Source organism: Phyllostomus discolor, chromosome 3 (assembly GCF_004126475.2).
Source record: "Phyllostomus discolor isolate MPI-MPIP mPhyDis1 chromosome 3, mPhyDis1.pri.v3, whole genome shotgun sequence".
In the NCBI taxonomy this organism is placed as follows: domain Eukaryota; kingdom Metazoa; phylum Chordata; class Mammalia; order Chiroptera; family Phyllostomidae; genus Phyllostomus; species Phyllostomus discolor.
The window spans coordinates 193555984-193844341 of record NC_040905.2 but is presented as its reverse complement, the minus strand read 5'-3'; positions in this window follow the sequence as shown (position 1 = coordinate 193844341).

Genomic DNA, 288358 nt, shown 5'->3' with positions numbered 1-288358 from the left:
TCACGTTCTTTTTGTACCTCCGTACTGTCTCCCTGCAAGGTGATACAGCATATTCTGGTGTAGCTTCTCTACATAAAAGTTGAAGATATAAATAGACTAGGGGATGAAGTGGCATTAGAGAGACGCTGGAAAAGTGATTAACCCAGGAGATGACTAGTCTGAAGTACGTGGCAATCCACCATTCTTCAGGATCCACTAAGCCCTCTCCTAGGATCAAGTCCAAGTCCAGTGAAAACTGTCATCCAGTGGCTGTAGGGCTTTAGCTCCCGATGGCCTGACTACAGATGACAGTAGCATGACTTTGTGCTCATTGCTTCTGCAACAGTCGCCACATCCAAAATTGCTCTGGGACTTGGCAGAGACTTAGGTTTTACATCCCAATTCCAACACTTGTGTGCTCTCTGATCTGGGTTAGTTACTTCTTTCAGTTTCAATTTCCCTTACTGCCAAGTGGAAATAATAATAATAATAATAATACACAGTCAGAGGGTTGTTGTAAGGTTATATGAAAATAAGAATTATATATAGGACTTAGTACTGGGTCTGACTAACAGAAGCCCGCTATGAGTGGTAGCTTTCCTTACAAGGAAGTTTTACGTATTGTTTTAAGAAGGTTGTTGATGAGTCTTGGATAACAGACCATTGTGATATGTATACTTTTATAAGTGCTTCTTTGGAAGAGGGAGCCACTTCTCCCCATCTGGCTCTTTGTGTGACATTACACAGAGAAACGTGCAAGAAGCCAGAGGGAAGCCCAGGAGAGATTTGTTGCCAGCCCAAATTGCACTCTAAACCAACCCCTGTGTGGGAGCCCGCCCTTACCCACAGATAAATCAGAAAGCAGTTACTCCCTTTGTAAAGGACTTGGAAAGAGTATATGAAATCTGCCTGAAAGTAGTTTGGAAAGGCTTAAATGTAAAATAAAGAATAAATTGTGTATTAGGATACTGGATGATTATATAAAATTCATTTTCCATTTTATCATGTTGTTTTCCAGGAAAAGATACAAAAGCAATTTAGTAAAAATAAAATAAAAGATATGAAATACTCTAAAAATTGCCTTTTTCAGCTTTCTAAGAGCACGTAATTGTTTACAGTATAACATGCGTGGACTCCATTTGCCTTATTGTTTCCTATCGGCTGTCAATTTTTAATATCCATCATTGTATTTTCATCTTAATCCTGTCACTCCTTATTCTATTTCTGTCCTCTCCTTTTGTAGTTTCAGTTACGTCTTCTTGAGGGCAATAACTGTTAATTCAATTATAGGAGAAAATAAATTTCAAACCAGAAAACAAAACCAAAACCAAAAAAAGAGAGAGAGAGAGAGAGAGAGAGAAAGAAGGAAGGAAACCACCCAACCCTCCCTCCCCCCCGAAAAATAAACCCAACCCACCACCACCACCAACCACAGTCATCAGCCCAGCAAACCCTACATCCAGACTTTCTCTTAGGCACCGAGTAGATGGGCCTTGGAGGGCTGACTGCTTTCTATTCGGTTTTTGTTGGCAGTGATGATAAAGCTCTCTTTTTGCTTATAGAGTCATATAAAGCAATCCTCATTTATTTATTCCCTTCTAATGCTTAGAGTTGAGTGTCCCCCTTTTTTTTTTTTTTTTTTACTAAAGTGGTTATCTCTTTCAACCAATGAAGAACTGATTTTTACTTCTAACCTCATACCTTGGGATCTAGTCGCATAGTCAGTCTTTTTTCCTATTTGTAAAATGAGGAACTATTTTGAGGGTCAAATTAGATAAGAGATATGAAAGTTCTTTTTTAGGGGCAATATGATGCTTACATGCGGGTGATTATTATCTTTGCTGAAATTCTATTGCAAAACTATGTTTTTCCAAAGGGGTGATAATTACTTTGAACAGTCCATGGAATTATTCAGGAATGGAATTATAAATGCCAACTTCTATTTAGATATATCTTAGTTCTTTCTTGGATGATAATTTATATCTGAGAAACATAAAAGAATTCTCACTTAACTACATTTAAAAGCATGAGTTCTATTGATCTCCTAAATAATTTGTAGCTTCCAAAATTGTTTTTTTAAAAAAATTTAAAACATTTTATTTATTTATTTTTAGACAGAGGGGAAAGGAGGGAGAAAGAGAGGGAGAGAAACATCAGTGTGTGGTTGCCTCTCACATACCTCACAATGGGGGACCTGGCCCACAACCCAGGCATGTGCCTCGACTGGGAATCGAAGCAGCAACCCTTTGGTTCACAGGCCAGTAATCAATCAATCCATTGAGCCACACCAGCTGGGGCTGTAGCCTCCAAAATTCTTATCCTTGAATCAGTTTAGGGCTATATCCTCTGTTCTTATAGGTTACAAATTTGATCTCCCAGAATTTAAATGCATGATATGTCAGATTACCATGTGTATTGTTTTTATGAATCTGTGTAAAGGAATATCAATTCCATTTGATTTAATTAATCCTAATTCAACCAACATCAATGTGCATTTCAGTGGGTGCCAGGTAACATAAAAGGGACTGGAGAATGAACAGTGGAGCATGGACTGTGGCGGATGATGTGCATTTATGCCAGCTAGCTAGCTGCTTGCTTGCAGTTCTTTTCTACTAGCATCATGAGAACACAATAATTTAACATTTGTGCTGTAAGACTTCATTGTTTATAAAGTGTTTTACTTAACTCTTATTTTCTCTTAGTAATAATTATATGAAATATATATTCACCGTTTCTTTATTATAGGTGAGAACCATGAAATTTATTTAGGAAGGTTGAAATTTGCTTAAGTGTGAATCCCCAGCTGGTTTATGGCAGAGCCAAGATTCACATCCAAGAGCCTGCATCTAAATTCTGATTTGTCTTCCTTTTGCATCCATCCTAGGAAAGATAATACATTCATCAAGAAAATTGTGGCCTCATTTTTGTGTTTTAAATTGGCACAAATAACATCTGTTTCTCCTTGCCAAGTTGACTACTACTCATCTGTCTGTTCTCATGACATACTAGACATACCAGAGCTTTGAACTTCTTGGAAGAAAGAAACCATCTAAATTGAGGTATTATTATTATTGCTGTTACTATTAGCCAAGACAAATGAAAAGTGGTGAATAGAGCATCTCTTGTCTTACTAGAACCCCTTAATTAAGGAAATTGGTTATTTTCATTCCCTGTAGCTAGGTAATGATTAATGAAACATGGTACAATACACTCAGTATAAAATGTATCTCATCGAGACCATTCAACATGTGCACTTCTCTAAAGAGAAAAGAATGAAGGTCAGATTGGACATCTGATTACCACATTGAAACATTATGCTAGATGTTGAAAATTCTAGAGAGCTATTTTTTCCAGTCTAGAGACCATAAAACCACCTAGTAAAACTAATTTTAAATAAATTTCTTTTATAGGTGGAAAGGGGAAAAAAAGAGAAATTCATTTTGGTCTCCTAGAGCAAAGAGAAGATACTGCAAGGCAGATAAATAGCTAGTTAATGCTTTACCACACAACACTTACAACCACACAAAAAAGTCAATGTATAGGTTTCAGTATAATATAAGCAAAGTAGAATCACAATAAAAGCAGTTAAATGACTTTCTTTGTCTTAGCTACCAATGTTTTGCCAGCTACGGTGGGTGCTATGGGTGTGTATAATCAATTAACTACCTTCATCCTTTAGAGAGACTGGATGACTATTTAATAGCTGTGTTCTTAGACATTTTTCCTAACTCTTGGGGGATCAGTCTTATCATCTGTAACATGGAGGAAACGATACTTATCCTGTGGGTTCCTCTATGAAGCATGACTTTGAATACAGGGCCCAGCTTGAGTAAGTGAATCATAGATTGCAGTGAAGATGCCGATGCTGACAATGGTACTGTGGCACCATGCTCTCACCACCTTTTCAAATAGGCCACGAAAGCATTTCTTGGCCTTTGGATTCCATGGCAGGGGTCATGTCTCAGCCATAGCTCTGGCTCTCTTCTTAGGATTTGGCTATGGTCCATAGTCCTATATGCAGTCCCTTCATTCAGTCCCGCGTGAGTATGGGAACATGAGCCTATGGAAATGTCTCGTGGGTTTAGATCATAACTCCACAATATGAAAGGGAAGTACTCAGGGCGTTTGTGTGATGTCCGTAGGAGCAAATAATAGCTGGAAATCAGCTCTCCAAGGATGATCCTTAAGATACATTGATAATCTGATTCATTTAAGAAAAAGTAGATTTAAAAAAATTTTTAAGATATCATGTTGGTGATCAGAAACTCTCTTGTCTGGAATTGACTAATCTACTTTTCACATTTGGGTTTAATACAGGCAAAGGTGGGAAAGAATATCACATTGACAGAATCCTAGGTCTTTTCTTTCTAGAATATATTCTATGCTCACTGGCTTGAACCAATTCCCCTTCTTGTTTCTGTGATTTTGGACTGCATGGAATGTTTGATATCTGAGTTCAGTGTTGGAGTTAGGGGTGGTCGCTAAGTTCCTGTGTGGGGGTGTACAGTCTGTGGAGCACTAGGGCAGCGTTTCTCTCGTGTTCAAAGGAAGATTTGGTTTCTGAGATGCTTCCTGACAAAAGGGTCTTAATGGTCAAATAAACTTTCCTGAAATGATGCAACGGAATCAGTGTTGGATTAAAAATTGCTTTTACCCATTTATAAATTAATGTGAAATATATCTAAGAGTTTAATATTACTTAAAATCTTGTTCCAGTTGAGTATAATTTTAAATACTACCAATTAATGCTGAAGTTACTTAGTGAGTAATGAAGAAATGAACTGCTTAGAGTTGTACAAAGATGCTTAAATTTAAAGTGACAAATAATTTACACGTTATCATTTGATGGAAGATGCTAAAAAATGAATTAATTACATGTTTTCTTAAAGAGAGGATGGAAGCCCTGGCTGGCATAGCTCAGTGGATTGAGCGTGGGCTGTGAACCAAAATGTTGCAGGTTCGATTCCCAGTCAGGGTACATGCCTGGGTTGCAGGCCATGACCCCTAGCAACCGCACATTGATGTTTCTCTCTCTCTCTCTCTTTCTCCCTCCCTTCCCTCTCTAAAAATAAATAAATAAAATCTTAAAAAAAAAGAGAGAGGATGGAAAGAGCGGTTGGTTTCCCTTCATGCCTCGGGGTTCTCACTGTGAATATTGTGTGATGTCACAGAACCGGGAGACCCTCAGCACTGTGTGCATGCGTGGGCCTCTCTGCCCCAGACACTTTCATTCTCGGAGTTCTTGCACGTGTTGTTTATCGACAGGCTTCATCATCTTCTTCTCTGAAGTTATCACCTGTCACTTCTTATGTTTCTCTCCATTCTGGTCTCCTTCAATTTTCTTTTGATGTGATGTGGAAGAGGCTGGGGCAGTTTTTAGAACTGTTTATAAAATATGATTAATGCATTCTGAGAGATATAACTTCAATAAAGTGCTATTACTTTACATTTATGGTAGTTACGGCATGTTTATTTTTACTGGTCTTCTATTTCTGCTCATTCCCTGGACCTGAATAATTGTTGTTTTGAATGTGCAGCATTTTTACTTCCTAATATATTTGATTAATGGATCAAAAATTATTTTGTTTATTTAACAAATTAACATATTTTACTGTAAAATATCACTGATTTCATTCTCAATTAACTCAATTCTCAAAAGATTGCTTGGCATATTCAACCACACTATCACCAAGGTACTTCCATTCACCTAGTAACAACACATACAAAATCAATCAGAATGGAAGGCTTATTAAATTCTGTGATTGTACATAAGAATGAATGAATGCTATTACATAGAGCCATCTCCATGACACCAAATGGAAGATTTGCAAATGACCCCAAAGTGACAAAACATCTGTCACTTCCATTGGAAGCCACTGTACAGGGGTGTTTCCACTATTAATCAAAATGAGCTGCCTGATCACACTGTACCTGACTTCAGCAATTGTTCCCATCTCTACAGAGAGAAGTCACGTGCAAATCTGTGAAAGTGCATTCTGTCTGAAAACCACCTTTTTTCAGCTGCTCCCATTAATGTTAATAAGTAAAATAGAACAAAGTAAGCTCTTTATACCCAAGGCTGTATGTATTAAAGTATAGCAGAAAAATCTGGTCCACTAGGCTGAATACTAGGCTCTATTAAACAAACAAACAAAAAATTTAACTTCCGTGGCTGAATCTCTTTTTTAAACAAAGTGTTTATTAGGCCATTGCTAGCAGAAGAAGAAGACTGGGCTTGGGACATAGACTCTAAACCACTGGCAGCCTGGCTAGATGGGAAAGACAGACACGTTCATCATGCTGGAGTTTTGCAAGAGTTTTTGTACATCGAGTAGAGGGGAGAAGGATACAAGCCACTGTAGAAGGATTTATATTAGCTATAGACAGAGGGGATGGGAGAAGCTGAAATGGGGCTGGTTCTGGGACAGGCCCAGCAGAGTCCACAAGGAAGAAGTGTCCCCTCCTGTGGATTAGCTGTGGACAGCAGACTGGAAGATTCATGTGTAAATAAGAAGCAGAGATTCTTGGGGTTCTATGCCACCTGGCTAGTCTCCCTTTTAGTAAACCTCAGAAATAGCACCTGGCAATTAATCTTAAAGTCCAACAGATACACAAGAATGTGAGCAGTCTTTTGTCAAGAGCTGGTCCACAGCTGTTATTAACAGGCTAACTGTCCTGTCTCTTTCTCTCATTCTCTGGCCACTGTAATTTTAATTTAGAACATCCTGGAATTTATTTTCTTGTCAGCAGCTAGAAATAAACGTTAAAGATTCACAGAAAGTTTAGATCTGAATCCCTCAAAACAATGTGAGACAGAGGCCAGAACTGTGGACTTGATGTCTGGAGGCCCAGAGTAGTTAGTCCGAATCCAGCAAAGCCCGACTCTGCCACTAAGTAGTGCGTGTGCATGTGAGCAAGTTCCTTGTTCTCCCTGAGCTTCATTTCCCTTCTCTGTGAAGTGAGGAGTTTGAACGAGATGCTGTAGAGTGTATTCTAGCTCTGAACCTGATTGTGCCACCTCAGCACCACGGGGTGTAATGAAGTCCTGCTTCGCTAAGGGCACTGCACGCAGGCCCACCATGGCCAATGCAGTCATGAAGCAGGGAAGGAGCCTGGGGTGGTCTCCCTTCACCCTCTCCTAGGTTCTCAAGGCTACTTCTGCTTTCCCAGGGCTGCCCTCAGCTATTGGTATTTTTAAAGAAAGGAATGAACTATGAGAAGCTTTTTGAGTTCTCGTCTTTTTTTCCTCATAAATAATGTGTTGTTTTATGCACACCTTGACCTATTATTGCTGGCTCTCGGCCTCTTAGGGTGCCAGAGCTGACTCTTCTGACTGGTGACCTGTGCCCTAAAAGTTATACCTGATAGTGCCTCTCCCTGGTCCTTATTAACAACACTGTCGGACAAGCATATCACAATCTGAAAGAGATGAAAAGCTACAAATAGTTTTAGTTGGAATGGCGACTAGCTATAAAATATGTATGTTATATATAATATGCATATTTTATGCACATATTATAATTATATAATTATGTTATAATACTACATACAAATATATTCTATTTTATATTGTTATATGCATTATATTTATATATACAACTATTTGTGTTATAAATAAATCTATGTGTTATGTATAATATAATTATTTTATTGTATAACAATACAGTATATGTAATGTAGAATAAATATATAATAAAATAATACAATATAATAATATATATCATGTAATATATAATATATAAATTGTATATGTATATGTATGTGTATACATATAACCAATCTCTCTCTATAAATAATCAATTAAAAAATATTCTAAAAGAAACATTTGATTCTCAATAGCAGGAAAAAGCATAAACTAGTTAACTTGTAAAGAAAATTATAGAAAATTAAAGAAAATTATAGAAAATGAAGAAACCTGGAGAACACGACTGATTGACAAAGCAAGATTTGAATAAATGAAGGGACACACTTATTTCTGTTAAAAAAATTCAACTTCAGAAAATATTGAGTCTTCCTAATAAATTACTCTATAATACCTGTGAATTACCAATTAAAATCACAGAAAGATTTGGGGGAAAGGAGTAAAATTATTTCAAAATTAATTTGGATGAATAAAGGTATAATAACTAGACAATTCCAGAAAAGGTGTAGTGAGGAAGAACATACCAGTTATGAAAATATTTTTGGGAGTGACAAAAATTAAAATGATGTGTTATTGCTGATGGAGAAACCAGTCAATAGGTTAGGGGATCAATATAGAAACAGTCTTAGGTATGTGGAAAATTTTGTATATGATAAAGTAGCTTTTACATTAGTTGGGGGGAATTTTAGATTAATGATATAGGGAGAGAGCAGTACAGTAGTATGCCCCTATTTTGTTTCTTATCCTAAAGTAAGTTTGAAATGGCTCAAATATTTAATTGGTAAATACAGAACAATAACAATACCTGAATAAGCAAAAAATATCTTTTTTTTAAGATTTTATTTATTTATTTTTAGAGGGGGAAGGGAGGGAGATAGAGACAGAGAGACAGAGAGAGAGAGAGAGAGACAGAGAGAGAGAGAAACATCAATGTGTGGTTGCTGGGGGTTATGGCCTGCAACCCAGGCATGTACCCTGGCTGGGAATTGAACCTGGGACACTTTGGTTCCCAGCCCGTGCTCAATCCACTGAGCTACGCCAGCCAGGGCGCAAAAAATATCTTTAAAAAATACTTTGGCCCTGAGAATGACTTGAGTATATCACGAGAACCGAAAACCATAAATGAAAAATGTGATCGATTTGATGATGTTTAAAGAAGAGCCTCTGAAAACATTTATCTTTCAGAAATACACACTGGTGTATATGTAGGTGAAATGGCAGGATGTCTGGGGTTTGCTACAAAAGAATGCAGGGTCCTGAATATATAATTTATTTATCTTTGTATTTCTAACTCAGTAGGTGCTCAGTGAATTTTATTGGGTTTACACTGAATTTTATCTACCATCTTTCCTTGACATGCATTCGGGCAGGTGCCTTCATGTTGGCATGATGTGTGGTCTGCCCCTGTTTACTTAGCATTTTTAGAGAAGCACACAGTGTTAAAATTGAAGGAATCTTTTCCTTCATTAGACCAAAATTCTTATTTAATGGACAAGAAAAATGTAGCTCAGAAAGGTAAAATGACTTAATCAGGATCATACAACTAATGGTTTTCTGAATATGAGCTTCAGGAGGGCAAGTGTTTAAATCTGTTGTAATTCTATACCTGTAGTACCTAGGATCTGGCACATAGTAGATATTCAGTAAATATTCAATGCATGTATGTCCTCACTACTCTGAATCAGATGGGTTGTCTTTTTTTCCTCTACAATCCTTTTTCTTATTTGAAATAGGTTCTCAAAGTGGGTTGTTGTATACATTTTTATTCTTTCCTCATTGAACATAAAGATTACCTTTTGAGGGGTTTATGATCAGCTAACATACTGTTTTCATTGTTATTGGCCATGAAGTGAGGGCACTGAAAATAATTGCAAGGAAGCCTTATTTCCTTCATCATTGATAATTCACCATCACAGCTCAGGATGACTCAGACACGATGCATTATGGGCCAAGCTCAGTAACCCTGGAAGCGGAGAACGGAAAGGAGCCAGGGTTAGGCAAAGACACATTCTCCGGGGCTAAAGGTAAATCCAGGGGCATGACGAGCTTTGGAGAGGTCGGTGAGCAGTCCTTGAAGAACTCCTCTGGGGGCAAGCCTCCCAGGGATATTTCTTGAGGCAGTTGGTCCTGGAGCATCTCTTCTGAGTCCCCTAGGCTCTGGGAATCCAGGCAGTGACCACCATTTAGGAATGAAGCTGGGGAGCAACAAAACAGCCCCTCATGTTTCGGGGAACTGGACCGGGATACAATCCTGTGAAAATAACTTGAGCAACATACTGTAGCACCCCAGTGTCTCACTACAATGAGTGAGACTTAGTGTTGGGCAACTCTCGCTCCACCAGGCCAAATGATATGATCATAGATAGATGACAGGAAGCGAAAGCACCATCCTTAGCATGGAGCTGATCTAGATTGATGGATACTGAGAGTCACAATATGAAGCTACATGGGTGCCCTGAAATGAGGGGATTGGAATTTAGTTATAATTTCATTAGAAACCCAAACTTATCAAGATGGAAGCATAGCCTAACTCCAAGTCCCATCAGACTGTCCTAAAGTGGGAGGTGTGATAGGGAAGATTTAGCTGATATATTGACCTACTTAGTGGCACTAACTTAGGCACTGGGGCAGGAATAAGCTATTCAGGAAGAGAGCATTTTGGGGAGGTAGGAGGGCAGTCAATGGCAGAAGCTGACATCATCTATTTTCCATCACTTATTGAGGTTGGTTCACGCTACTCATCTCTCGCTCTGTTTACTTTCAGTATATCTAGTTCTTGTTTACTTCTCATCAACCAAGCCTCACATACTCCTTTCGACAAGGAATATATTCATTGGGAGACAGTCAAAGAAAAATATTGTGACACATTTTTAAATATATAGGACAGATAATTTTCATGTAATCCAAACATAGTCCCACAGTCTTATCCCTTCATCTCAGGTTTTTGCATCTATTCTAAGTATGCTTAACATTTCTTCTTAAGTTTATCTTCCTGAGCAATATTCTAATCTATTTATCACGGACAGTAACAGGAGGTTGTTGAAAAGGAGTGTATGTGTGTGTATCTGTATAAACCGGAAATATTGCTTCATCTTAGAACATTCTTAAAACCAGGTTTTGAGTTTGTTTTTAGGACTCCTTCTTTCTGCCGTGGGATCCCCTGGGTCCTTTTGACTTCCCCCCAGCCCCGCTGTGGAGTCAGCTGGCACCTGGACCAAGGCCCCCCAAATGCAGTTTAGTATGATTTAACAGGATGCTGGGTAGTGACTTTTAGTGAATGCTGCTAACCCTGTGGGCACCGAAACTGGGGACTGTCGGCAAAGCAGATAAGTCAATTTTAAGGATTCTCCGGGGGTGCTGTGAAGAGCTCCTCTCACTGTCGATGGCACATCCTGTTCACAGCTTCAGCCTCTGGAAATGCTTTGATTCAGCAGCAAGTTGGAGCTTTTAAACACTCCAATGGGCCTTTGTTGGCAACTGCTCCGCCTGCATACACAGAGGGTTCATTCTTCCATGGAGGGCCAGACGGCCTGCTGATGGGCCAAGCCAGTTTACACTGATGCTGCCCGTGGGAGGGAGAAGAAAGCAAGCTTGGATCAGCCTGGCCCAGAAAGGCGCCGTTGATCCCTTTCCAGCTCCGTGTCCTCTTCTCCAAGTGCGTGCCTCCTTCAGTGTGCCCCTTGGTGAATGACCTTTGCGCTGCAGTTCTTACAGACTAAAACACCTCTGACACTCCTCTAAAATAAATTCCCGAATATACAACACAGGCTGTTACAAGGTGCCTTCCCCGGTGTCCCTTGGGGAAAATGCTTTGTGGAGAAAGCAATATCATCATACGCCCCCTCCACACGCCCACATTTCCCTTTGATCTTAGTGTTTACCTGTGGCTTATTGGTATCAAGGCAAACTGGGTATTGAGCATTTGACTTTGAAATAGGTCTGGTTCTCCAATAGGCGTTCTTTGAAGTCAGGTCCATTATGCATTGTTTATTGCCCTTTCAAACATACCCACATGTATTTGTAAGACCAACGCTCTTTTCTACTCATTCAAAAGGAGCGCTGGAGTTTGTTGCCATATTGGCCATCCTTTGATATTTTTAAAATGAGAAAAATAATATCTCTGGAGTCCATTTTGTCCACTTACAAATTATTTTAACAATATATGTTAAGGGCAATTTTACATTCTCTCTATCCCATTACTATCTTCCAAAACACAATTATATGTCAATTGAATGACTCAGAACTTCTTCTGCCCAAGTAATAAATCATAAGTGTAATGGGTAAAAAGAATTTGTCATTGTTCAGTGTGTATACAGAGTTATGTGGCATATAACCTCAAATTTCTTTCAGATCACATATAAATACATAATAAAATAATAATACTCATTAGTCAACACCAAATATAAGTTCCAGATGTCTGAACATCAAAGTATTTATAGGCCTATAGGAACCGCCTTGAGACAGGAACTGTTCTTCAGAAATGGCACTGGAAGAAAGCAGGCTACAAAAACCTCCCAAATTCTCTGAAACAAAAGCTATTCTTGTTTATACATAAATTATGAATGACTTTTTAAGGGCTGACTCATTGGCCAGTGCATGTGCCTACAAATCCAGTTTCACAAGAGAATGGGAGCTGACTGGACTAACAGGAATTCTACAACAAATCATTTTTTCCCAGCTTGCCTCTAGAAGCAAGTCCGTTTGGGGTTTCAGCCACCGCTCTTGCCAAGGCACAGCGGGGTGTGTTGCCTGGACTGGGAGCCCTGCCATAGCCCTGATGCCACTCAGACCGCCTAGCGGGAGCTGCCCGCGTCAGGAAGCTTTTGGATCCCCGGCGTTCTCCAGCTAGTCTTTGAAAGAAGGGACTTGGCGGCCTCCTCAAGTAGTGGCAGCAGGTGGACCCCCTTCCCTGCAGACACTCACCCCAAACCACGGCACTGCCCAGGTCTTTCCTCTGGATGTTGGCCTTGGGTCCAGAGATACTACTCTGGTGGACAAGAGCATCACCGTCTAATTCTAATTATGCTGTTTATTCACCGCCTGACCATAAGCAAATGAATTGACTTCCTTCTGGTTTTCTCGTTTGTAAAGTGAGATGTCACACAGGATGATTATCCTGTGTCCTGTCCAGCTTCAATGAGCTATGGTTTGGTTTTCTTCTACACAAGTAGAAATAAATGAACGTGTTACTTAGTTCATCAGTGTGATGTATTAGACCCTGGTGACCAAAATTGCTAATAAGTGGCTTAAGTAATCATGACAATATAAGATTTCACTACTAACACACACATTCCAATGCTTGAAAATTTCTCTCTTGCAAGGAGAAGGGGGGGCAGGATATGATTATTTCTTGAGAGCTTAAGTCTGAAAAGGTAAAGCTCAGACAACTTGTTGGCAACATGAAAAAAATCCTTTTATCTTTTTCTTCCTCATACCTTCCTCTTATAGGATTTTTCTTTTTCTTGTGGATAGAAAGGAGGGGAAAAAAAGAAATTCACTTTTTAAATTCAGCGATTCAAACTCTCCAATGACTGATAGTGTATGAATGTCAAGAATTTTGGACATGACTTTTCCATCCTAATTTTTCTACCCAAAATGCTTTTTGTTGATTTCTCTAATCCTAGAAAAATGTCCCTAAGAAGGAAGTGTTTGGTTTTTGCAGGGTTGAACAGGGAGAGAAGTATTTGGGTCCATGATCCATTGAACCTCTTTGGGAAGCTGTGTAAGTGGATGCAACCACACTTCGCTTCCTTCTTTTCTTAGAAGGAATTTGTTTTTATTGGCACACTTTTCTAAGAATCCTGAATTTCCTCTGATAAAATGTGATCACTACAAGGTGGTAATGGTGTTTAATTATCAGTTCTAATTAATAAATAAGTGACTGCAAACTCTATAGTCAACGTGGAATAAAGTCAACATGGAAGAGAGATTACTTAAACCTTGAAGCTCTAATGTTGCACAATTAACAATAAATCCATTATTACTTGATGTATTTTCTCAAACAAAAACACATGTGACTGGGAATTTAAAAACTGAACAGGCATTGGCAAATGTTTTCCAAATATAATACACCATCCTGACAGCTAATGCATCAGCAATGTTTACTTCAGCAAATGTTTCCAATTTGGAGGAGAAAAAAAAAGAATGTCTAATAATAATCTTTTACATTTGAACACGTGTATGGTGCTTTACAGTTTACAAAGCACTTTCAGTGTATACATCCACTCAACGATCCTTAAAACCACCCTGGGAGGTAGGTGGGACACAGATTATCTTCCAACAACTTGTAATTCCCTGCTCTTGTTACGCTGTTTCTTGTCTTTGTGATTTCACACGCGCCCTTCCTGAGTCCTGAAATGTTGTCTGCTCCTTTCTCTGTCTCATTTTTCATCCAGTTAAACCCCAATCAGCTTTAAAAATCAACACAACTGCCACCTCTTCTCAAATCCTCTGGAAGCCTCCAGCCTGATGTAGATGTCTTCCTTCTGCGTGTTTTCTGTACCTGGTGCAGTGCAGCACTGATCACATTCTGCTGTCACGATCTGTTTGCTTTCTGTCTCTGCCTAGACTGTGCGCCCACTTGATTGCACGGATCTTGTCTTATTTACCTGACACTGTCCCTGTGACCCAGTAAGGACTCAATACATGTTGAAAGAATGAATGCACTCCATTTACACGATGAGGAAACTGATGCTCATGAGTCAAGTGCCTTGTTCAAGGTCACAAAGCTAGTGAGAGGCAGAGGTTGAACTTTAACCTGTGCAGCTGTTTCCCCGGCTGCAGTAGTCTTTCCTCAGGACCATGCTGTGTTTGCTTGGCTCAGTTCTACTGAAATGCATTAAGCGGTCATGGGTATAACATGACAGCATCTTGAGGGTATTTCTGCAGCATATGTAAGACATGATTGGGAAGAAACATGCTTACTTTTATTCTGTGATATTTATTCATTTCGTATTTTTAACTCACTATTTGCTTCCAACAGTGATTTGAGACATCTTAAGATAAACTTATGTGAGACAAGGATAAAAGACAAGGGGCCAGGTAAAAGAGAAAGAAAGGATGGAAAGTGTTTTATTAGAACTATGAAGCTAAGAAAAGTGACCATAATTTAACTTAAACTTGGCTTTGAGCTGCCTGGAAGCCAGGTAGAAAAGGGAAACATAATATGTTACATTGCTCTTATTATTACGTTAAGAGAGTTATAAACTCTCAGACAAAATGTACAAGCTTCCATCATAAGATAAATGAGTGCTAGGGGTGTAATGTGCAGCGTGATGGTTGTAGTCACCACTGCTGTGTGATGCATATGAAAGTCGTTTAGAGAGCAAACCCTAAAAGTTCTCGTTATAAGGATTTTTTTTCTTTTTTCCATTTCTTTTTATTGTACCTGTATGAGACGATAGATGTTAACTAACCTTACTGTGGTAATCATTCTATAGTTTATGTAAGTTAAACCTTTATGCTACACAGCTGAAACTCATAGTGACACTCGTTAATTATATCTCAATAAAACTGGGGGCAAAAAGAGAGAGAAAGAACATCATAGAAGACTTTTTTTTTCTCCCTAGCATTAAGCTCTAAGAGGAGTTTACTACACACATATTTATATGAGTCAATGAAAAACATAATGGAAAATGTTTTTGCCTGCAGCTCACAGAAGAGCAATTCCTTCCTCAAAATGTATTGAATGTCTCCTGTGTGTTAGACACTGTATTGGGATAAAGATTCAAAGATTACTAAAAAATGGCCCTGTGTTCGAAAGATTTCAGAGTCAGTCAGCAGAGAAAAGTAGCACAATCACTAGACCTATAGCTACAGAAACCTTTTTCACAGTTATTTCTTACAGCAACATTTTTTTTTTTTAAAGACAAGGCTCATTTATTTTTTTTAAAGACTTTATTTATTTATTTTTAGAGAGGGAAGGGAGGGGGAGAAAGAGAGAGAGAGAGAGAGAGAAACATCAATGTGCGGTTGCTGGGGGTTATGGCCTGCAACCCAGGTATGTACCCTGGCTAGGAATCGAACCTGGGACACTTTGGTTCCCAGCCCATGCTCAATCCACTGAGCTACACCAGCCAGGGCTACAGCAACATTAATAATAACTCAGAGCATTATATTAAATTAGGGTTCCCTTGAAGACACCTTTATGAGAGGAAGCCTGATAAGTACAGAATATATACATAATTTGTATTTTGGGGTTACTACTTTCTAATCAGATCCTCTGTTTAAAAATCGCAGATTTTGAAAAGAATATAATTATTTAAGCATTTATCAATGTTTGATGATTGAAAGGATTAATGCCGTATTTGCTTTTCTTGATATTTTTTCAGAATTCTTTCATTTAAAGTCTCTGTGCATTGTATGATTGCTGCTCAATATACAAAATGTATGTGTTTTAAAAACTTACAAACATGATCCAGACATGGAGCCATCTTCTGCAGCTCTAGCCCACTAGGAAGTAACCCGAATAACAAGTTGTCTGGGCTCAGAAAACATGCTTAGAGTGAAAAGTCCATGTTTTGTTCCTGTAATTGGTAGTGCACTCAGAAAGTCCCGAGGCTGGCCCAAAACCAGCTGACGACCTCCCCCCAGCTCTGGGCACATAATGGGGAGCCTATTTTTCTTTTATTACTGGTAACTGGAAAAGCCTAGCAACTATTTTCCGTTGACATTCCCTCCAGGATGGAGAGCTTGTTTTTCCTATATTTTCGTATATTTTTAGGCGGTCATCTTGGGCAGTCTGGCTTTGTATCAAAAGCAGTTTTAATTGAAGAGGTTCTCCCTTGGGCTATTGGATAGAAAAATACATTCTCTGTATCTCCGTGTCTATTTTGGGGGGGCACAGCTGAGCTCCAGTTCCCCATCTTTTTGCAAAGCAGCTGCTCTTCCATCTTATCCCTGCTGTGTGCCTGGAAAAAGAAAAAGGGAAGGAGGGAAGGAACAGAATCTGTGATTAATCTTCTAAACGGCTGGCTTCAGAAGCGGCAGAAGTGACAACCTTGGGCCACCTACTCTGTTTTCTCAAACTTCTCAGAGATGCAGGGGTGTTGATTGTTGAGCAAAAGATGGCAATCTCTACCTTCAGAGTTGCTATTGGATGGTGTTTATGGCGGTTCTTACTTACTGTATTTTGTCATATATAATGCACAGTTTTTTGCCTAAATTTTTGAGGGAAAAATAAGGATGCACATTATACATGGGCTTAATTATTACATACCATGCATATAACAGTGGGTATAATAATCCCATGTATAATGTGCACAAAAACATGGACATGCATTATACATGGGAACCTATTATACATGGCAAAATACAGTACATTCGACTCCACCTCCACTTTGAGTTTTTCATTTGTGTGGTTCTCATTTTCTTAGTGTCAGAAAGGACATGCTTGCACATAGCTTTGGGTTCATGAAACATTTAAGTTCATGGCACATGCATGGCTTTTGCTCCCTTTGTTTTCTGCTTGCTTTGATGAAGCATAGTATACTTTGTTATCTCAGAGAATCATGCCTGATACTTTATCATTTGAAAAAAATGGTTTGGCAATCTGGACAGTACTGGGCAAGAATCCTGGCCTCTCACTGTATCTAATATGGGGAAGATGGGATGTGAACTAGCAGAGATCCACAGGCTGTAGGTCACTGGTATTATGATCGACATTTTAGTACCTTATCTCATTTAGTTCTCACAACCAGTGTGCAAGGAAGGAATGCTTATCCTGTTTTCTAGTGACATGTTTCAGAGGTTGGCTAACATGTTAAGGTCACACAGCTGGTGGCGGTGGAACTAGGCATGGCAGTTGATGTGACTCCAAAGCCTAACGTTCCATTCTACTGACTAGGCAGCCCCGTGGAAGCCCGGCATGCCCAGCGCACCATGATGCATCTTTAGGAGAGTAAGGACCTATGACATGTTCCTTCAACAATTTCCCTTAAAGGATTCTTTCCACAGGCTCGAATTATCAGTAGAGCAGGGTTTTAGGCTATCACCCAGCATCCATCTTCTGAGGAAAACACTGATTCACCCAATTATATTATTCAGAGGAGACTAAGAATATGAGGCATCAACAGACGGTGAAATTCCTTTTTGGTGAAACCAGAGATGTCAGAGAAAAAGCAATTACAGACATTTCATAATACTTCATACACAGTGTACTTATCTGATTCTCAAGTTCTCTTGTCCTAGTTAAGAGGACGGGATAAGGGGTGTGACGCACACATAGTTTCGCTTGAAAAAGGGACACTTGCTAAAGTCAAACCTTTGAGGTATTTGCTGATGTGGTTTATTGGGCGTGGCTTCTGTTCCGTTGAGGCCATTGTGGTTCAGGTTGGGGTCTAGAGGCCTAGATCTAGGCTTCTGAGAGTTTCAGTGTTGCACTACATAGAAAGTCATTTTACTAAAAGTCGTTGTCATGGATGCTGCTTAGATTTCTGTGATAACTTGCTTTCCTTGAAAATAAAACAAATTTCTGAAACTCTAGTCATGAGTAAAAATTCTTTGGCTGCTCCCAGGATTTTCTGCATTATTAGTCAGCATGCATATATTTGGGGGTTATGCTCAGAATATTCGACATCTGCTTTGGGATGGCCTCGGACCATCTGAATGGGATGAGGCTGCAGAATTGGGTCTGGGTTGGGAGGAGCCCTTCCTGTCAGGCTCAAAGCCTCCAGGGGCTGTGTTGTGGGGAGCTCTGGGAAGGCCCAAGGGAGGAACCAAGGTATCTGGAACAGCAGGGAGAATTTCAAGAGCTATCTATGAATTGATGGTGTTCATACAACATTTTAACGATAGTTACTGCCACACCAGTGTGTATGAACTGAATATCAGGTTTGCATACATGACCACCAATCTAAGGTACTAGTTAAAGTCCCACGTATGCTAAGTGCTATAGGACTAAACAAGGAGATTCCTAAAGCCTACATGCAACTCCTAGGAATCCTGGCATCTAACCTGGGAAGATGATATAATTGAATATTTGAGAAAACAGTCTCTGGAGTCAGGCTGCTTGTTTCCTATTTTTGCCAGAACAGGTTCTCCCAAACTTAGAGGCTTAAAACAACGCACATTTGATTCTCTTGCAGTTCTGGAGGTGAGGTATCTAACATCAAGGTGTTGTTAGGGCTGCATTTTTTTCTGAAGGCATCAGGGGAGAATGCATTCTGTCTTTTCAGCTTCTAGAGGCCGCCTGCATTCCTTGGTTCAAGGCTGCCTCCTTATATCACTTCAAGTCCTTGCTTCCAATATCATGTCTCCTGTTACTGACTTTGACCTTCTTGCTTCCTTCCTCTAAGGACCCTTGTGATTACATCAGACCCAGTTAAGTAATCCAGGGTAGTTTTTTATTTTTTATTTTTTTTTATTTTAATCATTGTTCAAGTACAGTTTTCTCCCCCCTACTCCCATTCCAGCCAATCCAGGGTAGTTTAACCCCACCATCAATGTCCCTTTTCCATGTAAGGTAGCATTCATAGGTTTGGGGGAATTCAGTCATGGACATTTTGGGGGGGCATTCCTGATTCTACCACAGTGGAGTCCCACCTGAGCTCTGCTACTTCCTAGTTATGTGAACCAGTGACTAGCTAGGAAGCCAGTTACTCACTTTTCTCTGTGCCTTGGTTTTCACGCCTGAAAAATGGGGATAGTAGTAGTACTTTCCCTGTAGGATGAAGATTGAATGCGTTATTACAGGTGAAGGCCTTGGAACCATTCCTAGCCCCCAGCTTGTGGTCCATGAGTGCTACCAATTGTGACCATGGGTATCAGTGCTCTTTTGGTGGATCTGCTCCCTGACTGCAGAGCTGATGGCCTCTGGAGAGGTCAGTGCCTTTGGTCCTTCATGAATCTGTTCCAGTACCATGGCCTGCCTCGTTTCCTATCCCTGCAACTCTCCTTTACTGCAGTCCTGTTGCTTCTTGAGTTCTCCCTGAAGCACCAACGCAGCTGCATCTCTGGGAATAGAAGAAGAAGGATAGGCTAGCATTAAGAAATTATAGCTCAGTATTCTGGAACTTACCATGAATCCATGTCCCAGTCTACCAAGTCCTTGTTTCAATGAGCATACTTGTAAGAGTCTTCCAAAATGGAGTTTCATTCTGGTCTCACCCATCTCTCTAGCACAGGGTTGCTGCCCCCCACCCAGTGCAGTCCGTCACATTGCCCTCTTCTAGTTCTTCTGCCTCACTGGTCCCCACATCCCCAAGTCCTGCAGCAGCTCACCCCCTTCATGTCCTCCCTTTTGAAGGGATTTCAAAGCCTTCATATCAAATATGGGGAATCACAGTCTCTTCCTCTTAGAGTGTAAATTGGATTTGGGCCTGCAGGCATCTTCTGTCTGAGGGTTGTCATGAAAAAAGAAAAGTGGCGTGGAACAGATGGCTCCTGCCAACTTGGGGGATCCATGAGTCCAGTGGAAACACCAAGGAAAATTATAAAATGCTCTCCTGGCGTGCCTGAATTCTCTAGGCTGTTATAACAACTTATTCCATTTCTGGAGTGTTCAGGTTTGCCTTCATTTGTTTCCCTTCCATCTTCACTTGTGCAAAATTCTTACCTATAAACCTACAGGCAGATAAAGAAAACATATTCTCTGACACTAAAAGTCAATCTGTTCAAACCACTGGTCCCTCCCACTGCTCCTTTGCCCCATTTTACCACCATTTTTTAAATTAAGAATTTCAATTTGTGGCATCATTCTGGGAACTTCTGTTGCTTCTAAACTGAGTCGTACTATTTTGAACAACAAAAAAGCATTTTGCCCAGACCTATTTTCCTTGTCAACTGCCTTCGCCACAAAAGACTAAATTTGTCTCTATTATGAATAGAGCTTGGTTACAGAGAAGTTTTACTGGCCACCTTAAAAGAAGCGTGGCTATTTTCCCGAGTAGAATAATCTGGAAGTTTTGTGTTCTTCATTTTCCAGCCCTTTTTTCTTCAAAAAAAATCCTCTACTAAAAGAAATGCAAACCATTTCTATAATGTACAGACTTTACAACTCTTGAACATTAAACATCTGAAGAAGAAGACACAGATATGCCGCGCAGAGCAGGCTTTTAGTCTGTGGCAGTGGCAAGAACACTTGATTAGAAGTTAGCAAACCTGGGTACTTAGTTCTTAGTTACTACTTATTAAGTTAAGACTTAATTAACATTCTTTGTGCCTCAGCTTTTCTTGTGTAAAACGTGGATAATGATTCCTCTACCTCATAAACTTGTCACAGGGCTCAAGGGAAATAATCTCTGAGAAGCCGCATTGGAGAGTACAAAGGGTTTTTAAATATGACGCGCCAGCCCAGAAAAGCAGAGAAAGCACAGGTTTGCCGTCAGCCTGTGCAGTGAGTGCTGATGCTTTTAAGGAGGAAGCTGTGTGACTTTCTCCTCGGTTAACCTCTCTGAGCCTGGGATTCCTCATCTGCAAATATGAAACCCTACTGGGTGATTGTGAGGGTGGACAGAGAACGCGAAACAAGTATTCCGTGACGGTAGCCTACTACCCCTCTTCACTGATCAAGGCATTCCTGTCTGTAGATCTGAGCTATAAATATACTTAGAGGTTTCCCCGGACCAGGCGCTCTTGGAACATTTTACTCAATAGACTTTCCCCTTTTTTTTTTCTTTTAAATGAAAAATTGATACTGTGGGCAGGCTTGTGGTTCTCCATGTCATTAAGTTCAAAAATAAATGTGCTCAGCCATAAACTCCCCTTCTGGTCTCCAAAGGCAGCTCAGGTTTTCAGTCTACATGCGAATAGACTATGACCTTGCCTGCAAGGAGCATTCCTGTGCCTTTGGAGAGGGCCCAGGGCCCAGGCTGGGCTCAGGCCTGAGCCACTTGCAATGTACCGTGTCTAAGAATTTTCTTCATTCTCTGCAGAAAGGTCCAATGTCTCTTGCAGCTCAGCCTGGCACAGCTTTAAGTCAGCGAGTGCAAATTTAAGTGAGCACAGGGAGGTAACCAAATGGATGTTGTGTATTTTGAGGTGGGGGTGGCCAACATGGGGACCATGGAGAGCAGGGAAGAGCTGCTCTCGGTCCAGCTGATGGTTGCTAGGCAGAAATCCTGGCCCACTTTTGCTATATCTTGTTTGTTTTCCCCAAGAAAAGCCAAACACTTGAATTTGCATGTGACATTCTCCAATTTTTTTAATGTTGGCAACTAATCCAAATTACTCTCGAACTCCGTAGAGATGAGAGCTGGCCCACGGACCACCACTAGGGATCTTCTGATATCCGGTGTCCGCTCATGGGTCTCTAGCAGCTGTCTGGTCAGGGAGACACGACCTGTATCTGCATGAACTTGGGTCAGTTAGAATCATCATCACCTTTAAAGGAAAAAGCCACAAACTCCTCACAGAGAAGACTAGAGATCTGAAGTGATCCCATCTCTTTTCTGTTCTTGACTGTGAATAATTTAAAAAAAAAAATCTTAAGAAAATGTAATCCTCCTTGATCTTTTTAAAAAATTATTTTATTGTTGTTCAAGCACAGTTGTCTGTTTTACCCCCCACCACTCTCCCTGCACCCCAGCCATCCCCACTTCCCTCCCTTGCTTCCACACCCCCCCCCCTTTGGTTTTGTTCATGTGTGCTTTATACATGTTCCTGAAAACCCTCCCCTTCCCCCACCCCATTTAACCCCTCTCACCTCCCCTCTGGTTACTGTCAGAATGTTCTTAATTTTAATGTCTCTGGTTATATTTTGCTTGCTTGTTTGTTTTGTTGGTTAAGTTCCACTTAAAGGTGAGATCATATGGTATTTGTCCCTCCTCCTTGATCTTTATCTCCTGATAAAAGTACAATTTTCACACCATGTTCACATAAGGCAAGATCACTTAAGTATAGGATGGAAAACCCGTCCATGCATCCTGAATCTCAACACCAGCCAGTTCTGGGAATGGGACAGAGGGGTCTTGCCCGGATATGATTTCTGTCAGCATCAAGTTCTGACATCAAGTTCAAGACCCATCCAAAAGAAACAGTTTGCAGGTTGAAAACCCATTTGAAGTGGAGACCCCAGGGCATCTTCAGGGCTCAGCAGCTTTCTGACTCCTCTCCCTCCACTCTCATTGGTTGGGTAGAAGAGGAGGAGTCTCAACCCCCTTTGTAACTGGGGATCGGGGCAGGGAGAAGTGCAGCTAGTAGCCAATTTCTTGTTTAGAGTATGTGCTGGAAGGGCAAACGGACTCTTGGAAACAATTTAATTAAGTGGCTTGCACACCATGTCCTGAGGTCTTCAGAGAAGCTTGGGAATCTTCCAGAAGCACTGGCCTCTTAAATGGCACTGTAAAGCTTACTCTAGAGTATTGGGATTAGATGTGAGAGGTCATTTGAAACAGGGTTCCATTAATTAAAGAAAGAAAACCCCACTGGTCTCAGTTTGGCTTTTAGTTGAAGAACCAGCCCAGTGTCTAAATTGCCCAGGGCTACGCCTTGATGAAAGTCAAGCCAGTCCAGACCTCTGTGGTCTCCAAGCCCTTTCCTGCACTCTGCACGGAAATTAGCGAACTCTTTCAGCACTTGATTTATCTCTTCTCCAAGGTGCTGGAGGCATTTTCAATTGCTTCCTGAAAAGATAAAGTGGCTTGCACTGCTTTGTTTTGATTTTTAAATAGTTTGGGCAATTTGGACATTTTGGACAAGGGCTTAACAGCCATTGGTTATCACACATTCTGTACACCATTTAGATTCATGTTTGTTTGGCTAGTGGGACCCTGGCCATTGCTTCTTTTCTCCTGGCCTTCGCCCATAAGGGCTGGTCAGTTGGGAGGATTAGAGGTTGGTATGTTCCAGGGGAGTGCTGAGAAGTTTTAAAGTGGTGTGCTCTCTGGGGATGGGTAGCCTTGATTTGTATCATTTGCCAATTTCCATTGTGTCAATACTCCCGCCATGGCCAATTTTAAGTTACAAATGAGCAAGAAGTTGGGAAGACTTACCAGAAGGGCAAGAGGGTGGAGGGAGGGCAAAATGGGTAAAAAGGGTTATATGGTGACACATAGAAGTGAGACTTTGGTGGTGAGCACAATGTAGTGTATACAGATTTTGAATTATAATCTTGCACACCTAAAACTTATATAATGCTATAAACCATTGTTACCTCAAAAAAAAAGAGGGAGAAAAAAGAGGAAGTGGAGGACAGGAGGAAAAAGAGGAGGAAGAGGAGGAGAAAGAAGGAGGAGGAAAAGGAGGAAGAAAGAGATGGCACGATTGCTTTCTCTGGTGGTGGTGCCAGCGGGCTCCAGCACACCACCGTGCATTCTCCTCCTCTCAGTCAGGAAACCATAGGTCCCTGGCTTAGCCCCAGTTCTCACCTCCAGAGCCAGTCCTTTTTACTCTTTCTTACTTGAACATTTTTCTCCCTGTAATGCCAAACCAACATCTTGGGATGGCCACTGTGTCAAATGACTGAATTAAAAGCATCCTTCTATCATCTAAGAGTTTAAAATGTGTTTCATGTAAAACCAGAGGCCAAAATTTCCCCCATGTCATACTTGAAGACACCTTTATTGATTTATGTTTTTAACCATTTCTGTTTTGTTTAAAAAAATTTTAAGTATTCTAAGTTATTTCACTAGATGGTGCTATATGTAGTTCAGAGTTAGGGCAAGTGTCAGCTCAAAAATCCGGAGGTCCTCTAAGGAAAGCATTTCTTCTTATGACCAGAAGTTTTCATCAAATTGAAATTGGGATGTTCCAATGGACTCTATTCTCTTCCTGGCCTTTGTCTGTGGGATTGGCAAAAGCTTCTCACCAACACAGGCTGTCATTTGCCACTGACTTTAGGCAGCTTTACTTTCCCCAGTGGTGGAAGGTGCTTTACATTTTCTCTGGTCATGAAGGTCTTGGCATATCTTTTGTACCTTTGAGCTTGGCCATAGGTCACACTTCATTTGGAAGGTGTCTCTGTCACTTGCCCTTCTGACCACTTCTTAATCCTTATTTTTTGTTCCTATAGCCTCCCTTCTGAGCTGCAGAATATGTTGCTAAATTATTTTCTTTCCTTTTTTAAAAAAGATTTTATTTATTTATTTTTAGAGAGGGAAGGGTGGGAGATAGAGAGAGAGAGAGAGAGAGAGAGAGAAACATCAATGTGCGGTTGCTGGGGGTCATGGCCTGCAACCCAGGAATGTACCCTGACTGGGAATCAAACCTGTGACACTTTGGTTCGCAGCCCGCGCTCAATCCACTGAGCTACGCCAGCCAGGGCTTACTAAATTATTTTTAAAATGGTTCATAAAGCTTTCAATCCTACAAATCTCATTCAGTTTGTTGGGAAATGTGTAAGTCCTTCTACATGTTTTATTTCATTCATTATGTACAAGAAATTAGTATTTTAACCCAACTTTTATAGTATTTTTCTTCTCTCTCATTTCTCAAGAGACATACAAGGACCTATCAAAAGAGAGAATAAAAACTTTATCAACTTGCATTTTGCCACCTGTAAAATCATCATTTTCATTGTTAACCACAGTGATATGTAGGCCCATTGACTGCTTGTGTTATCAGTTTAAAATTTTTGATTTCACATTATGCACAGAAATGAAGAAAAAACTGTAAATATTATTGAAAATATCTTCCCAACATCTCTGTTGCTTCTATGAAGGAGCCATGTTTTGCTTATAATTGTGACCCCCAGCCCAGAACCAGGTATCTAGTAGGTGATCAATATCTGCTACATTGATCATTAGGTTATGCACTTTTAAATATGACCCCAATTATTCTAGTAATAATAGAAGAAAACAATTTTTATTCCTATAGTGTTCCATAGGGTGAGGAACTGGATCCTCCGAAACTTGTCCTAGGTCCCACAGGCATGTAAGCAAAAGAAATCTGGAATTCTTTCAGGTCCTGAAACCTGGGAGAGAATGACAAATGCCCATTGCTTCCTTTTTCTGGGGAGGGGAGACAAAATGAACAAATGTTATAGCAAATAGGCACAGTATAGCACTCAATTTTTGATAACCATATCCCTATCTAGAGGGGCAAAGCATATTACGTCACAGCTTGTAAATCTTTGCAACTGACCAGAGAATTCTTAAAGATGGAAATATTGAGGAATCTTTGGCAAATCAGATATAGTGATTTAATTAATAATTCAATCACTTTACATGTTATAAGTTCATATAATCTATGAATTCTTGAGTCAGTTTTAGTAGTTGATGTTTTTCTAAGAATTTGTCCATTTCATCTAAATTATCTAATTTGTTGGCACACAGTGGTTTATAGCATTTTCCTATAATCCTTTTATGTCTGTGAAGTCAGTAGTAAGGTCCCCCCTTTATTCCTGATTTTAGTAATTTGAACCATCTCTCTTTTTCTCTTGGTCATTCTGGCTAAAGGTTGTTGATTTTTTGTTCTTCTTTCCAAAGAACCAACTTTTGGTTTCATTACTTTTCTCTAGTTTTATATGTTCTATTTCATATATTTTTGGCTTTAATCTTTATTCTTTCTGCTTGCTTTGAGTTTTGTCTGCTTGTCTTTTTCTAGTTTCCTAAGATGGAAGGTTGGGTTCTTGATTTGAGAACTTTCTTCCTCCTCCTTCTCCTCTTCCTTCTTCTCTAGTGTAGGTGATCCCGCTGTAATATTCCCCTCTAGGCACAGTATTCACTACATCATGGTTGTGCTGTGTTTTGGTCTTCCTTCATCTCAAAGTATTTTCTGACTTATCTTTTGATTTCTTCTTTGACCCACTGGTTAAAGATGATATATAAATGGCAAATAAACATATGAAAGGATGCTCAACATCATATGTCTTTAGGGAAGTACAAATTAAAACAATAAGACACCACTACCTACCTATTAAAATGGCTAAAATCAAAAACTCTGACAATAACAAATGGTGGTGAGGATGTGGAATAACAGGAACTCTCTCATCCATTGCTGATGGGAGTACAAAATGGTGCAGACACTTTGGAAGTCATGCTGGCCACTATTTACAAATCTAAATATACTCTTACCATACAATCCAGCAGTCATACTCTTAGGTATTTATCCAAATGAATTCAAAACTTATGACCACGCAAAAACTTTCACTTGAATTTTAGTAGCAGCTTTATTCATTATTTCCAAACAATGGAAGCAACCAAGATGTCCATCAAGCAAACTGTAAAACATTCAGACAATATAATATTATTCAGCAATAAAAAGAAATGTTATCAAGCCGTGAAAAGACATGGAAAGCCTTAAGTACATATTGTTAAGTGAAAGAAGTCAGCATGAAAAGGCTACATAGAGATGTTTCCAACTGTGATACTCTGGCAAAAGCAAAACAGTATAAAAGATCAGTGAATGCCAGAGATTTGGCTAGAGGGAGGGAAGGAGGGATGAATAAGTAGAGCACAGGAATTTTTAGGGCAGTGAAACTATTCTTTATGATACTGTAATAGTGGTACATGCCATTATGCATTTGTCAAAAGCCCAGAGGACTTTACAGCACACAGATTGGACCTTAATATACACCATGGAATGTTGTTAATAATAATGCATCAATATTGGTTCATTCATTATAACAGGTTATCCTACAAATGCAAGATGTTAATAAAAGGGGGAACTGAGGGAGGAGTGGAGGGTAATATGGAAACTGTAATTTTTACAAACCTAAAACAACAGTAAAAAGTGAAGTGTATTATTTTGTTTTCAGAAAAGTGTAAGCTTGTGTCTCATATACATAAACTAGCCATATTTTGAATTTCCTATGAAAACATTTCAGATAATTTTGTAGTCCAGAATGTTTTAAGATGAGGAAGAAAAGAGTTCAGATGAGCTCCTATTTCTTGAAGGAGATGAGGAAACACATAGAGCTATCCTTTCTAGTTATGATTTGGTCTGGAAAAAAGGCTAAATGTTGCAATTTTTATTTTTTATGAGTGGAAACAAAGTAACATTCTTCCAAAAGGATATTTTAAAGTCATGGTAACAGTACCCTTGTCTGTGAATGCCTAAATAGTCCCTGAATTTCAATCCCTTCTGAGCTTCCTCCCTTTTGCTGCCAGGGAGAGCAAAGGCAAAACACAAAACAACAGAAAAATGCTATTCATGATCATTTAGTAGTTGCCCTTTCCCCATTGGATAAAATGAAACACATTAGCATATAAAGCTGTGCATGATCTGGTTCTTATCTATCACTTAGTCTCATTTCTTGCTCAAGAATGAATCACTACATAAACACACTTGAAACTAATATAACCAATATAAGATTGTATACCAACTATACTTAAATTTAAAAATAAATTTAATAACAATAAAGAATGAATGAGTCAATGGGCATGCTTAATGAGCACTTCCTTAGTAAAGATCAGTCTGCGACATTCTAGGGGCCCAGCATCAGAAACACAGACATATTTTCTACCACTGTATTTTGTAACTAAATACCTAGAACTTTATGACCTAGGACTTTAAGCTATCTAAATCCACTGTGGCCTTTCTCACACCCATGCCTCTGTGAGGGCTAGTCCTGCTGGCTGGAATGCCCTCGCCAAGCCTTCCCTTAGCCCTTGTCCCCCTGAGAAATACGTGCTCATCCCTCAAGATTCGGCCCCTGAGAAATACGTGCTCATCCCTCAAGATTTGGCTCAATGTACCTCCTCTGTGGCACTTTCCACCACTGCACACCATACCTATCTCCATTGTAGCAATTTCCCAGCTTGATTACAGCTGTTTTCTCCCCCATAATCCCCACTGAACGATGAGCCCTTTGAGGGCTGTATTATTTCATGTCTAAATCTCTAGCACCTGGTTCACATTTACAGCCTTGCAAGAAAGCATGGGTGAATGAATGGATTTCTTCATTGATTCAGCAAATGTGTGCTGATTTTTTTCTCTAAGGAAGGCTATGTTTTGGGTGCAGAGGACACTGTATGACCTCATGGTACTTACGTTCCAACAGGGGAGAGAGAAAAAAACAAAATGACTTAAGAAGTTCATAAGTGGTATGAAGAAAATGAATAAGGAGAGTTGACAAAGAATGAATAAAGGAAGAGAGCAGAGCTCACTTTGGGCAGGGTGTTTGGGGAAGGCCTCTTAGAAGAGGTGACATTCAAGCTGATCCGGGAAGAAAGACATGGGGGCTGTTGGGAGGGAGCTGGGAAAGCAGGAGTGACAGGACCAAGGGACGTTAACATGGAAAAGGCTTGGTTCACTTAAGGAAAAGTTGGAACATGGGAATGGAGGCAGAGAGGTGCAGATGAGGTTGTAGTGGAGCCAACTAGATGGAGTCTTTGATGTCATGATGAGGACTCTGGGTTTTATTGTCAGTGAAAAGTTTGGAGGGTTTTAAGAAGGTGAGTTCGAGAACATCATTCTGGCTACCATGTGAGGATGAATGTAAAGGGACAAGAGGAGACTAGTTAGAAGGCCAGTGCAGTGGAGAGATGATGGGGGCTTAGATGGGGAACGGGTGGTGGTAAAAGCACGAATCATCCACAGCACCTAGTTTTTAATGAGGTTTCCAACCTAATACTGAAGAGGCGAGTTGATTCTAGCTTCTGAGGTTAGAGTGATAGGCTGACTTTTGGGAAATACGGCATAGGGGAGGGATAGATACAGAGAATGAAGAATATAAGGTAGGTAGGTAGATTGGTTGGCAGATATGCTTCATGCCTTGAAGCTTTACATTATTATTTTTTTCATTAGGATTTTAAAATGGCATGCTGAAATGGTCAGATCTGTGTATTGAGAGCTTTAATCCATTGGGGGCTCCTATACCACCATATCGTATCTACATTATGCATATGTACTAGTAAGAAGACTTATGTCCATATGGCTTGTTTAATCTTTTTTTTAAAATCCTCACCTGAGGATATGCTTATTGATTTGAGAGAGAGAGAGGAAGGGAGAGAAAGAAAGAGAAACATCGATGTGAGAAAGAAACATCAATTGGTTGTCTCACACACTGACGAGGGATTGAATAGGTAACTTAGGTATGTGCCCTAAACTGGGTGTCGAACCTGCAACCCTTTGGTGCACAGGACAACACTTCAACCAACTAAGCTATCCAGCCAGGGCCAATCTTTTGTTTTCTAGTCTAATCTAATTAAAACAGGCTTAGGGACACCAGTAATTTTTCATCAGGATGCCTTGCAATACAGTATGTACTCCATAAGTATTTGTTGGATTTGGATCAGTCAGCAAAGTAACTTTAACTGTCATGCTTGGAAACACAAATGGATTAATGCCATTTTTACCCCTTCCCCTCCCTCCTTCCCTTCCTCCGTCCCTCTTTTCTCCTTCCCTCTTCCCCTTCCTCTTTTTCTCCCATCTTTTTGGGGTTGGCAGTCTACCATCTAACTGATATACTGGTGTTTTGTTAGCTGTTGATGAGTCAGTAGACCTCTAAGTTTGGGGCAAGAAATATTTTTACAAGAACCTATAAATATGTAAAATCCTCAGAGTCACATACTCAGCTCTTCTCCGCTGTGTTCAGAGATGTCGTCATGCCGGCTACTGTCGGGTTGGAGAGATCCACAAATAAATTACACTTTTTTTTAACGCTCTTGAAATAGAAAAAAAGCATCAGCCCAGGTACATGGTGGAAAATATACCACTTGTATAGAATTTCAAAGTTCTTAAATGAGTTTCCCAGCAAATACACAGGTCAATATTTTAAAGTATATACATATAGTATCTTATTTGAAATGGAATCCTTTCAACTGAGGGTCAGTTTGATATTGAAGATGTTTCTGAATATCACTTTGTACATTTGAAAGTCCAGCCTTCAAATCCGAGAAAGGAAGATGAAACCTCTTGTTCTGTTAGCACATGCAGAAGGCTCTTCAGCTAACAAGCTTCAGAGACATCATTTCCACCTTGAATGAGCTCTGGCCCCATGTACACAGACACTGATCTCCTGGTCTTTCATTAAAAAACTTAATTTTAAAGAACTTGAGGGAAAGGCCAGGGTCCCTTCTCACCTATGTTTTCCCATTAAATCAGAGGGCTGCTGAGCATGGCAGACTGGGACCTGGAGCAGACCCCAGCTGGGGCTTGACTGGTGGAGCTGAGCACCAGGGGCTAGGAGGAGGAGTGCCCGGGAGACTACCTGCCTTCTTGCCCGGGTCTGAGTGCACAGCACCTTTCTTAATTGAGGCAGGGGAATGGGAACCCAGTAGGTAAAGGCAATTTGAAGGTTCCCCTTCTTACCTGGCATGACACTTACACAGGAAGGCAAAAACACCCCTGTTTGTATTGAGGAATTTTTGAAGTGTCCTTAACAGGTTTTATAAAGCCTAACTCAGGATAATAAAGCAAAGTGGAGGAAACTGGAGAAGATTTACTTAAATATGGGAAAACAGTCATTGTCCCCTTGTCTCTTTGGCAACACTTGCTTTCCAGTTGTTGTCCATCAGTTCATAGTGAAAACATTTTAAGGCTCATTAAAAATAGCCTAGAAAAAGCCCTACAGGGTTCCCAGACAAATGTAAAACAAACAAACAAACAAACAAACAAACAAAGTTTAGAAGGGCATTACAGATTATGTTTCTAACTAGAGATTTAAACAAATAATGATGGTTTTTAACAGTATGTTTAAAATAAAAAATAATTATATTACCTGGATGCCGGATCCTGAAGGATCCGGGCCATACCTCAAATTCCTCCAAGGTGTTTGGCGTGGGATGTGCACTTCAACTTGGTGGGACCCTTTACAATGTTCCTCTAGTTTCAGGCCGGAGGTAAGTTGCAGGATGGCCTCCCCTTCAGTCCTGTGTTTGTTTCCCCACTGCGATGCCAGGTGCCCCCATCACGAGCATTTGGCAGCACAGTGGAGGGAGGCCTGCCAGCAAAGCTCTCCCAGTGTTTATGGTGCCAGCTGCTTCCTTGGCATCCAACAAAGTTTCATCATCTTTTGTTTGGGGTTTTCTTGGAGCTCATGCTAATTTTTTTAAGATCGTAAAAGGATGAGGTATTTCCACATCTGCAACCACGAATGCTTGCTCAGTGGAAAATGATGAGAAGTAGTTTGGTTGCCTTTGTAGGAAGCCAAAGGCACAGGTCTAAGGCACTTTACAAAGTGTTCTCACACCCAGTGTTTCGCTGCAGTGTCTTGGCAAGCCTGCAGAGGAAATAGCACTTGTACCAGCAGTTTAACAAGGCCTAAGGAGTTGACTAGCGCAGAGCAACTTAACTAGTAAGTAGCAAAGTCAGGACTAAAACCCAGGACTTTTTCTCCTTATTTTAATAAACTTGATTTCTTAGAGCAGTATGAGATTCATGGCAAGATGGACAGAAAGTACAGAGATTTCCCATATATTTCCGGTCCTTACACAGGGACTGTCATTCCCATTATCAACATCCTTCGTGTCGCACCAGAGTAGTACGTTGGTTACAAGTGATAACCAACCTCAGTGTATCAGTATGTCACTGTCACCCAAGGTCCATAGTTTACATTACTGTTCACACTTGGTGGTGTACATTTTCTGGTTTTGACAAATGTATAATGGCTTGGATCCGTCATTGCAGCATCTTATGCAGAATAGTTTCACTACCAAAAAAAAATCCTTCATGCTCTGCCTATTTATTTTTCTTTCTCCCCTAATCCCTGGAAACCACTAATACTTTTACTATGTCCATAGTTTTTCCTTTTCCAGGATATCATAACTTATAATCATATAATATGCAGCCTTTTCACACTGGCTTCTTTCACTTAATAATTTGCATTTCTTTCCTGTATATCTTCATAGTTTGACAGCTCCTTTCTTTTTAGTGTTGAAGAATATTCCATTGTCTGGATGAACCACAGTTTATTTACCTACTGAAGGACAGCTTGGTTGCTTTCAAGTCTTGGCAATTTTGAATATAGCTGCTATAAATATCTGTTTGCTATAAATATCAACTCCTTTGGGTAAATACCAAATAATGTGATTGGTGGATCATATGGTAAGAGTATACAAATTTTGTAAAATGCTATCAAAATGTCTTCCAGGCTATACCATTTTGCATTTCCATCAGCGATAAATGAGAGTTCTTGTTGCTTCATATTCTCATCAGTTTTGATGACGTTGGTGTTCCAGAATCTGGCCATTCTAATAGGTGTGTAATTATATATTGTTGTTGTTTAATATACAGCTCCCTAACGACATAGGAGGTTGCATATTATTTCACATACTTGCTTGCCATCTGTATATCTTCTTTGGTGAGGTGTCAGTCCAGGTCTTTTGCTCAATTTTAATCAGACTATAAGAGTTCTTTGTATATTTTGAGTAATAGTTCTTTATCAGGTGTGTCTTTGGTACCCAGTCTGTGGCTTGTCTTCTCGCTGTCTTGACATTTTGTGTAGTGGAAGTTTTTAATTTTTTATGAAGTCTAGTTTTTCAGTTCTTTCTTCCACAGATTGTGCCTTTGTGTTGTATCTAAAAAGTAATTGCCATTCCCAAGATCATCTAGGTTTTCTCCTTTGTTATCTTCTAGGAGTTTTATAGTTTTGCACTTCATACTTAGACCTGTGATCTATCTTGAGTTCATTTTTCTAAAAGATGTAAGCATCTAGTTTCTTCCTCCTTCCCTCTCTCTCTCCTTTTCTCTCCCTTTCCTCCCTCCTCCTTCCCTCCCTTCCTCCCCCCTTTCCCCCCTTCCTTCCCCACTGTTTCAGCACCATTTGTTGAAAAGACCATCTTTGCTTCATTGTATCAACTTTTCTCTTTTGTCAAGGATCATTTGATTGCATTTATGTTGGTCTATTTCTGGGCTCTCTACTTTTTTCCATTGATCTATTTGTCCATTCTTTCACCCATACCACACTGTCTTGATTGCTGTAGCTTTGTAGTAAGTCTTAAAATCAGAATAGAGTTAGTCCAACTTTATTCTTATCTTTCACTATGGAGTTAGCTATTCTGGGTCTTTTCCTTCTCTCTATAAATTTTAGAATCATTTTGTCGACATCTACAAACTAACTTGTTAGGATTTTGATTGTATAGATCAAGTTGGGAAGAACTGACATCTAGACAACATTGAGTCTTTCTATCCATGAATATGGTATATGCACTTACTTAGTTCTTCTTTGATATCCTTCATTAGAGTTTTGTAGTTTTCTTCATTTAGATCTTATAATATTTCATTCTATGTATACCTGAGTATATAACTTTTTTCAGTGTTAAGGTAAATAGTAATGTGTTTTTAATTTCAACTTTCATTTGTTCATTGAAGGTATATAGGCAAAGGATTGACTTTTGTATATTAATCTTGTATTCTGCAACCTTGCAACAATTGCTTATTAGTTCCAGGATGTTTTTTCTGTTAATTCTTTTGGCTTTTTTACATAAATGGTTATGCCACCTGTGAAGAAAGATAGTTTTTTAAAGTACTTTTTATTGATTATGCTATTACAGTTTTCCCAATTTTCCCCCTTTTATCCCCCCTCCACCCTGCCCCCACAACGTTCCAGCATCCCCTTGCTTAGTTCATGTTCATGGGTTGTACATATAAGTTCTTTGAGTCTTCTGTTTCCTATACCATTTTTATCTCTCCCCATCTATTTTATGCTTACTAATTATGCTTCTTCTTCCCTGTACCTTTCACCCTCTATTCCTCCCTTCTCCCTCCCCACTGAAATCCCTGCATATGATGGCCATTTCTCTGATTCTGTTCCTGTTCTGGTTGTTTGCTTAGTTTTTGTTTTTGTTTCTTTTAGGTTCATTTACTGATAGTTATAAGTTTGTTGTCATTTTATTGTTCATATTTTTTATCTTATTTTTTCCTAGATAAATCCCTTTAATGTTTCACATAGTAAGGGCTTGGAGATGATGAACTCCTTTAACTTGACCTTATTTGGGAAGCACTTTATCTGCCCTTCCATTCTAAATGAAAGCTTTGCTGGATAGAGTAATCTTGGATGTAGGTCCTTGCCTTTCATAACTTCAGATACTTCTTTCCAGCCCCTTCTTGCCTGTAAGGTTTCTTTTGAGAAATCAGCTGATACCCTTATGGGAACTCCTTTGTAGGTAACTGTCTCCTTTTCTCTTGCTGCTCTTAGGATTTTCTCTTTGTCTTTAATCTTGGGTAACCTAATTATGATGTACCTTGGTGTGTTCCTCTTTGGGTCAAACTTCTTTGGGACTCTCTGGGCTTCCTGAAGTTTTCCTTCATTTTTTCTTCAAATAAGTTTTTAATTTCTTGGTCTTCCTCTTCTCCTTCTGGCACCCCTATAATTCAGATATTGGAATATTTCAGGTTGTCCCAGAGAATCCTCAGCCTCTCTTCATTTTGGGGGATTCTTGTTTCTTCATTCTGATCCAGTTGGATGTTTATCTCTTCCTCTTGTTCCAAATAGCTGCTTTGAATCCTGGTTTCCTTCTTGTCACTGTTGGTTCCCTGAATATTTTGTTTTATTTCATTTTACGTATCTTTCATTTGTTCTTTCATTTTTTAACCAAGCTCAATCAGTTCTATGAGCATTTTGATTACCAGGGCTTTAAATTCTCCATCAGTTAGGTTGACACTGTCCTCGTCACTTAGTTCTGAGGTTTTGCTGTGTTCTTTCATTTGGGCCATATTTCTTTGTCTTGGCACACCTGATAAGTTGTAAGGGGTGGGGCCTTAGGTAAGGCCTGTATTTACCCAGGCAGAGCAACCCTCTTTGCTGCGCTGCCTGTGGGGGAGGGGCCAGAGAGGGAACAATGCAGCTCGCCTGCTCATCTCTAGCCTACTTTCCAACAGATTCTTGAGTCAGACTGGAAATATCTCTCACTGGGGCAACCCCAGCCATAGCCCACAGTCAGCTCTGACTCTCAGTTTTCCCCCTAAGTCTGTTCCTCCCTTGCAGCTCAGCCAAGCTCAGCATTCAGCCCTGCCCCTCAGCCACCTCACTGCATTTTTCTGAGTTACCTGCCCTGTGGGGTCCACCTTACCGATCTGGTTGTTCTGGTTGATTTTTTCTTTAATTCCTTGGTTGTCGGCGTTCCATGCAGTTTGATGTTCTGGTGCTTGTGGTTGTTTATTGATTTTAGATTGGTTGTTATCCTCCTTTTGGTTGTGAGAGGAAGTGAAGGGTTTCTACCTATGCCTCCATCTTGGCCAGAACTCCCAAGAAAGATAGTTTTATTTTTTCCTTACCACTCTGTATACCTGTCTTGTCTTACCTTGTCTTGTCTTGTCTTCTCTTGTCTTGTCTCATTGTATTAGCTAGAATGTCCAGTATGATGTTGGAAAGCAGTGGTGAGAGGAAATGTTCTTGCCTTGTTCTGATCTTAGCAGAAACACTTACTATTAAGTATGATGTTAGCTATTGGTTTTTATAGATTTTTTTCTTTGCACCAAGGAAGTTCCCATTTATTCTAGTTTGTTGAGAGTGTTTTTTATCATGGTTGAATGCTCATGGTATATAGTTCTTTTTATACATTGTTGGATTTGATTTGATAATAATTTATTAAGGATTTTTTGCATCTATTTTATGAGAAGTATTGGTCTGCAGTTTCCTTATTTTTTTTGTGGTTTTGGCATTAGGATAGTGCTACTCTTATAGAAAGAGTTAAAAAGTATTCCCTCTGCTTTTATTTTCTGGAAGATATTGCAGTAAATTGTTATATCTTCTGTTAATGTTTAGTAGAATTCACCAGTGTACCCATCTGGGCCTAGCGCTTTCAGTTTTGAAAGGTTATTAATTATTGATTCAATTTCTTTACTAGATATAAGCCTATTCAGATTGTCTATTTAATCTTGTATAAATTTTGGCTAATCTCTCAACAAATTGGTCACTTTTTCTTTTCCCTGCTAGAAGCACGAGGGGATTTTTCTGATCTTCACCATGAAAACCTGGTAGAGCTATGGGGGGTAAAACTCACCAAAGTGTTGAGGCCTCCCAGTGACTGTGTTTGAACTCTCAGAGTTGACCACACGGAGGCCAGCAATTCATCAATTACAACTCAAGGCTTTCCTGCCCTGGTGCTAGTTTCCAAGGAGGTTTCTGCTCATAGGTTTCTATTCTGGTAAGTTGTGATCTTCTGTACCAACCTGCCTCTCTCATTTGGAGGGGCAACAGTTTGTCCTGTGGCCTCTCTTCTCCGAAAGATTTAAGAAGAGTTATTGTTTTTTCAGTTTGTTTAATTTTTGACTTATTGTTAGGATGAGGTGGTGACTTTCAGGCTCCTTATGAGCTGGACTGGACACTAGAAGGAACCTAGGACTTTTGACCTGAAGTTGGTACTCTTCTCTCTATACTACAACTGTCTCATATGGGTGAATTTTGTAGAGAGAATAACACCGATTACCACATTTTAAATTACCATTCACCTTATGAGAGCCAATAGCCTTCCTTCATACTTTAGAATTACTTCTCATTAATGATCTTGACATCAGTCCTCTCATGGTTTTTTGCCTAATTTAAGTAAAACTGGGAGCTATGCTAATTTCATCCAACTTATAATAGGATGATGGATGCAGTTTTAAGCAGAGAGTTTTAGTTTGAAGCAAAAAATGTTAAATGTATATACAGGATCCGACACAAATAACTCCCCTTTTTATTACAAAATCATAAGCACGTAATTCTGTAACATAACAATATCACACTCAAGCACACCATATGACATTTTAGGTGACACGTTCAAATTGCTGTCCATCATGTTCAAGACATTCATGTACCCTACCAACCACACTCAAGCAGGTGTTGCTTCTGCTGGACCCTGTATATTCTACTTACGATGGCAAAGGGACTATGTCTTATTTTTTTGCCACACCTCATCTTACATCTTGGTGAATATAGTACACATTCAGTATAGTTTTTAAGGGGATGATGTTTCTCCTGATCATAAAAGTATACTTCTAATTTCCCAACACATTTGTTTATAAAATGCTAGGTACACACTGTTTTTTTACAAATACATGCTGTGTCAAAAGCATATCTCTTTTAGGGGATACCAGGGAGAATAATAAGGAAAAAGCCAGTGTGGGTAATGTGGGAATTTTTGTTAGGACAGAGATTGCAAATGGACAAGTAAATACAAAGGGAAGAAAGCAGGATAATGTAAAGAATAGGTATTTGTTTTCTAAGTATTGATGTATTTTGGAAAAGTTTATAATGGTGGGTCAACCAAATACTGTCTATTTGTGTTCAAACAACCCAATGAAATGGCCCAGGATAATGCAAAGTAATTGAGTGTAAAACAGACCCAGGAGACATAATTCTGCAGGTCCACCCCCAAATCTGTTCCCAGTAATTTAAGAAGGAAACAATAACACAGGCTATTCTTCTCAAATGCCTCCTGAGCACACGTTGGGTGTGTGACTTCATGACGAGGCCCTGGGGAGTGGGGCTACAGGTCAAGCAAGGACACAGACTCTCAGCGGGCCTCAAAATTTAAGCTGAAAGGACACGTCTAAGCTGTTATGCATGGTAACGGGGATTAAGAATGGATTCAACCAAGATCCAGATTGAAAATGTCAATTCCTTGTTTTGCTTTGGTGTTTTTTGTTTGTTTGTTTGTTTGTTTTGTCACAAGTCCTTTTGACCTGTTATAAAAGCAGAGGGAAGATGGCTCCCAGGTGAGCAGAAAAAGAAGAGGGACTCAGGTTCAAGCTGGGTTTAAAGATTTCTCCTCGGATTCAGTCCCCCACCAAAATGATAACGCATGCCGCGGGCCCCGCTGACACGTGGGCTTTGTCAGCATGTAATTCTCAGCACGGGGCACAATCCTCAGCCCTCCTCCAACTCCTGGTTTACTTTAAGATGGAGCTTATTTATTTTTCCAGTTGAGCTTTCAGGCCTTTCAGGGCAGGTAGAGTCTCTTAAATCTGCTCAATTACACTCCCCCTTTTCCAAGCACACTTAGGAACACGCTCCAACTCACATAGTTTAGTAGGTTATTTTCTTTAGGAAAAAAAAATTTTTTTGTTTAAGCACTTCAAGTTGTGGCCTGTGGCATTTATCTGTGAGACAATGTTTGATACAATTAACAGTTCTAAAACTACCATTTGAAAATAAGTTTCATTCCAAGCTCTCCTCCTTCTCTCACCCACTCCCCACCTCCCGCTTTTTAAAGCTTAAAAGCATTTCTGAAGAAATATTAACTTTACAACATCTGGGCTAATTCAATATTCTTGATTTGCCTTTTAAATTTTAATTTAGATGCCCGTGAACAAAACGTTTTCCAGCCATGCCTTCAAGTACTGACTTCACTATATATTGTCACAGGCAGGCTGTGCGCACATAAAGTAACTAGAGGGTGAGGCGTAGAGCATATGCATTCTATGCGTAAATTCCCCACACTGAAAACCCAAACCTGCATCCCAGAATGCTCTTGGATACACAGAAGCTTCAAAGGGAAATCTTTCCCTGGAGGGAATTGGTAAAATTGGAGTTGGGTGAACCTCAAAGGAGTCTCGATTCGCAAACATTGCTTATGTTTGGATTTGGAATTGAATTTGGCTCCAGTGGTTGGCATCTCTGCACTGTACTGTGAACTACCCCAGCCACAGAGAGGGGGGAGGAAGAGGAAAAGAGGAAGACTGAATTGCAGAGTAGAATTTCCAAAAACATACAATAGTGCAATGTTGATGCAATTAAGAAAATTAGAAAATGGAGTTTAAATTGAAAAAGTCCGTCTTTATCTTTTGCTCCCTTTGTGATATCCTTTCAGCTCCATATCCTCTGTCTTCTTTGATCTCACTTGCCTTCCACTTTTCCTTCCCTTTCTTTCTCTGGTAAGATTGCTATTCAAGCCCTTCCTCCCTTTCTTCCCGAGTTTGCCTCAAGGGCTTGAGTTATAAGTCTCAGGGCTTAAAAAGGCCTGGCAGGTTACAAAACAGTGTGTTCAGTATGAGCTAAATTTTGAAAAGGAAAACTATGCATTTATTTATGTGCGAGTATGTGTGTGCACAGACAAGAGATTAAAAGGGACTTACAATGTTCCAACGGTGGGTTTTTTTTTGTGGACTTTGTGTAGTTTTCACCACCACAACCTTCTCCTCCTCCTCTTCTTTTTTTTCTCCTCTTCCTTTCTTCGTGTTTTCATATTCTTTATAATGCAACGCATTTCTCACTTTTCTGCAAAGAACACTTATGAATGCAATATATAAGAGGGCTGGTAATTTGACATGGTCTTAATACTGATGTTTAAGAATCTTATACTCTTACTTATAAGAATATTCTTAATTATGTTCTTTTAAAATTTTTATTATTTAGTGTTAATATAGTTCTTATCTTTTGCTTATTACATTTTAATTATAAAAGGATGTTGCTCTTCATTTAAAAATAGTTTAATTTTTATTGCTTGAATATATGTGATTAAATAGATATGCTGTATGTAAATAAAGGGTTAACAGATTGTATTTAGAAGACTTAAGAGAAATACACTCTTTTCTTGTGAAACAATTAAAAAGAATTCCTTTGGAAAGGAAATAATGTCATGAAATTTCCTTCTTGAAAGTTTCACAGATTATCCTGGCTGGTGTAGCTCAGTGGATTGAGTGTGGGCTGTGAACCAAAGGGTCTCAGGTTCGATTCCCAGTCAGGGCATGTGCCTGGGTTGCAGGCCAGGTCCCCCATATGGGGCTTGAGAGAGGCAACCACACATTGATATTTCTCTCCCTCCCTTCCCCTCTCTCTAAAAATAAATAAATAAAATGTTAAAAAAGAGAGAATTTCACAGGTTGCTTTTTCATTACAAAATAGGTAGTGATATGGCTCAAGGAAATAAAAAATAGAAAGAACAGAAATAGATAGAAATTCACATATAATTTGGTCAAAGAAATTGATTATTAGCTATATGTGCACATATGTGTACATATATACATTTAAATAGAAAGGGATGAAAAATAGATGTTAAATATTCAGAAAACAATCAAAGCAATCTCTGTTAAAAGTATTGCTACATAAGAACCATTGAAAAAAACTGGGCATTATCACAAAACTGAATGTGTCAACTGGTGAAGATCTTGGCTGTCTTTAGTTACTCTACTAAAAATAGAATGAACCATTTTTAAAGAGAGATAGAAACATAACATTCCTCTAAGCAATGGTAATACTTATATTTTAGATCTTCAGTAAATCACTGTTCTTGGAGGTCTTCGCTGGAAGGTTTCCTTTCAGAAGAAAACACTCCTTTATCTGGGAATACTTTTATAATTGCAAAGATTTTACTCTCTTTGTTGGAATCTAAGAGACATAGGCTTTCGCCCAATTATTATGACTTATGTATACCTTTATAGGTCCTGCGAAGACCATTTTTGATTAATTTTTTCAACTTGTCAAATAAACCCCCCCTTCACCTCTTACTATGGGCCAGACATTGTTCTAGAGGCCAGAATGAAAGTCACTGAATCTTTTAGTGAGGCGGATTACGGTTTATAGATGGGCAAGCATTTTGGTCATTTCATTGAATTTTGAGAGTAGGGATCACACAAGAATGTCTGTGAGGGCTGCTCCCCTAGGGTGGGTGAGCCAGCACCGGAGAACTGGATGTCTGGCTGCGTCACTTGGTGTCTGAGTTCTCAGAGCACGGCTCAGGTCTGGAGAAGAGACACAGGTGGTGGGGTCCACGGAATGCTGCTGCTCTAGTCTGATTTTGCTGCGTGCAGAGGAGGCTGAGGTCATGAAGTGATCCAAATCTTCTGACTTGTCCTAAATGCATTATCTTTGGTGAAACTCTCTTTTCTTGGAGTTTTCTGCTATAAAGCAAAGCTTCTTTAATTCTAATCAAGAATATGAGAGGAAGAACTGTCTTGATTGTTAAGAGTCTGCATTATGGATTATGTCTAACAAGATGGGAGTTTGATTATCTAAAATGTTGGCAGGAAATGGCCCATTTGTTTGAACTAGCCAAAGGGTTTTCAAGGAGAGATGCTGTAAATTCTGCATATGGAGGCTTACTTCATCATGCACTCTAGAATCATGGTTGAGAGCCTGAGCTCTCTGACAGGACAGCCTGGACTCAACCTCAGCTCAGCCTTTTACTACACTGAAGACTTCGGGCTAATTACTTATCTTCCCCATGCCTCAGTTTACTTATTTATAAAATGAAGGTAATAATAGCACTTACTTCATACAGTTGCTTTGAGAATTTAGTTGTTTAATATATATACACTCTTAAAATAGGGCCTAGTAATAGCTAATTAGTTCTATCATATAATTAGCTATTATTACTATTGCAATAAAGCATCACGATACATGAAGACAGGTATTAGAATGGTGGTGTTGTGTAATGGTTAAGAGCATAAGTTTTGAAGCCAGACTGTAGGTTTAAATTCCCACTCATCTCTTATTCATTTATTATCCTCCCCTGAGGACATGCCCATTGATTTTAGAGAGAGGGGTAGGGAGAGACGCAGGGGGAGAGAAACTTTGATGTGAGAGAGAAACATTGATCAGTTGCCTCTTGACTGGGGACTGAACCTACAATCTAGACATATGCCCTGACTGGGAATTGAACCAGCAGTCTTCCAGTTTATGGGATGATGCTCCAACCAACTGGGCCACACTAGCTAGGGCTCATCTCTTATAGGCTGAGCAACCTTGGCCAAATTATGTAACTATTCTGTGCATTCATATGTTGAAGTGTGCTAATGATAGTACCTATCTCACGGGTTTATTATAAAGACTTAAAGGCAATGGTAAAGAATTAACATATATAACATACTCAGAACCATGTGTGGCATGAAAGCATTTGGTAAATATTGATATTATTATTACTGGCTATTTGCCCCATTTGCAGCACTCACTTTTTTGAGCCTGCTTTTTTATAATGGCAATGGTAACTCTTAGGTAGCTCAAGCATCCTCCTAAATTACTTCGTATCTTAGAGGATCGGTTATTAAGTATTGTCTCTCAAAAAAGAAATAAAAAAAGAAAGTGAAAAAATGAAATATGGAGATTAAGTACTGTCTCTCATCTTCAGACCCACCTTACAATACCCCAGCAATTTGCGGAATAGGGGTTGGGGAGCCGGCAAATCTCACTTCTGCTTTTCCAGCTGGATCCGGGACCGATTCTGTCCACAGGGGGCGCAGGTGGGGAGAGACCTACTCCATCCTGTCTGACTCCTGCTGTATGTCACCCAGCCTGGTTTCACCCCAGCAATGGCTGTTCCTCCTGCGGCAGCCCCTGAATATGGGTTGCAGTTTTCCAACACCCTCAGTTCCAGCTTCATTATGTCTACCTTAGACATCTGGGCACCAGCCCGCCAGCCCAGAGACATCAGCACTGGCCAGAGCAACCCTCCCCAGGAGTCCAAGTGTCATCTCCGTGGGCCTTCTGCATTTTAATACTTCCAAACTCTTCCTTTGTTCCCTCAGCCTGAGGTGCGATGGCTGCTTCTCGACATTGCTACCTCTGTGACACCTTCGAGTTCTCTTCCTACTCTTGGCTATCTAGTTAAATTTATGCCTGTTTAACAATCTTTTATGTTAAATTATCTCTGTTGAAACAACTGGTGTGGTTTCTGTCTCCTGATTGGATCCTGATGGATAATTTAGGCAATCTTAGGCTTTATTCAGGAAGCAGAACACCTGGAGATTAGAGTCGTTGAAGTAAAACCTTATGAAAGACTGACATTCTGTCTCCACTGAGAGAAGTCATTTTCTCTTCATCAGCTGCTGTTGTCTTAGGTTACTACCAGTAGTTGATAATAGGCCGGAGATCTAATTTACATTCATGGGAAAAAAAATGGAAAGTTGAGAAACTTACCTCTACCAATTTTTTTCTCAAGTACATATAGTTGCAAGAATCTCATTTCAGCAGCGAATCACTTCGACACAGCTCAGAGGAAGTCAGCGTACCTTGGTAGCAAAGCCACGACTCTTTACCCCTCCCCTGTGTGCTTCTGCTTGGAGGGATTATAATTCCCCCAACACACACGCACATCCAACACAATGGGAAGGTAAGCTGCCACCCAAGTGCAGTTATTAAAAAATTCTGCCTTCCACTCATGGAGCTTAAATTTAAAGGGGCCCGCTGTGTTCCGGGACATCTTTGGAAAACAAGAGGACTGCTTGGAAAGAGGCAACAGTGTTCTGCGACTAATGTGGAACTGAATTCAAACCTTGTTTTCTGGCTCAGTCTTTTTAATTGTGGCTAATTGCAACTTCCTGTTTTTTTCCGGGGCAGGGACAAGGCTAATGAAAAGGCCCCAAAAGGATACTTGGACATCAAATGACTCTTACAAAAGAGCATTTTGATGATTTAAGTATAAATAAATTAGAAACATACTACAGTATTTGATGTCTTTTAATGTCCCCATGAGGTTAAAAAATGGAGAGCCAGCAAAGCACTGGAGAAAATGAGTAACTTAGTGCCATGAACTGTGTGAAGTAGCCTTGGACCGTTGGATGGTTCCCCAAATACAGGTTGACTTGCATGAACTTAACTGATCACCAGATAATGCAAGTAACAATTGCAGGTGGAGTCTATTTCAGCAAATGAGGATACAAGTCATTTTGTATGTGGTCCTGTGCTAATTAATACATATTACGTTATGTTTCCTACCTGGAAGAAATATCTGAGGAAAAGTGAAAGTACTTTTCTATAATGTGGCTATGGAAGGGGAAGAAGTGGGGGTGTGAAAGAAATGATTATATTTGCTGGGTCCTAGAAGGTTTTGGATGGTGAGAACATTTGTTTCATCCCATCTGTTTCTAAAGTAAAACAAAGTAAATTGTGAAGAACATTTCCTGTTACGTTTGTTAACTTTGACGTCAGTACTTCTCATTCTATTAACACTTCTTCACTGATTTTATGGAAATCAATAAAAGCAAGTTTCTCATTCTTTTCTTCTCCAGAAATCCTGTTAATAAAAACCCTCGGCACTAAACTAAAGGTGGAAAGTTAAGGAGGTGCATTTTTCGCAATTCCTGAAGCAGGTTTATGACATTGGACCATGCTCTTCCCCTTTGTGGACCTTTGTGTCCCGGTCTGTAAGGTGAGATAGCCTGAGAGTCACTAAACTTGGGGACCCCCAGCCGTTGGCATCTTGGGAGTCAAAATGCTTTACACTAAGGATGTAACATCCTTTATTTCTCCCTAATTTCCTTTTTTTCTCATACATGGACTTTCATGGACTTTATTAGTATAACCATAGGCTTGTTTACCAGATTAAAGGTATTAATAGTTTCGCCTCCTATTTGCTATTTTTGAACAATTTTGCACAGTCGCTTTGTTTTATAAAAATATTTCCAATCTTTGCACTGAGCTGTGTGTTTGCCACTTTTCAGCAGTTAGCACTGGGTGTTTTATACCCTCATTTCTTCATTCTTGGGTTCTTAGCTTTCTTTTGGCTGATATAGGTCTTCGAAAAATAGTTTTTAAAATATGTATATTTTGAGAGCTTGCAAATCTGAGAATATTTTTCTCTTGCATTCACAAATGAATGACAGGCGAGCTTGGTGTGAGTTCTCATTCTCCGTGTTTTTGCCCTCTCAGCACACTGTAGACATTGCTCCGTTTTCCGGAATCCTTTCCTTTCATCTCATTCTGTCCTTTTTCCATCTCATTCCCCTCTCTCCTTATGGCTTCTCCCTCCTGCCCTACCAGCCCCTACTCCATTTCTTTTTTCTTTTATCCTACAAAATATACCAGATAGCTCTATAACATTTTCTTCTGGTTCCTGTCATAAATCATCTCAGGAAATAACCTATTCTCTTAGCTACTCGAAGAATATAAGGTTAACGTTCTCTCTGGGTCTTTCAGAAATTTTCAGCAGCGCTAGGCTGACTTCTCCCGAGAACTCTCCTCATAAGGAAAACTCTCTGTGGACTTGGCCCTCAACTAGAGTCAGCCTGACAGGTCGGGCTCAGCTCTTGGCCGTTGGATGCGTGGAACTGATGGAAGCCGCGACAGCCTCCAGTCCAGCATGCAGGGCTCTCTGGCCCTCTGCTTCCTGATTCTGCCTGAGGTCCCCACTGTTTCAGTTGGGTGCTGCAGCTCCCAATGCCATAGTCCGACTCTCTCCCGTGTCTGACAGGTGATTACTTAGACTTTAGTCCTCAAACAGGTGCAAACCAGCATTTTGTTTCCTTCGAAAAGCAACACCCCTGCTTCAGAGTAGGACTGCTACATTTTCTGGTTGTTCCTTTCAGGCTTAAGTTTTAGTGTTGATGGAGGTTTTCTTCTTTTTTTTCCCAACTGCATGTGCATTTTAATGACAGCAGCTCTGGCTGGGGCTGTTAGCCAGATGCCATTTTAAAGCAGAAATAAAATCATTTGGCCTTACATATTGCTGAACAGCATTTCTAAGAGTTTGTACTCATTTCCAGCTCTTTCAGCCAGAAATTGTTTTTCCCAAGGTGTCTCTGGGATCTGTATTATTGATGTCTCAAAGAAATGACTCTTTTAGCCAAGTATTTTTATTATCTGCTTGTGCTAGTGGTCAATCACATTTGATACTTGAATCTTTAAAGCATCAGACTAGCAAACATGTATTTTGTTTTCTTTCTTAAATAGAACATCACTGTGGTTTATGTATCAAAAGCCCAGTTGTTTGTTGTCAAGAGTTCAAGCCTTGGGTTCTCCATTTACCTGCTGTGTGATCAGGACAAGTCACTCAAGTGCTCTGGGCCTCATCTGCGAAGTGCAGACTGACATTTGTACATGCGCAGTTGTAAGGGCTACAGGAGTCAAGGGCTGGGTTGGTTCTAGGCATCTTGGCAGAGTGGCTGAGTTAGCGGGTTCTCTAGTCAGAAAGGTATCGGTCACCTCAGCCACTTATTTGCTGCTGGACTATGGGCCAGATTTCTAATCTTTGTAAGAGTTGGTCTTACAAAGGGTAAGAGTTGGTTATTATATATGTTTATCTATAGTAAACATATACATAGTAGTGATAAAATGATTTAAAAATATCCATAACCCTCAAAGTTGCCGTGAGAATGGTTAAAGTAATTAAGCAAAGAGGGCATTAGATTGAGGTGGTGTTAAGGCTGTGGTGGCCTGTATAAGCAAACCAAAATCGAAACCTGTAAATTCCCAAGCTTACGAAATCAGAAGCTAACAACAGCCAATTGCAAACTAGGCCTTAAACAATAGCCAATCAAAGGATTTCCTTTCTTGGCCTCTGCATTTTTCTCTATAGAATAAGCCTGTCCCCCGCTCCACTAAGAGAAGCACTCCTATCCACTTCTGGTTTGGCACTGCCCAGTTCAAACTGATTTTTGCTCAAATAAACTCCTAGGAACTGTAACATGCCTCGGTTTATTTTTCAGCAAGATTAAATTAAGAAATGAATGTAAAGCTCTCTGTACAGTAAGTGGCACAAAGTAAGAAGCGAATGTTAGTTACAGTTAGAGTCATTAAATTCTACGCCGAGGCAATCCCTGTCACCCACACTGTGTGTGTCTGCAGGGGGAGAACTCGAAGGAAAATGAAGCACAGCAAGTTCACCCATCGATCTCTTTTCTCTCCTCGACTCTGGCTTCAAAGCTATTCTAAAACACTGATTTAGCTTTTTTTTTCTTTTCTTCCTCTTTTTTTCCGGTTGCTCTGCTTTGTTTCACAAAAAAGCCAGCTGACAGTTTGCAACTGTTTGTTTGCAAAGGCGTTTCCTTTGTTTTCTGCATCTCACTCTCACAAACAATAAAACAAAAAATATTTCAAAAAGAAAACCCCAAACTTCCCACCCCTTTGCTTCTACCCAAGGTTCAAATGAGTCTTTAAAAAATTATCCCACAGAAAATATTTATGTTGGATTCTCTCTCTCGTTTCATCCTTTTGTCATGTGGTCACAGCAAGATTTTTGCTTATTTGCTGATTCCGTCTGAATTTATTTCTCATGTTTTTAATAGTCTGCTGTGTTGAGTGGAAATGATATATAGGATTTGGGGAGGATTACAAAGGTACAGCATGAAACGTGTCCTAACAGAGTCCCTGGCACACGGAGGGAGCTCAGCATGGTGAGCTGCGTTGTTTCGTTTGTCCCGATGAGGAGGGCACAGGTGATCTCTGGCTTCCGGCCTGCCAGCAGTGACTGGCTTATTGCTTTTCCATAGCTGCACCCAGGGGGTCAGCCGAAGCCTTTGTTGTGACTGCTTGGGCATCTCAGCCCAGCTTCTCCCTCTGCTCAGTGCTGCTCCCTTCACTCCTTCGTAGGCACTGAGCCTTCTGGAAATCTCCAGTGATCTCTGTGCATGCAGATCTCTGTCTCTGAACTGGCTGCCCAGGAAACCCAACCTATAACAACGCGCTTCTATGTAAAAGCCTGAGTGGACTTTCTGTTTATGCCAGAATGAAGTTCAAATTCTTTAGCGTGTCTTTCAAGGCCCTTCCCAGTCTAATCTCAAACTACTTCTCTTGCGTCCTGCCTGAGAATTTCCTGTCCCTATCCTTCAGCCACAGGGTTACTTCTCTACAATAAATGATGCTCTGTCAAATCTCTATGCTTTTATTCCAAACTTTTCTTTTTCTGTCAATGATTGTTAATCTTTTATCTGCCTGATACATTCTTAATTGAAATATTACTTTTGAAGTTCAATTTCTTTCATTGTTCTCCTAGAGTATCTTGTCTTTGCTTTGGCCATCACACCCAAAGCAAATGTCAGGTCCATGTCAGGTAATGGACTCAGAGAACCATGACCATGACCATCAGTGACCCATTCACCCTGTGACACATGCCTAATTTATTATTCACTTTATCCGTCCTCATGCTCTTGCCCTGGTTTGGGCCAGTCCTGCCAGCTCTAAACATGAAATGGTCCCAGGCTTTTTTTTCCCTCTTGTTCTCTGTTTGGTTTTGAGGGTTCCTTTATCTCAGATTTGGTACCTGGTTTTCACTCATGCACAACAAATGCTTGATTACTTTCAACAGTTCTGGTTTCTTCCTACCTCCTAAGTATCTATGACTGTTCATCTACAGCTTTCCCATTCTGCTCTCTGTATTGACCATTGGGATAAACTGCATTACCATTCTGCTTCTCAAATTGGGAGCAGGGAACTATTTTCAATGTTTTGATTTCTGTGTGATTTTGGACTCCCTGACGGACAGACTGTGCTCTGTCTCTGTATCTCCATTTCTTAGCTCAGGGTCTGCACTGAAGAGGTACCAGTGTGGTGTGTTTATGGGATGGAAGACCATCAGATTAGGGAGGCTCTTCATCAGCTGTGCTAGAGTGAGAACCTAACACAAAGACACTTACCGTGTTCTTGTGGTCAAATTGTCTGGGATCCGATACCCTCTCTAAGGGGTGGGCTAGTGCGGCGAAGCTCCATTATTACAATGTAAGGGATGTTTAGGGCACACGTCAGTCAAGGTTTCTGTGAGAAGCAACTTTGTGTATTTCAGACACTGGGCTGAGTGCTACGATGATTTAAAAATAAAACCTATAGGGATTGTATATCCAATATACTCACAGTCCTTTGGGGCTGACAAGACATACCTACAAAACATCAGAAAGTAAAATGTTTTGGGAGAAAGCTGTGGCTCCCAGAACCTGGGAGCTGGGAGCAAGGAAAGAGGATGGGGAATTGGGAGGAAGCGGGCTCAGAACTGAATTTTAGTTTGTTATCAACCCCACTACATTGTGTTTCTCCAAGGCAAAAATCATGTCTGATTTCTACCTATAGTGCTTCCTTGCACACCTCCAACTAATTCCCTAATAGAGATTCGGGCACTATTATCATAGTCAGATTAGCATAAGTATCAGAGACGAAGCTCATTAAAAGGCTAAAGAATGAAGCTTTGAGGATGGACAGGAATCCTGGAGGACTGGCAATAGGGGGCCAGGCATGGGAATAGTTTTCCTAGGCCACCACTGCAGGGACCACCTTGGCCTGGACACTTTTGTGCCTCTGGATTAGCAATGTCCTTCCTTCTCTTCTGAAAAAAATCTCCTGAATGATACTGCATCTTTGCATCACCCCCCTGAAACTCGATGTTCCGGAGAGGCATATTGTATCCTTGGTGATTGGCTACACCAAGATTAGGTCACATGCAGGTAGCATATGTGGGTGGCAGATAAGAAGAGATGTTGATGCCGTAGTGGAATCAAGTTCCTGTCTCACCTGAAGACTCACCCTATGCTGATTCCCTTTCCTACCCCCTGCTCCCATACAAGAAGGGCATAGAGGTGCTGCTTAGCCAAAGATGGCATATGTTCATCTAGGGATGACAAGTGATGAGCTTAGGCTTTTGGACAACTTGTGTAAATTTTCTAATTCTCCCAGTTGACAATGGGCTGCACCCACTGAAAAGGCTTAGAAGTGGATAATTAGTCTCTCACATCTTCACTAGGGCTCTGACAGTTGGCAGTATTTAACTACTCTTAAAAGAATGATCCATGAAACTTGTCTGGATCTTTTTCAGATACGAAAACTAAATCCAGCTTTCTCCCGTTGGCCTGCACATCTGTGATGTGTATCATACAACCACAGAGATACCTTTGTAGTATGGAAAGGTTCCCCCAAGGGAGAAGCACACACATGGGAAACAAGTGAAATAGTTAACAGTGAGTGGGCAAGACAGTTGAAATTTGGCTTCATGACCATCCTACACCTTTTGAATCATTGAAAGAGTCAGCTTCTAGTGGTAACAGACATGGGCAGCTGGTTATATCAGCCATATAATGTGCCTTTTGTATTGGATTAAACATTTTTTCATGTTAATGCTTATGCCATGTTTTCTTTGGAGTTCAACCTCAGCCTGGTGGATTTTTGTCTTTGAAATGAAACATTAGCCCTGGCTGGCATAGCTCAGTGGATTGAGCGTGGGCTGGGAACCTAAGTGTCCCAGGTTCAATTCCCAACCAGGGTACATTCCTGGGTTGCAGGCCATAACCCCCAGCAACCGCACATTGATGTTTCTCTCTCTCTCTTTCTCTCCCCCCTCCCTTCCCTCTCTAAAAATAAATAAATAAAATCTTTAAAAAAAAAAGAAATGAAACATTAGCCATTTTTAAAGGTCAGGAAATGGGTTACATCTCTGGGAATTGATCAGTTTGTGGGATGAGTTATCAATGAACATATCACTGACTTCAAAGTTTACAAATTATATTATGAATCTGCTGAAGCAAGGATGTATTTTTATTAATTTGTTATACTGGTTCACATAGTGGGGTGCCCTAAAAAGAACAAAGAGGAGGCTAGAGTGGCAGTACAGGTACGGTTATGATAGATACACCAACAACACAGTTCAGATTTCAGTTACCAAGATAAACTGTTAGAAATTGCATGAAGTGCAGATTCTGCTGCTAGGTCTTAAGTAAATAACAGATGCATGTTACGATCAGTGTCAGATAATGCCACTTCTCCCAAAGTCTACCGATGATTGGGCGCCATGAATCTGTAAGTTAGATAGCGAAGAGTGTGGTTGTGTTGTTTCCTTGTCTCCCAGTGATAAGGAGCTCCCAGGTGCTACCAGAAAAATTACTCATGAAAATATAGGAAAATGCACAAGTACTCTATAGCTTTGGAAATTAAGGGTATTTAACTTCAATTTAGATGAGTGGCTATGATAAATAATCAGGGCTGCTTCATGTCCAGAAATGGAACTCCACCAGCAGGCAGGAAGTATACACAAAGTTCCCATGTACCTCAGACATGGAGACAGTCTCAGATCGGAAAATCTCACCACGGCCAACCCTGGCTTTGGAAGGCGTTGCCTTCGGGGCAGCCAGAGAAGCACCCCATTCCCTACCTTGCTGGCCACTGAGAGAATCGTTTAGCAGGTCTCCCCTCCTTAATCAGTGTGACAACCGCAACCCTGAAATAAATTGTATTGATCCTCTCAAATTTAGATAGTTTAGAACCAAACTTAATAAACGTTTTTATCTTTTCATTTCTTTGTTTATTTGAATTTTTAAACCTCTAAAAGAAAACTGATAGGGATATACATTATGAAAGTAAAAGTATTATTTTATTTTCCCTCAATGTTTGTATAAAAATGTCATATAAAAAGTTGAAACAATAGTATAATAAATGCCTATACACTCTGTATGTAGATTAAATAATTATTGACATGCCGCTTTGTTTGCTTTCTCTCTTTCTTGCTCCATAAAATTTCCTGTGTTATTTAAAAGTACATTGTAGACATCAGGACACTCAATGTCTAGGTAACGTCAGCAGACATTTCATCTTTATGATAAGTACAATCTCCTATGTACTCACGATACTATTATGAGACATAATTAGTAATAATTTAATAATGTCATCTAATAGTCAAGCCAGAACTAAATTTTCCCAGTTGTCCCCAAAACATTTTTTGAAGCTTTCAAAAATGTTTTTGAAAACAGGATCCAATCTAGGACCACACAGTGCTTTTGGTTGTTATTTCTCTTAGACCCTTTATACTGGAATAATCCCACCTCACCTCCCTTCTTCCCCTACAACTTTTTTTTCCTTCTAATATTTTATCTAATGGTGAGTGCAGGCTAGTTGTCTCATAGAATGCTCCTCATTCTGAGTTTCCCTGATTATTTTCTCTTGGTATCATGTAGCTAATTCCTCTATCCCTTTATTTCCTATAAATTGGAAACTATGTCTAAAGGCTTAATTAGATTCAGGTGAAACATATCTGGCACGAATACATGGTAAGTGATGTGTGTTGCATATTTTATCACATTAGGGACACAGAATATCAGCTCATCCCCTTATTGGTGGTGCTAACTTGGATTATTAGCTTGGTCACTGCTGGATGGGAGCAACATTAAAGATAAAAATATGGTGCAGAGAATTCCCATGTATCCTTCACTCAGATTCCCCAAATGTTGCTATTTTTAAATAATTTGCTTTATCATTTCACATTCTCTCTCTCTCCCACCCCTACCCTTCCCTCTCACTCAGTGTCCTGAACAGTTATTGCTTTATACTGCAGTGCATGTTTCTTAAATGCAAGGCCATTTTTTTCAATAACCACCTTATAATGATCACAAATTAGAAGATTAATGTGAATACAGTATTACTATCTCATCTAAAAATCTTGCAATTTTGCCATTTGTTCTGCTAATATCCATAAAAGCCAAAGATTGTATTTTTCTGGTCTAGAATCTAATCTTTGTTTTTTAAAGATTTTATTTATTTATTTATTTTTAGAGAGAGGGGAAAGGAGGGAGAAAGAGAGGGAAACATCCATGTGTGGTTGCTTCTCATGTAACCCCCACCAGAGACCTGGCCTGCAACCCAGGCATGTGCTGTGACTGGGAATCGAACCAGCGACCCTTTGGTTCATAGTCCATGCTCAGTCCACTGAGCTACACCAGCCAGAACTCTAATCTATTTTTAAGATATTTTTTATTTTATTGTTACCCTCTTTTTTTAATTGTTGTTCAAGTACAGTTGTCTCCATTTCCCACCCCCACCACTCCACCCCACCACAGCCATCCCCACCTCCCACCCTTGATCTTAACCCCCTTTGGCTTTGTCCTTGTGTCCTTTATACGTGTTCCTTGATGACCTTTTCCCCATTATCCCCTCCTATCCCCTCTCTGATTATTGCCAGTTTGTTCTTTGTTTCAATGTCTCTGGTTATATTTTGCTTGCTTGTTTGTTTTGTTGATTAGGTTCCACTTATAGGTGAGATTGTATGGTATTTGTCTTTCACCGCCCGAATTATTTCACTTAGCGTAACACTCTCTAGATCCGTCCACGCTGTTGCAAAGGGTAGGAGCTCCTTCTTTCTTTCTGCTGCATAATATTCCATTGTGTAGAGGTACCACAGTGTTTTTATCCATTCATCTTCTGGTGGGCACTTAGGTTTCTTCCAGCACTTGCCTATCATGAATTCTGCTGCTATGAACATAGTTCATGGGTACTCTTGAATGGGTATCTCAGGATTCTTAGGGTACAGTCCCAGCAGTAGAATTGTTGGGTCAAAAGGCGTCTTGAATGACACACTGAGTTTAGTTGCCATGTCTCTTTAGTCTCTCATCTGAAACAGTTCTTCAGTATTCCTTTTTTTGGCATGATCCTGATGTTTTTGGAGAGTACTAGTCAGTTGTTTTTTGTTTGTTTGTTTGTTTGTTTAGAATGCCTCTTCTTTAGATTCTTCTTTAGAATCCCTAGCATTTCTTCATTAATATATTCAGGTTATTCATTTTTGACAGAAATGCCAGAAAAGACAGTTGTATGCCTTTATCATGCCTCATGCCAGGAAGCATATAATATCTACTTTTCCTACTATTGGAGGTGTTATATTTGATTCCTTGGTTAAAGTGTATTCTGTCAGTTTTCTTAAATCTAAAAATATTGTGGACAGAGTAATGTAATGCACTGGATGGCTCAAGTTTATGTTAGTTTTCTTTCCTGCAAATGGATGTTGATTCAGCTTTTTCCATTTAATTCTTTTTAATTAATACACATCTTCTGAGAAAATTCTTAAGGCCATACGAATGTCCTATTTCCTTCTAAACTGTCACCTGCAAGTTTGAGCATGCATTGATATTTTTTTATTATAATTACTACTGTGGTGGCTGCTAAAGGCTGATTTTCTAATTTGTCTTTTGTTTTATAGTTTTATATACCCAAATACCCAAAATATTATTTTCATAAGAAGTAAATTTTTATAAGAAGTAATGTTAAAATTTGTGCTCTTTTGACTTATTTTAATATATCTCCCTATACTATAAGTTTAGTGAAGGCAGGAATTTTGGTTTTATTCACTGTTGGATCTTTAACAGGTCAGAATATATAGTAGATGTTAAAAAAAAATTTTAAAAAATGTGTTTTGCAGTTAAGGGCATGGAGTTTGAAGGAGACCAAGTAACTAAAAAATTGTGGAGCCAGGATTCCGACCAAGTTGGTATACTTTCATTCTCCTTATTATGACAACAAATGGGTAATGTTTATTTTTCATAAGGTTTCTGGTTGGAAGAAGCCATTACATTGTGTTTTGTTTTAAATGACATCCTGATGCTTGTAGGCTACAGCAGGAATTAAACTTAATGAGACAGAATCAGTGGTAGAACAGTCTGACCAACTCTTTCCAATTATGTCAAGAAAATATGAAAGCAAGACTGTCATACATAATCCAGTGATGGATTATCCCCATTGTATTTCATGATGTCTGCAAATGCTGCTGAGACAGGAGACTTCTGCATAGTAGGACGCTTTTGCACCTAATATAGGCATTTCAGAGCAGGTGACGCGTTTCCTAAGCACTGCATGTGACAATATAGAAGCAAACTCATGAGCACAACACATTCCTGATTTGTTTGTCAGTATAGCTGATGCATTGCTGTGATCTGAGGTGGAACAAAATCTGACGGAATTGAGGAACTCTACAGAGCACATCTGTACCATTTACCAGTGGTGTGCTGTGAGTTGAAATGGTTTCAGCTTAAATGAGGATGTGGCCTCAAAGGGTAGTCCTTGTTTATATTCACTTAAATTTGTATTGGGAAGGGCATGACCCACCAACCTGTCTTCTCTGTGTAACCAAGTGCTGGGGCAGGAAACACAGTAGTTGGCTAAAGAATGAATGTCAAGTGGATGTGACAGCACATCTGCCTTCTTGGACACCTTAGCTCCCTACTTCCCATCAGTTTTAATGGGATTGAAAAGTAAATTTGGGACACAAGAAAAGTCTTTAAATTCATACTCTGTAAGCCAAAATAAAATACTTTGGGTAATGATTGAAAATTGGTTAAATTTAAACATTTTTATGGCTCCAGCCATAAAGCTATGATTGGCCAAACTGTAATCTGTCTTTACTGCTATTAAAAAATAAAAAACCGCCCTGGCTGGTGTAGCTCAGTGGATTGAGCACGGGCTGCGAACCAAAGTGTCGTAGGTTCAATTCCCAGTAAGGGCACATGCCTGGGTTGTAGGCCGCAGCCCCCAGCAACCGCACATTGATGTTTCTCTCTCTCTCTCTCTTTCTCCCTCCCCTCTCTAAAAAATAAAACAAAATAAAATCTAAAAAAAATTAAAATAAAAAATCAATTCATGGAAGCATTTATTGTGAATAGAGTAATTTTATAAATCACTAAAACATCCCTGTCACTGACACAATATTATTGATTTTAAATATTCTTGATGGTAATTTTTTCCCAAACTGTGTTAAATTACATAGTTCAGGGGTACAGAGAATAATTTAGAATAGCAACATTAGGACAAACAGTTTATCAGTCTTTTTTCTTAACACTGGCAGATCCAACTTTTGTTATTTTCAAACTTCGTTGGTTAAGATACATAGTTTGCAGGGGGCATGCATGGTAGCTCCTCACCCTTTCCCCAACCCTGCCCTATGCATCTCTTCCATCTGGCTATACCTGAGTTGTATCCTTTTGTAATAAACCAGTGGCTTCCTAAGTTACAAACAATTTATGTACTGTGTTCTAAGTACATAGAACAGACAGGTACTATGAAAATGTACACTCATGGGCCTCCAAGTCAAACTTGTAGTTAGCTTCCCTTAATAAGCATTTGTTTGTCATGTAAGGCATGCGAGATAGAACTTGGAGCTATTTGCTACTGAGACACAGCAAGTGTAGGATTTCTATTGGTTATGACTTTTATGCTGCGAATGACAGAAAAATCACATTAAACTGGCCCAAGCATAGAGGAAATCTATTTACTCACACAACTGAGAAGATGAGGGGGAACATGGCTTTAGATGAAACGATACAGAGGGTTCGATGCTATTGGAAGTCGGTTTCTCCCTGTTGCTGCTCCGTGCTTTCCTCTGTGTCAATTTCTTTCTCAGTCTTTCCCTCATAGTGACAAAAGGGCTGCCAGTGACTGTCAGCTTACACCTGCACAAATTCTGAATTTTGAGGAAATGAACTCTCCTTTTCTATAAAGGGTCCTGGGCCTGGTTCTCATGGGCTCACATTTGGTCACATTTTCCTCCTGGGATCTATCCTGTAGCCAGAGTGATATAATGGATATGACACACTGATTGACCAAGGCCCAGGTTACCTCCCCTTTTCTGAAAATGGGTGTTGATTTAACTCTTTCCAAACCACATGGTATGGGAACAAGAGAGGAGCTGATTCCCTCAGATGAAACCAGGCCAATAAAAGAAAGGTAAATAGATGAGGGATGGCCAGTGGACATAAAATGTCTATATCGGGTTGAACCCAAATCATAACACAAATGATTTGTTTGATATAGAACCTCACCGTTTACGAACTACTTTCATAGACACTATATCATTTAAACTTCAAGACAATTGCATGAGAGAAGTAGGAGGAATTTGAGTCCCATATTACAGATGAAGGTTGGTCTGGGGGCACATAAGGGTGGCTTCGTGCCTGCAGCAGCCCCGTTAACCTCTGTTAACATCGCCTCTGACCGACTCCCCTCATGTCTGCTTTGGTTCTATTTTGGTAATAGGGCGTTTGCAATCTTGGGTCTCCACCTTGAGCCTGCACTTCTGGTTTCAGTTTTTGTAACAACCGCAATACCTCACCGAGAAACTTACCAGAATATGGTAAGAGGAAGAAATCCTCATTGATGTTAAGTTTTATTGTTCCTACATGGATTAAGAGCAATAAAACGGTCTCCACTAAATGAAGCAACTATGGTAAACACCCTGGAGCCACTGAGGGATGAAGCAGAAAGAATCATGAGAAGTCACTGAGCCCTGCTACACCCATTGGGCAGATGAGGAGAGCGAGGACCATGCAGTGGACATAGGTAGCCCACTTCCGCAGATGTAGGTAGAGGAAGGGCTGGGACTATCAATTAGACTTCCCTGACTTCCAGCCATTGTTTTTCCCCCTATTCCACCCTGCTCTTACCAGATGTGTCTTATGTGAAAAAATTATATGCATATTGAACCAAATTGCTTTATTGTATTTGTAATTATATACCCAATGAAAATAAAAACAAACAAACAAACGAACAAACCAACCAAGGATGTGAACTATTTTGGCTCTTGAATTTAGCCCTATCCCACTACTACTCCCTAGAGCATGTCTCAGCAACCCTCAACAGACAAAAATTTGTATTCGTTGCTCCCTTACCTTAGGGGAGTTTGTCAAATTTATAAATAAAAAATGGAATGCCCATGTCCACTTGAATTTCAGATAAACAATGCATTTTTTTTTTCTTTTTTAGTATGAGTATGCCTTTGCAATATTTGGGACATACTCATACTAGAAAATTATTTATTTTGTATCTGAAATTCAAATTGAGCTGTGCATCCTATATTTCATCTGGTAAGCTACTTTGAGGACCCACCAGGAGAACTTGCCTTTGTTGGGAGAGGGAAGCAGTTAATAAATGTTGTCTGATGATTGTGTTCAGTCCTGGGATTGTCTGGGGAAAGACTGACGGGCTCAGGAACACTCTCTTCTGGTCTCTTTCAAGCTTAAGTTTTGAGGAAGAAGATTCCAAATTGCTAGAGGACCAGAAGGGGTGTTAAAGCACAGTTTTCTGAAAAGAGGAGTAGGCTATAATCTGAGTCCAGTTAAACCAACTCAGGCAATGAGCATTTACCTGTGGTGGGGGTGAGTGGGGTAGGGGCGGCTGGTTGACCTTGCCCTGCTGTGCTGATTGTGTCTTAGGGCACCTGGCGTCTACAGAAGGTCGGTAAATATAGCAGTCCATCTGCCTACCTACGAGTTTACCTGATCTTGTTGAAATTCAAACTTATATGGTTGCAGTTTATTTCTTTATTTTAATAGCTTTCTGGCAAAGAAAATCCCTTAGAATTAGAGACTTGGGACAAAGAAAGATTAGGTGAAGCAACTGACACCCAACGAATTGGCATTCTGTGTGCCACGTGGCTATGCCAGCTGCTTGAAAGTTAAACCAATTCTTCACTTTCTTCCTTTTTTACGTCTGTCGCTCCTTTCCTCTCTTCCTTCTTCCCTTCCTTTCTCTACTTGCCTTTTCCTCCTTCCTTTCTCTACTTCTCTTTTCCTCCTCCCCCATAGGCAACCATTTCAATATGTCTTTGGGGTATCCTTTCGTTTGCATGCATTCTTGCAAAATGTTCATTGTCTTTTTTATGGGTGCTTTAAAAATTTACATAAATACCATTATGATACACCTCATTCTTTTTTAATTTACTCAGTAACATGTATTTGAAGATCCGTTTATGTTGCTATGCATACTTTGGTGAGGCAATTGGTTGGTTATTTCTAATTGCTTGATTTTTTAAAAAAAAATCTACAGTATACTCTTTGAAGGTCAAACCTGCCTTATTAATATTAGGATCTCCAAAGCCAAGTTTAGAGGTTGTGTTGAGGATTGAAAATATGATATGAATAGTAGCATTCAGTTAAAATTTTGGTGAATTGAAAGGAATGAAATGTTAATGAAAGAAGCAGCCAAGTATTACAGATGTGAAGGAGTCACTTAGGAAGAATTTCTATGTTGTCAGAATCTTTGATTCACTAGTTATCTTTTCTAACTTCAGCTTGATACCAGTGAGCCCTCCATGTTAAGTATGATTACCTGGGGACTTTTGAGTGCAGTGGAAAAGGTTTTAAAATAGTCTTATTTGAAGTGAGATTCTAGGAAAACAAAAGTGGTACACCCAGCGTGTAAATTCCAATTTAAATCTCAACTGGGGCAGGATTAACCTCTCATGAAAATTGGTTAATAGTGTTGCTCAAGTCCTATCAGTTCTTTTGAAATGCAAACCCCTGCCTTGAATTAAGTTAAATGCAGAAAATTCCTCCTTTGTTTCCCTCAAGCAGGGTACTTGAATGTTTGTAGGAGAAAAAGACCTGAACTCTGGCAGTAACCACAGAACAATCATGGTCCTAAAATTAAAAAAAAAAAATTCAAGACGAAAGATATCAACAATGTTAATGGATTCATGTCTTATTCTTTTGTTTTCAATTGATGTTTATTGAAAGAGCCCCAAACATACATTTGGCTGGGGAACCATGTGGAGGTGTCCTCAGCGTCAGCACAGCCCTACGAACTGTGTGTTGTGGAAGAAAAAACATGATGTCATTGAACGGGGCTTGGTGCAACTTCCTCAAACCTGGGTCACTGCCTCCTGCCCGTGCCTCAGGCACTTAGCTCTGCTTTGGGAACCAGAGGACTGGCTGGGGCTGTTGAGGCAGCTGGTATGAAGGGACACAAGGGCCACTTCACCCTTGGGTTTCTGTGCTTTCAGAAAGAAGCCCTCTGTCAAGAAGAAGGTTATTGTAGGCTCCTTCTCAACTTTACACAATATTGTGGAATCATCAGGGACTTTAGAGCCAGGCTGCCCTGGTTTGCAGACCAGTTCTGCCATTTACCAGCCAAAGGGCCTTGGTCAAGTGGCAGAAACTCCATGAGTCTCAGTCTCATCATCTTTTTAGTTATCCAAAGGCTAAACAGGTTTCTTTACAGCAGAACTTCTTAGCGCCTTTAATATTACCATTGAATATGGAAATGTCTAAGAGATGGTTAGAGTAACCTGCCCAAAATATTTCACCACGGAGTTCTGTTCTTTTCTTAGAGCATCTTTCAGGGCTAACTTTTTGAGCCACACATTTGGGAAAGGCTGACATGTGAGAATGTCCTAGATACTTACCTAAGTAATGAGCAATAATTATTGATTGCTAGATTGGCTGAGAAATCATTGTAGCTCAGGCACATTCTGAGTGCTTTACATGCATTACAGTTAGTTTTATACATCAGCCCTATAATGGAGCTACTATTATTATCTGTATTTTGCAGAGAGGAACACTGAGGCACAGAGAGGTTATAATCAGCTAGTTTAAGGCCCTATAGCTTTCCTCCGCTGCCTAATCTGCTCTTTAACCTAGAGCTTGAGTTTTTAGTGTCAATGACTACAATTTTCATTTCAACAAATTCTATTTGGTTCACTTACAGACCCATTCACTTTTTTTAATTGGTGTCCTGTTCTTTCATTATAGTTTCCATTCCTTCTTTCATCTCTTTAAGAATTTAAAGCATTTTTTGTAGTGTCTGACTTTGCTTCATAATACCTTGTTTTTAGAGTGCAAATCATTGCATTTGCTATGTCATTCTGTCACGGTGGCTCACTTCCTTGTGTAATTTTTAAATTTTTGCAGGTGATTTTATCTCCAGGTTACATATTTGTGTGCTGCTTGCTGTTATTTATCTCTGGAGCTGCAGAGTTGCCAGATTTAGCAAATAAAAATACAGAATAACCAATCAAATTCAAATTTCAGAAAACTAGCAACTAAATTTTTAGTATAGTATGCCCCAAAATGGAAACTTAAAAACTATTTAACTTTAATTCAGATTTAACTGGGTGCACTGTATTTTATCTGACAACCTTATCTGGAGGAATTAGAAAGGGAAAGAGATGAAGGGAAGGTTCTATAAGAAATCTGGATTCTATGTCTGTATCACATATGGGTATGGCATTAGGATTATAAGAGGACACAGCCAGGGGGCTCCCCAAAGAAGGATTTATAATGGTATCCAGAACTCAAGTGTCCAGGAAATGTTAAAAATATGGGATGTTCTCACCCCTACAAGTCTGAACTGGGGGATGGGACTCATGGAGCAGGGCCATTGAGAGTTGTTTTGCATAGCAACAGTTTTGCAAATGACCTCTAGAATGGTCATTTTAACATATCTATAACTCATGGATTTGTTAAATAGCTGTGGCCATTCTTTGAGCCAGGGAGATGGGAGTGACTTCCACCCAGGATGTAACTGGGAGGCAACCCCCCCCCCCCGGGGTTACAGAGGCTGAGTAAGAGCTCAGAGATGACTGGCTCCACACCACAGGGCCATGCCTGCCCAGACTTATGAAGGCAGCCCAGAAAAGCTGGAAAAATATGGGAATGCTGGCAGGTGTAGCTGATTGTGAGAGGAGTTGGAAATGGGGCTGCAGGGGAAGACTGGGGCTGAGATTTAAGCCCAGGCTCTGCAACCATGACAAGAAGAACCACTCGGCTTTGGGTCTCCCTTTGTCACACAGCTGAGGAAGCTGGAAAGCAAAATGTAGTTGCAATGCAGAGCTCTCTCTTAGCAGTTTGGAAGAATGCAGGAGAGATGTTGAGGGTAGGAAAGGGGTGAAAGGACTCTTGCTGTTGGGCCATGAGGAGATGCCATGTGGGTTTGGATTAAGAACTGGAGATCATGGTGGCGACACAACTGGTGGTGCTGGGAACCGAGGGAGGCCTGCCAGCTGAGCATGATTACTGGGAAGAACCAGGGGCTACATGAGGCACAGACTTTTATTTCTCTTCCTGAGATATGGCACCCCAGGCAAAGGGGGGAAGGAAGGACTGTGCGTGTTTGTGAGGTTTTAAGGGACTTCGGGGTTTTAATGAAGACATTAAGTCATTTCTCTTAAGTCTGTATAACTTTTGAATAAATAATTCCTTTCCTTTTCAGTGATCTCTGACATTGAGAGCTATAATTTCCTGATGTCAGGCAAGGCAAACCTAGTACAGGGGGACCGCAGGAAAAGGGGGGGTCCATTTGGTAACATTGTGCAACCCCTTCTCTGGTGGCCAATCAGGGAAAATCATGGGAGACCACATGCACAGTAGCTTTAAAGTAGTGCAACTAATTGTACATGCGCAGTAAAAGCCCACCAAAACTATCCAGGCAGGATCCTCCCTGTAAGAATAGAACCCCTCCAGTCCGGGAGGTCAATCTCTGCTTGGAGTTGGCCTGCTCCTGTGTTCTCTGCTGTAAACTCTTTGTGTTTGGTTCAGTTCTTTGTCCCGATCACCAAGAACCCAGTTACCTGTGCCCACCTGTGACAGAATGGCCAACTCATAATACTTTCCTGATTGTAGCACTGGAAATCCTGGCCAATCTGGAAATCTGGTCATACCACGCAGCATCCAAATTTACCCGACCCACATTTTATAGAAATCCCAACCTGAGAAAGTATATTAAAACGGGTTGCACCTTTTCCTGATTCCTCAGCATATAGCCAATTCCCTTGATATATTTGAGAGTTATTGTTTAAAATTTTATAATTCTATTTTCATGAAAAGAGCAGCCATTTGAGGGCCCAAAGTTAATGCAGGTGCCTCCCCACCTCGCCACGTCCTTGTGGGCGTGCTGAATTCCCATCTCTTGGCTCTACTGGTTCTTGGGTTTTCTTTTTCTTTCTCTTAAAGTTGGCTGTGGATATTTTCATTGTTATATTCAATGTAGCACATTTATGCATTTCTAGTGAGAGGAAGTTTCTCATTAACTGACCGCCATCTTGCCAGAGTGGTAAATGTCTCTATAATAATTACATTCCTGTAACAATAAAAACAAAATAAAATAATATTGTGAAGGGAGTCATGACCCTGAAACTCTCATCTGCTGATGGTGGGAATGAAAATAGGTGTATGCTGACTGCCTTCTTTTTCTAAAGAAGTTTCAACTAGTTACATTGGTTTTCCTTTTATTTTCTTTGGCATTAATTTTTAAAAAGTCCAACTGTTTAAAAAGACAACTCCCATCTAAAGTACCTTTATAACTGAAAGCATTTTTTAAAGGTAGAATTCATCCCTTTTTAGTGGACAGTTGTACTAGTTTTGACAACTTGTAGTTACCATATGTAACCACCGCTATAATCAAGATTTAATGAAGTTCCATCACCCTTCCCTTTTGTGGTCAACTTCTCCTCTGACCCCCAGTTTTTGGTTACCACTGATTCATTTTGTGTCTCTACAATTTTTTCCTTTTTCCAGAGTATCACATAACTGGAATCATACAGTATTATAGCCTATTTATGTCTTTTGAGTCAGGTTTCTTTTGCTTAGAATAATGAATTTGTGATTCATCCATGTTGTTGGATATATCAGTAATTTTTTCCTGCAAAGTATCTCATTTACAGATGTGTCACAGTTTACTTGTCTAGTCATCGGCTTAAAGACATTTTGGTTGTTTACAGTTTTTGAAAGATTCTAAACCTGCGATAGCATTCATGTTTAGGTTTTCGTGTGAACGTAGTTTTCATTGGTCTTGAATAAGTACCAAGAAGTGGTATTACTGGGTTGTATGGAAACTGTATCTTTAATTTTATAAGAAATCGATAAGTTGTTTTATGGAGTGGTTGTACCAAATTTGCATTCCCACCAGGGAAGTGTGAGCTTCTGAGCGTTTGCATTTGTATCAGCACTTCCTACAGTTGATATTGTCAAGGTGTTTTACTTATTTTTCTTTCTTCTTCCTTTTTTTTTTTGCCATCATAATAGTTGTATAGTCCTATCTCATTGTGATTTTAACTTTTAAAAAAATTACAGTGAGTGTCTTTTAATGTTTTCTATCCTTTATATTTCTTTGGCAAAGTCTTTTTATATTTGTGCATATTTTTAAAAATTGGACCTCTTATTTCTTATTGTTGAATTTTAAAAGTTTTTAAAAATATATTCAAAATACAAGTCCCTTATCAGGTTTGTGTTTTGTAAATATTTTCTTTCAGTCTATGGTTTGTTCTTTCGTTTTTCTAATGATGTATTTTAAAGAACAGAAATTTTTTAGTGTTTTAAAATATTTTATTTATTTATTTTTAGAGGGAGGGAAGGAGGGAGAAAGTGAGGGAGAGAAACATTAATAGGTTTCCTCTCATATGCACCCTAGTTGGGTACCAAACCCACAACACAGGCATGTGCCCTGACCGGGTATCGAACTGGTGACCCTTAGCCCCACTGAATGATAGCCAACCCACTGAGCCACACTCGTCAGGGCTGATCTCTATAGTGTTAAGTAAGGCTTCAAATCAGATAATGTGAGTTTTCCAACATTCTTCTTCTTTTCCAAGTTGTTTTGGTTATTCTTGTTTCTTTGCCCTTCCATATAAAATTTAAGATTGCTTGTTAGTCCCCAAATTGTGACAACTTTGAATCTACAGATCAATTTGAGTAACTTATCCTCCTAACTGCATAGAGTCTTCTAAAATATGAGCAAAGTAGCTCGCTCCATTTACTTAGTCCTTGATTTTTAGTATTTTGCTCTTTTCCACATATAGAAATTACATATACTTTGATAGATATATTCCTTAGTATCTCATATTTTCTGATGCTACTTAAAATGCTACTGGTTTTCAATTTTAATGTATAATTGTTCAATGTAAAGATATAGAAATACCACTGATTTTCATTATATTAACCTTGTAATCTCACTAACCTCACTTATTAATTCTAGTAGTTCTTTAAAAGATTCCTTGGGACCTTCTACATAGACAGTGTTTGTTGTCTATGTCAGTTTTATTTCTTTATAATCTCTATTCCTTTTATTTCTCTTTCTTTCCTTATTGCCCTGGCAGGACCTCTGATACAATGCTACATAAGAGTGGGAACAGTAGAATATAGAGTGAGTTTTATGTAGTTACAGCACTTTAAAACAATTAAAATTAGAGGAAAACTCATGTTGTGGTGTGTGTGTGTGTGTGTGTGTGTGTGTGTGTGTTAGGGTGACCAGATATTTCTGGTTCACTCAGAATGTCCTAGTTGTATCAATGAAAGTCTATATCCTGAGAACTGTCTCTGTCAGTATGTGTGAGTGTGTGTGTGTTGGGGGGGGGCGGTTACAAGGTGAAGAATAAGAGATAAAATGACTTAATGCTCTTTCTAGACCAACCTTTAAATTACAAGGTTACTTGTAATTATTATCACTTGCTTTTAATATAAGAATTATGTTTGTACAGAAGAGGAGGGGGAAGCTGGGGAAAACAAAGAAGCAAAGGCTTTAACTATCATTCATTTGGTTTGGACACTAACAAAGAATTATAATTGAATAGAAATGAATATTATCTATGAGTTTGTGTTCTAAAATATATACCATTAAATTGGGAGTCAGAGAAGTGCGGAAGGTTTACCAAAAAATTCTCTCTGGCTGTACCTGATATGTTGTAAGTGTACAAGTTCTGCATTTGCAATTTGGTGGAAATGCTTTTTTATCTTTATGATTTCTGAGCAAGTAGTCACAAGAGGAAAATTCATGTATGGCTCATGCCAAAAAAAAAAAAGAGACTAATCTTGTAAACGTTTCCAATTTAGAATATTGTACAAATCTATCATACGTCCAAGGGAATAAAATTCATAATTATTCATCCCAATATATACTTTAGTACCTAGTCACATGCAGAAAAAAATGAAGAATAAAAAGTAGTTTTGGCATAACCTTCCATAGTAATCCTTGTGACACTCATGAAAACCATACTCAAGTATGGGCTGAGTCATTCGGGTTTTGAATATGATTTGTGGAGTGGAGTTAAAATAAATCTGAAATGAAGAAGCCCTTAGTTATATTGACTACAAATATTATCATAATAATTTATCTTTCTGGGTTTTTTGTCTTTGCATGAATCATGGACACTCACATAAGCATCCGAGGAGAGTAGACGCAAATGGGGCTGAGCAAGAGTATTTTAATCCACCCAGTTTTTCGGAGTCTGAAAAGCAGACTCTTACCCATTTCCTAGTTTATCTAACAGACCATTAACCCTTTTCTTCTTCACACTATTTGGCCAGTTATTTCCTGCCCCTTCCTACCCATGCCAGGGACCCTCTCTCCACCATCACCTTCACAGAGTTCTGACTCTTGTTTTAATAGTGTGCCATCCTAAATATGTCAGTGATGCTGTGATTGTTATATTTTTCAGTGACATGGGGGTACATCTCACATGTAATCTATTGTTATGGTTGGTTTGGAGGAATGAAATTGGGAGTTGTCCAAGTATTTTTGTTCTTTTGAAATATTTAACTTTAAACTTTGGCTTCTAGACTTTGGCTTTGACATTCAGGAGTGTCAAAGCTATGACCCCAAGATTATTTTTTAAACTATACCACATTGCCTCATAATTTGCAGAAATGTAAAGACCTTCTTTCCCTTCCTGACATCCATCCCTCTGTCTCCTCTTCCCTTCCCTTCCCTTCCCTTCCCTTCCCTTCCCTTCCCTTCCCTTCCCTTCCCCTTCTCCCTTCCCCTTCCCCTTCCTATTTAATCTATGTACATAGAGAAAACCCAATAGTCTACCTATGTCCTTTTTTAAAGAAAGAAGATTGTATTTGTTTATTTTTAGAGAGAGGAAAGAAGGGAGAAAGAGAGGGAGAGCAACATTGATGTGAGAGAGAAATAGTGATCAGTTGCCTCTCTCATGCCCTGAACCGGGGACGTGGCCCTCAACGCAGACATTTGCCCTGACTTTTAACACAGAGTTTAAAGAATAGTAAACTATATCAACTCACACAAGGAGCAAAGTGTGAGTTCCTTCTTTCACATCATTCTCCTTCTTGTATTCTCAGTTCTGGTTAATGACCAAGATAAAGGCCACGAAAGCACCTCTGATGTTCTCTCCTCATCTTATCCTCAGCCCACAAGGGACCACTTTCTGTCCCTCCTGACTGACTTCATTTCTTCAGTCTGGCCTGTCCTCTCAGTCCAGGTCCCTTCACCCTGATTCAGGGTTTGTTTTTCCTCCCAGACCAGAGCAATAATCAGCTAATTAATCTCCCTGTGTGTTAATTTCCTAGGGCTATCATTTACAAAATCACTACAAACTTGATGACTTAGAACAAAAAAAATTGTTTCTCTCTCAGTTCAGAAGGCCAAAGTCTGGAATCAAGGTATCAGCAGGGTTGCTACTTCTGGAGACTCTGAAGGAGAAACCATCCCCCGCTTCTGGTGTTGCCAGCAGTCCCCGGCATTCCTTGACTTGTAGGTGCACCCCTTCAGTCTCTGCCTCCATCTTCATGTCACCTTCTTCTCCATGTCCTTGCTGGTAGGGTGGTCAGTGACACGGGCTGTGAAAGAATTCACAAAGAGAAGAAAGTGTAGAGAATAAAGTTTTGATTCACTCTCCAGTAGAGGAGAGGGGCATGGCATGAAGAGACACCAGCATTGAGGGTTAAGGACTTTGAACTTTTGTTGGATTATAATTGGATTAAAAGGGTTGGGGTGGGGAGTTGGTTGCTGTTGTGTGGCCCCTGGGCTGCTGGGGTGTCGTAACCCAAGGCTGCAGTCCAGTCCTGGGCACATAAGCTCAGGAGAGTGAAATGGCAGTCATGTTTCATAAGGTCATAGTCCTGCTCTGCAGGTGGTGCCACAATAGCAAATGGCGCCAGCTCTGTCCTTTCACTTGCTATGTCTTGAGAGAAGCTTCTAACTGGATTTAGGGACCTTCCTCGTCCAGTATGATCCCATCTGTTCTTACCTTAATTTCATCTGCCAAGAGCTTATTTCCAAATAAGGTTGCATTCTGAGGTTCCAGGTGGACATGAACATTTTGTGGGCACTGTTCAAACCACAGCCTCCTGCATCTCATGTCTCTTCATTACCCTACACACAGCACAGGAGAATATTCCTGAACACAGATTTTATCTCACCCCTTTTCTGCTTAAATCTCTTCAGTGAGTTTTAATTGCCTACCAGCTAAAGAGCAAGCCTTCAACTTGGAAATCAAGAATCTTTATAACCTGAATGCAAACTTCCTTTAAAGCTTTGTTCTTCTACTCCCTCCCAACTTCAAGCCTCACTCTTGCTATAGGGACACTGTCTTTATGTGCCTTGGCTCCTGCTAATCCACCTGCTTGACTGTCTCCCATATCTCCCTTCATCTTGCACTGACCTGCCCACTCATCTTCCAGACCCAGCTCAAATGTCACCTTCTAGACTAAGTCACCCAAGCTTTCCTTCCTACTCCACTCCCTTTCCCAGCATTTTATGCAACTCCTCCATAGCAATATGTCACTCTAGACATTACGATGAGATTACTAGTTTATTATATAATGAGTTTTAAAGGAGAAGGCGTTTCCTTATTTTTCTCTGCAATTTCACTGAGGAAAACCATGGCTGGCACATAGGAATTCCTGTAGCATAGTGATTGAGTGCTTCGGCTCTAGACTAGGATTGCCTGCCTGTGAGTTTCTGTCCCACCGTGATTTTGTGGCTACGTGACCTTGACAAGCCACTTCAGTTTCAAATTTTTTGTCTATAAAATGGGTAAAATATTAATGCCCACCTAATATCATTGTTGTGAAGGTTTAATGAGTTATTCTATGTGAAGTGCTTAGCTCAATCTTCCATATATAAATATTCAACAAATGCTGTCTCTTATTAAATTGTGAGTTGCCTAGTTTGTTTTCCTTGAAGGAAGATGAGGTGAGTGGAGGAATTGATACCAGGAGAGGGGGATGTATAAATGGATGAATGCATGAAGAAGGGCTCCCACTTTTCTGATTTTCTTATTTTCTGTTAGTCATTCCAGTTTTCTTCATGTTTGCCAGGCTTCACATCTCAGGCTCCTCCTCCTTCCCTTGCCACTGATCTCTACCTGTCTGTGCATGAATGAGTTCATCCAAACACACATCCATTTATTTATTCATTCTACAGGTATATAATGGCTGACTGAAAATTCTTGGAAACATCTTACTCTTTCAGCTGGAAATGAAAGGGTCAATATGCACTTATTTACTCATTCATTAATTTCTTTCTTTTTTATATTTATTTTAACTGTTGTTCAAGTACAGTGTTCTGCCTTTTACTCCCATCCCAGTCCCCCCTTATTCATTAATTTAATATGTATTTGTTAAACACACACTGTAAGTCTGTCACTTTTCTAGGGCCCAGAGACTACCCAGGTGAATAAGAACAGTCCTATGATCCTTGTCACTCAGAAATTTTAGTCTAGTATACAAGGGTACGCTTGATCAGAATAGAAGGCACCATGCAACATAAGTACAAATAAAGAACTGTCAGAATCTGGGGTAGAACGTCTATGTTGATTTTGGTCAGGTGCGAATATCAGGAAAGGTTAATGGGAGAAGGTGGCATCCAAGGTTGATGTCTTCATCTCGTGAAGTTTAAAATAGGTGTTTCTGATCAATGAGTGGCCCTCTGCTGGCAGGTATTCCAGGACCTTGGCCCCTTGTATCTTTTGACTCCACTGCCTTCGTCACAGGACTAGCAAGTTTGCCCTGCTGGTCTGCTTGAGGCTGGTAGAAGGGGGGTGAGCAGAGAGGGTCACACGTGGGTCAGATGTGGAAGTGGTACCTATCACTTCCACTGACATTGCACCTTGTAGGACCCAACCCCAAGTCCATGCCTAACTGCAAGGAAGGCCAGGGATGGGCATCTCTCTGCATGCCCAGAACAAAGAGGAAATGGGTGTGGTGCATAGCTAGTCAGGCTCTGGGTGCATGAAGCATTTAGAATGGCCGGTGTGAACTATGAGAGAATGTACATAATTGTTTAAAGTAACCAGCACCTTGCCAACTCGGAGTTGTTGTCATCAGGAAAGCGCTGCTGCAGGAACGCCCATGAGGAGCATTAAAAAATGAGGTTTACTAAGAGGCAAGCACAAGTGTGAAAGGGATAATTAACTGTGTGCCGGTTCTGAGCAGGCGTGTTTTCCAAAGGGGAGTGAGAACACATTTCCTTCTTGTTTTCACGAGGCTCTTGGATAAATCATTCTTCTGAGCAACCATCTCACTTAATGAATGTCTACTGGACACCACAACTTCAGCATTCCATAAGCATCTCAAACTCAGACTGTCCAAGGTTGAATTCATTATGTTATCCTTTCTGTCTTCCCCACACATGAGATTCTTAATTTCACTTGTCAAAATAAGGGTAAGAAAAACCCAGTTATAAAACCAAGCTATAGATTTTAAAAACTTTTTTGGATGACAATACCCGCCTGTCCCCACCTGTCATCAGTGTACAACTCAATGCCTTTTCACAAACCAGACACACCTGTATCATCGGCACTCAGGTCCGAAGAGAGAATCTGCCCAGCACTCCGGGGGCTGTGCTGGCCCTGACTCCCAGTCACTGTTCACCACCCCACCCTCAACAGAGTGGGGTCCCCCCACTCACTCTCCTTACCTCCAACAGCAAAGATTAGATTGGCCTGTTGTTACACTTCCTGTAAATAGAATCTTGTAGTACTTCTTGTCTGCTTTCTTTTGTTTCACATTATGCTTGCTTTATCCAGATTGTTTTATATAATTGAAGATCATTAATTTACCTACAGTACTGATGAATATTGGGGTGATTTTCTGCTTTTGGCTTTACTAATTATACTGTTATGAGCAATCTAGTACATGCTTTTTGGTGTGTATTATCACACATGTACTTTTCTTCCAAGGGTGTACCTAAGAGTGAAATTGCTGGTCATAAAGTATTAGGTAATATGGATTTTTTAATCTTTAGAACCAATGATAATGTTACGTATATCTTTTCATTCTCTGTATCATCTGAGATCCCCAAATTGAATGCTTCTGGTTGGAGCAAGGAAGGCTGAGCAGGAGTTGCCCTCCCATGCCCTGGCACTCTTTCCATCCTGCTTACGGAGAGGAGACACCAGTTGTCCCTCTGCCTCCTTGGTCAGGGTGACAGACGTCCACATACCTTTGGAGTGTCTTCTCACCCACTGAACAAGAAATGCAGGCGGAGAAGGTACCTGACCTAGCTGATGATAGTGAGGCCCTGGGGACAGCTGGGCTGTAACAAACTCTTTTAAAGGACTAGAACCCTTTTAAAAGCATCCATCTATGGGTTTCCCATTGTTGTAGTGTCTACAGAAATAAAACCTGTATGTCTTTTTCTCAGACGCCCACAGAAGGCACGATTAGGTTGGGAAGTGGTCAAAGAGAAAGGATGGCAGGAGCCGAAGCAGGACAGGGTGTCAGAAGGATTAAAATGTTCCCCTCTCTGCTCCAGCTGGTCACCCAGGCATCTGGTCACCCAGCCCAGGAAGCAGGTACTCAAGTCTTGTCTTTGCTTTACTTTCAGGGTTGAGAAGCACTGCCCCAGACTATTAAGTTGCTCTGATCTTGGAACCCTTCTTAACTCACAGTGTGTCTCCTCAGGGCCTGGCTCAGAGTGGGCTCTCCAGGTTCTCAGTCAATATTTGCTGAGTAAATGAGTATAGATCATGAAAGAGGAAGCTTGCCGGGGCATATTTAGAGGTTCAGGAAGGGGAGGGATTATTCCAGTCTGTGGCTGAGACCAAGCTGAGACCTTGAGTACTCATCCCTGCTTAGCTGGGCCAAGCTTCATGCGCTGGAAAGGTGCCAGTCCCCTACCTGGGAGATGTTTAATCTTGGGATGTTTCATCTCCATTTGCACATTTCAGCCTCACTGGGCCATCAATCACAAACGTTCCATGCATGACTGAATCTGTGGAAAGAATGGGAGTTTCCTAGCTCTGTAGTTTATGGTGTAATACAATAATTAATAGAATAGACAGAGTTTATTTAAGTGGGAGGGCAGGGGATTGTGGCTGTTAAAATTATTTTTTATGACTCTTCTTTAATCTTTCAGAGTTGCATTTAGTAGAAAACATTCCTGTCATTCAAAGGGAAGCTATTAAAGCAGCTTATATCCCCCCCACCCTATGTACATTAAAAGTAAGAAAAAAATGAAACTGATAAAATACTACCTGTCCTCCCAATGAAGGCTTTAGTTCTAAACTCATGTCTGTCTACATTATGTCTTTCAAACACACACCATTTTTGGTACTTTGTACATGGTAAATACTGAAACTCTTTCTGAATTCAGGGGGAAAATAATAGAGATACAATTTCAGTGGATATCAGAACTTCGGCATATTATTTTTCTGTTTTCTCTTCCCTCACCAGCATGATGAACATAATCTATTTTTGCCACTTAGAATGGCATTATTTTTAATACTTTAATGACTAGAATAAAAGTGTTAACGGAGTCCAAAGTGAAATGCAGAGCATCTAATGGGGACAACCTTGTTTATAGTTCTTGACTTTGTGCTGGTTTTGAATCCTTCAGTGGATCCTCGGTCCTAGGGCAAAGATGAATGGTATTATTGTGACAGGACATAGCTGAGCAGTAGCCATTGTTAGGTAGGAGCTGACCAGCAGCTGTTCCCAGACAGCAGCCTTTCCCCTATAAGCAGTTGTCTCAAGGCCAGAACACTGACCTTCGCTTCTGCTTCTGTGTGCTTGCTTTTAGCAGTTGTTCCCCGCTCCCTTTTTGCCTTGTAACAAGCATATAAAGGAAACTCCAGCTTGAGCTTATTTGCTCAGAATTTGGAGATTCTCCTCTGAGCCCGCATGCGTAATAAAGTTCATGCCTCGCCATCTCCCCACCGTGTGAGTTATTTTCCTCAACCTTATGAAACAAGGAAATTCATCAAGACACAGGTTGTCATGTCAGCAAACATGAAAGGAAGGTTGGAGATTTACACTCTTTTTGACACTAAGCAGCTCTTTCCTCATAAATGCTGCGTGAACAGGAATAGGGCAGTGACATGGTGGGTGGGTTCCCGAGCCCGTCTGGTTCTGGGCTTTCGTTGCTGATATACCTGCCTGAGAATGGGCTCCAGGGCCCCATCCCTCCTCTCCCGTGTCACTGTCCTGCTTACCTCTTGTCTCAGTCCCTCTACTTAGCTCTCTGTACTGCTTCCAGAGGAGTCCTCGAAATATACGAATGTGCTTTGTATCCCTAAGTTTAAAAACCCTCAAGTCTCACCCACTGCTCACAGAATAACTACTTACCCTCTCCCTCTGATAGTCCAGGCCACAAATATCAGGGCCCAATGTTCCTCTCCTGGGAAGTAAATGTGCTGCCTTCATTTTATAGTTGAATTTGAGGCCTGAGAAATGAACTGGCTTCTTCAGGATCACACGGAGAGCAATAGAGCTGCGGCTCAGCCCTGAGTCCTGGACAAGTGTTGTTTCCTCTACAGTATGTTGTCCTTGTACTTAACCTCTGCTGTCACATGGGTAAAATGGGGTTTATGATATAACTTCTCTGAAGTTAGGGGGCATGTTGTAAAGGCACCACAATGGCCTGGGTTAGCTTCATCTCCTAGTTTTCATGGCCTGCATAGCCCTTCTTATACTGAATCGGGCTGGCCAGGGTAAGCTAGTGGACTATTTTTGGAAATGATGGGTGTCCCTTTCAAGACTAGGAAAACTTGCTCTGGGGAAGTCAGTTTCCATCTGTTGCAGCCACTCAAGCAGCAAGATGGCGAGGCCACGTGGCAGCAACTGAGGCCTCCTGCCAATAGCCAGGAAGGAACTGAGGTACCCAGTTCATAGCCATATGTGTCAGTCATCTTGGATGTGGATCTTCCAGCGTCAGTCAAGCTTCAGATGACTGCAGCACGGTTGAAATCTTGACTGCCACCTTCTGAGCTAGAACCATCCAGCTGAGCTGCTCCTGAGCCCCTGACCCATAGAAACTGTGAGATAATAAATATTTATTGTTTTAAGCTAATGAGTGTTGGGATAATTGGTTCTGTAGCAATAGATAATAAAAAATAGATTAGAAAAAAATAATCTTGGGGTTCTTTTCTACCTGTACTTAGGTCTGGGATTTTGTGAGAAAATCATGGTTCACCCCTCTTAGACAAATGAAGTCTATCCTAGGACTAAGTCAAATGGTTGCTCTGGGGCTAATCTGAGAGGTTTTTGATCCCAGTGACAAATTAATTTATCAGATTCTCTCCGTTTAAATAGAGAGGCACTCATAGACATAAAGAAAGTTTCCCCAAATTCCTCCCTTCACTCATGCTCTACCCAGTGGGTACTGACAGTGGTGGATTTTATCCCCTGAAGGTCTTTCCATTCCCACCACTCCTGCTCACAGCCTGACCACAGTTCGGGCTTTTATCACAGCACATACTGACCAAACTGTTCCAATGACTTTCGAAGTCCCTCCCTCTTGTTCGCCTTTCATGCCGCTGCCATGGTGGTACCCAAACCCAGCTCTGGGTGTTTAACTGCCCCATTTGAACAGACTCTCTCTCCACCACTCTTCAGCTCCTCAGCCCGCAGCACAGAGCCCACCACACCGTGGCTCCTGCTGGCTCCTCCAGCTCTTCTTTTCCCAACCACAGGTTCTAGACTCGCTGCCTCACCTACATTACCAGTTTGTATACCCCTCTCCATCCTTGCTCATGCTGCTACCTCTACCTGGACCATTTTTCTCCATTGCCTAAATGCTCTTCTCTCTTACTATCTTGGTTGATAGAAAGATAGCCCTTTTCATCTTCAAGGCTTAGCCTCTGGAGAAATCTCCCTGGTGTCCCACAAAGTTATTTGCTTTCTCTCCTGGGCCTCCAGGCGCCTCACGTCCTATTCTGTTAAAGCAGTTAACACCTATCACAGTAGGTGGAAATGCTTTGTTCCCAGATCTGCCTCTCTGCACTAGACTGGGAATTCCTAAGGCACAGCCATTGTGTTTATTATTCACATCAGTGTTCCCAGCACTTTGCTTTGGGCCTGGGATGGAGTAGATGCTCAGTAGATTTCTTTTCAATGGAAGTGTGGATAAAATAATTATTAAAGCTTTTGTTTCCCCCACAGGAATATATTGTGTATGTGGGCTGGTGAGTCTTCTTTTAACAGTAGGTCTGCCTCTTTTACTTGCTGAAAACTTTTGAACATTTTATACTTTAGCATTCATCTGTAAAAGCTATAAAGACTCTAAGTCCTGAGAGTTACTCAGGATAAGACCTGGCAACTTTTGGTAACGGCTCAGGGTCTGGTTTGATTGGGGGTCTAGACTGTGCCCTGGACTGGCCAAGTGGGGTGAGGCAAAGCTGGGGGTGGTTCCCAGAGACACCCACAGTGGCTAACAGAAAGTGGAAAGAAAAGGACAAAGAATGGAAAGAGGATCCAGGAGCAGATGGTGCCTGGGGATATAGAGGTCCAGATGGGCGGACAGTAAAAGTGACGAAGGGTGGTAATATGGGAGCAAGTGATGTCTAGCAATGCAACTGGACAAGGAGGTCTACCTGAAGGGAGCAGATGTGGCCAAATCACCTAACTTCCCTGAACCTCACTTTCTTTATTTGTGAAGAGGGAAAAACAACAGCATTTATCTGAGAGGATTGTTGTGAGGACTAAATGCATGAATACATGTAAAAATTTTACAATAGAACCTGCTACAGGGTGAGTACTCACTACATGATAGTTCTTCGTATTTGTGTTATTTTGCTATTCGTATTAATAGAAGATCCCACGGACACCAATTTTTGGGAGTTCCAGGTCAAGAGGTCTGACGGGATGGAGTAAGGTCTAAGCCCATCCCCAGGACCTAACACAGGCACTTGGAGCATGACAGAGACCCAATACTAGACCTGACACACAAAGTCAAGGTTGGGTCTGGGAAATAGGGCCAAAGGGCAGTTCTAACAAGCAAAGCAAAGCAAATCAAAGCAAAACAAAACAAAATGAAAACAAAAGAGAACACAAATACCCTTTTATTGAAGGCTGCTTATGTTTCAGGAGCTATAAAATCTCCTGGAAAAGCTACTGTTTGTATGGCTCAATTATGCTGGAATATTGGTGATTTCATACCTCACACAGTATAGCAAAGTAGTGTGATCCACAGAGTGCGATCTGTGGAGTCCTCCATTTACTAGCTGTGTGACTTTAGGCAACTTATTTACCCTTTAGGGCTCAGTTTCCCCAGTTTTAAAATTAAGGAAGTAATGTATTCAATTTCATCAGATTATTGTGACAATTAAAGAAACTCATTATAGTACTGTGAAGATTTAATCTGCTTAAAAATGTGAACAAACTGTTTACAATTAACTTAGTTATACAACAGAGGGGCACAAGGAAACATTAGGAGGTAAGGAGCATGTTTATTGCCTAGACTGTGGTGGTCGTAACATGAGTGTTTATATATTTCAAGCTCACTAAATTCTATACATTAATATTGTGCAGTTTTTTTGTATACAAATTATACCTTAATAAAACTGGGGGATGAAAAGAGAAAATACTTGTTTAGAAATGAGCCTGGCACATAGTAAGCACTCAATAATATTAACTATTATTATTCCAGACCCCAGAAAACAGTGTCCAGTACATGGCAGGTATTCAATAAACATGCATCAAATGAGTGAATGAATGAATTCACGTAAAGAGCTGGGCACCAGAGCCTGGCTCAATTTATACCCTGTATTAGCTACTATAATTATGTCTTCTCATTAAATCTTACAACGATCCTGTGAGATAGCTATTGTCTTTGTTTTATTAGGTGAGATAAACTAAGTTATAAAAAGGTGAAGTAACTTTCCATGGGACATACAATAAGAAGCCAACAGGTAAAACCACATTTGTCTGACTCTTTCATTACACTGGGTTCAATGTCCAGGCTTGCAGAGAACAGGGGCTATTTGGTGTTTCCTATTGTTGAACTGGGGCTGTTTAAATCCCTCTTGCTTCAGATCAGGATGGATTCTGGATTCTGGATTCTGCGTGTGGTTGAGCCTGCTGCTGTGGGTCACATGGCCCAGGCGTGTGTATAGGAGGTTAGGCTGCTAAGACTGCAGTTCTAAAGCCTTAGATTATAGATGGCTGTGCCATTTATTTTCTAAACGTAACGCTGGAAAAGCATCCCCCCACCCCCAAAGTCATTGTAATAAAAATGAAAGAGGCCATGGTGAGACAGTTGCTTCTGGAAGTCTTGAAGCAGCTGAGAGGCTGGATGGCAAGAGTGTGCCTTTCACTGGCCAGTGTCTTGGTATAGGGCCTGGTTTGGGGGGGATGAGCATGAGGCTCAAGCCAGCTTCTAGCCAGCATTACTTTCCTGGGGACTCAGGATATGAACTGATGTCTCAGGTAGGATTTCTTCAGTCTAATTTCACCTCACAGTGTCCTATGACAGCTCCCAAGAAGAGCATTTTTTATGTTCAGCCCAATAGCACCCTTAGATGCCCCTTCTCCCCCTAAAATAAGCAGCTAGCTCTGCAGAGAGCCTGCCCCGGTGTGGAATCTGCAGGGCCTGCTCAGGGTACCAAGTGTATTGCCCATCCTGCACCTGCTCACAACCTCAAGCCCATCGGCAGTTACTCTTTGTTCAATTATGTATAAGGAACACTCCTTTAAATCCAAACTGTGAACCCAGAGCAACGTCTACAGGAGCTTGCACTCACTGTGTGTACACTGTGTGCCAGCTACAAAACATTTTGGAACAAGAAAACTGAGGCTCAGACCAGTTCTTCTCAAACTTTACTTTGCATATGACTCACCTTGGCCTTTTGTTAAAATGCAGATTCTAGTTGAGTATGCCTAGGATGGAGTCTGAGATTCTGCATTTCTAACAAGCTTCCAAAGGATGCTGAGGCTGCCGAGCCATGGGCCACACTGTGGGTACTAAAGGACTTACTCCTGAATCAGAATCTGCTTCTTTTTTTTTTTTTTAAAGATTTTACTTATTTATTTACTTTTAGAGAGGGAAGGGAAGGAGAGAGAGAGAGAGAGAGGGAGAGAAACATCAATGTGCGGTTGCTGGGGGTTATGGCCTGCAACCCAGGCATGTACCCTGGCTGGGAATCGAACCTGGGACACTCAATCCACTGAGCTATGCCAGCCAGGGCTAGAATCTGCTTCTTAACAATAGCACCCAATGATTTGTGTTGAGATGTTTTTTACCACCAACACCGAATATGTGGTGTCTTTACCAACACCAATTCTGCAGTTTTCTGGACACCAGCTGGATGTCCAGCAACTCAGTTTCGTTCAGACACTATCTCCCTGGAGTCAGTGTCAGACCCCACAAGTGACAGGGCTTGTTCCCACAAGACAGCCCCCACTGCAGACACTAGATGAAAATGGGGTGTCCAGGCCACCCACACTTCTGCTTGGCCAACTATAAATTTGAGGGTTCCCTTGACCTTCCCTGAGGTTTGATAATTGGCTAGTATGACTCACAGAACTCAGGAAAGCTTTTCATAATATTTGCTGTTACTAGGTCATTATAAAGGATAACACTCAGGAGCAGCCAAATCGAAGCGATGTATACAGCAAGGTATGTGGGAAGAGGTGCAAGGATTCCACGCCCTCTCCAGGCACACCACCCTCCCAGCATCTCCATGTGTTCACCAACCCAGAAGTTCTCTGAACCTGTCTTTTAGTAAAAGGAAAGTTTACTATGTGGGCACATTTGATTAAATCATTGGCCATTGGTGATTGAACTCAGTCTCTTCCCCTTCTGGAACTGAAAGTTTCAGCCCTCTAATCATGGTTTGATCCTTCTCGTGGCCACTCTCCATCCTGAAGATATTGAGAGGTCTCTAAAATGTCAACTCATTAGCATAAACTCAAGTATTGGCTATAGGGGCTTGTTATAGGTAACAAAAGACACTCCTATCCATCACTCAGGAAATTCCTCATGTTTTCAGAGCTCTATGCCAAAGAATGGAGACAAAGACCAAGTATATATATTTCCCAATATACATCACATGTAAAGGTAAATTTGGGGGTGCTTTGTAGTAATTACACTTTCTGCCTGTTTCTTCGCTATGTGGAAAAACACTTTCCCATATTTCCTCTTCTTTGCTCCTTCCCAAACCCTATTCAACATTGTGAAGCAGCATTAGCCCCATGGGTGTGTCATTCACATCCGTAGTTCAGATAAGTTGCTAGGTTGCCATAGCTGTGAATTTTTAAAAGTGCACCCAGACAACCGAGGTTCATCCACACCCCATTCATTATAAGATATGGCATTTCTTTAGAAAGAAGGGAGGGCAGAGATAAAGTGATGAAGTGTGAAGTTGACTGGGATTTGCTTAGCCAAATCTTCCAGTGCCGGTCTGCATCCTTCATTTGCCTGGGGTGGGGCTGGGAGCGCAGGGGTAGTGGGGGAGCCTAAAGGAGCCTGCGGAGTCCAGTCCCAGACCGGAGGGAAGGGAGTGGGCGGTGCATCTCACCACGGGCTCACCCAGAGCCAATAAATGTTTTGGGTCAAAAGCCAAAAATGGTCTTACCTTTTTAGCTAACAAATCTTAATTCTTGGCATTTATTTTAAGAAAAAAACTATACTTACATATTACTTACTGTAGCCTTTTTTTTTTTTAAAAGACAGAACTGGAAACAAATCAAGTGTGTAGATTACTAGAGGACTGACTATGTAAGTTACAGTATCTGATGAATTCTGCAGCCAGAAAAGTTGTAGATTTTGTACCAAAAAGTGAATTAAAAAACTAAAAATTATGTGTCTCAATGTGGGAAATATTTGCAATTGAAATTGAAGTGAAATGCCAGATTATGAAAATTTATGTGTTCCATGATAGCAATTATGTAAGCAACAGATAGGAAAAGGAGACAGTAAAGATAATTGTTTTTGATGGAGTGTTGGGATTAGAAATGAGGCTTTTCTCTAAAATTTCCTTTCACATTGTTACTGCTTTTAAAACAAGACTGTAAGTAGTCTTCAGAATTCAAGTTTGCTATATCAATAAGGACCATCGCTCTGTGTCAACAGTTCATAATGAGGAGGACGAAAGTTATAAACAAACTTTACTAACCTAATAGTATCTGTGAATCAAATTAATTTTAGGGTTTTCCCTCCTCTCAATGTGTCCTATGAAATGACTGTATTGTTGTCAGGTTTAAGGCTATGTCCGGGTAGACCCGACTCAAACTCTAAGGCAGGTGGCATTCATTACCTTCCCGGGCAGAGGTCCTAGGGTGGCAGCCTAGAGCGCCAAGCAGTCCTCATCCAGACACAACGTCAGATGCTAAGCTGCAGACAGAGGAGAAAGATCGTTTTAATTCTGAGCCCGAGTCAGTAGTCGTTTGACAGGTACTTTAAACTATTGATTATGCAGGGACTTCTTGCAGGGCAACTCTATGTGAAAAACTGATGGTAAGTTTGAGCAAGGTCTTAGTATCTATTTAGTGGTAAACAAAGAATGGTGCCAGCCCTCGCCAGGTGGCTGAGGGGGTTGGAGCATTGCCCTGTGCACCAAAATGTTGTGGGTTCAATCCCGGGTCGGGGCGCCTATAGGGAGCAACGATCAATGTTTCTCTCTCACACTGACGCTTCTCTCTCCCCCTTTCCCCCTCTTTAAAATCAATAAACATATTTACAAAGAAAAAGAAAAAGAGTGTTGCTAGAAACATATGAGATGCTGGCCAATTATGTAATAATTTAAAATGTCTTACACACCAAAAAAATGTTTCCATATCACAATAAAAATAATAATTTTTTCCATGTTTATGATCATTGTATATCCTGTAACTTTGTTGGTGCCAACTAGGGACAATTGTATAGAAATAAAATATTTTGTTATTCATGCCCTTTCTCTCAGTTACTCAGTTGATGGTGTTGGAAGGTGGATAGACTCAGTACTTCTCCACCTGCCCCGCCCCATCCACCTGCCCGGGAATGTTAAGTGACACCTTTACTGAAAGCACTCATGCAGGTTCGGTGGAACATGCTAGCTTCCCACAGGCTTCCCTCAGATCCAGGAGCTTGGCTGCTGCCTCCCCATCCAGCAGGGACTCCAGGCCTGGATTCTGCCTGCCAGGGGCCTTCCCTATATCTATCTCAGTAACTCTCTGCTGGGCACTGCTCTCCTATGGGTCCAAGCCAGCCTGTGACTCCATCACCGGAAGCCTTACCTGAGATCCTTCCCCTCATGAAGCTTTTCTCCGGAGCCAGCTTTCAGAACATGAGATTATATATCAAACCAACCAAGGCATTCGCTTTCCCTTTCCTTCTTTCAGCAGTGACCATGATTCTAAAACTGTGGAAAATGAACGTGATTAAAATACAGATCCCTGGAGATGTATTATTGACCTCTTCTAAAAGGAGACCCTAGTGTTGAGCTAGAGAAACTTACACCACTCTGTGGGCTATTTCCTTTAAGTTGCTGCACAAGTTAAAGCATCTTGAAACTATTTTTAACAGATAGTTTTACCTCAAAATCAAAATTTAGCACTTGAAACCTCTAAGCAAACAGCTGGGATGAAATGACAGCCACGCGTTTGTTAGTGAAGGATCCGGGGTCAGCTGAGAAGTGGAAGCAAAGGCCTTGCGGTGAACAGGAGCGGGGTTCCCCTAGCACCACGCAGAGGCGCTGCCAGGAGGACGGGACAAACTGTCTTTACACACCCTACCTCTTTACACACTCTACCTACCTCCTCATCCCTGCACTTCCTCTTCCCGGTCTTTTATTATCCAGCTGACACGCCCACTGGCCTTGTAGCACTTCCCTCTAGCTAGAGCAAACTCGGATTCAGAATTCTCTCTCCAGGGTCACACAGTGACCAGTGGCTGGCTGAGTGCTGCCTACCTCTGAAACCTATGAGGTCAAGCCTCCTTTTTCAACTGTGAATAACTTTCCTGTGGATTTCTGTGTAACTCTCATCACCTCGGTGCTCTGGGAAATAGGGAGCGTATTCCAAGCTCCTGCGGGAAGGAGTGGCCAGTACCCACTGTCAGCATAATTCATTTCTCTGTCTCCTACTCCTAATGAAAATGAATATAACAGACAAGGACAAATACCATATGATTTCACTCATGTGGAATCTAATGAACAGGCTGAACTAACAAGGAAAATGGGGTCAGACTCACAGGTACAGAGCCAGATGACAGCTAGTGTCGGGAAGGAGGTTAGGGGGTGGAGGGACCGAGCGAAAAAGAAAAAGGACTCGCGGACAACAGTGTGGTGATTGCTGGCAGCAGGTGGTGGGGGGGTGTATATAAGGGGACTAAATGGCAATGGAAAAATGCAATAAAGATTAAATGAAAAAATTAAATGAAAGATAAGAAAATAGAAATGAAGAATATGGAGACTGTTTCACTGAATGCGGTATTAAAACTAAACTAGTGTCTTTCAAACAGCTTCTTAGAATTGTCACCAGGAGGTTCCCTCCCTAGAAGACAGTTCCAGGGGTGGGGTGTCCGTTCCCAACAGGTGACACTTCTGCTTGAGCTCCTCCAGGAAGGCAGACTCCAGCTCCTGCACAGGCTGTTCCCCGGCAGCACCAGCACTTTTAGTATCAGCGGGCTGAGGAAGGTTGGGGTGGTGCTTAAAACTGCCGTCTTTGATATCTTCCAGACTTGGCTTTGAATCTCTGCCCCCAAGTGTGTTATCTGAGACTCGGTGCCCTGACCTGTGAAGTGAGGGCAGCACCCCTCCTAGGCAATTGGCTTGAGCTTAAATGGGATAGTAAGGCATAGGAGACACAGAGAAGTTATGTGCTTGGCTGGCTTGACTTAAGCCTCAAAATCAGTGGCAGACCTAGGACTTGAACCCACGCAGTCTGGCAGGGGTGTGCAACCCGTGGCCTGCGGGCTGCATGCAGCCCAGGGTGGCTATGAATGCAGTCCAACACAAAATTGTAAAGTTGCTTAAAACATGAGATTTTTTGTGATTATGTGTTGCAGTGTATTTAGTGTGTGTCCCAAGACAACTCTTCTTCTTCCAGCGTGGCCCAGGGATTCCAAAAGGTTGGGCACCCCTGCGAGAGGCTTCCTTGCACACACCTTGCTTTACAATCTAAGGGATGTAATGGGCCAATGCATGGCCAAGGGGGAGGACACAGGCAGGACCTCTAAGCCAGGCCCAAAGGGAAGGGGTCGGGGAAAACTTTTCAGGGCTGATAACGTCCAAACTCATCGCTGCAGGAGTTAACCAGAGAAAGGGAAGTGGGTTGGATGTAGGAAGATGCTACTGGGTGGTGAAGGTGGCTGTGGGAGAAAATGTTCTAGGCAGAAGGGACAGTGTGTACAAAGGCTGGAAGGCGCTGGAGAGCCTGGAACATTGGGTGGCTCATCGTAGGTGGCTTGTCGTAGGTGGTTAATCACCGTGACATGAACCTTGCTGTGTAAGTGCCTTCTGTGTCAGGGTTCCCGCACTGAGCAACTCTTCCTGTGGGCAGAGAGCGTCCCGGGCTCTAGGGCACGTGGCCTGTGTGGCTGGCTGTGGTTGCCTGGTGTGCTCTTTGCGATCCCAGTGCATGAAACGCTTCCTGAGGGCAGGCCCCGCCTTTGGGCTTAGTTCCTTCTCCAGAAGAGAGCACATGGCAAGATCTCCCAGACATACTGGGCAAGACCTACTGGTACAAATTTCTCTGTGAATGCACCTTGCTTTACAATCTTAGTCAAGATTGCCTTAGTCAAGCCTACCCTGTTGTTAACAGAAAATGTCAGAAAACCATCTCTTAGTCCCCAAGGAAACAGAGTGGTGGCCAGGATTTGTTTTTATCCTCAGGGAATACAAATGCCACATGGTCCGTGTGGATGGTCAGTACTGGATTAGGCTCATGAAGCAGACAACTGGCAGGCCCTGTCTAGAATCGGACGGCACATCCAGAGAAGAGGTCTTGCCTCCCATTGGGATGGGCACGCAGTGCTACTCTGGGCCAGTGTAAATAATGGTTATGGGAACAAAGCCGGAATAAGACGCTCACTGATTGTTCAAGCCCCCCAGGGAAATGGTTATTGTCTTTCCTCATTAGAACCAGGACCCTCAGCAGGGCCTGATGGGACCCTTTTCTGTTCATATCCAGAAACGTAAGCTTTAGCTTTTTTTTTTTTTAAGAGAAAACATGTGGGTTAATGACTTTGCCGTATTCAATAGGTATCACCTTTCTCACTGCAGTTTTTAAAATAATAGAAAGGTTTTTGTTTCTCACTATGAAAAATCATAACAAAACGGGTGAATGGAACTGGCCCCAGAGGCAGCTGTGCCAGCCCCAAATCAAGGCACCGACAAAAGCTGGGAGGCCTTCTGAGGTGACCCTGCCCATTGCTTTCGCTTATTGAGATTTTGGTTTTGTAGTAAATATGCATGACTGTATATTTTTGGAGATGTTCTTAAAAATGCCTTCCTTTGCTCTTGAACGGAGAGTGGTTATAATTTTGTGGTGCTGGTGTAATCATTTGCTTGGCTTAATTTATTTTTAACTTTTATTTGGAATAATTTCAAGCTTACAAAAATAGAACAAAGAACACTCTTACAGGCTGTGCCCAGGTTCATGTGTTGCTCACATTTTGCCCTATTTGTTTTCTCTGTGTGTCTATCTACCTATGTATTTTTTTTCTCACCAAATGGAGATTAAGGTATATGTCATGTTCATTTGTCCTTAAAGGTGTCACTCTCCGTTTCCTAGGAACAAGGATATCCTCTTCAATGAGCACAGTACAGTACAGTTGCCGACCTCAATAAGTTTAACCGTGAAACAGTTTTATCCAAATTATGGTCTACATTTCAATGATCAAATAACCCAATAATGTCCTCATACCATTTCCTGCTCTAGTATAGCTGCATCTAGTCATGCATTTTAGTTGTCGTATCTCCTTAACTTCCTTTCATCAGAAACAGTTCTTTAGCCTTTCTTTGTCTTTATGATACTGAATGTTTTGGGAGAATACAATTTCTTCTCCCTTTTTAAGTTAAAGTGTTCATCATTTGGGCTACATCTGCTCTTTCTCCTCAGTCAAGTTCATGTTATTTGTTCTCCACCGGATGCATGACTTTGAAAAGAGACTCAGTGACATATCTAGTAATTTCATAATGGGTCACCTAGTCCCCAATGTTATATCTTTGTGATCTGTGTATCACCAGCCTGGAGCCTGAGTTATGGGCTCAGCCCTGACCCACTCTGCCATCCCAGGCTAGTCACCTTTCTGGGCCTCAGTTTCCTCATTTATAAAAGGAAGGGGTTGAGCAAGATGATCTGGATTAGGTATTTATGATTTTTTTATGAATGCCTGGTAATAAATGGTTGTGTTCAAAGGCAGTGCCCTTAGAAGGAGTGAAAATAATAATAGCAACTCTCTTAGTTCCCTAGGACTTTGGAGAGCGTGGTCTGGATTTGCAAGCAAAGTTGAAACTTTAAACTAGAAAAGTCCGTTGTATCTTGATGAGTGAGGGGGAAGGTTATGTGTTGGCCTGGGCACAAAATGCAGTTTATCTCATGCGGAGAAACTGACAAATGACACAGAGGTTCCAAGATGCTTACATATTTCAAAACATATACCTAGGATCTAAAGCCTTCATTCTGGCTGATAACAAGATTCCTGTAATAACATGCACTTAGGGTATTTTTCAAATACCCAAAGGCATGCACGACTTTAAAGAACACATGTGCATTTCATTGTAGGAACCCACTTTTGTGCTTAATTAAATTCCATTTGGCAGAAGTGGCAATTTGAATTCAATACTCTATTATCGCATTATATTACCAATGTGCATTTCAGGCTCCTGCCCTGGATGCCCATGAGATAAAGCATCTGCAGCAGAAAGAAGGAGTCTGTGAAGCTGCCAAAGGCAGGCTGAGCATTCCCCAGGGCAGTCCCCCAAAACCTAGAAAGAAGAACATGAGAGCTTACAGCAAGTGCAAGCTCATGGGGGCTCAGAAAGTTGCTCCAGTGCCCCTTCCTATTTGGGGAGCTCTTTATTCAATACTAGCAAATGGCTAGAGAGCCATTTTGACATTTGTTCTTGGACACTCAGCTGGGCTCTCAGACATTCATGGTGAAATCATTGATCGCTTAGGAGTGTAGAGTTGGGTGGCAGTTTACAAAGCCTTTGTGTTAATATCCCACAGGAGGCAGCCTGGAGGAAGGAAGGCAGTAAGGAGAAACTTTCGGGGTAGAGAACCTGGGTTCAAAATCTGACTTTAACATTTCCTAGTGGCAAGTTACTTACCCTCTTTGAGTCTCCTTAGTCAGTAAAATGGGATTTGTAGTGTCTGTTGTTACTGTGAGGATTAAATATGATACAGATATGGGAACTGCTTTCCTGACACACATTTGGCACTCAACATGTAATTCTTTGTCTCCCCACTCCTTTTTGGGGGGAAATAGGTAGGCAGGACAAGTATTGCTAAACCTGGTTTATGTGGGGGAATTTGGAGGCTCCTGGACCTTTAAGGTGACTCAGCTAGCGAGGCCCCAGGATGGATGTGAACTTGTGATTTTTTACTAGCCCATTAGTTTATCGTTCTTGCGAAGCTGTGTCCTGGAAGTTGATTATATCACTGAGCCAATTTCAGCAAGGGTTGTGGGGATTTGTTTTTTAGTGAACTTACTTTTGCAAAATTTTTAAATGGCTTTAGATTTACAGAGAAGTTGCAAAGATGGCACAGAGTTCCTACATACTCCTCATGCAGTTTCCCTGATTGTTAACATCTTACATCACTACGGTATATTTGACACAAAAAAGAAACTCACATTGGTACATTACCATTAACCATTAATTACTATATTCCAAGTAACTGAACTCCATACTTTATCTGGATTTTGCTAGCTTTTCCCTGAAATTTTGTTCTTTTCCAGGATCCTATGTTACATTTAATTGTCATGTCTCCTTGGCCTTCTTTGGTCTATGACAGTGTCCTGGGCTTCCCTGGGTTTGAGGGGCTTGATGGTTTTGAGGAGTACCTCCTTTTGCTTTGTGTACTGATTTTCTCATGGTTAGAGGGGAGTAGTGGATTTTTGAGAGGAAATGCTCATCTCTACCACCCTCAACTGGGATCAGTCTTGTGATTTTTATCTTACCAAGTACAGAACCCAACTCCAAGGTTTTTACCTTGGCCACCCCCAGGCTGCTCAAAAGACTCCCTCGCAGGCTACCTAGTTACATAAGATCATGAGACAGAGAAAAGGCACAACAGTAATCCCTGCAAAGTAACAGCCTGTCTTATTGAAAAATAAGTTGGCAGATGTTGGAGGAGGGACAATGTGGTGTGAGGTAGAGCACGTCAGGCTGGTAGGTTGGGGCCAGATTTTCAAGCACCTGTCTATCTACCTTGTAGATGAATTGGTGCTTCATCCTATAGATTTTAAAGTGTAGTATTCAAGGGTTTTAAGCAGGGGACTGGCATGATATGAGATTTATATTCTAGAAGGATCACTCTGATGCTTTGAAGATGGGAACAAAGTGAGGAAACTGACCAGGAGACTCTCGCAACAATAGCCCACCCAGAAGATGCTGTGGGGGTGAATTCACCATTAACCAATGTCTTCTGCTTCCACTTACCATCGTGTTTGCTTGGCAAAGCACTTAGCCCATGTTATGTATTATATGTAGAATCCAATGGTATGGTTCTGAATGACAGATAATCTCACTTTGTTAGACCAATACAGGAGAAGACAAGCGAAGGCAGTAGGGCGGTGTTTACTTGAGATGCCAAGCAGGGAGTGCTGAGGACACGAGGCAGGCAGTGTGTGAGGCTGGCCTCAGGAATCCAGTCGGCAGCCCTCCAGAGCAGCAAGAGCTGGTGCTCGTGGGAAGCACAAGCTCATATTTGCATTTCCCCTTCCTTTGCTTCCTGATCCCCATTCCTCTTGTTGATTCTGCCATGTGCAACATGCATGGATGCAAAGAGCTCACCTGAGGAATTATCTAATGATGTAGTCATGCTTTTAGCAATCTACATGAGCCTTGTTTGACAAACTGTCAGAATACCAGGACAAAGAGAAAATTGTATATTACGGGTTTGAATGTTAAATCTTGTCAGAAACTGCTCAGTGATGCTTCACGGAAGGGAAAATATATTTGGTGAACAATAAAGTCAAGTTGAAACAAGAAACAGAGCAGGTTCAGTTCTCTGGTAGATGTTCCTCTGCCAAGGACAGAAGTTCTGTAGTTTTCAGGGTCACATACGGGGCTGGGGCCTAAATGGCCAAGAGCTGCATGCAAGGTCACCCTGGGCAGGCAAACAAAATTCACAGACTTGATGGGGGTCAGAAGGCGGCGTGGTGGGTGACTGGGGAACATGACTTAAAGAACACTTAGAATTATATCTCTCTGGGGTCAAACAACTACATGGCTGGTGGTTTCCAGTCTTCTCTACATGTGACAGTGATAGGAACAGCAAGGGGCCTCCAGGCAGAGCAGACAGGTCCTGGCTAACGTGGGAGATCTGAGTTCAGGTCCAGCCTCCAACTGTGATCCCTGTGGGACCTTGGCAAAGTCACTTCAGCTATCCAAGCGTTATTTTTTTTTATCCATCAGTAAAATAAGAGGGTTGAGTTGGATTACCTCTAAATTTCCTTTCACTCTCACCAGTCTCTCGCTCCATGATGCTTAATCTGTGAAGTTACTAATGGCTTGTATATAGTAGTGAGGGAATAGTGCTCTCTGCAAAACAGGTGCTATGACCTACTTCCCAAAGGTAGTTTAAGGAATATTTAAGGTGAGATTATCGGTGCAAGCCATTGGCATAGAACCTGTCAAATAGTGGGTTCTCAGGAAATCTAGGGTTCCTTTGTTGGGTCTCCAATTCATTAAAAATGTTTATTGAACACCTACTACATGCCAGGGAGTATTCTAGGAGTTGAATGAAATAAAGGAATTTGTTGCTTCCCTGGAGCTTTCAATAAATAGGCTAATGAGTACACCCTGACATAGCATTTCTCTGTCTTCCTCTTTGGTTCCTTCCTATCCTCTCCTTTTTAACCTATTTGCTCTCAGCTCTTGTTGTAGATCCTGGTTGGCTGGCATCTAACCCTAGGAGTGATAGACCAGAGGCCAGAAGTCCTGGTGTGCGAGGTTAGATATGGCCAAATTTGGTTTGGGAAAGGGTGATAAATAACCCTGAATCACGAAAAGAGTAGGAAGAGAGTTACCCAAAATAAATGGATCCCAGGGCCATACTTCAGGATTCCCCATATCTGAGAATGTTGACAACACTATACTAGGTCCTTCTTTAGGTGAAACACCTAGAAATCCATACACATGGAAGAGTGTATGAAGAACACCAAAAATTTTGTGACTCTACAACTGAACACCATCTGGGGCAGGCTGGGCAAAGTGGTGGCTTCCCAGAGGAGAATAATACTCCATTTCTACCCTCCAGGAGCTCACGTTTTCCTGGGAGAGGCAGACATGAATTTCAATGTGCTGTGCTCACTGCTTTTATAGATACACGGATCTCAGAAGCTGAACAATGGAAAGCAAACTGTTTTGACCTCATGATTTTGACATTGCCCAATGTCAAATAAAAAGTTCTTCTGAAATTCAACAGCTCTAAAAAGTATTTATTTTAGGTAATAAAATCATAACTAATGTTGCAGATAGATAGTCCACCTATTGATAACAAATATATATGTAGATATATTTAAACTTACTGTTGACTAAAAATTAACAAAATATTAAATTACCTCAATGAGGTTTTTATCTGCAAAATTTAATCAGAGTTTTTTATATTAAAAATAAACTGCACTAGGTAAAATAAACTCAACAACAACAAATTACAGTGGCAGAAGGTATAGTTTGTTAAATTTAATATAGGAGGAAAACACCAATAAATTAAAAAATGTCTTTATTTTAACACATATGGAAAACATTCTGTCGATATAATTGAAGAAAATACTAAAATAGAAAAATACATGTAATTTCCCATGGCTAGAAAGAACATTGACCCAAGAATTCCAATGGTATAGTGGTCTGCTTATAGGAAACACATCTTGGAGGAAAAGTCATCAACATTGAAGTTCATTAAAGGTGAACTTTGCGGGTCACAGGACAGAGTGTAAAAGGTGGACAGATAACAGATCTGGAGGCACAACAGAAACTATCTAGGACATGTGTTGTCTAAAAAGTCAGTAAAGGCTCTTTGTGCACATAATTTCATCCCATTTATTCTTGTGGACTCCAGAGCAATGAATAGCATATTGCATACTGTGGCTCCTCGGTAAAGGTTTGTTGAGTGAATGAAAAATGAATAAACAAAGGAAAATGAAAAGGATAATGTACCACTGACCCTGAAACCTCACTAATTACCTTGGACAGTAATACCCCCTATCACTTTGTACTGGAATTTGTTTTTATGGTCACCACTCCCGTCAGAGGGTGATTTTCTGAAGGGCAGGGACCATAGTGTTTCATGCATATGTTTATATTGAGCGCCTGTAACTAAGCAGGCATTCAGAGAATGTTTGCTAAATAAATGAATGACAAAATTTTATATTAAGGGTCAGGTTACTTAGTCTAAGAAACCTGAGATGTTTCCCTCATATTTCATTTTCATCACAATAGAAGTTTCAATGAGCCAGGGGTATGTGGTTTGGGGCTTCTAACCCTGTAGAGTCAGAGTCTGATTAGGAAATACACTTTGCAAGGGTAACACCTACCCCATTTGGAGGAAAATATAAAATAAGACAGTGTCTACCGAGGGCTCTCCCCAAAGCTGGTTTCTACTCCGCGGTTTCCCTGGAGACCCCTGGCTCCGTTTGCTCTGTTCTTCTTAGCACAGCTTTTGGCCCCAGCCTTGACAGCAGCTTGGAGGCTGATAGGAACATTATTTCATGAAGTAATTTAGATATGATTTAAAAAAAACAAGTCTCATCTTGGCACAGACCCTGCAAGAGCTTGGATTTAACCTGTTATTACGACTTTGAGAGGAATAATGAATAGGCTGCAGACTGGAACGCTGCACGTGCTCGGGAAGAAGGAACTTAAATGGGAGCTTGCAGACAAGTCACTCGCTGTAAAAGAAAAGGGAACTCAAAGGAGTGAAGTATGTTTATTAGTTAGTTTGTTAGTTAGTATAGAGTTCTCATTTCCACATGTAATTACAGGGAAAACACTTGAAGAATTTGTTCTTTGCTCTAATTTCTGGGAAGGATAGGTACTTGGAATTTCACAACTATAAAGGCTGTAGCCCAGGATGGTTGGAAATACTTGATATTAGGCCAGAGGTTTTAAGGGTCTGGTCGTCATGGTTTATCATTACATTACATGGCCCCCTCAGACCTCCTGCCTTTGGTAGGTCTCAGAGGTCCACTCATTATCTAGCTCTGAAGGGGCATAGGGTGTTTGCTGATCTGACCACTAGAAAATCTAGCACTTCCAGAGGTGGGAGATAACAGAACTCAGCTTTGTTGTCATGCATACGAGGTGCTGTATGAATTTCAATAATTATTCTATTTCTCTAAGTCTCAGTTTCCTCATCTATAAAATGTCAGTTGAATGAGGAGAGGCATGCAAAGCATCTAGAGCAGAGCCGAGCGCACAGCCAGTGCCCCAGAGCTGCAGCTAGAAGAACTGAGGATCAGAGGTGACGCCAGGTCTCAAGCATATGCATGTTGACTTTTCAATGTAACATCCATTTTCATGTTTGCTTTTGAAGAATCTAATGAAGTGGAATTGACATAATGTAGAACTAACCATTTTAAATTGAACCATTCAGTGGTATTTAAGTACACGCATAGTGTTGTGCAACTACCACCTCTATCTAATGTTAAAACATTTCCATTACCCCTGAGTAAGTCCCCATTCTCTCGTCCTCCCAGGCCCTGGCAACAGTCAATCTGTTTTGTCTCTGTGGAATTAGCCTTTCTGGGTATTCCATATAAATGGAGTCCTATGTATCTGGCTTCTTTTACTTAACATAATATTTGGAGATATCTTTTTAAAAATTCTGGTAGTCTTTTTTTTCCTTTTTAAGGTAAAATTCACAGAATAAAATGCATACATTTTAAGTATAGAGCATAAAGAATTTTCACAAATGTAGAGACTAGTATAATTACTAGTGTCTGAAATGTACACTTTCCATCTGCTCCAGAAAGTTCTTTCTTTAAAAAATAAATTTAATTCTAAGTATTTTATGTTCTTAATGCTATTATAAACAGTATTCTTTCTAAAGTTTTTTTTTCTAATTGCTTATTATTTTGGTATATAAAAATAAAATTGATTTTTATACATCAACCTTATACCCTGTGATCTCAATATATTCACTTCTTCATTCTAATAGGTTTTTTTGTAGATTTATATATTTTCTACATAAACAACCATGTCCTCTGTGAATAAAAGATAAATTGACTTCTTTTCTCCAATCTGCAGGACTTTTACTTCTTTTTCTTGCCGTATTGCTCTGGCTAGGACCTTTGGTGCATGAGACTAGAAGCATGAGAATGCATATCTTACCAAAATGAGTCTGGGAATGAAGTGTAGATGTTGTCCACACTGATAAAATAAGAGAGTCAAAAGGAAGCAGAAAAGGAAACAGATCTGGCTACTGAGTCAGAAATGCACCATGATGACTCTCATCAGCATAGACATAAGACAAGCCCCTGCAATGAAATACCCTCAAGCTCCTACTCATGTCTTTTGGGATCCAGCCTAGACCATAGGATGACTTAGGGTGGTGGATTCCTGGAAGATTTTTGAGCAATTATTAGGTACTTAGTCTCTGCTTCCTGAACACATTGTTTCTAATTATAGAATCATCATGGATACAGTTTGCTGCCCAGGAATTTTGATTTCTACCATGTGGTGTGTGCTACAGTTAAGTTTTATAAACTGGCTTACCAGTGGGGTAAAGTCAAATCCATTCAAAGACTGGCAATTGTTAGTGAGCTGGAGGTCATCTAAGTTTTTCAACCCTAGGAGTTCATTTTTCTTAGACCTTAAGACATTCTCAAAAAGTTGAGTTTACCCAGATTTTTCATGTACATTTTTATTCTCATTCCTGACAGAGACCCTAATAAGCAAGTCCAAAAGCATTCCTTTCTTAGTTGATAAAACTGAGGCTCACAAAGATGATTGACTTGCCCAAAATCACACACAAAACAAATGGCAGACTTTGGACTGGAGCCCAAGATCACCCTCCAAAGCATAGATTCCTTCTTCCAGCTGCTGTCCCCTCATAGAGATGATGCACAGACTCAGACCCTGAATCCAGCTTAATGAAACCCTAGCAGGTGGGAATTGGCTAGGCTCCCAAATAAAATATAGAGGACCTTTACCATCACAAAGGGTGTGTCAATGCCATACAACACAAACCATGCCTATCAACTGACTAGTACAAATAGGTCAGACTTTTTCACCTCAGCAAAAGAGAAGCTGAAGGCATTTATGAATCTCTCTGCTCACAAAAGAAGAACATTAGGAAAGAATCAAGTCAAAAGAGAGGAATGACTTTAAGTAATTGCTGGTACGAAAAGAAAGTGACCTTGATGAAAAGCAAGGGCTGATGTGGGGAAAGGAGTCTGACTGTCTTCATACACTGAAGTTCTGAGACGTCACCGTAGGAAATCAGGTGCAGTTTCTCAAACACGACCTGTTTTTCCAACCTCGTAATTCTTCCTCATACTTCTGTCTCTTTCTAGATTTCCCTTCCTCCCACTGACCAGTGATGAGTTCCTACTTATTCTTCAAGACCCAGGTAAGATCCTATGCTCAGAATCCTCCACTCCTCTTTCCTGTGAGCCTTCCCTCTATCTTGTCCATATTTCTGAGAAATGAGGTATAGTAATATTATCCAAATGTATTTAAAATGTTTGTATATATATAACCATTTAACTCTAGGGTTCTTGAGGCAAGAGATTATGTCTTAGGCGTCTCTTTACTGCAGGTCCTACATAAATGCTGGCACATATTAGACTGTCAAAGGCTTTTGCAGCAAACAAACAGTGAAAAAACTCAAAATACTGGGTGACTCTTCTGTTAAACACACGTTATATAACTAGTAAACAACTTCTATGTATTTGCATATTGTCTCTAGGTTAGATACACTACTATGTAGAAGTAAATGTCAATATTTAGTGAGATTTCTCTGCCTACCGTCACGCTGTAGGAAGAGAATGTTGCCGCTGCTTGCAGAATTTATTGACATCCAAGATTACGTGCTGCTTTTGGAATGCACACCATGAAACAGAAAAGGGAAACCTAGGGAAATGGGTGAAAATTTGAACATGTCGGTGAAAAATATTTAACTTCTAAAATTATATTGGAATATATTTTATTTCAAATAATGATCCTAGGTCCAAAACTAAATTGCACATTCACCGAGAGGATAACTTAACAGATCCAGATAAAATTTTGACTCTGCCGCTTGTTTCCATGGTGAGATCCCAAGCCTTTTGAGCCTTGTTACCTGTCTGTCAAATGGAGGCAATGCCTGCCTGCCCAGGTAAAATGTTTCTGAGTCTCAAATTTCACAGTGCTCCAAAAGTATTTTGGAAAACTTAAACTACTTGTCATTAAAGTGATTTTGATGTTAAGATGCTAATTACCCCCAAATTAATTTACAAATTCAACCAAATCCCAATTAAAATTCCAATGGAATTAGTTTTGAAATTTGATGAGGTATTATCAAGTTCTAGAAAAATATCAGAGAAGAGGAGTCAAGAACATTTTGAAAGAGAGGAATAATTAAGGCGTATCTACACAATGATGTAGGAAAGCACATTATGAAGTTAAAGTAACTAAAAAGTATTGGTACAGGGATATGGCCTGACAAAAAGACAGTATACCAAATTTTAGTGAAAACTAAAAGTGGGATTTCAAATTATGAATGAGAGCAGAGGATGTTCTGCGAATGGGTTGGTACGATTGATTAGTTATTTGGAAAAATAATAGGTCGTGCTATGTGTTAGGCCTGGCTCTACATGCTTTATTCCAATTAACATTTTTAATTTTCACAGGAATTCCATGAGTACATACTATTATTATCATCATTTTATAAATGAGGAAATTGAGACAGGCTAAGTAATTTGTCCAAAGTCATGCAGTTCATCAGGAAAAGAGCTAGAATTTGAACCCAGGGAGCCTAGAGTCTGGGTTCATGCTATTAATTACTATGCTCTGCTGTCAGCCTCACACCTTGCACTGAAATATATTGCAAATGGATTAAAGCTTAAAAATTTAAAGCTAGAAGAACATATAAATAAATCTCTCTATAATTTGGGGATGTGTAAGACATTTTAAATGACACTAGCATCAGAAATTATAAAAGAAAAAAATGATAAATCTGACTCTACAAAAATTAAAAATAACAGCCAAACCAAACCAATAAAAATACAAATTTAGAAAATTACTCAAACCAACCCAGCAACAACAAAGCAAACACAAGGGAGTAAATGACAAACTGGAACATATCCAAGCAGCATATATGGTCGAGTATTATTCACAGGCCGGTGAATAAAGAGTTCAGAAGAGGATTGGTGGCGTAACTCTGGTACATCCACACACACTGTGGAAAATCATTTTTTAAGTGACAGTGTTAACTCTTATTTATTAGCATGGAAATATGTCTGTGATACATTAGAACACACAGAAAATTACACGCTTACACTATGACCCTATTTCATGGGGGAGAAAAAGCATTTGGTTGCATGCATGAGTGTTTGCACGTGTGTTAGTGCATGGACGTACAGGAAAAGCCTGGGAGGGTGAACTCAAAAGTACCCTTGGACAGTGTGGTTATGGATGAGTTTTACCGTTTTTCTTTGCACCTTTTTTTGGTTGGCAGAATTCCTTACGATATGCGTGTATTTCTTCAATTACAAAGTCGTCTAAGCCTTTAATTATCTTTTTTCCATAAAGTTAGAAAGAGGGAAATATTCTAAGAGCATAACAAACATATATTCCTCGAGCACAGTAACTTCTCTGATGTTTTGATGTAAAGCTTATGGTTTGGGGAGAATGATTTATAGCAAAAGGCCAATGACACCATGTAATTTATTAATTTCTACATTTCAGTTGGGTTGTGCTCTGAGAATAGTGACCTACGTGATTCCTGCTTTGGAGAATTGATTTTGGCTTTATTTAGTGGTCAAATATATGATCTGTATTTGTAAATGTTCCAGAAGATCTTGGAAAGAAGGTATGTTATCTGTTTCTTCCCCTAAAATCACTATGTATAAATGAAATCAATGCCATTCTTTTATTCCATATCCTGGGTTCACTTTTATTTACTTGAATGAGCAAGGTTGAAGTGGTATTTTAAAGTCTCCAATAGTTGTTTTTCCATGCATTTTGCATAGTACTTCAGACATATCTGAATAGTTATATTGAAGTCTCTGAGGACCTTCCCTGTCCCATTTCGTGCTCCTTGCTGCCCATTGTCTTTGGCCTGAAAATAATATTGTGACCCCTGTTTCCTCATTGTTTGGACTTACAAAAACAGAAGTGTGCCTTTTCTTGTCTTTGCATGTTTAATGTTTCAACATAATTTAATCCTATGTTTAATGTTTCAAGCATTGTCAAGCATGTTTAATGTTTCAAAATAATTTAATTCAGAGGTGTCTGTTAGAGCTCAGTTTTGAATTCTCACCATATATATTGTCACAATTGGTGTGTTTGGTCTCATTTCTGTGATCTTCTTTCTGTTATGCTTCCATACTGACTTACTGCATTAGAGCTTCATTCTCCAAAGGGGCTTGCATGTACCTCAGTTGTTGTATGAGATCATTCACTGGAGACTCAGAAGAAAATATATATTTTTTTACTTAAAAATGTAAAAAGGAGGCCAGGCAGTGAAAGACAGATACCATGTGATCTCACCTTTAACAGGAACCTAAATAACAAACAAAGAAACAAGCGGGGTATGACTGGGGACCCTGAAGTAGAGGGCAGGCTAACGGTGACTGGAGGGGAGGGAAGAGGGAATTTAAGGGGATGGTGGGAAGGGTTCATGGGAACAAACTTAAAGGACACATGGTCATAAACTGGGGGGAGGGTGGTAATGGGAGGGAGGTGGGGAGGGTGGGAGAGGAGACTGGATTGGGAGTAAAAAGGAGAAAACTGTATTTGAACAATGATTAAAATTAAAAAAATGTAAAAAGGTATGAAGCTTTACTAATATCTACTGTGAGTTGATGCTGGTACATTACTCAGGTTCTCAGGTAAGGCAGACGCACAGTTCACTCATAGGACGCAAGTAGAAGAGAGTGACTTACAGATGTCGGGGTGAACTACAGTGACACTTTGACCCTTTGTTCATTTTCCTTGACTCACTGGAGTTTAAGTTAAGTGGATTTTAGGGTTACTTCATTCACTTTTATCTAGGCTAATTCAAAAAATTGGCAAGGATCTTAAAATGATTCCTGAAAAAAAGATGCAGTTTAAAATAATATCCGTGATGCAAGTACAGGAGATCAATGATAACTCTCTCCTCCCTCTCCCCATTCCCTCCTCCTCCCTCTCCCCTCCCACCCCCAGAAAAAGGCCTAGCTAATACTTTCCTTTTTCCTGGCAGGAATTCACCATCAGCCACATTATGAGGTAATAGAGAGTGTTTTCAAAACGGATGTTTGGAAATGTTTCCCAGTATTTCCATTGCTATCTGATACATTGCTGAAAATGATATAAATGTTACACCTATAAAAAATAATCTCTCATATCAACACACTTACAAAAACTTGAAATAGAAATTTTATCCTGTTTAAAAGTTTTAGACAATTTAAACCCATTTCTTGAAGCATGAAAATATAACATGTACTGATTCCATTTCAAGAACAATTGATGGATATCATGGGAACTGGAAATTTACTACCAAATTTCAATGATAACAGAGAAAGTGGGAATTTACTACCAAACTTTAACAATAACAAGTACATAGTTGGTGGAGAGAATAAGACATAAGTGTTGTGATTTTTAGGTGTAGCCAACGTTGTAGCATTGAGTCTTTCTGTCTCCATAAGGATCTTATTCAGCTGCTGTAGTCACGAAAACAGTTTGAAATGAAAATGAACCCCGCTCGCACCTTGGAATTGCTGTCTTGTAGAACCAAGATTTTCAAAAACAGTAAGAGCAAATTAAATCACTCTGTTCCCACTAAAAGTTATTCTTATTTTGGTGAAAGAATATAGTTGTTTGTTATTAATAAATGCAATAAAATTGATTTAAATCAGTGTTAATTTTAGGCTTACCTCACTCTTTGGATGATTCTATTACCACATGTTCTACTATGCATACACATATATATGCGCATACAATAATAGTACATGTATTTATACATAATTAATAAGAAATCACTAGAGTGGGGATACATTGCTCAAAGTCTCATGGATAAAATTAAAAGATTTTTATTTGGATTATATTTTTCCTCTTTAATTAAAAATATATTTGAATATATTTTATCTAACTACTGATGAGAATTAAAGAATGTTTATTTCCATTGCATAAGAAATTTGACATACTTGTATATAACTCTTCCCACATTTCCTACTTTTTATTGGTGATAATTTGTGACTTCGATCCAAATGATCATTTTCATCACGTAGCTCCCCTTTTAAGGATGATCATTAACATCTGTATCAAGTTTTAAAACCATACTTACAATTATTTAAGCAACTCTTTGCGTAGTTTCATTTGTATCACTGAGGGTTTTCTACTACCACTTCCACATTCTTGATTTTAAAAATTTTACTTTATGTCTTGATTAAATCTTCCAGCAGTTTTTATCTGTCAATACTTTTCATGCTTTTCTGGAAGCATACATGGATGACAATTTCTATCTTATAACCCTTAGTATAAATCTTGCAGCCTCATAGAAATAAAGCAATTGTTTGGTTGTGGGATTTTTTTGGTCACATCTTTTCCTCTCAAAGTGCTCTGGATTTCTCTTCATTGTTTTCTGGAAGTTTGCAATAGAGACGTGTCTGTTTTATCTCCATTGTATTTTTAATATTTTCCCCTGAATTTACATGCTATGCTTCTTTGACTGGTCTCTCCTGGGCTCAGTCCTTCGGCTACAGGTATCTGTTGCTCCCCTGGGACTAGAGGGTCTAAGATGGCCCAAGACAGCTTCATGTACAGGCTGAGGCCTTGGCACTGGCTGTTATAGGGTCTTTCTTCATCCAGTCTCTCCGAGCACCCAGGCCCTGCTACATGGAGAAGGGGGTGTTCTGATAGGTATGAAGAAGATCTTAAAGCCCAGGCTCTAGAATTCACACACTGGTACTTAAGCCACATTCTGTTGGTCTAAACAAGTCACAAGACCATCCAGGCCCTCTCTACCTCTAGTGAAAGGCGTGATCTTGTGATTAGTAATGAGAAACATATACAGTGTTTGACTTATCATGGTTTGGCATAAAGGATTTTTAAAAATTTTATAATAGCAAAAGCATTATGCATTCAGTACTTTGAATTTTGATCTTTTCCTGGGCTACTGATTTGTGGTATGATATTCTCATGACACTGTGTAGAAGCAGCAAGGCACACACTCACAAGGGTAAGCCACCAATTTATAGTGTACTGTGTGGCCAGCCTTTTTTGATATCGTGTTTGAGTGCTTTAAGGTAGGCTAAACTATAGTGTTCACTAGGCTGGGTGTATTAAATGCATTTTTGACTTAGGATATTGTCAGCTTACCATGGGTTTATCATGACACAACTCCATGGTAAGTCTGGGAGCATCTGTATATGATCTTCATTCCTATTCCCTGCACAGAGCTCCTAAAACTCTTGGCATCTCCAAAATGATAGTGTTTTTTCATATGCTACTGAGATGACTGATGTCTGGGGGCTCTTGAATAGCCTCAGGATTGGGGGTGGTTGCCAGGGGAAGCAACCATATAATTAAACGGTTGAAAATTTCAGCCCTATCCCTGGATCTCAGGGGAGAATGGGGCTAGAGATGGACTCAATCATCAGTGGCCAATGATTTAATCAATTGTGTCTACATAGTGAAGTCTCCGTTAAAAATCCTACCGGGATTTGGAGAACTTCCTCCATGTTGCTGATCACATGCTCTGTGCCCCTTCCCCCATGCCTTGTCCTGTGCATCTCTTTCTCCCGCCTATTCCCAAGTTGTATCCTTTTGTAATAACTGGTAGTCTAGTTATTGAAATGTTTTCCTGACTTTTATGAGCCATTTTAATAAACTATGGAAACCAAGGAGGTGGTTGTGGGAACCCCCTGATTTATAGCTGGTCAGCTAGAAGCACAGATGACAACCTTGACTTGTGATTAGCATCTGAAGTGGGACCAGTCTTGTGGGACTGAGCCTTTAACGTGTGGGATCTGATGCCATGCCTTCAGGTAGACAGTGTCAGAATTTGCTTGAATTGTGGGACACCCAGTTGGTACCCACAGAGAAGTGGAGAATTGCTTAGTGTGGGGGGAAAAACCCACACATGTTTGGTGTCAGAAGTGAAGTATTGGTGAGAGTGGAGTAGAGCATGGAAAAACAGTTTCCCTTAGAGAGTGGAGAGAGGAAATAGAGTTTTTCCTTTGAAAGGCAAAGCAAAGTCACATAGCAAAGGGGCGTGGATCCTGGGAGGGAAAGAATTTGCAGCCATTAAATAACCTACCTCACCAACAAACCCAAGATAAATGTGACAAATAGGAGTTCATTTCTTTCCCTGTACTTGAAGTTTCAGCATACCAGTTTCCTTCCGTCCCCGAGGCCCTCTGAGCCCTCTTTCTCTGGGCAGCGAAAGCAGATACATGTGCTGGAGAAGGCACCCTGGCTTCCTAGGAACCCCAGCCCGGGAGAGGTGCTTCAGTTCTGTTCGGGTTCCTTTGCCAGGAACTGTTCATGTGTCTGTGCTCTGATGTGAAGGGACAGATTCCTCCCAAGAATAATAATGGAAGGGAGACCGCGAATTTCTGGTGGACCAGTGTTGCCATCTATGCCACATTCAACAATTGTGTTTTTTTTTATATCCATTGTTTGACTGTTACAGAGGCTCATTCAGAAATCCTCTGCAACCTTTCTGAGATACAAATGAGCATATCTGCCTTCTTATTTCTTAGAATAAATACAAGGTTGAGCAAAAGTAGGTTTACAGTTGTTCATTTGGAAAATAACACAATAATTGACAAAGGGTAATATCAGAATAAACTGTTTCGTGTACACACAACTGTAAACCTACTTTTGCCCACCACTGCATTTCAGAAAGAAGCATTTCATCTCTTCAAGGTGGTTTTCTTGTTAGGACCTGCATCACACTTTCAGGACCTAGAACGACCCCTGTAAATGACCCTGTTTGGGTGGCCTTAGTCACTTGCAGTGGCTTCTCATTTCTGTTGTGAGCACTTTTCTTCTTGAGTACTCTCTCCCTGGCTCCAGGAGAGAGCCTAGCGGCAGAAGTAGCATTTTGATTGTGAGCTTTCCTGTCCCATCATCTCTTTTCACCCCCCACGCGTTAGTAGGTCATGCAGGAATTATCTGGGTCCCTCCACTTCCTTGCTCTTCCTTCTCTGTCACAGAGCAATCATGAATGGAGTCTGAATTGTGCCTTCAGTTCATTACCATCAGCCTCTGTGAAATATACATCCCCTAACATGTCGGGCATATGTATGGCATCCTTCCTATTTTCCAACACTGATGCTGGTTTTTCCCTAATTTTATATCCATTGGTCATCCCATTCGACTGGGGGTGGAGGGCTGAGTGTTCAACGCCTACACTTACATCACCCTCAGATGCAGAGGAATTACACAGTCTTACATTGAAATACTTGTGGAAATTATATGGCCTGTGATATCAGTTTCTTTAAAACACCTTGTAAACTTTCACTTTTGCAGAGCTATCATAAATCTGTTTAATTCAACAGTTTACGCTAAGTACTCCAGTACTCCACTTAGAAATAAAGCGTGTTTCTGCTTGATTGAAACTGCTCTGTTGGAAGTTGTTAAGAATACCATTTGTTGCAGCCAAATGTCTCCGTATCTGATAATCAAAACAGCGAGAGCTCACATGTGTGTCCATTTAGCGAGTCACTCCTGAGGCTACGCAGCTGGGCCAGAAGCGGTGCTGAGCGCTCGGGTACAGGCATCAGGAGCCACACTTCTGCCCTCAAGCTGCTCGCAGTCACGGGGCAGCAGCCAGTGATTGAATTGGTGGGAGGATGGTTTTGAATATGAGCCGTCGTGTTCTCTTTGCTCTTCCCTGTTATATGTTATATTATATATATATATATATTCCTTAGTGGCTTTCACACTGACTCTGGGGAAACAGGATTGAAAGGGTCCAAAACAGCAGGGGAACTTTTCTTGTTGCTTTTGTTTTTCAACCTTCAGCACAGACTTTTGACACCTCCAAAGGCAGGCTTGAGGGCAGCAGGGTATAAACTTCATGCCAATGTGAAATATTGAAAGAGTTCTCTATCTCACTTGGCGGGGGCATGGCTTAGGGGGAAGAGGAGAGACCACTTGCAGAACTGGGTGGCATGAGATGAAGGGACAGATATGAGCATCCATGGGAAGGACAGCAGGGACCACACCGCGATCCTCTGTAACTTCTTCAGCCCAAGACCTTGCTGAGCCATGAGAAGTACCATTTGGCCTCCTTCCCATGGCTTGGCACAATTATACATTCCCCTCAAAACGAGGGAGCAAACAGGCAAACCAACCAACCAACCAACCAACCGTGCTGAGGGCTAGGACGCCCTGAGAAACAGCTGATGACCTGGAAGAGGAAGCCTTGGGTTGGCGTTAGGACAAAAGCGAGCAACGGGGAAAAACGCTCCTTTTTTAATAGATAATTACAATGTGAGATTCTGAAACAGTTTTATGGAGCTGGCTATTGAGCAATGATAAAAGGAGAGGGTGCTGAGAGGGGCCAGCAAGGTGGGACTTTGCTAACAGTTTGACACCCTAAACTCATGTCCTAGCCAAGGCCAGAAAGAAGGTGACTGATTACCCAGGTAGCGTGTAGATGGTTATGAGATTTTAGTAACAGTTTTTATAGTCAGCATGGAGACAACATCCAGCAAAGGACCCCTAAATGTATTTACATAAAAAGCTTCTTGGAGGCATATAAGTCAAATTATGTGTAACAATGTGTTTAATAGAGCCACTTAATTCAAAAAATAATTTCATAAAGTCAGTATCATCCTGGAGAAAGCTAATCCCCAAAGCACAGAGTAGGGAAGAGATTATGAACATTCTAAAATTGAATATAGAATAAATATTACATACATAATGTACAAACATGTTCTACTTGTAGGAAAAGTATGGTGTATGGGGTTATGGGAGGGTTTTCTTTCTTATTTTTTAATTTTCAAAGAATGAACATGTATTTTATAATTAGGAAAAATGTGATTATGGTTCTTTTGAAAATAGGAAATTGGGATGTTCTGATGAACAGTTTTTTCCTGTAATTTTTTGGCATAAATTTTCTTGGTATAGCTATCAAAATAACTAATGAAAACTTGAAATTAAGGTTGCCTTAAAAATTAATTTTTTAATCTTTGTGTTAAGGGGGAGATTGTTTTTGTTTTTGTTCAGCATCTTTAAAAACTATTAACTCTACCTTAAAATTTTGGCATTTTCATCATGACCAAAAATTTCTAAATGCTATCGCTCTTGAGCAAAGAAAAAAAAGTGACTCTTTGTTCTTGAAACCAAAGACAAAGGATCATATGGCTCTATTTCTTCTAAGTTACTTCATTCAGTTTGACTTATTTTGACATCTCTTCCATGTCCTGTTTCAGTAACCTGCTTGACATTGATCTCAACATTTCATTAGGAATTCATGGCGGAAAGAAATTACTCTGAACATTTGTACCTTGCTCTTACAGTAAATGAAGTGTCATTTACATTTCATATCTTTTCCTGCTAACCTGTAACCCCTTGAAGTCTTTGGTACTTTTCCACGATTAGCTCAAAGACATTTTTCATCCCCCGGCCCCTTGATTTATACTCAGTGATTGAGCCGTGATTCTCAGGGTTATTACATAAAATTGCATTAGTGCTTCATGAACAAAAAATTTCTTTAAACTTCTTGATGACAAACTAAAGAAGTTGGTTTCCTAGCTTTTCCCTTTATACAAGGACTGTGTTATTATAGTGGCACAGTTTTAGCTACTGTGGTTTGATCTTCTGGATGTGAAGAAGTATAAATTTAGACTTTAGAAATGACATTTTATAGTGGAAAGAGCCCCAGTGTTAGAAATGACAGACCTGAGTTCTCATTCAACACTCAGATAATTACCTGCTTAGTGTTCTTAGACAAGTGACTTCACTTTTCTGAGTCTCTATTTTCCATCTTAGAGTGGGATTAAAAACAAGACAAAACCGTCTTTCAGAATTGTTAGAAGGATGAGAAATATACTGAGTACCTTGTGTGTAATAAATGCCCAACACATGTTAGTAATAGTTTGTTCGTATCTTTGCTTTCTGCTCTGTCAGTCCCTGTGTTGGTAGAATGGCTGGCACTTCCTGAATGATGAATTACCAACTGTGGCTCGGAGTTTTGGAATTCAGGAAGGAAGGTTTGGGACACAGAAGTTATTATCTGTAGAGTGGCCTTGAAAATTTAATTGTGTGTTTATTCACACATTTGCAGTGATTAAGTCAAAGCGCTGCCATACTTGACATTTTATTTTTTAAATATATTTTATTGATAATGCTATTACAGTTGTCCCATTTCCCCCCTTGTTTCCCCTCTGCCCTGCACACCCCCTCCCACCCAAATTCCCCCCCTTTAGTTCATGTCCATGGGTCGTATATGTAAGTTCTTTGGCTTCTACATTTCCCATACTATTCTTAACCTCCTCTTGTCTATTTTCTACCTACCATTTATGCTACTTATTCTCTGTACCTTTTCCCCCCTCTCCCTTTCCCATTCCCTCACTGATAACCCTCCATGTGATCTTCATTTCTGTGGTCCTGTTCCTGTTCTAGTTGTTTGCTTAGTTTGTTTTTGTTTTAGGTTGTTAATAGCTGTGAGTTTGTTGTCCTTTTAATGTTCATATCTTTGATCTTTTTCTTAGATAAGTCCCTTTAACATTCCATATAATAAGGGCTTGGTGATGACGAACTCCTTTAACTTGACCTTATCTGGGAAGCACTTTGCCCTTCCGTTCTAAATGATAGCTTTGCTAGATAGAGTAATCTGAGATATAGGTCCTTGTCTTTCATGACTTGGAATACTTCTTTCCCGCCCCTTCTAGACTGCAAGGTTTCTTTTGAGAAATCAGCTGATAGTCTGATGGGAACTCCTTTGTAGGTAACTGTGTCCTTTTCTCTTTCTGCTTTTAAGAGAAGAGGGAATTTCAGGGGAGAATGGGAAGGGTATACAGGAACAAATTTAAAGGACACATGGACAAAAACTAGGGGGAGGATGGTAATGGGAGGGACGTGGGGAGGGAAGGGTGGGTGGCCTGGATTGGGAGTAAAAGGGAGAAAACTGTACTTGAACAATGATTAAAATTTAAAAAATTAAAAAAAAAATTTCTCCTGCTCTTTCATCTTGGGTAATGTAATTATGATGTGCCTTGGTGTGTTCCTCCTTGGGTTCAATTTCTTTGGGACTCTCTGAGCTCCCTCGACTCCCTGAAAGTCTATTTCCTTTGCCAGATTGGGGAAGTTCTCCTTCATTATTTGTTCAGATAAGTTTTCAATTTCTTGGTCTTCCTCTTCTCCTTCTGGCACCCCTGTGATTTGAATGTTGGAACGTTTAAAGATGTCCTGGAGGCTCCTAAACCTCTCCTCATTTTTTTTTGAATTCTTGTCTCTTCATTCTGTTCTGGTTGAATGTTTCTTTCTTCTTTCTGTTCCACATCATTGATTTGCATCCCAGTTTCCATCCCATCACTGTTGGTCCCCTGTAGATTTTTCTTTATTTCACATAATGCAGCCTTCATTGCTGCCTGGGTCTTTTTTATGCTGTTCAAGTACCCAGAGAGTTCCTGGAGCATCCTGGTAACCAGTGTTTTGAACTCTGCATCTGATAGGTTCACTATCTCTTCATCGGTTAGTTGTATTTAGTCTGGAGCTTTAATCTGTTCTTTTATTTGGGCCATTTTCTTTTGTCTCAGAGTGCCTGTTACATGGTAAGGGGTGGAGTTTAGGGGTTCACCAGGGCAGGGCAACCCACCTCTCTGAGTTGTGACACTGTATGTGGGGGAGGGGTCCAAGAGGGAACAGTGCTGCTTGCTCTGCTCTCTGCCAGTTATCAGTCACTTTCCCCACAAGCAAAGTGGGCCCTTCTGGTGCTGGTTCCCAGGTAGGTGGGTTTTTGTATGTTCTAGGACCCTGTGGTTCTCTCCAATGAACTCTCCTGTGAGGCTGGGGGTTTCTCCTGCCACCACCTCAACCTCCACAGGTGTTTTCAGTCAGAGGTTTGAGGCTTTATTTCCCCATCAGAACCCTGGGTTGTGCAGTCTGTCTCGCTCCCCAGTAGTTCCTCCCAGTTTATCTGCTTGTGGATATAGGACTCCCAATCTGCCAGCCACCACCTCACCATGAGTCCTTTCCACCTAGCTGTCCATCTCTGCTCCTCCTACCAGTCTGGGCATGTGTTTATCTTCTTTAATTCCTTGGTTGTTGGACTTCCATACAGTTCAATTTTCTGTCAGTTCTGGTTGCTTTTTGTTTTTAAATTTGTTGTCCTTTTGGTTGTGGGAGGAGGCACAGTGTGCCTACCTATGCCTCCATCTTGGCAGGAAGTCCATACTTGACATTTTAACTACTTTGAAATACAACCAAAAGTCAGTAGATTGTCTAACATGTTAACTGTGAAACTCAATGGTTTTTAAGGTTCGTAACTATTAAATGAGCACCTACTAAGTAACTGGATATGGAGTCAAAAGGATAGGCAAGGCTCCTGGTTGCATGGAAATGGCTTTTGAATGGGGAGAGAGTTAAGTCACTTCAACTCACTATGGGACAATTCAAATGGGCTGCAATGCTCTGGAGTTCCCTGGATGGTTGGCTGAGGCATTATTGCATCTGAATCATAATTCAACTTTGTTTGCTCAATCTTGTCTCTTCCCTCATCCTTTTTCCTACTCTTTCAGTGTTGATTGCTAACAAATATACCACATGCTAAACTCCTTCTCTGCATCTGCTTCTGGAGAACCCCACCTGCAACTAGTGACTCTCTAAGGCTTCTGCACAGGGTTTTCTTGCAACATCCCTTCACTACTATCCTGGAGATTCCTTTTGATGCATTATGTTGGATCCTCTGTTTCTTGGATCTCATGCCTTCTCTTTCATTTACTCTCTTGTTTTGATGGAAGCATTTTCTACTGGTTTCTCAATGAAAGGTACATGGAAGATAATTTTTTTAAGCCTGTATGTCTGAAAATGGCTTTATTCCTATTACATTTCATTGATAGCTTCATTGGGGATAGTCTTTTGCATAGGAAAGAATTTTCCCTCAGAATTTTAAGGGCATTGCTCAATTTTCTTCTGGTTCCAAGGTTTCTGTTTAGAACTGTAATGCCAGTGTAAGTCTTTAAGCTTTATATGAAAACCGTGTTTCTTCTCTGCAAACTTGTAGGATCTTCTTTGTTCTCAATTGTTTTGAAATTACATCTTCCTCCAGTTTAGGATTCTGCTAAGCCTATTACTACTCATCCAGTTACTTTTAAACTCCCAAAATTTTTGTGCTCTTAGCCTTTTTCTGTTTTCTTTGTCCTTGTATATTTACATCTTAAAACTGACAGTAAGACAGACAGACAAATAAGCGATAACAAAACATTATAGTACTTAATGACGCTTAAGTCGACTTTTGGGAAGGAGGGAGAAGAGATTAAACATGTGTTCAGCCTAACACCTTTAAGTTGAAGTAGAATTAGTTTTGTTTTGTTTTTTCCAAGGGAAAGGTTATCTAGTGAAGGGGTTATGTTTTTCTTCCCTTCCTTATTTTTGTTTTTTGCCTCTTTTTCCATAAGCATAAACTGCATAACTATACTATACCAGACTTTGTGTTTATAAAGTCGTTTTGGTGCCTTTGACTCTATATACCTGTGGCTTGGGTCAAAATAGCTCTGCTCTTTCCTGATGCCAGTCTGTCGCTTGCTGTGCTAAGAGCTAACCAAACTGTTGCTGACTTACAGGAGGAGTCACATTTATGCCTTATAGTTAAGTTGGATACCTACGAATTAAGACTCGGATCCAGGCATGTCCATCTTCATTAAGTGTAGAGAGCTACAGGTCCTTCTAGGCAGCAGAAGTAGTAAAATAGACCCCTAACACCCTATTGAAAATTCCTACCCAAATCATGTTTGGTGAGAGTGACTTACACGGTGAAAGCAGAACCCCCTCAGCTGATATTAATGAATAATTAGTCTTGAGCTGAGAGAAAATGGATACTAATGAACCAGCTGCCTAATTCTGAGAGAAAATGGATACTAATGAATCAGCTGCCTAATTCTTTATGTTCTTTGGAATTAGACATGATCTGTATGTGAGATACAACTATTTTAACCTTCCAAAACATTTGTGCTCTTAGCTTTCTTCTGTTTTCTTTGTCCTTGTATACTTACATCTTAAAACTGACAGTGAGACAGACAAATAAGCAATAACAAAACATTATAGTGCATTATGTGCTAAATAATGTGAACTCACAGATCATAATTCTCATGGGCATTAACTAGTTGGGAAAGTGAGAAGTAAAACTGATAGCTCTTACCTTGTTTCCCGTGTTGCTGTGAGGAGAGTGCGAGCAGAAGAACAGAAATCCCTCATCCCCTTGTAAATGTTTTGGCGACTATGCTTCATAGCTTTATGACTCTGGGTAAGCTACTTTATCTCTCTAAGATTTATGCCTCTTATTTTTAACTTGGATAAAGTATTAATTGCTTCAAAGTGTTGTTGTTAATTAATAAATGTACATAAAGCCGTGAGCACACACAGCGTCCATATATGGTAGGAGGTGTTCAGTCGGTGTCATTTTCTTCCCTTGTGTCATCAACACTGACCAAGAAAATTATGATTTTTATGTGCAATAAAATTTGGGTTCCACACTATTAACTCTCCCTTCAAAGAATCTGTAAGATAAGGAGGCTCCACCTGTATTAAATGAATTGTGAATTCAGTTAATGGGTCTTAATCCCTTCCATACACACTCAGTCCTCAAATTAAGGTCACTCAATTTAAGGTGGCATGAGGACCTCAGAATCAGGGAAGATTTCATAACTGGAATTAACTGCAGCAAAGAAAATTTGGGTCTGTAAATAAGAACTGACAGCTAAAGCGAAGATTAATCTTAATGACATGCATTAACAACATGCAATTTGAAATCAGCAGTGGAGCATTCTCCTTGAGAACTGGCGTTATGCAGTATGGGTGTTGACATGAGAATTCACATGGGCAAGCACACTCATTCAACACACCTTGTCTACCTCAAAGACATTAGAATGCCCAGAGACCCACAAGATCCAGAAAAGTGGCTTATTTATTCACATCAAATCATCTTATGTGCATACTGTTTCCATTAATATATTTGTCATTGGGCGATAGACTCACTTGGTATAACTTAGAACTGACAAGGAAATGGGATGGAGTGTCCCATGGTTGACTTTGGAAAAACAATGAAGCAGTGACTAGAAATCTTACTGTTAAACCCTAATATCTATAAAGGCTTGGAGGGTTTGTGACCAACTAAACAGTGATGGCAGAAAGGAACCCAGTTTGGTTCTTGGGGCCTTTTACCATACCTCCTTCATAGGATCCTTCTGTTGGGTGAGATCCTGCACTGAAAGATGATACCCCTTTCATCACCAGCAACGCTTCCCGATTGCGGGTGGCAAATGGCCAAAGGGCAGAGGGACTATGCGGTGTCTACGTGTTGCCTGCTTCAGAGCTGTTCACATTAATGTTGACTCTCTGGGCTGGCCAGAAAAACATACCTTTTTTATGCCCCATTTGAGTAGATCCAGTTAAAACTGTACTCATCCTTCTCAATGAGAATGTTACAAAGAGTTGTTGCGGGGTGGGTGGTGAAGGGAGGAGACTAAGGGTTCTAGCAACCCAAGGAACTCGGGCTTTTCAATACTTAAGCCAAAGAATCAGTTTTGTCTAAACATTGTGAAAGTAAGAATTGCTCAACCTGTGCAGTAATTTTCAAAGAAAAAGAAGGGGTTTACAAATTCCATCTGATAAAAGTGGGCTTGATGGAGGCTGACCCGTAAGGAGGAGGGACAGGCCCTCCTGCCATGACCCCTCACATATTTCTTTGGGCTACTTTTGCCCTTCTTGGAAGCCTAGCCCTCCAAACAGATTTAATAGTGCTCCTTTGGCCCAGTGTCTGAGTTTCTTCATGTTGTCAGCTCGGTAGCTCTTCATCCCACATGTAATCTTGGGAGATGGGTTTGACTGGTTCCTGGAGAACCAAGTGCTTGCTCCAATAGCTGTGGTCCTCCCTATACCACTGTTGACCCCTCTAGCCTGGTGATAGGCCATGGTGAACCTGAAAGCTATCAAACTACCCAAAATAAAAGTCACCATACTTTTTGAAAATGTGGGCTTGAGACAAAGACCATGTTTATTGGTAAATTCCTCCTGATGGACTCCACAGAAGCAAAGATGAGGGGTCTCCTTTTCCAGGTGGTCTACCCAGGGGAGGAAGCCTGCTGAAGACATTGCCTGCTGGTAGGAGTGGTTGGGAGCTCCCAGAACTGCCTCCTGTCTCCTCTGTCAGAAGGAAGAGATGTGGGGCACGCTTTTGGTTGGTTGGTGATGGCACTGTTCCCACCTAAACTGCTGCTCCATGTTCCAAGGCAAAGTTTCATGACGACCACACCTTTTTTATGCAAAATTGTTCATCCACTCATGATGTCCAGGGGTCTCAATGTCTTTTCTGTGTCAATATTTTGGTTACAAACAATGCAAGAGACCAAAGGTATTCCAGGGGTTTCTAGAGTGTTATCTAGGGATATGCCATCTTTGGTAATTTTATAATTTATTGAACATTTCTCTGTCCTCCAGCTGCCATTGCTTCCTCTAGCCTAACATCCAGCTTCTGTTGGGTTTAAGAAACTATAAGCATAAAATCAAAAGCTACTGGAGCAGACAAATGAGTGGAAGAAAATCATGTATTAAAGACATATTTTGGTTTCCTGACCAGTTTGACCACTGTGGTTTGCCAGCCCATCAGGTGGGTGCTGGGCACCTGGGCATGGCTCAGGTGTGTACCTGAGCTCATCCAGCCTGAAGGGATGTGCACCGCTGGTCCCCAGTGGTGGGCCCTGGCAGGAAGCACAGCAGCGATGCCCCTTGCCCTGTTTCATGTTTCAGAACCTTAGTCTTCTAGTGTATAAAGTGGGCACAATAATGATGCCTTGCAGTGAAGCAGGCTTCTGTTGAGGTGTTGACATCACATGTTTAATTTCCCGACACAGTATCTAATTAATCCCATCCTTTTGTTTCTCTCCCTTTCCCATGTCTAAATAAGAACTGATCCCCATTCACTGCGTAATCAGCCTCCATATCCATAAGCTTCCAATCCTCCCCATTTGGGGGAAAACGTGGGAAGTCCTCTCTCTCTCTCTCTCTCTCTCTCTCTCTCTCTCTCTCATAACCAGAGTTCTTTATGGCCTGGTCTGGCTTATCTCACCAACTTTGTCTCCAGTGCCACTGTCCGTGCACCCCTGCCCCGAACACCACTATGTTCATCACCCCTTCCTCTGGGCCAGCCCTGACTGCTGGACTCTTACCGCTCTGTGAGTCACACCCTGCAGTGTAAAGAGTCATGTCCGATTCCTCTTCTAGATTGAACTCCTCAGGGAGAGGGGGGGACCATGTCTTCTTTATATTTGATATCTAGTGCTTAGTAGGTAACCAATAAACTTTTGGTTAATAAAACATTAAACCAGACTCCAGGGGGCTGTGAAGATGGCCTGAATATTTTAGAGGGCTCTTTCTGGTTTCTTTGAAGACTTCCCACCAAATAAATACATCTGATTTCATTTTAGAAAGGAGGATAATTGATTTTTCTCTGTGAACAGGAAGACACTTAGGTTTTTTTTTTCCTTAATGGTGTGTGGTGAAGGACATAAATTACATAGGAAACAGAACATGGAGACATAAACCTGCTTAATCCAATTACATATTTTAACTGACAGACGGGGTCCCGAGAGAGGGGAGGATGATGCATGAGGCAGAGACCACTGCAGGGGTCCAGGAAGCTGTGTTCTTCACTTCTCTTTGGAAATGGAGAAGAAGCGAAGAGAGAAGGAGGAAATATAGCAGCTGTCATAGGAAGTGAGAATCAATATTATTTGTTATGCAATATAAAATAAGCCTTGAAGAGGATGTTCAGTCTTTGGAATGTTAAACAGTGGATGCATAAATAATTTTCTGAGGACAAAGGAAAGGAAGCCAAAAAAAGAGAGTGCACAAAACAAAACAAAATGAAGCAAAACAAAACAATGTGGACAACAAAAGCCAGGCTTTAAGAAAGGAAAGGCTGTCTAATTGCAGCCATTTGACTGAGAAAAAAAAAATCATGCCTGTAGTCTGATGCAGACAACAGAGAACTTCTAATCCCAAGGAGAAAGTCCCTAAAGAAGGCGCCTGGGGTAGGGAGGCAAGAACAGCAGGGAGGGGCACTGACTGTGATGAACTTTGGATCAAGCTCTTTGACTTATACTTGACCTTACTTTGTTATTTACATTTTGCAACTGTAAGCTGAGGCTCAAATATTAACTGTTTCAAGGTCAAGGTTTTTGTTTATCTGCTTAATGGTACTGGTGAGATTTGAATCCATGTCTCTCTGACTCACCTTCCATACTTCCTCTATCGTACCATGCTCCTTCAGGCAATGGAATGTGATTTCCAAAACCCTGTTCCTGTGATTCCAGAATCCAGGCTGTTTGCACTGTTGGTTTTGAACTCCTCCAGGACAGGGCCTCATAGTTACCCCAGTTAAATGTTCATTATTCACATGCACAGGAGTTGAACCTCTCTCTTGCATATAATTTTGCCTCTCTTTGCTGCAGTTGAAATCCATTGCTCTTACCTGGACTCAAGCTGATGGGGTGACCATCACTTGGAAGCTTGCTTGTCACCATGGTAAGGGGCTGAGAGTAGCTCTGGAGACTCTCAAACTACCAATCACTTACTCTAGTCCAGAAGTGATACTGCTCGTAACTCATTTGCTGGATAGAGCTAGACACACGGAAAGCCAAGGAAAGATGTGGCGATCAGCAGCGGTGGCGGCCCCAGCATTTGTTTTTGACATACATCTATTTTCTGCATTTGTCATGTTTATTATCTGTCTCCTTGACTCGACTGTCTGTTCCACAAGGAGAGAGGTCTTCGTTTTGTTCACAGACCTGTATCTGCAGTGCCCAGTGCAAAACACACAACAAGTGGCTGAACGAGTGAATGAACATTGTCAGTCCCAGGTTCACTTGGGAGTGGTCTTGGGCAAGTCTTTTACACTGTCTGAAGCTCCAAGTTTCCTTTTAGGAATGAGGGTAAAGGGATGATCTCTCACGGGATTGGGGTGAGAATCAATGAGATAAGCAGGCAAAGAGACTAGAATAAGCCCTAGTCCATGAAGAGCTCTGGATACATATTAGTTTCTTTTCACCTCCAGGGGCTAAATTAGCTTTCTGACTTTTAACTCAATTCTCAAGTGAATTTATGTAAAAAAAAATAGAGCTATGTAGTTTGAATGCTTCCATCGTTTTTTGTTTCTTCCGAGTGTACAGAATAATACTGATGTTCCTCCCAATTTTTTTTCCTCTTTAAATTTGCTGGAAATCTCTGTAAATGGAGCAAGCTTTATAACTGGGAGTGGGAGTGAGGCTGGGTACACCACCGGCCAAGCCTTTCAAACAGTGTAACAAATGATGTGTGGGCACAGCTGGGGAAAAACACAGGCATTCTTCACGGGTCTGGCGACATCGTGTTTGGCCCCCAGGTGCATTGGGCCTGTTAACAACACTTAGACAGATTTATCAGCTGTAAACTTTGCACCAAGCAGAAAGAGAACGCTGATTTTTTTCTCCTCCTAAACATAAAGCAGAAAGGTTTGTCAGCAACAGGGGAAATTCAAACAAATTAAATAGAGAGCTCGATTCTCTCTGCCCCACAGTGGCCTGCTTGTGGCACATGGGCTTTAGGCACGAAATTCTCAGGACCTGGAGTGTTTCTGGGGACAAGCGGGGTGAGTACTTCAGCAAGGCCTGGGAGCTCTAGTTACAAGAGCCTGGGCTGAGTGAAAAAAAAAAAAAAAAAAAAAAAGGACAGCGCGTTCTTAATTAACACCATGAGGAAGAGGGAGAAAAGAAAGAAAGCACATTAAAAAAAAAGTTATGCAAAACTTTCCAGAACTTTTTGTGGTTCTCTTTTCTATGTATTTTTTTTATGAGATCATGTGCTTGAAAAATGTATTGTTTGAAAAACTAGATGGAGTTAGTTTTGAAACACTCAGAGAGAACTGATTGCAACGAGTCAGAATGCCGTAAGCCTCGTGTTTATGAAACATCTCTAGTGACACAGAGGGGAGAAAAGAAAATGGGATTTGGACTCCAGAAGGCAGTCCACGCGCCACAGTTTACTGGCTGTGTAGCTCTGGGTAAACCACTAACTTTTGAAACCTCAGTTTCCTCATTTGTCATAGGGAGATTATAAAAGCCAAATTAGGTGGCTGTTATGAGAGTTTCTTGAACTAATGTTTGTGAAATGGTGTTACCAAGTTTAAAGTGCAATGGTGCTATTTGTAACTTTTCTGGAGAATTAGAAACAGTTCAAGAAACATTTCCCTAGTTTTCCTTGGGGAGGTGGTGAGGGCGCGTCACCCTCTTCTCACTTTTTCTCATAAAGCCCCCCCATATTCTTATTAAACCAGTTAGTATACATGCATATATTATGTATTCATGTATGATTACTATTACATATACACACTAATATATTAGTGTATAATTAGTATATATTTGTGTATGTACTGAGTATGTACATATGTGTATCTATACTATACACACACAAATACATATATGTATATAGTGAGTGAGAGAGAGAGAGAGAAAATCTCTTCTTTAGCATTTTCACGGTCATTTATAATCCCTTTCCTAGACTGCTGCAATCGTCACTTACCAAACTGGCTGTCTTTGTGCCATTTTTCTAATTCAAAACAATCTAAATCAAATGCATACCTGACCATGCCACCTCACCTTAGGAGCCTCTAATCCAGCATACACGTCAAAGTCCTTAGTTCAGTAGCATTGCTATTCACCAGAAGATTTTTACCCCCTGGGTGACATTTGACAATGTCTAGAGACATTTCGGGTTGTCACACTAGGGAGGCTGTGTGTGTGCCACTGGCATCTAGTGGGTAGGACCCAGGGACTCTGCTAAACATCCTACAATCCACAGGGCAGCTCCAGCCCCGCTCCCCTTTCCCAGCAGAGAGTTATCCTGCCAAATATCTATAGTGACAAAGTTGAGAAACCTGGATTCAGCCCATGGATCTTCCTGATAAGCTTCTACTTTCATCAAGCTCCAGCTTCTTTGCTGCCCTCACACCCTGGCCTCCAGCCATGATGAATTACTCCCGTATCTCCAAGTCTTCCCAACTGTTCCAACCTCGGGGTGTCTCTGGGCCTTTGTCCTGGCTGGCCTTCCTGCTTCGAGCATGCTTCCCTTGCCTTCTTCAGCCGGCGAGCTCCACTTTCTCCTTCTTTTGTGTGTCCCCTTGCACCTCATGTCTTTTAGGAAGCTTTTCACCCTAGGCCCCTTCTCTGTGGGTCCACAGGCCCCCTGCCTCCCCCTCTCATGTGACTTATCACATGTAACAAGATGCATCTTATCTATTCTGCCATGACATTTTTTCAGAGCTGAGTCTCCCACCCATCAGTGAGATCAGAAGAGGCTGGGACCCTTCCTCCTCCATCTTTGTAGCCTCAGAGCCTTCCATTGGCTGCATTCCTAATCTCAGCGAGTATGTGTTGATTGGAACAGAGAATAACTGACCACCTGTAGCTGAAACTACGGGGTTCTTCTATAATGTGAGAGTGAACCACTTGAGCAAAGATTCTGGTCAGTCCTGGGACTACCGTGCACCGCAAGACTGTCACCCTCTTTCACTAATGGTAGTTCAGACTTACTGATTGGACTGTGTGCCAGGACCTTGCAAGAATTTTATGTTGAATTCTCACTCTACTGAGTCTTTACTCGTATACATACCTCCTGCCATTATTTCCATTTTACAGATATGAAAAGTGAGGGTTGGAGGTTAGGAAATCAAGTCATGCAAGTGATGGAAGTAGGGCTTAATCCAGGCATTCAGGCCCACCTCTGAATGGCTGTGCTGTGTCAACCCACTGTCAGGCACTGTTCTGATTTGTGGTCTCCTGGCACCCCACACACAGTTCCAGTGGGTCTGCATTTTAGAGTTGAAGAAATGGAGCTTATAGGAGACAGTCTTCAGTGACAAATCTGTGACACAGCCAGGCCAGATATTGGTTTGATGTCTTTCTATCCAACTATATCTCAGGGACCCAATTATACTCTCTAATCTGTCTATATTTGCCAAAGTTGTCCATCTGCTGGGAAGAGAAGCCTGCATTTACAGGTGTGACATGAGAAGAGACCGCAGGCATCTTAGTGCCCACCTTGGAGACCTGCTACAAATAAATCATTGGCAATTACTTAAGCCCCTAGAAATCTGTACCAGATCTGGGGCAGCTTTGGTTCTTGTCTGGGACCAGCTCTACATCCTGGGAGGTCTCCGTGCTGAATCCCATTTGCTACAGATCTCTAAAAGCTTCCAGGCTGTTTCCCTCTTCCCAAACTTTTTGGTTTAAAAATATATTTCTAATCAATGGGCCTGGGTGCATTCTTAACGCCTAAAGAATGCTGTTCCCTCCAGCTTTGGAGCAGGCCTGTATATAGCACAGACCAAAAAATGTGACACTCCGTTTCCAGGCTCAGTGGGCTGGGGCACAGTGCGGGTGGAGGGGGTTCCCACACAATCCTGAGGAGAAGGCTTTGCTTTTCCAGGGTGGTCCAGTGGTCTTGGATTGCAGTTGGCTACATTTGCTAGGATCCTTTGGGAAATCTCACAGCAAGTTTATTGCAGAAAGTCTCACTTCTGCTTTCTTTCCTCTAGGGGATGTCTTTTCCAGGGCCCACAGCCTCCTTTAAATGTCATTCGCCCTTCCTCACTTGCTTTAGTTCTTTTCATGTATTCATTGTACTCGTACTCACTGAGTGACTCGTCGATGCCAGGCATCCCGGTAGGTGCTGGGAATACAGGAGTGCTCACAGTCCAGTGGGAAAGACATAGCAAGTCAGCTGATGGTGACTAGGCCTATACTAGAAGCTTAGAGATCTAGGAATGCACGTAAGACAGACCCCCAAATCAGCCCTGGGAATCAGAGATTACTTCCTGGATGATGATGGCTAAAGTGATTCATGAAGAATGGAGAAAATCCAGGCACAAGGCAACAAGAGAAATGAGAGACAAGAATTCCAGGCAGCAGAAATAGAATATACACAGTTCCTGGGGCAAAGAAAAGAGTCCCTGGCAAGTGCCCGCAGTTTAATCTGTCTGCTTGTGGGGCTGGCGGTGGCAGATGGAGAAGGAGGTTGGTGAGAGAAGTTAGAGAGGTTGTCATAAATCATGTCCTGCTGGACTTTGCAGGTCACGCTAAGGACTTTGGACTTCATCTTGAGGGCAAACGAAGCAGATTGTAATCAAGAACATGACGTGGTCAAGTTTGCTTTTTATTAAGTTTGGTTAGGAGAGAATTCAGCGGAAAGGCCTAGGGCTTTGGTGACTGAGTTTTTTTCTAGAACAGTAACTTTGTTCCTTCCTTTCTCATCGAGCCAGCTCCAGAGGACACTAGGGAGTCCTTCTGGCCAGGCCGATGACAGGGAGTTGGGGCAAAGCCTGGGCAGACCCAAGAGATGCAGAAGCAAGGAGTGGACAAGTATTAAGCCTGGGGTGTGGGAGGAATGCGAGACAGAGGGAGAGAGTAGGGGAAGGAGCAGAAAAGAAGACTGACCACCAGCAGACTTCATTCCCTGGAGGGAGGTGGGGTTACAAGCCAGTTAGTTACAATAGGGATGAAGTTTAGGGATTCAAGACAAAGTTGAAGCCTCAGGTTCCAGATGGATTACCCAAAGGAAAAGGAGCATGTCAAACATTTACCCAGTGCCAGGTGCTGAACTGGGCACTTTTCAAGCATCCATTTTGCTATCAGTGCCAGGAAGTAGGTGCCTTTGTCTCCATCTGCCAGCTGAGGAGAGGGAGGCTCAGAGAGGTGAAGTGACTTACCTAAGGTTGCACAACTAGTAAGACTAGAGTCAGGATTTTAACCCAGGATTCTCTAGCTTTAAATTCACTTTGACCAAATGTTAAGAGTTGGCACTCGGCCCCAGATCTATTTATAATAATCCATTGTACTCTGAAGCCTCTTTAATTATATTCTTTAAAAGAAAAATGGGGCTGCATTGGCCGCTTCCTGACATTTAACTCCACCCCACGGTACTTTGCATCATGAACTCTGTGTCTCCGGGTCTCCTGTGACAGACATCACATCACACCAGTGCATACTGCATCAGTGTTCAGCTGCTCAGGTGATCAGCACAGGTGCTTGCCTCCCGTTCCATCACAGGGTGTTGTTGCCTCTCTTTCCATTGGAGCTCAACGTCCACTCGTGTTAATGCCTCCAGAGGAATATTGATACCTGCTTGGCCCTCGGGTTTCAAAACACATCTTCCAGTCCTGAAGTTCTTCAACCTCGCCTAATCTTCTCTGAAGGACCACTCTTGCCCAGCTCCCTGGGCTAACTAGCTGCTGGGAAGAAACCATGCCACTTACCTCAAAGATGGAGCCAGAGCTGGGCTGTGTATGGAATGAGCTGCAGCTCTGAGTCCAGCAGACCTGGGTCCCCAGCTCTGCCACTTACTAGCTGTGTGAATTGGCAAATCCCTAAACTTCACTGAGGCTCATGGCCCTCATCTGTGTTTGGAAAACATAATGCACACTTCCCATGACTGTTTTCAGAATTTCTTGAACAGAGCTTGCCATGGTGTCTGGCACATAGCAGGGTCTTATAAGTAAATAGTCTTGAATATAACCATTACTATTCTGAGCACCCCCTCCCTACACACCTAAAAGCTTTTATACTCTGCACGCATGGGGGCGTGGAGTCCTGGTCTCCTTCCTCCAAGATGTGTGTGGATCCGTCCTAGGCCTAAACGAAACACTGTAGCTTGTGAACAGAATATGATTTTGTGACTTTTTCAAAAGAAGGGCTTATTTGCATACTTATTCTTCAAGGTAGTGGTAAGGATTAAGAAGGTCAACTGAACAATGAATTTGTCTTTATAAACCATAAAGAAGTATGCATGTTTCTATGTATTTTGTGATGTTTGTCTTTTAAATCGATTTTCTTCCAGCCTAGTAGACATACAATACAGTGCTTACATTTTCAGTGTATACTTCGATGAGCTTTGACAAATGTATACAAGGGTGACCACCACTCCCACATGACACAGAACATTTGCATCACTCCAGAAACTTCTCTCGTGGCTCTTTGTGGTTGATTTTCCCATACTTGTTGCCCCAAACACTTACCTGATTTCTATCGATCAAGGCCGTCATGCAAGTGGAATCATATGGGATCTCATATCTGGCTTCTTTCACTCACCATAATGTTTGAGATGCATTCACGTTATCGTGTCTATCAGCAGTTCATTTCTTTTCATTGCTGAGTAGTAACCCACTGTTTGAACACCGCGTACACCACAGTTTGCTTATCTGTTTACCAGTTGGTACGCATTTGGATTTTCTCCGTTTTGGGCTCTTACAAATAAAACTACTTTAAATGTTCACATAAAATCTTTGTAACTATACGTATTAATTTTTCTTAGGCAAATGCCTGTGATTAGAAGTGCTGAGGCATATGATAAGAACATGGTTAACTTTAGAAGAAACCACCTACTGGTTTCCCAGAGTAGTCAGTCCCACTATCATGTGATCTAAGCAGCGATGCATGAGCTGCCCTCCCCCGATCTTTGTCAACACTTGGTGTTGTCGGTCTTTTCATTCTGGCTATTCTTGTAGGTGTATAATTGGATCTGATTGAGGTTTTAATTTGTATTTGCATGAGGAATAACAGTGTGTGCCATCTTTTTATGTACTTGTGGTCATTTGGATATCTTTTATCAAGTATCTGTTCAAATTTTTGAGGCGTTTGTTTCTTTTTTGTTTTTCCCTTCTTAATATCTAATTGGAAGGGTTCTTTTTGTATTGTAGTTCTTTGCCATATGTCTGTGTTGTGAATATTTTCTTCCTGCCAGTAGCTGACATTTTTATTTCTCAAGTGCCTTTTAAAGAGCAGAACATTGATTCTGATGAAGATAAATTTGTCATTTTTCTTTTCTGGTCCATACTTACTGTGTCTTGTTTAAGAAATCTTTGCCTACCCATAGGTTATGAAGATTTTCTCCTGTTTTCTTCTAACATTTTTACAGGTTTTACATTTAATATTTATGCCTGTGATTTCATTGTACATTAAATTTGTGTATATCATGAAGAAGGAGTTGAGATTCTGTTGTTTGTTTTCTGCACTTGGATGTCCAGCTGTTTCAGAACCCTATGTTGAAAAGATTCTTTTTTTCACTCTGAATAATGTTGGTGCATTTGTCAAACATCAATTGGCCAAATATGTGTGAGCTTGTATCTGGACTGCAGTTTTTCTCGTTGACCTATATGTATGTCCTTAGCCAGTAGAATGCTGTCTTGCTTAAGTTTATGGTAAATCTTTGCATTAAGTAACATAATTCACCCAGTTTTTGTTCTTTTTTAATATGGCTCTTGCTGTTCTTGGCCTTCTGTATTTCCATATAAATTTTTGAATCATTTTTTTCTGCTAGAATTCAATTGGTATTGTATTCACTGTATGGATCCATTTCTAAAGAATGAACATACTAACAACATTGAGTTTTCTGATCTATAAACATATATTCATTTATATTTAAAAAAATTTCCCTCAGAAATGTTTTTAGTTTTTAATGTAGAGGTCTCGAACATCTCTCATTAATTTATTTTTAATAATTTTATATTCTTGATGCTATTTCAAATAGTATTTTTAAATTTAATTTTCTAATTATTTCTTGCCAGTTTTAAGGTGTATAGTAGGAGAGCCAATCTGGCAACAGGTATTCTATCATAACAAGAAATAAAGTTTTATTTTTAATAGTAACTATGGGAAAATTGAAGTGTCTTTTTATGATCTGATATTTTTCTTCTTTTAAAAATGTTTTCCAGACTCTGCAAAATACACACTCTTTTTACTGTTAGATTCCAAATCATTAAACAGATGGGCAGATTGTGTGTGTGTGTGTGTGCACATGCTGCTACTTGGATTTGGATTTCATAAATTCTTTTCTGGAGAAATTCACCGCTATCATTTTTTTTTTGGCATCAGTAAATTAAGAATAATTTGCAAGCATAGCAGGTAGAATACTGTCTGTGTTTGGTTCATTCAAAAGCCGGGGAAGCATCTGACCTTCCCTATGGCCAGTTTTGAAGCTCTGCTGAATGTTAGCAAATGACCCAGCTTAAATTAGAAAGCACAGAAAAGGGTAAATATTGACTTATTCCACAAAGTTGTTGCATTTGCATTCAAGGCACTTTTGGAAGGTTGAAGAAGCCAATTTACAAGCCAAATGAATCAGACAAAAAATAGCTTATTTCCATAAATTCTCAGACAGGAGGATTGCAAGTTATTAATAATGACATATTTTTGTATCCTACTTTCTACTTTTTAAAGCATTTTCAGAGTCCTCATTAAACATATGATCCTGAGCACATATTTATTCTGCTCCCTGTGCCTGGGACACCACTCTCTCCTTCCTCAGAACTCGTATTCATTCTCCAACAATGATCTCAGTGTGTTCCCTCCCTCCCCACCTCCACCTCCACCACTTCACTGAAACTCCTACTGACAAATTTCCACCTTGCTGCTCCCATCGGGATACCCTTTACATTCAGTTCCACTCAGCAAGTATTCCTAGTGCTCCTGTTCTGCTCAGAATGAGAGCATCAATGGAACTTCTTAGGCTTTCTCAAGTACACTAAGTGGCATTTGTAGGTTTTTTTTTTTTCATATGTTCAGCTGTTTCATTTAACAGTTTCATCCTGTCAGCATTTAAGATTTGTTTCAGGTCATCTTCTTCTACCACATTCAAGGAAGGAGAATCAACTTGTTCAGAGGAGCACTGGGGGTAGGAGTAGAAGGATTTCAAAGGTCCTGGGACTTGGTCCTGACTTTGTTACAACCAGCTCTGTGAGCTTTGTGTACAAGCCCAGCACTTGCCACACAAAAGGTGTTTATTGGTGAGTGAATAAACTTGAGGAAGTTATAAAACTTCTGTTGGCTTCAGTTTCTACATCTTAGAATAAAGGAATTGGAGTTGATGATCTCTAATTCCATTTCAGCTTTAACATTCATGAAGTGTTAGGATCCTTCAGCACCAAAATCAACCAGTATAATGAATAAAAAATAGTAGAACTTATTTTTTTAGGTTAATTGGGAAAGGAGAATGGAAATGACACTATGGAGTGCCTATATTTAATAGATATTTTTGCTGTATTTGGAGGTGTTTCTGCATAATAAATCCTACTGGTCTTATCCTCTAATTTTTGTGGGTTCTGTTAGATTTTCATACATCCTTCTAATTTCTCTGTCAGGTTTCAAAGTGAGCAAGGGTTAAGAACCACTCTTCTGAGTGAGAGAGCAAGGGAGCTGCTCTTTGAGGAGAAACTAATGCTTCAGATTTGGTACACTCAATATTTACATTCAAATGCATACTTCTAATGCACTTGAAGCTGACCTAATTAAACATACCATTTCCTTGAAGTTGATTGATTGATGGGTTACCTAGTATACAGATAAACTTTTAGCATAACTTCTATCACAAAACCCAGATGGGTGGGAGGTTTGAATTAGTGACCTTTTGCTACATGTGTCAGGACGGAAGGTATAGACTAAAATGTTTGATAGGACATTTTCTAGGGCATGATAACCCTAGGGTTTGGTTTGTTCCATGAAAGATGGCCCGTGGCTGCCAACAAGAAACCTGCCTTGCTGTGAGACCACCATCCTCCCCTTACATTGCTTGAGAGATTTATTCCTTGGCTTATGCTTCTTCTACAGGGAAATTGGTCAGATTTCATCATGTCAAATGATGTGAAGCACAAAGCTCCTTGCACGCTTTGAGTGCTGGGTTCTAGCATCAAGGTCTAGTTCCATCTAACTCTGGGTCTCCCGATATAAGAGCTTGCTCCACCTGCCATAATAAAATATCAAAGACTGGGTGGCCTAAACAGCAGAGAGTTATTTTCTCAAAGTTCTGGAGGCTAGAAGTCCATGATCAAGGTTCAACATGTTTGGTTTCTCCCGAGGCCTGCAGATGGCTTCCTTCTTGCCATGTTCTGACATGGCTTTTTCTCTGTGCACGGGCATCCCTGGTGAATCTCCCTTTTCTTATAAGGACACCAGTCATATTGGATTCAGGCCCCACACTTATGACCCTATTTAATTTTAATTACCTCCTAAAGACCCTCTCTTCAAAAATAGCTAGTACGGATTTGTGGGAAACATAGTTCAGTCCATAACCCCCTACGAGGACCTGAGCATCTATATCTATCTGCTAATACATCCATTTTCTCCTGCCTTCCTCAGCAGAGGGAAGGCTTGGGCAGATGGGCATGCTTTATGTTACAGTCAGACCCCCTGGTCACTGAGGAGAAGAAAGATTCAAGTTGTATCAGAGGAGGCATAGGGAAGATGAGCCATTCGCCTCTCTTTAGACCTTAACGTGCCACAGATGTAAAATATAGAGGTCCTCCTGAAAGAGCTGCTTGGAAAAAGGAAACGGCATCGTTACCAGTGTAGTGACAGCTCTAGAGTTATAGGGGATGTACAACCTGCAAGAAAGAGCTTCTAGGAAGGAAGGTAGTCCTGGGTCTGTAGGGAGGTGTGCAGTTCCTGAGTCACACCCACACTGCTGTGTTAGCCAGCACTTGTCACCTTGTCACACGTCAGTATCCCTTTATTATTCTACAGCATGTGTGCATTTAAACAAAAATCCATTATGCTTGCACCAGGGAGATGGCTAGGGTCATCCCAGGTCTGCCATGGTTAGACATGGCATTAGCAGGAAGCCCCACTAGGGCCTGGGGAGCCATATGCCACCAGGAAAGCTGCAGGTGTGCAACCAGAGTAGTGAGTGTGTGACAAGGCTAACAAAACGCTGTCTTCTTACAGGTGGAACATGTGTGACTTTGTTATGCTCTGAGGCCTACTTGTCATCAGAGGCAGGAAATCTGGTGGATCTGGGAGGCTCCCTGCCCTGGTTCAGCTAGCAAGCTCTGGTTTCATGCAGGGTGGTGCCACGGCTGCACAGGAGGCCAGAGGCAATGGCGAGGGTGCTGGATAGGAAATCAGGCTGGGTGCTGCAACTGTGACGCTGCAGGTGATTTATTTAGCTCCTTGCAGGTCTCAGTTTACTCCTCTGTTAAGTGGAATAAAATAGCTCAATGGTGCCTTCCGGCACTACTTCTCGTAATGTACCTGTGACTCTTGGAACAAATGGAGTCATCCAGGAATTATTCAAGACCTCAGAATCACGTAAGCATACACAGATTGCTAGATGGGGGGGCGTGGGTTATGTCTTTAAAGTACACTGATTTTGACAAATCCCTTTAATAACATAAAACATAAGTTCTTTATGTCTTTGGGATCATATTCAAGTGGTATTATGGGAATAAATCATTCCTTTTTAAAAATGCTAACTTTTTAATAGGGCAAATCATCAGCACTTAATTTCTAATTAAGGTGCTTACTCACGTAATGACATTTGGGAATTGTGTTCCTGTAGTAGACACTCTCAGGCTCCAAAAAGACAGATGAAGTTGGGAGACTGAACACATCTGCACCCTTTGTGCTGGCTTGGAATATGTGGCAGAGGACAAACCCCTGCGCTTTGAGGAAAATCAAGTTTCCTTCTTATTATCAGTGAAAGCCGATGATCTCATTGCCGTATTTAAAATACAGTTCATGAAAATGTTTTTTTCATTCTACCGGTAACACTAATAAAAAGAAGTTAATAATATAGTCATTATGTCATGAAAATGCCGTCTTCTTATAAATTTGCCATTAATAAAGTGAGAGCATTTAAAACTATTACATATTAAGTTAATCAGGGTTATTGCTGCTTGTCAACATAAATGTTCTAAATTTTGCCTTCGACCCAACAAACTGATTTGTCATTGGGGTGAGAATGTCTTTTAAAATCATTTCCCCCAAAGGGACCTCTGCTGTGAGTTTCAAATCCACATTTTCAGCCCAGATCAAACTCACCTGCACACTTTCCTCTTGGTCACTGGGATGGCCACTCCCTTAGTTACCCAGGCTCGACATCACTTCCCAGTCCTTTGCTCTCCTCTTTTCTGATTTCTTTCTCACCAGGTTATATCGGTTCTGTTCAAACCCACCCTCTCCTTGTTATTTGCACTGCTATTGCCCTGCATTAGGCTCTCCTTAGCACTGTTTAGTTGATTCTCCTGCCATTTACAGGTTGCACTTTTTAAAGGATAAGTCCAGTCATCTCATTGCACTCAATACCTTCAGTGATTCTCCAGGCATGTGGGGTAAAACCCATACTCCTCAATTAGTCCACTCAGGGGTCTCTGTGATTGCCAATCATATTCTCCAATACATTCCCCAACGACTCCCAACACGTAGCTTCATTGACTTAGTCACTTTTCTTCACTCTGGATTGTGGTCATGCTGTCATCTCTACCTAGAATATTTTGTTTTCTTTTGTTTTTACTTTGCCTATTGAGAATCTTCTGGATCTTCAGACTCCCACTGAGTGTCCAGTCTAGAAGACAGAGGAAGTTAGATAAAGGATATTTAACCTGGGAAACTAGTCAAAAGCTGTTAGAAAAGCTAAAAGTCCAAATGGACACGGTGAGGTGATTGAGGGTATTGGCATCAACATTAGCTAGCCCCGGTATGGCTAAAACTGGAGGGAAAACAGAAGGAGGTGCTGTTTCTGGAGACCTGGAGCTGGGCCATCCAATGGGAACTAAGACATGATGGAGATTCAGCCACAGCCAAAGAGCAAGAGCAAGAAAGATGTACTTTGGCCCCCTGCCTTCTTCCAGGTCTCCTGCCTAAGCTTCCCATTGGCTAAACATAGCCAGAAGCTAGTTAGCAGAGGAGCCTGGGAAATGTAGTTTTCGGGGACACAACCCTCCTATGATACAGTGCAGAGCAAGGGAAAGACTAGCAATGGGTCCCAGAGCAAAGAGGCAAAAAACCAGCAGGTACGTCCTCTAAGAAATCACTCATTTTCTGTTGGAATAATACTAAGTCCCAGCCTCTCCTTTGTGCTGTTTTAATCTCAATGACAGTCTCTAATAAACCTTCCCAGTATGAGATTTACTTTACACGTGCTCATCTGCACCACCAAATGGAAGTTAGTCGAAGGTGAGATTGTGTTTTATTAATCATTGTAACTCCAGAACTCCGTACGGTCTTTGGAATTTCGTAGTAACCCAGGAATAGTTCATACAGAATTAGACAGGAAACAGTATTAACAGCAAGAAAGCTCAGGGGATGACTGATAAAGGGATATCCCCACACTCTGAGGAGATAGAGGAAAAGGAACAAGAAGAGCCAAAGACTCGTAAGAGCGGAATAGAAACGAGTAGTGAAGAACTGATTAGCACTTAAATCCGACGGCTTTCTAAGTCATCTGTAATACCAGAATCTCTTTACGTAACAGTTTGCTCAGAGTGGAATCTATTGAGGGAGATTCCACGCAGATCTGTAAAACACCACAAGCAGTCATGCTCTCTGCTGCTTTTCGTGGCTTGTCTAAGGAAGACAGACAGCGTTTATGAACTCTTCCTAATTAGCAAAGGGCACTCTGCAGAAGGGAAGTTAAAAGCGGAGCGGGAAAAGTGTGTCATTTCTATGGGCTTTCATGGGGATGATTCAATGTTCGGCTTATACTTTTTATGAGTTCATAAGCTTCCAAATTCTGCATTGAGAAATTTAGTCTAGCTATCCCTTCCCTAAGCTGGCTCCTCCTCTGCTTGTCTTTATGTGTTTTCTGTTTTATAAAATAAAGGAATTAGGGGAAAGGAGATTTTTATTTTAAAAAAGAATCTCTTTTTCTAATTCTAAAATCAATATATTTACTTTATCATATTTGGAGAATGCAGAAAAGTACATAGAACATAGAAAAATTTTACCACCAGTGTTAATCACTGTAAATAATTTTGAATTTATAATTCCAGTCTTCTATCTCAAAATGGAATTACACTCTATACATTGTCTCATAAACTGCTTGTTTATGTAAAATTATAACATGCACCTTTTCCTATTACAATAAATACAAATCAACACTTTTTTAAAAAGGCTGCTTTGTATTCCACTGTAAATTATTTACTTGATTCCTGGTTGTTGGATATTTCAGTCATGGCTTAATGTTTTTGGTATAATGTTACACTGTTATATGAGTTTCTTATTGCTGCTGTAACAAATTACCACAACCTGAATGACTTACAACAACACAACATATTCTCTTACAGGTCTAGAGGGCAGAAGTTCAAAGTCAGTTTCAATGGCTCTGCTTCCTTTTGGAGGTCCCAGACCAGAATGCGTTTTCTTGCCTTGTCCAGTTTGGAGAGGCTGTTTGCACATCTTGGCTTTTGGGCCCTTTTTCTCTGTCTTCTAAGTGAATTGGTCCAGCCACTGCTTTATTGTCGCGTGGCCTTCTCTCTGACCCTGACTCCTCTCACTTCCCTATTCTAAGGGCCCTTGAGATTATGCTGAGCCCAGTTGAACAATCCAGAATAATCCCCCCACCTCGAGGCCCACAACTTAATCTCACGTGCCAAGTGTCTGTTTCATATGAGGGAACAGTCTCTGGTTCCGGGGATTTGGCGACTTTGGGGACTTCACGCAGACTACCTGCCTGCACCAACAGCAGGAGGAACGTTTTCACACCCATCCCAGCTCTGTGATTTTACGCTGAACCTTTCAGAGAGATGAATGGAATTATCGTAGCTTCAGGAAGGTTTATGACAGCAAGTGAAATTGTAGGTAGAAAAACGGAGAGTTGGGACACAGTGACTTTCTGTCCATCTTCGGGATTAGCTCACCTTTTTTTCCCTTGTGGCAGCAAACTCGGTATCCTCATCTGTCAGGAGAGGGAGTTGGCGATGCCTTTCAAACTGAATTTCCCATGATTCCTTGCACTGAAGCATGTTAAGCTGTATAAATTAAAAACCACCAAAGTGCATTAAAAAGGGTGAAGGAGGCACTGTGTGCACGGTATCCTAGGGCCAGGACGCAACGTAAGCATGTTTTACTAACTGCAAGTCTTGGAAGGAAACATTATTTCAACCTTAATTAATTAACCATTGATTAAACACCCACTCTGTACAGGATGTTTTATATACATCATCAATAAAGATCTCATAAATTAGGAATACTATGCATGCTTTTTAAACAGTTTAAGTAATCTGTTCCAGGCTCCCCAGTTAGTGAGTAACAGAATTGTCATGTCCCTTGGATCCAAGTTCGGGCCCTTGCTCTTAGATCCCGCTGCCTCTGCACGCACGCTGTAGAATTAGTTACAGCGGTGGTGTTAGAACATTCACCTGACATTTCTAGAATAATTGATAACACCACATCGTTGAGAGTCTGGGAATTTTTAAACGCTATTAAATGCTTAATTCTTTGTGAGTCTGCCACCAGCAAGGTGGCAGAGCTCTGTATTTCTCTCGAAAGCAACTTTTCCATCCTCAGACTGTACAGAGGGACCGAGGGAAATGTCTTCATTCTCTTTGGCTCCTTTTCCTGGTGCTCGTGGTCAGGCTGTGCACGTGCTGCAGTTACGTGGCTAGCCATTCGCCAAGTTCCCCTGACTTATGGAAACCAGATGGAAGCTGGAGTCGAAGTTCCCGGCCACAGAAGTGAGGCTGGGCTGCTCTCTGGAAGGAATCTCTGAATTGAGGAGGCATAATCCTCTCTCCTCCCCCTGCCCCACTTCTCCTTCCAAAAAACGAGTCAATTTCAGAGGTATAGCCTTTCTCTGTGCTTGCCCAGATATGGTTTTTTTTTTTTTTTTTTTAAATTTGTAATTGCAACTTTGTTTGCAGCAAAAGCTGTTTGGTTGTCATAAATTGTAACCAAGCGGGATAATATCCACAAAACAGCCAGTGTTAGCATATGCTTTGAATAGCCTAGATTGATAATGTGATGTCTTGCACAACTTTCCTAACCTCTATTAGCATTTTTGGAGAATTAAACAAATGCACAGTGAAACAAACAAACAAACAGAAAAACTGGGAGAATAGCGAGGGGAAATCGCAAATGTATTGGTAACCAGCAATGCCCAACAAGATTGATTCGGAGCCTTATCACAAGTTTTCAGGGACATCGGCATTTCGAAAGTAGGAGAGATCTTGAAGCTCACCCAATAATGAATTCTGCCTAGCTATTCTATATTAGAAGAGCCTGGGGGAGCCCAGGAGTAGTTCCATTATGAAATATGATTGTCATAAAAATTCCCACTTGCTAGTAATTAATTTTTACAGTCGTAGGAGGAATAATGGCAATTATAAAAGTACAGCAATTGGTGGAATGTAAGATATGCAGGATTGAGAATGTCCTAGTCACATGCTCTGGGAATCGTCCAGTGCTGTGGTGAAGGCATCGGTGATGAGTCAGAAAGACACTGGACTTTCTCACTTACTGGCTGTGTGGCCTTGGATAAAGTGCTTAACCTCTCTGAGTTTGCATTTTAGCATCCGAAGCAAAGTTAGAGTGAGTTTAAAATGTGATAGAGCTCAGTGCTGAGAACACGGTATATAAAGCAGCTTCAATGTTTGTTGTATCCATTCAAATTCTCTACCTGTGTATTTGTCTACTCTTGAGGTAAGCTTGTAGCTGAGGACTATAGGGAATTTGTCTCTGAACCCAAGCCCTAGTCCTTGGCCTGGAGTCCCTGCCCTTTTCCCAAAGGTCATGGTCCTCTCAGGAGAAGTCACAGTATAGTGGAAATTGGAGCCAGAGAGCCTTGAGCTCAGTCTCTGAGCTGTGTATCCAGAGACAGATCACTTCAAAGGGGGCCAAGCACCCTGTAGGTGCTAAATAAACCTTGGTTGGATAAATGACTAAGGGAATGAATTGCACTTTTTTATTGGGTCACAACTTGGGTTCCCTGAATGTAGCAATTTTTGGAAATTAATTGCTAAAGAAATAAATTAATGGGTAAATGAAAAAAAAAAAGTTCTCAGGACAGCCTCCCAACCTCTTGTCCTCTCTCGCTTCTGGGCTACGTCTGTGGTTCCCATACTCAGGTCCTTCACGGAGAATTAGCTACATATTCTCTACTTCCTGGCCACTGTACAGTCACAGTAATTTACTGCCAGTTCTCGTGCTTATCTTGTCAGCAAGGTGACCCAGAATGTTTCCTGAGTAGAAGTGGGAAGCCACTGCCAAGGTGTGTCTCACAGCTCTGCAGCATCCAAGACAGATGGACTGATTAGGCAAACATGATTTCGGCTGAGTATTTTCAAGACATGGGCCCACTGAGGAATTTCGTGTTGCTCAGCAGCCTCAGAGCATGACACGCTCCAACCTAATCTCTTAATTTCCCTCTTTCTTTTCAAGGAAGGGCTCTGCTCTCAGTCATCTCAAAAGCCTGTCTTTTCTCTTCCTTCCTCAGCACACGCAGTCAGTTACCAGACCTCATTATTTCTGTTGTGTTAACCTGTACGGATTTGCGGTCTTATTCCAGTACCGATTAACTCTTTGATTTGGGGAAAATCATTTGTAGTTTCGTGATAGACACAACGGGACGGAAACCTGTTGTGTCCTCCTCACCTTGTGAGTTCTGATCACGGAAAGGAGGGAGCATCGGCATCTGGGAAACACTGGCACTGTGTAGCTGTCACTCTTTCTATGACTCGACCCTCTAAAGGGACCAACCATCCCAGTCTGCCCCAGACTGTAGGGTTTTAGTGCCTGAAATTCCAGATCCCAGGAAACCCCTCCGCTCTGTGAAAAGCGGGCTGGCTGGCCATCCTCCCCATCTCTCTGCTCCCTTGGCTTCCTCCCCGGTCCAGGGCCTCCCCACTGTGCACGGAAGACCCCTCCGGTCTGTCTCCCAACCCTACCCACCTGTCAGCACTGGCATGATTTCTCTGAAGTACCGTGTAGACAGAGAGAGTGACTTCCTCACAGTGGAATGTAGGAACTGCCGGTGGGGAGAGCAAGAAGGAGGGGGACCGTGATCAAACGGGGACCATGCCCCGGTGGGGGCATGATCGAAGCTGCCATGGGGGCAGGAAGCTGGGTGGCTCTTCTCTCTGGTGGCTGGTGAGAGTCCCAGAGGTGCTGCATGGAGCCACCACTTCCAGGCTGGGCTTCTGACTCACACGCCTCTGCATGATCCCCAACCTGTGGGACGTTGTAGGACACAAAGCCTTTAAGGTCATTCTGGTCTGGATTCTGGACAGGGCTGGCTATGGAATTGGAAGAGCCCAGGGAAAGGGAACATGCGAGGCCCCAGCTGGGGAATTCAATCTTTCCACAGGATCATTGTCCTGGTGGTCGATAGGCACCTTCTAAAGGACTGCAGCCTCTGGATGGGTGTGAGTAAGAGGTCCCCGCTGAGCTGCCTGCTGGATGTGTCGTGGCCGTGCTGGCCCATGGCGGTGCTGGGCCATGGCGGTGCTGGGCCATGGCGGTGCTGGGCCATGGTGGGGACAGCTGCTGCCTTGCCCTTCCCTGAGGTGCTGTGTGTGCGTTCCTGACATGTACCCTCCCTAGATCCACAGGCCCTTGTCGGGGTGGAGGGCAAGGGCCAAAGGCAGGCCTCTCCCTGCCGGTGAGACCCTGTGGCTGTCCTGGGTGGAGGGGCCCGTGGGTTATGGGGTGGAGACGGGAAGGCTGAGCAGCTGGGAGTCAGAGTCAGGGAGCAGAAGGCCAGGAACTCCCCAGGCAGACAGGGAGGTGATGGGGGAGCGGAGCTCACAGGGGTCCAGGGCTGCAGGCTGGACCAGTGTGCACCATTGTCCTGGCAGGCTTCACTCATAAAACTCAAATGTAGAGATAAAATTATTCAAAATTCCAAGGTGGTGGCAGTTGGGCCTTTCCGAGCACCAGGCCCCATGTGGCCACACAGGTTTGCACACCCCGGCGGCTGGCTGGTTCCAGGTCCAGTTAAAGCAAGTTACGTCTCTTTTCTGCCCTGAGTCTTTTCACATGTGAAATGGTCTACTCACACCCATTTCTCAGGGCTGCCATGAGACATAAATGTGTTGTACCACAGAATGTGGGGCAGAAACTTAATGTTCGTTGATTTCCTCCTTTTCCCATTGCCATACAGAATGGTTAGCTGCCTGAGCTCAGGTTAAGTTCACTGAAAGGACATTTCTCCTTAGGTCTAATTCGGCTGCATAATCTTCAGAGCCTAGCATTATAGCACATAGCACAACATGTATGCAAAAATGTGAAGTAATGGGCAAGCAAGTTTTTCTCACACTTTTTAACATATCCCCTTTTCTTTTCCTTCTTTGCATGTTTTTTCTCTTTTTTGTTTAGCTTATTTAATTTATAGCTTATTACTTTATTTTGTCCTGTTATCCTTGAGTGGCGAAAGGGAGTTTAAAAAGTCCTGCTTGATGCTATGTTATAAAAGAGTGTGTGCTAAAATACAGTATGTAAATTTTCAAATAGAGGGGACTTTCTAATGTACAATTTTTAAATACAAATTTATAAAAGAAAGAACTAGTTTATTTGACTCTAAAACTTAGGAGAGAAGAAAGAAGACCAGACAGAAATTCACTGAAATTTCAATAGCATTCATCTCTGCATGAAGCATTATGAGCCCTAAATAGGGACTGGAGTTCACTCTCCTTCTTTCACACTTGTTATATTTCTAAGTTTTGTGTAGTTATTATGTGTGTCCTTTGTAGTACATTGTTCACATGATTTTTTTCAAGTATGAAAACCCTTCCTTAAGACTTAGGATAAATGCAACAATAAGTTATTTTCCAATCTTTGCTAACTTTGTATACACCACAGCCCTATGAAGTGAATATTCTTATTATCTTCATTTTGCAGATGAAAATACTAAAGTTAAATGATAATAAAAACTTGACCAAGGTCCAATAGCTAGAAATGGCAAGTCAGGTGTTTAAACCTTGGTTTTTCAATTTTCCAGAGCCAGGGAATCTTACCTAGTACCTTCTCTTTCTAACTTGTGGAGCACTTGGTACCTAGTTTTGCACCTTCTGCTGCACGGTTGCATCATTGGGGTTCCTCTCTACTCCTCCTTCTAGACAGAGAACAATGTGTGTTTAGTGGCTGTGACTTGCCTATTCCTGGACGCCTCACAGAACCTCATGGGCAGGAAGGGTTCAATAGGAACCACATGTTGGTTTAATGCTTGAAAATGAATGAAGATGTACTCCACCTCATGCAAATGCTTGAAAATGAATGAAAGTGGACTTCACCTAACGTGACAGTGAAGTTCATAGCCAATACCATCTCTACTTTTTATTGCATCCACCTCCTAGGAAGACCTTGATTTCTGCCAGCAGTTTGGGCTATGGGTTTGAAAGAAAACCTTTCTAAGTTTTAAAAAGTGTTCTTTAATATCAAGACAACAGATATTAAACTAAATGCCACGTGCCCCAAAGTGAAGGTTGTTCTCTTTTGTTTTGACCCAGATATACTCCAAAATGGATTAATGAGTGCTTTTAATCCTTTGATTCCTGAGACATTGTGACAGACCATAATAATTTGTGTTGCTGGACCAGGATGGCAGAGTTGGGTTTTCTTTTTAATTTATTTTTTAAAATAATATGTTAGGTGTTTGGGTTGATGGCCTTGAAAAGCCTTTATAGCTTTCAGGCAGTGTTTGTGGAGCAGAACAAGGGCTTGTTTGAAACTAGAAATTTTGGAAGCAGGAGTCCAGTTCGTTCTAACCCTTCCATTGTTTATGGGCTTCTGCCAGTTGGTGCTAAGACATCCTCACCAGGTGAGCCACAGTCATGGCGTCTTCGGCCTAAAAAGTGAACATACTGTGAAGCAGTGTTATATCAAATATATATTAGAAATTATAATGCATTGTGATTTTTAGAATATAAGGAATTCTTCTCTTCTCTCCCCTCCACTACTCTTTGTCTTTTAAAACTTTTAAACTGCCTCCCATTGGTTCATTGTTTCTCTCAAAAAAAAATGTGACTAAACCAGTCAATCATCTTAAAGGTATCTCTTGACTTTAACATCTTACTAGATGTTAAACAACGTCTAGTAAGAGAGAAAAACAACGTAGAATAGAAAAATACTCTTTGTTCCTCTTGGCAGCAAAGTAGAGATTACATATGTTGATTTTCAGAATACTGATTTGCATTTACATGGGATAAATGCCACTTACCACTTGTGGCAGATAATTTGCCACTTGGTCACAGCTGATTGGACCAGGGATGGATGCCTAATCCAATGAGATTCTCTGCCCTAAAATTTCTGAATTATGATTAAAGATTAATTTCAAATCTGAGATGTTCGTTTGAATTTAGATGGTTAAATATTAGGCACCTGGGAGAGGCAAAGAAAGCCAGGCAGCAGGGAGAGAAGAGTAAAGAAGACACAAAGAAGGAGGAGCTGGAGCTTACAAGAAGCTGTGTCTAAGGAAGTCCAGTCCGACCCAGGCAGGGGAGTCTGGTTGCTGCCAAAAGGTGACCTTGAGTTCAATGCAATATTTTTCTCCTTCCAAAACATTCTCCATTTTATTAAGCTGCTTCAGATTTGTTCCTGTCACTTGGAGACTAAAGAACCACATGTGTACATGTTTGTCACCACCCTTACCACTTTGTTTCAAACCAGTCCATGGGTCATGCTCCCCCATGAACTGAGAGTTTCTCAAAGTCATAGACCTGTTTCTTCCTACCCGCTGCACTGCGCATGTGTTTGGCACAGAAAGTTCAGTGACTGTTCAATGGATATGTAAGTCAATAGAAATGGTACTCTGTCAGCTGATTTTATGCATTGAGGAGAACTTTCTACTAGAACAGTATACATAATTGCCAGTCATTTTTAGAGGGTATGAATATACTCTGATTTATCTCAAGTCATATATATGTGTGTGCGTGTATATATGTATGTATATGCATATCTCCATATATATGTATATGCGTATATTGGAGATATGCATATACATTTGTATATATATGCATATCTCCAAGATTCTGGGAAACCACTGTGGCAATAAAAAGGGGAAATCCTCTTTCAAATGCAAAGTAGATGTTAGAGAGATAAATTTCGCACATTGAGATGTATATCTGGAGTGATTGGTCCTTGAAATGAAGTAAGAACATGGAAATCGGTCAGAGGATAAACAAAAGAGGAATGACGTTAGGCCTACCTTGAGGAGACTGAATTTTCCGGAACTGGCTCCTGAATCCTCAGCATTCGGTGTATGATATTGGTAAGTCCTCCAGCACCAACGGGGACTCCCTGCACACGGAGAGGGCTGTGTGTTCCCAGGGGAACCCTGGGAGAGATGGAGGGTAGTCAAGAGCTGATTACCATGCCCAGGCACACTCATGTGAGTCTGCCAAACTTAATAGCTAAAGAGGCCTTGACATGTTTCCATTTCTGATTCTGCCCTTATAAAATGTGTTGCTAATTAAAATAACTGCCAGCTCAGACTCCTGCAAGGAAACCCATCCACGTGCTCAGAGGGTTGTTTTCCATGTTTCTAGCTCTGGTTAAATAAATAAAAACTACAAATCCAGCAGCAGAACCCAGCTATCTGGGACAGCTTAAAGGGGGCCCCTGCCCATGTGTAAGTAATCAGGCAATGCGTTAATTCAACCTTCCCTGCACTAGAGAAGGAAAGGGTTAAGCAGTAGATTATGTTACTTCTACACAGTGCTATAGGCATGTTTGATTTGGCAAGTTGAAAAAGGAGCACAGAAACACATGTCCTGACAAAGTCAAGAATTATCAAACTGAATTCAATACACTTACCAAATTGAATTTGTAGTGTGTGTCTTTCTTCTTTACTTGAGCCATAGTTTGTGCAATTGTTTAAAAATTTATATCCAATCCTTACACTCCTTGCCATTCCTCCTTCACTGGCTTCCCATCACATTTTTCATAAAGTTTAAGCTCCTTCACGCTGCATGGCTGACGAACCTTTCCTGATCCAGACCTCACTTATCTCTCTAGCTTCTGGTCTCATCCTCATTCTCTAGCCACGCGAAAGTGCTTCATTGCCCTGAAAATGCCATATTTTCTCTTCTCTCCATGCCTTTGGGTATGCTTTTTCATCTGCATGGAATGTCTATTCTATCTAACCCTGGCCAGTTCGTGAAGAATTCTGTAATTCTGTGTAATTAAGAACTTTCCCCTGATATCTCTGCTTCCTTTACTCCAGATCTGGAGAAATACCTCCTTTGAGCTTCCCTGGTCCTGCTCTGTCCTTTACGACTGAACTTTCTACATTGTAATTGGCGTCAATGAGGGGATGAACTGCTCTGTAGCTGTGTTTAGAGCCCAAATCTCCAGACATCCATGACCCTAATGTTGCAGGCATCTGGACTGACAAACAAGAGTTTACAAAGCTAACACTGTACGGAGGACCAAGGACCAAACATACTAACCAGTCTTAGAGGTGACTTGAGATTAGAAGTATGAAGTGATAAATCTGTTCACCTATTCATTCATTCATTCACTCATTCATTTATACTTTTAATGATTTTTTTAGTAAGTACTTTGTGCTAAACCTACATGGAGTACTAGGGATTACAAAGGTGATTGAGACTGAGGAGGTGTTTCCTTACAGCTAAGAACTTACCCATTTGAGAGACATACAGGTATATATACATACAAGCAATTATTTAATCACAAACTTTATTAGATTCACAAAGTAAAGTAAGGGATTAAATAAGGGCTATAATGGAGAGACATAATTAAATCTGAGAGTCAAGGAAAGCATCCCTAAAAAAGTGTTACTCAAGGTGAAATAGTAAGGCTGTCTGTTCTATATGGCAGAGTGGCAGGGAAAGGATACCAAACAAAAGGAACAGCATATGCAAAGGCTCAGAAGCAAGAAAGAGATTGACATGTTCAGGGAATAAGAAAAGACCAGTGGAGTTAGAGCAATGCAGGAAAAAGATATAGAGGAAAAACATGAGTCTGGGGAAGTAGAAAGGATGCAGATTAAGTAGAGCCTCCTAAAACAAGGTAAGGCTTTTGAATTTTACTCTAATTGGAAACCAGTAAGAGGGGTTGAATATAATTTTAAATACAGTTGACAACATTAAACACTGTGGAGAATGGGTTGGAAAGGGGCAAGAGTGGAAGAGAGCAGACCAACTAGGGGGCTGTTGCAGGATGTTCAGGAGAGATGTGGCTTGCCCTGAAGCAGTTGGAGGAATGATGCAGAGCTGATGGAGTCAACAGATACTGAGGAATTAAATAAAATCCATGGTCCTTGGGATTGATTAGCTGTCAGGGTTGGAGGGGAATGAGATATCAACATTCAACACTAATAGGTTCCTTCAATCAACAAATAGCTATTAACTGCCTCTTATGTGCCTGATAAACTGTTGATGATGTCTTAATAATACAAGTCTCGGACTGCCTTCTCTCAAACATTGTAACACAAATCTGTTTGTAAGAGAGCATTAAAAAGTTTACTTTATTTCTAATGCCTAATTGACTGTCATGCAAGGTTTTAAAAGAAAGTTTCCCACGAAGCTTTTGTCAGGTCATTGGCTGAGCCCGTCACAGCTCATAGCTCCATCCCACCCACTGCCATTAAAGACGATTCTCTTTGCACGAGGACACCTCGCAGTCTTGCTTCTATGCCCTGCGATAGAGTTCTAGTCATCCACTTAGAATATTTTGAGAATCTGCTCCCCAGCTCTCCTTCCCCAGCTTATACATAGGTTACCTATGTTTGCCTGTATACAATGTGTTACATAGGTAGATAACACATTGAAAGACTTTTACTAACTGCATCTGTTAGGCACATTACTACCCTCCCCAACTTCAGGATTCTCCTCTCTAAATAAAGTCAATGTAGTTGATGTCAGTATCACTAACATCCTTCATGGGAGATCAGGTATAACATATCTCCTAAAGTAATGTAATATGAAGTAAAGTGATTCACCTGTGATGTATTTTTGCCACAGACTTTTAACTAGAGTACAACCAGAACAGCTTACTAGACTCAAAAGGACTAGACATCATGAAGACACAAGAGCACGAGGAACAAGTCCAGAAAGTGGACATCTGTGTAACAAATGGCCTGGCCTGTTCCATGGGCCCAGGGAGTGGGGCCTGTTCTAGATTTAAGAATTAAGAGAAGAGACATAATAACTAAACGCAGTGCATGGTTCTTGACTGGTACAAGCTTGAAGGCACAACTAGGAAAATGTGAATATGAAAATTGTAGTAGATAATATTAGGGAATTACTGTTGATGTTAATTTTCTTAGGTATTATTATTTGGAAGCAATTGCTATTATGCTTTGGAAATTGTGTGTGTGCATAGACATAAGAACTAAAATGTGGTGAATTGTTATTGTTATTTAAATCCAGGTGCTGTGCATATGGGTGCTTTATACTATCCTCTCTCTCCTGTTATGTACTTAATAATAAAAAGTGAAATAGGTAAAATCATACCTATGTTACAGTGTTGTGAGCTTAAGAGATAATATCCAAAAAATACCTATTTGTATTACGTATCATTCAGTAAATGAGTATTCTGTTTTACATCAATTTTCTTCCAGTCTGCTCGGCAGAACCTCACCCAAATCCAGAATCTCTTTGCAGCCAGCAGCCGTATACCAGGAAAGCTTGGTCAGAGATCTCTGAGCCCCTTGGAGGATAATACAGATGTGATCTGGGAGGCTGGCATCACGCTTGGTGGAATAAACTTTTAATATTCCTGCTCTATTCACTACCCTGCACAGAAATACTACAATTCTTTTCCAGCTCAAAAGTCAACACTCAGAGACCATACTCATGCGCAGAAGTGCACAACTCTTCAGAAGTCTAAAGATCCTAGGTCTGCCCTGGATATAAAAGAGGAGTGAAGTCTCTCCAGCAGCTGGGAGAGTGGGAAGAACTCTGCACTAGCATGAAGTCAGGAGATATCAGCTTGTGCATTAAACACAGATATGCCCCAGTTTGATCTTCCAGATCAACAATAATAGATAGCATCCTTCTCACCCTGAAAAGTGTCCTGGTTCAATGACGAATTATTTGGTACTCCTAAATATACATGTTTCTCTCCTAAGTTCTTCTGTGAACTGTCCCTCATCATTCCCTGTCCTGCCACCCACATTGCTAACTGCCACCCCCACCTTGCAATAATCCAGCTGCATCAGTCTATAGCATCAGTGAGCTATGCTCCTTCTGACCTCTACAGTTGTGCATCTGCTCACCCCTTCCCCACCTCTCTCTGTTTGGCCAAGTCCCGCCCCTTCTCAAAGGTTTGGTTCAACATCATCTATCTGCTCTGGGAAACTTTCCTAGATCCCACAGAGAGAAGCTGGGTGTTTCTCCCAGGGCCAGGACAAAGATGAGTCAAGTGAGGTGCCTTGGGCATACATTTTGAGGAGGCACTCATTCTCAGAGTGGTGCAAGTGCTGACTCTGCCAGTCCCATGAGCCCGACTGTGAGTGCCTCCTTAAATTTTGCAGCATAAGCTCCTCAGTTGCCTCACGCAGTCCTGCCCTTGCTTCAATGTCTCCAGAATCCCACCATCATGACTGCCCCATAGGACTCATTTGTTGGTCTGTCTTCCTGAATAGAATATGAACTCTTTTAGCTGAAGGACTATGTCTCATTCATGACTACAACTGCAGTCCCTACCACTGTGCTTGACACACAGGAAGTGTTTATAAATGACGGTTAGGAGAATGATGCAGTAAGTCAAATGGTGTTGGAAACACACATGGTATTAGGGGCATTAAACTATCGAGGACCAAATGGCATCTGCTCTAAAGCTAGGAGAGGATTCAGAGATGGAAAACTTGAAAAGATGTAAACCTTGTCATGTGAAATATACCAAGTAACCAGATACCAGTGAACTTCTTAACAATAGTACGGTACCTGCCCTCTAGGGGAGCCTGAGAAAGGATGCACAGGATCAAAGTTTGAAACATGGGCAAAGCTTTGGGTAGGTGAAATCAGATTGTCCACTAAATCCAGGTTTCCTCCAAATAGGGAACCTCCCTCAATCCATTTATATGTTGTGTTTATGGTATCAATTCAGAAGGAATGGCATCAGCTGGACTTCAGGAAGGCTCTTCCCTATGTCCATCACTGCACTAGGCCCCTCACAAAGATTATGGTATGTAATCATCACAGCGATGCATCAAAGCAAGTGTTCATGTCCCTTAGTCTGTGAATGGGGAAAGCCAGGGACGTCTGACTGCCCTGAAGCCCTACAGCTAGGAGGTGGATAAAAAAAGAGCACCTCCAATGTTCAGGGCAATCCAATGTTCAGGGCAATGGAGGCCTGATTATGCTTAACAGAGCCCTGGTCCCCACCCCACAAAAAAAGTTGCCACAGACTAGAATACAAATAGATTCATGAAGTGCTTGAGCATCTACTGTGTGCTCCACTGTGGACATCAAGTCCTAAAGGGCTCGGCAGGGAAAGAAGAACAATGGATATCGAACGATTCATAGCTGGGTTTAAAAGAGCAAAAATAATTCTCTTGTAACAGGAGCTTCAGGGTGTGTGCACAGAAATTGAAATACCATGTTTGCAGCAATGCTAAAAGCCACAGGACTGAAGAATCCCACCACCAACAAAGCTGTTTCCTGAAAGCTTCCCAAGGAGAAACACTTCATGTGCATGGTGCCTATAACTAACCATGAGGCTGGTGTGTACGTGCAGGTTACGGCAGGGAACGAGGTGTTTGTGCAGTTCATTTTCAGGACAGGTGCCTGGCAGTTGTTTTTCTGTGCACTTTCTTTTGGGGGAGGGGCATACTTTTAGGGTCAAGGAGCTAAAAATCTCATTTTGTACTGTAACAGAGCCTCACCCTTCACCTAGAAGACCCACTGAGGTAGGACTGCAGCCCCCACATCGGGCCCTTTTGATTGGTGTTTCATGAAGAAACTCCCAGTGTGCAGGAGCTGGTGGAAACCTCAATAAGACCAGTAAAATGAAAGCATTTCTCAGTTCAGTTTCTTATTGCTCACTCATCATTTCTGAAAGCCAGTGACAGCAGAGCTCCAGGGATTTCAGTCAGCTTTTCCCCCTGAAGCCCCACTTTCTGCGATGGAATCACAAAAGGTTTTAGCTCCGTTTTGTATACATTCTAGAGGACCTCCTAGCAGGCCCTGTGAAGCGTGCTTCCGTACTCTGCATTTCATCTCTGTAGCACAGCTTCATGGAAAAACACCACATTCCAAGTGCGACTGGGAAGTTTCATTCACCACAGTGGTTGCCAATAACATGTGGGGAGTTTATTGTCCCTCCAGCGAGCTCATCAAATCCAAACAAAATGTGTTCCCTGCAGTTTCAGCTCATTCATTTCCATGAGACACAAGTTGATGCTATTTACTAGATGCCCAAAGACCAATTTAAGAATCTAAACTATGGTGGGACTAAACATACAACGGTTTTTAACTCAATATATAGCATTTGAGTCTTAGCAGGAAGCAAAACAGCCCACTCCAAAGGGTTCAGCTGCATATAATGTTGTAAACAACACATTTATGAAGCATGGGTAAGGGAATCAATGAGGAATGGTGAGGCACCCAGGAACTGGCAACATCGGGAAGCTCTTACTGCTCCAGGCTGGAGCCCTGGAGAAGGACGGGTGTAATAGGACCTGTAGCTGTAGGAATGTAGCATGGCTCAGTAGAGCAAGCCTGGGTGGAGATGCCCCCAACTCTCTCTCCCTGCATCCTCTGGCGACTTGCTGGTGCTGCCATTTGACCAAGCCCAGCTAGAAGGCAGAGGGCCAGGGAGACTAGGAATACTCATCATTGCGGTCAGCCTCCTAGGGGGCCTGTGATAGACAGACAGACAAGGGCAGAGACTTGTCTTGGGGTAGCTTATGCCCACGGATTTCAGATTTTACTCTGAGAAACACAGTGATGTAACAGAATGAGCATCGATTTTGATGTCAGCAAGATCTGGATTCAAATCTACCTACTAATCTTAAGATCTTGGGTCTTCTCTGGACAGCTTCAGGAGAGTTCCAACTCACCCTTTCTGAGTTTCAGTTTCTTGATCCAGTAAAGTGGAAATAGTAATAACTACCTATAGTAATAATAGGAAATAATAATATATTAGGGGATAGTAATGACCTACCTAATTGAGTGACTGCAAATATTAAACAAGTTGCCCAGAGAAAAGAGCCTGACACAACGCTTGACACATGGAATGGATTTGGTATTTGTTGATTCGCTCAGTGAGCCCTCTACCAGTTATCCCTTATATGGTGAGATGCATGCCATGTGGAGGTGGGAGAACCAGTCCGACCATTTTTCTTTTACTGGGTTCTTGCTGGGAGTCCCCTGTTGACTCATAGCTGGAGCCAAGGGCGGGACTGTGTTGTTCCTGGGAACTTGTTTATTGGGGTCCCCTTGTCAGGGAAGAACCGACCATTTAGCTGGTGTCACTTTTCTGAAGAAAACCTCTGGGACATCTTCAGGAGAACTCCAATTTTATCTCTTCCACAGGGACACTGGTTCTTAGGGAATGGTTCCTTGACCATTTCTTTAGCAAGCTTCATTCCCCAGACATGGGCCAGCACTCAAAAACGTGTCCTTCCACCTGGTGTGCAGTACCTGTTGACAAGGCATTGGCTGCTTTTGTAAACACTTGACCAATTCAGTTGCTGATAATTACGGCTATTTCTTTCCTCCTTGAAGCCATCAAGGAGGTTTTTGTTTGTGGTTGTTTTTTGCTAGTTTTGGAAAAGGTGAGAATGTTTGGTTACAAAGAGTGCTGATAATTGAAAAATAAGGATCCATAGTAGTCATTCATTTAACCATTCATTGGTTCAAACTAGCATTTATGTGCTGGGCATAATCCCTAATTCTCATAGCCATCCTGTAAGGTAGTGTTTTTTTCTTTTTTATTTTTCAGTTGAAGAAACTTAGGCTCAGATAGATGAGTTGAAATGTCCAGTTGGTAAGAGGTGGAGCTGGGCTAGAGACCATCGTTCTATCTGAATTAAAGCACAGAAGGTCTGTTTATCTTTATGTTGGTTGCAGAGGGTTAACTGCAATATTTTCACCAGGTGTGACCATTTAAAAATAAAATCACAAGGCTGTGAGTTTCTTTATGACAAGGAGTGAGCCTGACTCATTTCTCTCTTTCTTACTGGTAACCATTGCCTCTGTCATAAAGTGGGTGCCTGTTTTAATGTTTGTTGAATGAAAAAACGATTGACTGAATGAATCATCAATACAAAGATATTTTTGTTTCCACATATCATTTTTCTAATGCATATTTATATTTTATTTGACAGTCTTTGCAAATTGTATAATATTCCCCTTCAGCATAACTTGCAGTGTGGAAATGCTTCCATATGGGAGATGTTTCCCCTCATTTGACTGAAGGAAAAAAAAAGACTAAGAGAAACATCACATACTGACTGAGCATCCATACAAACACAACTTATGGTATGTGCTGTTTGTGAATGATGTATTTTAGAAGGGTGATTTTGAAAAAATACTGAAGTAGACATTTAGTTTGGGTTTCTATAGGTTACAAAGGTGTTCTCATGCAGCTAAATACAGTTTTATATTAATGCACTATGTTGTAGAAGGTATAGGGTAGGGGTGAAGGGCTTGAGTCCTGGACCTGTATTCAAATCCAGGCTTCATTACTTAATAGCTATGTAACTTGGGCAACTTATTCATTCTATCTGTGTCCTAGTTTAACTTCTGTGTGCAATGGGGATAAGAATACCATATCCTGCATGAGATGGTTGGTAGAGTTAAATGCATTAATACAGGAGTTCTTAAAACTGTGCCTGAGAAATGGCAAAGCTCAATACATGTTACTATCCCCAAGCTCCATGTAGTCTAGTTTGGAAAAGTCATCTATCTCTTTCATCTCTCCATCCCAATTATCTGTACCTTATTTCAAGAGCTTATTATCTTGCCTTCTTGCTTTACCCTCTAGCTCACCCTTCACATAGCTGCTGGAGTGAACCCTTGAAGACTCACATTAAACCAGGCCCTTCACCTTCTTCAAGCAATGCCATCATTCCCTATCAACTTCAGGACTCAGTACACTAACGCTCTTATGACATTCAAGGTCCTTCATAAACTCATTCCTTTTTCCTCCTCTGTCCTCATTTCTCTTCATTCCCACTTGCATGATATACAGTGAGTACCAGCAAATGCCCATAGTAGACAAAGTTCTGTTGGCTTGATGAAGAAGCAATGCTTGTGTAAGAGGAGTGAGCAGCTAATTTTACTGATGGGCTCATAGAAGGCTTCAAAGAAGAGATATCTAAGTTGTATCCTGAAGAAGAAGTTGATACTGGCCAAGCAAGGTGGGGTGGAATGTGACTGGATGGATCACCTACGATGAGGGAAGCATTAGTGCCCTGGAACAGAAGAACAAGGTGTGTTCAGGAAATGAGAGCTTGTCTAGTACTGAGAGGGGGGGACTGGAGTGTGCTTAATTAAATGTGGGAGTAAGGGAGAGGGGAGCATCAAAAATGGCCCCCAAATCTGGCATGAATGCCTGGATGGAACAATCATGTTGTTAATGGCAATGAGGAATATACAGGAGAAAAAATGTGTGTATGTGTGTATATTTTGAATTGTAAATAATGTCTGTTTTGTATGCATATGTACAAAAGTCATCTAGGAGTATTTTGTACTAAGCTCCTAATCTTGCCTGCAATCCCACCTCCAGGCCTATTTCCTGAAAAATTTCCCCTTCTGAGCAAATGGCAACTCTGTTCTTTAGAGTCCTATGTGATTTCCCTCTTAATCCTATTTTTGATCCTTCAGTGAATTCTGTTGGCTTTCTCTTCCAAATATATCTAGCATATGGCCATTTCTCATCATCTTCATGGCTATCAGTCTCATTGCATCCACCATCTTTTATGAGATTACAGGCATACCTCGGAGGTATTGTGATTCTAGACCACCATGCTAGAGCAAGTATTGCAATGAAGTGGATTATCATTTTTGTGCTGGTGGAGGGCCTTGCCTTCAGTTTGTGAAAAATGCAACATTTGTGAGGCACAGTGAAGCAAAGCACAATAAAAAGAGGTCAGTCTGTGTTGAAACAGTCTCCTGCACCGCCTTCCTGCTTTCCTCCTTGCCCTCCTTCAGACTGCTTTTACACAGCAGCCAAGAGTGGTCCTCTTATAAAGAAGTCAGATCATGACTCCTCTGTCAACACTTCCCAAGGACATCCATCTTGCTCAGAGTAAAATGCAAAGCATTTACACTGCTGGTTTGCATGACCCAGCCCTTCCAACCCTTGGCCCCATTGCTGCTCAGACTTCTTCTTCTTCTTCTTCTAGCCCAGCTCTCCCTGTCACCACTCTGCCATGTTGGATTCTTTAGTGTTCCTCAGACATGCCTGCTATGTTTCTGCCTATGAGACTTTCCAATGACTGTTCTCCTGCCCGGAATGACTTTTTTCCCTCAGCTGACCATCTAACCATCTCCTTCACCACCTTCAGATCTTCACTCCAATGTTATCTACTCAGTGACATCTCCTCAGGTTACCGTATCTATATTGGCAGCAGCCTTGTACCTCTGACCTCCCAGTCTCTACCCTACTTTTCTTCCATTTTTATCTTTAACACATATTACTATCTGTCATACTCTATATTATACCTTTAGGTTTTATCTATTGTTTGTCTCCACCCCCCACCCCTTGAGTCTAAAGTATACATTTCATGATGACGTTTATTTTTGTATCATTCCCTTCTGTGTTCCCTGTACCTAGAACAGTGCCTGGCCACAAGTTGCTCAATGGATATTTGCTGAATAAAAGAATGAATCCAGGTGGGAATTATAGCGGTATGTTGCCACAAGATATGTTGCTATTCAGGTGGAAGATCTGGGTTAAAGGTAGATTTGGGAATCCTTAGCAATGAGGTGACAGATGTGTGGGAGTAGCTAAGATGAACTAAGGAAAAAACATTGAGTGAAATTAAGAAAAAAGACCAACATAAAACATGGGAAAATAATAATTAAAGACTGTACAGATACAGTGGCAGACTTGAGAGCGAATGACTGGGATAATAGACTGGAGTTAAAACCTTTGCTCCACTACTTACTAGCTTTATGACTCTGAGGAAGCGACTGTGTAGTTCTTGTCCTCTCTATTCTCAATGGTAATTGTAAAAAAAAAGATCCCCACTTCAGAGGACTGTTAAGAAGATTAATCAATATAATTCACAGAAATCAATTAATAGAAGGTAACAAAGAATATAGATTGTTGTTGTTGATACTAACTCCTTTATTATTATCAAATCCAGGAAAGAATCCTGAAAAATAGAAGAAGTGTGGGAGCATAATGGAAGACAAGTGAGGGCAGGTTTCAAGAAAGAGGGGGAATAAACTCTATAGATGTTGGTCTGTGGTCAAGGCTGACATCTTTGGAAGTTACATAAGGCCCTGGGGTAGAGCTATTTCAGAAAACAATTTCACTTGAATCAAAAAGTCACAATTCCATATTTTAAAATGAGCCAATTTTTTTTTGGTGGAAAATAACAATAATTGTCTTAGAAAAAAATAAAATAAAAACAAAACAAAACAACATTGGGCTCTCAATTGTGTCCAGCTGACAAATGTGAGAACATGGTGATCCAAAAATTTGCTTCTCTTTAGTCTTTGGGAGATTTCCTTGCTCACTAGTCAGAAGTAGTCTGCTAGTTTTATGAGGTTAATCTATTGTGCAATAGGATTCAGCTGGCTCTGTGGGTGTTTATTTACAGATGGCTGCCATCTTGATTTATGGTCTGTCAAATTATAATTATTAAGGATGGAGTTAATTGTCATTTCAACCACCTGGTAATTTCCCATTGTGCTTTCATGTGGTGATAAATCTGTCCTTTAGAATGTAAAGGTTCATAAGATACTTTACTTCCACATTTATCTCCATTCATGTCTTGTTCAAAATAAGTGATTAATAGAAGTTATTGATCTTTTTAGTGTAATTTGTGGACCTTCAAATAAAAGAATTGCCAACTGCTGTAAATGTTTTTGAGTAGCAGGGCTGGTATAACAAGAATCCAGTGATGTGAGTTACAATGATTGAAATTAAAATAACGAGGCATGCTCTTTCAAAGACTGGTCTAATAAAAAATTTAACAGTGTTCCCAGTATATTCCATGGTGCATCACAGATGATGGTCTATAAACCACATTATTTGTTTACCCTATTATTTACTCTTTTGTTTACCAAAGCCACTTTATCTTTGTGTCCTCTGAACTTGTAGGGCAGAATTCAGCAGGGTCAGTGAGGTTATCCTAGTCTTATAGGGCCTCAATCGCTTTGATGCAGGGCTATGAATGGGATTGTCTGCTTGGTCCCTCTTCAGGGAGATATCTGATAGAACTAATTGGTAAAGAGGAGGGGGTATAGGTATATGTGTCATAGGAGCTCCATCCCTCCTCCTATCTTTGATGTCTGGTCCCTTGTTTGTATACTTTCCTTTTCCAGTTTTCCCCATTTGGTACATTTTCAGGGGGGCACATATAATTTGCTAAATTAGCCAGCTGAGGATCAAGTTGGAGCTTCCCCACCACACACAGCCTTGGGATGCTACTGTGGTCTCATCATTTTTTTTCCTCTCAGGAAGCCCATCAAGCAAGCATTCTGTGTCCAGCTTCCTCTAGCAGCATAGAGGAGGAAGCCCATGTCCCTGTATCCTTAATACTTTCATGCAGAGCTGCCTTCTAATTGACAGCTGCCAACTTAGGGTCCTTGGTGGCCGTGAGGTCTCACCTTGGCACTTGCTATGGAGTGAAACTTGGCCTGAGCTGATTTCTGTTGACACCTCTTTCCAACCAAAAGCCACACCTCTACTGAGCCCAGAGGAAACCTGTAAACCATGTCTTCTTTCCTGTACTTTGTAAAACTGTGAACCAGTTAAGGAAGGTCAGAGGGTAGAGGTTGGAGTCTAGGACTACCCTGTAGTTTGTCACCAGGCTCAGGCGTTTCCTGATCTCTCCTAAGGAATGCCGACCTGCCATATAAAATTTCCACTTTGGGGCAATTTTCCGTGGTCACATGTCCTGACATGCTTTCTCCTGCTCGCCCTTCCTCACTTCTACTCCATGAGGCAAAGACCTCTTCTTACAAGATGTCCTTATCTAAGTAGCTGCCCCCTTCAGTCTACCTTCCAGAGTTCTCAAAGCCTGGCCTTTACCTATATCTCCAATCTAATGCTCCCGTACTCCCCCTCAGTGGATGACATTTCATTACATTGAAGGTTCCAGTTGGCTGCCATATCTTTTCCCTCTTCATGTTTGTTAGTCTGAGGTATTCTTTGTTGCTCTTCAGAATTTCTAAGTCAGTGGCCAGTTCCTCAGCAGAGCCTTCTATGATCACTTCCACTTCCCTGATAATTCTGTGCCTTGTAGTATTATTTCTATAACTTAGATTTCTTTTTACCCTTGCTATGTCACATCACACAATTTTTTTTTTTTGCTTGCCTGTCCATCTCCCTTCTGGGATCATCAAGAGCAGGATCTAGGGTGGAATTATCATAAAGTAGGAGGTAAACCATAGTTGAGGAAATTCTTGTTCAAGTCTTTATACATCTTCCATTCCCTAGCATAGGGCTAAGTATGCAGTGGGTGCTAGATACATAGTTGCTGATGGGTCCTTATTAAACATAGCTAAAATCTTGGCTAACATTCTTGTACCAATGTTAGAGTAGATGAGTGTCTTTATGGAAAAATCAGAACCGGCTTCATGGAGAAGTTGACCCCTTATCCAAGATATACATAACAGTTGCTGATAGGAATAAAAGGCATTTAATCATATCCAAATGGAAAAGAAAGAAGGCTTTCATTTTGGTTAATAGAAAACATTTTTTACAAAATATTAAGAAAATAGGATACATATTTCTTTTTATGGTAAGTGTATATTTTCTTTTATATGAGACATTTCTGTGGAACTCAAAGGATATCCTTCCTTCCTTCTTTCCTTCCTTCCTTCCTTCCTTCTTTCCTTCCTATAACCTATAAAGATAGATGGTTTCAGGCAAAACAGAGGCTGCAAACTTCTATAGAGAAAATGTGAGAAGTCTACTGTAATGTCACTTGGATTCTGATGGTAGATTAGGCCATCATCTCATCCCAACCCAAGATAATAATAAGTGAGATACACATTTCTGAGAAACTCTCCTCTTACTCAATATCAACCTGAGGATCTTGGCTTTCTTGGTCTAGCATGGAGACTGGTTTCTTGAATGTCTGGGGATTTTTTTTTTCTTGGCTGGAATTAAGTAAGAATGGTCTTTTCTGAAATCAGAAAAGCTCCATGTAAGGACTTCCACCAAGATGGAGGCATATGTAGATATACTTTGCCTCCTTGCACAACCAAAAAAGGACAATAACAAATTTAAAAACAAAAAATGACCAGAACTTCCAGAAAATTAAACTGTATGGAAGTATGACAACAAAGGAATTAAAGAAGAAACATTCATCTAGACTGGTAGGAGGTACAGAGATGGGCAGCCTGGGTGGAGAGGACATGCATGAAGGTGGCAGCTGGCAGACTGTGTGGTTCCACATTAGTGTGCAGGTAAACCAGGAGGAACAACTGGGGAGTGAGACAGATTGCACAATCCAGGGTTCCAGCATGGGGAAATAGAACATCAAAACCTCTGGCTGTAAAAACCCATGGGAACTGTGGCAGTGGGAGAAATTCCCAGCTTCACAGGAGTGTTCATTGGAGAGACCACAGTGCCCTAGAATGTACACAAGCCCACCTACCTGGGAATCAGCACCAGAAGGGCCCAATTTGCTTGTGGGTAGCAGAGGAAGTGACTGAAAGCCAGTTGAGAGCCAAGCAAGCAGCATTGTTTCCTCTCAGACCCCTCCCCCCCATACAGTGCCACAATGCAGCAACATGGGTTACCCTGTCCTGGTGAATACGTAAGGCTCTGCCCCTTGATACATAACAGGCATGTGGAGACAAAAAATATGGCCTAAATGAAAGAACAGATCAAAGCTCCAAGAATAGAACTAAGCAATGAAGAGATAGCCAACCTGTCAGATGCAGAGTTTAATATACTGGTAATCAGAATGATCACAAAAATGGTTGAGTATGGTTGCAAAATAGAGGAAAAAGTGAAGGCTATGAAAAGTGAAATAAAGCAAAATATACAGAGAACCAATAGTGACAGGATGGAAACTGGGATACAAATCAATGATGTGCCGCAGAAGAAAGAAAGAAACATTCAACCAGAATAGAATGAAGAGACAAGAATTCAAAAAAAGTAGGAGAGGCTTAGGAGTCTCCAGGACATCTTTAAATGTTCCAACATCTGAATCATAGGAGTGCCAGAAGGGGAAGAGGAAGAGAAAGAAATTGAAAACTTATTTGAAAAAATAATAAAGGAGAACTTCCTTAATCTGGCAAAGGAAATAGACCTCTAGGAAGTCCAGGAATCTCAGAGAGTCCCAAAGAATTTGAACTCAAGGGGGAACACACCAAGGCACATCATAATTACATTAGCCAAGATTAAAGATAAGGAGACAATCTTAAAAGAAGCAAGAGAAAAGGAGATAGTTACCTACAAAGGAGTTCCCATAAGACTGTCAGCTGATTTCTCAAAAGACATCTTACAGGAAAGAAGGGGCTGGAAAGAAGTATTCCGAGTCATGAAAGGCAAGGATCTACATCCAAGATTACTCTATCCAGCAAAGCTATCATTTAGAATGGAAGGGCAGATAAAGTGCCTCCCAGATAAGGTCAAGTTAAAGGAGTTCGTCATCACCAAGCACTTATTATATGAAATGTTAAAGGGACTTATCTAAGAAAAAGAAGAAGATAAAAAATATGAACAGCGAAATGACAACAAAGTCACAATTATCAACAACTGAACCTAAAAAAACAAAAACAAACTAAGCAAACAACTAGAACAGGAACAGAATCACAGAAATGGAGATCACATGGAGGGTTATCAGGAGGGAGGAGGAGGAGAATGGCGGGGGGGGGGGGAAGTACAGGGAATGAGAAGCATAAATGCTAGGTACAAAGTAGACAGGGGGAGGTTAAGAATAGTATAGGAAATGGAGAAGCCAAAGAACTTGTATGTGTGACCCATGGACATGAACTCAGCTCGGGGCAGGGGGTAGGGGGGATCGTGGTGGGAGGGAGGGTGCAAGGTAGAGAGGAATACAGGGGAGAAAAAATGGGGTAACTGTAATAGCATACTCAATAAAATATATTTAAAAAAGAAAGAAAGAAAGAAAAGCTCCATGTAAAACTTGAATTGTTCTACTTCTGTTCTATTTTGACACCATCAGGAGCTTTTCAAGGTGAAGCAGACAGCTAAGTTCTGCAGTGGGTTGAAAATTGTACTAATGGAACAGATGACTCCTATGACCCCTCGAGGCCCTGTCCTTCTCCAGGAACCACTAATTATTGTCAGGGTTGTTTATATATGTATACCTACTATCTTCATATCAGAAAAATATGGCTCAGTATTTGCTTCACAGTCTCAGGGGAGAAGTGGCAGTCTCTGTCCCTCCTACAGGAAACAGGTAAGGAGAGTTTAAACGACAGGTGCAGGGACAGAGCTCTGCTGGTCAGCGTCAGACTTGCCTTTGGTCTTTCTGACACTGAAGAGCACAGAGCCTCTTCTTTAGCCTGCTTGTCACTATGTCAGCACAGAAGTTAAAGGGAAGAAATAAACAGAACAGCATGTTTAAATTTGTAAGTGGGAAACGAGCCCCATCACATTTTTTCCCCTTGAGCCAACGGGTCCTAGAAGCTTGAGGAAGCAGTATGAACTACACCTGGTAGGAACACATTACTTTGCATCTGGACCAGGGGTATTGATCTGAGAGCCAGTGGACCTGGGGTCCAGTCCTTGTCTGGTGCTGACCGTTCATATCACCTTGGACAGCTCACTTCTTTTCTCAGATCTCAACTTCCCTCCTTGATACGATGAGGTGATCACCCAAGCCTGTCCCACGTCTGAATGTTCTGAGAAGTTGAAAACCACAGGAAGATGGGTGGGTCACATGGTGAGCCTCTAAGTCCCATACGCACACCCACAACTGAGCGTCTGCCAGGAAGTATCTTTGAATTGCCACTATCGAAACCTGCGCTCAGGGCCGTACAATTGTTCGTACCCATTGAATTAGTAATTCCGCTCCTGGAAGTTTATTGTAAGGAATAAACTACTTCAGAAGGAGGCATAGTTACCTTAACAGAAAAGGTTGCTCATGGTATAATTCAATATCTGATGTCAGCTCAGTGCCCAACAACAGGAGAATGATCAGGACAGTCAGTGAGTGGTTTCAAAGTCCTGAGGACGACATGGGGGAATAAATGCTTTTTACAACACAAGAAGGCTAACTGTGCATGCTTTGTGGATGGCAAATACGTACATGAGTCAGTGAGGGGCAAGAGGAGAGATTGTCTGCAGTCCACCCTCTGTGAGTCAGGCGCTATCCTAAGCACTTTGTTCCATTGATGATCTCACTTATTCTTTTCAACGGCAGTGAGGATAGGTACTACCATTCCTGGTTTGTAAGTTAGAAACCTAAGACTCAGAGAGTGACAGTCACTCGCCAGACCACCACTGCTGTGAATGGGTTTGCGCTCAAGATTCAAACCCAGGTATCAATGGTTTGCATAATTAATGGTAGTTATGGTTTATAAGGTCTGTCAACACTGAATGAGGGAATACTGAACCATGGCTGCTATGAGCCTCTGGTCACAGCATATGTTATCAACTGATCATTAGGTAACCTTGTTTTATGTGTATTTCTGTTTAAGGACATTTTACTTAATAAATATTGCAAATCATTGACACTGAAGTCAGGCCAATGGCACAGAACTCATGCCTGGACAACACTTATCTAATACATGTATATCCTCCACAAGGTGCCGATTGCAGCTTTGCCTTCTTGCACTTAGAAACACCAGACGGCAACTCAGCACTATGCTCGGGAGGTTACTTTAAACAGCAAAATCACCAACAAAAAACCATGAAGATGTGAAAAACATGGCACCAAACAGACCGCAAACAAGTTAGCTGCTTACAATGTGAGAACTGAAACAAGAAGACGGAGTAGCACCTTGCTCCACCTCCCCTGGAGACAGGCCCATTGGGTAACTCAGATTTTTCACTGTTCTACATGTGTCTGAGAATGACCATGAAATGTCTGTGTGTATTGATTTGGCATTACAAATACATTTTAGGGGGCATGTGAATTCACAAACATAGCATCTGTGAATAATGAGGATTGCCCGTTCATTCATTCATTCATTCATTCAGCAAATATTTATAATGTATCTGTCTGGGGCCAGACACTATTCCAGGCAATGGAGATTTAGAACTGAAAAAAACAAAGCCTGTGCTCACAGAGCTAACATTCTGGGGAAGGTTAAATGCAGGTAAATCCATCATGGTCAAATAGTCATGATTTACATGGATGGATTAAACTGGGAGGGGACTAGAGAGGGATGGGTAGAAGGGTTGCCATTTATTTATACAAGTAGTCAGAAGGAAGCCTGGGAGGTCAGATCTGAACAGACACTCAAAGGAATCAAGCTGTAGGGACATGCTTGGGGAGAACGATCAGGGAGTGGGTGCAAGAAGGGTAGAAATGCTGGCCAGGGGGCCAGGATGCTCAGAGCCATGATGGAAGAGGGGGTCAGAGCAGGCTGGCCAGTGCTGTGGAACTCTTACTTTAAAACCTGGGCTTTGGAAAGGAATACGGTCTGAGGATACAGAACAGCAGCACTGACATGCTTTCTAGGTTGTCATAAAAAAATCCTTTTTCCATTTTCTCTTGAGAAAGTCTCAGGTAAGAGCGAAAGAGCAGACCTTTGCAGATAAATGGAAGCGCTCCAGGCTTCCTCAGACCTCTGCTCTATCTGAGGCTTGGGTGTCTGGCTTTGGGAAGTGACTTAAAATTAGCCTGCACTTGGGTGAGATTCTTTGCGAGATAACATGGCCCAGGGCTGCAATATCAAGGGCAATCTCATCCGCATCTGTAGTGCATCCGAGGAGAGTCACAACAAACAAACCATCCCCAGGACAACAGGAGGAGTGGAAGCAGCAAGCAAGTCCACACTGAGATTTAACTTGCGGAAAAACCCTGCTCACCCAATGCTGAGTTCTGCTCACAACGCTTGTAAGGGTATCAGCCCTGTCGCCCATGCTGGGGCCAGCCGCAAACATCATCCAGAGTTAGATCTCCTGAGACTTAACCCTCCCTGCCGACAGAGAGGGCAACTGAGGCCCAGAGGGGGACAGAAAGGAGCTTCCTCTCAAACACCAAAGGGGTGGCTGAGCCGAAGACTGGGATTCAGCCTTGTCACTAGACAGTTATTACTAGGATTTAGAAGAAAAAACTTTGACAGAAGTCCCACGTTTACAGAAAAGTCATTGATTGTCCCAGCTGCTGTGTTTGTGCCAATAGTAGCAAGCAGCAGCAGCAGCATCCAGAATTCAGTTCAGTGAACCTTTTTTTTTCCTCAACCTGGTCATTCAACATCTGTCTCTATGGTGTCCTGTGGAAACTTATGTGGCCATTATGTGAATCAGTCCCAAGAGAATTGTTCTCAATCAGCAAAGGTGATTGATCGCTGTGGATGGAAGAGGGTCAAGGGGAATTGAAATCCTGCTCCATGTTCTTTAGATCTAACAGACTCTTCTTTTGTAGTTTTTGTATGGAGGTCTGTGGTTTGTAGAGCTATCCGGGTATGGGCTTCTGCAGATCCTCTGGGAATCACTGAATCCCCAAAGAAGTTGGATGTGATTGGTCAGGAATAGTAGTGTGCTGGTAAACGAGCTCTTGGAGGATGGGGCCGGGCCGGGAAGTCCTGGTCTGTTTGCCAATATCTGTGGTGTAAATACTGTTACCATGGTAGATTTCAGGCTGTCAGCAGCTTAAAAAACAGCTTACAGAATTCCTGAAAAGTTAACAGTCAGCTCTCCTCAGCCTGCTCCAGCCTGCTCCAGCACACCCCCATAGCTCTCCAAAGACAGGGCCATGGCCAGGGAGGCCAGGAGGGGAGTTGTGGTTGATCTTTCTTAGTCCTGTGAGGTCAGATCTCACCTGAGAGGATATGTGTCTGGTTTAGTCCTAGATTGTAAGAGGAACATGGACAAATTGAAAACTGTTCAGGGTGTTGAGCAAGAAACAATTTCATCTAGTAAAAAAAAAAAAAAAAAAAAACACTGGAAGGAGAGCTATTGCTGGGATAAGAATCTAGGAGAAGAATACTTGGTATCCTGGTCATCGTTTTCGAAATCTCTGTGGGCCGCGATGTACTTGCCCGTGGTGTGAGGGGAAGTGTCTAGGACAGGGGAGATGGTTTCAGCTCATCAGAAGCCCTGAGTAAACAGGGCTTTCCTATGATAAAGCTGCCCACAGGAAGGCAGGGGCTGTTGGGAGCTATAAAGGGCTTCATCACTTTAAGTATGCCCGATGTGGGGCAACCACTAGGTGGGGCTGTGGCAGTGGGAACTCCTGGGCCCCTCTAGCTTCTGGGGGCTGATCCTGCAATGGAGCCGTCTTCTCTTTCTCCCATTTAACCAGCTCCACCTTTTCACTTCTTTTGGTTCCTTCTCTCTCTGTTTCTGTCTCTGTCTCTCTCTGTCTCTCTGTCTCTCTCTCTCTCTCTTTTTTTGTCTCTCCCCTGACTCACTTTCTTAGCTGCCATTGGCTTATTGACCTGCCTTAGCTCTCTCTCTTGGGACAATGACCACCGCATCTTTTTGAATCGAGAGATCAAGCTTCTGAGCTTTCCCCAGGCTGCTTACATCCAAGGAAGAAAACACAAGCCCTCTTTTTCCCATTTTTCTCTGCTTTCTTTTCTCTCCTTCAACATTCTCAGCTCCTCATTTGTGACTGAGGAAGGGCAAATAAACAAATTGAAACTGAAACTGTGTGTTGGCCATAAAGTGAGGACATCTGGGAGGCTTGCAGGGAAATTTACATGCTTGTTGGGTTTCAGATTACATATTTTGTGTTGCCTGGTAACGAGCCCCACAGCTTCCTTTCATGCTTTATTCTCTCCTATCCCTTGTTTATAGTGTACTCACCACTGTGACATCATAATCCCCCATTGAACAGCTGTCAGGGGGGCCCAACTGCTGAGTAAACAGGGCTTTACAATCTCTCCTCCCACAGGCTGATTTACTAAATAGATCAATATTTGGTTTGTAGGCACAGGGATTACAGGGTGGAAGCGTCTTTTGAAAAAGCCCTCTCTCTTCCCAGGGCCTCCCGTGCACCTGAGAATGCTGGAAAGAAAAACCAGGTTCATGGATACACACACACACACACACACACACACACACACACACACGCAATGCATCACCCAGGCTGCTTTCTCCTGCCCGCGGTTTCCCAAGGAGCAGCTTGTCTTTAAGAAGTGAGACCTGTTTGAGAATGAGTGATGTCTTAGGTTCTTTATTCTAATGCTTAGAGATTTCCACTTTCCTCTCTCCACCCCCCTCTCTCCTTCCCCTTAGCTCCCCTTTCTCTGTCCCAGTCCCACTGGTTTTAATCTTTCTAAATGGATAGTATAGCCTCAGGGACTAAAAGAATGACAGATGGTTAAACAGGATCTAAGTCCCTGAAGATCTCCTCCTACTTACACCCCACCATGCCCTCCATCCCACTCTGGGGTTAGAAACTCCATAAAGAAAGTAACCTCCTCCAAGAAGTTTTTGGTGTTTTGTGTTTGTGGGTTTTATTGTGTGTGGCGGGGGGGAGGGAGGTGTTGGTGTATTGTGTTTGTGGGGTGATTGTTTTTGTCAAACCAGAGATTCGGGGTGATAATTCTGGAAAGGAGGATTTAGATTTTGGCTCTCCTGGAATAGGCAAGTGTGACTGAAACGCCGTGGGAACAGAGAACTTGGAGCCTGAGCGTCAGTAGGTGGGAGTTGTATCCCTGGCACTTACTGTAACTTGCTTTTGCTCTGTGGCCTTGGAGAAGTCTCTTGTGAGTACAACACGGAAATTGGGCTATAAGGATCTGAAGGCCTCTCCAGGGAGCCAAGACTGAGCATCAGACTGAGCTGGGCTCAAAGGCTGAAGTCTTAACAATAATCAACTGTGGAGCTTCCACCCAAACCCACAGGCAACTCCTTGGAGCTGCCTTTGCTTACCTGTGAAAAACAGGAGGAGAGTTAACCTATTACTCTGAGGATTAAATGAGATAATGCATGTGACACACCCAGCTGGGGGCAGGATACTTGGTGGGTGGGTTTTTTAAAGCTAACATTGTGTAATTCCTGTAAAAACTAAAACTACAATAAACAAAGGCTTGGAGGTAAAAATTAGGAAAGGGAAGAGAAAGAATAGTAACAACCAACACATGTGTAACCCATTCACCGCATACAAAGCACCTTTCACATATGTGGTCTCAGGTATTCGGCCCAACCTCGAAGAAGGGCAAAGTACCCACCACATGGACTGGCCTCCTAGTTTCTCATGAGGTGCATGTGTCCCAATCCTCACGAAAATGCCGGGTTCTTATTTTCTCTTCCATAGATAACTAAGCTTCTGAGACATGAAAGGACCTGTCCAAGGTCACCCAGATGGTGAGTGATGGACCTGCACACGTCCATCCAGTCCTAAACCTCTTGTGTTTTTCCCCTATGCCGCAGAAGTGGCAGGTTAACATGGAAAGGAAGGTAGCAAAACAGTGAGTGCTTAAAGTTAATGACTGAGCCGAAGGAGAAGAATATTTACACAACTTCCAGGGCTTCCTTTGTAGTTGTCATGCAACACTGTAGGGCTTTGCTGATTCATTTATTTTGCGGGGATAATTATAGTCCACCTCTAAAAAAATAAAATACTGCAACTGGCTGCTGGCTCTTGGACTTTGTGTGACTTCCTTTCCCCAGGTGATTGCAAAAGACCTACACAGCTGGAAGTGTCCCCTGAAGGCTGCATATACACCCAAAATAGAGGGGAAATAGAATGTGGTGATTTGGGGGGAAAGGTCGACTTCAGACAATCTACAGAAACCCAGATCCTGACTTTTCTGTACAAGGGAATACCGCAGGCGTCTTGTAATTCCTCTGTTCTCTCTGGCTGGTGGCTTTTTCTTTGAGAGACTGTATGGTTTCAGTTCAGTTTCATATAGATCTGTGTGTAGATCTGTATAGTGATAACATTCCTCTGTGCTAAGTGTGTCCAAGATAACTAACCTGTTTCCAAGATCTAATTTTGTACGTGGGAATCTTGCCTTGTCCTGATTTCCAGACCCATAGGCATGCTTGGCAGGCTGTGGCTGGGGGAGGTCCCAGGCTTGCCCTGGTGCCCTGCATGAGGCCTCCTACTCTCCAATCTCAGGCAGAAGCACCTGTCCTGTAACAGGAGGCACTGTTTTTGCTGGCAGAGCTCAGTCTTCCACAAGGGGAAGCACCTTATGACTTAAGGCCCCTTGAATATGTCAGTACCCATGTTTATTTGCCAATAAGTAGAATGCACTTTCCAAGAACCCCTTCTTGTGTCATCCTCTGTGAATTGTATCCTGCAGGAAAAAAAAAAAAAGCTCCCTCTGGGAACTTTCCAGAAACCAGTAAATAGCTCTCCAACTGTAGCACGCATCAGAATCACCTGGAAGGTCTATTAAACCATAGAAGACTGGGGTGCACCCCCAGAGTTTCTGATGTAGTACTTCGGGAGTGGGACCTGAGGATTTGTGTTTCTAATGCATTCCTGGGCAGGTGGTGCTGATGATGCTGGCGGGGAGGCCACACCTGGACAATGACTCGTCTCAACTATCCACTCCAGCTACTTGAGTCTGTGAAGTCCATAGCGTTTAACTGTCTTTGACATTATTTCTTTCAGTTGGCCATTGTTCGGATCTTTTCTTCCATAAAGTATCTGGGAGTGCCTCTCTCCTCTTAAGCAAGAATGCAAGTCAGGTTGCCTCCTCAGTATCATTTCCCACATCATCTTGCAGCGTATATCACTTCCGCTCTTAGATGTGGAAAACCCCCCAATCTGTCTCCCCGCTTGTAACACTGCATCTTTGGGCTGACTGTTTGCTCTCTGGGATGGTAGTAGGCCTCCCTGGCTCTGCCTGGTCTATTCTGAATTGCATGTTCATGGTGCAGCCCTTGTGGAGTCATCCCTGAGCAACCTACTCTAGCAGAGAAAGTTTCTCTTCTCTTTATTTAATTCGACAGCTTCTAGTACAGAATTGCCCTGCAGCCCTTGGCACATTCTAAGGTAAGAATTTATTTGCAGGCTTCCCATGCCCACTGGGAAAGGAGGTACTGAAGGCAGAGACTAGGAAGGACTCCACTTGAGTTCTCCGAAGTAGAAAGCATATGGGTCTCAACCTCAGCTACCCCTTAGGACCACCGAGGAGCTTGCCAAAATTCCAAACCTAGGTCTTTCTTTAGACCAATTAAATCAGAAACTCTGGGGCACAGAATTGTGGTTAAGACCTCCAGCCTCCTGATTTCCGAAGGAGAATGTTTTTAGCAGCTATAAGTCCATTCTGATTTTGTGATTTTGTAGTCCAGTAACGTGTCTATGAGGCAGGTGGAAAAGACTTTATGGTTCTCATTTCAAGTGAGGATTAGGCTCTAAGGACTTGTGTGTACATACACGCTCACAAACACACACACATACACATGTACACACACACACACAGACACACAGTTCCTTTGCCCTTGCTTTGGGCTGTGTATAGATGTTGATAACTAAAGCCCCCTTTCTCCAGGAAGTTCAGAACAGGCTTTAAATGAAATTTTCTTACTGGCAACCCAGAGTTCTCCGACCAATGGCTTCACCCCTTCACACTAGCATGGGGCAAGTGTGGGGAACCCCGACAGTCAAAAAATGGTATCTGAGAGTAACAGTGCCCAGAACTGTGGGCTGTCCTCACCTTCATCCAGTCTCAGCTAAGGCCTTCCTTCCTTTCTGATGTTTTGGAAAGACCAGAGGAAGAAGGGTTGGGATGCCCTGTCACTCTCTTCCAAGCCCTCCGGCTTGCAGCTATCATGTTTCATGTCACATTCATTTTTCCTTTTTTTAAAAAAACTTATTTTTAAATGGTGGGGGAAAACCTTTTGTTTTACATAATATATAGTTAATATCAATTAACCTGGTCATTAAACATTGCTGTAAGAGCCTATAGATATCTGAAGGAAAAACTGTGCATGCTTGTCAAGCTAAGGGACAGTCTCCTACACCTTCTCTTGTGTACCTGCCTTTCTAATTTTTATTAGTGTTTTATAAGACAAAAATTGATTTGAGAAATAAAAGTAGCTGAGGGCCGTGCACATCATGATCTTTCAGAAACAATGACAAGATAGATTAATTAAATAGAGCTCTAACAGTTTCAATAAGTAGCCCTGGCTGGCGTAGCTCAGTGGATTGAGCACGGGCTGGGAACCAAAGTGTCCCAGGTTCGATTCCCAGCCAGGGTACATTCCTGGGTTGCAGGCCATAACCCCCAGCAACCGCACATTGATGTTTCTCTCTCTCCCTCTCCCTCCCTCCCTCCCTCCCTTCCCTCTCTAAAAATAAATAAATAAAATCTTTAAAAAAGTTTTAATAACTAAGGATGGCTGAAACAAGGCTGCTCTGTAGGAAGCCCTGGCTCAATAATTACAACAGCTGCCATTTCATAAACACTCTTCAAGTGCTAGATAATATATCAGGTATCTCACTTGTGTTATTTCAAGCAGTTACTCTCCCCCCAAAAAAACACACAAACAAATTTATAGAAGAAAATTGAGTCTAAGAAGCTAAGTAACTACCCCCAGGTGTAACAGCTAGTAAATGAGATTTGAGTCCACCTGACTCTGAAGCTCATGATTTTTACCATCATTACAGTCCCTTGGGCCTCAGCACTTCTCTTTTCTCATCTGTAAAATGGGTGTTGTAATAGTCATCCCTTTATATGCCTTGCAGGGATAATGGAATAATAACGGTTATTAGCAATAATAATACCTTCCGTTTATGTAGCACTTGACTTTCCAAAGTGCCTTTGTATCCTGAGTCCCATTCGAGCAGCACAACAACCCTGTGATACAGGTATTGTCATACCCATCATCCCTGTGAGGGAGCTGAGGCTCAGGGAGATAAGGTGATTTGTTCAGGGTCACAGCCCTAAAGAATGGTAGCACCAGAAAATTGATACCAAGGTCAGTGCCCTGTCTACCTAACATCAGCAGGCTGGTTAATTACCAAAGTGACTGTAATAAACTCAAGGTTCCCAGGAGAAGGAAGGACTCGTGGTATAATGCTATATAGAGTGATATATCATGTTGCCATGCTTATTAGTAGTTGTCAAGGGACAATTTTGAGGTGACTGGTCCATTTTACCCTTAGCAGATTACCATCTCTCTCCTGCTAGTCAAAATTTCGCCTTCTTCATCCCTTGGTCCTTGAGACCAAAGTGCTCATTTTCAGAGCTGCTCATGTGCTCACATGGTCTCAGAAACTTGAGTCTGAACTTGGCTGGGTACTTGGTGGCTCTTCAGGGGCTCTTCTTCTCTCCTTTGAGTGAATTGGAGGAAGACTGGGTGTTCGGGAATTTAAGTAACATCTTAGATGCCTGAATGGCAGCTGTAGTCATTATATTAGCCTCTGATATAAACTGATGTGAAGGCAAACCCTGGGAAAAGCTGGATTATAATTAGGGTATTTTCTTGATGCTTGGGGCTGGCCCAATGGATAGGTGAAGGAGGCCACTAGGGAAAGTACAAAGTCGTCATTCCAGAATGAGGAAAAACTGTTTACTTAATAAGAAGAAGAGCTCCAAGATACAGTGGATCACAAGTTATGTATCAGACGCAGGGTAGAGATTTTTTTCATTGCAAGAAGTTGCTAATTCTCATACAATTGATTTTAGCCATAGGAGTTATTTGGGGGGGATCCTTTGACTTAGAAAATGAGAAATTTAGACATGATTTAGGGAAGGGTTGACAGAAACAATTAATGGCTCTCAAAGGAATAATGTGAGGAAGAACTAAAGGAACTGGTGGAGTTCAGGTTAGATTTGGCATAAAAGAAGACCATATGCTCAGTCATATTCTGAAGAATAATGGATGAGTGGTCAGGGGTCTTCCAGGGCAGGATAAAGGCAGCAGAACATGAGCTCAACCCATTTTCAAATGAATCAAAATGGATGTTCCTAATCTGGTTGATATGGGCTTCAGAGACACTTAAAGACAGACATCTATCATCTGAAGCATAGGAAAGTTATCTTTTAAGAGTGAATTTGAAGTTGGGGAAATAGGTAACAAAAATTTCAGATGAACCAGTTGGAAAACTACCATGAGGATCAAAGCCAGCTTCATCTGGTCATTTTAGTGTGGTTCTTTTTCTAGGTCCGCTCAGAAAAACCAATGGCATTTTCATAGATGGTCTGACCTTGAGGTTCATTGTAGCACTAGGCCGCCTGGAGGTAAGGCCAGAAACTGAATGCATCTGAGTCTCTCGTGTAAGTTCCTGAAGGTCTCAGTTCTAGGTGAACCCACTTTCTCTTGTTCTGGAACATTCATAGCCGGGCTTTCTCAGTGTGAACACAGACCTTGGAGGTGGCTCTGGGGCCACTCGCGGATTCGGAGAGGCCTGATTTAGCTCCCATAAAGCAGGTAGGCAGCCAAGCCTACCACCCGCCATGAGGACTATGGATTATCCTCTGGTCCTGACTCTGCCCCCTGGGAATCCTGGAGCCCAAAACATCAGTGAGAGCCTTGGCACCCTGCCGTTACTGAGGAGGCTGAGCCAAGAGCGGGGGAGTGGGAGAGTCTGAGTTAGTCCTTCAAGGTCTATGAGATCAACCCTTAGCAGAATAGGAATGGGGGGGAGGGAGGAGAAGGGAAATCCCTACTGTCTTCCCACTGTACTTACTCCCCTAAGGAGCCCCCAGGTAATGTCTATTTCCTCAAACTCAAACTCCATGGTAGCAACTGCCAAATACCCATTTGGCTCAAATGAATGCTTCTTCCTAATTTTGGAAGGTGATCAGTTGGGGCAGGAAGATGGGGCTCAGCAAATGAGAGTAGGTAGGTCTGTTGGGCCAAAGAGTGAGTTCAGTGCTTCATTGGAAGGCTCCAGCATCATTGTACCCTCTTCTGAGGACCCTGTCCAGAGGACCATGGGGCCATTCCCACAGCTGCAGCCGATATTCTCCCCACTCACCATGAACTCACCCAATTCCCTGGTGAATCTTAGGTGTGTCAACCCTTTCCACCTGCTGGGGACATGCCTTTTCTTTGCCCAGGAAAGTGAATCCTACTGACCTCAGGAGGCTGACTTTCACCTCCAGTCTTCACTGCTGGGAGTTGCTCTCACATTTCATTAATGCTGAGATTAAGCCATTTCGTGTCCCTCACATCTCCTCAAGGCCACAGGTGAGGAAATTGAGGCCAGAAACAGGAAATGGTTTATGTTAAGTCCCAGACCTAATCCCCACCCCCCACTTTTTCGAAGGGGCTACAGTACAGAGAAAGGTTGCAAACCAAAATACCTCTATAGTTGTTTTCCCATTGACACTTTAAGGGACTTGTAGTGCTGTGACTTTCTCTGATTCACTCATGGATGAGACACCCAGACCATGTGGCTTTCCTTACCTCATAGTCACCCTCCTCAAGGGACCCCTAAGCTCCCTTCCCAGGGGAAGAAACACCAGCAACCTCACTGCAGATGAGCATTTGGAAGGTTTAAATGCGGGTGTTGAAATGTTTCAGCTGCAAAGGCAGCTTTTAGAAATTGATTTTGCTAGGTTATCTTAACTCTGGGTTTTCATTAAACTCTTTAGTATAATTCTGGTCATGCAATCTTGGGAAGGATTTTAAAGGGCTCCTGACTCATTTTCTTAAAATTAGGCAAATGCACATGAAATGCACACGACGCACACACCTCAGGCACTCACACACCTCTTATTCATTCCACATGCTAGATTGAGTTTTACTTTTCCGTGCGTGACCTTGTAATTAAGAGGTACATTTTCTTTGAAGACACAATTACAGTTACAGATGGTAATGCATGGGAAGCTCAAAGAATGTTCCCCGGTATTAATCAGAGGCCATTTGCATTACCACTTAGAAATCTTCTTGAAGTTTCAAATTAATAAAGTGAGAATACTTATAAAAGTGCCAAAACACTTCTCTGCTTGAAGCTGAGCTGAAGCTTGAGCCAATTATTCAAAGAATTGGTATGTCCCTGTAGGGGTTCAGGACAGATCCCCTCTCCTCTGCCTCTACCGCCACACCCAGCTTATAATCTCAGGGTGTCAGAGCTGCAAATCAGAAAGTGTACCGAGTTGTTTCATTTCATGAACTCACTATACAAATATGACAGTCACATACTCAAAAAGGAGAGCAATTTGACCAACATTGCAGAGGAAACTGGGAGTAGATTTGGGCCAGGGTCCCTTTGATTTCTGAATTTTGTGCTTCTGAATGCTTGACTGATGCCCTCCTACACTGACATCTAATGAGGATGTACAATAGAAATTCCAAAAAAGGAATAAATGAGAGATTTTTGAGGCTCAATTCTAGGGACTTGCACTATTTCACATAAGATGGGATGGTATTCTGGGATAAAAAGGATGAGATGCTGTACTGGGAACAAGGATACTTGAATCTAAGTCCTCCAAGTCTCTTTCCACTCCTGCACAAGTCATTCATTCACTCATTATTCATTCATCCATTTATCTGTTCATCCATCCATTCAACAAATCTTTCTTAAGAAAATGCTATGCCTCGGGCATTATTTTAGGAGGGAGGACCACAAAGTGAACATGATAGCAAGGGTTCAACATTCTTGGACCTTATAATCTGATAGATGGGATAGGAAAGGAGCCTGAAAACATGAAAATTATATAATTTGAACTCATGGTAAATGCTGTGAAGGAGACAAAGCAGGGAAAGGAAATAGACATTGCTGAGTCACATGATTTCAAAGTCCTTTCCTCATGCTGGCATTGTAGATCCGTGAAGTTGATTCCTTCTTTAAAACAACACCCCAGCCCTGACCAGTGCAGCTCCAACCGGAGCATGGCCCCATAAACCAAAAAGTCACAGGTTCACTTCCTGGTCAGGGCACACGTCTGAATTACTGGTTCGGTCCCGGTCAGGGTGAGTACGAAAAGCAACTGATTGATGTTTCTCTCTTACATCGATGTTTCTCACATTCTCTTTCTTCCACACTTTCCCTCTCTCTAAGAAGAAATAAATAAAGTCTTTTAAAGAATACTTCACAATTAAGCTTCCTAAATAGAGTTCAGGAACTATACCTCAAAGCCTTCCAGGTCCATTTTTAAAAGTACTGTCTCAACTATAATTTGATAATTCTATTTTGACATTTTTAATCTTAGTTTCATTGAAGTTAAGCAGTACTCTGTTATCATGGACATGTAATATAACTTAACTTTAAAACCTTCTCTTTGACTCAATAAACCCTTATTGAGCACCTACTATGTGGTAGGCACTATGCTAAGAAAAATACATTGCCTTTCCTCTTAAGGGACTTAACATCTCCTGGGACATGTAAACAAATAGTGCCAGGTCACCAAGCCAAGTGGTAAGATCTTTTAAGATACTGTTTGCATGAAGTCCTGCAGGAGCACAGAGGAGAAAGTGGCTACTTCTGTCTGGGATGGTAGGGAAGGTCAGGGAAAGTTGCAAAGAAGAGTTGACTTTTAAGCTAAGTCTTAGGGAATGAAAAGCCCTTGCATGCACTTAGCATTCATCTATATTTGAACTAAGTCAAGATGATGCAATGGGAACATTAATCACTCCATGAAAGCTCTTGATATGGGAATAGGCTGGCCTGGTTTGAAAAGAACAGCGTGGTCATTTCTGCACCAACAAGCCCTAACATGAGAATGAACCTTTAGCAGATCTGAAAACACACAAGGAATGTGTGCAACTTCAGTTGTTTAATATATATATATATATTTTAAACAAAGAAAAGAAAATAGAATCTTATTAAAAAGCTTTTGGGAAAAACTTGCAAAGTCGACAAACAGTTCATGAATGCCCTGCAGTGCCCTCACTTTCTTCCACCTTTGGGAAAATTAAGATGTCCTCTGCCAAGGGTGGCCTGCTAGGGCCCTACTTTATCTGCTATGGTGACCCCTCCACGAATTGTTCTAGTGAGTGGTTAGAGGTCACTGTGTAGCTCAACAGGTCTGTGATGGCTACAGAAGGAATCTGGTCAGTAGGCATTGGGCAGACACAGAGTTCCTTCTACTCTAACACCATAGTTCAGAGTAAATAAGATTGTGTCCCTAGTTTGCACGTGTATAGACATTAAGTCATTTAGTCCTCACTATGCCCTGTGAAGTAAGACCATCTTCTCTTCTATTTATGGATAGGGAGCAGGGACAAGGACAAGTGAAGTAATGTCCTGTTTGTAGAGCTGGAACATGGCAGAGCAAAGTTTCTAAGTCACATCTTCTGAAGATCAGAATAGATTAGTTGCACATTTCAGAAATGATACAAAAATGAGGAATTAGAGACATCCATTTGTAGAGAAGTAACCCACAGAGTGAGATTAAGTCATTTTGTAAAAGTACAACTGAGCTTGTTGTAAAGTATGAAAAATACAGGAGACCATGATGCCAGGGGTATAAACAAGTACAGGTTGCTCTGATGAACTCTGAAGGTCTTACATTCTCAGTTTTAATGAACCAGGGGGACAGAGCATAGGAGACAAAGTCCAGGACCTGGGCACACTGGGATGTGATTACAAAAATTATTATGTGTGTGTGTACACACACACACACACACACGTTTTATATACTTGACAACTTTGGCTTTGGCTCTTGGTGGAGAAGCCAGGCAGGGTGTTGGAGGGGAGAATACACCTCCCCTTAGAATGTCTAACCATTAGCCTACCTATACCCATGTCTAGAATTCACTCCACCTCTGTGGCCAAAAAGCCTCAAAGCATAAGTTTAGTTTAATGTGGACTCTAGATTGTATTTCTCAATATGTGTTTAATTGAGGTTCTAGAATGAGAGAATAGAGAGAAAGCCAAATTTGAAAAGATAATAGCTGAGAGCTTTCTAAAATTGGTGAAAAATATAAGTACCCATCTTAGGAGATTCAGTATATTTCAAGCAAGATTAATAAAAGATATTGGCACCTAAAACTTCAGAGTAGCAAAGATGAAGAAAATATTTTTAAAGCAGTTGGAAAGATTATCAACCAAGAATTGACCGATTGACAGGTGACTTCTCAGCAACCTCTTCCTGCTAATGGTCATATCAATTACTCTTATAAGTTTTGGTGACTTCTTTCTTCATCAGCTTTTCTCTTGGTATGAGGATCCTGAAGTGACCAGGTGGCAGCCAGAGCACAAAGTTCTGCAGGACACTTAATGTGTTCCCAGGGGGAAGTACTCATCCTCTGGGAAGCAGGACTCTTGACCTGTAGAGCCTAAGACTTCAGGGATGGGGAGCATAAATCCTCCCAGTGTGTCATGGAGGATCATGATAACTGGGTCCACTTCTGCTTCCATCTCTTGGCTCCTAGGTACATTATTCTACCTACTGAGAATATGTCACTATATGTAGATCATTGATTTAGGGTGTAGACAACCTCCTTGGAAATGGTACCTCATCTTAGGAGGGCATCCTCTCCAAGAAGGCACCCAGCTGCATCTTCAAGAGGCCATTCTACCATTCTATGAGGCCAGCGGCTTCTGGGTGGCATGCATTGTGAAATGGGGATCCTCATGGTTGTATGCCCGCTGCTGTCTCTCTTTTGTTAGAAAACAGGACCTTTGATCTGGGAATATATTGTATAGAACCCCATATTGGTGGATCAAATATTCTGTGAGTTCTTAGATAATTCTGTTGACCAAAGTTCTGCCAGCAGGGAAGGCAACCCCATTGACAGAAAATGGATTAACCGAAGTCAGTATGAATCACTGGTGTTTCCATGGTAGAAGGGGTAGAATTGTATAGAATACGCTGTGAAACAATGCAGTTAGCTTGCCTTGAAGTGGCTGCTTTGTTCTTGAGGGCTGGTACTTCCTTAGGGGCTCAGCACTGGCTTCTGTTGCTAGACCCTGGCAGCTGCAATAGTTAGATCACCCTGGATGAGTTGGAGGCCATGCTGTTGGGCTCAGTCAGAGCCCCGACTCCTGCCTCAGTGACACTCCTTTCATCTTCAACCCTTAATTTGTTTAAGAGATCTCCTGTGGCTAAGAATTTAACATTCTCTGCAACTGGCCATTGAGTAACCCACCTGCATATCTTATTTTTGGAGTCTGTGTTTTAGGACAACTTCTAGTGTCCATTGTCTTGGACTGGTTTCCTGAAAATAGACTCTGGGGTAAAGTTGATTGGGGTACGCTCCCAGGAGTTACACCTGTAGTCTGAGTGAGGCAGGCAGGACTGGGAAGAGAGAGGAGCTGCCCCCCAGTGATGCCTCAACTCATCCTTGGGAAACATGGGCTAGGATGGCTCTTCAGAGTTATTCCAAACTGCGTCAAGGGGCTGGGTGTTTGTAGCCCGGCGCTGGTGGCAGACCCAATGGGAGAGGACATAGCCATGCTGGAGGCAGCTTCTTGAAGCCAATGGCAATCCCCAATGAGGGGTAGAGGTGTGGGTAGTGTAGCCGATATTCTCATCTTCCAGGGAATGGTGCTTGGGCTCTGAAGAATGGATCTACGCAAAGTAAAACAGCACCCACAGCACTTCCCTCCACAAGTTCTATTTTAAAAAAATAATAGAGCTATTATTTGTTCATTTCAATCATACTTCCCAGTATGTGTAGCAATTCCACAAGTTCAACTGTTTCCTGGTACATGTACCTAGTTCTTTAAGGAGCAAATGTTTTCTGTTCCTCATGGCTCTGTTTGGAATTTAGGATGAGTCCCCATACCAGTCAGATTTTTGTTAATGCAGGACTGAAATGAATTTGTAGCAGGAATGTTTAATGCTTAGCAAGCCACAGAATCCATGTGGCATTTATTTGTAACATTTGTTGGTAGTATATTTAGCACCTCAATTTTGCAAATAGGGACATTATTTTACATGCATTGGGGGTGGAGTAACCACGATGTTTAAGAATATAAGAATTATGGATTTTTTTTTACACAACAGTAGACAAAGCAGAAAAAGATTTACTGTGAAGTTGCCAAAGCTGAATCTTCTTGGCTACTCACTTGCCCAAACCTTTTTCACATGCTGATGTGATTTTATAATATTTATGAAGGAAGATGTTTGCAATTTTTCTGTGATTTCATTTTTTCCAAATAAATCATGCCTTTTATAATGTCTGTTGTATTCATAATGTATATGTTATTTTTCTTAAAGTTCACCCTGCAATTGCATAAAAATAAAAGTGGAATCTACCCCTGGGTAAGAATTAGTAGGATGTTGCTCCCTGTCTGGAGATAAATAGCTGAGCTCCATTGATGCTTGATGCTTGGACAACTTGACACTTACTGGCCTGAGACTGCCAGGGCTGAGTTTTTGAGTATTAAAATGTTTCCAAGCTGCAAATGACTATGCTTATATGATGACTTGTCCTTTGAATCAAAGTATGTTATTAACAACTTACATATGAACAGTATAAATATCTACATCATTGTAGTTCAAGTTTCAGAATAACTTTCAAGTTAGGTATTATAAATGAAGAAACCAGGAATTAGAAAACTAAAAATCTCAGCAGATGTCCTGGGGTTAGGAAGTGGCAAGCTGTAACTCAAAACTAACCCTTTATGGTTCCTCACCCATGGGGCTTGCTGCTTGGACATAGTATCCTAAGAGAATACCATATTTTGCCATGTACAATCCGCACCCATGATTTGGGTCCAAACTTTCAGGAAAAAAATCTTTCATTTTAATTTTGTAATTCAATTTTTATTTATTTATATTTAGGTACTTGTTTTTTGTATCATAAAGGAATTTTAGCATTTATTTTTGAACAAATTATGGTACAAGAAATTTTATGTAACAAGTAATTACAAAACACAAGAACAGATATAAGGTATAAGAATCTTATGTGCCAGTAACAAAGTAGTACTACCTAGGTATAATGTGCATCCTTATTTTCCCCTCATAAATGTGGGTAAAAAAGTGCACATTATACACAGCAAAATACGGTACTTATCTAGATCCCTGTGGCAATTCTTTTCCTATTAAAATGACAAAAAATTCCTAAACATATCCAAAGTTTATGTATTTCTATATCAAGGCTTGGTACCAGAGTTGAATTATGTAAAGTGTACCTGAGCAGAGACGGTTCTGAGGACACCAGAGGAAGTGGGTGTGGAGAAGAGTAATGGAGGGAGATTTAGGAGGTGGAGCCTGCAGAATTTGGCAGTGACCTAGTTGTGGGAGGAGGGCATAAACAAAATGCCAAGGGTAACTGCAGGTTACTAGTTTGGATAAAGAATAGTGTCATTACTGACCAAGCAAGCAGAGTTGCTGTGGTAGACAGAATAATGTTTCCCCCCAAACTGTCCATGTCAATACCCCAAACCTGTAACTTTTACTTCACATGGGAAAAGGGACTTTCAACATGTGACGAAGTTAAAAACCTTGAGACAGGGTGATTATCCTTGCTTATCAGGGTGATTATCCTGATTATCCTTGCTTATCTTATTCTTGCTTAAGCCTAATGTAATCATAAAGGTCTTTATGAGACAGAAATAGGAGAGTTAAAGTCAGAGAAGAAGATATAATGACAGAAGTAGAATGCAGAGAGAGAAAGAGAGAGATTTGAAGATAATACACTGCTGGCCCTGAGGATGAAGGATGCAGCCATGAGCCAAGGAATGCAAGCTGAAGGGGCAAGGAAACATTCCGCCTCTAGAAGGAACATAGCCCTGCTGACATCTTGATTTTAGGACTTCTGACCTTCAGAACTGTAAAGTAGTAAATGTGTGTTGTTTTAAACTACCAAGTTTGTAGTGATTTGTTAACAGCAGCAACAGGAAACTAATACAAGTGATAAAGCAGGTGTGGGGTGAGGACAGTTAACTTTGGTCAGGTGGAGTTTGAGAAGCCTGAAGGATGTCTTGGTTGAAATGTCTGGTAGGAAATTACACATATAACTATAACTCTCTCTATACATATATATAACTATATATGTATGCACACAAATGTATATATATATATATACACATACATATACACACATATACAGATATAGATAGATATTGTTTTCATAGTTATAGGTGTGTGGTTAGGTAATAGCTGAAGCCATCAGAAGAAATGAAATGCCAACAGAGAAAAATGAGAAGGGTGTCTTCTCCTTTGGGCTTTGGTGTCCACTAACACTAAAACATGGACAGAGAAGTTTGGGAAAAAAAACCCGGAAAGAATAACTCAAGGGGAAAGGAAAAACATGGGAGAATGGCATCACCAAAACCTATAATTAATATGGTTTTGAGAACGACTTAATAGTCAGCAGTGTCAAGCAAAAGCAATTCTGAAAGGTGTCTATGTGCTGGGCACAGGCAATGCGCATGGGGGTGTTGGGGGCCCTGGTGAGTGTGGTGTCAGATGCATGATGAGAATAAAAGTTCAGTCAGCCTGAGGACTGATGAGAGGTCAGTAAGTAAAGACTATGAGTATAGGCTATTGTTTCAGGAGTATTCACTATGAATCTGTGGTGACAGAGGTGTCCATAATTCAAAGAGGCTGCAATTTCCAGGGGATGAGTTGAGACAGCTGCAAGAAGTGAGACTTGCAGAGATGAGGGCTCATTGGATCTGCAGGGAGTCTCAAAAGAGAAGAAAGCTCATGTTTGGCTACTGCCATGTATTACAGCCTCATCACATTTTTATCACCACCATTTCTTCCTTCATGTAGTTGGCCACGTGAAAGCAATTCAACGTTTCAGACTCTGTTTTAATTTAAAATTCTCCTGTTTCACAGCTCTATCTGTAGCTCTTGGGGGGCATACTTAAAATTCTCAGTGAGGCATCCCCACTTAGATGTCCCAGAGATACACAACCAGATAGGAGTGCAAAGTTAGGACTCACATGACTACTTACTATTTATTTATAAAGCCTCTTTGAATCCTTATCTCCTGCATATAAAAAATGGGAATAATGTGGAGCTCTGTTTGTTTTTTAATGAAGATTAAATTAATTTTATTAAAAATTCCTTAGCATATAGTGTATAGTGTCCAGCACATAAGAGGGTCCCTCTCACCCCTCTTACCATTAATGCCCTTATCTACCAATGAGGATATGAATGCAAGTTTCGTAGAGTTGTCACAAGGATTAAAACAGATCACATATGAGATGTACCCATCATAGAGACTGGCAAAATCATAATAGTGGTATCTCTTTCATTTGTTTATTGATTCATTCCATATTATATAATTAGATCTTTTTATTTACCCAAAGGCAGACAATTCCACCTTTGTCTTCTGGAAAGAAAACTGCCCTTTTTAGTTTCATGCACCAGCCCTGGCATGAGTGACATGGAACTGAAGTACCTAAAATACTGAGTCAGCCCTTGCGTTGGTTATGTTTGCCCTCCATTCCCACAGCTGCTGTCCTGAGCCTTTTTCATCTCCATTCCTGCAGCCCAGAAGCAGTAACTCAGATTCTAAAGGGCACTTTGTACCTCATCATAGTCTTCTCCTGTTTCCTTCTTAATCCAAAAATCTTAATCATCATAAAACTTAATTCTCCTCAAACCATTTGGATAGGGTTTCAAGGTTGTGATAGAGCTCTCTAAGTGAGTGAGGGAGGGAGGGTTGGAGATATGGGAAGAGAGAGAGAGAATGAGAATGAAGATGTCTTCATATTTGATGACCCAAATGAGCAGCAGACCTTGCTAGCTTTATGGTTCGGAGGGGCAGCCATGACGTCAGAATGTAGTCATCCAAGCCCAGATCCACAGTGGTTCCTGGTCTGTGGTTTCTGGGTCCCAAAGGGCTGACCTTCAAGTCCTTTTTGAACTTCAAAATGAGTGCCCAGAATTGTGTGCTTTTCCATGATTAGGAAAGGAATTTCTCAGCAAAGGGGGTTCTGAGTTTGCAATACATCATTAGTGAATAGGAATAAGAATCATTCAAAGCATTATAATGCTATGGGGACAAGTGGGAGAGCTCTTTGGTATTAGGAATCATTGGTGAGGAGGTGGGTGGAGGAAGAATCACACACTGGGCAGCTGAAGAGTCTTGCACATCCTAGATAATCATTACATGTCCATTAAAGGAATGGATGGGATTTTCTTCTTGATTGATGTCTACCTCTAAGTACCTGGCCATGGACAAGTCTCTTTTGCTGAGACTTCAGTACCCTCATGAGTAAACTGCAGTGAATATCACCAGCAGTGGCATGTCCCAATAGGCACAGAAGCCAGATGGGTGACATGGGACACAATTAGCACAGTAGCCAACAAAATGGCTTTGATAAACAGTTGTATGTAGGGAAACATATTTCCAGGTTCTGGAAATTAGGGTGGGGTATTATTATACCCAGTATGCCTGGGTAGCCAACATTTGAGCCACCCAGACAAGTGCTGGGCTGTGAGCTCACTGAAGGCAAGAACTCTGTTCACATTCACTTTTCTTACCTTTATATGGCTGATGTTCAATGTTGATTTTTGAACTAGTGTAAGTACAGGAGGTCATAGTAACAATGCCCTCAGCAATCTGGTCCAATGTGTGTAGTCATTTTACAGATGAGAAAACAAAGGTCCATAGGGGAGAAAGACTGTGAGTAACTGGGTGCTCAGTCTATGGCCCACTCCACTATATCCAGGTTTTCTTAGACCATTAGGGACTATAGCAATGTTCCTGTGTGATGAGAAAACGCTCAACTGTGGTTATATTTAGAAAAGGATTGTTTGAATGTGGCATGTCCCTGAGAGATCAAAGAAGGTTATGGGGCAAAAGTGAGGTGTCTTGAATGAATTTGAAAAGAAGAAAAGCCCCCAGAAAGTTGACCTTTAAAATAAACACACAATGTATTAGAGTAGAGCAGGGGTTGGCAAGCATTTTTCTGTCGAGGGCTAGGTAGTAAATATTTTAGACTTTGCAGGCCATATGGTCTCTGTTGCAGCTACTCAACTCTGCTGCTGTAGTGCAAAAAAGCCATAGACACATGTAAATGAATGGGCATGGCTGTGTTCCAATAAAACTTTATTTTATGAACATTGAAATTTTAATCTCATATAATTTTCACATGTCATGAAACATTATTTTTCTTTTGATTTTTTCAACCGTTTTAAAAAAGTAAAAACATTCTTAATTCATGGGCTGTATACAATAAATAAACACCATAACTGCAGTTTGCTAACCTCTGGAATAGAGGCATGGTCACCAGGAAGAGATAAGCCATCTCTGAGGCCATGAAGACTTTACAGTGATACAACTGAGGATATCAGCACCTCTGAAAAACGAGTGTGCCCGCCTGAAGGGAACCTGGTTCACCGAAGAAACCACAGAAGAAAAGACCAAGGGAGTCATAAGGTCATCCTGGATAGTGCCCATTCCTAAGTGACTCAGGGAAGGAGGACCTTGGCCAGTGGAAATCACATATTGGGACTCAATTTTTTTAAGTTTATTTTGCAATAGGAGTGGATATTTCAAGTTATGTTAGTTGAAGGTCCCTTTTTAAATTGAAAAATGGATGCATATATATATATGTGCACACGTGTATATGTATGCACATCTGTATATATTCATGTATATGTGTGTACATGTGCGTGCATGTCATTATCTGCTTGATTCTTATCTTAACCACTTGCTAACTCTATGATCTTGATTACATTTTAAAATTTTTTTGTGTTGCTTCTCCTCATCTGTAAAATGGAGAGACAATAGTACCCATGTTAATGGTCATTTTGAGAAATGATTGAGATGATGAATGTGAAGTGTCTAGCATGTAGGATTATTTTTGATGTCCATATTATATAAAAATATGACATGCACATATACACATATGGTATGTTATATTCATATATGATATATATTTATACATACACATCAAGGAAATATATTGTACTAGGGTTCCTTTTGTACATGCTACTTTGAAATTTGCATTTTTCCTTTAGCAGGTAGGTCATGGCTAGCCAGGAGATGATAGAGAGAGCAGGTCATGAGTTTGGTTTCTGCCACCTGACAGCTTGGGCTTGAGTCCTGGTTCTATTGTTAATAATAAGCACTTGATTAAGTTACTTCAGTTCTCCAGGTCATGCTGTCTTTTCCTGTGCTGTGATGGTCAGAACAGTACCTACAATGCACAGAGGTGCTGTGAGGATTAAGTGAGAAAATACAGGGGTGGGGAAAAGTAGGCTTGTAGTCGTAAGTATGCAAAACAGAGTTTATTCTGGTATTATTATTCATTTATTAATTATTGTATTTATTATTATTATTAACCTACTCTTGCCTCCTCCTGTATTTGTAAAATTCTTGACACACCTGACATCCAAATGAATTTTAAAAGTTATTAGCACAAAGCCCAGCTTATAGTAAATGACCAAATATTATTCTAAAAAATGAAAGTTTAGTATTTAAGAAAATATTATAGCGATCTGGAATATTTATGCAGCTTTCTCATGAAATTCTTAGCAAGCCGGTATGAGAAGACACACGGGGAAAATCTGCTTGTGGAGAAAAAGAACCATTTAAATGTCTTCCTGCAGCAAGGACAGTAGAATATCCACCAAAAGAGAGTGTCACTTAGCAGTCAGGATAATGTCCTGCATTTATGCAGCATCATAAGGCAGTTTTCAAAGACGTTATTAACCATGAATCACCTGCAGATTACTGTGATAATTAGGCAGTGAATACATTTTTAAGAGGCTACTCAATACCTGTTTCAACCATAAATTATTCACTTTTAAAAAGATTTATCTGCTATACGGAACTTTCTTCAAGACAAAGTCTCTTTTTACGTGATTTATGGAATCACCCTTGAAGTGCAAAATTTGGTGGGTTGATTTATTGCCGCTTTAATTTTTACTGGAATTTAATTTGTGCATAGAGCAATGCGAGTTAATTTCAGAAAATACGTCTAGAGATGCAGCCAAAAGGTACTGTGTCAATGTCACCAATAAGGTTCGTCAAAAAGTACAAATTTCAATCACTGATCATTTTTATGTGTGTGTCTGCAACATTAGGAAGGTATTGTGACCAGATTTGTTGAGATAAATTAAGCAGCTAATGCTGCAGAATGAGATGACAGGCAGCTTCCTCCAAGAAGGTGCTCAATTAAATGTAACAATCTGTTGGGCTAATTCCTGAGGGTTTGCCATATGCCAGCAGCCTCCAGTTGCCGTCTTGTTTAATTTAAATCCACACAAGCCTTGAAAAGGGTTTCATTCAGAAATCACATAGAATAAAATGGATTGGATGAGTTCTGCTCTTTCCTTCTTGAGTCATCCTCCTTCCCTCTATTTAAAAAGAATATTTTTCTTTCTTGCTTTTCCCCCTCCCTCCCTCCTTGTCTTCCCCCCTCTTTGCCTTCCTGGGCCCCTGCTTGTCTTTCTCCTTCCCTCTCTCCCTACCTTTCCTCCTTCTTTCCCTCAGCAAGTGAACCACACTGCTAATGGATAAAATGGAAGAACTTACTCTTTTAAATTTTGAGTATGTAACGTGTCTGTGTGGATGCTTTTATATGGAGGTATGTGTTCTGTGTCAGTGAAAAATACCAACCCCATAATAAGGCTGATGAGTAAATTAATCTCCATTAAAAGTATTTTGCAACACTTACTCATTTTCTTCAAAGAGAAATGATGAGAGGGAATTACGTTTAAACTTCCTTGAGTGCCATATTTCTTACGTCAAAGGTGGTTTCAAATTATAATGCTCGTGAGGGGGAATTACATGTGAGCCTCACTGAAGGTCACATTTATTATGTCAAGACGTTTCCAAATTGTAATGCAATTTCATTAGAGTCTGCCATATATTATAGTTACTTATTAATGCATCCGCCTCATCGAATGAGTGAGCTCCTTAATGTCAAAAACCATGCCTGATTTTTTTAACCAATTCCAATATTAGGTTGAAATGAAATTAGGTGGTGAAAATATAATGGATTATTGATAAATCATGGGGTTCCAACTCCAATGAATACATTATTTTTGCATTTCCCTGTGAGTGTAAAGCCTTCTGTCCCTGTTAAGATTGTAGAGAACATTGATATGTGGAGAAAAAAATGTTTCTTCCATGAGAAGGAAGTGCGAACATCTGGGATAGGAACTGTTGACAAGAGGAAAAGTCTCATCCACGTGAAATGGGGCAAAACAATTCGCACAATGTGAGGCAGTGGAAAGCACTGTCCCAAGGCTAAGAGCACAAGATTTCGGTGTCAACCCTATCGCTAATTAGTTATGGAACTCAAGAGTAATCAGTTAGCCTTGCTGGGGTTTGATACTATTATCTGTCAAACAAACCACCTGCTGTGTTCCCAGACCAAGGCTGAATCAATTTGCTTACTCAGCCAACAAGATTCAGAATACGTGGTCTCTTCTTTACCTTCCTAATCAGAACAGAAAAAAATAATCAAAGAGAACAATCCATATATTGACAGCTTTTTAACAAAGCAAATTAACATTAAAATTACAAATTTTAAAAAGTGAGCCCTGGCTGGCGTAGCTCAGTGGATTGAGCACGGGCTGCAAACCAAAGTGTCGCAGGTTCGATTCCCAGTCAGGGTACATGCCTGGGTTGCAGGCCATGACCCCACATTGATGTTTCTCTCTCTCTCTTTCTCCCTCCCTTCCCTGTCAAAAATAAATAAAAATAAAATCTAAAAAAATGGCAAAATAACTAAAATATTTTATAAAAATAGATACAGAGAACAGACTGACAGCTGTCAGAGGAGAGGGAAGTGGGGGGAGGGTGAAAAATGTGAAGGGATTGAATAAACCAAAAGAAAAAACTCTCAGATAGCCAAGAGTAAGGTGATTGATTACTGGAGGGAAAAGGGGGTGTGAGGAGGTAGAAGAGGGTAAAGGGAGGATAAAAAGTGATGGAAGGAAACTTGACTTTGGGTGGTGAACACACAATAAAACATGTAGATGATGTGCTATATAGACTTGCACACTGAAACCTATGTGATTTTATTAATATCACTGCAGTAAATTCAATAAAAAATGCTGGTGAGTGAAAAAAAAGAAAATACATTTCCATTAAAAGTTATTCTAAAGCCAGAAAAATAAAAGCTATTGTTTGAAAGCAAATAATATAAAATAAAATAAACATAAAAGGGCCAAAATCCTCTCTGGAAAAACAAAGACACTTTTAGATGGATCTTGCCACCTACCCGCCAATTAAAGCATACGATATTTAGAAGAGACACATCTAAACCAAATCATGCAGAATGAAAAATGAAAACAGATGGGCAAACATATAGAAAGAAATACAATGAAAATGAAAGCAAGAATTACACTAGCAACACAAGATCAAGTAGAAGTAGAGGAAAAAAGCCAAAACTTAGAAAAAAGTGAACTCAAGGAGAAGTGGGAAAATAGACCACTAACCAGGAAAGAAATGAAAAATGTTATTAAATTATTAGACATAAAAGGCTTCTGTTCTAAACATTTTATGTAATTTTAAACTTTTATTAAACTCTATAAAACATGTTCCAAAACCTAGAAAAAAGATAAAATCTAATTTTATCAACTCGCATGATTGTAATATTGAAACCCTGACAAAAACTGTGGAAACCAAAAAATTCAGACCTATTTCCAATATAAATGAACTCTTAAAAAATCCTCTATGAAACACTAGTAAAATAAATTGAGCAGAATATTAAAGGAACCTTATATCATATGCAGGTTGGATTTTTGAAAGGAATATAGTTAATAATTCCCTATTGGGAATACTGTTGCTATGAAATACCACATCATGCAACCAAAGGTGGACAATAACCATGTGGGGGCGCTGCTATGGTCTGAACGTTTGTCTTTCCAGAATTAACAAGTCGGAATCCTAAGGCCCAGTGTGATAGTGTGAGAAATATCCTCTACCAACACCTTGATTTCACATGGCCAGCCCCCAGAACTGTGAAAGAATTAATGTCTGTTGCTTTAAGCCACTCAGTTTGTGATGCTTTGTTATGGCAGCAATAGGGACCAAATACAGCTTCGAATGAATGCGTTCATGCCTTTAAGCATCTTACTTGACCAACATTTGTGATCCCCACACCTACTTTTTATAATGATTATCCAAAGAAATATTTTAATGGAAATCAAATTTTAAATAATTTAAAAAATATATGCCCTGAATTATCTTCCAGCTTAGGGAGATATGCTGCTGCAAAATCAAGAAATGGGAAGAGGATGTGTGTTAAAAAGGTTGGGAACCATAATTAGTTGCTTTAAAAATTCTAAATGTTGACTGTCAGTCTTAATGGCAGTATGTAATCTAATAATATAGTATATATGCAATAACAGCAGACTTTAAAATTGTATTCTTATTTAGTCTTAGATCAAATAAATATTGAGTTCTTATTAGGTTCTTGATACCTGACAGATCATTCAAAGATCCTGCTTTGGAAAAACTTACAGTCTTTTGGGGAGGTTAAGACAATGAACTAAAAACTATATTATATGTTAAGAGAAAAGGGAAGGAAGCACAGAGTAAATTACACAAAAATTCACAATGAGAGATCACTTTAAACAGGAATGAGCATGAAGGCATGAAGGAGAAGTGAGTTGGTCCTTGAAGAACTTGGACCCAAGAGAAAGACCCGCCACCCCACTGGAAGGCATACACAGGCCAAAAGACAGAATCAGTGATCACAGGGAGTATTTGAAGAACAGCAAGTAGGCCTACTCATAAAATGTTTGCAGTTACTCTGTCCCACTGAAACACTCATTAAAGCCAAGTAAAATCAGTGAGTTGAATAATACTGGATTAACCCGGATCATACTATTTTCAGAATCAAGGCCTCTAAAGTTATAAAATAGTTAGTAGGTGGATTTTAAATAGAAAATTTGCTTTCATGACTCATGAGATGAAGCTTGGGGGAAGAGTCGGAATGGTGTGTGTGTGTGTGTGTGTGTGTGTGTGTGTGTGTGTGTGAGATGGGGCCATCTGGCAAGCCTAGACAAGAAAGGACCAAAGAACAGAGATACTTTTGGGTCTTTGCTGGTGGCCAGGAGTGCGCAGTTTCAGTGAGCCCAGGCACACAACACCGTGTGGCAGTGTATCTCTGGGATGGTTGCTAAAGAAGACAGTTAACTTCTGGAAACTTAACACACCTGGAATAGTTTTTCATTTCTTGAGATGGTTCAAGAATGACATTTTCAGTTTCTTCTCAAGGTAATTCAAGATAATCTAGCAGCATCAGCCATCATGTGGTGGAGGAGCTCTGGAAATGGACTTAGAAAGTATAGACAATGATTATTCTACATTTTTTGGTAAAATTATTGATATCCTGACTATTGTATTTTCTTTTTTTAAGATTTTATTTATTTATTTTTAGAGAGGGAAGGGAGACAGAAAGAGAGAGAGAGAGAAAAAAACATCAATGTGCGGGTTGCTGGGGGTCATGGCCTGCAACCCAGGCATATGCCCTGACTGGGAATTGAACCTGCGACACTTTGGTTCGCAGCCTGCGCTCAATCTACTGAGCTACGCCAGCCAGGGCAATATCCTGACTATTGTATTTTCAAAACAGACTTGAAGCACTTTACAGTAGAAAGCACAGATACAATACAACTGAAAATCATTTAGAATCAGATATTGTGACCAAATGAGACATTTGGTCTAATTTAAGATTAAGGTGTATTGTTTTGGTTTGTTCTTTGCTCTTTTTTCATTTATGAAAAGTCAAGAAAACCCAACAATAATGTAAATAAAGTAGGAGATAAGAGGAGGGTTTTTTTTTAACGATTTGGGCAGAAAGCAAATAAGCAAATAAAAAAACTTGAAAGCCAAAGATGAAGAAACACAAATGTGTTATATTTGATCTACAATTCTGGTTAGTTATTTCTCTTAGGGAACTTCCCTAGCATTCTATTTCTTAGAACAATGGATATACTTTATTAAACTGGTCAGATGGTTAAAGAGGTACCTTATAGTTATGATTACAATATAATTTACTGTATTTTTACCATTTTCTATGTCACTTAAATTTTTTGCCACTCAACAAAAACTAACTTACAAAAAGAGGTGAACAGATTTAAAAGAGGTTCCTTGTTGCTATGCATAACTGTGAGAAATGGGGGTAGCACAGAATTTAGCCAACACTGCTTTTAAATGAGAGAGCATCAGTCATTAAGTATCTATCATTGTTTTCAAATTTCAGACAAAATCTGGAGCAAAATTTAAAGACATGCGAATGGCCAAGTTCAGATGAAACACCTTCTTTCACTATATTTAACTGCTATTGGGCAGCATTTTGGGGTTTCCTTTGTCCTCTACAGAAACTTCCAACTTCCAGTGTTCTGCGTGTGTGAAAACCAGAGGACCACACTACCAATGTTCTTCATAAACTATTTGTGGTTTGGCATTGAGAGTCCTCACAATTGTGCCTGTGTTTCTTTAGAGTTCCCTGCAGCCTGACTTCCTTATGTTAGTGTTCAGCTCTGATTGGTTAGCTTGTTCTCACTTCTGCCTACATATGTGCACATGCAAATGTGTGTGAGGTGTTGGACAGGGTGGGGGCTGAGCCAAAAAGCTGTCATTCTATGTACCACATTACATGATTAGTAAAAGGATCAGACTGAGTTTTTAATGTATGTCTTTTTCTGATCTGTTAATGGGCCTAGGGAATATTAGTTTTCAGAAAAGGAAAAGGTATCTTTAGCAATTCAGTTCTCAATAAATGTTTTGTTTTTCACAAGAAACTCATGGCCTCTTTACTAAGTCTTACAGCTGAATAAGGGACTCTGGAAGACCAAAGTATTTCTTAAAGTCATAACCTTTTATTTTCTTTCTTTTAAACTGAGGGTATTAAATCCATGTGCGGCAGGTGCCCCGGCACTGTCACCAGTGACAGCGACCGTGAGACATTAGGACTAGATCATGGTACGCTTTGCTTCCTGAGCCAGCATCTGCTCTCAGACCCTTCCCAGCGGGAAGCTCTGGTGAGAGAGCCACCAACAACTAATCAACATTAAATGCAACTTGAAACAGTTTTCCATCCTCGCTTTAAATTTTATCAGTCTTTGTAGCTACTTGTCCAGTTTTTCAGTGTGCTTATTCCGGTGGTATTTTTCCCTCTGGATGTGATGCACAAGGCCCTTCGTGAGCTGGCACCAAGGGTGTTGTTTGTTTTCCTCTGTTTTTGCTCACACCGCTCATTTCACAAGACCTTCGGAATTGTTTAAAGAAAACCAGATTTGGTAGTACCTACTAGTATGACCAGTGTAGATTGGCTTCAACCCCGTAGTGCTAAATTTTGTTCATTTTTTTAATCAGATAATTATTGAGCACGTGTTAGCCGTAGCTAATTCGTTATACAGAAGTAAAAGGCAGAGTTCCTGCCTTCAAAAACTTTATATTTTAAGCAAAGAAAAGCTGTTTTAGGGAACCATTGATTCTGTTTTCAGGAGGACCATTTAGGCTGTCAAAAAGCTTTCCACAAACTTTGGATAAGCAACAGTCTCAGATACAAACCCTGTGTGCAGCGTTCTTCTGCAACAAGCCAGCTAGTTGGCAGTGTCCGTGATCTGCACCAACTGCTCCGGAGCTCTGGAGAAAGGCATGAGCATGTGTACGCTGTGCACGATATAGGAATGCCACTGAAATCCAACTTAATCCATTAACTCATAAAACAGACTCAATGTTTGTTTAGTGCTTGGCAATACATTGTGTCCAATCTCAAAACTCATTGGACATCCCACCCACATTTTTTTTTCTTCCACAGATCTTCAAAGTAATCTTTGCAGAATAGGAGCACCAAACAGTTCATGTAATGAGGGCTGAAATTCCTACGATACTTGACAACTTGGCACTTTGGGAAAAACATGGTCTTTGATGTCAGAAAGGCCTTCCAGCCTCTTTAATGCGAGCAAGTAGGGCTTCATCTCTGGGGCTCATTTCTTCTTCCCCTGAGCGGGGATAATGATACCTGCCTGCCAGGGCCCTTACAGGGATTAAAGGGATGCTGTTTATTAAAGTCTTGGCACATACTAAGCACTTCATAAAAATTAGCTGTTGTTATCATTCTTCTGTTTATCGGTAGTAATTTTGTTAAGGGCTCTATGTTCAGCTTCTGGTTATCACTCATTTATTCATTCAATGTGTTTATTGTACAATGTCTGCTATTTACAGGATCCTATGTTGGGTACTATTCGTGTGGGTGGAAATGATAAAAATACATACGTTTTGCCTCTCATGGCCTTAGTGGCTAGTTGGGAAAAATATGTGCATGAATAATTAGACGAGAAAGTTCCAAAGAGAGGCAGACTAAATGGTGTAGGACTTGGAAGAAGGGAAGGGTCCAATTTCATTAGGAATAGATGGAGTGGGAAAGGCTTCCTGGAGAAAATAACAACTCTCGTCCTCCTCCCCACTGAGGAGCTGGGTCTGTCCAGGTTATTTAGCTCAAAACTAAACTGCCCCTTCTTCCCCCGAAATCTCGAACATTCTTTGCCATGTTTCCAATGACTATTAATGGCCTCTACTTCTGGTGGTCCCTCATTTTGACCTAGCAGATCTGAATGAACATTAAAGATCAACTTTATTCCCATGAAAAATCTCATAAATATAAAAAAGGCCTATTTTAAAAAGCAAGTGCTTGCTTTCTTTGTGAGATGTGAAGCCACAGTATACCTATCTCTTACCTACTCACGAGCATCTTTATTTTGGCTCCACATTACACAGGGTGGAGCAAAAGCAGGTTTACAGTTGTGAGTACATGAAACACACAGTTTATCCTTGTATTACTATTTATTAAGTATTGTATCCTTTACCATACAAACAACTGTAATATGCCACCCCTGCTTTTGCCCCACCCTGTAATCCCCTTGGGTAATGTGAATCCAGGTTTTCCACATAACTGCCCGATCTTTGTTAAATTTCATGACAATAATTTTGCTTTCCTTAAACAGTTTGTAGTCATTGTTTATCTTTAAAAAGTATACTGAAATTATCTTTCTAACATATGGGTAAACTTGGGATTACTGGGGGTATGTCTTTCTAGAACTAAAGATTTGTCCCTATCTCTTATAAGCAATGAATACAGCATAACTGAAATTATTATCCCATTTTTGCTTAGAAATGTCTGCCAAACACAAAACCTAGCTTTGAGAATTTTGCTCTAGATAGATATTTAAAAAGCAGTTAACTTACCAATTATCCCTTGTTAAAAATCTAGGAGGAACAGAATTAAGATGCTCTTTCCTTCAAAGACTCACATACACGTGCATCCACACCCACACACACGTACATGTGACGTCATTTCCCTTAATCAGACACACATCAAGCATTTCTGTTATCACCACTATTATTTCACACTGTTTTGGAAAAACTAACCATGCAAAATAGTTAAGAAAGTCAAGTAAAAGATGTAAATATAAAAAAAAAGTCAAATTTCCAACTTCGTAAAATCCTAAGAAACCAACTAAAAAATCTTAGGTGTAAAAAGTGAAACCAATAAAGTAGCTAGTTAAAAAACAAATATACACAACTCAGAAAGCTCTTATCTAACAAGAAGGCTCAAAGAGGAAGTATAATGGTGAATATTCTGATATAAAATGCAGCTTAATGTATAAAACATTTAGGAATAAACTGGAAAAATAAAAGTTTAGAACTTCAATGAAGAAAACTATGAAACTCCATCAGAGATCATAAAAAGAGAATAAATGAAGAGTTACTCTTGGTTCTTGTGTGAATATTCACTCTAGTGATGCCATTCACTGAACAAAACTATGTTTAACACAATCTCCATTAAAATTTTTTAATGAATTTACTTTAAGGTTCATGCAAAAACAAATATAGTAAAAACTTTCTGAAAAGGACAGCAATTGGGGAGAACACTGAGTGGCCAGATATTTAAATGCAATAAATGGAAGATGCCAGAAAGCACTCGAATAGATGCCACACTGTACTAATGATCAAAGAAGCACAAATTAAAATAAAAATGGGAGTTTCACTTTTGCTTTTGGGGAGCAAATATTAAAAATTATAAAGATATCTAGACTGCATGACTATAGAAATCAATATCCATGTATTGCTAAGTTAAGTGGGTATAAATTTTTAAAAGAAATTTGACAATATATTTAAAAATTTTAAATGTGCATACTCAGGGTAATGCACCCAAGTATGAAGGTGTGAATGATGTGTTATCCATCAGCTGTTTTGTCTGGGAATTTGTCCTATATAAGTAATCTCCAGTGGGGATGTGTTTCCTGGAGTCTGTTAGTTGATTCCTTCCCTTTGTGAGCATTCAGCAAGACTACACTTCCCAGACTCCCTCACAGTCAGATTTGGTCATGTGACTAATTTTAAATCAAAGGACTGAGTGGGATTGAGGAGCCCCACTGTCAAGCCTGGCCTGGCCCATCCAACCTCTCGCGCAATATCCTCTGTGTTCCTTGTAACCTCTGGCTAGATGTTAATGCCCACAATGACCTAGAAAGCTGTGTTGAAGGGGCAGAGCCTGGATCTTTGAATGAGTTGTGACCAGAGTTATCTGCCACCCTAACTTGCCTTGGACTTTTTTCTGAGTATGCACACATACACACACACCAGAAGCATAAACAAACAACATGAAATATTTCTAGGCTTGAGCCATTGTGTGTTTTTGAGTCTATTTGTTATTGCAGTTAATTGACCCTAACTGATCCCCAAACTCTACCCTTTTCCCATGCAGTGCTGGGCCAGAGTCCCTTCTCCAACTGTGGTTTGCATTTTGTACCCTAGTCAGCACAGCTTGTACCCGTGTACCAGAGTCCTTTGTGAAAAGAACTCCTTCAGCTAGTGCCCTAGCCTCTTTCCATAGGACTCATATCTGAGTGCTTGGGGTAAAGAAGGAAACCTTCTCAGACACATTCAAATACCATCATGGCATTTGACTCATGGCATTTGACACCTCCTTCCCAACTGATCAGCTGTAGTAGGATAACTTGCAGTTGAACTGGCATTCCTGTTATCCCTTCAAGAAATTGTCTAATTTCATAGGACGGTTGTAAGCTGTCAAGTCTGAAATAAATGAATTTGGAGCCTCAGGCATCAGGGTCATCAGTGAAGAAGTCAGGGTTTGTGGAGAATGCGTCAGAGGGAACAGGGTTCGAGTTTTGCATCCTGTTGGGGGCTGAGCAGACTTCTCTGACTCTCAATTTTCCTCAGCAGCAAAACAGAAAAAAAAATTCTATGTGATAAACACATTCTGAAATATAAACGGCATAATCTTTGTAAATTGCTTGGTACTTATATCACAGTCACTGACATAAATTTGGTAAGATGAAGAATAATGGTAATAGAAAAAATGATGGAGAAAACTCCACAGGGTTGAAATTCTGCAAGAGAGAAGGAGGATTGAAAGAAAGAGAGATGCTTGCATATGCAGAGGGTAAACACGAACCCTATCTTTAATTAAATTGTATTCTAATATTACAGGTGACTCTCAGTTATGAAATACAGCTTCAAACCTAGGGTGCCATCAGTATCTACTTGGTCTGCCATGTCTTTGGTGCTCATTCCCTCTCCTCCCCCAAATTTCCATTATTCTCTTTTGCCATATTTACACGAATGTAGATATTTTCAGCAGGTTATTATGCCCATTGAGATATTAGCACCTTCTAGAGTATTTCATGATTTCATCTCCTTAGTATGTATTCCCATGGAAACAGAATATAGTATAACACAACCGAGAAGGGGCCGCATTTGCCTTTCCTGTGTATATCTTCAAGAAAGACATTAACTGGGGGAATGAAGCTGAGAGTATGGAGTTTATTGTGGATTTTCACAGTGGTTCCCTTTACATCTCTTGAGGAGTTCTGTTTTTAATAAACTTTACTAGAAACGTAACATTACCAAAAAGTATAATCAAGTGCATTGTATATGTATGAATCATAATAAATGGGATTAGATAATGTTTTTGCTTACATAAATAGGCTGTTTCACAGTTGATATTTATTTTTTAGTGGAAAAATTTGTTTAGGTGAAGCTAGGGACTCTGGGTGAAAGGCTTTAGACTGAGTTGTCCTATATTCGAGTAAAATTTATGAATACGCATGAAATCCACCACAACGCTCTCTCTAAAAGCATATGGTTAACGTTACCCCATGCTGCCCTCAAGCATAGGCTGAACTGGTGAGCTCTGAAGGCCCTGAGGATAGGCGTCGTCTGAATCTCCAAGAAAGTCTATTCTCAGGACAGTTCTCAAACCAGGGCCTTTGAACAACTAACTTGGCTTAGTCTTGGTTTTCTCATTTGTAAAACACAGCTGCTGAGTGGTGAGGTTCAGGATGGCTCACCACTGTGAAGGCACATGAAGACAGATCATTTTAAACAATCCTCCCACCTCTAAGTGACAAAATGATATTCTACAACAATCACAAAATGGCTAAATAATAATAGTGGTATGAAAGGAAGTACAGATAGTGAAACTTTTCTATGAACATCTACATAATCATGCCAATAAAACTACATTATAAAAAGCAATAAAGGATTTTAAATTACATGAATATATTTTTTTAAAAAATAGGAAAATGCTTAAACCTACATTTACAGATAACATTTCAGGTTTCTGTTTTTGCACCTTGTGCAAATGTGTCCATGAATTTGTCCAATTTGGTCCTCTTTGCCTGTCTATGTTCAATAGACAGTATAGCCAGACTTGTCAATCTATCTTCCCTTATAGTTGATCAAAAATTCTTTGTTTTTATTAATTTTAATTTTTAAAAATATCTTTCACAAGACTCAATGGGTACAGAAAAATAGTTAAGAATAGTTAAGATAGTTAAGAATAGATAGTTAAGAAAAATATTGTACCTAGAATAAGTTTGACAGATTCATAAATACCATTTTACAATAAATTTCAGAAATTGTTAAACTGGTCTTTGTCTTTTTGGAATCAATTCTACCAGCTTTTGAATGTCTCTGAAGTTTAAAAAATCTGCTAAAATAACTTCAGAAAATGTATTTTAAAATGTCTATTAGATTTTGTAAAATCTTCAAAAAATTAGGGAAAATGGCTTTGTAATAACTAATACTGAAATTATTTGATCAGTTGCTTTAGAACACGTTTTCAGGTCCTTGAGAAAATGAAAGAGACAGTCCAACATCCTTTTGTCCCTTTGATTTCTTCTAACAGTGTAAGACCATCACCTCTTATTGCTTCTTCTGTATTGTTATTTGAAACTTGAATCATTCTTAAGGAAAAATAACCATTTCCTTATATCTTCGTGTAGAGTCAATGAACTTTTCTATAATTTCTATGTGCTGTACTTCAAGCATTAATTTTAAAGCGTGGTGTTTTAAGATACACTGATTAGGCTGATTTTGGCTATTTGTGAATAGTATTTCTGGTGTCCAGTTAACCTCATTTAAGAATTCACACCAGAAAAATTTAAATTCAGAACAGTATTTTATTTATGAACTAAAATTTGCATGGATCAGCCAAAAACATAGTACATTGTCCTTTCTGTTTTAAATTTGTTAAACAAAATGCACATTTTACTTATGCTGAAATAAACTATACAATATTGACTTTTTTCACCATAAATTTTAAATACAAGTTAATTTTTTTCAAGTTGCCATCCAGAATGTCAGAACTGAAATCATTCTAGTTCTGTTTCTTCATCCTTTCAATCACTGTGCTGTTGGTACTCAAACAGAATCACCCATTTAAATATACGGAGAGGAAATACCACAGTGCCAGGGATGTGAACCACTTGGCATGAGCTAGGATGATTCCAGACAGTCTCAACACGACTGGCCATAGCTGGCCCTGTGCATGTTGGGAGCTGCCTATATAGCTGTGAGTTCTCTGAATTAAGTTCTGTGTAGGAAATATAATTTTTATTAAAGGATAAGTAACAAAAAGTTGTTAATTTAAAGCTTACATTTATATTATTAAAACTCAATTGGAGCCACAACAATTGTTTAGAATTTAGACTAACAAAAGATTTTTCTCAGAGGGCAGTATTTTTATCACAGACATTGTTTAGAATTTCTGGCTCATGGTGATAATAAAGAGCAGACAGACTTTTCAGTCCATTTTCAGTCCTGTCTTTAAATCCTCTGTGGATAAGGCACCCCTCCTTGGCTGCACCCAGGGTAGACAGCTCACACCATCCTGGCCTTGGTACCCCAAGGACTGGAAAAGCCACTAGAATGTGGTCTGGCTTGTTAGGTGTCAACAAATGCTAATTCTCAAGTTTACTCACACCCGTCCGCACTTTACCCTGCTGTTTGTTTGTCTATGTAGGTATATATGTGTCCATGCTTCATCCCTTTACTGTACATGCACCTGAGGACAGACCCTGTTCTGGGCCTTGGGAGTACAAGGATGAAAGACCTAGCAATCCCTGCTTTTGAAGAGCACACTGTCCCACTAATGAGTAAATTATTTTTCAAAATTTCAAGCATGATTGAAAGTTTTCTTAATATATCTTTAAAGTAAGGGCAGCTGCAAGTAACAGCATGAATGGCTTAAATGGTAAGGCCATGTGCTGTTGGATTAGCCCGCCATCCAGAGGTGTGAGGACCCAGGTTTGGTTGCCAGCTAAACTGTGTGATCACAGATTCTAGGTCCTTTGCTCCTTTGTTTCTACCATCCTTTGTTTGGATGCATGTCTGCTCTCATGGTCACAAGGTGGCTGCTGCAGCTCTCAGTGTCATGAGCTCCCCAGTGACTGCTCCTTATGTCTGATTGGCCAGAACTGGGTTAACTGCTGAACTCTGTCTGAGTAAATCACTGATGGAAGGAAATGGGATTGTTCTGAATGGTTCACATCAATTGTGATTGACTATCTTGGCCTGTCCACATGACCACATGAATAAATTCAGAATTTTGTTAGCCAAGAAGAAATGGGGTATGGCAGTTGACACAGTCAACAGTGTTTGTGTATATGAGCCAGGAGAACTGTTTGCAAGCCCTGTGAAAGCACAGTTTGTGAGATTATTGCCTCAGTTACTTCTTTGTAACCGAGACCCTACTTAGCCCATATAGATAGATGCTTGAACCAGAGACCCAGATTTGGGGCCAGAGAAGTTTTAAATTCTATCTGTTCTTTATAACCTTAGAGAAAACTCTTCAGCTCTAAGTCTCCTTCAACTTTAAAATGAGTTTAGGGTTAGATGAACTTCCAAGTTCCTTCTTGTTCAGAGACAGCATTAATAGTTCCCTGGTACCCAGAATTCATCAATGATAGCAGCCTATGCCTTCCTACGAACTGCCACCATTCAGGTAAGATTCTATTATAGCCCTGCCGCATGACTCCGTCAACAGAGGCATCCAAGCCACCTATTCTAGCCATTTAATGACTAATGGAACTCCCCCTGTTCCATGTTATGCCAGTTAGAGAAGCAGAAGTATTCCTTGTCATTGGATTATTTCAATCTAGCAACTGTCAAAATGGCAGAAACACGTTCCAGCTGTGTGAACAACTGAGCACTGGCTGCAGTTTAGGCAGCGTAAGTCACAGGACACCAAGGACTTCCTTCCTCGGAGGAAAACCTCCGTGTAAAACCTCTTGAAGAATGGACAAGATGAAAGTCTCCATGGATCTGCACCTATTTCCTTGAGGAGAAGTTTGCTACAAATCATGTTTAAAGGGCAACACATCAACATACACCCTCCTCAACATCTGAGGATACTTCAAGTACTTGAGACATGAGTTTCCCTCAACAGACATGAGTGATTCTTAGCATTGTTTTGTTCTCCCTAGGTTTTCCCAATATGATAGCAGAGGGAAAAAATAGTAGAATTGAACATTCCTGGTTTAAATGGTTCCCTTTATTATATAGTATCTGTGCGACCATCGGCAAGGCAATAGGCCCTCTCCCAGCCTTTGTCCTGCCATCTTTGAGACAGGGATGTTAAAGATGGTAGACTAGATCTCCTAAAATGAAAGCTTAGCTTCAAGAGACAAGGCAATGTAATTAGAAGGACTAAGCCTGCCCCTAACTGTGTGGTCTTAGTGAGGTCCCTCTCTGCTAACTGTCTGTGGGTTTAAGGTCCCACCTGTGTGCAGTGAGGGGTTGCACCCAGTTCAGGTAACCTGTAACTCAATGTAGAAGTTGCCATATCAATGATCACAAGAGAAGGCCACCTATCAAGGAAGGAAGAAACCAGAGAGGGCCTCAGGACCAAGCTGTACTAAGCCAGGTTTAGGGACTTTTCAGGAGATAATAGCAAGATAAATGACAATTTTAGGATAATTGCTGGACAGACTCAGGTCTATCAAGAGCCATAGATCATCGCATCTTGATTTGTCTGCTTTTGAAAATTTTCCCTTAATCACTACAAAATGAGTCCTAAAGTTGAATAGGCTGGACAGGGGTCTTATATAGTGACTATGTGATAGCAAATTTTGAGTCATCTGTCTTCACCTCCCCATTTGCCACTTTTTCCATGGTGAAAGTAGGAAGACCAGGGGATATAGAGTAATACAAAATTGTTTCTAGCTACTGCTCCAAAATACTGGGGTTGGATTCCTTTACCCTGCTGCAACATGCAGCCTGTAGTGTAAGCAAGGAGGTCTCTCAAGTGGCAGTCTCTTGTCTAGACACCCATGCCTTTATGCTGAATTCCTTTACAACCTGCTCAGCATCCTCACTGATCCACCAGAATGTATCAAGCAGTCTGGCTTTAAGTGATAATCAAACCAATGGAGACATAAGTCTTGGTCCTCATCAACTTTGAGTATTCTCAAATCACTTTTCATATGATTTATCTGGAAATGTGTTTACTTCTTTATTGATCTACTGAATTCTATTATCCTTACATCCTTTGTCACTGACTCTCTATTCTGCCATATATATCACTGCATCCTAATGGCCTATTTACTGGTCTCTGCTTCAACAGACTTTAAGCCCTTTGATGCTAAGACCTGCGTCTGACTGTCCTTGCAGCACACCCAATGACTGGTACATGGATGCATAGTCTGTGAGTCTGACCCCAGCTGATGACTGATAGTGAGCCAACCTCCTTGACAGCTGAAGAATTCTGCATCCTCCATGGGTTCCAGTTTTGGAACTCTGGTCTAGTTCTTGAAGAAGCACTTTTCTTGTTAGGTGGAAATCCCATCTGGATCACATTCCTTTGCTTCAAATGTTGATAAATAATTCAGGAGGTGATAAGCTGACTTGTGGAGAGGGGATCAAACTGAGGACTCTAAAAGCAAATAGCATGGATACGTGGAACAGATTGACAGCTGTCAGGAGGCAAGGGTGGAGAGGCCCTGGATGAAAGAAGGTGAAGAAGAAAGAAGATCATGTATACATAACTCGTAGACACAGACAATAGTGTGGCAATGGCCAGAGGGAAAGGGGAGTGGGGACTGGGTGGAGGTGGGTTACTGGGGGGAGGGGTGGTGAATGGGTACATCTGTAATAGTGTCAGCAATAAAAATGAAGTAGAAAAAAGAATTTTTAAAAAAGAGATGAAATACTCATTCAAGCTGCAATGTCAAACATACATGCACACAACCATATCCATTCACATTCAAACCACACTGAAGCAACCCAGAATGTCACTGAAAGATTTCTCTCCTGATGGGACAGGAGGCAACTCTTAGGCAAAGGAAGACCAGGAAAGTTTTATCGGGCGGAGGAAAGGGACATTCCTTTTCACCTGTGTGGGTCTAGAGAATTCAAGTGTGTCACCTTTGAAAGCCACATGAGAGGCTGAACTTGAGATTAATTAGTAAGTTAACTAATTGCCAACCAATACTCACTAAATACCTATTCTTCATTTCTGAGAATTTAGAAATGAAAAAGGAGTTTATGGTACTGGGAGAAACAGCTTCTTATTGGTAAATGCTGTAGTAAAGAAAGGTGCACAGCATGGTGTGGGTGACCTAACACAGCCTGGGGAGTCAGGGAGGGAAAAGGTAAGATATGGGTTGAGTTTCAAGGAATAAATAACAATAAGCAGATGAAATAGGTAGAGTGGGTGGAAAGTTTTCCGTGCAAGAGAGCAGCTTTGACAAAGGCATGGGGACAAGAAATTCTAGCAAACTAGGAATATGGTAAGTCATACCTTATGTCAGAAATAGAGAAACAGAAAGAATAAATGGTATACGAGGAGAACAACCGTGGCAGAAGATAAGGAGAGAAAGTTAGGCAGGAGCCAAGTCATAAAAGCCTTGGGAGTCATGATGAGAAAAGCAGCCCTTCCAGGTGGCACCAAGAAGCCACAAGGAGGTTGTTTGAGTATGAGGTCACTTATCTTAATGGCAGAGAGAGGCATATTCATTAATGTTGCTGCTTTTCCAGTGAAGCTCAGGAAGGAAAAGGGCAGTGAGGGCTTTAGAATCCTAAGTCTAGGATGATCATTCCTCAAGGAATATAGTCATGGTCACACTAAAGGGGGATTATGGGAAGCTTATGTCAACAAGTCAAGGTGGTTTACAGAATTAGAATACCATCTAAAGATTAGAATAAAAGCATCCCTCACACCCAGCCCCCATTCAGTAGAAACTGAGATTCCAAAGAAAGAACTTCAGAGTTTGAAAGACATTATTAGAAGGAACAATAGAATTTGGGACCATTTCATCACATTCTAAGAAAAGGGAGTGGACAAAAGCAATACATAAAGAAGACCATGAAGGGGAAGATAGAAATCAGAAAGAGGAAGAGAGATAGAGACAAGAGAGAGCCTCTGGAATGTTCTGCCAAGGCTCACTCAGCACATTTTTTGGCTATTTATTAGAATCCTTTAATAAATAACTGGTCACACATCTCTCAGGCTATATTGTGTAATTTAGTTATTCTATGGAAACACGTGACAGACATTATTGAGAATGGTGAAGGGAACTCAGTGGTTTCTGGCAATGATAGGCTTCTTCCCCATATGAAGTACAAAATAACTAAGAGTATCAATCAGTATACACTCTCAATTGGAGAGCTAGAAGACTTATTCTACTAATTTTTCTCTTTTTTTATCATATCTAGAGATATTTGTTGTGGGTCAACAGGGTGAGATTAGAGGTCTGCCATAGGGACTCATTACCATTTGGGGGGAACATTCTAAGTTCCAGGGACTGAGGTAAGTGCTTTATGCACATGATCTCATTTACCCCTGACAATAATCCTATTTATCAATACTATTTATGTTTATTCTCATTTTAGAGAGGAGGATAAAGAGCCTTGTAAATGTTCAGAGTCAGCATGGTAACTTAGATATCCTGAAAACACTTATGCTACAAGATCCATAAAACTCCTGGTTAAAATATTGAAGAAGGAGGAGTGGAGGGAGAAACATTCCTTTAAATTGATGAATTAGTGGTTTTGAAACTGCAGGCTCTGTCTCTTCAGTTTAGTGGGTTGTGACTACCATTTTAAAAATGGCATGGAATAAGATATGATAGCAAAAAATATTAGAGTGTACTCTAGGCAATAAAGGTAAATATTGTTTCATGAATTATAAGTTTGTGTGTGTACTGGGTTGCAACATAAAATGTATATGTTTATGTGAGTCACTCTCAGAATTTGAAACCCACTGTTTAAATGCACAGTTGAGCTTGTTAGAAAATTAGGAAAATCTTTAAAAGCCAAAACAGAGCAGGATCCCCCACTCTAGAGGTATAACAAGAATCTGCTGAGTGTCAAACTGGTATAAAGATTATGGTCTTTTTAAATCGAAATTTTAAATCTATTGGTAACTTTCAACAGGGTTGCAAAATGTTGACGAGAATGCAGAAAGTGCACATAAGCTAGACTTTCTGTAAGAGGTAGATGTTTGCTGGTGGAGGCTGGAACAATTTTTTAGTCCAAATGTTCTTTTTTTAAGATTATTTATTTACTTATTTTCTTAGGTATTAGAGAGGGGAAAGGGGGGAGAAGGAGAGGGAGATAAACATCAATGTGCAAGAGAATCATAGATCAGTTGCCTCTCAAACACACCCCAACCAGGGACTGAACTCACAACCCAGGCATGTGCCCTGACCAGAAATCAAACTGGTGACATTTTGCTTTGCAGATTGATGCTCAACCAACTGAGGCACACTGGTCAGGGCCAAATATTCTTTAAGGAGTTACTTTCTCATTAAAATGTGCACTTAATGCACATAAATTTAGGGCATTGGGATACAATAACTGATGAATTAGAGAGAAAGAGTTCCTTTTAAAGACACTTTCACAAAAATCATCATCAGAATGATTCTTGCAAACTGGTGAAAAGACAAACTCAAGCATTATTTTTTTTTCCTTTTGAGAGAACTCCCAAAGAGCAGCATTTCCTCATCTCTGGTTCGATGGAAGGTATAGCTCTCATTTCTGTGATTCCACACTGAGGGAATACATGCAGCAGTTGGCAGGAGGGCTTAGCATCTCAGGGAGGAAATCGATTACCATTTCAGGACTTCCATGAAGCACTGTCCAAACCACAGTGAGCACGATATACCATAAGTTACACTGACCTCCTGCTGCTATGCCTGGGACACCATCAGAATCTATTTCCAAATATCATAGAAGGGACCATGTGGAACCCTCTGACTTCTGGAGCATCAGATGAATGGGAACGTGTTTTTTATTATGGCCGGGAATATAAAAAAATAATGTTTAACTATTCCATGACTTTAATGGAACACAGATTTGGTTTGTCTTGGAAATGACTGTTCAACATTATAATTACAATTTGCTTGCAGTATCAGTGAAGGCACACAGTGGAGTCGGCTTCCAAACCACAGAGGCAAGAAGAGAGAGGACAAGCACTAAAATACATGTGTGCATACACACGTACACACATACACATACACATCACCCATTGGTTCATTTGCAATTCATGACACTTTGGAAAGGGGAGGATTTTTTTTTTCCAAAAGGCAACATCCGTTCCCTGACAAACTCATAAATCATTTTATTTCTCTGCTATGAAGCAAAAATCATTTTTAAAACCAGCGTGATCTTTGAGTCTCTGTTCATTTGGCAAAAGCATCTCATGCTGAAATAAACCCGCTGTCAAGTTTGACAAGAAGTCCACATTCCCAGAATGTCTGTGCTTTGCAGTGGTCATCAGAGGCACACCATGGAGCTTCTCTTACTGCACTCAGCATTTATGTTCATCCCTGGGGCCCTGCCAGTGTGAACCTCTCACACGTCTGAGGGCTTTAAAGTTTCAACCAAAGTTTAAGTGTGATAGTATAATCTGGGAAGGATCCAAATGCAGCAGGAGAAATGAAGCAGATTCTAGCTAGTAAGAGTCTGCAAAGCACCACGTGTTAATTCTAGGAATTTCACTGAGTGAATATTAGAGAAGGGATGGGTCTCTTGGCTGTAAATTATTCAGCACCCAGTGTTTCATTAGCTGTGCCTCGGTACTCCTATTCTCTCTCCCTTAAAGGTGCATTCTCGGCCCTGGCTGGCATAGCTCAGTGGATTGAGCGTGGGCTGTGAATCAAAGCATTGCAGGTTCGATTCCTAGTCAGGACACATGCCTGGGTTGCAGGCCACCGCCCCCAGCAACTGCACATTGATGTCTCTCTCTCTTTCTCCCTCCCTTCCCTCTCTAAAAATAAAATCTTACAAAAAATCTTTTTAAAAAAGGTGCATTCTCCAAGTCTTTGCATGGCCACCTCCTTCTCATTCTTTAGACCTCAGCTCATTTGATTCTGATAATTATTAATGGAGTTTAGTGTTATTATCATCTCTGAAAAGATAACGAAACTGGGGTCAAACAGTCTAGGTAGCTTGTAAACTGACTGGTAATTAGTAGAGACAGGATTCCAACCCCACCGTTCTGAATTCAGAGCCCATATTCTTAAAGGTCACATGCTGCTTAGTGTTCTGCTCTGAAAAGAACCATAGACTAGTGCAGAGGGAAAGTTAGTTCTTACTAACTAGTTCTAGAATGAAGGTGGTCATGTGATATCACAGGAGCCTGCAGATTCATTGAAGGGTTCCTGAAGGAAGCAAACCTTGAGTTGAGTCTTGAAGGAGTACTATAATAGGAAAAGATATTCTATGTAAAGAACCTTGAGACAAAATAGCACGTGATTGTGAAGTAGCAAAAATTGTACAGAAAGCTATTCTAAGGAGTTTAGTATTACTCGAGCATTATTGTAATAGGGAGAGTAGTAGAAGCTAGGGGCTGGAGGATCTAGTAGGAATACATATAAAGTGTAAGATGCTAAGTTACAGAGTCTCACCTCAGAGGTAATGTGGAGCAATTGTAGGTAGCAGTGTGACATGGTCAGACTTGCTTTTTAAGAATAGCACTATGGCCTGGGCTGGTGTGGCTCAGTTGATTGGACCATCATCCCATAACCAAAAGTTTGTGGGTTAGTTTCCCACAAAAAGGTCAGGGCACACACCTAGGCTGTGGTTTCCATTCCCAATCCATGCATGTGCAATCCCTGGTCAGGGTGCGAACTACCCCTGGTTGTGTGCCTAAAAGAGGCAGCCCATTAACACCTCTCTCTGCTATCGATGTTTCTTTCTCTCTCTTTCTCTTTTTCTAAAAACCAATGAAAAAATGTCCTCAGGTGAGAATATATATATAGATATAGATATATATATATCTATATATATATCACTATGGCTGCCAGGTGGAGAATGGATTGGAGCAGGGCAAGCCTAGAGGACAGAAGACTTTTTAGGAAAATACTGCAGTGGGGGAGGTAAAAGATGCTGTGAACCTGAAGCAAGACAGCAATAGGAGAGAGGGAGAGGATGGGTCTAGTCCATGAAGATTTAAGAGACAAGATCAGTAAGCCTTGAGTTTGGGAGGTGGGGAGGGTGAAAGATGAGTTTATTTTCCCAGGTTTCTGACTCATGTTCCCTGGGCAGATGATGGTGAAATTCTTGGAGAAAGGGGACCAGGGTTTGTGAAGAAAAGGATGAGCTATGTTGGTTTCATACATGATGGGACATGGCATAATTATCTGTCATATCCCCGCATAGGAAGCGCCTGAGGAATGACAGCTGGGATGGTGATTTGGAATACATAAGCATATAAGAGGCTGTTAAAACCATTGGATCAAGCAAAGCATGAAAAGAAAGAAGAACAGAGTCCTAGACAGGACCACATGGCACAGCAGTGTGCACGAGTTGCTGGGGCGGGAGGAACTCCCAGGAAACCCTTGGCTCTGGCAGGGTGCAGGAGCACCAGGTGACCTGTAAAGCCACAGCTGCCCTGTCTTCTGTGAAATATGGATCAACTTCTCTTTGGGGATAAAACACAGCAGGCAGAAGGACCTGTGAAAATTATTGTAAATCATCATTTATCTGAATGTGCTAATGCTAAGAGGTCCAAAAATGGAGAACATAAGAGTATTCTGAAAAGTTAAAATTGCTCTTGGAGTGGACAGTTTTAATATGTCTTAAGCAAACTCCACAGAATTGGAGTTTAATTTAAGTGGCATGAGTTTTTTGAAGGCAATAACTTTATCATCATCACCACCACCACCACCACCACCATCATCATCATCATCATCATCATCATTAGAAATCTAGCTCTTGTTTCTAGAGGAGTCATGTTCACAGAGTTCTGATCCTCGATTGTGATGGAATATCTGATGTTTAAGTAGAAAATGGAGTAGAGAAGAAAAATATTTTTTATTTTCATTATTAAAAATTGAAAGGTTTGGCTTATGTAATTATTTTCTAATTAGACTAATTTGAGACTAGCTGTTCCAATTTATGTTGAGAGTCAACAAACTTTTAATGCATGTCTGCTACCTGCCTAGGACCATGCCAGATACTTTGCTGTGCAGTGTTTTCTGTAAACCTCACAACAGGGCCAGGGTGAGGTCAGAATGGTTTTGTCCATTTTACAGAAAACAAAATTGAGGCTCAAAGAGGTGAAGTGATTTGTTTGTATTTACTCAGCCAGTTAGAGGAGGCCAAGGATTTGAACACATGTGTGCACATACATTACACACACACATTTTAAATTTTAGGTCTAGTTGTGTTTTTTTATAATATCACTGCTGTTTCTCATTCTAAAATGTGGTTCACATCTTGCTGGTTTTTCTAACTGAATAAATCTTTTCTTTCTTTAACTCCCGAGCACTCTAGTCCCACTAAACAAATGCATACAAAGGGGGAATAAGTGAAAGTGTGACCTTTATAAAATAACCATATTCAGATCTCTGTATAAATTGTTTGGGTTTACGTATTTGTTTTGATGACTGGTCTGAAGAAAATAATGGGTTGTTCGAGCAATTCAGTATCAATGATTTTTTTCATCAAGTTCCTGGAGCCTAGAGAGGTGTAGTTATTTATATAAATTCATAGAGCTATTAGTATCAGATTAATGATATGACATACTACATCTTTAAACATGTCCAAATTATCCCTGGGATTTGAAAACAGGGTGAGTAGGCACGCATGCCTTCAGTGAGATAGTCCTTCATGGCTGCAGAAATGCACCTTGGCTATCACAGTCCTGCAGGGTTTACTGTCTAAGTAACCCCCACACTTAGCTCAACAAAATACAACCAGAAACATTGAAATAAAGAACAAACTGACAGTGACCAGAGGGGATGGGAGAGAGGGGTAATAGGGGATAATAGGGAAAGGGCCATCAAGGAACATATATAAAAAACACGCAGACAAAGCCAAAGGGGGCAGGTTCAAGGGTGGGAGGTGGGGATGGATGGGGTTGGGGGGGGTGAAATGGAGACAACTGTACTTGAACAACTATATATATATTATTGCTATTATTGTCATTCATTTTTTTGTCTTCCTTTATTTCAGTTTCATAGGAAACTGGATGGATACTGAGTCTGTATATGGTACAGAAATTCCTGTGTTTTTCAACCAGATTTACCAGGACATAAGAGAAGACAATAACAAAAAAATCAGGAGGGTTCTTTCATTAATTTGGCAAATATTAATTAACTAGTCTAAGCCAGGCCCTGTGCTTTCTAGACACTGGGGACATGGAAATAAACAGGATAGATATGAATTCCGCTGTTACTCTTACAGATAAGTATGTCATTGTGAGTGCCTACTATTTGCCTTACATGTTTTCTATAGAGGCATCATTAGTGGCTGTTCATATTTGAGTAGACCAGATGACTGAAGATGAATCACTCAGAAGAATTTCTGACCAGGAAGTCAAGCACATGTCTTAGACGGTGGTTTTCTCTTTTTTAATTATTCTTTTAGGGCATAACTGCTGGTGGAGAAGACCTGCTACAGGATATGACAAATAGAAAAGGGACAAGAAACTGCGATGGACGACCAAAATGTGGGTGTTTGGACTTAACTGATGCCTTCAAGGAGTAGCAGGAAACTGCAAAATATCATGAGGTTTACTAAAAAGGCCTTGATGCAGAAATTCTTCTTCACTTACCTATGGACAGGTCCCTGAAATGCCATCATTATTAGTTAGAATAATACTGATTAGAAAATAATATAAAAATGTCTATACTCTATTGAGTGTCAATTATATGTCAGGTCTTACTCCAGTTATTCTACAAACATGATCTCATTTAATCCTCAGAACAGCCCCGTGAAGTATGCCTTGTTATTATTGCACCTGTGAGAAGCAGGATCAGAGAGCCCATGGCTGGACTAAGGTCATGTAACTGCTGTGCTTCCCAAGATGCCGGTCAGCAAAGCCTGTACTGTAACTATTGTCCCAGCTCCCCACCATTATATACTGCCTGGAATTATTAGGACATTCTCCTCTGGTAAACTTACATTGTTTTCTTCTCTTTCATACTTCAACTGACATATAAGCCAAAGACATTAAGTACGTTGTCTCATTTAAGCTGCTCTGTGCACTGTGGTGTGGGCATCATCTCTATTTTATTCATGTATATAGTGAGTTTCAGAGATTTTTAGTACCTTGCTGAAGGTCATGTGGCTTTGAAGGAATCAGTTATCCCAGAGGAAGGGATAGTTATCTATTGCTACACAATAAATTACCCCAAAATATAGCAGCTTAAAATAACACACCTTTATTAGCTCACAGCTTTTGTGGATCAGGCATCTGGGCAGGGTTTAGCTGGGTCCTCTGGCTCAGGGTCTCTCATAAGACTGTAATCAGGGTGTTGACCAGGGCCATAGTCATTTCAAGGTTCGGCTGAGGAGAGATCCACTTCCAAGATCTCTCAATAACTGTCAGTAGCATTTAGAGTTTTGTGGGGAGAGGTGATGCTGGACTGAGGACCTGGCTATTGGCCAGAGGCTTCCCTTGGTTCCTTTCCACATGGGGCTCTCTCTGTAAGACAGGTCACATGGCTCCATCAAGTAAGCCAGAGAAAGAGGGAGCACAAGCAAGATGGAAGCCAGTCTTTTATAACTTGGAAGTGACAGCCAATCTCATTTCCTCTATTCTAGTTACCAGCAGCAAGTCAGTGGATCCAGCCCTCACATCAAGGAAGGAGATTATACAGGATGTGAATACCAGGAGGCGGAAGCCACTGGAAGTCATTTCAGAAACTGCCTGCCACACCACCTGAGTTGGCTGAACTTACTTAGTCTCTTTTTTCGCCTTGGTTTCCCCAGGTTTAAGATGAGAAAAATATCCATATTGCATACTAGGTGTAGGAATTAAGCAAAATAGATTACTAAAAGCCCTGGACTCCTAATAGCTGCTCAGTAAATTATTACTATCTTTGTTATTATTTTGTTGATATTGTGAGCAGGAGAGCCAAAATTCGAACCCCGGTATGCACGATTGCAATCCATGCTGTCTCTACATCACCTCCTACACAGAGTTGCTTTCAGTCCGAAGTAATTTATTTCAAGATGGGCCCTTGTTTTCTAGGATAATTTGCTTAGAGTAGTCCAAGAAGAATCATCTGTCTTAATGCCATGTGCGAAGGGAGAGGCAAGGTGGATTTTCTTTGTGTTCCTTAACAACTATGAAATATGAGGAAGGCTTTGTAGGAGAGGTTTTCTTTGTTCAAGTCTTTAGCTAGTCTCATGAGACATTTTAATGTTAAGAAGACTCCCAGAGGGATAATATAATTGATACAATACTCTTTCAAAGCTGTTCTAAACATCGTAGTTGCCTGAGTGTGGTAATATATTTTCCCCGTGTCAGAAAAGGCAGAGTGGTTACTGAACTCCGACTCACTTGCCTCTGGGATGGTTTCTTTGAAGAAGGATCTTAATGGGGAGGCTGGCTTGGGAGCCATGGGAGCAAGGCTGATAAATGTGCTGGAAGTGCTGCAGTGGCCTTTAAAAATGCCTGAGTGTCACTGGGGGAAATAAAAATGCTAAGGAGAATTAATGTGACAAGCAAGTGCTGTCAGTGAGCCATCTCAGAATCACGGACTTTGGATTTGAGCAGAACTCTGTAGTGTGGCGGAAAGACCCTAGACTTTGCGGTCGGCTAGACAAAGCTGGGTTTGAGTCCAAGTTCTGCCACTTTTCTAGCTGGGTGGAAACTTGAGCAAGATACTTTAACTTCTTTAAGGCTCAGCTACTTAGTCTACAAAGTTGGGTAATAATTATGTCACAAGGTTGCATGGGTGTCAAGGATCACACTAAAGGTGCTCAATAAATTTCAGACCTCATCTTCCTCTTAAAGCTTGCTTTTCATCCAGTGATCGTAAATATTTAACAACCGGCTCTCCAAAGGGTAGGAGGGGAAGCCCTGATTTGTAGCCTCATCTGTTTCGATGCTGTAAAAACTTCCACCATGCTGCTCTGGCCACTGTGGCTCAGTTAGTTGGAGAGTCATCCTGTACACTGGAAATTGGGAGTTCAATTCCCAGTCAGGGCACATACCTAGGTTGCAGGTCCGATCCCCAGTCAGGGCACGAATAAGAGGAACCAATCGATGTTTCTCTCTTTCTGTCTCTCTCATGATCTCTCTCTCTTCCTTCCTCTCTAAAATCAATAAACATTTAAAAAATAAAAAATCAATTAATTTTTTAAAACTTCCACCATGCTGATTTCTAACTACCAACTTGGTCACTGAACATGGATTTGGGAACAAATATGTACAATTAACTCTTGGGAGTTTTGCTGTGCCACTGTCTCTGTCCAACTTTCTCTCTTTTGTGTTTATTTGTGCCTTTTGTCAGGGCTATGGCTCATTTTTTGCAAAATAAAAAAAAAAAGATGGCTCTTCTCTTTCCCCCAAGCCACTGAGTAAACCATACCACCTCAAGGATAAGGCTTGGTTAACAGGTGGCAAATTTGTGCAAAGAAAAAGGTAGCCCCTCCTTCCCTCCTGTGGAAGGATTTGGCCCTAAGTCAGAGCACGTGGCTTGGCAGGAGGAAAACGGACAGTTTTCAGTGTCTTCTCACACCCTTGGCTGAGTGCCCTTGTGTAGGATACAACTTGTCAACTTTGTCTGGTGGCCTTGCCTTTTGCGATTTCCCTTTGCAACAAACAATCCCTCCCCACTCCTGCCTGCCGACACAGTGACTGCTCACTGATGGGCGTACCTCCCAAGACAGGCAAGTAAACTTGCACCCTCCATTCCTGGTGCTTCTCTGAACAAGAGAGGAGGCCAGTCTGTCATGATTTGTTCTCAATACTTTGTTTTATGTACAAATATGAGTGTAGATATGAGCATGTGTGTGACTTGAAAGGTTGGAGAAGAGAAAAAAAGTTGAATATTTCCTTATCATTAAAACACTTGCCTGAGAGTCAGGCTTAATCACAGAGATTTCTTCTCACTCACAGAAGATGCTCACATCTGTACCATGTGGGATGGATTACAAATCGCTTTTAGAAATGTTACCTCATTTGGAACATACTTTATGAGGTCAGTGGTGTAATTATCCTACTTAACAGATGAGGACACTGAGGCTCAGAGTTTATGTCATACAATGCTGCAACTGGGTCTCAAACCAGAGTCCTCCGGCTACAGGTGTCTGTTCTTTTGGACTGCATTATCTCTATTCCTTGATATTAATCATCCTTCTGAGTAGTCTTTCTTAACTGGGGTTCCCCATCTGAACCACGCAATGTATAAAATGGTTTGAATGGCCATTATCTCAATTTTCCCGAGGATACATCTAGTCAGTACATTCTAGATGCAGGGAGAAGTTCATTCACTGCATACAATGGATGACTTAGGGCAATAGCACTTAATTCTCTTGCCCAGAAAGGCTTTATAATCCATGACTAGATAGTCCACTATCCTGTGTCACCAAGAAACCCCCAAACCTAGGGTGAACTATATAGGCCTGTGCTCAAAGACATTTTTCTTCCAATTCCACTGCTGCATTTCAATTCTTGCTAGCCAACATCCACCTTCCTCCTAAGACAAATGAGATGAAATCTGTGCTCTTAGAAAATGTCCTGGGTTATACATACACTATGGTGTTTTCCAGGTTAAGTGTGCTGCTCATCTGCAATTCTTTTGTTATAATTTACCTTATTAATTCTCTTTTACTTGCTCTTTTTTGAATTCATAAACACTAATGGGGTATCACTGTTCTCTGTCCTATGTATGTTATCTAATTTTTAAATTGTCATTTTTCCACTTTCCCACTTTCTTCTGAATTTTTTAAGTTTTTTTTCTCTGCCTTCTGCATTATAACCTGGAATTCATACAATGTTGATCCTCTCCTTTACTGCTTCTAAAGCAAATTTTGAGTCTGTATTGCATTTTAATTTCCTTCTATGATTGTCTCATTTTGTCTCATTTATCTATGCCTGATCGTAAACCCATATCTGAGAAAGCAATCGAATGGAGGCAATCCCTGTAGGTGACTGACATTTCCAAAGGTGCAACAGTATATGTGAGTGTTTCTTACCCTATCTTTTATCTTTTGCTTCATAGTCCAAGTTTTCCTAGAATTTTATTAAGAGTAAAAAGTAGATATGGTTCTTCTTTATATGGAAATACTTTTTTAAAAAATACATACTCTTTCTTTCAAGTGATATATGACCCATTGCTGTCCCTACGGGTTTTATTTCACTGGGATCGTTCTCAATTTCTATTTGTTCATGCTTGCGTTCGGTGAATGAATAGCCTTTGCTTCTCATTCATCCTTGAATGCGGGTGAATGAATGATCCTTGTTCTCCTTCACTCTGTACCTGGTTCTTCACATCAGAGGCTGGAGGGTGAGTGGATGTGTTTATTTCCAGTCCATTGATAAAACAGCCAGAGGGGAGAAGGAAGAGAGCTGAGGCTAGGAGCCATCTCCCTTTTGCTGTTCTCTGTGTTTGTTTAAATCTTTGTTCCAAGGGTCACCTTCTGCATCCGGTTTCCCATTCGATCTTGTTTCTTGTCCAGGTGTACAGTGTGGCCATAGCCAGGTACCAGGGCCTGGTGGATAAAGGAAAAGTCTGTTTCTTTGCTAATTTTCTGGCAAAGCAGCTGGTGAAAACTATGATAATTACCATAAAACAGCTTCCTGTTTGTCCTGTGTCTTCCAGCCCTTTTCCATTTGGAAATGTCACAGGTCTGCATGGATCTCCTGCACTTATTTGCTTTTTCAGGTGTAGGATTGACAAATTCATTCCCACCAACTTCCTTTCAATTTTTGGTCCCACCTAGCAGAGTTCCCTATATAGAGGGATTATTTCCTAGGATGAACAAATGTGGCAATTTTTAATTTTTTCTTAATAAAAGATCTTGTGATAATTCCAGTAGTGGTGTAGGAAGGGAGAAGTCATATCTTCTTCTTAAGTCACCATCTCATTTGGATATCTTTGGCTAATTTTTGCATATTAACAGGTTGTTAATGCTATAAGGGAATAGACAAAGAAGTGTGCATTCCATTTGCCACTGAAAACCATTTTGGGGAGATTAGGAAGGACTCTAGAGATTTTCAAATTCTTCTTTCTATCTATCAGTTTTTTCCCAGCAGTAAGTAGAGAAACCCATTTAAATGTTGGCCACATCCTGGATAAATTGTTTTATTCTACTAGACTATGGAAAACAAAACAAAACAAAACAAAAATCCATCAGCATGGCAACTATAATTAAAGAAGCTTTTGTAGTTGTCCCACACTATTCCAGTGAGAAACAAACCCCCTCCCCTCCCTGTTTTACAAGCGGTGCAACAGAGGGGAGAACAAGCCTTCACACGTGTGTGTGAAAGAGTCTGCCATAGAACCCATCCTCCAAGCACCCTTTTGGACCTGGAGAACCATTGCCCTTGAATTCAGAGATTTTAGGGAGACAGTGAGGAGCCACAACTTCCACATGCACAGATTCCTTAGAATGAGAGTGTTAAATTGAATATTTTCCACATAAACTACTGTGACCGTCCCGGTGTGCTTTGAGGAAAATCAACCCTGCTCCTGAACATAGCTGACTGAAACGATAAGCTGCAGGAAGGTCAGCTACTTCAGAGATGTCTTGGTAGAAACTCTGACCAATTGAGATGCTTCGTACTGAGTGGCAGAAAATAGAGCCAATTAAATTTTCTTGGAGTGGGAGAAAGTTTTAAGTGCTAGGCTAGTTAGGGAAAGGGTAATTACTTCAGCTCAGGCTGCTGCCCCAAGAAAACTCAACAAACACTCCGGTTTCTATGAGACCCCATTACTCACCCCAGGTTCAGAAGTACTGAGGCTCGGGAATCCCATAACACAGTCCCCAGGGTGTGTCTTTTCTTGGCACTGCTGTCGAGTGGAACATGACTATCAAGTTTTAATGTTTAAACAAAGAGTTTCACATGCCTTTCAGATAGGAAAGTATTGGTCTTGAAAAGAGCAGACCAATGCAAATTCTCTATTCTTCCTGGAAAGGAAGCCCCAACAAGGGTCCCTACTCTACTGACACTATCGCCCAAAGAACTCTATGTTCCTTTGTAACGGGAGAAACTCAGGTCAGCATCTGGTAGCCTAAAACCTAGTGCAATGTGTCCTATGACTTCTTTTACAGAATTGTCTCTCCTGGTATCCTGAGAGCTGCCCCCAGTTCAGATGAAGGCAGTTTAGAAAGTTGGATGGGGTTTCTGTTGACAGTATTAACTTGGCGTTGGATGCCTTATTACACATCCAAGCATTGGAAGATCATTTTATGACTAACATTTGGGTTAAATCTGTAAACATTGTTTATCATTGACATTATTTCTCTAAAGGAAAAAAAAGGCAATAACAGCAGCATTTTTTCCTCTTGTCATTTTGGCCTGTACCAGAGGAAGGAGGCTGGTGGAATGAGGGTGAGGAAGGCAATGATGACAAGATGTTGAGATGCTATCTGTCCTTATATCTTCCAGTTTTGCTGGTAGAGGGAAAAAATGTTGACACGACACAGAAGGTCTTGCCTGAGGGAGTCCCATGAGTGAAAATTGATGGATGTTCACCACCAAATCCCTTTCTTTAAGGGATGTTATCATGTCACATTTCTGAAAATACAGAAAGCACCCTGGATAATATTTTCACATATGCTAATAAATACAGCTGCCAAGAAAAGCAAGCTTTAACAAAATCCAAGAGATGTTGAGGGTTATAGCTTTTCTTGAACAGAATTTATGTGTTCATGGTCTTTCTTGATTCTCTCAGTGATATAAGGTTTATCTATTCTTCTTACTACTTACTCTCACCTTAATTTTGCCCAGAAATAGAGGTGTGGAAATGATTAAAACTTAATTCTTAATTTTCTAATAATATATGGTGATGGAGATGATAAACATGCCCCATTTTGTGGTGAAAAACACATTTACACACACACAGCCAAACCCAGCTAAAATGAGAGACAGTTTTAAAATATAAAACCAAATAATCTATAATCCATCTATAAGAAAACATTATAACATTGTGATTTTTATTTCTAGACTTTATCTATTTTATATCAATGCAGTCATTTTTAATTTCACCCTCCAAGTTTCATTGATGAAACTGAGCCAATTTGGCAAAGTATGATTAGCATTTTTATTTCTCCAGAGTAATCAATGGAAACAATATTTTATATTTTACCTTATTAATTCCTCATTTTTCATATCTAGGTTGTTTTCAATTTAACTGGTCATAGAATTGCAATGACCATCTTTTTCTCTTGGCCTCTGTTTTTCTTTTGATTGAATCACTTTCTTAAGAAAAATATGTAACATGTTTGATTATTGGTGGTTAACATTTTTACCACATTTGCAAAATTACTTTCCAAAATTCCAGGAGGAACTATGGATACCATTTCAAATAGCCTTAACTTCAAAAAAGCAAGACAGCTTTACACAGACATTAGAGCTTTTGTAAACTGTTCACAAACACGGTGAGCAGGTGTGGAAATTCAGGTGGGCAGGTGGTAGATAAAGGAAATAAGCACCCTGGTTATTCTCATGCAGGGTCAATGGATGACACTTTGAAAGTCACTCAATAACCAATTGCTTTTCTGTTTGTCTTGACTACTGTAGTAAAACATATAGCCTATCTTTATCAGAAAATAGAATTGTATCTTTTTTCTCATGGATTAATTTTGCTTCTGGCTTCCTTTTATCATTTTGCCTTGATTTTTTTCTTAATCCCAATTTCTTCTCATTTTATTTTTGATTAGTCTTCCTCTGATTATTGCTGTGAGATCATCCTTTGAACTAGATTGGAATAATTTAAAAAAAAAAGTCTACTAGGAAAATACTCTGCTGTAGCATATGCTCATTAAATAATGTTGAATAAATAAATGAATACATTATTTAGAAGGATCTTGAATGTCAAGAAAGTGTTTGTTTTCATACTGTCTTAGCAAATAAAGCTATGCACTATCAACCCTGGCCTGCTAATTTAGGTTCTTGCTGATTTGATTTTTTTACTGTGAGGCCACTTTCCAGTTTTAAAAGTTTTGTCACTTCCATTATCTTACTTTGATCCTCACAAGAATCCTGTGAGTTAGGAAAGACTGATACTGCTTTCTTCATTTCACAGAAGTGTGAACAAAGTCCCAGAAAGGAAAGAAAGGCTCTGAGGCCTTACTACATACAGACCATGCCCCATGCCAGGGACTTTGCTTGTGTTAAATTGCAGCAGGTGCTGTTATCCTAATTTTACCAAAAGGAAATAGAATGTCAGAGGAATTAAAGCAGCTTGCCTAGGAACAAGGAGAGCATGGGCCAGTTGTTGATGCTACACTTTTTAAAAATTTTATTTATTTATTTTTAGAAAGAGGGGAAGGGAGAGAGAAAGAGAAGGAAACACTGATGTGTGGTTGCCTCTCACATGCCCCTCACTGGGGATCTGGTGTGCAACCCAGGCATGTGCCCTGACTGGGAATCAAACCAGAGACCCTTTGGTTCACAGACCAGCACTCAATCCACTGATCCACACCAGCGATGGCTACATTTTTTATATTACTTCCCCAATCATCACTCCAGCCACCATTTGGCAGAGCTACATCTCCTCTTCTTTTACAGATGAGGGAACAGAGGCTTAGGAAATGTCATAACTTGCCTAGGCTCATGCAGCTTGTGCACGGAGCAGCCAGAATGCAGACTACATTCTTTGTCAAAGAAAGTGCTCTGTTCACTATTTGAGTGCAAATACAGAATATGCTACAGAATATGTGAGGTCATCTGCTATAATAACAATAGCAAATAAGGCAGCTAATATGCTGAGTGCATAAATGTCAAACATCATCTAAGCATTATTTTTACGTATACATGAGCATACACAGTTCTCACAACAACCCAGTGAAGAAGGTACTATTATTAACCATTGTCTCCCATTTTATAGGTGGTAAAACTGAAGCCCAGAGATGTGCAGTAACTTGCCTATGGCCACAAAGTTAGTAAGAGCAGAGCAGATCTTCCCTGCTGTGCGTGAATTACTCTATACAACTCATATAGCATTCTCTGAGCCCCTGTACCTTCACAGACAAGGGATCGCCACCTGGTGAGGCAGTCTGTCCTGACTGTGAGAAAACTCACCTGGCATCTGCCTCCCTGAGACGGTTCTCGTGGCTCTGGAAGAGTGCCCGGTAGAGTTAGTTCTGTGCCACGTTTGTTAGAGAAATGCATATATTTCTTTGGAAGTTGTGCTGTTTAAGATTATTTGCTCTTCCCTGCTGAGGCCTTTCTGAGACTGGAGTGGTGGGATCATGATTCTCTTCTCCAGAATTCAGGTCCACATCTCATTTTCCCCCCAAATATTTTCCATCTGTCAAGTTTTTTTAAAGCCTTCGTTTATTCTAGAACCTTCAATATAGCAGGAGTACTAGACCAATGTTGTCTTTTTTCATCCTAAATCTGAAAAATTATGTATCCGTGGCTAAGTACCAAACATAGGTATGTCTCCCATTTCCTGACCTACCATTTACATTCATTAACCCCCTTTAGAGGCTAAGACAATCATCAACATAAAGCCAATGCCCTGTTTTCATGGTAAAATATGCTCAGTGACATTGTGCTCCTTTTCTTTTTGACCTAAATTCTCAGACTAAGCTTAAATCATTTGTTCATTAAAACTCTAAAGTCTGTTTCCCCTGACTAAAGAAAATGTTTTTTTATATTAAAGATACAATATTGTATTTGTCATATTAAAACATATTTTCATATCTGTTGAAGTTGAAAATATGCATAACCATTTATCCAGCAGTCTCTGTCCTAAGTATATATTATAAAGAAATGTGTGCACATATGTAGTAGGAAATTCCAACACAGATATTTATATTAGCCTTGGTCCAAATAGCCAGAAATTGGAAACAATGTAAACATTCATCAACAGTAGAATGGATCAATATGTCATGGAGTATTTATATAATGAGATATTATATAGCAATAAAAACAAATCAACTCTAGATACATACAATACCGTGGATGAATCTTAAAAACATAATATTGCGTAAAAGAAGTTGGACTCAAAAGAATACATATAACTTGAGTCCATTTATACACAGTTTTAAAACAGACAAAGAGTATTTTGTTTCAGGAGATATGGGAAAATAGTGAAACACTGAAGGTAAATTAAATGATTATCATAACAGTCAAGAAAGTAGGGACTTTTGGGGGTGGGTGGGGTGGGCATCATGATTAGGAAGGCCACCTGGGTAGTGGTAAATGGGTACTCATTCAACAGCATTTTATAAACCCCTTCATTTATGCAAAAAGAACAGCAGTTGTGAGACAAAAGAAATTGCCACATGCCTTCTGCTCAAGTCCACAATTGAAAACATCTCAGTGTGTTTCCTTGCAATCAAGAAAATATACTTCTAGCCTCTGTGCCCTTCTCAGGGCTTCTGTAAATGTACTAAGAAATGGTGAGGATGGGAAGAGCAAGGATCTCTTTTTGTTCTGTTTGCTTTTAGTTTTTACCTCCTGTGTTCAATGAGCCACAATGAGTAAACATGAACTGATGGAGAAGTATGTGTCCAAGCTATTGGTTCTCCTGCGCATTTCAGGTCCCTGACATTTACCACGGTAAAGATAACGAAATGTTAGATTGGCCGTATACTGCTGTCCTCTGGCAAGATCTCGTTTTGTGAGATGGTAAACAACCTGTCAGGCTGTGGGTTTTATGAAGCGCAGTGAGGAGAGGCAGGAATAATAAGCAGGGCTGAAGCGATTCATACTCAATGCCTGTCAGCCGTACTGTCCTCTGCGAGGAAGCGAGGGGCCATTTCCACTGTGTTACATTAGCTGAGAAAGAGAATCGTGATGCATTGATGGGCTGCACACGGCTCTCAGCTGTCATCTCGCCAAATCTTCTAAGACATCTAGCTTCTCCGTGAAAGGATTCCCTAGGCGGGCATTCAGTATGCTCTGTATATGCTGCCTCACTGACCCCCACATACATTGCAAAACATTTTTGTTTTATTTTGATTGCAGTGTTGCCTAAATATTTGTCCTTATTTTCCTAAGATGCATGGAAACTGGATCAGGCTGAGTATGAAGCAAACCAGGCCTGTTTAATTCATCCAGGCCACTCATTAATATCCTCCTGTTCATTTACTCAGATCCGGGGCTGATTTTGAGTCCTCCCCGTGGTGATTGAAAGTGGGGCTCAAAGCAACAATAGCTGGTAGGTCATACATCTCCATGAGGTTGTTTTACCAAGGCAGGGTGTACCTCCACCATTTGGGGTGATTAACAGGCTGGCATGATATGCCTGTCATTCCAGACTCTCTGGTGTGCCCTTTGGAATCAGACAATGACTTAAATGGGGCAAATACATTTGTACCTGATTAAATGTATTCAGGACCATATTTACTGGGTATCCACTGTGTGCCAAGCCCCGGGCTATGTGCTGGAGCTCAGAAGGAAATTAAATTTCACAACTGACATGGAAACAAATACATCTCAATCAAGTGAGATAAATGCAGTGTCAGGGGTGTTGTTATGGGGCATTGAGAAAGACATTAATGATTGATACTGAGAAGGGCAAGGGCAAGGAAAGCTTCACAAGGGACTGATACTTCCATAAAGGAAGGAGGCTTCATTACAGTCCTGATAAAGCAATTTGGATAAAGTAAAACTAAACCATCGCTGGGTAAATTGAGGGGCCTAATTATGAAATGCCCCAAAGAAAACTCCTAGTGAAGAAATAAAAAGCAGTAGACAGCTAGGAGCTCAATTCTCTTATCCCATCCAGGTGATTAAAAACAAAACAACACACACACACACACACACACACACACAAAACACTTAAAAAAAAACCCTCCAAGATTCCTTAAAATGGAAATACATCATAGTAAATATTCCTCTCGTGGTATGTTCAGTGCCCAGTATGTCTCAGGAAATGCACATTGATGGACTGAGTGAATGAATGGCTTATTGTACAGCCTGAACATAGATATACACACATGTGTAGAAAGTGTGTGGGGGCAGGTGTCATGCATATAGTATGTTGTCCATGTCCATGAGTCCTTGTCCTTTTGTAACCTGGAGAGTGTGCTCAAACCACCCCAGATACCTACAATGGACTTTCCTTTGTCCTTGCCTGAAAAGGAGATTAGGTGAGAAAAAAAGAGACACATAGATGGGTTTCCATTCACTTTTTTTAGTGAACACAAAGGTCAGAGCCCCTAAGAAGGCATGTACAAAGAGCAAACCAAAGCTGGCAGTTCAGATTCTGAGCCCTCTTTCCATCGCCCGTTCCGGTCTTCTTTTGGCCGTGCTCCCTAGCCTTCACTGTGTTTCTCAAAATAATCTGCCTACCTGTGTTCTAACAGGCTTGGTGACCACCTCAAGCGTAACCCCAGGGGCTTTCCCCACTCTACTGTATTTGAGCAGGACATTCTTTGTCCTTCCTTGGAGGTGCCATTTGATCATGGTCTCGAGACTCGCCTTCCACAATTGCATACTCCCAGCTCTCACACGCTGCCCTGACTGGGATCGGGTCAATCTGCGAAGGCACTGTCCAAGATGGACTAGACCTACCCATTTATCTTCCAGGATAACTCAGATGCCTCTACGTCCATCCTTACCAGTGCTGGGTGAGCAGCTCATCACCACACAGATCACCCTGAGTGTCCAATGCCTGCATTAAAGTAGTGTGGGACAGAATGATGCATCTTCTTTTGAATGTAGGAGATGAAGATGCACTAGAAGTTTCCCTCTAGGGGCAAGACTATTGCTGTCAGGTATTTGTTACCTGGGAAAGATAGGCACTTGGACTAGGAGATACTGTTTAGGGGAAGGCTACAGTCAAGCTGGAAGACACAGGGGAAAAGATGGCAACTCCTGCCCACACATTGGGTTGGGGAGAGGGATGATTGACACAACCTGCTTCCCGCTGTCCAGGCTAGTGCTATTGTCTCCAGCCACACAATCGATTCTGTACATGGATTCTGCTGTAAACTGGAAAGGCTTTGGCTGCCCTTCAGGCTATGCTCTTAGGCTGATGGTGGTGCAAGGATGGGCAGATTACTTCCCATCTCTGGACCTCAGACTCAGTCTATAAAATGGGGTTTACTTGTAATCCTTCTTCTAGTTTCTATAGTCCATGAAATTTCAAAGTGTTCCCAAAGATGGAGTTCAGGGGAAAAATAATTTAGAAAAAAAGAAAGTTCAGAAGCAGAACAAACCCTTAGTCCTTTCATTTAGGAAAGAAAAAATCCAACAGTATCTTTATTAGTCAATGACTTCCCGTGATGTCTTTTTTCAGTAAAATGCAAATGACATAACACCAAAGCTCCCTCGATGAAGGGATTGTTGATTTCAATGTTCCAGCTCCTTACTAACACATCCTGTCAAAGATTTTATATATTTCCCAGTTAATTCCTTACTCCCGTTTACAAAGAAACTAAAATTTAGAAACATAACGTCACAGTTCATGCAATGAAACATGACACTTTTCATTCCAGGAGGGGCATAGTTATAATACATTCTACAGTTGCCTTTATGCACAAACTCCTGTGCCTTCCACCTGGCTAGTGGATTTTGCTTCTTAGCTATCCCCAAAACCAAGCAAGCATGGGCAATACCGACTTCCTGAATCCTACCCCTTACCCCTTCGGTTTTCATTGTTGGTTAATAATAATTATACCTTACATCTTAAAAGAACTTCACAATTTAGAAAATATTTTAGATGCAGCCTTCATGTGATTTGCATTTCAAATTTTCCCCTTTTATTGTGTGGAACCATTGGCATTCAGAGTAGTTAAATGCCAACTAACGAAGACAATGAATACAGATTGTTACCAGACCGTCAGGGATGCTTTCCATGACCTCAGTTGTCTGCTAAAAATCCTTTGCTGGCTTCCCATCAGTGATAGAAGCAAGTTCAGTCTCCATAGCCTGGTATCAAGGACTCCATCAGACCCAAGCGTCTCTCCAGTGTTATCTTTCTATAAACTCAGACATTCTTTCCTCAGATAACTGCAGACACATTAGCATTCCTAATCCACTTGCTGCTTTTCTTTCTCACGTTGTTTCTTCCTGTACAGTTCTGTCTACTGGGATCCTATCCATTCTTTAGAACAGTTCAAATACTGGGCTATAATCCCTTATCTAAACTCCTTGGGGCTGGCCAGATTCCAGATCATTTTGCATGTAAGAAATGTAATAGAGTTCATATACTGAATATTACAAAATAATTTCAGCGGGGTTTAGGGCGGCACCCTGCATTAAATGCACTGCTGTTTTACAGCAAGGCACATGAGTAGTCATGCTAAGTGGAATAAATAAAGCTACTAAGTGGGTCAAGTGAAGTTTTGCCACTCCATGAGTTAAGAAAAGGGTTGGTTTTCTGAGCTTTGGGGTTTAGAATTAACTGCTCATAAGCGACCACATTTCTGAAGCCTCCCTGATTCAGGCTCATTTCTTTTCAGTGTATCCTCCTTCCTGGCCCCTGAGAATTGTATTCAATGTATTCATTAATTCAGTTACTTGCTCTGTTAATATTTATGTTTTATGTTAGATGCTGAAAATTCTGCGATTAATCAGGTAAGTCAGGCTCTTCCTGCAGTTCTTGCTCTAATGGCAAAAGCAGAGACATAAAAAAGGCAGAAACGGTCTGATGTAATGAATCCTAAGATGAAGCCAAGCACAGGGAACTACAGGAGCAAGGAGGAGGCACCAGACCAGCTGCAGTGGCAAGTGAAGGGGAAGGGGAGAAACAGCAAAGGTTTTCCAAAAGTGAAATCACCTGGGCTGGGCATTGAACAAGGGATAGGAGTTAGCAAAGCTAAAAAGTGGGGAATAGAATTGGAGGCAGGGAGAATGGGATGTTAATACCATGGAGGAGAGCTAGTGTGACCGGGATATGGGTTTCAGTTTCACAGGATGGGAGAATGCCTTGGGGGACAGGCCCAGAGGCAAAGTACTGAGCTTGTATGGGTGCTAGTGAGTTAATACTTTATCCTTAAAAGGATATGCACATGCATATAGGGCTGAACACGCCCTGCATTGTGAAATGTGAACTGGAGGGAGGGAGGACTCTTCAGGACTTTCTCATTAAAATCAAGGGGTGGGGCCAACACTGAGGAAGGGAGGGCTCTAGGACTTCTTCACCCCTTTGAGAACGCGAGTCCCAGATTGCCCTGTGGCCAGTTTAGTTTTACAAATGAATGACCTTTCACACAGGGATCTTATCTCAATGTGACTCATCCAACAAAGCTTATTGAACATCTACGGTAGACTAGGGCCTCTTTGAAGTCCTGGGGATACTGCTGCACACAAGCCAAGCCAGACCCTTCTCCTCATGGAGATATTTATCCAAAAGGGGTGGAGAGGGAGCCAAACAATTAAAAAATGACAAAGAAACAAGCTAAATACAAACAGTGAGAGGGAAGTGTTCTGTGGTAGAGTGAGTGGAAGGAAGGGAAGCTCTCTCAGAGGAGGGGATTCTGGCTGAGGCCTGAATGATGAGAAGGTGTCAGGCAGGTGTGCAAAAAACTGGAGAAAGAGCCTTCTAGGGAAAAGGGAGAGTGATGGCTGAGGCTTTCTGGGCTGAGAACCCAAACTGGTTTGAGTGATCAAGGCAAAGAGAACTGTGTAGCGCAGGTGGGTCCTAAAGACCTTAAGTGGGGTGGCCCTGTGTCAGGGGCAAGGCAAGTGGGCAGGGATGGGGTCACATGACTGGTGCTTTCTCCCTGAGGGTAAGGAGTTTAGATTTCATTCTAAGTAACTTGGGAAGCCATTCAAAGGTATGAAACAAGTGAGTGTTCTAATATGGTGCAGATTTTTACAAAGTTCACTTGGATGTTGTGCAGAAAATGGACTGAAAGGTGGCAAGAGATGAATTAGGATCCTACTGCAGGGATCCATGTAAGCATAATTGACCAGGGTTGGAACAGTGAAATGAGAGAAAGTAAGAAATCATGCCTTTGTTTGGACTTGCCTGTGGTGGTGGGGATGAGGGCAGGGTAGGATAGGGAGAAAAAGAGAGAGGCTAATGCCAGAAATCAAGGTTATTACGGTCACCTCAAGACTTGGCATGTAAGTAGCCCAATATAAGTGTTTGATGCATTGAAAGCATGTGTTTCTCTTTATTTAAAAATTATCATTCCTCTGAATAATGATTTAATAACTACACAGCCGATGCATCATGCAAGCTTAATGAAAGTGTTCTGAGAGGTTTTTCAACAAAATTGCTTTTAGGAGTAAATATTTACTTGAGTACAACTCATTTGTAAAATTAAGTCATCTTTATGAGGCATACTCAATTATTTTTGTAACTAGTGAGCAACATAATATCTATGGAATTATACAATGTCAAGCCATTCTAACTAATTATCTTATTTGGAAAACATGAACACAGATTTTTTTTTAAAGAGTGCAGTAATAGACAAAACAAGTTTCTTAGCACCTCAAAACTGTCTCTGTCTAGTTAAGTGTATGTGCAGTGCCTGATTGGGGCAACGAGAAAGCTTGGAAAAGCAGGAAGCCATGACTTCTCTGTCCCTTTTCCCAGTTTTGAAGGACTACTGGGAGACCCTCTTAACTCTCCACCTAACCTTATATTTCTCTCCTTTTTGAAAAAATATGTTCCAATAATGATAGAGCCCATGCAGTTTTATACCTTAGGGCTTTTAGATATGTTCTTCCCTCGGCCTGGAATGCCTCATTCTGAGTCTGAGTAAACCACACTCACATACTACAAGTCTCCATCTACACTTTCTATAGCAGAAAGGCCTTCTCCTGTACCCTTCCTCGTCTCAGCCATCTACCCCTGTTTTACTCTCTAAGATATTGTTATTTTATTTCATTGCGTTGTTTACCACAGTGTGTAATTGCATATTTAGTTGCATGGTTATTTTTGTAATCTCTGTCTTCCCCAATAAATGGTAGGTCTCTTGAAGGCAGGGAACTGGTAGGTTTGGCTGACCTCACTCTCAGTACATACCACGAGACCCAGCTCTGTGGTATGGGTCATGGAGGTACGGTCATGGCGGATAGCAGTTGGTTCAGTAGTAATTAGTTGTGCCATTTGCTAGTCAGATCATACTGGGAAAATCATTGATCTCTTTGAGTATCAGTATGAAATATAGGTTAACTATCTCTATCTTGCTCACTTAAGACTCATCTGAGATTCAAGTAGGATGATGGATCAGAATATACCATGTGTACCATAAGGCATTACATAAACGTTAGCAAAATTTCTAATGTTTTCCAAAAACTACATGCCCAAGCCATCTGTAAGTAGGATCTCTTCTTTTTACAGGTCGGGACGATGGTTCAGGGAGCTCCAATCATTTGCTTTAGTCCCAAAGGTGCCAATTTGCAAACAGAGTAACCAGACCCTAGCAGCCTATCTCTTCTTTCCCCTCCACTTCTCTTCCCCCTCTTCCCTCCATCTCTTGGCTCTCCACTCTCTCAACTCCCACCCCTGCCTCTCCACATTATTACTTTTTAACACCAATAATCCCATCCTTAAAACTTAGGCACTAAGGAATGATTTCCTACAACCTACAGGAAATTATCTAATAGTGCCCAGTGTGCTGCTGAGAGCCAAGACAGCTCTTCAAAATGACAATGCAAACCAAGGACCCAAGGGGATCTGGCCCTTTTACAGCCTCAAATCATTCAATTATTCTCCCCTCAAAGTGAAAGAGCAAGGCATGATAAAGCAGCAGAGGACTCAACTCACGAATGGGATTTGCTTTAAGATTCTGACGTGTTTTTGATGGGGAGAGCGAGGAAATACAAAAACAGCATTCATTCATTCTGTAGACGCTTACTGAGCATTGAGTGCAGTAAGAGCTAGCATTGATACCAACACTGTCAAGTTGTATCCTCATTTTCTTCTCTGATTTGAACAACAGCTCCGTGGATCCCATGTTATAAAAGAAAACACTCAGAAGTGCTCTCTAAATGTGTCTGGGTCACATAGCTGGGAAGTGGTTCTGATGTGACTGGAAATTCTTAAGCCAAATTTTGGATTTTAAAAAATGATTATTATTGTAAACAAGCTGCCAGGCACTAGAAAGGCCAGCATGGGGAGCAAGGACTTCAGGAGGCGTTTCTGAACTGTTCCTTCTGCTTGGGTTGTCCTCCGCCCCCACTACCCCATCCTCCCAGTTTCCCCCACTTCTTAGAAGAGTGCTGCTGCTTCAGAAAACCGTTTCTTTATCTGGGAGTCCTCCACCCCAGTGGAACCCCTCTGTCCCTCCTCTGGGCTGCCCCCTTTGAGCTCCCGCTGTCAGTCACTTTGTGTCCTTTACAGCTTCCCTCCCTGGAGGGTTTCTGTGAGTATGGACCTTCTGATTGGTTGGATACTGTGGATTCTGATTGTGTGTCACCCAGACCTCTCCCTTGTCTTCCTCCTGTTTTGGATCCTTAGGTCATTTCTCTGAATTTCACACAATCAGCTGTAAATCAACCAAGGGCTGGCTGCTGCTCTCCTCCTTCTCCCTCCCAAAGCCCTGAATGCCCAGGGATCCTGCCCAACCAGAGTTGTGAAATAAAATACAGGAGACCTAGTTAAATTTGAATTCCATATACGCAGTGGATTTTTTTAAGTATGCATATGTTCCAAATATTGCTTGAGATGTACATACACAAAAATGTATTTGTTGTTTCTATGGCATTCAGACTGAATGGGGCACGCTGTTTTGGTTCTTACTAAATCTGCCAACCCTAATTCTCATTCTTTTCCCCCCAGGGCGTCAAGGCAGTGGGAAGGGGCAGTGGGAGAGGTGTGTGGGCTGGTCTGCAGGAGGCTGGGCTCCAGTCCTAGCTTTTTTCTATACTTACTGTGAGGACTTCTGGAAGGATGTCTTTGTTCATCTCTGTGGCTCAGTTTCCCCATCTGCCCAGAGTGGGGTTAAATCAGGTGGTCTCTGACCACATTACTGGTGCTCACCCTCTGGCCTAGGTCCACAGGTCCTCTATTTTCCAAGCTTTTACCCTCTTGCTCAGAAGGTAAAAGGTGGTGGTTATTTAATGATGAAACATGCTTCATCATTAAAGAGAGAACCTTCTGAGTGCAAGGATTGCTTGTTATTCACAGGCAATGTGGTATTGTAGAGAAAAACAGAATGAAACAAGACTTTGGCATCCTGAGTCAAAAACCTGAAATACCGTTTACAAGTTACTTAACTTGTATAAGCCTCAGTTTAAGCATCTTACTACAGCTGGAAGGTTGGTGTAAGCTCCTAGCACCCACTTGAGCACATGACAAGCATTTCATAGGCAGTAGCTATTATCAATAGGTTTGGATTTCTAGAATGTGGCAAAGGTCCTGAGAGCACTCTAAGTATCCTATGGGAAAAAGATAAGAAAGGTAATTGGAGAGCTCAACTTCAAAGGTTAACTAGCCATGAACACCAAGGGAAGCCTAGAGCCTTTGCCCTTGTAGAAAGGATTCCACTGGGCTGCCCTTTACTCAACTTCATGGGAAGGCAGCTACCTTAGGGCTGGTGAGCAGGCCCAGAGTCAGTTCACAGGGATGGGTGTGGCCGGGCCCTCTTCCAGGTCCAGCCACTCAGTCAGCTCAGAGTAGAGCATCTCTGAGCAGGAGACATCTTGCAACTGTCAGAGTCTGGCTCCAGTGTACAAACTCCAGGACCAGGATGCCTGGCCATCTTCCAGGCAGTGGGAAGCTTCCAGTTCATTCTTGGCCACAGCACATAATATGTAAATGAGGAAGCATTTATTCTTTGGGGAAACTGAGGGCTGATGAATGGGTATATTAACCCAACTTTCTGATTGGAGTGCCAACTGCAGAAGACAGATTGAGTCCTGAGTCAGGGGTGGGGGGGGTGTGGGGGAAGCTGAGAGTGAGAGCAAGTTCAGGGAAAAGGGTAGAGAAAGGTGAGAAAGCTGGAGAGAACTGAATGAATCCTGGAGGGCTGCCCAAGGAGTGCTGGGGTATATGTGTTGCCTGAAGGGACAGCTGAGAGACTGCCTGGAGTGGGGGAGCATTTGTCTTCTGGTGGAACTAGTCAACTCCAACAGTTTGGACCTCTTAGAGGCACCATGTCACTATTAATAGCAATATTAATAGTTGACATTTATTGAACACACTGTATGCCAGGCATTATTACACTGAGTATTGACATGGATTGTGGAATATAATCATGATGATTGCTCTCTGAAGTATTAGGTTGGCCAAAGAGTTTGTTTCGTTTTTTCCATAAAAGACACATTTTTCATTTTCACCAATTACTTCATTCATTTGTATATTCTGAGTATATCGACTATATCCTGCATGGTAACATTGATTGTTCTCGATTGGATCTCTACCCACTTCAACTGGTCTACCTGACCCTGGAGCATCGTCCAGCAGGAAATCTCCACCACAGCAGTTTGCAAACCATTTTTGACACATTTGATCAGTCACAGCACCTTCTCCTTGCACTGCACAAACCCTTTTTTTTGTGTTTCAGTTGTGTTTTTAGCTTTTTTAAAAATAATAAAACATAATATGTCAAAAATGTGTATTTTCTTCCATCTTCAATACTAAAATGGCTACTCAAAAATTCACCAATTTTGGTAAGTTTTTTCCAAATGCATGCTGATATGACCGCTGTCACAATACAATCTAACAAAATTGTTTCGAATGAAGTTAAAGACAACTAAGTGCTACTAGAGCCATCTTATGGAAAAAAACCAAATTTTGGGCCAACCCAATATTTACTAATAGCAAGGCTCCTATTTAGCTGCTGTGGCTGGCTGCTAAAATATTGAAATAGTTCAAACCCAGTTAGTAAATAGTGTGACCTGATATCCCTGAGAGGCTTCCTACCCTTCTGATGCCTCCACCCCACTCAGGAGGCAGGACAGCAGAGAACCATTCCTGGGGATCTGTGCCATGGGACCCTGCTTGATACGTGTTTTTAATGTTGTGGTGATAGACTGAATAACTGCTCCCAAAGAAACCTGTGTCTTAATCCCTGAACTCCAAATGTTACCTTATATGGCAAAAGACACTTTGTAAATCTGATTAGTTTAAGGATTTTTGAGATGAAGAGATTATTGTGGAGTAACCAATTGGCCCTATGTGCCATCAAAAGTGTCCCTTTAAGCAGGGGGCAAAGGGAAATTGGACACGGAAGGCTGAAGGTGATGTAAGGGTAGAAGCAAAGGGAGATTTGAAGGTGCTGCACTACTGGCTTTGAAGGTGGGCAGACTGACTACAATCTGAAGGGAGGAAATCATGAAGCTGAAAAGACCAGGGAAATGCGTTCTTCCCCAGAGCCTCAGAGGGAGCACAGCCTGCTGATGTCTTGGTTTTGGCTCAGTGAAATGGTCTTCAGACTTTGGCTTCTAGGACTAGAAACACATAAATTTGTGTTGTTGAAGCCACTGAGTTTTTGATAATGTGTTAGAGCAGCCATTGGAAATGAACACCGTTGTCCTGACTAATAATCGTCCAGCTGAAGAGACTAAAGCTTGATGGGGTGAGTGATTTGCTTCGAGTTGATGTTCTGTGTTTGAACTTAGGTTGTTGGCTCCAGAACCCTTGTTCATAAGCATTAGGCTGCCCTGTCAATAATGCTGCAAGGAAACTGTCATTAAACCCATTTCAACATGAGATGGATCATGGAGGCTTAGGGAATTCCATGGCTTTGTCCAAGGGCAGATCTTCGCCTAATGGACTTGGGATTTGGAATGCAGGGGTATCTCATGTTGATGATTTCTATATTCTGAAATCCTCCTGTCCTGTGGCCTGGGCTCTATAATCAACATAACTTGGAGGTTTGTGGGTACTTAGAATTCAGCCCAGGTCCACTTCCTGAGCTCTCTAGGGGCAGCAGACCTCCTTCCAGTGCTGGAGGCAAGTCTGCAGGTATTTACCTTGGCCAAGTTGGGTGGCTTAGCAATGAAGGCTTAGAAGCAGCCTGGGCCTACCAATGGGGTTGCTGCAGGGAGCTAAGAAAAACAGGGTGGGGAAAGGAAGTGGTCCCAACTCAGCCAAGCCGCATTGCCCCTGAAGAGCTTGCTTTCTGGATTCAGCAATACGTAGAGAAATCAGTGCGAAGACACATTGGCTGGCAAGCTGGCAGGCAGGCTGAGGCACATGCCACAGAAGGATCATGGGGTATCCATTAGCCAGGATTTTCCTGGGAGCTGTGATCAGTTGATGCCAGTGTCTCCATCCAATCCTATGTTCTGGGAGAAGCTTTCTTGGGCCAGATCATTATGCAGAGTTTCAGGTTAGGCCACAGCATGAATGTAGACACTCTACCATCTAGGAGAGGCTATGCAAGCATAAGTGTACCTTGGGTCCAAATCAACGTTTTCTTTTTCTCTGTGCAGCCTTTTAATTTATTTTTTTGGTCTTTTTCTCCAAATTAACATATCTATGGGAAAGTATAAGACAAATACCAGAGGATAGAGACTGATCCCTGAGACAGTAGAGGAAAAATGGGCTTTATCTGGTTAGGGCATAAAGGAGCATTTCCTAAGGGTATTAGACTGAACCTTGAAAAACTGAATGGGAACTGTGAGTCTTCCAAAAAGATATATATGCTAGTCCTATGTACCTGTGAATGTGACCTAATTTGGAAATAGGGTCTCTGAACTTGCAATCAAGTTAAGTTCATTAGGGGTGGCCCCTCATCTAATATGACTGGTTCGTATAAGAAGAGTAGGACGCCGTATGCAGGCATAGAGATGCACGGGGAAGAAGGCCATGTGACAACAGAGGCAGGGATTGGAGTGATATAGCTATGAGCCAAAGAACACCAAAGACTGCCACCACCAGAAGCTAAGAATCCTTGGAAGGAAACTCTTTTAAAGAATGCATGGCCCTGCTGATACCTTGATTTCACACTACTTGATTTCAGCCTCTCCACAGCTGTGAGAGAATACAGTTCTGTTAAGTGGCCTAGCTTGTTGTACTTGGTTCTGGCAGCCCTAGGAAACTCATACAGCACCAGTTGCTCATTTTTTTTGAGAGGGGGAGTGGGGGAAGAAACATTATGTGAGAGAGAAACATCAATCAGTTGCCTCATACATTCCCCAACCAGAGACAAAACCTGCAATCCAGGCATATGCCCTGACTGGAAACCGAACCTGCAACCTTTTGGTTTATGGATGACACTCTAACCAAGTGAGCCACACCAACCAGGTATATAAAGTGAGCTGCTCATTTTATTTATGTCTCCTCCAAACCTGGTTCAAGGGCTCTCACTCAGAGGCTCAAACTAAGATTGCAAGTGGAAATGTGGGAAGATGCGTATGAACAAAGGCCTGGAGGCTGACAGGTTTGGATCATGTCTGAGGGAAAAGTGAATTTGCCAGGATAGGTAGAGCCAGATTGTTATGGGCCCTATTCCCAACCAAATAAAGCATCTTCAGCTCTGGACCTCCTCTCTCTCAGAGAAGTGAAGCATGTGAGTCTCCCAAAATCCCCACAAAGACAACATCAGAGCCAACCCACCCCCTTTTCCACACCTTGCACAGACACACTGTAAGTTTTTGTTTTGACAATTCCTGGGTCCCTGTTCTGAGAAGTTGATAACCCCCTGATTTCCACCACAGCTGGCACAGATTGAAAAGCAAATGCAGGGGTTAGCATAATGGACATCAAGAGATAAATTTTAACATGATAAAACCTTGTTGGAGTGCATGGTTTAATGTGAGAGCCAAATGTTCCTGGCCTTGGAATACTTAAACTATAAGAAAGCTGGAGTCTGCAGAACAGACCCACTAAGTCATGTTAACTGCCTCCCAGTCAATGGGAAGGGAGGGGAGAAGTCAAGTAAATCCCTAGGCTCCGGATTTTTTGAGAAAGCCCTGGGGAGTTACATAGCAAGAGTTGGCCACCAACCAGGGGACTCTTGGTCTCTGAAGGAAGACCCAGGGCAGGGCAGGAGGTGCAAGTGCCCCAGGAAACTCAGAGGTGTGAAGAATGAGCTCTCTACTCCTCAAAGCCTTAATCCTGTGCCTGTGTGTCTATGTGATACCTTCCTAGATGAGGTGAGGCTTGAATGGAAGACATGGGAAGGAGAGAACAACCTTCAAATCCACATCACGATGGCCTGTGGAACACTGAAGGGAAACCAGGATTAGAGTCAGGAGACATGGGCTATTTTTACCTTTGCTGTGAGCTTCTTGGCCTACTTGCAAGCACTTTCTACTTTTGGGCATCAGTTTGCCATTTGGATAAAAAATAAAGTGTGGGTCTGTTGTTTGTGTGTGCATGGTATCATATATTATATGACATGCATTTACATGTCATATAATCACATATGTATACATGTCACATATACAATCCCTCTAAACTCAGAGCTAAGGTCATGATCTCGTGATAGGGACCAGACTGAAATGTCTCTGGAAGAAAATGTATAGATAGTTTCCTAACTGGACATTGATGGAACATATGCCCACCAATATTATTTTGCCTGGATGGTCCATCGCTGCATGCTTCCAAGCACCTTGCAGAGCAGCCCACTTTTTCTCCCGGTACTTGATATCACTTTGACACGACCTGAGAGCAATATTTGAGGTGATAAATAGAAAATTATTTGACTCCCATAGGCCTCTCAAGGTGGGGCTGTTCTGAGTTAGAAACGATGGTGTTCCTAGAGCTGGGAGGTAAGGAGAGCTCCCCCAGGCTTCTGCCTCTGTCTTGGTGGAAGACGGAGAGGGGACAGGGGCGCTGGGCTTCCTGGTAGGAGGTAGCCTTCCCCAGGGTTCTGTGTTTCTCATTCTCATGCCTCTGTCTGCCCCCAACTGAGCTCTGAGGGGTTCCGGAAGCTCCTGCCTTAGTCCACAGCGCTTCTCGGCTTACACACTCTCCCTTACTGCTTTAACCACTTCCTGTAACACACTGAAGCCTCCTAGATTTATGTCCCCAGGCTGCTCCAGGCTAGGTAATTCTATTGCCTGGAGGACATTCCCACCTATGGGAGTTAGGTGGGACATTCCCACCTAGATGTCCCTGAGGAGCCTTAAACTCAATATGTTGAAAACCAAAGTCAGTGTCATCCTCCCTTGTCCCCACAGCTAGTTTCTTTTCCCTGTGAATGAGGCAGCATCTACCTGGTCCCCCAAGAGAGAAACAGGGGGGCATTCTGAGCACACTTCCTTTGTCCCCCACCAAACACCGACCCCTGGCAGTTCCATTCCCTGAACCCCTCTGTGTCTGCCCCTCCTCTCCATCCTCACTCTATTCGCTCCTGGCAGGCTCCTAACTGCTCTCCTTGCTTTTGGACTCACTTTCTCCTCCCTCTTCTTCTAAATCAAGGGTCAGGCATTGTTTTTTCTTTAAAGGGCCAGGTGGTGAATGTTTTTGGCTCTCTGGGTCCAGTGGTCTCCATCACAGCTACTCAACACTCTGCTGCAGTGTGAAAGCAGCATACATGATACACAGATAAAGGAATATGGCTGTGTTCTAATAGAACTCTACTTATGAGGACAGGTGGAGGGCCAGATTTGTCCTGCAGGCCATAGTTGGCTGACCACTACTCTGTGCTGGGGCCAAAGTGATCTTTTCTAAAAGGCAAGTTGGATCATATTTGCTGTCTTACTTAAAGAGCGTCAGTGCCTCCCCATCAGCTTTAAGCTCTTCCCAAAGCCTGGTGGATCTGGCCCCTTGCCAGCTCTCCCATTGGATACACTCTGCCTCCTGCATTTGCAGCTCTGTCTTATTTGCAATTCCCAGAACACATGGCTTTATTTGTCTGTGTCACACGTTTGCATACCTGTCGCCTCAGCCTTAAAGGCTGTTTATCTCCCTGCCACCATTCTTCTGGGGATGCTGTTCATCTCTGTAGATTCAACCCAGGTACCTTCCTTTTTTGACTTTCTTCATTCATTTCTTCATACGTGTATTCATTTAGCATTTACTTATAAGGCACTTGGTGAGCAGTTACTTTGTGCCAGGAAGGGCCTATGCAGAGCCCAGTGAAATGGGGTTGGCACCTGGGGACTGCTTGGTGTGGGCTTCAGGTGAATAGGTTGAGGCTTGAGGAGTTTTCTCCAAATGAGGTTACCTATAGGATTAAGACAACTCATTTATCATACTTTTCAAAGTTTTTGTCCCATTACTGGAACACATTAGCCGAGGTACACTATAATTCAATTAAAAAAATGCTTGAATTATTCTATGACTAATAGAATAACATTGCATTGTGATTTTAAAACAGTCATTTGTTACATGTAAACAGTAAAAACACGGCATGATTTTTGTAATCTCATTCTGGCATTGCTTCATTTTAAAACATATTAGACATTTAAAATAAATGGTTATGGGCTCTGTGGAGTTCTAAGAGGCCACAGGGCAGTGGTATCACAAGGGGGTGGCTAAGAGCAAGGTGTCTTGAGCTGCTTTTCCTTAATCTCTAATAATGTCCCCTCCAAAGCCATGCTGGATAAATGTGATTGCTAAGACAAGTAACATAGGGTTGCTTGAAAACAGAACTTTAGTCCTACTCCCATTCCACACAGGTTGCTGTCCCCTTACACAGCTCCTGGGTAGACATTCTGGAGATGCCACTGTCTAATGCTGAGCAGTGTTGCAGATGCTGGACAGACATTGGTGACCCAGAGTGACCAAGTGTCCCCAGCCCCGCAACTTTCGTCACCGAGGAAGTCAGAAGTAAATGAACAAGACGATGTGAGCTTTTATTGATGACGATGATTGCACAGGGAACATGGCATAGAGAGAAAGATGGGGTGGGATCACAGGAAGGTTTCCCGAGTTGGACAGCCTCTGGCTGTGCTCTCACTAGCCTCGGTTAGCTCCAACATTCAGCCTGTCACATTGCATTTATTCATGTGTTCCCTCGTCTGTCTCTCCCCATCCACTGTGAGCTCATCAGCCGAAACCTCACTGAGGGCTCCCTGCCTCCCTCCAGCCCAGGACCCAATAGCTGCTTCATTAGAATTTGCTGAATGAGTACATCTACTTGCACCCTCCCGATGCTGCCTGCAATTCTGGCACCGACCGCAGTCATTTAGGGAGACCAAGGCAGCTTCAGGGGAAACCTTGAAGTTAAGCTCAGTGGCAAGCCCACTTCAAAGGCAGATGACTGAAAAGAGACGGTAATACATGTGCCTTGAATTTACCTTAGGAATTAAGAGCCAGCATCTTCCAGACAAGCGCCATTGGGGTTTCACCAATCATCGAAACATCTGAAAAATAGCCCAAGACACTGAGCACACACAAAATGTGGCTGGGGTTAGCTGCTTGTGGGGATGCCTCCAAAAATAGCCGCCGCATGCCCTGATCCTACAGCAAAGACAAAGCTCTTTCAGTTCTGACAGGGGGGAGAATGCTGATGTTTAAATCCTACTTTCAAACAAAAAAAAAAGTGATTTTTTTCACGTGTTCTTTATTTCCCAACCATGAAAGGAATACTCGCTTACTAGAGAACATTTGGAAAATACAGAAAATTGCAAAGCCCCTTATTGAGGGCTCTGGCACATTTTCCTCCAAGCTCCGCTCAGTATGAGTCACGTGCTGACAGCAGTTAAGAATAAGCAGGAGAGAAGGGGAAAGGCCAGCTCTGTCTCTCTTTTTATTGTGGCAAAACATACATAACACAGGGTTTACCATTTTGACTACTTTTAAGTATAGAATTTACTGGCATTAAGCATATTCACAATGCTGTTCAACCATCACCACTCTCCCGTTCCAGAACTTTTTCATCATCCCAGACTGAAACTCTACACCCACTAAACACTCCTCACTCTCCCCTCCCAGCCCCGTGGTTACCTCAATTCGACTTTCTGTCTCTATGAGTTTGCCATCCTAGGTGCCTCATACAAGCGGGATCGTACAGTATTTGTCCTTTCGTGCCTGGCCTATTTCTCTTAGCATAATGTTTTCACAGTTTATCCATGTGGTAGCAGGTATCAGAATTTTCCTCCATGTTAAGGGCGTTAAGTTAATTAAACAAGGCGGTCATCAGACCAGGGTCGCTCTAATGCCTGGGTGTCCCGTGTAAGCAAGCCAGCACCTACGCCTATAAATGCCTCAGAATTACAGAATCAAAACCTCAGGTCAGCCATTCACCAGTAGCCAGCCAGGCTTTCCCAAATGCCACAACTGCTTAAAATGACAGTCAATCAACTAATCTTCTTGTTTCATCTCTGTACTTTCTCTATAAAAGTCCCCTTACTACTGTCGTGGAGTACTCCTAATCATTTACAGGTTGGTACTGTCCAATGCGAATTAATTTTGGCTCAAAGAAACTCTTAACATTTTTAATGTACCTCATTTTATCTTTTAACATGGGTGAAAAATATTATATTGTATGTATATACCCCATTTTGTTTATCTGTTTATCTCTCAATGGACATTAGGGTTTTTTCCTCGCCTTTTGTATATTGTGAATAATACCACTATGAACGAGGGTGTGCAAGTATCTCTTTGAGCCTCTGTTTTTAATTCTTTCAGGTATAAACCTCAGAGTGGTATGCTGGACTATGTGGTAATTCTATGTGTAACTTTGTAGAGAATCACCAGTTCTCCACAGCTGCTGTACCGCTTGACATTCCCCCCAGCAATGCACACGTTTCTAATTCCTCCACCCCCGATCAACATTTATTATTTTCTTTTTTTTTTATCCCAGTGGGTGTGAATTGGCCTCTCGTGGTTTTGATTTGTGTTTCCCTAATTGATGTCCCTCTTTTTATAGAGGAGGAGACAGCCATACTAACTTACTCAAGATCACACGGTGAAGCTGTAGACTCAGGATTCAAGTGTAGTCTCCTCTCACTCCGCCATCCCTGCTTTTAATGGCCTCACTGGTTTGCCTTCCTTCAGATCAGAAAAGCTGGAGGTGACGAGTGGTACAGGTCAGAAATGGCTTTCAGCAAGAAGCCATCTCTTAAGTGGGAGATTCCACAGTTATCCAGACTTTAATCAAAACATTCACTTAGCCCTGGCCAGTGTGGCTCAGTTGGTTGGAGTGTCTTCCCTTAACCAAAAGGTTGTGGGTTTGATAACTGGTCAGGGCACATACTGAGGTTGCGAGTTCAATCCCTGGTCTGGGTGTGTACGGGAGGCGACCAATCAATGCTTCTCTCTTACATCAATGTTTCTGTCCCTCCCTTAGTCTCGCTCTAAAAGCAATAAAAAATGTCCTCGAGTGAGAATAAAAACATACAAACAAAAACATCCATTTCATGGATACTCAAAGATGATCCCTGCTTTCAAAGATCTCTCAAACTTTGGGATACTGCTTCTCAAAACTGAGGTAAAGAACCAGTTTTGTTTCTTTAATTTCTATGTCTTTACATACTGGTATTATTGTAAGCCACATTAAAAATGAATTACTAGAAAAATAAAATAAAATAAGACATACATAATGGAAGACCAAATATCTCATTTGATTCGCTGCAAAAAAAATGACTCTGTCAAATAGCTATAAACTTTTGTTTACTGTCCATTCCTGTACTTGCTGTGGATCAGGAAGAGGACACAGACAGCCTTGTTCACAAATTCCATGTCAAGGGAGGCCCACAGTCCTGAAGGGGAAGAGACACATGTTAAATGTGGAAGAACACACACAAGCTGGTCATTGTTAATATGGGATGCCTGGCCCTCCGTTGTTTTCATCTATTTTCTTGAGGAACAAGAACATAGAACACATAAAAAAATTCCAAGGGCATTAAAATTTGGCTGCCAAGAACTGGCATAGTAAAATTAAAATAGACTTTGAAGTCAGGCAGATCTGCAGTTAAATTCCAGCAGCTGTGGGACCCAGCTTGGGTGACCTGCTGGTGAGCAAGTCAATCCCTCTCTTAACCTCATTATCATCATCCCAAAAAATGAGGCTTACAAAATCCTATCTTACACAGGGATGCTGTTAAGATAGAGTGTCCCCAAGTATGTAGATCACTTAACACAGTGCCCAGTCTGTCATAGCCACTCAACCAATAAATGATAGTCCTTTCCCTTTTCCCTTGGCAGAACTCTGACAGCTTTCAAAGGCTGCCAGCAGAGTACCAGACCTCCGCAGCCTAAAAATGCATCCTGTCTTAATTACTGTTTGGTTTGGAGGGAGACTTACTCATCTTTAGCCTCAGCAGCAGCAGCAGCAGCAGCAGCAGCAGCAGCACGTCCTGGTCAGGACGGAGGCAATGCTCGGTCATTGGCATACCTTGGAATGCTGCCTCTTCCCAGCATGCTCTGGGCTGCTGCCACATTGGGGCCATTCAGATTCAGCAAAGCAAAAATGCTTTTAATGTGTCACTTTATTTGAAAAAGCTGGACATTGGAAGAGCCAAAAAAAGGGGTTCTAACAAAGCAAATTTAGTGTTTTCCATTACCCTGGCTTTACTTCAAAAGAACCAAATAGTCTACCAAAGATTCTAGCACCATCTTTGAAAATCTGTGAAATCCTGATATCCCAGGACTTTGGCAAATATGTCATGTTCTTCATCCTCCTCCCCCTCCTTCCTTTTGGCAGGAATTTTTGGACATAATGCATGGTAGATGTTTGGTTTGGGGATCTGGGTTTAAATTTTAAATCTATAAAACCAGCTGTGTGATCTTGGAAGAATCACATAAAAATGGGTTTATAACTATTATACTGCTATAATTCCTGTTTTTGAAAGAAATAGATAAGATTGTGAATGTGAAACTGCGGCACCATCCCCTCCCCCTCTCCCTTTCCTCTCCTTAAATGATGAAGGGCAAATGAGTTTCAGGCACAACCAAATGTTTTGGGACCCATGGCTCAAGGAAGAGAGTTGCAGGGATGTTTTGCTTCCCATCCAGAATACCAGTACCTCTGGGAAGGTGGAGCATAAACTTTTACTGTTCTGAGGGCACACATCAAAGCCTGATTCGACTGCCTGCATACCTCAGAGTTTGCAATCTGAAATGTGAGCACAACTGCTCAGTTTTGTGCGGCTGAACAAGGAAACAATTTGTTCGCCGTTTTTTAAAGGGACTCTGAACTTACACCAATAACAAGGAGCCTGTGTTTATCTGGAATCTTTCTCTAAAAAATTTATGGTTCAGCACAGGCCTGGAAAAGAGGGACGAGGAGTGATGGGGACCACATGGCCCTAAAAATGCAACTGGCTTTATGTTCGATACCTGTGGGATGTATTTTCCCTGTTTCTTCCCTGGAGAGCTGGACTGGCCTTTCAACATGCCTTCAGGAGAGACCATGTATTGGCGTGGCTCCTAGAGGGTGGGCACCCCACCAGAATGTATTCTGTAGTGCCAACATTAGACCAGGCCTCACTAGAGATCAGCAAGGTGCCTTTACCCTGGCTCTGTCCTCATCAGAGATTGACACCTTCCCATCTGGGATTTTACTACATGCTCTGCTGTTCTGTCTTTGTCTTGGTGCTCAGAAAGCTCCTGGTCTCTTGGTCAAAACCTCGACAACCTGGCCAAGCTGCCTTGGACAGCATCCCTCCCTCTTTGACCTTGGCTTTAAGATCCTTTCCACCCCAGAGTTGTTTTCAGAAGCCGCTCTCCATCTTGATTTACCCATTCCCAGCATAATCTGTTCATCCGGAATACCTATTGAGCTAGTGGCACTGGAGGTAGAGCACCGCTCTTGAAATGTAATCAATGGATATATTCCGAAGCCTGAATGTGTTTGCAAGAGGAACTATCTGGAAAGGAGCAATGCCTTCTGTTTTTAAATTAACAACAGGACTAACCGTAGACAGATCTTGAGCTCTCCTCTATTTATACTGCTGACTGATCTTTAGTTACTTGTTCAGAACATAGGCCTCTGAAGACATGCTCTCTTTTTTTTTAAAGATTTTATTTATTTATTTCTAGAGAGTGAAGGGAGGGAGAGAGAGAGACAGAGAGAGAGAGAGAGAGAGAGAGAGAGAGAGAGGGAGAAACATCAATGTGCGGTTGCTGGGGGTCATGGCCCACAACCCAGGCATGTACCCTGACTGGGAATCGAACCTGCGACACTTTGGTTCGCAGCCCGCACTCAATCCACTGAACTACGCCAGTCAGGCCAACATGCTCTCTTAAAATAGTAAAGAGAGACCTCACTTCCATTTTCTATGCTGAAGGAGGAGCAGAGGCCTGGGTAACTCAGCAGGGCATGCAGCCTCCTCGTCCTTGATGTTTATACTTTGAATTTATTATAATAATGGAGCAACGGGTAAAACATGTACCTCTGGAAAGATGCAAAATAGTCTATGTGGGATGAAGGCTTTTCACAACTGTCGTTAAGGATCTGTAGGCAAATTTACCCCCATAATTCATGGAATTTTTTTATCACTTTGAAACCTGGGGCAACTGAACAAAATAAAAATCCTCCTGTAGAAAAGTGGGCTTTGTGTTTGGAAGGCTGCATGGTTCAGGGGGAAGAGAATAGACTTTGAACCTAAATCTTTTACACAGAGCAGCAGGATAAAAGAAAAACTCATTTTTAAAGAACTGTACCTATTTATATATTATAGCCGAGTTCACCTTTGGAGACATAGTGCTGTTTTGTTGTAAAAAATATTTTGATGAGGCTACTGTTATTCAAATATAAGGCTTTGGACCTAAATGGAAAGACGTTTAGGCAAAAGGAAGGTAAATTGCTCTGCATATAAGGTACAAGGGGTCCTGATTAGGAAAAGACTTGTTTGAATGTTAACTATGCTTTACATAGTTAAAGCATAGTTAACATTCTCTACCTCTCTTTAGAGGTAGAGAATCCAGGAGCACAGAGTCCAGGGCTCTGTGAGACAGAGTGAAGAGAAGATCCAGGTATGATGGGAGTGGGCCTGGCCACATGGCGGGAAGTGGGTGACTGGAGAGGCAGGGGAGGAACAGAGGCAAGACTGTGGCTCAGATACGGCTCCATGCCAGTGCTGGACAACTACCCGACACTTCCCCACCTTTACCTCAACTTAAATGATGCTGGGAGAGGAAGAAAAAAAAGAGAGAGGAGGAGAAAACCTTCGGCTGACCAAGGATTTACTTCTAATTGGCCAAGTACACATTTTTAAAAAACGACTAAATTTGCCATGATTTTAATTAAATTTCATTAAAGTAAAGTTCTGGCTTCACCTCTCTTTGAAGTGAAATGACTATGAAATTCATACCCACACTCATGGTTATCTGCTGAGTTTTTACCTAAACATTGTGATTTCTGTGGTTTTTGGCTTCAGGGAGTTGATGACATGTTAGCCTGACTTTCTGCCTTCATACCTCCCTCCTCTTCCCCATCACAGCCCCTTCTACACATCTGCTTGTCTGTTTCCTTTTCTTCTTGAGTTCCATGAAGGCAGCATCTCTGAGGCTGCTTTTGCAGTTGTATCCCTGTCCTTTAGTAGAGCTCTCAGAACACAATGGGTGCTAAACAATCATTTGTTGAATGAATGCGTGAAAGCAGGAGGAGGGATTGGACAGAAGAGGAGGGGCAATCAACCAAGGAAGGGATGGTCAGTGGGTCCTGAGGGTGAAGGAGGCCACTGGTGGGGTCAGTACAACTAGGGGCTCATAAGGCCACAGTGTGGTTCTAGGACATGAGAACAAGAAAGTTCAGGGTGGGCTGGAGAGGGCACAGGGAAGTTGCTACAGTTCTGACTCAAACACTCAGTGAGCTAGAAAATTGCTGATTGTCTGTGATTGACTACCAGCCTGGTGAAAAATGGTGGGGTGGGGAAGCAATGGAGCATACTGGTCTTGGTTCAAGGAGTTTGCAGTCTTTCACACTCACTGCAGAACAGGTATGATGCCAACTCTATGACTCCGTAAACAATGCCAGCTCTTCTGAGCAGCTGCAATCATTTTCTTATCATTTTGAGCTCTCCTGTAGAATGTTCTGCCAGCAGGTGAAGCCAGACGCTCAGTGCAAACCGAAAGCCTCTGCCACAAATCCTAAAACACCACCTGCATTGTGTTACTCCCTCTCTCAACACCTTTTGGTGGCGTCTGCTCGCTTTCAAGATGAATTTTAAGGAGATGGGCATTGTTAAAAATGGGCATTTCCAACAGGATAAACCTTCTTGAATGGACTTGATTCCCCCTCCAGATTCTGTTAGGGAAGAGGAATGAAAATGAGAATAGAAGCGCTGGAAACAAAATCCTGGTGGACGGCAGACAATGGGAGACAATTACTGGGCAGAGGCTTAGGTAGGCTACACGATAGTGAAAAGAAGTGCCGAGAGCGGCACCTCTCTTTCCTGTGTCCTCTTTCTCCTGCTCAGCCCTCCTGTGTTCCTGTCTACACCAATATGAGTTCATAAACATGACAATCCTTAGAGCAGTGACTGCCTCAGAGTTAGCACAGAGTAACTGGTTGCTATTCTTTACACTTATTATTCTATTCTTTCTGCTTTTTACCACTCGTGTTTTTGCTACCTTTAATCAATGTTTGAGACAATGCATAGCATGTTAAGGTGAACGTGAGGTGGGGATGTTACCCAGGAGGTTTGGTGAGGAGATTAACCCAGGTAGGAGCCTGGAGAGGGGTGGGTGTGGAGTGGCTGGTGGGAGAGACCCACCCACCAGCACCATCCTTGCTAGTGCAAGGATCAGATGAAAATGGCCCATGTCTGTGGCAGCGCTCAAGAAGAGGCAGAAAGAAGCAATTCTGGGTCTGTAATAATAAAAGAATGTGAACCAAATGGAAAAAAAGGAACAAATGTATGAGTAAAAGCAGGGGAGAATTTTGCCTTCCAGATTTCTGAATAAGCTTTCCTCATGTCTTGGGGCATAGAAAAATCCCCATGGAAGTCAGATGTGTGTGCGATGACACCAGGCGGGTGGTCTTCCTGCTCAGAGACACCGTGCCCACCCACTAGCACAAGAAGAGGGCTGAGTGTGGCTTCTGGAAACGCTAATGGATCGTGCTGAGTCACCATGTTTGCTCTGAAGCTGCATTCCCCAACATATGTTTGTCAGGCTGCTTCCCTGCCTCTTTGTCTATAGGGTAAGTCCAGGGTATTTAGCTCAACAGTATGTCCCTGCTGATTTCTCCAGCTTCAGCTCCTGCGCACTTCACCACCCCTATGTGTGCACAGTCCTGTATCCCAGGGCTGCTGGTGGGCATTCAGATCAGACACACCATCCTCTTCTCCGTCTCCATGTCTATATACATATCTTCTTTATCTAGATTTCTCTTCCTCTCTTACATGCTTGTCAAACTCCTATTCATCCTTCAAAATCCAAATCAAATGGTCTTTTCTTTCAGTAATATACTCTGAAATACCACAGTATTAATACGCACTCATTAATTCAATAAGTCAGAGTCAATAACTCATTAATTCAGAGTTAAGAGCACGTTCTCATCCAATAAATATTTACTGAGTACCTACTATGTGCCAGATACTCAGGGCAGTGACTGTGTATTGCTCATCTGTATTGTTCATTGCCATCTCAATACTTCTAGAAGCTAGCATAAACAAATAATCTGAAAGTTTAGAAAAAATGAATGAGTGAATGAATGAATGAATCACCTTTCTTGGCCCCCTCGCCATTCCCATCATAGATCTAATTTGACATGATGTGGAAAACTGAGGACTCTGTGCCCCTAGGGAAAATGCTGACACCCTTCTCTCTGACTCCCTGGCTGCCCATAATTTTATGTAAATCAGCGAATTCTCTGCAGTCTCTGGAGAAGAACTCTCTCTGATGGTCATACAGTCTTTTCTGTTCTGAACTCATGTGTTCCTGTGGTTCCAGAGGTTGAAAAAGAGCAGTGACATCATGAATCACCTTCCCCTTAGTGGGCCACAGAGGAGCTGCTGGGCCTACAGGCCACCAGGGGGAAGGCTGACCACCCAGACCGGCCATGCTGCCCATCTGTGTCCTGCTGTTAACCTCGAACCAAGACTGGAGCAATTTGGGGTTTTTCTAAAAATATTTTGCACCAATTTCAAAGACAACTCTCAAAATGGGGTTTGGGGAATAAGTAGGCAGCCATATAATCACATTCTCTTCTTTGGGAGAGACATAATAAGCTCTTCCTTTGATTTGATGATGAATAGCTTGGTCCATACGTTTCCAGGCTCTTGGCCGCAATTGGAACATTTCTATAAAGTGTGACTAGGAATCAATAGGACTGATTTCTTCTTATTAACATACCTCAGTGTAGGTAGAAAAATAACAGTCAGCATCCTTGAGAGAGTCACCTTCTGAAGAGTGCTATACTGGGAAGAGTACTCGATTGGGAGTCAGAGGTACTGGGCATTTGTATCTCAACTGTAATTTAAAAGTAGAAAATAAATTTCAAAATTTTAAAAAAGGAGTACTGGGCATCCATTCTCAGCCCTGACATTTACCAGACAGTGATACTGGGCAAACCATCCATCTCTTTTATAAAAATGGAGATAATACTTGCTTTGCAGGGTTGATTTAAGGTTCAAAGGAGGCAATGTAAAGATAAAGACCCAGGCACATAGAAGATAGTTAATATATGTGAATTTGCTGTGTCTCCTTGGAAATCACGTGTTCTTTGTACTAATGTTGCCTTTGGAGCCTCTCCTTGAAAATGACTAACAAAGTCATATGTGAAGTGACAATATTGCAGCTACTGTTTATTGATGATCCTGACACTGATGATTGGCTGCAAACCTCTGGCAATTCATTCTCTGCTCTTCTGTTCTGTTGTTCTCGGAGGCTACTTCTTTAAGTAGGAAAGGGCATTTGTCTGGCCTCCGGCCTCCTTCCCATTGGTCCGCGTGGAAATGGATAAAGAAAGAGACCTCATCTGACAGTTGTAAGATATTTGAGAAAATTAGCTTTAGTCATTGAGAGCCATGGCTGTGGCCCACCAGCGAGGTCACTCGCCCCAGTTTCGTTAGGCAGAGTGAGGCATAGGGCAAGGGCCAAGTGTTCGTGGTGGCCCACATCCAAGATGACACCTGAGCCCTGACTAAAGCCAGGTTGCGGCTGTCCCAGGAGTTGTTGGCCTTACCACCCCACTGCTATCGGGATCCTGTTACTGCAGTCTTCACAGCCAACTCGTACTCTGTGAATCCAATGGGAAGGCAACAGGCATTATGTAGCTGCTCATTCTGTCTTGGTGTTGCACTTTGGCTGTCTCGTACCTGGTTTCCTTCTGTCTGCCCAGCTGGTATTGGTGCTTTGCTTTGCTTTGGCTCTTAATGGGGCTTTTGCATAGTTCTTGGTTTTATACTTTTTCAGACTGGCCATTCCCAGGCAATCCCTTTTTACAGCCCAGAACTCGAACCCCTGTGCAGCCCAGAAGAGAATAGTGTCATTGCTGGCTGAGTTCCCACCAAGACTGTGGGGCACTGGAATAACAGACTTCAGGTATCCCCTAGCCTCATGCAATGCTTATCAGAGCCCTGGATCAAAGAAGAGGGTGACCCCTCCCTAAACTGCAAAGTGTGGCCTCAAATGCTAGCTCAGCTGAGGGAGCTTTTGTGAGGGCTGCCTTTGGGCAGATGATTTCTGTCCCTGTTTGAAACGGAAAAGGGAAAGGTCACAAGTCCCTAGGGTGACTAAATGCTGAGCAAAGTAATTTCTTCAGCTATTCAAAATTACTTTCCAGGAAGAGGAGTCAGCAATTAGAAAGACAAAATCAACATTTTACAAAGTTATTTAAAAATGTATAAATGCAGGGTTTATATTAAAAAATGTAAGGTTTGTATTAAAACCCTGCATTTGTATTATTGAAGTGTTAATATGGAATGGTGTCCCTTATGTTTTCTTCAACCTTTATTTTAAACAGGTAACAGGTTTTAATTAATTTCAGATTTCATGAAACTTTGCAATGTGGGATGCAAAAGCCTTTAGAATATCATAATGTTTTTGTTTTGCTTTATTGCTTTTTGCTGAAGCCCTAAGTGAAAGCACTATGCTAAGTGTCCTCGATGGGGAGGAAGACATGGGAAATGGGATGGGACCAATGATTAACCCAGGCTCAGGCCCTGCTCTGTTTTGATCACTAGGAGAATGACCAAACCTGAGCGTGACTGGTTGCTTGGTATGAGTAGAAGGCAGGAATTTGAGCACTGCAGTGACAAAGAGCCCACAGCAATGGCATGGAAGCAGCTGGGCTTAAGGGGCTGCTTCAGGCTTAGAAAATGTTCATAGTAACTGCGATGGACTGGGAATTACAGGCCCCTCTCATTTGGGGGGAACCAAAGAAAGCTTCCAGATTTTGCTGTGGCCTTTTAGGAATAAGGGGTCTACCCCTCATAACTGAGATTGACCTGGTAGAATGACAACTCAGAGTCAAGTTTAATTTGATTTAAAGAGCAGACAGAAGTATGCTATTTCTTGTATATCTGGAGTTGTAAATTGAGATTCACACTTTACATATAACTAAGTTAAGTCTTTAATGTCAGTTACTTGCAGAAGGGACCTCAACAGAAGTGTTGTAAATTGGTAGTCTTATCCTTAAAAAATAAAAGTTTGGTTTTTGTCTTGTTTTAGCTGAAATGCCCTTTCTTCAAGAAGAATTTTTTAAAGATTTTATTTATTTATTTATTTTAGAGAAGGGAAGGGAACGAGAAAGAAAAGGAAGGAAACATCAATGTGTGGTTGCCTCTCATGTGCCCCCTACTGGGTACTTGGCCTGCATCCCAAGCATGTGCCCTAGATTGGGTATCAAACTGGTGACCCTTTGGATTCGAAGACTGGCACTCAACCACTGAGCCACACCAGCCAGAGCAGGAAGAATTCTTATGCACCATATCAATATACAATGCAGATGACTGATTGGAGTTGGTAGGACTCACAGCCCTCTTGGCCTATCCCTCATGCTGATGCGCTCATAAGTGACAGTGACAGCTGTGAAGTCCCAGAGCTCTGAGTGTCAGCAGGTCACAGACTTGCTTTGCTAAGTAAGTGGCTGAGATATCAAGTAGCTAGTAACTTCTGGGCTATGCCCACCTGCCTTAGCCTTTTACTTAAAGTCCTTAAGTGGCCCATTCCTCCCTCCCAGCCCAACCCTTGCTCTGCATCCAGCTTTGTATTCAGAGGAACAGTGCTAGAATCGCCTTCAGTGCCTGGTGCAGCTAGGTGTTAAATATTAAGTGCAAATAAATAAATGATATAATACATGTCATTTGAGGAAAGTCATCTTGCAGCTCAAATGATGCAGGAAAATAAAATAAAATTTTTGGCATTGCAGAGAGAGAAAAAATTAAGCTTTACTTTTATTTTTCCCTCTCTTAGTTTGGAATGACTTCTACACAGGTCTACCCATAGTTGAGGTTTAATACACCCAAACTACCTGAATCTTTTTCTATCCTTCTTCCACACTCATAGGGTATGTCTACACCCACATGCTTACACATTGTGTTTGAAACAAACTGAGAGAGAAGTCAGAGGTGGAGATCAAAATAACTGTGCCTTTGCTGGTGATGCTGGATCAGAGAATGTGGCTTGAGCAGGCTTCCTCCTCCTTACCCTCAAATCTTTGGAAAGAGCTGCCTGAGCTCAGTCAACAGATTTAATTAATCAGCCAGCTTAGCCTCAAGTAAACATGACCACTACACCCCTGAAAGGCCTCAGAGTAAGAACAGAGAGATTTGGGTCCCCACATCTACCTCTGGGCTCTGATCCACATATACTTTCACTAGGAAGCAGATGCAAACACAAAGTGGGTGGGGAGGGAGGGAGGGAGAGAGAGAGTGAGAGAGAGAACGTAAGACTATTCAGAGAAGTCTTTCCTACTCCCTGGGGTTAGGGATTGGAGCAGGAAGTATAGAATTAAGAGTAGGGGAACTACTTTCTAATATTTATGGGTAAATAATAGGTCCCAGGTTATAGAATAAGGTAGAGAATTCAGAAAGTGTCTCTAAGAGTCATTTTTTACTACATTCAACTCAGTTGCATCTATGAAAGGCCCCACTTGGATCTTCACGTCACCCAGGCATATTGAACTGTGGTCTTTATGTTTACTGACAGGGACAAGCCCTACATTCATTACTGGCAGGGTGACCACACTTGGTGGGTACTGCACAATGGCTGAATTCTGCAAAACTGAAGTGAAACTGACCCAAAAGTTATGTGTACTATTTGCAAATGTATAACAAAGTCGTACATTAAATGCCCTAAAAGCATTTTGCTTTAGTCCCAGTGTACACAATTAAACCCTACTACACACCAAATGTGATATGTATAAGTAGAAGTTAGGAATTGTAAGCTGATGGGCAGAGACAAATAGAGCGATATTAAATGAAGAGACACAGAGCCACACAGACTATTAGGTCTGGAGAAAGCATGAACACAGGTAAAGATCAACATAGAAAATTAATCATCCCATTTAGCACCCCTCTAAGTGGAGTTAACGCCCATAGTTCTCAAGAGGAGAGGCCAATGGAGTCTGAAATCCGAGACCAGGCTGAAGTTGCTATATAAAGAATGTGGCTTAGGCAGGATCCACACAGAATGAAGGCACAAGTGTTCGAGATGGCTCCCAAGAAGAAGAATGGTGTACCAGCTAAACTTCTTGGTTGTAAGCAACAGCACATGACTCTTCTGGGTTATCGGAGAAGTTTTGCAATTCATGGAAGCTTGAAGAAGTAGATTTGACAAACAGACAAGATTCAAAGAGAGTCTGGAAGGCAGGCAGCAACAGCGACCTGATCAGGACCACATGTCACCAATGCTGGACACTACTGCAGCCGTGACGTGTGGCTCCCACCGCTGTTGGACATTGCTTTGCACTGTAGGTCATCATTGCCACTACCGGACACTGACCTCGGACACCGTGGCTGCTGTGTGACACCACAACCTGTTCCAACTTTGCTTCTTTTTTGGCATTTCTTGCTTTTAATTCCAATTTCCTGGTCAGAAGGTACCTTTGGCTCAGTCTAGGTTTTTGTGCTTGTGCCCTGGCTGCCAAAGGGGCAGGGAGATTTCCCTTCATTTGCCATCGAGAAAACCTGCAATGGGAAATGCTCCCCACCTCCCACTTCCCACAATGGAAGGAGATTTGAATGACAGGCAGCCTAAACATATTTACAAATAAAACTCATGGATATATCAGTTACCTCTCTCAAGAAGATGTAACATTCAAATGCTGGAATTAAATGGACATCTAAAAGTGTTAAGTGAAAACCGACAGGAACATTGCTTCAAGTCACAAAGAAGGTGGTCTTTAGTTTTATGATGATTTTTTAAAAAATAAAAATCAAGTTACACACCTTATATTCATAAATTACAAATGACCTATCTCATACCTCCCCTCTTATTTTTTAAAAATATTTTATTTATTTTTAGAGAGAGGATAAGGGAGAGAGAAAGAGAGGGAGAGAAACATTGATGTGAGAGAGAAACTTTGATTGGTTGCTTCTTATACATGCCCCGACCAGGACTGAACACACAACCCAGGCACGCGCCCTGACCGGGAATCGAACCAGTGACCTTTCACTTTGCGGGAAAACACCCAAGCCACACAGGTCAGGGCTCCCCTCTTATTATTTCTTCTCCTCCTCATCTACCTATTTGTCCTTGTAATTTCCAACATATGTACATTACATAAAGAGCTAGGTACTGGCCAATAAAAGTCACTAGGGGAAAAAGAAGTCAAAATGAAGCAATGATGCGGTTTATATATTTTTTTGGTTATATGGGTTGGCTCATATATATTAACAAGTAGATTGCACTAGCTATGGTTGCTAAATAAAATGCCCGAGATAATAATAATAGTATTTATTCAGTGTTACTGAGTCAGATGCTTTGCATACGTTATCTTGTTCAGTCATCATGGCAACTGGGTTGAGACTATCATTACCATTTTTCAAGAGAAGAAACTAAGACTCAGAGAACATAAGGGACTCGGGTGAAGGCTGTAAATCCCAACAAGGGGCAGAACTGAGATGGTAACCCCCTAGTCTGTGTAACTCAGAAAGTCCAGCCTAATATGCCACGCCTCCTCTGTGTGTTTGCAAATTTGAATAGAACTGAGTCAATGTTACTCTGATGGGTGTTGGCTTCCTGCACAGGCACATTCCTTCGAAGATAAAAGCATCGCTCTCACAGGTTTCTTGGCAGAGAGGATGGGAATCTCGGCTGCAAACTGAAACTGAGGATTCGTTTCAGGAAGTGGGAATTGGCAGAAAAAGAAAAAAGAGGGTCCTGAATTGCAAGAGGCAAGCAGAGGCTGAACCACCCTGCCTGGAAAAGCGGTGCCCTCTGAGGTTGTCTTGGACGGTGACATTGCTTTTGGCCAAAGTTGCTTTCTTTACAGCAAATGGAAACTAATGGTCACCCCCAGATTATGTGACACAATTCACCTTTACTCGATGGTTCTCCTCTGCCTGTGTGATGTGTCTCAGGGTTCTATTTATACAAGCATTGTTGTGCATTTTGTAAGTCATGACCATTTTGCCTTGGTGTTGGATTATTTAAAATGCTCTAACTACACTACAATTAAACTAGAAGCAGAAAAACACCAATGTATTAAAAAAAAACATAGTTCTGTAATACTTTACATATAGTACTAAAATCTCTAGTTTTCCCTAGAGAAAATACACACATACAAGCTTCAAATACAATGGGGCAAAGAACTGAATGTAAGACTAGAATGATGTGACTCTTCCTAAACATTTCCTACCCACGAAGATTTACTTCTTGAGTATCCGCAAGCGTAAGCCAGAAACCAATAAATTAATAAGAGGAAATCACTAATTATTTTTTTACCATTTGAGTAAATCAAGCACATTACATGTTTCTTTTTAATATGGAGTCATGATGTATCTGGCTTTCTTCCCTTAACTCTGTGTCATAGGCATTTCCCATGAATATGTCCTATTTTAAATTACACTTGTATCTGTTGCCTCAGATTCCGTCGAAGGGATATAGTGCACTTCATTTAACCGGTTTGTGAGCAGGGCACTTGAAAGTTGTTTCTAATTTGTCCCCACTATGGAAGGGGGGACAGATGTAGCTTTGCATTTTGCTTCCTCCCCCGACCCTTTTAGGGAACTAGTTCCTTAAAACAAATTCCCCGTAGTTGAGTCACTCAATCTAATGAAATGAACTATTCTGCTGTTCTTAGTAGATATTCTAAAATTGCTTCCAAAAAGGTTTTTTTTAATCCATTTACACTGCCACCAGCAGTATTTTCATAAGCCATTTTTCACTACAAATTTAGCAGAATAGGGTGTTTTGTGTCTTTTAAACTGAAATTCTTAAGGGAAGTTCTCTCCGAGTTCAAGTGTGGCTAAAAAGCCACCGCTCAGCTGTGGTGTTACCTCTTAGAGACTGACTATGAAATCACAGGAAAAAAAAATTGGAGATGGCAGAGGCTTTTTCAGTTTGATCTGTCCCTCTGCGGCAGGTGTTGGATGGTTACCCACATGCCAGTGCTTTAGGGACACAAATCAGTGGAATATGTTTGTCAAACACGTCAGCCCGAGTTCCCATAAGACTCAGCCACAAAATGTCGACAAAGCTGGAATACAAAGGCCTGGCTCTTTGCCTGCCATCCCCTGCAAGGCTTGGGAGCTCATGAAAGGAAGGGCTTCTCCTGGGTATGTTATAGAGAGCCCTTCTGGGTTCCAAACGTTTGCTTGGACACCTGGAATTCAAATTCCCACTACTGCTGAACCGGAATAAACAATTGTCCCCCAGGGCTGCCTTCTACTATTTCATTCTCTGAATGTGTCGTTTGTAATGTTGAAATGTATTCTGCTAGAATGCCATTGGACTTACAAGTTCCCAGGGCATTGGAAACCATCTAGTCCAACCTCCTCATTCAAAGAGGAGGAAACTGAACCCTATTGAGTAGGAGGGTCTAATGCCTGGGTTTCTGCATTCCCAGCATGGTGGTGGTACCCATGGCCTTTGCACATTATTTTGGGGGATGAAATATCTTTGATAAAATCCAAGTCAGGCCTGTCTATTAAATTAATCTATTAGTGAGATCGTCCTTGTTACTGCTGATTGTTCCTAGTATATCAGGCAATTATTGCAAAACATGCATGGAGAAATTGTGGGCGTTAATCTCAGAATTTTTATGAAGTTCAGTTAGAATGATAAGTAACACTTATTTAGCACCAGACTCTGTTCCAAGTAATTTTCATGCATGAATTAATTTCCTCCAACAGTTTTCTAAAATGTATTTTTTCGTGATCCTCATGTTACAGAGGTAAGCTGAGAGTGATTTTTAAAATTGTATATTAGACAGTATGAGCTAAATTATGCTTCAGTAACAACCCCAGATCTCAGTGACTTATAACAGTAAAGCTCTGTTTCCTTCTCACGTTGTATGTGTGCATTGTAAATAAATGTTGATCCTTTTCTCTGGGAACCACACTGAAAGAGTAGCCCTCATCTACCACCTAGCTGTGTCCTAGCAGATACAATATGGTGACAGTAGAAAACACAATGGCTGTGAAAGCTACAGGCTGAGAAGGCACACGAGTTACTTCCTTTCAACTTCATTGACCAAAGCTGATAACATGACCAAGCCTGGCATGAATGAGGCAGGTAGTGAGAAACTCCAGCCCGGAAGGCCTAGTAAATCTATTGAACACATGTAATCCACCATAGACAGTAACAGATCAAGTAAATTTTGCAGGCAGAATTTGAACTCAGTGGGATTCCAGAGTCAAGACTCCCAACTTACCTGCTTTCCTTTTTCAGTGACTAGATGCTAGGAAGTATCTTTGGAACCCAGGTTGAACCTGAGAATTTGTTCTTTTGCCTCAATGAAAAATGTCATTGTGTTAAGCATACACTCACCCATTTTAAGCTAGCTATTTCACAGCATTCCCTGAATGAATGTTTCCTCTATGGGACCACTAGCACATTATCAGTTTGTGTGCCACCTCTTTCTGGGTAAAAGAGCCACTTAATGCTCCTGTACATAAAGACATCTTAAGGACCTCATAGACTCCCAGGGCAGTCTGGGCCTCAGAGGACGGCAAGGCCAGCTCCCTGCCAATGCTCATGTCCTTGTGTGCTTGTTAAAGAATCCTACCAGGAGGCTATGTAGCCTTTTATGGGTAATTTCCCACTGGGAGGGTGGTCCATTTATGGGCAGTTCTGATTTTTGGGAGGGTCTGCCTTGAGTTGAATCTCTCTTACAAAGCTTCTATTCTAGGGGCTATGTTTTAAGATAAATGTAATCCTTTATATATTTACATAATACGTAGTATCTAAGTATGTATGTATGTGATGCATAAGCATAAATATCCTTATGTATTATATTCCATTTATATAATATTTATATATTATTGTTTATGGATATCTGTATGTGTTATATTATGTATTATATGTTAAATATTAATATGGTAATATATGTAATATATCAAACTCTCTCTATATAATTTATCTATCTATCCCAGCTTCTTATTGGATTGGCCAAAAAGTATGTTTAGTTTTTACCTTAAAATAAAAGACACATTTTTCATTTTTACCAATAACTATTAATGTGGATATTTTGAGTATATTGGCTATCTCCCACATGGCATAACGCTGATTGTTCTCTATTAATGTCTTGATTTGATTACTATCAACTTCAACTGGTCTAGCTGACTGTGGAGCATCATCCAATGAGAAATCTCCAGCATGAAACTTCGAGAACCACCTTTGACACATTCAATCAGTCATAGCACCTTCTCTATACATGCACAAATCATTTTCTTTTTGCATTTCAGTTGCGTTTTTACTTTTCTTGAAATAATAAAGCATAATATGCCAAGAATGTTCAATATTTTCTTCCATCTTCAATAGTAAAATAGCTACACAATAATTTGTCCATTTTGATAAGTGTTTTTTAAATGCATGCTGATGTGAGAGCTGTCAATACAATCTAACAAAATTGTTTCAAATGAAGTTAAAGACAACTAAGCGCTACTAGAGCCATCTTACAGAAAAAAACAAACTTTTTGGCCAATCCAATATTTTAATGGAGGGGGTATGACCCTCCAGTTTTTATCTTCTCTAGCCTCAAATGATGCAATTTTCTGTTACTACGATATGACTTTGCATATCAAAAGAGCCCAATTTTCATTTTAGAAGGTACTCTGGTCTAGCTTCAATAAAAAAGGAGGTTTGTATAATATTATTCAGCTATCCCCTTTTATTTAGATTGCTGGAGTTATAAATCCATAAATGAGAATTTATTTTAGATTTCATAAGACTGCATAATCTTTTCTATGATGAATTAAATTCATTTAGCAATTTCATCAATGCACTCTAAACTTGATATTTAGACTACTCAGAAATGTGGAGAGGTGAGGTTAGGCTATTCCCAAATTCTTTAATACATGCTTCAGAAATTATTACAGGATAAAGATTGTCTTACTCTTTTAATAAGTGAGGTCATTTTGATTTCATACTTGTTATTTACTTTAAATAGCTGGCTTATATACAAATGTTGAGTATATATGTATAGTTTATTTCTCCAGTAAATATTTGACAAATTCTCTTTAAGATTTTTTTAGTTTTAATTTTCAGTTGTCATTCAATATTATATTAGTTTCAGGTCTACAGTGTGGTGATTAGACATCTATTTAACGTATGAAGTGGTCCCCTGATAAGTCCAGTACCCACCGGGCACCATGCATAACTCTGGTTATGACAAATTTTCTTTTTAACTAGTCTCTAATTGGGGGGAACTTTTTGATATGTGGGCAGAATCAAGCCACTTTCAGAGGTTGTGATATTTTAGAGTCTTTAAAATAATATTCCTTTTACTTTATAGAAGCTCTGCGGGGGTTAGGACTATGTCTTTCTTATTCATCACTGGCCCCTCAGTGGCTGGTATAATGTGTGGTACATAGTAGGAACTCACTAAATATTCACTGAGTTAAAAAAGTAAAAACAAGGGAGGTCCTGAGGGCAGTGGCCGTATATTATGCTTTGTTTTTGCCCATAACAGTTGGCCGTGCTCAAAATAGCCCAAATTACTGTAATTAACCTTCAGGCATTGGTGGTAAAATGAAAGAAAAGAGATTTGAGATCTATTTGAGTCACAGACTAGTAGGATTTACTGAATAATTGGAAGGTGTGAAAGATGAGGGGAAGAGAGGAGTGTAGAATAACTTAGGAGTTTATGATTTAAGTGACTATGAGTAGGTGATTTGTGGACTATTCAAAAACAGTCCATTCCTTGTTTTGTTAATAAACTTTTATTGGAATTTAGCCACATATACTCATTTACATATCGTCTATGGCTGCTTTCACACTGTAATGGCAGAGCTGGGGAGTTGTGACGAAGACCATATGGCTTACAGAAACAAAAAATTGACTAGCACTTACAGAAAAATGTTGGCTGAATCTTGCTCTACAGAACACTCAATTTTTTGTTGTTGTTGGGGTGGCAATGGAGGCAAACAGCTTCTCTTTGTTAATGTGCTGAGTTTGTAGTGCCCATGGAACATTCCAAGTGAAGATGTTTAGCAGAGTTGTAAATACAAGCCTGGGACTCAAGCACAAAACAATGATTGAACATACAGATTTAGTAGTTTGTGGTCAAGACATGGCTTTGGGGGCCATGAAACAACATGGTAGCTAAGCGTCAAACATGAAGATACTATTGGTGATGTACAGTACGCACTGAGATCCAGCCGAGGTGAATCAGCAGTTTGATTTTATCTTGTGTAAGCACATGAGAAGAAGGACAAGGCAGTGTTGGGTGCATGAGCTTCCTCTTCCAGGATGTGGTGTAGGGGATCCCGCTGAGCATGATGCCTGGGCAGAGTCCTCCAGCTGCCACAGAGAGACCAGTGCTGCCACAGGTCCTCATGGTGGGCCCCAACGCTGAAATCAGAAGCACCTCTTTCAGCTTTACAGTGCAGTTTTGCAACCCAACCACAGAACACCTCGTATTGGTTGATTAGGGGGAGGAAAAACTAAATGTTAGTTACAGTTCTAAAGTGGTGCCAGTCCTGGATATGTGAAGCTCTGCTGTAGCCATGAGGGTTAAGCCTAACGAGGCAGCTCATGTACTTTCCAGGCCGTTTTCCAGCTGGTAAGTGAATATTTCTGTCCTGCACGTGGTACGGAGAGCTTAGCACAGTGCAAGAACAGTTTGTTCCAACAGAGGTTTTAGGCCAGTTCTAACATGCCTTTGAATCTTCTTACTTCCGGAGTGATTCACTTCCATTTCCTCTTTTGCCAAGTAGGGGAAATAGCAATCCCTCTTTCTCATCCTTGCTAAATGTTGTAAGGACAAATACTCTGGATGAGAGTGTATAGTGAGTTGCTGGAGGGAAGACCCTGCAGCTTCTATAGTAGAGACTGATCATGAGTAGAAGACATTCAGGACATTGAATAAGTGAGTCCCCAAAGAATCACTTACTCCAAAAACTGTTTATAGAGTTTCTAATGTAGTAGCCCATACAATAGATATTGGCTGTCTTAAAGAGGTGAGATTATTGGCAACTGTGCTAGGATCTTCCCTCTTTTATTCCCTTTTTCATTAGCCACTGGAGATAATGAGCTTCGTGCATGAAGTTAATTTAATAGTTTTGTTGTTGTTTTTGGAGTTAACTTAATAGATGAGAAACCCTACTCTGAACCTAATTCCAATGCACATTCTTGAGTTGTATTTCTGGAAATGTAGTTTCAGAGCATAAGTGAATTTTTCCAGCTCCAGCAGAGGTTATTATGCTAAATACTGCAAAGCGCATTGAAAAAATGAATGTAACCTAAGGGAGGGGGGGGATAACCCTTAAAACTATGATCAGATTTTTCCTCAGATCACTTTTTAAAAGTTCATCAGGAAATTCTTGGATTTTATTTTTAACATTGGATTTCTGTACCTCTTCTTTGAATTTCGTGTGTATTCTGACTTGTGCCCTTGTGTATATGAATGTTGGTATGCTAGAATGTGTAAATGGACCCTCTTTGGTTGGAGTAAACTTGTGGGTCTGTGTGCATGTGTGCATGCGTGCGGGTAAGTGTGGGTGTATTTTCCTTGTGGATGTGCTGGTCTGATGGAAGGAGCTCTTAGATCCCACAAGAGCCACATGCCTATCAGGAGGGATCCTTGTTACGTTTTCAGCACATGCATTTGCAGAATTAAAGAGTGTAGGCACCAGTCTAACCACAGAACCCTCTGTGAACTATTCTGGGCTTCCCCAAAGACCTTTAATTTACAAAGACCTTTATTGTATTTAAAGACAATGCATGGTCTTGCATAGTCATATCTGCAAATGCTCATCTGCTCAGGGGCCTTGGAAGACAGATCATCGCCTCGTCGGGATCAACTCAAAGGTTGACCTGGCATCCACTGAATCTTAGTTGGATAATGCATTTCACTGGAGAGTTTTTGTTTGCCTGTTTTCCTCCTGGCTCACTCTTGGCCCAGACTCAAGATAAACTTTGCTGCCTTTCTGCCTGCTGTGCTTAATTTTCTGTGGTACCTAAAATGCTGGATTTGTAGCCTTTTTCGTTTGGCTGTGGTTTGGCTTCTCCTTTCCAATTCAACGTTCAAGTTTCCTCTGTGTGTAGGACTCAGAAATGTTTCATTTGAGAGTTTAAGTTTCATGATTTTAATTATTCACATCGTCTAAACTTGGCTTTGAAATCAACCATATCAGGCATGACAATTCACCCAAGAGTCTGAAATGGAATAAAGAAAGCAGAGAGGAGGAGACATCTGGTGCCAAACCACCCCAGTGAGGTGCCCATATGTTTATGAACGGGGCTGGGGTAGAGGAGAGAACTAACTTTTATGAAGCACCTACAATGAGATAAGCACTGGATTGGAAATGCATTCTGCACTTTACCATCCCAAGAATCCTGTTGGAGGTAGTGACTTACCAAATTATTTTTCAGTTCCCGCTTGCCTTTCTACACATTTGTGCTTTAGGGTGGATGCTGCAGTTATCGTGGGGTGAATAAAAAAAATGTTACTCTAACACGCTGTGTTACTTAGAAGACACTTGCTCTCTGTTATCCAGAAGTTCTTTTCTCTCTGTGTATTTTCTGCATCCCATTAAGTAATACCACCCTGGTTTTATGAACTGAAGTGAAAAGCTGCCAGTGCTTTCTTTTTTTGCCACCAGTATTTTATTGTTCAAGTCTTTCCTGCCACTACGTGTGGGTTCTTTCTATAATGAGCATCAGTCTAATATTAATGATTCTATGGCATCAGATACTCTTGTAACACATTGATCTGAAACTGTGATGCTTAGAAATGAAGGTCATCCACTTCCTTAATGACCAACCAAGGCTTTTTTATGTTTGGGATTCTCCTTTAATAAAGACATATGCTATGTCGATACAAAGAATGAGATCTTTTGCATGGGAGGGTAAATGCATGCAAAAATTTATTTGTCTGATTATACAGATGTAAAAATATTGGAAAGAGGAGACAACAAAAAGTAAAACTCATGCATCACCTAACCAACCCAAAAGAACTTTATTCACATTTTGGCGTGTTTCCCTACCTCTCTCTGCCCCCTCTTCCTCCCTCCCTTCCTCCCTGCCTTCCTTCTTTGTTTCTTTTTTCTTTCTACATGTTTTTAAAAATGTAACATAACCAGTGTCTTGGACAGAGCAAGTCTTGGGATACCATCACAAAGCAAAATTATTTCATCTCTTTCACTGTCTTTAAAATTAATTAGAAGAACTAGTTCTTTCCCTGCCCTAAGAGTCTATTGACTCTTATGATCATGCATAAGCAGTAAGAGGGCCAAGGGTCCCTATTTCAACAAACACAACTACAATTCAAAAATTACAGTTCCCTGTCCCTTATAGTAATGAAAATTTTGATTTAAGGTTGTCTTCTCCACTTCTCCAGGTAAGCTGGCCACCGCAGGAAAACCCAAAGAAGGCAAAGGCTATGGTTGGCTTCTGCTCTCAGCTTTTGCTCTCCACCCCTACTTTTGTCCATTTCTGACCCTTCCAGGCTTGGAGTGAGGAGAGGAGCTAGCAGTTTTTTAGTAGTGACTGGCACCATCCAGGGTGGGCTTCCCACTCCCTGGACCAGGCAGATGTCCAACGTCAGGGCTCTCACTGAGCTTTAACACGTTCTTCAAGACTCTTGCTCCCATACCAGGCCTTCTGCAGTTCTCTAGGTGTTGATGATATACTCTCCTTCTCCAGCTCAAGTTTACTCCTTTTCAGCCCCTAGTAATCTAGCACTACCTTCAGCTTCTCTCCAGTGAGGACTGTCTACCTTTCAGCAGTCCCATTGGATAAGGCTCTTAACTCCACACTGGTTCTTACTCTCTGCTAATATCTGTTCTATGGGAAACACGCATCCCGTGCTCCTGCAGGAGTGCTTGTCCTCCAGCACAGCCTTCTCTCCTACACCCCCACCATCAGAAGAGGTGGCCAAGCTGGCTCTCTCTACTGGCGACTCCCAAGTTCAAGAAACATCGTTCAGGTTCCTGGGTGGTCCTGCTGGCACTCTCCTCAGTCGGTTTGAGATGAGTTTCAGGCACTTCCCTTCCCCATCAGCACACACACACTTTGTGGACATGCGTGGAAGGTACACCACAGTGATGATTTTCTCCAAAGAGATTCACCCTGATTCTTGTTTGTTAACTTCTCAAACTGGAAGCTTTCCACACTGGAGAGGTAGATGAGGGATTAGAGAGTCACATAGCCTTTTTGTGACTATTTCCTTTAGAAATTTTCATCTTGTTTTGGTACCTCGGTTAAATATTATATCTGTTGACTCTAATGACTATTGAAACTCACCATTTAACATTTATGCCAGCTTCTATGATCCTTGTTTTCAAATAGCATTTATCTTGGTGGTTATTCTGTATCATTATTTGGTTTCGAAAATATGATTTTTAACGATGGTTTATGATTAATGGTATTTTCCTATTGCCGCTGTTACAAATTACCACACACTTTGTGGCTTAACCAACACAAATTTATTGTTTTGTAGCTCTGGAGGTCAGAAGGCTTAAATCATCCTCAGTGGGCTCAAATCAAAGCATTGGCAGAGCTGTGCTTCTTCTGAAACCTTTAGGGGACAAGCTGTTTCTTTGTCTTTTCCAGCTGCCCGCATTCCTTGGCTTGTGGCCCTACATCGCTCCAACCTTTGTTTCCATTATCATGTTGCTTCCTCTCCCTCTGCTTTCACCGTCTTCAACCCACTTATCTCCCTTTTATGAGGACCCTTGTGATTACATTGGGCCCACCCAGATAATCCAGGATAATCTCTCTATCTCAAGATCCTTAATTTAATCCTATCTGCACATTCCCATTTGTCACATAAGGCAAAGTAGTCACAAATTCTAAGGATTAGGACCTGAATTCTAAGGGAGGGGAGCAGGGGGAACATTTTTCAGCCTATTATACCCATGTTTTGGATGTTTCACAACATTTTACTCTTAAGTCTTTATTTTACATTTTATAAACAGTCCTGCAATGAGTTTCCTGATAAATGAAAACATTTTTATGAGTTTCTCTGATGGTTTCCTCAGTATAAATTCCTAGAAGTGGAGTCACTGAGCGAGAGCATTGATTCATCTTACTAAATTCCCTTCCAGAAAGATTTTGTAAATTTTTGACTCTGCAAGCTATAAGGAATCTACCCTCACCAACACTGAGTGTTCTTATTTCTTATTTCTGGGTCCACTTGATAGCTAAAAATGGTATCTCCTATATGTGTTTTGATTACTAGCAGACTGAATATTTATGACATGTATTGACCAAGTGCATTTCTTCCTTTGCAAAGTAAATGTTCACTGTCTTTGGCCACTTTTATCAGGATCTTACAGAGATGTGTCTGTTTCGTTGTTTTGGGTTTTTTTTATGCTGTTTTGTTTGTTTGTTTAGCTGTGTGACCTTGTGCAAATAATATAACTCCCCTTTGGCTCAATAGTCTCATTCTGTTCACGGGAATAAAAGCCCCAGCTCCACAGTGGGAAGTGTGGAGGATGAGGATGGGTGCAGAGCAATGAGATGACTGTGTGTGTGTGGTGGGGACGGCTGTTGTGTCACTGCTGTCACGATGATCCTGATGGTGGTAGAGAAAAAGATTTGTAAGATGTATTTTGATGTATTTCTTAAAATTATAAAACCCTTGTTGTCTATATCTGTTGAAAGTGTTTTTCCAATTTCTTATTTCTCTTACCTTTTTATACATGTGGTGTCAAAATGCCTAGTATTGTATGTTCGATGTGTTATTTATGATTGCTTTCATTTCTTTCATATTTAAAAGTTATTCCCTATTCTCAAGATAAATTAAATATGTGCTGTTATTTTTATTTTTTTTAATAATTGCTCTTTTCATATAGATCTATAAAACATGTGGAATTTGAGTTGGTGGATATGTGAGATGAGGATCAAGTGAGATTTATTTCTCCCCTTATTTTCAGCCACGTTCCCTAATATCATTTGATGAGTATTATATCTTTTCAGGATTGAATTTTAAAGCTGTTTCCATTGTTGTCATACAATAAATTCTATATATAGTATTGTAAGATTATTCCAGAACTTTTTGTAATGTTCTATTGATACAGCTGCCTAGTCTTGTGACATTTTGATCTTATTTTAATGGTTACAGTATTACATATGTTTTATTAACTCAAAAGAATGTTACAATGACACTATATAGTCGATTATTTAAAAATAATAATTTTATTCCTTTGCCCTAGGATTCTTGATTTATTATTTTGGTTAAGATGTCCAGAAAAATAATAGGTATTAATGTCATACATGGGTATCCTTGTTCTTTTCTTTATATTAATTGTAATGCTTCTGCTATTTCACCATTAAGTGGGGTTAAGTAGGTACCTCATGGAGGTACTCAGAGACTGTTCCAATTACCTCCTCTGAATATCTTCATTAAATTATTAGAAAAAAATGTGTGTCAATACCCCAGAAATATATCAGACACCTTTTATGCCATTTGAGTGGCCTTTTAATACAAGGGAAAGAACATGTGCTTTCAAAACTTGGGTTTGAATGTTTGTTCCAACACTTACTGGATAGACAATTTACACAAACACCTACAGTTTGTTTGTTTGTTTGTTTGTTTGCTTGCTTGCTCTTTAAAATATAGGCTACAGCCCTGACTGGCGTGGCTCAGTTGGTCAAGCATTGTTTTGCAAAGCAAAAGGCCACCAGTGTGATTTTGGGTCAGGGCACATGCCCGGGGTTGCAGGTTTGGTCCCCAGCTGGGGCGTGTACAAGAGGCAACTGATTGATGCTTCTCTCTCACATTGATGTTCCTCTCCCTCTCTTTCTCCCTCCCTTTTCCTCTCTCTAAAAATGACTAAATGAAATCTTTTTAAAAATAAAATATAGGCGATAATATTCCAAGGCTGTGTTGGAGATTTATAAGACTGTATTAGAGATTCAGTGAGATGTGAGGAAAACATGTAGGGCAGTGCCTGGGAGACAGCAGTCACTGGCCACGGAAGCCATCCTATCCATAGTAGGTTTTTTTTGTTGTTTGTTTTTCTTTAATTGTTGTTCAAGTACGGTTTTCTGTCTTTTACTCCCATCCCAGCCCACCCCATAGTAGTTTGGCTCCACAAAATGTGGATGGGAAATCTGCAGAACGAATTTTAATAAGAAAGGCCAGACCTTGCTGCTGACTTCTGTGGACTCCAATTTCTTCCCGTATTTACATGGGAATTTTCCTGGTCGGGAAAATTCTAAAAGTTCAATGCCTCTCTAATCAGAGCCATAAGAGCACCCATTTCTCAGATTCTGTTAAAGAGTACATGTGAAGGCAGCCCTTGCTCCAGTCAACTGCTGCCTAAGGAAAAGGGGAAGCCACCAGCCAGCTGCCTGGGGAGCAGCTGCATTTTCCGCCTTGGCCCTCCTCGGAGAGCAGTGCTGCATGTTGTTGCAGTTGTACTGTACTGTTCTACCACATGGATTCATAGTTAACATTTTTCTTCCAGGCACATTTAAAACGTTTGGCTCACGTCCTCTCTGAGCTGTTTTATAAGGGCAATAACTGAGGCCAGGGTGTGCTCTTGTCAGCAGGCAAAGCACGCAGCGGAGGCTGCCAAAGAGTTTCCTGCTCAGGGGCCACCCATCCTTGGCTGCAGGATGTGTGGCTGGAGCTCATGGCAACTTGCACAGAGCGAGCACTGGGACTTTCTGTTCTCAGGGCTCATGCTTTGGATTCCATCCTTCGGTCCTGCTGCATAGATCAGTGGAGGCTGTTGTGTTTGCGCTTGTTTGGGACTAGCTCAGAACACATGTCACAGCAGCAGTTCAAGGCCTAGCTCTAAGGCTTAGAGCTGGGGAAATGCTCTTTAAAGACTAGCAAGCTACTCTTCCTTCCTCTTAATGCAGGCGCAGCGTTCCCACGAATCAGCTGCGGGGGAAGAAGGGGGAGGCGTTCCCTTCATCCTGCTCTCTGTGAATTAACTCCTGGGATGGGCAGACAACACAGGCACCAAATGCAGAGTTCCGACCCTGCTACCCGACCCTCTTTGAAGTCCACCTTGGCGTGAGCTGATCTCTTTTCATATATTATTTATTGTCAAACACTGTGACAGGGAGAATCCATGGCAGATCCCTGAAGCTGTTTTTTCAGGATTTCCTTTGATTGGAAGCTGTTGGCTGTGCCTTCTGCAGCTGGCTCTGTCACAGAGCAGAGGGCTCAGCACGTCGCCCAAGTGACAGCTGCCATGCCAGCACAAAGGAGGTTCTGGCTGTGAAAGCACCTCTAAATAACTACACAAGTGGACAGGGCATTGTCATTTCTTCACTCACCAGTAAGGAGGCAATGCGATGTCCTGAGTGGAGAAAACACAGCCTCAAGTCCAAGAGATGCAAGTTGAAATGCCAGCTCTTCCATTGACTCAAAGGGCAAACTTCACCCCAGTTTCCCCATTTCAATGAAAACACTCACCCTCAAGACTTTTTTTTAAAAAAGATTTTATTTATTTATTTTTAGAGAGGGGCGGGAGAGAGAGAGAGGGGGAGAGAGAGAAAGAGAAACATCAATGTGCGGTTGCTGGGGGTTATGGCCTGCAACCTAGGCATGTACCCTGGGCTGGGAATTGAACCTGGGACACTTTGGTTCCCAGCCCGCGCTCAATCCACTGAGCTATGCCAGCCAGGGCTACCCTCAGACTTTTAGTCAAAAATCAATCAGGTAAGACATGTACAGAGTTCAGCTCCTTTCCTCCAAATTCCAAAGATAGTCTAGAAATTTTAAAGCTGTCAGGATGACGACTAGTAAATACTGTCATTATCTTCATTTATTTATTATTCACTCTGTAAGCATTCAATAAAAAAATGAATACTTCAGAGCCTTTAACATTTTAGATAATGTACTAGGGATAAATAGATACATGTTCAAGACACGGCTTCATCCCGTGTCTGTCTCAAAAATTAAAAAAAAACAGAAATGACAAAATATAAAGCATGTTGCGGTGCTGGAAGCTCAGGAAGTAAGAGGTGCACCCAAGTACTTATACCATTTTATAGAATGACAAAAGTTCTTCCAGAAGAAGGGACATTTAACCAAGGGATGATGTCAGTATATAGAGGACAGCACAAAATACTCCTAGAATTTAAAGAAAAGCTCCTTTTGAAATGCGATGATGAGAGTGACTTGCTCATAGGGATAGACAGTTCACGGGCTGCCATGGGACAATTAAAAACGCCAAGCTTGTTCAAGAACGCAGCTTGTCCCATAGACATATGAAAGGATGCTCAGCATCACTAGCCATCGGAGAGATGCAAATTAAAACCACCATGAGATACCACTTCACACCAGTCAGAATGGGCATCATAAACAAATCAACAAAGAACAAGTGCTGGCTAGACTGTGGAAAAAAGGGAACCCTAGTGCACTGTTGATGGGAATGCAGACTGGTACAGCCAGTGTGGAAAACAGTATGGAATTTCCAAAAACAAAACAAAACAAAAACCCTAAAAATGGGCCTGCCTTTTGACCTGGCAATTCCACTTCTGGGATTATACCCTCAGAATCCTAAAACACCAATTCAAAAGAACCTGTGCACCCCAATGTTCATAGCAGTGTTATTTACAATAGCCAAGTGCTAGAAACAGCCAAAGAGCCCATCTGTAAATGAGTAGATCAAAAAACTGTGGTACATTTATACAATGGAATACTACACAGCAGAAAGGAAGAAGGAACTCCTACCCTTCGTGACAGCATGGATGGAACTGGAGGGCATTATGCTAAGTGAAATAAGCCAGGAGGTGAAAGACAAATACCATGTGATCTCACCTATAAGTGGAACCTAATCAACAAAACAAACAAGCGAGCCAAATAGAACCAGAGATATGGAAATGAAGAACAAACTGCCAGTGATCAGAGGGGAGGGGGATAATAAGGGAAAGAGGGGGAAGGGTCAAGTCAAGAAACATGTACAAAGGACCCATGGACAAACACAATGCAGGGCGGGGGCGGGGAGAGAAGGATTGAATGTGGAGGTGGGGGTGCATAGGGAAGGGGAGAGTAACAGGGTAAAAATGTGACCACTGTAACTGAACAACAATTTTAAAAAAAGAGGCTCTAAATGTTTCCAGAAAAAAAATAATAAACTTGTCTGGCAAGGCCCCGTCCTCTCACCTGCAAAAAAACAAGTATGCAGCTTGTGATAGTCTGTAACTAAATTCAGCCAGGTCCTACTCAACAGGACTGCCTTTGTCAGCCAGGAGCAAGGACAGCATCAGCCTGGAAGACAGGGCTGGGATTGGGTCATGGAAGGGTAGATTTCTGCCTCTTTATCCTACCTATATCAGAACTACTTCTGCTTCTCCTTAACTGCTGTGTTGTTGCTCTACCTAACCTTTTGGTTGATCAAAAGTTTCGAGGCTCAATAAAGATTTTCCAAACCACTGTAGCACACTGTATCATCTAGGAAAAAATTCCTTGGAAAGTGAGTTTTCATTGCTGAAAACGGAATGCATTGTGATTTACAGAATTGCCTGTTCTTCTGTGCATTCCCCCAACTTATCTGAGGATACCTGTTCTCCCAGGAAACTAATGAGGTACTTGTGGTCAGGGACTTCGGCTAGTCGTCATTTTACCCCGAGTGCTTCGCAGAAAACTGGGCAGACAGTTGTTACTCGTGTACTACTCAACACTGCCACCCAAGTAATCATCTTAATGTACAAAGATTATTATATTATACTCTGGCTGTGGTGGCTATACTCTATTATTCTGGCTGTGAAAGCACCTCTAAATAACTACACAAGTGGACAGGGCATTGTCATTTCTTCACTCACCAGTAAGGAGGCAATGCGATGTCCTGAGTGGAGAAAACACAGCCTCAAGTCCAAGAGATGCAAGTTGAAATGCCAGCTCTTCCATTGACTCAAAGGGCAAACTTCACCTCAGTTTCCCCATTTCAATGAAAACACTCACCCTCAGACTTTTTTTTAAAAGATTTTATTTATTTATTTTTAGAGAAGGGAGGAGGGAGTGAGAGAGAAAGAGAGAGAGAGAGAGAGAGAGAGAGAGAGACATCAATGTGCAGTTGCTGGGGGCCATGGCCTGCAACCTAGGCATGTACCCTGGGCTGGGAATCGAACCTGGGACACTTTGATTCCCAGCCCATGCTGGGAATGCCCAATGCTATTTAATATTCTTCAGTGAAAGCTTATTAAAGGTCAGGCACTGGGTGTGAGGATGATGAAGGGATACCAAACATAGCACGAGAGGCATAAGAAGGAATATCTTCTTTCCTTATAATACAATTTGGAGTTTAACTCCAAAAGAATTTATCAGACAACCAAGATATGGAAGGAAGTGCCAAGAAGAGGACTGGAGATGAATGATGGACAACAAACCTGAGTAGATAATAGATTTGATCTTCTGCTGTCTTGCTCCCAGTATGTATGTAATCTTATCATAGGTTTCCCGAAAAATATTCAGAGGGGATAAAGATATTAATCTTCCTGATAGTAAACTATTGTTTTAAGGGATTCTTCTGGAGCCAGAACAATACCAGAGTATCCACTTCAATTGCACTCTTTTCTAGGGAAGACTCAGGAACAGAGAATGAATGGCCCAGAATGACCAAACCAGATGGAAAAAGTGACATTGTCAAGGTCACATTTTATGGATGGGAAAATGAACTCAAAGAGAGGAAGTGAGGTGACCACATTCTCACTGAGGCTAGTATCTAGAGCCAGGACCCAGGTTCTCAGACTCCTGGCTTGGTGCCTTTGTGCTAAGACCATGTGTGAAGAGATCTTTTGTCCAATAGAAGGCTGATAAGACATGTTGAGTTTAATTGAATCTTTAGTGAAAAAAGGAAGATAACATTTATTATATTCCTACTATATGACAACTGTGGTACCAAACTTTTTACACATATTCCCATGGGTCATCACAGTCATGTAGTGGATACAACCTACACAGTTTACAAATGAGGTACCTGAGGCTTGCAGAGACTGTCTGAGGCTTTCTATCTTCAAGACCACTTGAGATCAGTTACAGTCCACGGTTTCACTTTGAGTCACTGTCTCACAGTTGTGCCTCTGGTGAAAGGACCTTATTCTACCTCATGACATCCCATGAAGTAACCTCTGGCTGTCTGTGGTTTACAAATTGTGCATGGTGTCAAGCATAGCAATTGACATTTAATCTTCTGGCCAATAGAATCTTGAAATTATACTGGGGCAAATATTATTAAGTCTCTTTTGGGGTAGATATTCATCTTGATATATAATTTCCCTGAATTTAAATTAGAAGTATAGTATTATTCATTTAATATAAATCTTCATTACTTGAAATTGGATCAAATAACCCATCTACAAAGACTGTGCCCTTCCTAATTTATAATAGATACAATTTTGACCAATCCTAATACTTCAGTGATCAACCAAATAAGAAAATTATCTATAAATTTATAGCACCGGCATATGTGTGCATGTTATGTGTGTTGTCTGATCACTATTACTCATCCAATTTAAACTCTTAGCCTTGGAAGCCATCCTGAATACCACAGGAAGGGATTTTGAAAATTAATTTTTTGCATGATCATTATTTGTCAGTAGTGGATTTGTTCACATAAATGCCATATCTTATAAATGAGTTAGTCAGAGTTGGATGAATATTGAGGAAATGGGATAGCCTGATTATTTTCAGTATCTGTGGGTATGAGGTGCTGGAGAGTGAGAGAGTAAATATGTACAGGACCGTGTTTACCAAAAAAAGTAGCAAGTCAAATAAAAGGGAAAATTTCTTCTGCGCTTGACGGCCAAGGTGAGGTCAGTATCAATATTGGCATTGGCACTGCCGAGTCCGTGTTTTGCATGATGATAATTTAATCAAGATGTGTTGGTGACAAAGGCTTATCAAACATAGAATGTTTTATTACACAAATTGATTTGTTTGACCAAAGTGACACCCATCTTGCTTCACAAAGCTACTGCAAAATTTGTATCCGGCCTTGCAAAACTTTATATTGACAGCAAAGATGGTGAGGCACAAACTTACTGAACATTTGACATGCTTATTGCTTGTCATTAAAAAAAGAAAGGTGTTTCTTTTTGCAGGAAACAAGGATGTTTATTTTTACCCTGCAGAAGAAAATGTATAATAAAAGTTGTATGTATAATATGGGATTTTAAACATATACTTATTGACTTTGACAATATTTTATACAATATGGAGAGTACAGATATTATTGTCCTATTTTACTGTTGTTAAACAGAGACATAGTGCATTTGAATTACACACCAACCTTTTCAATTCCTTTAGGCAACTGTAATAGGTAACACTCCAGTAAAGCCATCCAACTTAAAACATGGAGTTCTGAGAGACCAGCTGAGTAGAACATTTTATACGTGATTTATGCTTTCATTATTTATTTGGTTTATTTATGCATTCAACTTCTGAAAAATATCCAATAGGAATTTTTCTACCCAAAAGCCTTTGGAGAAAAAGGAAAACTGAATAATCTTAACAAAATTTTATTCACAGACAATTGCTACAGAATATAACCTCACTGTCATTATCAGAATACCAGAATAAGAGAAAGTGTATCTTTTCATAAGTTGTGACAAAATTTTTCCAAGCAGTTAAGTAAAACAGAAATTTATCCACTGCTTTGTATGCTCACGCGCGCACACCCACCCACACACACGTGCATGTTCACAGCATTTATAAAAGAGTCATTATCATCAACACAACCACCAAACCACCTGTGGTACAAATGAGGTGAGCCGTGAAGTTCTTTCATATATTATTCAAAGACCTTTTGAGAGTTCTGACTGTCTACAGGAACGTGGAGGTCACTTGTAGTTCATTCCCAGGCCTTAGAAACAGTGAAATACTCTGCTTAAAGGAGATCACACTCCCTAAATGAATTTCTTTTCCATGAACATTGGCTCTGCGTGGGCGAAGTTTTCAAACATATTCATATGTGACTGATAAAGTGTGAAGTGCATGTCCAACCATATTCAACACTCTATGTGTCTATGCGCCCCAGCGATGTGATTTGCTGAACTCCTCAGCCTGTAGAAGGCTTTCTACAGGCTGAGGCTTCCTGTAGAAGGCCTGTAGAAGGAGCCAAAACTGCTTCCTCAAACATTCGACCTGTTCGTTGAAATGTCAAATCTGAGCCACACCAGTCAGCTCCATTTCTTCCTCTAAACAGCAGCCCCTCAACTGTGTGGAGATGCCTGTCCTAAGTGGCAGTTCTAGATTTCCCTGGAGACAGAGCTGGGGGTGGCGTTCTCTCCGCTTAGGAAGCAGGAGGATGTGTAATGCTACCTTTCTTCCACAAGCATCCTGTTCTGACATCCTCTGTGCATTCGTTTGTGCTGATGGGGAGAGAGAGGTGTTACAGAGATGGTGGGACTCATCTTTAGCCATTCCTATCCCGAGCCATCCTGTATTGCTATCACTGTTTATCAAGAGGGCTTAGAAATATACAGACAGGGCCCACGGGTCTAGGGGCCCACTGGTATGTGAGTAAACAAATTCAGATAACTCCACTCCCAGCTCCCTGTCACTCAGCTACCTAAAAGGAAGACCTTAGAAAGACATCTCTGCCTGAAGTCATCTGCGAGGACAATGTCCCTGTAAACCCATGTTGTATTCTTGGGCAAGAAATGGCTCAAGAATTCAAGGGATCTGGGTTAAAAATAACACAGCCGTTAAAGACTGATTAGGGAAAAGGAATGGATGGGCTGGCAAATAAGGTCACATGTGCCTCTCAAAGACGCTTCCACGGTTAGGTGGCATATCAAAGCCAGGCCTGAATACAGTGTGATCACTCTGTACTGATGGGGATGGGTGGGGTGGGGGGGCGAGGGCTCGTGATCTCTGGCATTTCAGCTACAGAGCATTGTCTTCCTGAGCCTGCTGTTCACTTCAATATTCACCAAAGAAGCTGTTTTAGTCTCTGAGGTGGGCAAGATTCTTTCTATCTCCAAATATCTTCCCTAATAGAAATGCTGAAATCCACAGTCATAATATTGACAATAACAATCTTTTACATTTGTCTTGCTTGGCAAGTGCATAGGGAACCTTGCCATTTGTTCCTCACCGTACCCCTGAAACCCTATTTGACAGCAAACAAAACTGTGGTTCCAGTAGGTGACATGTTTGCTTTCAGTTGGACAGCCAGCAAGTTGCTGTAGCTCTGGTAAGCTGTCACTCCCCCACTTAAAGTGGGGTCTTTTAAGGTAATGTGTGGTCACAAGGCTTGCAAGTAGGACTTTCTCTGTGAAGGAGCAAGGGGGTTCAGGTCTGAGGCCAGAAAGGGGAGGGGAGGTGAGAAGAGGCTGAAAGAACCTGCTGCTCTGGGAAGTGGTCCAGCTATCTGTCTTGGCTCACCCTTGACTTTCTCCTTCTCTCTGTTGCTGCCTGCTTCTCCCCAGCCTTTGCTAACACAACTAGAATCTCTGTGGCCCTGCCTCAAGGTCTGGGGCAGCAGACCTAGGGTTTGAGGAAAGCTCTCTGTATTTGGACTGAGTAGCTTTCTCTCTGCATAAGAGTGGTTAGATTCAGGGAGTAAGGTACTGAACTGGGCAGTAATGTGCTGGTAGAAGTTTAGTAACAACAAAAGGAAAAAAGAGGAAAGAAAAGGAAGTCCTCATTTTTAGCACTTCCCAAATTCTGTGGTATGAATCCTCCCACTATCACCCATTTCAAGGAACCAGCTTGACATCACTGGCTCTCAGAATTCTTGAAAATGTAGTTATTGGTTCTCACAATCCAGTACAACCTTCTCTAGCACAGGGCTGGTTAGGAAATGTCCAGAAAATAGGCCTCTTCCACACCATTCAGGCTCACTCACTGAGGGACTGTGTAGATGTTTAGAAGCAGGCTGCACAGGTACAAAGACAGCACATGGGCTGGGCTTTATCCTTGGTACATTTGTTTCCCTTAGAAACTGCAAGGGGACCTATGGGTGACTGGTCAAAATAGAACTCCAAAATTCTCTAGTATTCTTTTATCCATCTCTCAACCAACTGTATGTGTGTGTGTGTGCAGATGTGCTTACAAACACCAAAACTCTCTACTCTGTTAACAAAATGCATAGCTGCCCCTTAAGCTGTACGAGTGTTAAGAGATGGGGCTTTATAATGAAGTAGATGTAAAGTTGATTCCCAGCTCTTTGGCTCAGACAAGGTACTTAAACTCTAAGTGCTACTTTCCTTGTCTGTAAATTCAGGGTGTTAGTAAGTACCTGATAATGTTGCTCTAGAGATTAAATAGGACGACATTGGTTTAAAACTTAACATCCAGGAAATGGTACTTGCAGTTTTTATGTCCCCCATACCCACCTCAATTAATTCTCAGCTGCTCGAATGTCTTCCCAACCTGCCCTCCGTGGATGCCTCAGGAATAAGCTGCAAAGTACATGAAAGCAGAGTGACATTTATTTGGTTCCTGTTTAAACTGGGTGATAGGGATGTTGATAACCTTGTACATTTTTTATTTAAATAATTTTCCCACATGTTCAAATAATATACTTGTCACCCCTTACAGGCCTGGGAACAGATCTTATCTGCTTCGCCACAAAATGGTACCTGCCTGAGCAAACACAAATACAGAATGGGGAGGCAAAGTCTTTGCTCAGCATCTGTAACCTAATTCCCAAGGCAAACAGACAATATGGCCACCAGGCTTAGCCTTCCAAAGCAATTTTAATCATAAAAGCAATGATTTATAAACCTCTAGGATGGGAATAAAAGATGGTTACACTGGCCCAGGGGCTACCTTAAATCCTTGAAGAAAGAGCAAGAATGTTGGTGCATATGAATATTGAGAAATTAAAGTGTAGTCCATGAGAGCCAAGGGTGGAGGTCAATATCTTACCTTTTCCCATAACTTGATGCATTAGTTTTTGAGAATAAATTCAGTTTGCATTTTGTCAATGTGATTGACATGAATAGTATAAAGAATTGAATAAGTCTAGTTGCAATTGTATACACTCATTCTTTAGCTCATTCTTTTCATTTCTCTTATTATCCTCCATGCCCTCTAAACCAGGGGTCCCCATTCCCCAGCCTGTGGACCGACACCCGTCTGTGGCCTGTTAGGAACCAGGCTGCACAGTAGGTGGTGAGTGGCAGGGCAGGCAGGTGAGCTTCCCTCTCATTACTGCCTGAGCTCTGCCCCTGTGTCCACCCCCCCCCATCTGAGGAAAAATTCTCTCCCACCAAGCTGGTCCCTGGTGCCACAAATGTTGCCACAAATGTTGAGGACCACTGCTCTGAATAACATGCTTATCATGCTGCTTCTTAATTTTTATTTTAGTTTTGGAATTAAAGCTTAACTTTCCAATATGAGAAATGAAAATGTGGCTCTATTTTACCCTTTGCTCCACTTAATCCAGGCACATTTTGGTTCCTCCCTGTTTAGCCCAAGTAACTATACTTTAATTGTGGTTCAATCAATTTGGATTATTTAAATTCTATTCACAGTTTATCCATGCTGTAGATTTCTTTTCCTGAACAATCTTCTGATTTTCAAAAAAAATTCTTTTTACTTCATTTTCCATGAGCATATCACTAATTTATCAACAAATGCTGCCTGAGTTATGACAGATCCCTCAAATACATTGTTGGGGGAAAGCCCCAAATGTCTAAATTCAGGATCAATTCCAAAGAAGTGACATGTAGCCTTGTTCAAATTCATGAGAGCTGTAATAGGAGGAACTACATACACGGGCAAAGCAGCTGGTCCCAGTGGTGGCAGGCTGGGAAAAGTCCACGTTCCTCCCAGGACAGGATCCCTTTTTACAGGGAGCTAATAGTAAACTCATACAGCGGGTAGCCACTAGAAAGGACAATGCATTTCTACATTAACAGATAACACCAGGCAGTTATCACACTTGATCCATTCATTAACCTCCTTCCCAGGGGCGTGAGTCCAGTGCTTTCCATATGCAATTGCTGCTGCAGCCACATTACATCTAAAGTGAGTTCCCCTACATACATTCAAACACATCAGCTAATATTGAACAAAACTCTGGAGTCCTCTGAACTTCTCTTACACAGACATTTTCTCTAGACCTCTTGCATGGCTGACACTTTGGGACCCTTTCTGCCATTATCTTGGGGCGTCTCCATTGCCTGTCTCCTGTGTTGGATCCACTGTTCCCTGGGTTCCATTTCTTTCTTGGTTTTCTCTGTCAGTGGCATACATTTTCAAATATGATCACTAATTTCTTTAAGACCTTTTAAGTTTGAAAATACCTTTATTTTACTATCCCACTTAATGGATAGTTGGTCTAGGTATAACATTGCTCGATTTTCTTTTAGCTTTTAGGTGTGTTTGGAAAAGTTACCTTTCTTATTCCTGATTTTTTCTATGAAAACATTTTTTCTCTTTTCTGAAAAACTTCAAAGATTCACTTTGTTTCCAGTGATCTAAAATTATATGGTGATACATTTTAATGTGGTTGGTTGTATTTCCATCTTTGTGCTGAACCCACTTAGCCTAAAAGTTTCATGCTTTAATTCTGAATTTTTTTCCTGAGTTATTTCTTTAACGATGTCTGACCTTCTCTTTTCTGTCTTGTATTTTCCAGAGTTCCATTTTTTTCACATGCTATACCTTCTGGAATGATTCATTCATCATTCTCTATTTTCCATCTCTTTATGCTTTCTTTCAGGATGACTTCCTCAGATTTACCTTAAAACCCTCTCATTTAATGTTTCATTTATGCTTTCCTTTAAAATTTTTCCTGTGTTTTGTCATCTCATATCTTATATATGGTTCTTCTTCAACTGATGCAAATTCTTCCTCTCTTGTAGAATATTAATGATAGCTTTCTGGAATTTTCAAGTATCTATCTGCCTGGGCCATATTCCTTGTTTGCTTTTTCATTTTGGTATCTGTATTAAATGTCACAGTTAAGTTGTTAACATAAAGATCTGTGTGTCCCAAAGGTGTTTAATGGGCTTCAGTGTTAAGATCATCTGGTTGGGCCATTTCATACTGCAATGTTAGTACTTACGTTTATTTCTCTCAGAATGATCAGATTGCTCAGAAAGTCTGCTCTAGCCTCCAGACTAGAGGATATAAGTCTAGATCTCTGAAACCTGGGACCTGTGTGAGGGGAAAGTCTTAATAGCAACACGCAGTAGGTACACTGTTATTCCATAACACCTTCTCAGCTGACACCCACTTTTCAACTCTGTTAATGTTCTCCAATCTTGAGATCTGTTGTTCTACCCTCTTACGAGAAAAAAAAAACCCTCCAATATTCAGCTAGGATACGATAGTAGGCAGGGGGTTAGGGAAGGATCTCACTGATTTTAAATATACTTCCAACCAGTCCTCCTACTTTGAACCCCCTTTGCAGAGGCACCTAATGCCACCAAGCCCAGGGATTCTGCAGCTTTTTCTACTGTTGGTTTATAACTCAGCTTTACTGAGTCTGCTAATTCAGTCCCCATCTGCTTTCCATCTTGCAAAAAGTTGTTTCTATTTTCTCCTGTGTTCTTTATCCTTGTGGGTTTCTGTCTTTATTTTTTAGTCCCCAAGCTATTGTTCAAGTGGAATTTTGAGACAGAAGTAGAGGAAAATGCATGTGTACAATAAATAATCTTTAGACATCTATATTTACTTTTCAAAGTAATTTTCCTCATTTGTACTCACTGCATTTCTTACCATCTTATTTTAATCATCTTTGTCCACTATATCATTGCCTTTAAGTCTGATTCAACATGATGCATGAAGTAGCTACTAAAAGTCAGGCACTATAATGAGCATTGTGGATATGCAAATTCAGGAATAACCCTCCCCCCTTAAGGAATGTTGGTGACAATAATAAGAAAGTCATAAAGTTATTTTGAAACAGTTGTTTGGCTGAACTTAAATGTATCATCCTGTTCTCAATTTTCTCATCTGCCTTTTGGTTAGTTTAAAATTGCCAGTATTTACAATTTTCCTGTGTCTTCCAATGCCAACAACATGACGCTAGCCCCTCTGCTTTTATATTCAATGTGTGTTTATATTCTTCCTCCTGTACTTATCAGCTTCTCTGTCATGTTTGTGTCTTTGTACCAGTCCATCCCTACCATGCATTACACTTAGTGCATCTTCTTGGTCCTTTTTTCACTCAACACACTCTTATCATGCATACAACATTGAAAAAAATGTCTGTTCCTTTCATCTTTACATCTGCAGTCCCTTCGTTCCAAACAAAGATGAAAAGACATAGTCCTTGCGTGAGGAAAGCACTTGCTTTAGTAGGGAGGTGGAAATGTAACCAATAACTTCAAAATACTATAGCATGTGCACTAATACGTGCAATTAGAAATGACTTATTCTTCAGAAAACTTCCTGGAGATGGTGGCAGCTGAGCTGCTTTAAAGGGTAGTTAGGAGTTGACCAGGTGCTTTCTATGATACATTCTAGTTATCAGTTACTTCCTCACTATGTTGTAAGCTTAACAAAGTAGGGCCAGTGTTTGAATACTTCTTGAATAGTTAATGCCAAGAGTGGTGCCTGACACACAGTAGAAACTCAATGAATACAGAACGATGCAAAGATGTAGAAGAAGCAGAAATTTAAGTTAAATCTATATTGCTCACAAAACTTACCCTGAATTTAGCAGATAAACAGGGAAGGAAATTAAACCTACGGTAGAACCGGACTCTCCTACAACAATTTTGATTGGCCATGTTATTTCCTACTTTATTCTTGTCTAAAGAAATAACATATGTTTTTAAAAGTGAGTTTTGCTTTCCCCAATTACCTGGCGTGTGTCCACTAATTTAATTGGAAGTTACTGAACTTGATAAAACCTTCCAAGGCATTCACCTGTTTCTCCTCTCCCAAAATAATTTCATGTTCATAGTGAGCAAACAAACAGGAAAATTTGGTGCTTTAACCTGAGACTCAGGACTGACCTTCCGTGAGAGGGCTGAAAAACAACACGAGGAAACTGTCGCTCTTTGGGTTTATTCTGGGTTACTCAAGAAGAGCCTGAGCTGGAAAGCCTGGTTTCTCAGGGGACGTGGCACATAGAGGCAGAAGAAGTCTGCTGGGGTTACTTGCTTATGAAGGAAATTATTGATCTGGAATGAAACTTATTTACATTCACATGCGTGTTCTGGGTTTTATGGAGAGAACAGAAGGATCAGTGGAGGACTACTGAGTTCACAGGGGGGACTCGGAATTGACGTGTGCCACTATACTGCTCATTTAAATATAAGTATCTAGAGCAAGTGATCATTGTCAGTCACTGGGGTTCTGACGCCAACTTTCAATTCCTCCTGGGAACTTTGAAGTAGTCTATTAAAGGTGTGTAAAAAAATAGTTCTATTTAGGGTCAGTCAGGATTTCTCTGTTTTGCACCATCGGGCCCTGATAATCCTCTTTTGAAGAAGTCAAAAAAGTGAGTCCAGGCCCATTGGTGCCTCCTGTGGATGAGATATACAGCCTGGATTTCAACCCATTCTCCCTGCTTTGCTGCCCAGTCCCCCAAAGCATTGAACTTTTCCATCCCTTATTATTGGATTATTTGCCTCTTGTGTTTGTATGATCTACAGAATACCCAATAACAGTTCAATTTTTAAAAATAGATTCGTTTCATGGCACATCGTCTCCGTGGTCAGCCCTGTGTAGCACAGGAGCATGGCTCTGGGTTTGCAGCCCAGCGCCACGCCTTCTTGCTGGGAGATGTAGGAGGCTAGATGGTATCCTCAGCCCCCCTCAGCTCAGTTTCGCCCTCTGTAAATTGGAAATATGAGTAGCGTACACCCAACCTGTTAGGTCTAAAGACAGAATGAGCTAGGTGATCCATGGAAGAACCTGGTTCATGGATAGTAAATATCAGTTCCTTTTCCTTTTCTCCGCCCTCTGCTGTTACTGCAGTTGTCATTGCTATCATTATTGTTATATTATTTGCAGATGCCTTGCCCTAAATACAGGGGTTAAAAAAAAAACCACAAAAACCTGTGCAAGATAAGATTATAGACTTTGAAAAACTCACACTCCATTAGTAAAGGGGGATAACAATGTAACAAGTGCAATAAGTGATGCATTTCTAGGACATACAAGAGCAGACTTACAAGAACAGAGGAGGGAAATGGGGGAGGGGCAGAGGGGCCCCACCTAGATGACATCCCAGAGCCAGCATTCTTGCTTTGGCAAAATGAGTAGTGTATCTATGCTAGAGCCAACATCATGCTTTAGAGATCTGCTTAATCTCCTCTGGCTGTGAGCACGCAGTTTAAGTCTTTAATAACTGTCTTTACCCTAACATTTACAAAGTAATGCGTGATATCCGTCATGTTTAGGGAAATGTATTGAAGTAAAACAAGGAGAAAAAGTCATGTTTCCCATTATTATGCTTTTGGTGTATTTCTTTTCAGTGCTTTTCTCCATGCACGGTGGTTTTCAGTTTGGCTAGGGCCATACTTTAAGAAAGCGCGGCTTTATAGCCACCATATCAGCTCAGGACTGGTGCCCACAGAATGGCTTTTCCCCTCGTTCAGTGTCTGAGCTACCAGTGGCTGGGGGGAGGTGCTTTGGTGAAACATCAATGGTGTTCCACTCCTGTTTCTTGCGCGAGATGCACTTACCCAACCCTAGAATGAATCCGGAGTACCTCTGGACAGAGAGGGGATGCTGAGTGCTATGAACTGCCTTTGCCATAGAGTCAAGGGTTTGCTTCCAGATGCAGTGCCAAAGGGTGACCCTGCCTTCCTCTGCTGCTGGTCCTGGAGCCCAGCCCAGGCCTACTGTGATGAGAGAGAGAGAGAGAGAGAGAGAGAATTTTGGTAGTGATGTAGTCAACCTAAAAATACAGACGAATTCCTACCTCTATAATTTTAAAACAAATAATTTTGTAAATAACTTCTTTTTTACCTGAAGTATTAATACCCTTAAGGAAGCAAGGACAAAAAACGTGATTATTTGCTGAGCACTCACTATAGCCCGTTCTTGTGCTGGCATACTCATACTTTATCATCTATAATTCTCATCCCCCAAAGGCAGAGCCATAGGTTATAGACAAGGAAACGGAGGCACAGGAAGTTTCGGCTCCTGGTAGGCCCTGTGATTAGAAAGTGGTAGGACTATGTGATACATGGCCCTGAGAGAAGATCAGATTCCTCTAATGAGTACTTTTAAAGCTGTGCATACTTCCACGTGCTCCCCTGGCAGGGTTGAAGGCCATTGCGTTGCATTAACTGAGTGTGCTTAATCTCTGCCTGCCCTGCTGGAGGAGCAGTTCTCTGAGGTCCTACACTCGGGCCTGAGCTGATGGCTGTATCTCCGGCACAGGTCACAGGGCAAAACATCACAGATCAATAAACACTTTGTTCAATATACGAGTGAATGAGTGAGTGAAAGCCGGCTCTCTCTCTAATTTCCAAATTAGTTGTTTTCAAATGCTGCTAGTTATTTTGCAGATCTGCTACCCTGCATTTCAGTTCTTTGGAAACTTGTTTTAGCTGACCAGTGGCTCAGTGTCACTCCAATACAGAGGAATATTAAAGTTCAAACAGCGTACTCTTCCTCCTTGTGTAAGCTAAGAAACTAGAACGTTTCTCCAAATCTACTGAAGTTACAGGAAATATAATTTATGACAAAAATGGAGGGTTCAAAACCATAAAATCTGGGTAAAAGTCAAGGTAACACTTAAATTTTTTTTCTAAGTGTTGAAATATGATTAGGAAAAGAACTTCACAATTTATCATTATCCTTTCATCGTCTTTACCTCCTGGTATGGGGCAAAAGGAGAGGACCTAGAAATGGATGGGAAATACCAAGCCCTGCCCTAGGAGATCTGAAGGTTTGTAGGAATAGTTATTTAGGAGTGTCTTCCTTTGACCAAAGCAGCACCACATGCAATGCTCACCTTTAAAGGAAACTTATTTCACTAGAAGGCAAAGGAGCCTTGGCTCTCAGTATCCTAAGAAACCCTCCAGCCATCAGTAAACGATGCTGTGAAGTGAGGCCAGGTGCAGAAGTAAAGGCGTCCTTTTTCACCTCATTGTGCTCACCAGTGCTAGGGTCCCTCACTCTCATCCCTGAAGAGCAGGCTGAGCACTGAAGAGATGCTCAGGAAGGAACTGACCTCAGCGCTCTGTTGGCAGCACATTGGATTCTCTTCCATCCTAAAGGTTGCCCTCCCCCAGCTCTCTCCTCTCCCTCTGTGCAAAAATTACACCTCAGCATGTAGCAAGGTGCCTTTGGTCCAATCCTTGTCTATTATTGGCGTGGTTTGCTGTGAAATTTTTGAATTGATCTCGAACATATACTTTAGCCAGACTCTGTGCTAAGTACTTCATCTGGGTTATTATTAACTTTTACCGTCATCTGATGAGGTAGTGCCATTGTTATTATGATCTCGATTTTATGAAAGAGGAAACTGAGAAGTGATTTCGTTTATCCAAGTTGAATAATGTGTGTTAGAAACTGAACTAGTCCCCAGAGAGTGTGAAGAGGAGCCCACATTTTAAAATGGTGTGTGTACTGTGTTCTGTCTCAGGGACTATTTCGCACTTGGATAATTGCCATATCCTTCTGGCCGGACTTCTTGACTCCAGTCCAGTCCCAAATATTCCATCCTCCATAGCAACCTCCAGGTGAGCTTTTGCAAAATGTGACTTAGTGCTCTTTCTATGTGTGCAAACATGAAAGTGCTTATAGACTCCTTATATTTGTTCCTCCTTTAAAACTATCAGACTTGTGCTGTGAAAGCAATACAATTTAAATCGGCATCTTGGATGTAACGAGACAGAAGATGTGCTGGCAGTGAATCATTAGGTTTTGCTTTGAGGGCAAATTTCAGAGCGGTATATTTCCCTTGATGACCTGGAGTGACCGCTTTCTTCTCAGATCTGATCACCCTTCTCCTGTCCGTCAGGATCTGGACTTCGACTCCAGCATCAGACCTGTGCCCAGCCCTTGTCCACTTCTCTGCACTTAATACTCCATTCATGACACACAGTAGGGAGTTCCCACATGCCTCTGGGTGTACACTTTTTTTTATGCCTTTAGTGCTCATCCATCACACCTACATGATGAACTGCTAAAAAATCCTGAAAAAGTGTCACCTCCTCTGAGAAGCCCTCCCTGGTACTCCCGGAAACTGCCATCCCCTGGACTAATTATGTACTTCGTACACATCTCTAGAAGTATACTCATACCATGATTGATTTGGGGCACCATTCTCTCCAAACAACAGTGAACTTCTCAAGGGCAGGGACAATGCGAGCAGCATGATCATTTTCATCCTGCTATGACAGATTCAGAGAAGTCCAGCAACTTGCCCAGAGTCACACAACTAGGTCTGCAGGTGTGGTACAGGGTCCAACAGCATGGTTGTGCTCCAAAGACCCAAGCTGATTGTTTGCATTTCTGAAACAGGCTTCAGATCTTTCATTGTCTATGTCCTTTGGTGACTTAGTACCTGAGGGGAGAGCCTCAAAAGCCCAAGGTGCTGGTGATTTTATGGGGGACATTAAGTCATTAGTCCCTCCCTTGCTCTAGGCCTCAGTTCCCTCATCTGTTGATGAGGGGGTTGGGCCAGACGGCATTGAGGCTCCTTTGGTTCAGCCCAGTGTGTACGTGTGGCTCACAGCTCCTAGGTGACTTTGTCAGGTCAACAACACATGCTTTGCCAAAAGAGCTGAACCAGGCTGTGGAAGTGGGCAGACGGAAGAATGGCTCCTTCACGCAGGCTGTTTGCATGGGGCCAGCGTTATCGCCAGAGGAAATTGACTCAAGGAGATAGCGTGTCAGTGTCGGAGAAAGGCAGCCTATCTGTGGGCAGCCCCCGCAGTCCCAGCCCTCTGTGCCAAGGGTGCCTCTCGGGCTGGGCAGCGGGCCTTCCTGACACCCAGGAAGATGGTGCCAGGCCCAGGATAGGCCACTGTGGGAAAGTATAGAGCAGAGTCAGGCCCAGGAACTGCTAGGGCACAAATAGGCTTGGTCCCTTTCTGCAGTCCCCATGACACCCACACAACCAGACCTCAGACTCTGTCAATTCTATGATCACTCTGACAGGGAGGGGCAGTACTTCCCCAAAGAAGGACTCTGCTGTTCCTTCAGTGTCTGCTTCTCTGTCCTGTGCTGGCCTGGTCTGGACCCCTGCCATTCTACCTCATGTGCTCCATAGCAGGGCCAGGGCAAACCCAACACAGCCTGCCATTTTCCAGAATCAGGGAGCATTGGACAGAAAACGCTGAAGCAGCTTCATCCCATCTCTCAAGAGTAACATCAAGTTATCCCAACTCTTTCTGCCACTTTTGCTGGGTGGGCCAAATTCACCTTAAGCATCAAACCTTAGTGTAAGAGTCACCTCCTCCAGGAAGCCTTTCTTGACTTCCCACAATCTGGGTTGAGCACTTCCTTCTACCTTATGGTTATCACTCTGTATATGTCTGAGAGCTTTGAGAAAAGAAATCAGTTTTCCCCCCTGTCACTCATCCTTGCATCATTTAAGCAAATATTCTTCTGTGCTTATTCCCTGACAGATACAAAATATTGGAGGAAAAAAATAAAACAGAAGTGATCCCTGATGGTACGTACAGTCCAGTAAGGGAGTTAGGGAAAGCATCATCCAGTACATGAAAAACTAAAACTTGGCGTCAGGAATAGCAGCTACCTGGTGACTGAAGAGCAGGAGAATTGGGACAGTCAGGTTGGTCAGCAGATCTTTTCTAGAGAGGTGCTGATGGGCCGAGGAAGACCTGGGATGATGGGCAAAAAGATCAGGGAGGATCACCCATGCCTCCCCAATCCTTGTATCCTCAGCATATCTCCAGACCTAGGCCCTGAATTACTCAATAAATGTTTATGCACATTGAAGCTGCACTTCCTGCAAAGTTGGCATAAGGCAGTGGTCCAGTTACTGCATGGGTCCATTTACCCTGGAACTCTTTCAGTGCCTATTTTCATTCTCCAGTCCTTCTGGGAAAGATCCCTGTGTTGCCCATACTATTTCTCCTCAAGATCCATAGCCTTTGACTTAGTGGCCTAGAGCCCATGGTTACACCATCTGCTGCAGACTTTCACATGCCATCTGTCTTTGGGGTCTCCAAAATTCACCTGCCCGGATGCCCTTTTTCTCCAAAGAACCCATGTGGATTTCCACCTTTTCTGGTCTCTCATGACAGTGTGAGGCCTGAGCTATCTGACCTTCTCCGCAACTATAATCCCAGCTATGGCAATGCCCAGCTTGCCGATAAGGGTCATCCGAGCATGCTCCCTGTCTCAACCAGGGCTCCTTGGTCTCCGGGGAACAGGATTAGTTCTGGGGCCCAGACGTCCTTGATTCGTGCAGCAGACCAGCCATACCCAGCACTGTCCTGGGACACTACCCTGACTTTTCTTCATGTTGAGTTCATCACAGCCAAAAACACATTTCGTTAATCAGTGCTCTTTTTCCAAACTGGAGCCACTCTGATCAAGATTGAAAATGTGCCCCCATTGTAAGTGGCTACTGTTTCCAATTACATATGCTTCTCTCAGCCACCATGCAATCTGTTCACTTCATGCTGGTTTGCAAGAGCTGTTCACACCAAACCATTGACAGCCACTATCTAAACTGAAACCATCTGCTTAGCCATTTGCCATGCACGGCTGGGTCTTGCGGGCTTACCCAGTTGAGGCCCTGTGGAGCAGTCCATAAAACAAGCATGAATTAACACAGCCTGTTTTTATTAAATGTCTTGCAACTGATGGGAAGATGGACAAGCCCGTCTGGCGAGGATAATGGCCAGTCCTCATAGCATCTGAAGTCTTGGATAGGCTCCAACGGCATCCTGCATCTCAAGAGCATCGAGTGTTTCGGGAGTGTGGTTGTGCTTAGAAACAGTTCGTCTGTAAAGGCCTTTTTAAAGATTTTGTGGTTTCTCTTTTCTTGTGAAATAGAATTTACCGGTGAGCTCTTTAGCTGTAACTTATGCTGCTTCTGTTTGGTGCTGCTTAAATGGACACTCAGAGAGAAGCAGGGAAGAGAGACTAGGGCCTTTAGTGGAGCGTGGGTATCTCTGTTGTTATGACCACCTCCAGAACATGAGGGCAGGTAGGTTTTCTTTTACTCCTATGGAAAGTTTGCACTACAGTCAGATCCAGTTTATTCAGTAACCTGGAATAATCTGCCATGCACTTTGTCCAAAAACCTTGGCCAAGGAAGCGAGGCTTCAAAGGGAGAGGGTATGTTGACCCACTCACACCAGTCCCATCTTTGTGGCTAGAAGGTTTCCAGCACCTTGGAAAGGAAAACACCAGCTGTCAAATTCAAGGGCACTGCCAGTCATTGAGCCAACTTAGCAAATTCTGTCTACTCTGATCCCAGGGTCATCAGGCAACTATATATGCACATTGCAGATAATTCCCTTAGAATGATGTCTAGAAATGAGACCAGCCACTCAGTCAATTCTTTTGAGCAAGTTTAAGGCCTCTGATGCAGATTGCCACGGTGCTTTCTGGAAGGTTGTTACCCGTGTCCCCTGAGGCGTGCAGGACATGTACTGGCTGGTGTCTCAAAGCCTGGCTATACAGTGATGCACAGCAGGGAAAGTAGCAGAAATGCACCCTTTAAATAAACCTGGAGACAAGCTGGGGAGACCCGAGCCTGAGATCGGAAACCCCATCTCTGCCACTGACCCCAGGTACATTGGGTCCGTGCTTGCCCCCCTCTGGGTCTTCACCTTCCCAAGTGTGAAGTGTAGGAAGCAGACCAGGTGATCATGTAGCCTTTTTCAACTCTAATTTCCCTTGACACTTTGGGAGAATAGAAAACCTCTTCAGGCATGAGGTGGCTTAGAATATCAATTAGTCAATTAGATAAATTTCCATGTGATGTCTCAAATTGTATAAAGAAGTAGCTGGGGAATTGTCTTTGAGAGGTAGGTTTGTGTTTTCACTCTACCTTTATTTACTCTATAAAAGATGTTATAAAATCATTTCTCTTTTCTGAGCTCTGATTCCATCATCTGTATAGAAGGCAGATATAACCTCACAGGGTTTTTAGAGAAGCAAAATGAGATAACATACATAAAACATGGCACATAGTAGGAGCTCAACAAATAGTAGTTCTCTTTATACTATTTATTACTATAATTTCACTTTTATTTGGGATATACAGTGGTTTGTAGGGTAATAATATGTGTGTAATAATATATAGTTTTAATTTGAACATTTCACCTAAAATGTCATATGGCATGCTTGACTGTGATATTGTTATGTTACAGAATGACATGCTTACAATTTTGTAATAAAAGAGTTTGTGATTAAAAAGGGGCATTATTTGTGCCAGACCCTGTATATTGAGCTTTACTGGGGTATTATTGATAAAAAAAATGCACATATTTAATGTACACATATTGCTGAATGTGGACAGATGCATATACCTGTGATACCATCACCACCATCAAGGTACTAAACATATTCCTCACCTCCCAAAATGTCCTTGTGTTCTGTTTGTGGGTGTGGTAAGAACATTTAACATGAGATTTATGCTCTTAACATATTTGAAAGTGCACAATACCATACTGTTAAATATAGGCATTGTGTTTTATAGCAGATCCTCCTCCCACTCTTGAGTGAAGAATAATAGGGTTCTTTTTCATGTTTGTTATATTCTGCATATAAGTGAGATCATGCAATATTTGTCTTTCTGTGTCTGGCTTATTAAAGGCACCTCTAATTAACTATTCAAAATTCCTGAGCACCCAGAGGCCTCGGGATTCTGGCTTTTTATTCTAGGCACCTGCGAGTTCCAGCATCTCCCAGCTTAACCTCCCGGCCCTAAGCACCATCCGCCCACATCCAAGTGTTTTCAGATTTAAATTGGATTTGAGAGCTCCGTGTTGATCCTCTGTGTAACTGGAGGTACCACCATTGCATGGGTACACATCTGTCCCTGACATCACAGGTTGACCTCAGCGGCTTTGATGTTGCAACAGTTTACTAATGTCTCTGTCAGTTCAGGGAACTCTTGGAGCTAAACACTGATTGATTAAATGATGAATTCATTCTGCAGGTTGGCATCTGTTCACCACACATTTACCAATATGGACTTCCTTGGGTGATAAGGTTACAGAGATGAATGAATTACTACCTGCCCTTTGAAGTTCCTAGACTAGTGGGTGAGAGGCCCAGGTAAACAAATAATTACCATACAATATGGTAAGTGCTATAACAGAGGCAGATGCATGAGCTTTGGGAGAACAGGGGAGGGAGTGATTCATTAGATGGGAAAGAGAAGTTGAGATAGGTTTCCCAGCAAATGTGACATTTAATTTAGACCTTAAAATCTGAATAGAAATGCATTAAGTAGATGATGGGGAATAAGATGCTTGATTACGGGGAACAACTTGAACAAAGGCATAGAGATTAAAATTGAGAGTTTAGTTTATTTGTGGGAAAGTCAGATAGGAAACATGGTAGGAAATGAGACAGGTACATATATTGGGACAGGCTGAGGGGCTGTAACCCCATCCTGTTGGTTTAAAATGTCTAATATGGTAGCCTTAGACAGGTATAGCTCTTTACATATAAACTAATGAAAATGAAAACCTCTGTTCCTCAACTGTACTACTATATTTCAATAGTCAATAGGCTGATGTGACTAGTAGCTGCCGTATTGCATGGAGCAGTCATAGGCCATTTTTATCATCTCAGAAAAATTCTGTGGATTTTGTGCTGTTGTATGTGATGTAGACTAGAGTGAGTGATGGGTTTCAAGGGAACGGTCACAGGTAGATTTGTCGGTAATATGTAGAATGGATTTGCCATAGGTATAAACAGAGGCAAGGAAGGCAGTGAGGAAGGTATTGCAACACTGTAGACAAGAGATGATGAGAACCAGACTTGGAGCAAGGACTGTCACTATGTGGGAGGGAACCAAGACTACCTTGCTCAGGAGGTCTCAAGAGACAAAACACTATGGTCATCTATGCAGTTTGCTAGCTGGGATCTGATGAGATTTGGGGGAGAAATCCATGTCATCTTCTGTCATGACACCCTTTGGCTGGAAGCCTCAACCCTTCAGCTTCTCCCCTGGCTCTGGGGGTATGGGCAAATTCCCAAGTGCTTGTGAGCTCTCTTCAGGCTCCCTGCCCCTGCTTGCCTCTGTTTTGTCATGCCATTGGGTCTTAATCAGATGCTATCTCATTTGGCCCCTTCTCCACCCAGGGCGACCGAGGTTTGGAGTAAGAGGATTATGCGGCCAGCCCACGAGTCTGTTTTGAGTGTCTGGGTTCCATGGTTATAACATAGTAATGGATACCGCAGAAAGGCAGTGGCAGATTGGATGATAAGATGTGGTTCCTTGTCTCCTCCCTGCCTGATAGGATCTCTGTGAACCATAAACAAATTACTTCCATTCACAGTTGACAGGAGGAAGAGCTGTACTCCGCATGGGGAGTTGCTGAGTGCACTGTGGTAAGGAATGTAGACTATTTCTTGAGAATGCAAAGGTCTTCTTAGGGAAAGTCCCAGTGCTCTGGGCAGCTTACCCATACCCCAGAACACAGGGCCTCCATAAGGACTCTTCCCAGCCATATCTCACTGGCTAGGCTTCTTACATCATAAACAGTTCCTGCTGTCTGGGTATCTCTCAACCCTTTCCCTGTCCAACGAGAAATGTTAAAGAGCACATGGGGAAAATGCACCTATGGAGAAAGAAAGAAATTGGCTGATGGTGTAACACTCATTTTCTAAAACCCTACTCATTCTCAAAGGCCCATCTCAAGCACTAACTGCTTTGTGAAATCTTCAAATACTTACTTCTGCTCAAGTGAAATCTGTTTGGCACATACCAGCTGCAGTTGGGTGATTATGCTCCTGCCTTCCTCCCTACATAAAAGAGCATTTCTGAGCTGGGTTTGGCCTAAGTCAGGTTTGCACCTAAAGGACCTGCCCAGAATCCCATTCTGTAAAAGTTCACTAAATTGTATGAATTATGATGCATCGTCCCAGTATATCTGGGGGGAAGAAAATTAGAAAACATCTAGGAAAGCATTCAAGTAAGAATTTAGGGAAGAAAATATTCATTTATTTTAGGTGTTATTGTTTTATCATTCCTTCATGTGTTCTTTCTTTCTTTCATTTATGCATTTACTCCATTACTGTACAAACATTTACCAAATTCCTACTAATAGCCAAACAATGTTCAGTACCTAGAGAGATTAGCAAAATGAAGAGTTTAGAAACTGGTGGGATAGATGAAGCTTTAAATGAATAATGACATCCATGTAGGAAGTGCTCTGCTGTAGGGATGTGCCAACTGCAGGTGGAGGAAATCGGACAGAAGCACTCACTCTGTTCAGTGAGGAGCATAGACCCTGGGCTTGAAATCCTGGCTCCATAATTAGTAGCTGGGTAGCTTTGGGCAGTTTGTCACTCTGAGCCTCAGTGTCCTCACCTTTAAAGTTGACAGAGATTTTGTGGGGAAAATACAATAAACCCAAATGGTCGGGATTGTTTCCACCTTCTCTTTGTTGGAGGTGTACATGATTAAGTGTGTTAATGAACTTGCAGCCAGAGTAGGGGGCTCAGAGATCTCTGTAAACATGTTTTAGATGATTTAGCCCTTGATCAGAGACCTTTCTCCTAGATTTGGCTCCCAGAGATTAAACAATATGAGTCTGACTGTATTTTACTTTCCTTTGAGATGTGAATAATCAGAGAGCTGTAACTATTTGGGGCTGGAACTGGTGAGTAATGTCTCGTAGGCTTTCATTGTATACCTACTGAGATACAAGGTTCTAAAGGAGCCGTAGAAGTTTATTGGAAAGTGTACATTGATATTCTCCATGGAAAGCAGATACATACCCAGATAATAATTAGGATTACTGTCATCATCATTAAGTCAATAGGGAGTTGGTATTATCATGATTGCAAAAGATAGTTATTGATGTTTAGAGTCTTGGTCAAAACAGGGAGGAGATGCTGCTACCACAAGGAATCTATATCTTCAGAGAGACAGACAGTAAATCCCAGAGATAGTAACCAGTTGAACAGTACTCTTGTTTTCTTTTCTCCTGTGGTGTGAGGAAAGGACTGGCTTATTTATGTGCTCACTGATTCCTCCCTTCGCTCAGAATGAGAACCAATGAGAAGCCATGTCAATTTCCAGTATTGTCTCAAAGAGTCAGGACAGGGCCATGGGCAGGAGAGAAGGAAGATTCCTCACTAGCCTCTCTCTGTAGCTCTTCTTGTTCCTTGCCGATTGAGAACAAACGTCTTGGACAGTCCATAATCCCTCTGTTAAAAAGATCCAATTTCTAAACCACTGACTGAGATCAGTGAACTTTTCTAGAACACATTTGGAAAGTGTTTGCCTTCCACGAAGTTATTTTAAGGGAAGGGGGGAGGAAATAATATTTAATGGGCCCTTCTCTTCGAAACAATGGATGACCTTTATATTGCATTTAAGAAATTAGGAGCTTTTTATTTTTAATATATTGGGGAAAGCAATGGTAGGTACCTTTATTAGCCCAGACTCTCTTTATTTTAAGTTAAAGGAATATAACTTGAAATAATTTAAATGAAAGTATTTCTTGGCTTATATAACCATGAGGAAGAGATGGCTTAGGCATGACTAGAAGGTGTGGAATATATTTTATTTTTCTAATTATCCCTAGTGTCTTCTCTAGTGTGTTGAGCTGGAATGTACTAGTAAGACAGGATATTCTGGAGACTCAGCGGATGAAACTGTATTTGTAGAGCAACCAGATAAAATCTTTACGTTTCCAATCACATGTCTCTGGACAACAAGTCTACCTGCTCTGAATTGATGGGTGAATCTCTAAATCTCTTCTGCCAAGATTTCCACCCTCTGCTTAAGTACTTCCTTCATCAACAAACTCATTCCCTTCCAAGACAGCTAAATTTCTCCCCGGAGAGAATTGTTGGAGCCCCTTCATTCTTCAGTCCAATCAGTCCCTTCTCTTCAATCTACTTTTCAGTAGTACCATCATGTGTGATTCATATTATTCAGACTGGAGTTTTCAATGCTTAATTTATTCTCACTGATTCATTTCCATTTGACTCAACTAAATTTTGCTGAGCACCTCCTGAGTATGTAGAACTTGGCTAGGTTTTAGGGACATAAAAATGAGTGCAATCTAGTCACTGCTATCAAGATTTTGTGCCATAAAATGTGTCAAAGACATAATTTTTTTAAAAAATCATATGCACTTTTGAACAGAACAGAAGTGAAATCAAGATACAAGGGAGGAAGTACTGAGGTGCCCTTGCAGGCACTGGGAGCACAGTGATAAGTAGAATATCATCACTGTCCTCTGGAAGCCTTGGGATTAGAAGGGAAGATAGAATCATTATTCATTTGAATAAATTTATTATTACAATGATTATATTATAATGAGCAATAGAATACTGGTACTACTACATTGTTAACATTATATAAAACAATGTATAACACTGTAAAACTTTCATCATAATAAAATTATTGGTAATTCAGGCTATGATAGTTATATCACCCATATTAACATATTTATTATATAAATATATCTATATCAATATATATCTATATAAAACTATTTTTATATAATATAAGAAAGTGGTCAGTCCCCAGACCTTCTCCATCACTGAGGAAGGGGACAAAGGTGGAGGGTGCTTCACAAAATCCTGAAGGTCTATCACTTCCCCTTTCAAACATTCTGCCACCCTCATCCCTGCTACTACCTCTGTGTCCCCCTGCCCCCGACATTTCCTGCTTTGCTCTCCAGGGCTGACTCCTGCTATTCGCTTAGTTAGAAGAAAAAAAAAAGAAAAGAAGAAAAGAAAAGAAAAGGAAAAGGAAAGGAAAAGAGAAGAGAAGAGAAGAGAAGAGAAGAGAAGAGAAGAGAAGAGAAGAGAAGAGAAGAGAAGAGAAGAGAAGAGAAAGCCTAAGAAGTGCTGGAAGCATTCCTTGTGATGTCATCTATGTAACAAATATGAATGTATACATTTTCCATGAGTTATTTCTCCAGGGGGGAATCCCTGCAGAGGGGCAGCCAGCTCCCCTGGCCAGAGGAAGCATGGTCCAGCCCTAAGCCCTTTCTCAGGGGAGCAGAGATTTCGAAGGCTACCCCCATGTCTGGACCATTTGGCCTGGATTTTACATCTACAAGATTTTAGTATCATGGGGCTGGGCAGGATTGAGAGAGGTAATGAGGACAACATTCTGTTGTTTTCTTTTAATTTCCCCAGAGCTAAAGGGTCTACAACTTTCTTCAAGACATTTTCTAGTCTCTCACCATTATTTATAGTGGGCAGTTCTACCTAAGTGGTGCAGGTGGCATTTGGATTAGAAAATGGGTTTGTCGTGCTGGACTCCCCATTGATAGGTAGGAGGTTTATCCTTTTTGATCCCCACCACTAAATATCAGCAGAGCCCCCACCAGCCATGGAGACATTTCCAACACCCACCTGTAAGGGGAACAGCTCTATTTCTAATTGAAACCATTGGATGCTGTCACCCAATTTGGTTTCAATTGAGTCTCAATTATTGATTCACCCATGTAAACCTTACAAGAACAAAGCACCGAATCCTATTGTGTACCTATAATCGTCAAAGCACTGTGAGGGCTGCAGACAGAAGGTAGATACCTGCTGAGATCTTACCCCAAGTACAAAGAAAACATATACACAGTTAGTATGCTCTTTGTTCACCGGTTTGAAAATACATGCTGAATATCTGTTGGCCCTGGCAGGGCCTGTGACTTAGACACTGCCCTGGGCACACAGGACAGAATGGAGGCCAAGCACCACATGAATCCAGGGAGAGGGCATTCTTCCCAGTGGGGACCTGGAGGTTTCCTGGAAGTAGTAGTTCAGGTAATACTTGGAAGGATCTGAGTAGCTACAGACTGGTGATGCCCAGGGTCCAACAGCTCAGGAGGAGAAAGCCACACGTAGAAGTGAGATGGCAGGTGACCTACCTTAACCAGAGTGACAAGTGAGAACATGTGTGAAAACGGCATCAGGAAATGTGAGAAAAAAGGGTTTGAACTCTAGGGAAGTTTTGTTTACATTCTTTTGGCCATTGAAGGGATTCTAAAAGGCATACTTATCCCAGGTCCAAAGGCTGTCACGTACCTGAAAGCATTTCTCAGGCTTCCCCTCCTCCTACACTCCTGTTCTCACCCACAGCACACACATCACGTGTACACACATCACATGTACACACACATTCACACACCTTTCCCCCTTTTGGGGGTAAAATATCCTTTTTCCATTCATTCTCATAGGCACCATTTTCCAGTCCAAGAGGAGCATACAGAGACTTGCAGATAGACTTTATGTGGCCAACACAGTGACCTGTATGATTGAATTTGCATCTAGATTGGGCAGGTTCACTCCAGCTCACCAGAGGCCCCAGCACTTCCCAGTGTCCGCCATTACCTCTTTCCATGGTGCTCTTAGTGTTGAAACACCTGTGCTTGACCTTCATGGCCTCCTATTGTTGGGCCACCAGCTACTTTGCCAGCTCATCTTCTGCAGGTGCCTTTGTGCACCATCACCCCACCCACCCTGAGATGCACGGTTTGATGTCACTCCTCTCTGCCTGGTCTTTCAGCTCCCAGTTTACACTGCACATCCTCTGTGAGGTCCTCGCTGCACCTCCAACATCAATGAGATGCCATCCACCACCATCCCCTATGCCCATCCCAATTTCTTTCAGTCGAGACCCCAGCCCACATGTTGATACTCCTTTATATTACTCCAGCCCTTTTTATGCTTTTAAACATTTATTGTCTGAATTTTTCATCTGGCAGCAGAATACACATGGTTATACAGTCAGTTTTACTTTTATAAATAGACAAATTACACTCCTTATTGCTCTCCAGCCATGCTGACCACCTTCCAGTTCCATGCTGCCCCAGTGTCTTTGCGCCTTCTTCTCCCTTTCTCAGAATGCAACTTCCACTTTCACCCCCTGCCACCCAGTGCTTCCCCTGACCTGCCTTCACTACATCATCTCCTACTATTCTTCCATATCTCAGCCCAGTGATCATTTTCTTAGAAAGCCGGACCTCTCTGAGTAATACAGATCAATTTCATGTATTATCTGTTTCACTGCACAAGTATCTGCTCCTTTGCATTTATCTGGATAGCTTTTTGATTAGTCGTATCTGCTCCAATAAATTGTAAGCTCAAGTAGGCAAGATACTATGTTCGGTCTTACTCACCACTGTTGCCGCTCCAGCATTTACCCTGTGGTGGTCCCAGTGGTTCAGTGGTTCTTGTTTGTCAAATATATACATGAATGAAGAGGTGGACTTTCAATAGTGTGAAACCTAAGTATCATGCCTTGATATTTCCATGACCTTGACCTATAGTGATTGATAAATGACAAGTGATACTGATGAGAAGAGCTTTTTAACTCCAACCTATTCTTAGCCTGGAAAGTTCTAGTCAAGGAAAAAAGAAAGGCAATTTTTGTTTTTAGGCAAGACATTGGAAATACAAGTTTTAAGAGAATTTTGTTTTCCTTCAACATTGAGACTCTCTGTACCCATGAGACCTTACACACAGACTTGGCTCCAAAAGGATGCTGTAACTGACTCATAGGGAGAGATTTTAAAATGCGGTTTCTAATCAAATCATCTGTAGAGCTATCAGGTGCTTCCTATGAATTCTGTGGTAATTAAGATTCCGCCAGGAGATACCGGTCATTAGGAGCTTTTCTCATAATCCTGTCAGTCCTCCTAGAAATAGGAACTCTTTTAAGCCATCACTCAGCTGCACTGATTTATTAAAATCAAATGACCTGGGGCGACAATTAGGATTTCATACTGATGAAATGCTTTCTGGTAACTCCTTTACTATGGAGGTCAGAGAACGAATATGCAATTATTAAGATCGAGTCTTATTTGTACATATTTACGAATGTGGAAGTAAAATGTAGTATCAGACAAAAAACCAGCTGTCCTTGAACTCCATACCCAGGGTTCACCTCACTGTAGCCATCGCCTGAAGATCCTAGGCCAGAGGAAGAAGGGAAAACTTACAAAGCCAGGGTTTAGCTTTCCACTGAGTCTGCTAAGCAAACTCTTATGAACTGACCATCCCATTCTGTGAGGGGCAGAAGATGCTGGCTTGAGCTGTGGCCTTCAATCAATGACAGAGGATTCTGGCCTGACAGAACAGCCACATTACCCAGTGACTACCCTCCTGCCTGCAACGCAGCAGGAACAGGGCCCAGGGAGATGCCAACATCAGAACAAATCAGCAGACTGACACAGTGCAGTTCCTATTCATGCCACAAGGCGCAGGATAGCATCCTCTGTATCTCTCTGGATTCCAACTCCCCTGCCCGTCTTCTTCCCCCAGGCCCTCGTGTCTTTTGCCTCACAACAACATCCTCCTGAACATCTTGCTGTCTTCTTGATTATAGCCCACACACCTGGCTGCATATCTTCAGTATTCACAAGGATCAAACATTCTTCCCTGCACCCGGCATGCATACTGCATGCAAACAACCCTCCTCATTATATCTATCCTGGAGGCATTCCTCTGCTATAACAACTGGTGTTAAAGGGTGGGGGGACATCACTGTGCTGTCACAGATTGAAGGACTGACCCTTCCAGGCTGATGATACTGAGTCTTCTCTCCAAACCAACCTCATGGTAGTCAGAGTGATCCTTTGGAAATTACTCCTACCCTCTCCTCCCCTTTTGAACAATGTTAGATGTTTCCACAATGTTTAAATAACAAAACCCAAGCTCTTTAAGCTAGCAGCATTTATTGACTTTTATTCTTTCTTCCCAATGTCTCCATCTGTCATTCTCCATGACCCGCCCATCCTGCACTCCCACACATCAATTGCCTTCATGTTCCCTGCCATGGCAACCTTTTCCTTGCCCCTCTGTGCTTGATGATGCTGTTTTATCTGCCTTAAATAAACTTACACTTGTACAGAGGTGGGCAACTCTGGGTATACAGCTGTGACTATGTGAAACATGGAGTTTATTCTTATATTATTATTAGTTATTAGTTATATTATTATATTCCATATGAACAACTGTAAACCTACTTGTGCCCACCTCATATACCTCTACCTAAAAAACACTTCTACTTTCAAGACACAGATCTCAGACCCTTTGCTCCCTGTCTTCCCGACCCTCTTCACTTGCAGATGCAGGAATTACTTTTTCTATGCTCTCTTAGCTTCTAATTCCACCTCTATTTAGTTTCTAAATTTGCATTAGGAACAAGAAGACCCTGAGGTGTCAGATATAAGTATGGGATCTGAAAGCCAAAATTAAATTATCAGCATTGGGAGGAGAGAAAAACTTGAGTGTATGGTCACGCCAGCCGTTGAGTACAGAGGAAATGGAGGCATGAAGGACCATACCCAGATTCAAACTCCTATTTAAGAATAAGGGCAAAGGGTTCAATCCAAGGAGGCCACATAGACTGGGAGAAACAAGATACCCTGGAGCTAGACAAGAACAGGGGACTTTACAAAATACTATGGGAATGTGGAGGCTGGAAGGAAACAGTTCTATTTGTAGGGTTTGGTCGAGGTCCGCTTTCACTAAGGAGATGATATTTGAACTGGATTTTGATGAATTTGTGCTTGCCAGTCTCAAAAGGGAGAAAGAGTAGCCCAAGTCTTTGTCATCAGTGTTCCTAGCGCCAGGGAGATAAATAAGTTCACACCTAAGAGTGAGGGAGGACCAGCCCTACTCATTTCCTGTAGAAATGTTATCACTGCATTTTGCAATTTTGATAATCATTTGCAGTTTGTCAGAGAATGATATGGAAATAATGATATGGAAATAATGATAAAACTTTTCTAGGGTTTTTCTTGAAGCTGATTCATACTCATGCATGCTTAAGCTCACAGATCCAGGTAACTCTGATTTCAGAGTCATAATGAGAAATCATTGGGTTGTTCTGTTGTAAAGATAGCATCTACTATTTATACAGGTTTATAGAAGATTATCAGAGAATTGCTTCATTTTCTCTAAGTATAATCTTATTTCATCCTCATAGAAAATCTACTGTTACCCACTATTACAGACATAGTACAGATAATAAAACTGGGGCATAGAGACCAATACATAACTCACCCAGCATTGTATAACATAAACATGTGAAGTTGACACTAGTGAAACTGACACTAAGAGCCCAAGCTGTTATTTGCCTCAATCCCATCCCCACAGCCACCACTGAATAAGAGTGGGTAGACTTTGTTAAGAAAATTCTTTGGCAAGAACTAGCCTAGTGCTGGGTTCTTTTCAACTCAAGAAGAGTGATGGGACTTCAATAGGACCAGTCAGAGAACTTTGAAATGTGTTATCTATGTTTGGTTGATGTAGAAATTGGTATCTGTCCTATCTGGGGAACCTAGCAAGTGAGAGATCTAAGAGCCAGAAGAACATGTTTGCTTTGGCATCAGTCTGCTTTCCCAGGTTGTTAGAACAAGAGAGCTGTGGGCCCTATGGGAGAGAATATTCTGTGAGTGTGGGAGTGGGGTGGAGGCGGGGCATGTATCAGTGGCGTTACTTTGAGTGGGGTGGGGGTGGGGGTGGGGGTGTGGAAACTGGTGGTGGTGGCTGGGAGGCTGGGGCCGTCTAGAATCCCAGACTGAGAAAAGAGTTGCAAGGGGCCATTCAGAAGAACGTGATGTCCACTCCTACTTAGGAACAGCGAACTAGAGGAGCCTGGAAAGGACCCTCTCAAATTCAATAAAAATCTAGACATTTGCCTGCTCCAGAGAGCCCAGAGACAGCTTCGAATGGAATTTGTTCAAGTAACAACTTACCTGTCTCTTTATCTCCCCTACTTATTTCTCCTCAACCAGGGATCTTGGTGGAAACTGAAACCAGCAAAGGGATTCATGGTGAGGGTAAGGGTG